We start from the raw sequence: 278,721 nt of genomic DNA, 5'->3' as shown, positions 1-278,721 counted from the left end.
GACACTTTTTTTGCTTGTAGGCAGAGTATTATTATAATTAGGGGGCGGGGCATTCATTTGTAGGTGTGACATAGTGGGAGGAAAAAATGTGCCGTAGTGAGAATGGGCGTGGTTTAAGCAAAATAGTGGGTGTGACCTAAAGGGGGCGTGGCTCGAATGGGTGTAATGCAGAATCAGTGGGAGCCACGTCGCCTGCCACCAGATGCCATCAGGTGCCTCCAGCAGAGTCCATCCTTACATCAGGTGCCCCCAACAGAGCCCTTCTTACATCTGGTTTCCCAAGCAGAGCCCTCCTCACATCTGGTGTCCCCAGTGCAATAGAGCCCTCCTCACATCAGCGTCCCCAGCAGCAGCGATCTCCTTCATGTGCATGTCTCCAGCAGCGGCAGCTACAGTTCCTGGCTTTCACGTGTGTTCAGTGGAGAGGGGAGGGGCCTTCGATCGATCCATGCAGCCAATAGGCTTCAGTGTACAAGAGAATTGTCTACTTTTACACTAAAGAGAGAAGCAGATTGGCTGCCCCTCCCCTCTCCACTGAACACAAGGGGAAATGTACTCGCAGAGGTGGCAGCGGCGGCCATCTTTTTGTAGCCCACCGGCCGTTTTTTGCCTAAAACATTCCAGATTTCCCGGGACAAAGGCAAAATACTGGGAAATTAATTGGGACGAGCTCTGATCAGGACGAGGGTCCCATAATCGGGATTGTCCTGGGAAAATCGGGACTGTTGGCAAGTATGAATTTTATACACCCAGTGACTGTATACACTATATACACCTAATATACATCAGAGACTGTATCACTATATACACCCAGAGACTGTATATACTATATACACCCAGAGACTGTATATACTATATACACCCAGAGACTGTATACACTATATACAACTAATATACACCCAGAGACTGTATACACTATAAACACCTAATATACACATTACATACTATATACACCCAGAGACTGTATACACTACACTATATACACCTAATATACACCCAGAGACTTTATACACTACACTAAAATTGGGACTGTTGGCAAGTATGCACTATATACATCCAGAGACTGTATACACCTAATATACATCCAGAGACTGTATACACTACACTATATACTCCTAATATACACCCAGAGACTTTATACACTACACTAAAATATATACAGCCAGTCAGCCTACTATGGGTCAGCTCCGCCCCCTCTGACCCCTCCAGGACCACCTCTTTTCTAGCCCATAAAAGGGCGGCTGTCTGCCCACACTAGTGTTATTTTTTTGTCCTCGCTCTGGACCCCTTTTAAAGTTTATTTTTATTTATTTATTTTTTTCTCTCCATCCATCCTGTCGGGTTCAGCCTTTCCCGATTCAGAAGACCCCCCCCCCCCCCCCCATATAGGCTGTAAATCTCCTGAGGAGGTGGGTTCCCGTGGTGTTGGGATTGTATGGTACAGTATAAATGACTGTGTATTTCTGGCAAAGGTCCCTGGCAGTAAAAATGACTGTATATACCTTCGTTAGGCAGGTGCTGGCACTCTCTCCTTCCATGTTTTTGTGTGTTCATGGTTTGGCTCGCTGGGTCTTGTAGTTCACCGCCTCCACATGTACTCCTTTCAGGAAGCTCAGAGTTGTGCAGGTGAGGTCAGAGGTAGCTTCCTCTTTGGGTTGTCTACAAAACTCCAGAATGCTCACTGCTGATTGCAGCAGCCTCTGTCCTCTAGGCTGATCTCAGTCTCCAGCTGGTCAATCTGCTGCGCTGCGCTGCTCTGCTCTGGTAAGCCTCCTTCCAGGTCTCTCAATACTTCTGCTGTGTTACTTGTCTGTCAGAGTATTTTTATTATCCTGTACCTTCTAGGACTGGGGAATTTTGCCTAGCTGCCTTAGCACTGAAGATTTGGATGGAGAAGTTTATTTTAATTGTAGTTATTTATTTTTTAAAAAGAGAGCACATCATCTGTGTTTTACAGAGAGAAGGGCCCCTGCTAGATAAACTCCCGCAAAGAGGTTCCAAATCAGCATTCCAGCCTCAAAAGAGTAAAGAAGGGACTAGACATGACAAATTGCAGAGTCGCATGCAGCTGGATAGATGCCTGTTGTCACAGCATTCCAGATCTCCCTCGCTCTTACCTCACTTTAGTCGCTCGGACCCAAGCCAAGAGAGGTCAAGACATCAGATGGCTCAGGACAATGCTGCAAAAGCACGCCACGTTAAATCCTACATTAACCACTTGCCGCCCGCCATATAGCAGAATGACGACGGCAAAGTGGTTTCAATACCCTGACTAGGCGTCATATGACGTCCTCAGGATATTGAGCCGCTGCGCGCCCCCAGGGGCGCGCATCGCGGCGATCGTTGTTGCGGGGTGTCAGACGGAGACTCTTTACCACGTGATCAGCCGTGTCCAATCACGGCTGATCATGACGTAAATAGGAAGAGCCGGTGATCAGCTTTTCCTTACTCGCGTCTGACAGACGCGAGTAGGAGAGCCGATCAACTGCTCTGACAGGGGGGGGGGGAGTCTGTGCTGATTGTTTATCAGCGCAGCCCCCCCCCTCGGATCCTACCCAGGACCACCAGGGAAGCCGCCCAGGACCACCAGGGAAACCAGCCACACTGGACCACCAGGTATGCCCCCTAGACCCCCAGGGAAATACTAATCAGTGCAAAGGCAGCTGCCAATCAATGCCCAGGCAGCTGCCAATCAGTGCCCACGCCAGTGCCACCAGGGATGCCTATCAGTGCCGCGTATCAGGGCCACCCATAAGAACCCATCTTTGCAGCCTTTCAGCGCCCATCAGTGCCACCCATGAGTGCCCATCAGTGCCGCCTATCAATGCCCATCAGTGCTGCATGTCAGTGCCCGCTTATTGGTGCCACCTCATCGCTGCCGCCTTATCAGTGCCCATCAGTGAAAGAGAAAATTTACTTATTTACAAAATTTTTAAACAGAAACAAAAGCAAAACTTTTATTTTTTTCAAAATTTCCGGTCTTTTTTTATTTGTTTCTCAAATAAAAACCCCAGAGGTGATCAAATACCACCAAAAGAAAGCTCTATTTGTGGGAACAAAATGATAAAAATTTAGTTTGGGTACAGTGTAGCATGACCGCGCAATTGTCATTCAAACTGCGACAGCAGTGAAAGCTGAAAATTGGTATGGGCAGGAAGGTGTCTAAGTGCCCTGTATTGAAGTGGTTAAGCACGCAGTCAAGGGAGGGTTAAAGAGTGTTTCAAGGAATCCTGCTCATTCTGCTGTATCTTCACCATCTGCAGATTCAGATCATGTGTTTTCAGTGCATTTTAACTCTGAAGTCGATAGCGATTCGGATCCATCTGAGGCTGAGATGGTCTCAGAATCGCATACGTTTGATTTTTGCACTGGTTCCCCCCTTGGTGGAGGCTGTTAAGGAAAGAATCGTCGCCTCCAAAGAAACAGCAAAGATACTACCCGTATTTAAAAAAATCGTTACCCTCCTTCCCATTTCATTTCTGAAATTTAAAAGTAATTGACGATGAGTGGGGGGGGCCTGAGAAGAAGCTCAATGTGCATAATGGAGTATCGAAGCTGTATCCCTTGGGACACTACGCCTAAGGTGGATGCTTCATTACGTATATTCGCCTGCCACATTACCCTTCCGCTGGAGTATACGGTCTCTTTTAGGGATCCTATGGATCACAAAATAAACGGACCCTAAAAAGGTTGTATAGCTTGGACAGCCTTCAGACCGGCGGTAGCACACACTCCTGTGGCAGCAGCACTTGGGCTGGGTTCTCACCTGTGCGTTTTTTGGTGCTTTTTGCGTTTTGTGGATTTGCACTACCATCCGTTTATCATGGTCTCCTATGGAACATGTCCTGTGGAATGCGCTGGGAGTGCATGGGTGTGAATCCAGACTTAGAGTGTGGGTAGCAGAGCTGGTGGATGGATGTTTGGATGAAAGTCTGGGAAGTGGCAGTTCTTCTCCTTTGCAGACTGCTGTAGAGTTGTGGCTGAAGTGGCTGTCGACCAGGTCAAGATGACAGCAAAGATCATGGCTCTTTAAGACACAGCAGCCTTTTCAGTTTAACAAGAGATCCAAAGAAGGATTCAGAGAGATCAGGGCTTACAGACAGAGTTTTTCAGACAGTGGAGGGGAGCTGGTTCAACCTTCCAAGCCCAGGGCCAACAAAGCTCCTGGGGCTGTTTCCACTGCTGCGTCCCCAGAGTCGCGTGATTTACACTGCGACTTTGCTGTGCGATTTGTGATGCGGTGTCATTCGACCTGTGAAAACCATGTGAGAACAAATCGCACAGATGTCGGAACAAAGTAGTGCAAAAACCTTTTTTGGAGTCGCTGTGACTTAAGTCGCACCAAGTAGAACGGGGACCATTGGAATACATGGGTTTTGACTTGTCATGTGACAGGTCGCACAACAACTCGCAGTAGTGGAGACAGAGCCTAAGGCTTCAAATAAGTACTTCTGAAGCTGTCTCCGCTTATCCAGCTCAAGTAGGAGCAAGACTAGCCCAATTCAGGGGGGGTTTGGGCGGACAAATTACATGATGCCTGGATTGTAGCCGTCATTCGATCACGTTATCGTCTCGCGTTCAGAACAAGGCCCCCTCAGACCTTGTTAATAGAAACTGGACTTCCTACGGATTTGGAAAGGAGGCAATGTTTGCAAGGATATATAGGGGAGCTGTTGGCAGCAAGGGCCATCCTTCCGGTTCCAAGGCACGAATTGGGTCAAAGAGTCTGTTCCCCCTCTGTTTTTGGTCCCAGAGGCTTCAGGGGGTTTCGGACAAGTTTTTGACCTCCAAAGTCCTGAATTCTTACATGAAGGTTCCACCATTCAAAATGGAGTCATTGGAAACAGTCGTTTCGGTTGTGGAGTCAGGAGACTGGATGGTTTCCATTGATCTGGCGGATGCGTATCTCCATGTCTCCATAGTCGCATCTCACCATCGCTTTCTCTGGCCTTCTCATATTCATTTTTAATCTCTCCCATTCGGTCTCTGCACGACTCCGAGAACGCTATTTAAAGCTACTGTCTGCTGTTGTTGCGACTCTCGGGGTCAAGAGTGCAAATATTTCATTATCTAGATGACATGCTACTTCTGGGTCCGTCAAATGAGCTCCTTCTAGTTCATGCGAATTCACCTGAAAACACTAACTCGTTTCGGTTTGTTGATCAACTTTCAGAAGAACCAGATGCATCTGACCAGAATGTTGGAGTATTTAGGAGTACAATTCAACACGGATCGGGGTTGTGTTTCTCTTCCTCAGAGGAAGGTCCAGGGGATCCAGTCTCAAACAAAGCAGTGATGGCCAGGCATTCTATGATGCTGAAGGAATCCATGCAGTATCCGGGGGTTTTATCAGCCACAGTTCCAGTAGTCCCGTGGGTCAGGTGGCGCAGAAGGAGGTTTCAATGCAACTTTCTTCTTCAGTGGGATCATCTGCCAATTCCAATAATCTTGTCCCTGGTTGGTGGTCAGTAGCTTGCAATCTTTCCCGCGGAGTTCTGTTGAAGGCCTCAGAACCAATAGTGGTGTCGACCAATGCCAGTCTGGCAGGCTGCAGGGCACACTGCCTGGGACAGCAGGTTAAAGGCCAATGGTACCTTTTTGTGGGGCGAAGAGTTCAAATTTTCCTGGGATTGGATGCTGTCAGACGCGCTGTAATGCCCCGTACACACGGTCGGATTTTCCGATGGAAAATGTCCGATCGGAGCGTGTTGTCGGACATTCCGACCGAGTGTGGGCTCCATCAGACTATTTCCATCGGATTTTCCGACACACAAAGTTTGAGAGCAGGCTATAAAATTTTCCGACAACAAAATCCGATCGCGTCAATTCTGACCGTGTGGCCAGTTCCGACGCACAAAGTGCCATGCATGCTCAGAAGAAATTCCGAGACGGAACAGCTCGGTCTGGTAAAATTAGCGTTCGCAATGGATACAGCACTTTCGTCGCGCTGCAATGTAAAAAATTGTTTAATACAGCGCACTCTCTTCTTCTTTATAATGTGAGAAGAATGAAGTAGTTTTGCTGCTCATATTCACACAGACTTCTCACAAACTTCTTTCTTTATTATTTATTGTGATTTCCCTCAATATATTATGATTTGTCACATCTGACCAAATTTTCTTTTGTTGGTTTTTAAATATTTCTTTTTTTGTCAAGGCATTATTATTATTATTATTATTATTATTATTATTATTATTATTATTTTTTTGTATTTTACTCCATAATATTTTTGTGTGTGTTTTGTGCGTCAAGTTACCACAACACCATTGATATCTTGTATTATTTAATCTCAAGGAGGTTGCTTGGTGTTGGTGTCTCTTGTTAATTTCACATTGTAGTTTTGAAATGTACCTGCCTCCTCACAAACAAACTGTCATTTTTGAAGGAAAACACACATGGGCGAGTATAATTGAAACAAAAATTCCTTTATTAAGGGCTCACAACTAAACAAAGAGGGAGGCAACGCTGGAGAAACAGCTGAAATTGGTGAAGCCTTTGGCCCCCAGGGCACACATCAACTATTTTCAAGCAAAATTGGTGGCCTGAGGAGTCCTTATCTAAGGAAGTGCAGTCTGGTCCAGAAGTCCCAGAGATCCAGAAAGCAGCAGATGACATATGTTTCCCCAGGCTGTGGTCATACAAGAGACTGCATCTTTTGCCAGACCAGACTGAACCCAGGGTCATCACTCTCTGGTCTTCCTTCCACGCTTCCTTCCACGCTGCGGCAGGAGGAGGATGTTCCAACTCAATCACGTCTGTATTGGGTGTGATTTCGCCACTCACCCCCTTAGTTAGGACTTTATAAAGAAGTTTCTTACACATGAGGCGTTGACCCTCCTGCATGCCCTTCAGTTTGGTGGCAGCCATGCAGGCAAAGGCCTCTTCCGGAGTGGGTAAGGCTCTGAGGGACGCAGAAGCCTCCTGAATGAGCCTGAGCACTGAATCCTGCATGTAAGTCCCCTTCCTGGGTCTGGATGGATCTTGTATGGAAGGCGGAGGGGCGGAACCTGCGATTCTGTCAGGCTGCGACTGGTCCCAGGCTTCTCCTGGCTGCCACTTGGCCCCGCCTCCTCCTGACTGCCACATTCCACAGCCTCCTGCTGTGTGCCACATTCCACAGCCTCCTCCTGGCTGAGGTCTTCCTGTGTATGAAAAAGGGACATAGTTATAGTTTTTTCTTCATCAATCACACACAATTTTCACCTCATGATTGTTGCAAATTGAATGTTAACAAATATAACAGACTATCATTCCAAGCCCAGCATTTTTCATTCTTGCCCACTACTGTCTATTGATATGTAAAACACTTTATTAACTCAGCAATTAGTGATCAATAATATCTAGTAAACATAATTTATTTATTGGCCAGAAATCTGTAGAAGAATGCTATACCTGACTCCATCTGGGCTCCTCCACTTCTTCCTGGCTGGAAGTCCCAGGTTGGACATCGGAAGCTTCAGCTGGGGTGGAAGGAAGGGTTGAGAGGCATTCCCTGACTCCAGTGTGGTCTGACAGAAATCGCAGTCTCTCATAGTACCACAGCCTGGGGACATAAACATCATCTGCTGCAGCTCCGGATCTCTGGGAATCCGTGACCTTCATGCACTCCCTTAGATAAATGCTCCTCAGGCCACCAATTTTTGTTTTTTAAATAGGGGATGGTTGCCGTGGGGACCACCGGCGTCACCAACTCCAGCAGTTTCTCCAGCGCTGCCTGCCTCTTTTATTTATTATTGTAATGTGGATGTCTCACCTGCCACAGACAGGGCAGCTCCCTGTACTTGTCTATGAACAGGGGGAAGAAGTTGTGGTCATTGAAGCCATCCATTTTATCTGCAAGACACAACACAAGACAAACACTAATGTCAGGCGAAACTCTCCTAATATAGTTACAATATAGGCCTCAATTTAGAAGCAGTATAGGCCCAAGTTTAGATCTTACCTTCGTTTTCACGATCGGCGCCTCCAATACTCCTTTCCCTGCTTACAGATCGTACGTACTACGCACGCGTGTTACGCTTTATACACACTGCGCATGCGTGTAACTCCGCCCGCCCCTGACGTTCTTTCTAGTCTATTCCCCGCCCTTTCTCGTTCTGCGCAGTGGGGAAGAGCACATGGCGTAGTCAGAGCAGGTGCGTGCTAATTACAGCAATTAGGAGGAGGAGGAAAGCCCGGAGCCTGAAACGTCCCGATCCCAGAAGAGACGATTTAAGGCATCAAATATGTCCTTTGGGGAGATGTTGGAGATGGTCGACATCCTGAAGGCAGACTATGACGGGAAGTATGGACCTTACCCCAACCCCAATGTCCGAAAGGCCAAGATCATGGTGAAAGTGGTCAAGAGTCTGCACCGGAATTTTGGGGTATGACGATCGAAAGATCAGCTCAGGCAGCGGTGGTCGGACCTCAAATTAAGAGAGCATGAGCAATACAGAAAGATCCGGAGAGTGCTGCAAAAAAGTAAGTAGTTGTGCTGTCTTCCTATTCTTTATGTTTATTACGTTCGTGCTGCTCCATGTGCTTTTATTAACTGTTATCCAGTTTCAAAAGGCAACTTTCATGTTCATGGGCACATTATTCGTTCGTATCAAACATAGTTTGTTTGGCCATATGCATTTGCCAGCATTTTTAAGGGCCTACTTGTGTGAAAAGAATTGGGTTGTGTAGATGGGTTTGTTACTAGAATGAAATGCCAACTACATTCTGTGTAAGGAGAGGAAACTCAGCAGCAGTTTTCACATCTGGACGCTGGAGCACTAGTGTGGGACACAAGAACACCCTTTTTTATTAGGGGGGCCACACAGGTGCTCCAGTGTATACTATAGGGGTGTCTCCATCTGTGAAGCTTGTACAAGACAGGTAAGTATTCAAGCTTGACAAAGGACAAGAACAATGCCACATCTTGGAACTCTGCCAAAACAGACAATTGTACCCCACTTCCAAACAATATTTCATATTCCTATTTCTGCCATCAAATATCTGTGTGCTAAGTATACCCTTTTTTTTTTTTTTTTTCATAGGGGAGAAAAGACTCGGAGGACACCCCTCATCCGAGGAGACCAGAGACCCCCCCCCACCTCTGGAAGAAGGGGAAATCCACCGAAGGCCAGCAGAGCAGGAGGAGGAAGACGTGGTGGAACTAGTCACCACAACAGGTGTGTCTGCGACCACAGACTCAGGTAAGAGATGGATGCCGCCATATTTATAATACATGGTGTTTTTTTGTTTCTATCTTTTTAGGGGATCGTGATGTTGTGGATCCAGTTCCTTTCACCAGTGAAAGTGCCCAGATCCTGATTGGGGAGATCATGGGGTGTAATAGGGACTTGGAAAACATCGTGAAAAGCATCAATGATGTTCAGCAAAAAATGAAGAACATCATTGATGTTTTAGGGAGAGTTTAAAACCCCTCAAAATGCCTTGGGTTTTTGTTGTACCAAATTTTTTTGTATTTTTTATGTCAATTTGTAGCAAAGCCAAATTTGGAAGAGGCACACAGTGTGTCAACATGTGCTATCTGCCATAACGGGAGATCAATGGACGCGTTTTGGGGGTGCAACCCCTTCCTCAATAATAAAGTAGCTGTGAGGAAGGGGTTGCACCCCCAAAACACGTCCCTTGATCCCCCGTGATGGCAGCTAGCACATGTTGACATTCGGAAATTTGTGTGCATCTTCCAAATTTGGCTTTTCCTGGGGTGACTTCACCCCATCTGAACGCAATATCAAACACAGTTTGTAAATACTCATGTCTGATATTGCCTTCAAGTTCTACCAAATGTGAACTTTGTAAGTTCTAAAATTGTGTATTTCTTGTTGGTTTTACACATGCCTGTTTTATCTTAAATGGACATTTCTACTTTTTCTAATGTGACCCCAAAAATTGTTAAACAACAAACATGTTGGTTTGTTTTAAAAACATTTTGGAAATGCACATGTGATTGTGCTGTTATTAAAAAGATTCTTAATCAAGATTGTGCGGATTATTGTCTCAACGCTCCAGCACTTTTGTGGTGCTCTAATTGGTGTTTTCTGTGACAATGGGGGTTATTTCCTAAGGGAAAATACACTTTGCACTACAAGTGCAGTTTCAACTGCACTTGTAGTGCAAAGTGCCTTTGCCTTTAGTAAATAATACCCAACAGTGCTTTGTAATGTTACACAATCACGCCAATTTCAGGACTCGCCACATTTCTGTCAGGGTCAGCTCCAAAAAACACAAGCAGTAAAAATGTCACCAAAGATTTGAGTTATTATTATATTTTTTTTTTTTTTTTTTTTCAAAAGGTTTTACACATTGTCTGGCATATTGATAGCCCTCCTACCCGCAAAGAATTCAAGGTATCTTAGCCGGACATCACGGGCACTCAGGGGGGGCAAGCCAGGACGGCCACTTTCAAGCGCCGTCAGGGTTGATTCATGTTGAATTCTGGCCTCAGGCCCAACTGAGCCAGCATAGTTGGCAGAATGTTGCCGTAAAAAGTTGTGTAGAACACAGCACGCCAGGATGATGTGATTCAGTTTGTACTCCGCCATTTGTATGGGTGTAAGAAATAGGCGGAGCCGGTAATTAAAAACCCTCTGGTCCAGGGTGAGGTTCCTCATAGGGAATGGCCGCATAAGATGGTCCCCCAGTGCAAAAGCTTCATGTGCAACGAAGACGAATGGGAGTCCTTCCACATTGTCTTCTGGAGGTGGCAAGTCCAAGCTGCCATTCTGGAGATGCCTATAGAACTCGGTCTGGGCGATGACTCCACCATCGGACATCCGGCCATTCTTCCCCACGTCCACATACAGAAATTCATAAGTAGCCGACACCACCGCCAACATCACAATACTATTGAACCCCTTATAATTATAATAGTACGACCCCGAGTTGGGTGGTGGGAGGATGTGGACGTGTTTCCCATCAATTGCCCCTCCGCAGTTAGGAAAGTCCCATCGCTGGGCAACGTGGGAGGCCACAGTCTGCCATTCCTGTGGCGTGGAAGGAAACTGTGGAGAAGGAAACTGTGGAGTCAAAACCAAACAAAAAAATTAGTCTCTAACATTATGGGTGGGGGGGGGGATCTGGGACAGGTAACCCTCTCCAGTTCATTGAGAGATGAATGCCTAAATAATGGGTATTACTTTGAACAGCCCCTTCTTAGTTACACTATTGGCAGCCCACTGGACAGGTAAGAAGTGTCATAATACAAAGATATAAATACACACTGTACACATTTGAGCACATTTGGACATTCTGCTATTACCTATCAAGATAATAATAGTATACAAAAACTTGAAACAGTACCATTTGAAAGTATTCAGGCAGGCCCTTGCACTACATGCTTTGGGGAATTCATTTATAAATATGACCACCAAAGAGATTGGTATAGTGTATATGGGTTTGGCAAAGTCAGCAGATAGATGATAGAGGATTGGTATCAGCTGACTTGGCAATTGGGGGGAGGGAGGGTTCCAAATGATTTGGTGACCCCCCAAAAAAGCACTCTGCCTGAATTTTAAGCACCAATCACATTTCAAAACATTTTAGGGGGTGTTTAGGGTAAAGCACTACTATGGAGCTGATAAAATACATTGTTATGTGACTACATGAGGTGAATATAGGGCCAGGAGAGCATGCTGGGGAGGTTAGTGAAGGCAAATATGTATGAAGGACAACAAAAATAATTACATAAAAATCCAGCATGCATGACAACAAAGGGGACATTCACAGCATATTCCAATCATGGTAATTAGGGAATGTGGAAAGAAATACAATATATTAACAAACATTAAATACAATAAAATGTGATGTTAAATGATACAAATCTTACCTTAATATACTCCTTCTGCAGGACCTGGATGATGGCAGAACAGGTCTCTGGGATAATGATCCCCAGAGCCTGGGGGGAGATGCCTGTCGAACTTGAGGTCCTGCAGGCTTCTCCCCGTCGCTAAGTACCACAGGGTGGCGACGAGCCTCTGCTCCGGAGTGATGGCTTGCCTCATGCAGGTATCCTGCCTGCTGATATAGGGGGTCAGCAAAGCCAACAAACGGTGAAAAATGGGGTCCGTCATCCAGAGAAAGTTCCTGAAATCATCAGGATTATTCTCACGGCGCAAAGGCATATGACAACTGGTCACGCTGAAGCAACCAATTCTTGGTTCATGAACTCCTCCCCACCCTGTTCATGGACTGGACTTATGTCAAGGTCAGGACCCCAACACCAAGCCCCCGCACAGCACGAACTCTACAAGGAGTACGTATACGCAACATGGCTAGAAAACGGTCGGCTGCTCAGAACACACTGAAGAACAGCAAGGCCTGTGAAGAGCGACCTGGAAAACCGTAACGAACGAACAAGAACACAATGACAAGTCAATGGTACTCGCTGCACGCACTGAAGAGCAGATACAAACCCACAAGCACAAACTGAACAGCAGAAAACTATCTGAAAACCACGAGTCTGAAAAAGCACAAATCGTCTCTCACCAATCTTTTACTAACACGAGATTAGCAAAAGGGTGCCGCGCTTGGTTTTGAACTGGCCTTTTCTAGTCTCGTCGTATGTGGTGTACGTCACCACGTTCTTGGCGATCGGAAATTCCGACAACTTTGTGCGACCGTGTGTACGCAAAACAAGTTTGAGCCAACATCCGTCGGAAAAAATCCTAGGATTTTGTTGTCGGAATGTCCGATCAATATCCAACCGTGTGTACGGGGCATAAGTGTTCCAAACTATGTTGCCAGGTCAAGCTGTCAAGATTCTTTTGAACAACAGAACTGCGGTGGCTTATGTGTCTCATCAAGGGGGCACAAGAAGTCACCCTCTCCTTCAGGTGACATGTCAATCTTCCTCTGCACAGAGAAGAATCTCGGCTCTCTTACAGCATCTTAACTCCCAGGGCCTGGCAATGTTTTAGAAGATCGCTTGAGTCGAGGCTTTGGGGATCACAACAAATGGGGCCTCAACCCCAAGTACCTACGCAGGATCTTCAGGGTCTGGGGGACGCCTTCGACAGATCTTATGGCATTGGAGAATTGTCAACTGCCTTGCTTCTTCTCCTGGGCCTAGCATCCACAGGCATTGGGTCAGGGTTCTCTGTCCAGGTCTTGGAACTTCCCCTTGGTGTATGTGCTCCCCGCCACTTCCATTGGCTCTCAAAATCCTGCTGAAGGTTCAGCGAGAAAGGGTCACAGCAATAGTAGGCCTACCTTACTGGCTCAGGGAGCTGTGGTTCCCTCTGGCTTGGAGGATAAAGTTGGGCTCACCAATCCCTCTGCCTCCTTGTCAAAATCTCCTTCTGCAGAGTGGGGCCTGACACCTGAACCGCAGGAGGATAAAGTTAATGAAAGGTTACATTTGTTCTGACGATCCTGTAATAATATCACCGGATCTGGAATACTACTGAAAGGGGTTGGGACCTTGGATCTCCTTCAGTATCTAACATTTTGAAGTTTCTGCAGAGTAGTCTCCAAGGGTTAGCTTATAATTCCCTAAAGGGTCAAATCCCTGCCTTGTCGGCTATGTCGTGTACAAGATATGCTCTACATCCGTTGGTGATCTGATAATATTTTTTTTTTTTTTTTTTTTTTTATTAGGGGCAGCCATAGACATCAGACCTCCATTGAAATCGTTTTTTCCAAAAGAGGACTTAACACTAGTCTTGGGAACATTGCTGGTTCCTCCGTTTTGATCAAGCTTTCTCTTGTTCATTTCTTCTTTTAACAGTTTTTTGTTATTGTTTTTTACTAGCCGTGGCCTCAGCCAGAAGAGACTCCGAGTTGTGCACCTTCTCATCTAAAGAACCATAATGTTTGGTGCTCCCAGACAAGATCGTCCTTAGGCCGATACCGAGCTTTCTACCTAAGGTGGCCACATAATTTCGTATAAACTGGGAGGTCCTTCTCCCAGCCTTTCCAGCGGATACAGCTGATGAGCGGAGTAGGTTAGACCTGGTCTCTGTGGTTTCAACCTACCTGAAATGGACTAAAAGCTTTGGCAAACAAGATCAGCTGTAGGTTTTCCCAGTGGGGCCTAAAAAGGGTATGCCAGCAACATCCAGAGTTGTCTTCCTGGTTTGTCAAGACCATGCATATTGCATATAAAACGCTGGGCCTTCCTCCTCCTTCAGAGATCAAAGCACATTCGACGAGGGGTATGGCAGCATCCTGGGCATATGCGAAGGTCGCCCCTGAGGTAGTTTGCAGAGCAGCAGGCTGGAGCGTGCCCAACACCTTTTTATTGGGCATTACAAGCTTAATATGGCTTGTCCGCCTGAGGAAACATTTGGCTCTACAGTATTACGGCAGCTGTTGCCCATTAAAAATTGAGTAGCATTGCATTGAGGGTTTGGCTTATTATTATTATTATTATTATTATTATTATTATTATTATTATTATTTTTTTTTTTTTTTTTTTCCTTCCCTCCCTTCTTAATATTGCTTGGTACATCCCATAGTAGGCTGACATGGGGAGGTCCAGGAATAAGGAAAATTGTTATCCATACTTACCGTAATTTTCCTTTCCTGGATTCTCCCCATGTTAGCCGGAGGATTCACACCCAGTTTATCCGTCGCGAGGCGGGGTTTTTTTGAACACTAGTGTGGGCAGACAACCGCCCTTTTATGGGCTAGAAAAGAGGTGATCCTGGAGGGGTCAGAGGGGGCTGAGCTGACCCATAGTAGGCTGACATGGGGAGGATCCAGGAAAGGAAAATTACGGTACGGTAAAAATTTTCCTTAATATACACACTACATAATATATACACCCAGAAACTGTATACACTACACTATATACACCCACAGACTGTATACACTACACTAAAATATATACAGCCAGAGACTATACATTGCACTATAATGTATACACTACTCTGCAATTTACACACCCAGAGATTGTACACTATAGTCACCCAAAGACTGTACATTATAGACCCTACACCAGGGGTGGCCCCTCCATTAAGGGCTCCCCCCATCCATTGCCGTCTCTCCCCCTATCCATGCGTCCGGCCCCTTGCAGGACGCCGGGTGCATGAATTACAACGGCGCAGGTGTTTTTTTTTTTTTTTTTTTTTTCTTTTAAGCACCTTATTAGAGCCAGAGGGTATAATAGGCTTCAAGATAGGGTGGGCTCGGGCGCAGAGAATGCCAACGGAGCCCACCCAGGTGTATTACAAAAGTGAATGAAAATTCGCTATTGTAACACTGATCCTCCTCCCGGGCCAATCAGGAAGCGGGTTTCGAGACCTGTCACCCGATTGACTGAAAGAATAGGCGTTCCTATTGGACAACTAAGAGGAGGGGAGGAGCCGCACACTGGAAGGCACCAATGGAAGAGAGGACACAGAGCCGCTGCCTGCAAACTCGACTAGATGGGGTAAGTGCCGGACCGGCAGACAGCGGGGGGTTGTTTGCCGCCACCCCCCCCCAAAAAAAAAAAACACCAGCTGCCACTGCACTACACTATATACAACCAGAGACTGTATACTATATACACTACACTATATTAGGGTTGCCACCTTTTTTTTTTTTTTTTTTTTTTTTTTTTTTTAAAGGGGGAACTCTGATGTATGGGGTGTCAGGGCTGGCTCAGCCCTTCCTTCTCTGAGCTGGCCGCTTAGCTGTCAGCTAATTGCCAGCTCTCATCTCTCTCCACAGTTAACCAACTGTTATGAATCTGCTCGTCAGTCCCGCCTACTTAAAGATCTCCAGCTCACTTCATTCCTGCCTTCGCCTTGGTCACATCACAAGAAACCATCTCCCGCGTTCCTGTTTAAAGACTGTCTTTGCTGATATCCCTTCTGGCTCCTTATCCTGCTTGCTGTTCCTCTATTTGGATCCCTGACTTCTGGCCTGGCTGATTACCCGATCTGGTTACTGAACTCTGGCTTGGCTGACTACCCGATGCGGTTACTGGACTCTGGCTATGCTTTGACTACGCTTACTCTATTTACCTTAATAATAATAATAATATTATTATGAAACAAGTGTGATTTTACTGTACTTCTGCCTCGGTCTGGTTCATGGTTTCTGACACTGGGGGTGCTGACGTAGCCGCCTTCGTAGCTGCTTGTTCTGTGTGTGCTCAGAGTAAGACCGCACGACACCTTCCAGTGGGCCTCCTACAACCCATACCCAATGGAGAGAGGCCTTGGACCCACCTGTCCATGGATTTCATTGTGGAGTTACCCAACTCTCAGGGCAACACAGTTATCCTTATGGTGGTTGATCGGTTCTCGAAGATGTTTCATTGTATACCACTTCAGAAGTTGCCCACATCCAAGGAACTGGCTTCCATTTTTGCTTGGGAGATCTTTCGCTTACATGGGCTACCCAAGGTGATCGTCTCGGACAGGGGTAGTCAGTTTGTGTCTCGGTTCTGGTGAGCCTTTTGTGCACAGTTGGGAATTTCTTTCTACCCTGCGTATCACCCGCAGACTAATGGGCCCATAGAACGAGCCGACCACTCCTTGGAGCAGTTTCTACATTGCTATATTACTGACCATCATAACAACGGGTCAGACCTCTTACCTTGGGCGGAGGTTGCTCACCATAGTGCCTTGAATTCTGCTTCTCGATTGTCTCTGTTTATGGCAAACTATGGTTTCCAACCTTCCATTTTGCCTGACTCATTTGTTCCGCAGAGCATCCCTGCGTTAGAGGAGCATCTCTGTGGTCTTCGTTCCACTTGGGCACAAACATGCCAATGATAGGTACAGACTCCATGCTGACCACAGACGCCTGCCTGCTCCTACCTAGACGTTTTCCCCTCAAACCTGGTGGTCCTCCGAGGGGGAGGGGTCGTTGAGAAGGGGGTACTGTCAGGGCTGGGCTAAGCCCTTCCTTCTCAGAGCAGGCCACTCAGCTGTCGGTTAATTGCCAGCTCCGAACTTTTCCACAGTAACTCGCCTGATGATGGTTTTATGTTTTTCAGTCCTGGTTACATAAGCTGTTTAGTTCAGTTCCTCTCTGCCTTCGCCTTGGTCAACACATCCAGAGACTCTCTCCTGTGTACCTGTTGAAGACTTGCTTGGCTGACGTCCCTTATGGTTCTGATCCTGCTTGCTGTTCCACTACGCTGATTCTTCGGTTTCCTGATTTACTGGCTTGTCCTGAAGTACACTGATCTCTGGCTTCCTGATGTCCTGCCTTGTCTGACTGTCCCGCTTACCGAACTCTTGCTATGATTTGACTACGTTGCTCTGTTACCTATTATTATTATTATTATTATTATTATTATTATTATTATTATTATTATTAAACAAGTGTGATTTTAACTGCACTTCAGTCTCGGTCTGATTCATGGTTTCTGACAGAAAGAGAGATCTTGTCATTCAGCTAAGCTGAATCACGTATCTCTTTTCCTTCAGTGTGACACTGCCCCACACACTTAGTAATCACCTCCCTAGAGAACATTTAACACTTTGATTGCCCCTGGTGTTAACCCCTTCCCTGCCAGTGCCATTTATACCGTAATCAGTGCATTTTTATAGCACTGATCACTGTATTGGTCTCACTGGTCCCCAAAAAGTGTTACTCAGTGTCAGATTTGTTTGCCGCAAATCTAGCAGTCCTGCTAAAAATCGCAGATCGCCGCCATTACCAGTAAAAAATAAGTCCCTAAATCTATTACGTAGTTTGTAGACGCTATAACTGGTGCGCGAACCAATCAACATACGCTTATTGGGATTTTTTTCTACATAGAAAATGTAGATAAATACATATTGGCCTAAATTGATAAAGAAATTTGAGTTTTTTTACATTTTTTTTTGTTTTTGGATATGTATTATAGCAGGAAGTAAAAAAATATTTATTTATTTTTTTTAATTGTCAGTCTTTTTTTGTTTATAGCGCAAAAAATAAAAAGCGCAGAGGCGATCAAATACCACCAAAATAAAGCTCTATTTGTGGGGAAAAAAAGGACACAAATTTTATTTGGGTACAGCGTTGCACGACTGCGCAATTGTCAGTTAAATTGACGCAGTGCCGTATCGCAAAAAATGGCCTGGTCAGGAAGTGGGTAAAACTTTCCAGAGCTGTAGTGGTTAAAGGAAGTGGATAACGGTATTTAACAGTGATTTATTTTCAAGTAGTCAATAGTGCCTGTAGTCAATGCATTGACGCAAGGTGGAATCTTTTTTTTTCAACAAAGAACAGGGCTTCCTCTGCAGGAGACATTGAAGGCCTAATGAAAACCTTCACTAAGTTTTCATCAAGCCACTCCCTGAGGACCTTTTAATTCAGGTTCTGACAGATTGAAAAGGTGACCAAAATGTATTTCAGCCCCTGGGAGCAGTTTAATGGGACAATCATTTGGGCAATGAGGAGGTAACTGTTTGGCATTCTTCTTATAACAGACAACCCGGAACTCATGATATTGTGGAGGCAGTTTGTCATAAGACTGCATAGTAACCGTATCCACCTGTGATTCCTTGACTGGTGGAGAACTTGTTCGACAAGATTCTCTACAGTATTCCTCGCAATGGGGGACATAAAATTTTATAATCTGTGCTTCCCAGTTGATGGAGGGATTATGGGTGGAAAACCAAGGAATGCCCAGGATGACAGGAAATTTGGGTGATTTAATCAGCTGAAAACTGATTCTCTCACAGTGGTCAGCCTCAAATTGGAGTACCAGAGGAACTGTTTCATGGGTAACAGGTCCTGAAGTTAACAGTGAACCATCCACTGTCTCCATATCGATAGGGGCATATTTATTTCTTGTTTGGATATTATTGCTGTGGGCCAGAGTCCCCACAATATGACCATAGTCTTCACAATAAAGACATAAGTTCTCTGAACGTCTTCTCTCTTGCCCCTGAGTAGAAATGGATCTTTTAATAGCTTCAACCTGCATGGGTTCTGAAGTGTCAGAATCTGGAGAAACTCTTTGATCCTTCTGAACAAATTAACTAGCAGAGAAATGCATGCCACTTCCAAACAATCCCAGAAAAAATGTATTTTTCAAAATTGTCACTTTTTTTTTTTGTGTTTTATAAATAAAAATCACAGAGGTGATCAAATATCACCAAAAGAAAGCTCTATTTGTGGGGTTGCGACCTTGCAATTGTCAGTTAAAGTAACGCAATGCCGTATTGCAAAAAATGGCCTGGTCAGGAAGTGGGTAAATCCTTCCAGGGCTGAAGTGGTTAAGGAAACCTCTGTAATGGCGGCGGTCTCCATTGAACTTGGTGGGTGAGGCATATGTGTGTTAGCATCATCTTGGGAACGTAGGTCCAGCAATTGTTTCTGCAGACCACGGATTTCCTCCTGCCCTTTCACCGCACTTTCCTGTCCAGCAAATTTTTCTGGGTCGGTAACACCGAACTCCTGCAGCTCTGCAATTGCTGCCTGAAAGGAGCCACAACATTTGCTATAGCGGTCTCCATGTTTTAGGCCAGATTTATCTGTCATGATTAGTGGTCAGTCTCAAAGACCAGTTGCTATAGCAGTAGTGGGACTATCGCTGACCAGCAGGATAGGTACACAGGCACCCTGGCGGATCACACAGGCACACCTGAGGTGCAGAGTTTAAGTACTAACCCGTTAATACCAGGTCGCTGTGCTCAGCCTCGCCCCACCAGGAGGTGAGCAAGCCGGGGTCCAGTATCAGATAAGCAGGTAAAAATCAAACAGAAGCATAGTTAGTAAACAAGCCAAAAGTCGAGTAGTTGCAGGTTGGGATCAGGCAGAAGCATAGTCGAGGAACAAGTCAAGGGTCGATAACGAGTGGTAGCAAAATATAGATGGCAGCAGGGAAGACAAGAGCAAGACACTGGCTTAAAGTGGTTGTAAACCCAAAAATAAAATGAACAAAAAAAAACCTGCAAGACAATAGGCATAATGAGTTAGTATGCATAGCAAACTAGCTCATTAATTATTACTTGCCTTGGATCGAAGCCCCCGCAGCGGTCCTCGTTCACTGCTCTGGCATCGCAACATCGCTCCCGAAGTTACTTACGGGTATCGCGGGCTCCTGCACTGTGATTGGCCGGAGCTGCGATCACTCCCGAGCATGCGCATGGGAGCTGCCAGTAACAGCACAGCCTAAGAGAAGCAACGGCACGTACTGCCATTGCTTCAGTTAGCATGTGCCGATGACATCTCCTAAACCATGCAGGTTTAGGAGATATCCAGGGTAACTACAGGTAAGCCTATTTATAGGCTTACCTGTAGCAAAAAGTGGTTGTAAAGGGTTTACAACCACTTTTAAGAGAGCACAATATTCTGGCAAACAGGAAGTGCAGAGACATGGCTTAAATCAGGAAGGTAATGGGAGGAGCAAAGAGTTCCAAGTTCAGCAGAGTTCAAGGCACAAGGCAGTGTTGTCCAGTGGATCAGACAGGGTGCTGTCTAGCATCTCCGGTAGAAGAGTCATTGCTAGATACAGCAGAGATCCCAGGTTCAAGTCCAGGCCCTGACACCCCACTTACATCAGAGTTCCCAGCATTCCCCCTTAAGTTAGACTTCCCAAAAGCCCCCGTTACTTCAGAGTCCGCAGAGCACACGTTACATCTGAGTACTTATTACCTTAACCTCCCTGGCGGTTTTCCCGAGTGTGGCTCGGGGTTAAAATTCAGGACCATTAGCGGTAACCCCGAGCCACATTCGGGATTACATCGCAGGATCCTGGTGTGGCTTTACTTACCTTGTCCCCGGCATCCTGCGATGTACCCCGCAGTGTCCGTGGGCTCTGTCCTCCTCCGAAGCCTCTCTGTGCCAGGCTCCGTTCCCTGCGAGCAGCGCGACGCACGGGGGCGGAGCCTGGCGGCAAATTTAAAAAAAAGTAAATAATAACACATACAGTACTGTAATCTTACAGATTACAGTACTGTATGAAATGATTTCACATCCCTTTTGTCCCCAGTGCTTTGGCCCATGCCCTGCATGCAGTTTTATATGATGTATACTGTTCTTTCTGCCTGGAAACTGGAGATTGTCCATAGGAACCAAAAAGTGTCCCTTTACATCAAAAGTGGCTTTAGACCAGCTAGAAAACAGCGATAGTAAATTAGAACACTTGCAGAATTGAGCAATAGTGAATCGTGGGGAAATTTTATTTTATTACTATTTTTTTTTTTATTTATTATATTATAATTTATGTTTTTGTGTTTCAAACTTTATCATACCCGGGATATCTACTAGACTCTTGTTTGGACAGATTTAAGTGTGTTATTGTTAAGAATTACAGACCTACAATATAAAACGCCAAATTTCCATGCAAAATAATTGTACCGCTTTCAGCACCTAAAATCCGAAATAATCATACCGCCAGGGAGGTTAATGCACCCACTCACACACTCGGGGTGAGACTTCAGTCACAGAGAGTGGACTGTGAGGCACCCACCCAAGGATGGAGGCTCAGGCATCAGAACCTTTCATCCACAATGTATCTGCTGGGTGCTGGGCTTCAAATTTCCCACCCACACATCCCTTTTCTGAGGCACGGCATGCTGGGTAATAGAGTGTGGGTGGGCAGGCACACCTATGCACTTGGCGGTGTTGTGGTACTTGTGGAGCCACCACCCTAATGCAGTAGGCTTTGCACCCCAAAACTCACACACAAACGTGTGTGTGTGTGTGTGTGTGTATGTATATATGTGTGTATATATGTATGTGTGTGTGTGTATGTGTGTGTGTGTGTGTGTATATATATATATATATATATATATATATATACTGTGCAAAAGTTTGAGGCAGGTGTGAAGAACTGCTGTAAAGTTTTTCACCTTCCTCTGGATCAACTGTGGGTTTAGGATTGTGTATATGGGATTGTATTTTTTTTTTTTTTGGTTGAACTAGATGGACTTGTGTCTTTTTTCAACCTGACTATCAATGTAAGAATGCTTTCAAAATTATATATTTTAATTGTTTATTATTATCACTCATTATTATCACATAACTATGACTAAGCACCGCATTCGGTGTGAAACGTGTCAGCGGCTGTGCAGTTAGTCTGTACCCACCTATGATGCCTTGATATCTATTTTAATATAATAAAGGTGAATTTTTTGGAGTGCGGCTATCCAGCTATTTATTTTCTCTTTTACCTCTGTTGCAAACAGAGCCAGCACGCTGCTTGATTGTGGAGACAGCTGATCCTAGGAGAGGTAATTACCTTGGAGCGGTGAACTCCCATATCCTAGGGAAAGGACGTTACCGCATGTTGTACATGTTCTGCCAAAGATTTAGTAAAGTTGTTTCCACTGCTCAAAGCCTGGTCTGAAGTTACTCAAGGAGTGCATGTGGGGTCCTGGCATCTTTCTAAGGAACCAGGGTCTAAAATAGCACATTGGGGTCTGTGAAACATTACTACAACAAAAAATTTGTTGGCGTGGTACCTGAAAAGGTGACAGGTCCTCCGGTAGTGAGGGGGTTCGGTGCCTGGCTCCTTCCCTAGCTGTCTGCCTCCATCAGTCACAGGGAGTGGACTAGCCTTACGAAGGTCTATGCTTGGTCACTTGGTACGGAATGAGAAGGGTTAAGTGAGAGCACACAGAAGGTACGTGTTATGTGCCCAATGGGACCCCATTCTGTTACCGGGAGTGAGGTAACAGAGGTATGCTGACTGGTGGAGTGGACAGACGGTAGGCTCTGCATGTCCCTGCTAATGCAACACATAAACCTGTACAAGTGTGTAGGAAAAGGGACAACATCTTCTGGAGGAATGCCTCCTACAACACAACACACAAGTGGCTCATCTCTGAGTTGGGGGTCTGCCTTAATGTTTGACTTTCACATGACCGAGGTCCCATTCATTGGTGAGCATGCTTTTGGGCAAGGTGGTAGGCTTCCTTGGTCTACCCAATGGTAGGCCTCCTTGGTGACCCACACATGGAGGAAGTGTCATCAGCCTGCCCTATAGGATACAGGCCTGGGGAGGGACGGGACCCTTTAAGTGTTACTGCAGCAGAGAAATATTAGGTCTCCTGCCCTGCCATGATACACCTGTGATGTGTGACAGAGCTATGTAAATCTCAGGGTTGAATGGACAATAATATAAATCATTTGGCAGGTAAATCCGCTCCACCATATGTGTTTCATCTGTGTGTTCACTGTTTGCCTGAAGTTCAACTTTAATGTTAATGCTTACCTGAACTCATGACCAATGTACAGGTATATACACTTTTAAGAATAATGAAATAAATGACGAGGTGATTAGATTGAATAAAAAGCTTTTATTAATGCATCTTTAAAATGACAAAGAGCAAAATAAATATTAAAAGAGAGCTAGATAGAACATGAAAGCCTTTCAAAACCATTTCTTGTCTCCATAAAACACGGTGTATATGTTCTGCAAAAATATCTGAAACAGTTTCATAATAGAGCTTTTAATTCACTATTTCTTAAAATATTTCTATTAACAATATAAATATATTTTACTTCCTAGTAACAAATTCATACTAACTATGTGTGGCTGCAATGCCACAGTCAATAAAGCAAGATACAATGGATATACGAATTATGTACACAGGACAACATGCAAGTATGATTTGGCCCCTATGAGACTGGTAAACATTTGACAGATAAAGAATATTACACATACAGTACTCACCAAGTCGGTAAACTATAAATACACAAGAGTGGAGTGCTGTACCCTCCATTAAATAAATAATCAACGCAATAAGCTTAAAGGGGTTGTAAAGGTTATTATTTTTACTTTTTTAAATAACAAAAACATTTTATACTTATCTCCTCTGTGCAAGGGTTTTGCACAGAGTGGCCCCGGTCCTCCTCTTCTGGGGTCCCCCAGCGGCGCTTCTGGCTCCTCCCTGCATTTAGTGCCCCCTCGGAGACCCGCATTCCAAGGGGACACGCTCCAGGGTCCCGCTGCTGCGTCCATTGACACAGACAGCAGGACTCGGCCCCGTCTCCTGTGTCACAAGATTTGATTGACAGCAGCTGGAGCCAATGGCTGCGCTGCTATCAATCTATCCAATGAAGACTCGAGACAGTGGCTGGAGCTGCTGTGCTCGTCCCCATGGATGGAACGATCGGGTTCAGGTAAGTAAAATGGGGGGTCTGGTGCACTACAGAAGGTTTTTCACCTTAATGCATAGAATGGTGAAAAACCTTAAGGGATTACAACCCCTTTAAAGCAATATTAAACCCAAAATCAAACATTTAATATATTGCAGCTTACCAATTCTTAGATGTGATGGCTGCATTAGTTTTCTTTTTTGGGCTTTCTTTCCTTTATTTTCACCTGGTGATCTGGCCAGTAAGTCTATTGTTCTTTTTAACAGAACAAGCTCTCTTGCAGGTAGAGGGATGAGACAAATCATTTACAACTGGCAGGGCTGCCTAAAATGATCAGTTTTTATGTGTTTGTGTGAAACATTTATCGCAAAGGGAAAAAAAAAATGTTGCTGTAACAGCTTATAAAGTGTTAGCTGGAGTTTAGCTTCAATTCTGCTAGTACATTGAACACTACCCTCCTCCCAGACAGACAGTGCTGCTGTCCAAATCTGCCCCCTGTGCTCCTTCATCCAGAATGGCGGCTCTCCAATACAGGAGATGTGTTACTAGCCACCAGGTGAAAACAGAGGGTAAAAAACCTAAAAAAAAACAGAAAACTAATGCAGCCACCACATCTGAATGGTAAGCTGCAATATATTACATTTTTGGTTTTGGGTTTACCACTTTAAACTGGAAAAAGACATTGAACTAACTAGATACATAACAGTTAAGTGTGAGCTCTAGCATTGACCTAAGGCCCCTTTCACACTGGCGTGGGGGCGGCGTCGGTGGTAAAGCGCCACTATTGTTAGCGGCGCTTTACTGTCAGTATTCGGCCGCTAGCGGGGCGGTTTTACCCCCCGCTAGCGGCCGAGAAAGGGTTCAAAACCACCGCTGCAGAGGCGCTTTGCCAGCGGTATAGCCGCGCTGTCCCATTGATTTCAATGGGCAGGAGCAGTGTATACACCACTCCTTCCCCGCTCCGAAGATGCTGCTAGCAGGACTTTTTTTCCCGTCCTGCTAGCGCACCGCTCCAGTGTGAAAGCCCTCGGGGCTTTCACATTGGAGAGACAGCAGCGGCTGTTTCGGGTCGGTTTGCAGGCGATATTATTAGCGCAATAGCGCCTGCAAACCGCCCCAGTGTGAAAGGGGCCTAAAGATCAACTCCAGGAAGCTTGAAAATTGGTCCGGTATGTAAAAGTGCTTTTACTGTCCCCTAGACCCAAACAAGTAGCTAACCCTTGCAGTGCAAAGGAGAATTTTCAGATTTTCCAGTGTTGGGCTTTAATGACTGAACAGGTAGTCATTCCTTGGTGCCACGTTAATGCCCACCCCACCTGTGTATTTTCAAGGCAGCTGTTCTGCCCTTCGTAGCTTGGCCACTAACCTAACACTATAGTGTTTATCTTGGACTTCAACAGCAACGCTCACTGTATTACCATGGGTTTTGAATGCAAATCATAAAACACCTGAATGTCAACTTTATATAACGGTGAGCCCAAACACGAAACGGCTATAGAACTGGATAGGTTATGGACATTACAATCTCTTACAAACTTCACAAAATAGTAGAAAAAGCTGCGCAAATTATCAATTTCTCACTACTTTGGGTATTATAAAAATCAACTATCCTATTGCATGGTATGACTAGTCCAGTGACTACCATTTTCTTCTCCACTCCGTACAGGTTTAAATAAATTCCCTTGAATCCAAAAAAAAAAAAGAATCGGTACTTGTGATACATTTATTCAAAATGAATGTTCCAGGATAACGATAAAATCAATAGCCTAATAACACTTGGGAAAAATCTGACCTAGGCAGTCAACCTCCAACCCCCCAGAGGAGAATGTGTAGCTGTATGGACAGAAATTGGACAGTTCATTGTCCAAGGTGAACCAACAACCCCACACACAGATTGTAGAAAAGAAGATCACTGCTAAGATCTGAGATCACTGCTAAGATCTGAACACAAAAAAGAGCATATTTGGGGTAACTCCAAACAGATAAAAAGAGCACAAATTAAAAATAAACTTTATCTGCTTATCTTAATTTTATTTTTCAGTCCCCTTGTCTGCTAGATGACCCCAAAAAACATACGCCCAGTGAATCCAGAGTTTTCTAGTGTAATCCACTGCTTAGCTACTGAACAGTGTGTCCCACATCGCCACCTTCCATTGTGACAACATCAGGAGTTGGCTGTCTCTAAGGTTCTTACAGCTGGCTTTGTGATGATGTGCCACCATGCATGCCATGCACAGTGTGTGGAAGATGGCCCTGAAGCATAACCCATCCTAGGAGGTTGTAAAAAGCATGGTGATGTCATTCTTGCCTAGCCACTTGTTGACCGCCCTATAGCAGATGTACTGCTATAGGACGGCCACAGTGTACAAAATCACGTAGATAATTATACTTTATTCTGCACTTCCGGGTAGGGGCGCACGGGCCGCCGACACTCAGCTTCTGACTTGTCACAGCAGAAGCTGATCAGCGGGTGCCAGCCAATGGATTTCTGCTGCCTGGCACCCACCAATCGTCGGAAAAACACACAGAACGGAGCTCTGCCTATGTAAACAAGGCAGAGCTCCGTTCTGACGGGGGGGGGGGGGGATTTTCTTTCTCTCCAGGGAATACAATCCATCATTTCCCTTAAAGCATCACACATAGTACCATACAAGCACTGGCTAGGTACACATTTCTAAAAAATTAAAAAATGCAGAGGTGATCAAATAGCACCAAAAGAAAGCTCTATTTGTGGGGAAAAAAAGACAAGATTTTATTTGGGTACAGTGTTGCATGACCATGCAATTGGCAGTTAAAGTAACAGAGTGCCGTATTGCAAAAAATGCTCTAGTCATGAAGGGGGAATAAGACCTGGTTTACACCTATGCATTTGTTAGTGCGTTTTCAGTTTTACAGAAACACACTACACTCCATTTAACATGGTTTCCAATGGGACACGTTCACATCTGTGCATTTTATGGAAAGGGCCAGGGACTTTCTTCTGGTTTTTTGTTCCATAGACTTCAATGGATCAAAAACGTGTATTGAAAAACGCAAAATGCACCTGGAGTATGCAAACTGCAACCTGCGTAGGTGTGAACCAGGCCTTAATCTTCTGGAGGTCAAGTGGCTATGCAAGAAAACCAGAAAGTGCTGGATTCAAAAAAAGGTATTTATGCACAACAATTAAAAAAAATTACTGCTTTGAAAAAGGAATGGGAAGGAACAATATTAGACAATTAAAAAAGGGACGAAGGTTTAATGCAACTCTATGCTAAATAAATCATCACTAAAGTGCACGTGTGCCCATACTATTGATATTAAAGAATTTACATATTCTTAACAAGCAGTAAAAGGACTTCAAAGCAAGCCCTGAGCCTGGGTTCACATTGAGGGCGGGTTTGAAATCATGCGAGTCCATCTGAACTCACACGACTGGCATTTCTGTCTGACTTTGGGGGGCGATTTAAGAGACATCTGTGCGGGTTCATGCACAGATGTTTATTCAAAACGCCTCCGAGGTCGCCAAAAGGAGTGCAGGAACTACTTTTGGGAAAGTGCAGTGCCGCAAAGTCGGCGTTGCACCGATTCGGATGGTGCCGTTATCCGCAATAGGCTCCGATTTGGCATGCGATTTGACATGTCAAATCGGCCCAATGTGAAAATGGGCTCATTGACCATTGTAGCTGCGGGTACTGTGGAATGATTTAACCCCAAAGTTCACAACTGGAACTGAAGTCTGAATTCATTTAGTGTCTTATGCCGCATACACATGGTTGGACTTTTCAGCTACAAAAGTCCAACAGCCCGTCCGACAGACTTTCGACAGACTTTTGGCAGACTTTAAACAGACTTTCTAACGACCGGACTTGCCTACACACGATCACACCAAAGTCCAACAGATTCGTACGTGATGACGTACACTGGACTAAAATAAGGAAGTTGATAGCCAGTAGCCAATAGCTGCCCTAGCGTGGGTTTTTGTCCGTCAGACTAGCATACAGACGAGCGGATTTCTGGGTCCGGCGGAGTTACGACGTAAAGATTTGAAGCATGTTCCAAATCTAAAGTCCGTCAGATTTGCGACTGGAAAAGTCCGGTGAAGCCCACACACGATCGGATTGTCCGCCGGATTTGGTCCGTCGGCGTCCGTCGGACAAGTCCGGTTGAAAAGTCTGACCGTGTGTACACATAACAGCTTACAGCAGCCTTCACCCTGGGGTGCCATCTGGATTCCCTCAAATTATGACAATCCTGATAACCAGCATAACACGTATACAGTATGTGGTGTCACAGAGGGGGACTCTGCTGTTTTTCTGTTGCGCCACTAATACGCGGCATGTGTTTGTGCTGGGAGCATGCTCAATCATGCACTTCACAGTATGGAGACCAAGTTATCACCCACAGCTCCTGGTCTTATGCTGCATACACACGGTCGGACTTTTCGACCGGACGGGTCCGACAGACTTTCCAGCATACTTTCGACGGACTTTCTAACGAACGGACTTGCCTACACACGATCACACCAAAGTCTGACGGATTCGTACGTGATGACGTACACCGGACTAAAATAAGGAAGTTGATAGCCAGTAGCCAATAGCTGCCCTAGCGTCGGTTTTTGTCCGTCGGACTAGCATACAGACGAGCAGATTTCTGGGTCCTGCGGAGTTACGACGTAAAGATTTGAAGCAAGTTCCAAATCTAAAGTCCGTCAGATTTGCGACTGGAAAAGTCCGCTGAAGGTCCGGTGAAGCTCACACAAGGTTGGATTGTCCGCCGGATTTGGTCCGTCGGACCAGTCCAGTCGGAAAGTCCGCCTGTGTGTACTCGGCATTAGAGTAACAACTGGGAGCCGGTAAGACCAGCTCATGATCACTGCAATAGTCAATTGCTAGAGGAGAAGTCTATGTAATAAATAAATGTTGAAAAAAAATTCAAATAGTTAAATTTAGGGCTGTATATAAGAAAAAAAAATCAAAGTGTGCACTATTTTTTCTTGGCTCTACTATGGGTAGAGACAACAAATAATGCACACACCATATGGTATACAGCTGAAGTTTAAAAACATTTTGGATCCAGTTTTCCTATGATAATAAAAAAATAAATTGGGAGATAGCTATTAATATTTACCACCAAATGAAGGCCTAATTTGTTCTTAAAAAATGGATAATTCACCTGGGGTGAAAAAAAAAAATTCTCATACTTTTAAAAACCTGAAAAAAGGTTGAGAAATGCTGGTTTACAGCATCTGCTGTTTTTTTACATTAGAAGGCTGGCAGGCTGCAAACAATGCAAATGAATTACTCCACAGTGCCTGCAGATAGGGAGGTTACTGAGGACTTGTTTTAAAGCTCATTTACTAAATGTTAAACATTTGTAAATACATTTAATGTTCATAGTCTGGACACCTGTACGCTCTCTTACAGCCCACTGTACAAAAGAACTTAGACTGGAAGAAACAACTGTTTACCAAACTCATATTTTCATTAAAAATACCCTAAAGTAAATTTTTGGTGCACACAAACACATTACCCAATTTTTGGTAAAATATAAAAGATGAGGTTGCATACAGTAGATTGATACCAATCATGTCAAGCCCTAAAATTGCATAAGCTTGTGAAACAGTGACAAACTTCGGTATCTAAATTTGTCACAGGCAAAGCTTTAAAGCCTTTACATGTCATCGGCATGGAGATAACTGTAAATGATGGCCCTAGAATTATTGCTCTCCCTCCCATGTGCATGGTGTTACCTAATATGTGTAGCCTAATAGTTGTTTTCATACATAGGTGCACCTGGCAGGTGTGTTTACAAACGTATGTGCATATTTGTAGGGGCAGGGGTGGGCTTTAATTTTTTTTTTAAACATTCTTTTTACTTAACTGGATGGATGACAAGCTCCCTATGTAATAGCATAATAGATACGACGGGTCCTCTTTAAGGACACAGCTGAGGTCTATTAAATCCATATTGTTTCCTCTGCACTCTGAAGCTGCTCAAGCACAGATCATCCTTGATCAGCTTTTTTCCTGGTTAGCGCTGCCAGTGATTGACAGTACAAGTGACACTAAGGCCCGGTTTACACCTATGCGAATTGGATGCGGAATATTCGCATTTCATTTTAAAATACGTTCATTTGAATGAGGCTGGTTCACATATGTGCGTTGCATTCGCACTCCGCATTACCCAAAAAACATGTGTGTTTTCTGGGAATTGCGGTGTGAATTGCAAGCACATTATCTTCTATGGGAATGCATCTGATTCGCAGATGCATTCCGTTGTGAACGGGATAAAATCCTGATGTAAACCTGACCTGATACTGATGCAGTCCTGACCTGATCCTGATCAAAAACTGACGTGAAATGCTGAACAACTGATTTTTCTCTTCGCAGGGAAACCGGAGCTTCAATTCGCACCGCACATCTGTGAACCGGACCTAAAGGGTTTTTTTTGTTAAATAAAAAGATGTTATACCTGTTCTTTGCAATGATATTGCACAGGACAGTTCTTCACCTCCTCTTTGGTGGTCCCTTTCACTGCTGTCTGTTCCTGCTTCCTCCGAGTGCACCCCTAGCAAGCCAGGTGCCAAGGGGGCACCTGTACATGCTCACTCCTGAGCTGGGCTGCGTGCATCCATAGACACACACAACGCCAAAAAGGCCTGCCCAATATCCCTCCTCACAGGAGTCTAACTGACAGCAGCAGGAGCCTATGGCTCCTGTGACCAGGAAAAGAGGAGGAGAGCAGTGCTGCAGCCAGGACAGCACTGGAGTGGTGAGAAAAGTCAGGTAAATGTTTAAGGAGGGGGTGGGTAGAACAGTTTTGAGAATGCATTAAGGTAAAAAAACATTTTGACTTTAGAAGCACTTTAATTCACTGGGGGGGGACAATCGGCGAACAGATGTTCACTGATCTCTCTCTACTCTACCTGCCAACACCAGCCATACCCACATTAGGCCTACAAGAGTGACAGCTGAGCCTGGGATACATAGCAGCTGGGAGTGTGTTTAACCACTTCCCTAATGCTGCACGCCGAAATACGTCGGCACAATGGCAGCAGTGGACAAACGGGAGTACCTCTATGTCCCCTTTAAGACGCGGGGATAGCAGGCGCGCACTCGCCCTCCGCGTACAGCGTGACCGTGCCCGTAGGACCGGCGAACTCGATGTCCGCCAGTCTCCTTGCGATCCTGTCATGGAGCCTCAGAACGGGGAAGTGCCTATGTAAACAAGGCATTTCCCCGTTCTGGCTTGTGTCATGACAGAGATCGCTGTTCCCTGTCATGGACAGAAGTGATCGCTGTCATGTGACTTGAAGCCCACCCCCCCCCCACATTTAGAATCACTCCCTAGGAAAAACTTAACCCCTTCATCGCCCCCTAGTAGTTAACCCCTTCACTGCCAGTGTCATTTACACAGTAATCAGTGCAATTTTATAGCACTGATCATTGTATAAATGACAATGGTCCTAAAATAGTGTCAAAAGTGTCCGCCATAATGTTGCAGTCCCCATAAAAATCGCAGATCGCCGCCATTACTAATAAAAATAAAAATGCCATAAAACTACCCCCTATTTTGTAGCTGCTATAACTTTTGCGCAAACCAATCAATATACGCTTATTGCGTTTTTTTTTTACCAAAAATATGTAGAAGAATACATATCGGCCTAAACTGAGGTTAAAAAATTGCGTTTTTTTTATATATGTTTTTGGGGGATATTTATTATAGCAAAAAGTAAAAAATATTGCGTTTTTTTTTTTTTTTTAAATTGTCGCAAAAAATAAAAACCGCAGAGGTGATCAAATACCACCAAAAGAAAGCTCTATTTGTGGGGAAAAAAGGACGTCAATTGTTTGTTTGGGTGCAACGTCGCACGACCGCGCAATTGTCAGTTAAATTGACACAGTGCCCGAATCGCAAAAAGTGCTCTGGTCAGGAAGGGGGTAAAATCTCCCAGGGCTGAAGCGGTTAAATGCGATGTAAGCCTTATATTTAAAGTACAACTAAAGGATCCTGCAGGACAGTCTAAACAAGTACTAATTACAGTTACTATGTGATGCAGAAGCCTGATAAAGTAAAAAAAAAAAACCTCTCCTCCTTCATTTCTGTCTCACACGCTCCCCCTCCCAGACACTGCAGCTCACAGTTGGAGGATGGTAGGGCTGTCAATCCAGAGAGCTGTGGGCAGGACTAGGTGTGGCCAGGTGCTAATTGACAAGCTACAAGTGACAATGTTGATAGCCATGCCTTTTGCAACATTTTTTCATCCCACTAGTGCAAGAAGGCACAACCTACATGAGGATGGCCACTCTGCTCTAAATTCAAGAGGTTTCCACACCATCACAGGAATCAGACTACTGGCAGGATCAACAGGTATAGGATCAACAGGTATTAGTGGGGCTTTTCAAGGGGACTTAAGATACACTCACATTAGGCACGAGTGTGATCCTCTTCCCAAACTCCCCTGCTGGTCTACATTCACACTGGGCTATAAGAAAGTTTTCCCAGGCACCCTTACAGCATTGGGTCTGCCAACCAGACCACAGTGACCCCTACTTTGTGCTCAGTGATCTAACTGGAGAATTCTGTGATCAAGTGTGATTTGTGCTCACACTGAAGGGAACTGTGCCCTGGACCACCGAGTATGGTATGCTAAGTATTCCCAGGCATGGTTTAAAGCACTCACACTACACAAATGAAATGGACCAAAGGAGTGAACCATGACCCGGCATGGTTAAAACTGCCAGTGTGAGTGCACCCTATAAGAAAACTGTAAGAGCAAAAACACTTATAAATGCTGCAGCACATATTTTATCTTAATGGGAGACCATATTCTTTACGTTATATGTGTTGGTTTGATTTAATATGCAAAGCTATACCTACCACAAACTTTGCTGCTCCCTTTCTCAAAGACAATTTTATTATAAGTATATTCCTTTTAAAATACTGTTTGGTGGAGGACAATTCATTATTTAAAAACCTGTACATAAACTGCAAAGTGGCAGAGCAAGAAGTCGCTATAGTAATGCAAGGATATATTGCTATTGATTAAGCTCTAAAAAAGTAAGCAAAAATCAGCTCTTGTTCCACAAATGTACATCCTATGGGTTTATATTGCCCAAACAGAAAATACACTGTCAGTAGTGATCTTTATACATAATGCTTTAAATGAAAAATGCAAAAATAGTGACTGAACCACAGGATTTAAACCCCAGCCAAATGCTTTTATTTTAGTGTTGGGTAGCTTCAAAAAGGGATTGAACATCTGTAAGGTTTTTATTGCTATCTGTGTTCACTTGGTTTCCGACAGGTGATGAGTTCTGTGTGTTTGGAAGCTTTGTCGAACCCATGTGGCCGAGTCTGCCAGGAAGCTGCCACTTGTAATGGCCCAATTATTTGCAGTGGGGGGGATTCTCCATCCGGGGCCTTGTTTACCTGGATGGGTAATGCCTCAGCCACAGATGATTGGCCCATTATAGATGACAGCTTCCTAGCGGGTGTGGCCACATGGGTCCAGAAGAGCATTCAAACAGGCCCAGGCTCATCTCTATTTCCTACAAATTTCTGTCTTTGTGACACAACTGGATAAAAGGGAACATTTTTCTACAGCAGGGGTCTCCAAAGTTCTAAACAAAGGACCAGTGTATTGTCCTTCAGACTTTAGGGGGCCGGACTGTCGCCAGTGGGAGGAGAAAATGCCCTAGTGTCAATAGGATGAAAAAATTTACATTGTGCCTATGTTCATTAGGAAGAGGGATAATGGCCCATCATTGGTAATAGTGGGAGAAGCAGTATCCCATTGTTCTTTTCAGTGGAATATATAGTGCCCAATCATTTATATTGGCGGGAGTAAAAGTGCCCTATCGTTGGTGTTAGTGGAAGATGCCCCATCGTTGGTGTCATTGGAAGGAATAATCCTCCATTGCTGGTGTCAGTGTACTGCCCTACTATTGGCATCAGTGGAAGGAATAGTGCTCCATCGTCATTGTCAGTAGAAAAAAAATGCACAATTGTTTATATCAGCAAGAGAATTTATGCCCCATCATTAGAAGGGGTAATGCCCCATTGTTGGTGTCAGTGGAAGGAATTAATGCTCCAGCATCAGGAACAGTGCTCCAAGGGCTGGATAAAGGTACGTAAAGGGCCACATTTGGCCCATGGGCCGTAGTTTGGAGGTTCTACAGGAACACAGACAGCAGAAAAAGCTCACATAGGTTCTAACTTTTCTCCTCTCTCCAAATAAAAGTGCACTGGGCAAGCGTGTGCTAAACATCAAGGCTACCGTGATGGTTTTACAAAGTAACAACCAGATTATTACTTCTCTTATTATGCACAGTGGGGTGTGTGTTCATAGCACATTGGTCAAGCTATGGGCTTATGTCACCACAGATGTTCCCTTTAAAATACGGTGGTCCTCTATGATATTCTGTTCATAACTTGGTCTACCATGCACATCAAACAACAATAAGAAAGGGATCCTCTCGTTGTTTCCTAGGAAACTGTAGGAGATGCTCACTACAATGGAACAGAAGCCTTCCTTTTTTGTTGGAAATTCCCTTTATTTTACAGATCTTGTCCCTTTACAACCCCTTCCACCCACTGACAGCTTCTAATCCTGATCTCACTCAGCTGTGTGATTGTCTTTGATCACAGAAGATTTCATAGTAGTAGGAAAGTCTCTATGGTTGGAGACTATCGTAGCTTTATGACAGTCCCTGTGATCAGAAACAATGCTTAGCTCTGCCAAATAGCGGGAACACCAGGTGTGTTCAGATGACTAGCAAAGCGAAGGGGAGACATAGCAGAAGCTCATAGTCAGAAGGCCCTATTAACCCCTTCATTTTAGATCTACATCTCCCGTCTAGGTGTAGATGGATGAAAACATTATCTTAAACAGCAATGTAAAAACATAAATAAACAAATCAGATTAAATAATTATAAAGCATTATAAAAAGTTAACATAATACAATTGTAAAGAATACAGTACCTTCTCAAGCTGGCCATACACTGATATGCAGGGCAGATGAATGAATATCCTGCTGTGCCTACTGTATTTTGACCTGAGGCCCAGCCAGCTGTCAAATTACCCAAACAGCAGCTGCGTCTGTGATTGGATGGGGAAGCTTTTCGGCCAACAATTTTCCGCCTGGTTCTTTAGATTTTTTCAAGGAATGTTGGGCAGGGCCACCCACTGAGCAAATTTCACATGGTTCTTCAGGAACCGTCCATAATTCTTACAGTGTATGTCCAACTACAGTATCTTAACTTCCTGTCCCATTCCACACCGATATTTAAAGTAAACCTGTACTGGGGGCAAACAATATAAACTAATGCTGTTGTTACAGCACAGGCATCTTATGGTTCCCCAGAATACCTTGATTATGACACCTCAATACACCCAGAGTACCAACACAGCTTTCAGAGTGCTCAGGATCCACTATATGCAAGAAACTATGTTGTCCACATACGGCACAAATTTCAGCTGATTCCTGCTGAATCTGCCAAAATTCAAGCTGCAGGTGGTCATGTTGGCTCTACCCGGCTTGATTTAAAAATTGACTTAACCAGGTATTGGTCTATCAATGACTACATCCATAAGTGCTATAGCTGTCCAAATATAACCAGAGGGTGGAGATGCCTACATCTATGCCTTTTTTAGCATGGATGGGGGAGTCAGTTCATTTCTCTCATTCAACCTGCAGTGCTAAAAGAGAGAAATCTAAATGTGTGTTGCTAACTTTAGGCACACCCCTGGCCTGGTGTCTGTTTGCTCAAGCACTTAGCATTGCTTTGTCTGTTCTACCATGCTCAGAAGCTTGGGCTTTTAGGAAGCCATGACTGCTCTGGGGGGACCAAAGTGTCATAATCAACAACTTCAATTGCACTCTGGTGCTAGCATGATTTTACAAGTACATATTATAAAATCAGCAGAAAATACATTTATTGGTTGTGGCCAAGGAGAACAGGAAAAAGAAACAATAACCAGTGCAAGTCGTAATTAGACATAGTTTTGTAAAGAGTAACATTTAATAAATGTAAAAAAAAAACAAAACATGTAACCAGAGAATTTGTCCCCTATAAAAAATAGAATCTATTCAAAGAATAAAGGTTATCTCTTCATTGGAGCCTGTGGCACTATTATGGCATAGGGCAATATGAAGCAGCATGCCTCACACTACAATGATTGATCCAGCTTCAATTGGGCTTGTTTACACTTGCGTTGCTCTGTGAAGACTGATCCACAGTGGATTGCTTTTCATGGAGCAGTGCAGGCGTGGTGGACAGGCATTCAAGAGGCAATACTGTCACCTCCTGATTGCATTTTTTCTTCCTGGCAGTCAAATGGGCTATTTGAAGGGGGAATAGCACACCATAACTGGGAGCCTAGGGTTTAGCCCCATTCACTTTAATATGTTCTGTGAAGTGGTAGTACTGCATGCTAAATGTGACTAGGGGGGTCGTTTTTGCCACAAAGCACTGCGGCTGTGGCATGTGTACACCCCCAATCTGGATGCAGCTTAAGGAGAGGCCTCCAACCTCTGAAAAGGTGATGGTCTCAATAGTGTATAGAAAAAAGTTACACTTTAACTGGAGTATTCTACAAATACCAGAAGATATTATCTCTAGTTCACAAATCTTAAATGCTAGGGGTTTATTGCTTATTTATAGAGCTGCTACACTTAAAATGAAAACTATATAAGTGGAATAGCTTCCAGTCACAGAACCATGCAAGTTTTCATGCCAGCACAGAAAATTACATATTTTATACTGTGAAATTTGGTGTTCAAGTAAGGGCAAAACTTTTCTTTCTTTTTTTTTTTTGGATAGAGGGGAGAAGGATTAGAACATCTGTCAGGTGTTTATTGCTGTCTATGTCCCCGTTAAAGAGATCCACCCTCTCCATTTGGCCTGTTTACCATTATCATTGACAGTGAAAGCAAAAGAAAATCCCAAATTTTGGGTTGTCCCCAGAAAAGTAATATAGGGGAAAACATCCAATGGGGACACTAGTTCTGGTGACCTGGGGGTCCCCAAGGAACTCCCTTAATTTGAATTGATTTCCTCTCACTTCCTGTTTGGCTATGGGACAGGAAATGAAGGTAAATCTCCCCAATGGGACAAAGAGGGCAAAAATAAACCTTACAGGGGTTTAACTCTCCTTTACTCTATCCAAAATGAAAAAAAAAAAGTTCTGCCTATAGTTCTACTTTAAGTCCATTGTTCTGTTAGCTACCTTCTGGGCTGAAGCATGCTGCAAAATTGATAGTATTTTTCCATGGGATCACCAAAAAAGGAAGTCAGCCGAATGGAAAATACTGTTCTTCATTATACCATCTTCAACACAGGAAAACGTAGGGGGGAATTCCAGATTCCCCTCTTTGAACAGAAACAGGTTTAAAATTTTAAAACCAAAAAGAAATCTAAAACTATGCTTGCTTGCAAGGCACAAACACTTAAAATAACCTGTCACAAAGCTAATAATTTAAATCGAGCACATGGTAAAATAATGAAAAGCAGAGATTATCTTCGGTTCAAGATTTATATTAAAAAAAAGCATTCAATCCAAGATGCAGGCAGCTGAATTTACATGAAAATCTTGATTTTTTTTTTTTTAATGCCAAGTTTGGCCCCACACCCTCCTGGGCCCTTTGATGTGATGGGTGGCCTCACTGACCAACAGGAAGGCTTTTTTTCCTTTCACTTTGACATTGTAGCACATTATTTCCAAACTTTTATAATCTGGATTACAAGTTAGTGGCAAAAAAGTACAGTAAAGCAAAATTAAACATAATTATTTTGACAATCCCAACAAAAGAGACAGTAGTTTCTGACTTTAATATTGCAAGGGCAGGTTAGAAAAAGAAGGGGGAGTTAATAGAAGAAAGATGCAGAGGGTCTGATTAATGTAATATGCGCCATAAGAAAAAGTGCTGCCCATAAAAATGAAATACAATCCTTATTTCAATCCTGGACAGAAGAAATGACGACCGCAAGCTGGACAACAAGAAATGTTTCTAACAGCAGATGTTTTCATCAATCAGCCCCTGACTATGTAAACCATATAAAAACAAAAATTTCATATACTGTATTAAAGCTTACCAGTCCTTAGTCCTTGTTCACACAGGGTGAATACATCCATGTCCCATGCAGGGGCAGTGTCTTGCTGACATGGGAATGCACAGGTGTTGCTTGCATCTCTGTGCCAGCAGCCCCATTGTTTTCTATTGGGACGCAATGGCTGCACGGACAAAATTGCTGCTCACAAAATGACATCTGTGTAAGTGCACGGCCCCGAACGTACCCAGGGTGAGTTCAGGGACATCCACCCACACCCACATGCATGTCATATTGGGACACAGCAGTTGTGTTCATGCAGCTGCTTCCCAATAGACAACAATGGGATTGCTGGCACCGTGATGCACAGCCCTGAATTGGGCACAGATGTAATTGCCCCGTGTGAACAGGGCCTTAGATGTGGTGGCTGCCATTTGTTTTTTTCACTTAACTTTTACCCTGTGATCATGCAAATAACACACTTTTTGCCCCTGAGTGGCTACACCCATTTCTCCATTGTGTTTATGGAGGGAGTTATGGTTGGCCTTTATATGTTTGTCTTTGTTAATCTCAATTACATGGTGGGCTGATGAGACTAGTGGGACAGAAGAGGAGGGAAGCCAGCTGAGGGGGACGGAGGGTGGAGGAGGACAGGGAGTCAGAGAACATGGGGGGGGGGGGTGGAGGAGGACATGGAGGGGGGGCCGGAGAAGGACAGGGGGCCAGAGGAGCGGCCGGAGGGGGAGGACACAGGGAACAACCGGGAATGATTAGTGCAGCGGGAGGGACAGCTGTGAACACCGATCTCCCTGTATAGCTTTTTACCCGACAGTTGCCAGAGGGAGAGAAGGAGAAGCGGCTGCCGGCTAAAAAGCTATACAGGGAGATCGGTGTTCACAGCTGTCCCTCTCGCCTCACCGATTATTCTCTGCTGTGAACCAGCGAACCATCTAGAATAAGCCCTGCAGCCGGGATATCGGGAGGCGCTTGCGGGTGTGCAGCAGCAGAAATGCGGGAGACTACCGCACTTCGCGGGAGACTTGGGATATCTGAGATGTTTGTGCTTTCTTTTCAGCTCATAAGCACACTGCATTTCTGGCAAGATCAACAGATATTTTCTGTACTTTCTGAAAATGTTCATAGTTTGGAAAATGAAAACGAATGCAGCCATCATGTTAAACGACTGATAAGCTACAGTATATTACGTTTGATTTTCAGGTTTAGATACTCTTTAATAAGTGTCCATCCTTCTGCAGGACAGTCCAAGCAAGAGGCACTTTTTTACTTTGAAGCACCATGCCCAATTTTCCTACAGCAGGAAGGTGTCCTAATTTTTTCAGACAATACAGGCAGCAATGTTGGTATGGGCAACAACTTCACTTTTTCCTTCCTCCATTTTTATATGCTGTAAAACAGAGACTGTTAAAAATGTAAGGCCTATAAAAGAGAATTCGGTTCAGTTTCTTTTTTTTTTCTTTAAAAACATCCCTACCTGAAATGTCTTCTTTTGTAACGTCTCTATATAAATTATTGTACCGCAAAACATTATAAACATATGGCTGTCAGAATTCTACAGCTGGTCTGTCAAGGCTCGACCAGTCCTCCTCCGCTGAGAATCCTTCATACTGAATACAATAAACAGTTCACAGTGCATTAGCTGGACAGGGTCTGCTAACTGGCAGCAGTATGCCCAAGTCAGAATGTAATAAATTAAACAGGAACATCTACAAATATTAACTACAAATATTAAACCAGACTTTGGAAACATATAAAGAATGCTGTAAAACACAGTGAACAAGGCTTTTTAGAGACAAGTAATAATTACAAAAGAGTTCGCTGAATATCAAGTCATCTCGAGGTTTCTACATTCTTTGTATTTGAAGCCCTTTGTGTAGCCAACACTTAAACACAAACCTCACAGGAAACGCACATGACGAGCCTCACAGAAATGAAACACATTTCAACATTGCAAGGCCAGGTCTGTGAGCTCCAGGGCTGCCAAAGTCTTGTCACGCCTACTTTCTGATATTCGTCAAGATGTGCTCAAAGATCGGTTTCAGAGTGTTGAAAACCATAGGGCCTTCCTTAGAACATTTCTTAACCTACAAAACAAAGATTCATTGGGTTAGAAATCACCTACAATGAGGAGTGTAACACATATCGGATAGGGTTCCATAGAAAACTCATCACAGAGACCTCTGACCCTTCATACATTTTAAAGATTACCTGAACACTGAAAGTTTTGCTCAAAAAAAGCCATACGGAGGGCAAATGACCAGTCACCAGTGTTACATGTAGTGTTCCTGCAGCTGATCTTTCCTCATTAGTGATTTACCATGCCTTTCTGTCCACCGTGTCTCTGAATGGAGGCTGCCATCTTGGTAGAGGCCGGGCTTTGCTATCTCAGAGCTGCCCCCAGGGATGATTGCTGATCTGATGACTGGTTGGGGGGGAGGGGGGATTCAAGATGCAGTAGAAGAGGTGCAAAAGGCACAGATTAACAGAATGAGTAAGGATCCATTCACATCAGCGGCTGTGCTAAACGCACTGCCACTAATGTGCACTGGAAGAACACAGTGCTGGAGCATGGATCCAGACACATTGGGATTGATTTACTAAATCTGATGCAACTGTGCATGGTAGCCAATCAGCTTCTAACTTCATCTTTTTCAATTAAGCTTTGACAAAAAAAAAACCCGGAGCTGATTGGATTCTGTGCAGCGCTGCACAAGATTTTTCATGCTCCAGTTTTAGTAAATAGACCCCAGTGTTTACATTTTTTTTTATAGAACTCTACTGAAATGTCACAAGTGACATTTCATTGCATTCTGTTCACACAGCAGTGTTGGAATTTGGTAGTTTTCGCTGCAACTTGGTGTGCTGAAAGAAAAATTAGTACATGCACTACTTTTTCTCTACGCACATCACCACAACGCAATGGTGTCAACTGACTCCATAGGAAACAAGAAAAATTGCCCTGTCTTTGCATTGGGACTGTACTGGGCAACGCTGCCCAGGGCATAACCTAATGGTGTGAATGACCCCAAAAGCAGAAGCAGGGGGATGCATGCCAGTTAATTCTTCTCCAACAAGAAGCACAATCACCAAATCTCACTCAAAATCACCTGAGACTAGCAGTCAGAGGCAGAAGTGAAGTGACTAGAAGTCAAAGGCAGATATACAGCTATAAGGCTGTAAGCACATGAGTGCCTAGGCACACTCACATACCAGGAAGTGCACTGCTATTTTTCATAAGGACAAAAAAGTACATTTAGGCATAACATATTTAGAGATTTTCTTTAACCTGCTGCATTCTGCACACAGAAGGTTGATGACTCGCAAGGGGCGCCACTCAGAGAATGCTTTGCATCTTCTGAATGATAGCAAAGCATTCTGTGAATGGAAAAATCATGCCAAGCTCCATGAGTGCCGCCATCTTCATGATTTCTACATAGTGACCATGGCTGTGACCGGGCTGGCCCCCATGCAAAGCCTGGCTTATGAGGATATTGCTATGGGGTGTTTTGGAACAGCGCATACTTGGTGTGTTTCTCCTTTGGATTCTCCGAATGGGGCCCGTGCCAAGCGGCCAGCCTTCTGTGATCAGAATGTAGCAGAGCAGCCATTCAGCGCTGGACCTGGAAGCAAGTGGAGATTACTGGAGTAGAGGATTCTACTTCAGTGATTTCTAGCTTCCAGGGGCATCAGCCAGGTATGGTATATGCAAAGTTATGGTCCAAGCTGGACCAATGTAACTACCGTATTTCAACCAAGTATTTAGCTGTTTGCTTGTTGTTCAGGCTACAGCCTCAAAATGCATAAATACACCTACACATTCAGGTCTTCCATTTAGCATCCAGGTATTGCTTTAGTGCCCAAGCTACTCTACTACCTTTTGTTGGAAATCTGGTAATCTGGGAACTCCTTTTGCTTACTGCTTGTACCACTGAAAAGGTTTTCCCAAACACACCCACTATAGGCTTTGGGATGTCTCTCATATAGGAAGCCTGGTGTGACAATGTGTTTGTACATAAAACCCTTTTAAAGCATGCTCTAATTTGCTGCAACGGGAAAAAATCTTTGCTGCTCCCCTAAAGTAATTGGATAAACCTAAGAACAATACTCTATGATATATTTCTAATGGATAAAGCTTGAAGTTAAATTAGAGGTATACCCTCACCGCTTTATCCATGGTGAGATATTTTAAAGCGCTTGTAAATGTAAAGGGGTTGCTGGTCCTTTGAACATTGAGACTCCTTAGGTGGTCGTTGTGAAGGCAGACACTACTAATCAAATGTGGATGAAAGTTTCTCCTGTGAATACACTCATCTGCATTTCTTGAGACCCAACCTGGTTCTATATGGCAAAACCATTCAAAGTCTGAGAAATTCGTCCAGTATTTTATGACAGTCTAATGCCAGGTTTGTTGTGCGGGTGGTCTGTACAGAAGCCAACAGCTTGGCATTCACTGTACTCATTGCTTCCACCATAAACATGTGAATCGTGAATAATTCTAACATTGTAACCTTTCTGGCCTAAACTTTGGTGTTTAAAATAGAAGAAGCAATGGAAACAACAGCTTAAAATAATCTGGAAAATTCTACTCAAGCCAGTAAAAATACATTATTATAACTGTGGTGCATATAACTGATCATTGTATTAAATGATTTAAAACATTTTATGTCCTTTTTCTCTCTGCAATATTAAAACTGCATTGCGTGTCAGTGGATTCCCTGTCAATCACTGTTCTAGATTCCCATGTGTTATAAGCTGTTGCCTTAAAGCACTATTGGTTGAACTAGATGGACTTGTGTCTTTTATTCAACCAGACTATGTAACAATGTAAAGCAACCCTGTTAAATGTTTCCCCTACAAAAAGATGCTTAAATGAAAACTAAAGGCAATTTTTTTTTAGTTTTGGATATAGTAGAGTAGGATTAGAACACCTCTCTGGTTTTTATTGCTGTATATGTCCCCATTAGGGAGATATATCTTGTCTTTTTGTCCCGTTTGCTGTTATCACCAAGAGTGAAAGTGAAAGAAAATCTAAAATGTTTAGTTCTGTTGACCCTGGTGACAACCAAGGATTCCTTCTCTTTGGAGGGATTTCCTCTCACTTCCTGTTTGGCTATGGGACAGGAAGTAAAGGAAATCAGCCCAATGGGATAAGGGGGGCAAAAAAACTGACAGGGGTTATAACCCCCCCCTACACTTTCCAAAATTAAAAAAAAAACGTTTTGTCTTTAGTTCTACTTTAATACGCACCTCTGTCCTGACCTGTGACAATTGGTGTTATATTGAAGAGAATCTTCTGAATCCGACATGTTTGGGAGTCTCGGATTCCTGGTCAGAGACCACACACTGTAGTTCATGCCATCGACCCCTATGTCACTTGTGTTTTCTCCAGTGACAATAGAGGTTGGAGGGAGAACTAAAGTGTGCAGCTTGGAACCAGCAATTTGACATTCACAGAAGTGTTAGATTCAGTAGATTCTTCAAGTGACAGCTTCTCTAACTGAAGAGATTAAAAATAATATTAAAATAAGCCCCACTGTTAGGACAGTTGCAATATAATGATAGTAACTACCTGCATTGATGTAAGTGGCCACAATATTAATGACACAAATGCACCAGTTTTGATCTGTTTTGGTCCTGTTTAATTTTTTTGCAGTGCTTTGCAACACACACTGAAGAGAAGATAGGATTAAAATAAGCCCCATTGTAAGACCCCTTTCACACTGGGGCGGTTTGCAGGCGTTATTGCACCAAAAATAGTGCCTGCAAACCGCCCCTAAACAGGCTCCGCTGTTTGTTCAGTGTGAAAGCCCGAGGGCTTTCACACTGAAGCGGTGCGCTGGCAGGAGAAGAAAAAATCTCCTGTCAGCCGCTTCTTTGGAGCGGTGTATTCACCGCTCCTAAACCGCTTCTGCCCATTGAAATCAATGGGACAGCGCGGCTATACCGCGGCTATAGCCGCGCTATACGAGGGGTTTTAACCCTTTTTCGGCCGCCAGCGGGGGGTTAAGACCGCACCGCTAGCGGCCGAATACCGCAGTAAATATAGCGCTGTTTTACCGCCGACGCCCCCTACCGCCCCAGTGTGAAAGGGGCCTTAGGGCAGTGGCAGCAAAGTAATTGTAACTCCAAGCATTGGCGTTAATGGCCACAATAATAACCTCCAGCATTAGTGCTATTGGCTGCTATAATAACCCTCAGCAATGACGTTAGTGGCCACAACAATAACCTCCAGCATTAGTGCTAGTGATTGCTATAATAACCCCCAGCATTGATGTCAGTGGATGCAATTAACCCCCAGCACTGGTTTCTGTGGCTGTACTATTAACCCCACTCCCTGCACTTTGGTGACCAGTGGCAGTGCTATTTAACTGCTCCCAGACCACCGCACGCCGATGTACGTCGGCAGAATGGCACGGGTGCACAAAAGAGTGTACTCGTACATCCCTTCATAATCGCGGGCGCATTCGCCCGCCGCAGGAGCGTACCCGCGGACTCGATGTCTGCCGCAGGCCCGTGATTACGACGAGGAGAGGCAGAATGGAGAATGTGTATGTAAACAAGGCATTTCCCTGTTCTGCCTCATGACATGACAGGGATCTACTGCTCCCTGTCATCAGGAGCAGTGATCTCTGTCATGTCCTAGGTAGCCCATCCCCCCCTACAGTTAGAACATGCTGAGGGAACACAGTTAACCCATTGATCGCCCCCCTAGTGTTTAACCCCTTCCCTGCCAGTGACATTTACACAGTAATCAGTGGCTATTTTTAGCTCTGATCGCTGTATAAATGTCAATGGTCCCAAAATAGTGTCAAAAGTGTCTGATATGTCCACCACAATGTCGCAGTCCCGATAAAAATCGCAGATCACCGCCTTTACTAATAAAAAAAGTGAATAATTAAAATGCCATAAATCTATGCCCTATTTTGTAGACGCTATAACTTTTGCGCAAACCAATCAATATACAGTTATTGCAATTTTTTTTTACCAAACATATGTAGAAGAATATGTATTGGCCTAAACTGAGAAAGAAATTAGTCTTTTCATATATTTTTGGGGGATATTTATTATAGCAAAAAGTAAAAAAATATTGTTTTTTTTTTTCAAAACTGTCGCTCTTTTTTTGTTTATAGCGCAAAAAATAAAACCCGCAGAGGTGATAAAATACCACCAAAAGAATACTCTATTTGTGGGGAAAAAAGGACGTCAATTTTGTTTAGGTACAACATCGCACGACCGTGCAATTGTCAGTTAAAGCGATGTAGTGCTGAATCGCAAAAAATGCTCTAGTTATTAAGGGCATAAAATCTTCCGGGGCTGAAGTAGTTAAAGTGTTACTAAACCCACGACAGTAAAATCAGTCCGTATATGCAGTAAAGCATGCTTGTTATACTCTGCATTGTGTAAAAAAGCTGTTTGATCCTGTCTCCCCTGATCATCTCCTTCCACTGACTCCAATATATTTCCTGATATTTACAGAGGCTGCACATGCTCAGTTTGGTATGTATAAGACTGCTATATACTGCTGATGAAAAAAGGTATTTAGCAGTTTATATTTACTAAAATAATTGCTTTTCCATGTTCTGTGTACTGTGGGAGACCAGGTAAAAGCGAATGCAGGGTCCTGGGTTTAGTAACACTTTAATTCTCCACAGTAATTGTCAGTGTCATTATTATTTAACCTCCACCAGTACCGCATTGGTGGTCAGGGGCAGCATTTTTTAACACCCCCAGCTCTGCTTTAGTGGTTAGTGGCAGTATTATTTAACTTCCACCTCCACATTAGTTGTCAGTGGCAGTATTTATTTACAGCCCCATATTGGTCAGTAGTAGAAAATTTGAGCCTCCCCCCAACATTTTTGGTCAGTGATCTCTTACCTGATCCTGTGCCACTTTCTCTCTTTCTGCATCCAGCCAGGACTATACTTGTACAATTGGGCAGAGATTACTCTACGTGACAGTATTGGCTTTGTTTTAGTGATGGGTACAGGAAGGCAGAGCATTGAAGCACATGGATGCCACTCCTAAAAGTGCCCACAGATGCCCAACAGGTAGTGAACTTAGCCCAGGACATGGTGGGCCACAACACAGAGATCCAGCGTGCTGCATGGATGTTCCATTTCAAAACCACAGCCAGTAATTGTCTGTTGATGCAATTGTTGTATCCATACTGTACTAGTATAATTTTGTTTAATACAAAATCTTTTGCTAAAAAAAAATGGGTGTAAAAGTGGATTTTCGCCCCCATACCTGACCCCCTTGTGACTACATCAGCCACTCCACAAGATTTTGGAGTGTGTCTTTGTGCCCCTTCAGCTTAAAGAACCTTTGTGAGGTCAAAAGTATTAGTGTTAGACAAAAACACTGGGCTTGCAGTTCGCATACCAATTTATCCCAAAGGTGTTCAGTATGGTTGAGGTTCTTTGTAGGACACGCAAGTTCCTCTACATCAAACTCATAAACGATATCCATGGAACTCATAAAGATGCGGACAGCATTTTTGTGAAAGTGCCTCCCATGCATTCTAAAAGAGGTGCAGCATGCACCAAATTCATGTACCTTTCTAGAACTTGTACTGGAGTTTGGCACACATTGCACCACTTTTAGAATGCATGCAAGAATCTGGCTGCTCCAGTTTCTCTCTCGGTATATGAACAGAGAGATGGTCCAAGTTAGCTCCACTTTCGCAAGATACGACTTGTCCTTTTTTTTATTTTGAATTTGGCGCATTCATAGCACCACAATGTAAAAGTGGAGCATTTTAGAACTCCCTGAATTTGGTGCATGAGTTGCTGTCAAAATCAAAAGTGTTGCATGAATTTGGCGCATTAACAAGAGGGATTAACGCCAGAAAAGGGGGACAGCAGCTTTATTGAATTCCCCCCAATGTCTTTATAAAGCTGGCTTTGTACACAGGGGCACAGTCATGCTGAACAGGAAAGGGTCTTCTTGTTGCCGCAAAGTTGGAAGACAATTGTCGAAAATGTTTTTTGTAAGCATGACCGTCCTGTTAACTTTTACTGAAACCTGAAGTCAATAATTTGCGCCTTTTGCCATAATTTTGATATATTTAAAGGCTATGGAACAGCATATTGAAATAACTGCCAATATGGAAGAAGAATCCAGAGTATTGTAATCACCTCCCCCAAGAAAAAAATACTTCTTCTTTGAAGTGGAACAACTTTCTGTGAATAAATGGTGTATTCTGCACTTACAAGAATTACTAATTGACGGCTCCCTTGATAATGCTGCACAGTTAAGCATGTCATTGTGAAAGGCTGGCTACAGCATTCCCAATTAGTGTCTGTACATTACACCACATTGTGCATTCTGATTGACATCACCTGCTCTATTTTTTTTTATTACAGTATGAAAGTTGTGATATTCCTGGTCCTGATATAAGAGGACTTGGAACGGTTCTCAATTGTATCCACCTTCATACATTTATCTTTAGACAATGACATTTACTCTCAGAACCGCCGACCACATAACTTGCATTCTAGAAATACTTGAATTCATCCCAGGATATGTGTATATAAGTAACATGTCTGAACAAGGATATAAAGAGATTTGCTGTTTCATTCATTTTTTTAGGAATGTACTATATGACATGAGATATCCTGCTTACACATCAGGGATTATTTCACTATGCATTGGGGGTTATTTACTAAAGGCAAATCCACTTTGCACTGCAAGTGCACTTGGAAGTAAAGCCACTGTAGATCCGAGGGGGACATGCAAGGAAAATAAAAAACAGCATTTTAGCTTGCACATGATTGGATGATACAATCAGCAGAGCTTCCCCCCATTTCAGATCTACCCCTCAGATTTAGAGTGACTGCACTTCCAAGTGCACTTGCAGTGCAAAGTGGATTTGCCTTTCGTAAATAACCCCCATTGCATCTGTTGCTCTTCCTTTGCCACTAAATCCAGCAGATGAAGATACCATTGAAGTTAGTGATTGGATTTGTGAATTGGATGAAATCGATGGAACCACGTCGGCTCCGGAAGATTTACCCCCCCCCTTCCTGACCAGGCCGTTTTTTTTTTTGCGATATAGCACTGCGATGCTGTACAAAACAATATTTTTTATTTTCTGCTCTAAAACATACCCAATAATATTTATTTTTTTAAAATCGAATTTCTTCATAAATTTAGGCCAATATGTTTTCTGCTACATATTTTTGGTAAAAAAAAATCCCAATAAACGTGTATTGAGGGTTAATGTACACGGGACGTTTTAAAACCTCTTCTAAACGATTCAACTTGACAGATAGTAACCGACGTTTAAAAACATTTGTTTTGTCGCGTTTAAATGCCGTGTTTGTGTATTTTTTTAAATAGTCAAAAATGTATCTCCATTAAAAACGCCTGCAAACGAAACGCGGTGCGAGTTACCGGCGAGTGCTGTTACAGGTATTCGCTGTTTCAAATGCTTCTGAACGTCCGTCATGAACGCATTTTTTTGCTTTCCAAAAAATGCTTCTAAACTCAACTGCCTAGAAATGACTATAAACGACCCTGTGTACATGTACTGATAAGATGACATAAAGGAGAGTTCAGGGGCAGCTGAAAAAAATGCCCAACTGCTTCTAAACATCCGTTTATCAGCAGCAGTGTACATGAGGCCTGATTGGTTTGCTCAAAAGTTATAGCGTCTACAAACTATGGGATATATTTGTATTTATTTATTGTTTTTACTAGTAATGGGGGTGATCAGCGACTTATAGCAGGACTGCAATATTGCGGGGGACAAATAGGACACCTAACTGACACTTTTTTTGGAACTAGTGACACTAATACAATGATCAGTGCTAAAAATATGCACTGTCACTGTACTAATGACAATGGCAGGGAAGGGGTTAACATTAGGGGCAATAAAAAGGTTAACTGTGTGCCTACCATGTGATTCAGTGTAGTGGGGGAGGTGCTTTTACTAGTACAAGGCATGGATCGGTGTTCCTATTTCACAGGAACACAGGATTTTTGCCTTCTGCACTGACAGATTGTCAATCTGTCTTGTTCCCATAGGCAGACTGGCATTTTATGAGTGTATCAGCGGGTGCCAGCGGACATCATGTACGCGGTATCCATTGATCAGCTCCCGCTGTGTAAAATCACAGCGGGAGCAAGTTGCCGGCGGTGCGCACTCGCGTCCAAAACCTGAAAGTGCAGAATCACATATATATTGCAAACACCTCTAGGGTTGCCAAGCTGTCAGCACCCTCGCAGCAGCTCCAGCAGTCTCGGGATCTGATATCCTTGCTCTTCTCCCTATTCTTCATGCAGAGCTTCCAGGACAGACCAGATTGACTCTGATTGGTCAGAGCTGTCACAGTAAATTGATTAGGTCTGTTGTGGAAGTGCTTCCCTGGACTGCTGGAAGAGCCATTGGGGGTGCTGACAGCTTGGCAACCTCAGAGGTAAGTACAGTGGGGATCGGGGGAAGGATGTCTGATGTTAGTTCACCTTTATATTTTTTTGTAAAGGTGAACTAACCGCTTCAAGCATGGGTGTTTAACTTGTGGCCCTCCAGCTGTTGCGAAACTACAAGTCCCATCATGCCTCTGCCTTTGGGGGTCATCCATGTAACTGTCAGCCACTTGCAATGCCTCATGGGACTTGTAGTTCCATAACAGCTGGAGGGCCACTGGTTAAGCACCCATGCTTTACACTTTTAAATTGTAAGTTCATCTTTAGTAACTTTTTACAAAAATCCCTCTAAGTAATTTCAGATCCCATATATAGTACATACCAGCGGGCCTCATTTTAAAACACTGCTCCTGCTTTCCTTTACATATCTAGGTGTTGAGAGCCTTTCCACAGAAACTGCTGGCCAACAGATCCTTCTCTGCTGTTTGAACTACAGTATACCTTCCCAGTGCACACATTGTTGACCCTGGAATGCTAGTTAATAAACATTATATCCGTATTGATAAGCAGGAGTGTCATTAGAACCGGGGACACCCAGTGCCCTGCATCCGTTGTTAAAGGGGTTGTAAACCCTCAAGGTTTTTCACCTTAATGCTGTCTGTGTCTGGATGCAGCAGCAGGACACGGGAGCGCGCCTGCACGAGTGCCCCAAGGGAGAGCGGCTCTCCAACGGGGCACTCGAGAAGAGGAGGAGCCAGGAGCACCGCTGATGGACCCCAGAAGAGGAGGATCGGGGCCACTCTATACAAAACAAACTCCACAGAGGAGGTAAGTATGACATGTTTGTTATTTTTTTGTTTTTTTAAAAAACAAACCTTTAAATGTCCTTCACTTAAAGGATATGTAAAGGTTCGTTTTAAAAAAAAGCAGCGTGTAAATTATACAAAAAAAAAAAAAAAAAATGCGGTCGGTCACAGCAATTGTATTCACAGCACTCACTGTGAATCAAAATGCTATGACCGACCGCATTCTTTTTTTGTATAATTTACACGCTGCTTTGACAGCTGCCAGCTTCTGTCCCTGTCTGCCTGCCCGCCCGCCGCCTGTCAGGTCTGGAAATGCTCCAAAACTCCTCCTCAGCTCTGTGCTACATGTCTAACAAGCATTTCAGTACTAGTGAACTGTGCACACAGTATTGCACAAACCTCACTGCCACAAACCTGTGCAAAGGTGAGTACTGTGGAGATAAGGGGGAGATGCAGCAATGAGAGTTGTGGAAGGGGGAGAGCTGGTTGCAAAGGTGAGAGGTGTGTGTGGGTATGTGGGGAGGATGGGGGGGTAGGGGTGATGGCTGCAAAGGTGAGAGGTGTGTGTGGGTATGTGGGGAGGATGGGGGGGTAGGGGTGATGACTGCAAAGGTGAGAGGTGTGTGTGGGTATGTGGGGAGGATGGGGGGGTAGGGGTGATGGCTGCAAAGGTGAGAGGTGTGTGTGGGTATGTGGGGAGGATGGGGGGGTAGGGGTGATGGCTGCAAAGGTGAGAGGTGTGTGTGGGTATGTGGGGAGGATGGGGGGGGGGGTGATGGCTGCAAAGGTGAGATCTGTTTGTGGGTATGTGGGGAAGATGGGGGGGTAGGGGTGATGGCTGCAAAGGTGAGAGGTGTGAATGGGGAGCTGAATGCGGAGATGAGAGAAACTGGGTGCACAGCTGTGAATAAAGGGGGGGTTGCAGGTGTTAGAAGTCAGTAGTGTGTAAAGTACACCACAGCATACAGAGATGTAAAGTCTGCATTCTGAAAAGCATATGTAGTAGAAAAAAGTAGGTTTTAAAAAAATATTGTGCCATGGTTTATATGTGTATTTGGGAATCTCACTACTGGTACAGTAATTAAAGCATATTTTGTGGCATATGTGCGCTGTGCAAACATTGAGTAGGCTCAGATCCTGTCTATGTATGCTCCATTAACTGTCACTGCAATGAGGCCACACTGACTGTTCTCTACAGTGCACCACATCATCCTTGTCTTTCTGAGAGTGAATATACATAAGTTAAGCCTCTCAACATAGCAGCCACCCACCCTATAACAGGAAGTTGGATCACAGTAACAAGAAAAAAGGAATTTGGAGGAGGTAGAAAGCAATAGAAGGTATTTTTTGAGTTAAGAATACATACTTGAATAGAATTTAGAACACGCAGCGGCTCACATTTACCGAACACACAGTTCCGATCCAATTTCAGACCGAATTTTGGGCTGAATTCGGACCTGAAACAGACCAAAAGAGGCACAGGACTCCTGCAGAGATGTGTGAAGCGGCTTCATAGAGAACAAGTCACAATCTCCTGCTATGGGAATCGGATGCGGGGAAACGCTCTGCAAGTTCCTAAAAAAGATTAAAATAAATGCACACTTTTTTGCCTGCAAAAAATGTGCAATTATTTTTTTTTTTTTTAGTGAACTTAGCCTTTAAATTATACCATATTATAAAGTTGACCAGTAGGGGGCAGACAATAACAGCAGATCACAAAATGCACAAAATGTTGAATAATGTTCCCTTTTTTTTCAACATAGTTAAAGTGTAACCCCACTCTGGGTGATCTATGTACATTGCCAGGAGTATAACAAACTTGGTTGCAGATTCCTACCTTTTGTTATTCTGAAGAAATCCCTGTGTGTTAGTCTGTGCCTCTGTTCTGAGTGGGTCTTATGGGAGTGTTTTCATAATTAACTGTCAAGTGTGGCGGCAGCAGCAGGGCACTAATGAGGAAATCTGCTGGGCCTGAATCCCTTTAGATGGGTTCCTATTGAAAGTATCTCTCCAAAAATTGCATTTTTGTTGCAGGGGATGCCTGAAATCTGACTTGTATTTTAGTGCAGACTTCTGGGAAAATTGGTGAGCCAGTCACACAAGCAGGAAATGATGTTTCTGGGGAGTGGTCAGTACAGACTCTGTGTACAGAACAACTCCAGGTAGCCATATTGCAATGCATTCTCAGAAAATTACAGAGCTGCAGATTGAAAAGGAAAGGTCATTTTTAATAACATGCAATTACAACATGATTAATGTCGCAATTATATGCGCTATATTATTTTTTCTTTTTCTTTTTCCCCACGAAAGTGGAGTTACCCTTTAAAGACTTCAGTAACGTCTGATCTGACAGGTCACTATCTGACTGTGCATGGGTCTTCTCTGACCTCAGAAATGTAGGTTCAGTATCACACAGCGATGCATTTTATAGTTTTGTAGGCTTGCAAAATGTTCATAAGAATTATTACTGCAATATAAAAAGAAAGCGTAAAGTGAAACATTCTTAGAACAGAAGGGATTCACATGTCTCATTTCACATATATCAAAAATATGAGAACTATTCATCATTTCAGAACAGACAGCAGAATAATAAAAATGATTCCTTTATATTTTTCCATATGTGTAGGTGGCCTCTGAAATGAGGAATAATCCTGTTTTTTTGCGATATGTGAATGAATGAAATGTGAATACCTTCTGTTCCGAGCCTCTGCTGTACTGTAATATATAGTAAGGTGGCATCAGCTCTTCCTTTCTTGCCTTTGTGTCAACTTTACTTTAACATTGTCTATAAATTGGTTAGCATTTTAACTACATCATGCTGCAGTTTTAATCTAGCATTTAATTTCTTTAATTGGAACCTATGGATAGTAGGTTTTTTATTTTGGCATATAGTATTATAAACAATATATTCCCAGCACTTAGGGCCCTTTCACACTGGGGCGGGGGCGGCGTCGGCGGTAAAGCACCGCTATTGCAAGCAGCGCTTTACCGTCGGTATGCGGCCGCTAGCGGGGCGGTTTTACCCCCCTGCTAGTGGCCGAGAAAGGGTTAAAACCATCGCAAATCGCCTCAGCAGAGGCGCTTTGCCGGCGGTATAGCCGCGCCGTCCCACTGATTTCAATGGGCAGGAGCGGTGAAGGAGCGGTATATACTCCGCTCCTTCACCACTCCGAAGATGCTGCTAGCAGGACTTTTTTTCCCGTCCTGCTAGCGCACCGCTCCATTGTGAAATCCATCGGGGCTTTCACACTGGAGACAAAGCAGCGGCACTTTCGGGTCGGTTTGCAGGCGCTATTATTAGCGCAATAGCGCCTGCAAACTGCCCCAGTGTGAAAGGACCCTTACTATAGATTCATAATACTCAAGTTCCCCACACAATCAGTGTCCTTTACTAAATATTAAATGTTAAATGTCTGTTCAGATATAAAGAAAAAAGAGACATCGTCAATATATCCTCTTTGCAGTTTAAAAAAAAAGAAAATGCTCACCATCGCCAGATGGTCAGACCCTCATAGATAAATGCATCATATCAGGCACATGATTAAATATATAAATGGCCACCAGGTGTCACTCTTTCTCTTCTCAACAAATACATCCAGTGTCCTTTTATTTACTGTTTCCTCCCATAAATTGTATGAAAACCCCCCAAAAATGAATGAGGCAGATTTACTTAAAGTGTAACTCCACTTTTGTTGAGAAAAAAAACATTCCCCTCTGGGTGATCTATGTACATTGCAAGGATTATAGAATTTGCTATTTTTGCATATACAGGGGTTATTAACACATGTATTTATAGTTAGCACTAACAGGGATTTGCACCTTGAGGGATCTTCATTTTTAGTTTTCAAGGATTATAACAACCTTTGTTGCAGATTCCTACCTTTTGGTTTTCTGAAGAAATCCCTCTGTTTCTCTATGCCTCTATACTGAGTGGGTCTAATGGGAGTGGTTTCATAATTAACTGTCAGGTGTGCAGCTGCAGGGCACCAATGAGGAAATCTGCTGGGCATGCCTTCATTCCTTTAGACATGCTCCTATTGAAATTATCTCTCCAAAAATGACATTTTTGTTGTAGGGGGTGCCTGAAACCTGACTTGTATCTTAGGCAGACTTCTGGGAAAATTGGTGAGCCAATCACACAAGCAGGAAATTATGTTTCTGAGAAGTGGTCAGTACACACTCTGTGTACAGAACAATTCCAGGTAGCCATATTTCAATGCATTCTCAGAAAATTACAGAGCTGCAGATTGAAAAGGAAAGGTCATTTTTAATAGCATTCAATTACAATATGATTAGTGTCACAATTATATGTGCTATATTATTTTTTTTTTACTTGCTATTTTTTTTTTTTTTTTTCCCCACAAAAGTGGAGTTACCCTTTAAACTGGAGCACACAGAATCTGGTTACTATGCACAGTTGCACCCGATTCTGTGTGCTCTAGTTTTAGTAAATCTCCCCAACAGTGTAAAAAAACAACAAATAAACTTGTGTTCACATATACACTATATTACCAAAAGTCTTTACACGCACATGAACTTTAATGGCATCCCAGTCTTAGTCCGTAGGGTTCAATATTGGTTTGGCCCATCCTTTGCAGCTTTAACAGCTTCACCTCTTCTGGGAAGGCTGTCCACAAGGTTTAGGATTAGGACATTTTTATTTTTTTGTGTTTTTTTTTTTATATATACAGTATTTTTAGATTTATCTATATTAAATACATATTTATTTTTAAATGGGGTAATTTTATTTAGCTTATCAATTACAGGGGCTTAGGGTGCTATTTATTATTTGTATAATTTTTGGTCTAGCATTGATATTTTTTAATGTGGATCTTATGGCGCTATAGGCAGATGGTTGGAATGTTTTGGGCTTCATAGGGGTGACCAATATTTCAGTAGTATATGGTTTTTAATAGTAAGAGAAGAACACTAAGGGCGGAAATGGTATATAAATAGGAGCTTCCTGTTTGATGGCACATCCTCTTGATAAAGTCATCGAGGAAGTAACATCAGCATGTCAGACCAGGAGTGGTGACTCTAGCCTCTTCGATTTTACAGAAAGCACTGTTTGCACTTTCTATTTTCTATGTAGGCATAGTAAAAAAAAGCAGTTAATTCTGATACTACATTATGGGGCTGCTTCTTTTATAACATTTTTATAGGTATGTGAGGTGCACAAGTAAAGTGAGTTCAGGGACCATGGGGAATCGCCATGATATGCCATATATGAACCTATGAGATCTATCGGTCACTCCATTTTGTGAAATTCCATTGAATGTGGATGTAGCACGTTGTTGGCTGGAAAAATAAAGAGTGCACGTTTGGTTGATTTTTATGTGAGCACAATTTCATTTGAAATTTTGATGTCTTTTACATGGAATATTTCACTTTTTCTTTATATCTGCACAGACATATAATATTTAGTAAAGGACCCTGATTGTGTGGGGGCTTTGTGGGTTGTGATTCTAAGCGCTGTGAATATTTTATCTATAATTGTAGAACCTACCCGTGGGAAGATAGGGTGATTCCAGCTTTTAGAGTATAATTTATTTTGATTATATGGTGGATTGTCCTTAGTGCTGGTTCCATATTCACTACTATTGTGGCATATAGACCTGTAAATTGCACAGATTGAGAGAAGAATTGTGCTGGCATAACAGAGCATTTTATAATGTTTATGATCTGGTATATTCCAGGTATCCCCCCCTATTATTTTACTGATTTAAACCTTACCATTGTAAAGGCTGCAATCATCCTTTCTAGTATAGTGTCTTCTATGTCGGCAGGGATTGGTCGAAGGTTACTCACACACTGCAAAATGCACAAGATGGTTTGATGCTGACCCTGTAATTAAAACAAATAATCATTAAGACAGGGAAATACAAAGGTTCTGTATAAAATACACAAGAAAAAAAGGTTTAGTGGAGATTTTTTTGCTAAAATTTACACAGGGCGGACAACAATCTCATGTAATACAAAAAATATGCACCATAAAATATAGTATGTCCCAATACATAGCATGAATGATCCCAAAATGCATACTTTTTAGGAGGTCATAAGCATCATTTTTACACGTTAAATCCATTAACATATTTAGGGCCTGTGCCCAACTTGCAGCCCTTTCAGTGCCCAGTAGTGGGAATGGAAGCACTGATTTGGAAAGGGGCAGTAATCTTTAGCAGTCTTATATAACATGTTGCCAGCTCCTTAGGGGCCCGTTCACACTATGTGCGGTGATTGGTGTCTTTCTGCACTTGATCAACTCCAATCACCGAAAACAACTGTTTTCTATGTGCCCTGTTCATACTGATATGTTAAGGGTGGGTTGTAGAGCGCAGTGGAAAAATGCTGTATCTTCTGAACTGGAACTCACTGGAAGTCCCATCCATTCTTGAACTTCAGCAAAGCTGCAGTTCATAGGAGTGAATGAAACATCACTTTGACATTTCTAAAAAGTAAAAAAAAAAGGTAAATAGTGCCTTGCGTTGTAAAACCACAAGGCACCACTGCCAACACAGCATGAACTCTACTACAGAAGCAAATACTCTTGCGCACAGGTGTGTAAGCTAGATGATCTCAAGGGTTCAGAAAGGACAGTGAATTTCGGCCTTGCTGCTCTCCAGGATGGGATTATCCTAGTAGTAAACGATAAGAAAGAAAAAGAGAGCGCACCGGCCTAGTGCATTATCCTTGAGAAAAATTTTATCAAAATTTAAGATTTTAATCTTGTTTTTAATAAAAAAAAAATTCTCAAGGATAATGCACTAGGCCGGTGCGCTCTCTTTTTCTTTCTTCTCAGCATGAACTCTAGTCTGTATGCTATAACAGGTAGTTTTAGTGCATGGGCTCTTGTGAATGAGCCCCATCTTCTGAAGCAGGCTATTAGTCTCCAACAGGACCCGTAACATGTCTAAAGTCTCAGGCCATTTCCTCTAATGTATCTGCAGAGTCATTCACCTGTAACATGACCTATACTGAATATTATGTGTGGCTTTTTGCCACTTTCAGGGGGCGAAGTTATGACCTCCTATACCTCACAACCTTCTTTCCTGTAACAGAGGGATGTAATGGATCATGAAGGATCCTGAGAGTTCAAATGACCTTCTAATTCCTGATAGACTTATCTCATTGGCTGTTGGGATCACTGCACCTGGTATTATATCAAATCAGATATCCCTAGGATCCCTTCTGATGTGAATGTTCCTTATATATGGATATATGATTTACTGGCGAGGATCTGCAGGGGAACGTGCATCTAAAGGAAAGCTAGTGATGCATCCTTTCATATTAGATGCTTTGTCTACTGCTGCTTCTATAAAGGCAAAACTTCTTATTTTCATTTTAGATAGAGTAAAGGAGGGTTATAACCCCTCGGGTTTTTTTTGCCCTCTGTGTCCCATTGGGGAGATTTCCCTTAACTTCCTGTTTGTCATCAGGGTCACCAGAACTGGTGTGCTGTGTACTTGTCTCCAGGAGTGGCCAGTCCATAAGGGGCCCAGGGACACTGCCCCCCCCCCCAGGTTGCATGCAGAGATGCATGCAGGGCGCCGGACTCCTATATTTCTATGAGTTTTTTTTTTTTTCAACCACATGATTAGAGCCTGAGAAAGGTTGGGCTCGGGGCGCAGAGCCCACCCACTTATGACACTAACGAATTAATATTTGCTATTGTCTTCTGGCTTCTCCTCCCGGCCAATCAGGACAGGAGGCAGATTGGGTTGGCCGGGAGAAGCTACCGTGGAGGGGGGGAGTGCAGACCTGGGAGGGGTTTGTTTGTCCCCCAAAAAAATGTTTAGCACCAGCCGCCACTGCTTGTCTCAATCCGGAGGACTAAGTATAATTTCTGTCTGCTGCTTCATTCCTCTTCAATCAGCATGAATCACTTCTGACAACCCCTGGTTGTCATCAGGGTCACCAGAACTAGTGTCCCCATTGGAAGATTTTCCTTCTATCCCTGTTCTGATGTCAACCCAAAATTTGGGATTTGCTTCTACTTTTGATGATAACGGTAAACAGGACAAATAGGAAGGGTAAATCTCACTAAGGCCCCTTTCACACTTGTGCGACTTCAAAGTAATTTCGCGGCCGCGATTTTGCCGTGATTTGGGAGCAGTACTACTTTGTATGACTTTGCCACAACTTTGGCATTAACCATTCTCAGCTTGTGCTTACAAAGTCGTACTGAAATCGTGTCTATATTATTCAGGTACGATTTGCAGGCTACTTGAGGGTTTAACATTGAGGTCTGTGGACATCAACTCGCATGGAAGTTGGACCAAAGTAGTGCAGGGACTACTTTGAAGTCGGCACGACTTAAAGTCATGCCAATATGAATGGTAGTCATTGAAAATCATGGAGAATGACTTGTCATACGATTTTGCAGTACAAAATCGTGGGACAAGTCCTATAAGTGTGAAAGGGGACTAAGGGACACTTTAGGGAAAGAAACATAACTTCGGCCTAATTAGAAAGCATTAAAAAGAAAGGCTGCTGTAAACATATGACCAGCTCATACGGACATACTTACATACTTCACATAAAGGATTTCAATCTTACAAGTGGCTGTAAACCTCAGACATAAAATATGAACAAAGATATCCTTCTAAACTGTGTACTTGTCTCAATCCGGGGCACTAAGTGTCATTTCTGTCTGCTGCTTCATTCCTCTGCTATCAGCATGAGTCACTTCTTACAAGTTTTCCTGACACCAAGAGGTAAAAAGGTAACAGAGGGGGGAGGTCCAGCACAGCCTGTGATTGACAACCTCAGCTCTGTTCCTGTGTGCTGTGTGAAGCGGTGGGTGTCCCTTCCCTCCAATCAGCTCTCACTGAGCTGAGTGTAGCTTTAGCTCCTTGCCCCCCGCTTTCTGAAAGCACAGACAATCTGTATATATTCTGCATATTGGCTGTAAATAAGAGAAGACAGCAAATACAGTAAACAGGTACAACTAAAGTCTAGTACACACGGGCCAAATATGAGGCAGAATCGGGCTATTCAATAGAAACCGGCCAACATTCGGCCTGTGTGTGGGGACGCTGGCCATTCGCCTGGCTTCTGTCTAAGGGGCATGACCAAAAAAGGTTTGCCGATCGGCATCCGAAGAGCGCTTACAGCCAATGGCTGAGAGCGCTGACTGGTGTATTCTGGTGGGGGGGGGGGGCGCCCCCCTGTCAGAATACAATAGCTCAGCGAGGAAGATCGCTGTACTAACATTGGATAGTTAATACAGCAGTTCCTCCTGGGTTGAAAAAAAAACTAGTAGTGTGTACTAGGCTTTATGTAGCGGATTTGTTTCATCTCTGTGTATTACCTGAGGCCAGTCACTTCACTGAGTATATGTGAGGGTTTACAAGCACTTAAGGACTGCCCCACACAGACATACTGTGGCAGGGCGGCCCTCCTGCGCGAAATCATGTACAGGTATGTAATTTCGTGCAGTGGGTCTGGGGCGACCCGCTCCTGTGTGTGATTGGACACAGCAAGAGCCAATCAGCAGGTCCGACACTGGTTTTAACCTCTTACCTACCAGTGTCATTAGTACAGTTACAGCGCATATTATTTAGCATTAGTGTCACTGGTCCCCAAAAAATGTTAAAAGTGTCAGTTAGGTGTCCGATTTGTCCGCTGCAATTTTTGCAGTCCCGCTAAAAATCACTGCCATTACTAGTAAAAAAATTAATAAATAAAAATTCCATAAAAATATCTCCCAGTTTGTAGACCTGATAACTTTTGCACAAACCAATCAAAATACGCTTATTGGGATTTTTTTTACCAAAAACATGTAGCAGAATATATATTTGCTTAACCGCTTGCCAACCGCCTCACACAGATATACTGCGGCAGAAGGGCTCGTACAGGCAGAATCACGTACCTGTACGTGGCCCTTAAACACTCCCCAGGACACACTTAACCCCTACACTGCCACCTAGTGGTTAACCCCTTCACTGCCAGTGTCATTTACACAGGAATCAGTGCATTTGTATAGCACTGATTGCTGTATAAATGACAATGGTCCCAAAAATGTGTCAAAAATGTCCAATGTGTCTGCCATAATGTCGGAGTCACGATAAAAATCGCTGATTGCCACCATTACTAGTAAAAAAAATAAATAAAAATGCCATAAAACTATCCCCTATTTTCTAAACGCTATAACTTTTGCGCAAACCAATCAATAAACGCTTATTGCAATTTTTTTTACCAAAAATATGTAGAAGAATACATATCGGCCTAAACTGAGGAAAAAACATGTTTTTTTATATATTTTTGGGGGATATTTATTATAGCAAAATGTAAAAAATAATGCGTTTTTCTCAAAATTGTTGCTCTTTTTTTGTTTATAGCACAAAAAAGAAAAAACGCAGAGGTGATCAAATACCACCAAAAGAAAGCTCTATTTGTGGGAAAAAAAGGACGTGAATTTTGTTTGGGAGCCACATCGCACAACTGCGCAATTGTCAGTTAAAGCGACGCAGTGCCGAATCGCAAAAAGTGCTCTGGTCAGGAAGGGGGTAACTTCTTCCGGGGGTGAAGTGGTTAAACTGATGAAGAAATTCAATTTTTTACGGTTTTTTATTGGATGTGTTTTATAGCATAAAGTAAAAAATGTTTTTTCTTCAAAATTGACGCTCTTTTTTTTGTTTATAGTGCACAAAATAAAAATGGCAAAGGTGATCAAATACCACCAAAAGAAAGCTCTATGTGTGGGAAAATAATGACATCAATTTTGTTTGTGCACAGTGTCGCACGACCGCACAACTGTCAGTTAAAGTAACGCAGTGCCCTAATGCAAAAAATGGCCTGGTCATGAAGGGGGTAAAACCCTCCGGAGCTGAAGTGGGTAAACATCACATATGAATACAGGCTTGCTCTTTTATATTTTAGCTCCCTCCAAAACAGCAGAGAGTTTTCAGTATATAGTGCAACACTCTACAGTTGGATGCTGACCATGTACATGTACACTGAAGAGAAAATACAATATAGCAATGCAACAATGTTATTAATACAGCATTGCTGTTGTAAATCATGTAATATGATGGCTGCGGAGAGTCTCATGTTGCTTCGGTAATGTGCTGGTAAAAGGTTTGAGCTGCATGTCATTATCTGGGTCTGGGCAGCTGCTTTTAAAAATAAAAAAAATAAAACAGAAGATGTAGACAGACTTTGTTGCATTTACCTTTTCAAGCAGGAAGAGGGCGCTCTCCAGATCACTACCGTAACTTGCTAACAAATGAACATCCTCTTTTGTGATAACAGGTTCTTTCAGCTGTTCAAGCCAGGACCACATTAAATGACTGAATATAGAGGGATTCCTTTCTGTGCAGATGCGATCCCATGCTGCTTCTCGGGAGTTTAGCTCTTTCTAATGGTAAAAAAAAAAATAAGAAATCAATAACTTAATAAGTTCACTCAAAGCAAGTTGTTTTCTCGACTCACTCTGCACACCCCCCCCCCCCCTTCCCCGGGCTTCTGCTCTATGTTTACATTACAGATTGAACAAAAATGCTAAATCACTGCTAGGAGGGGGATCAGAGTGAGCTGAGCTTCAAGGGAACTTGAATGACTTCAGTGCTTCTGCTGTGAAATTTAAGAATGAATTTCTCCACGGTGCTTGCACCTACAGAGGTCAGTGTGGACTGTTATTAAAGTGACTTTCTCTTCAAATAAAAAAAAAACACCCTGCAAAAGAAGAGTATTAACACTTACCTATCCTACTGCCTGTGCCTCAGATTTTTGCTCTCTGGGAAGAGTGGAAGAATACTTGTCATCTGACACTTCTCAGTGTGTCATTTCTCTGCATCTCCAGCCAGGTGCTGTGGTGCTAATTGTGCCCAAACAACACCCGGAAACATGCACTTCCTGGTAAGTGGGTGTGCCTACGGCCTTATAGCTTTATTTGCAGTGTGAGATCTAAGGTTTTTTTTTGCCTGTCCGAAAAGATTTGGAGTGAGATTTAGTGATGTCACTGCTGTGCTACTCACTGTTCTTGCTGGAGGCTCTGACATAAAGAAGCAATGGGGCAAATTCACTAAAAGTTATCGCATACCATATAAACGTCACGTGACTAATTTTTCGGAAATATCGCATGAGATAATAAAAGAGTCAATTCATGAAAGTAAAATATTGAATGTGAGGTAAATACCACACATTTGTTAAAAAAGTTAGATTTTTACCACAAAAAAAGAGATACATTATTTAAGTGGGCAGCACAGTGGTGTAGTGGTCAGCACTTTTGGTGGTGTAGTGGTCAGCACTTTTGGTGGTGTAGTGGTTAGTACTTTTGCCTAGCAGCAAAAGGGTCGCTGGTTCGAATCCCAACCACGACACTACCTGCCTGGAGTTTGCATGTTCTCCCTGTGCCTGTGTTGGTTTCCTCCGGTAATTCTGGTTTCCTCCCACACTCCAAAGACATGCTGGTAGGTCAATTGGCTCCTGTGTAAATTGTCCCTTGTATGTGTATGTATAAATGTGAGTTAGGGACCTTAGATTGTAAGCTCCTTGAGGGCAGGGACTGATGTGAATTTACAATCTATACAGTGCCTTGAAAATGTATTCATACCCCTTGAAACTTTCCACATTTTGTCATCTTACAACTAAAACATAAATTTATTTTATTGAGATTTTATGTGATAGACCAACAAAAAGTGACACATATTTGTTAAGTGGAAGGAAAATGTTGAATGGTTTTCAAACTGTTTTACAAATAAATATGTGAAAAGTGTGGTGCATTTGTATTCAGCCCCCCTTAGTCAATACTTTGTAGAACCACCTTTCACTGCAGTTACAGCTGCAAGTCTTTTTGGGGATGTCTCTACCAGCTTTGCACATCTAGAGAGTGAAATTTTTGCCCATTCTTCTTTGCATAATAGCTCAAGCCCTGTCAGACTGGCTGGAGAGCATCTGTGAACAGCAATTTAAGTCTTGCCACAGATTCTCAATTGGATTTAGGTCTGGATTTTGACTGGACCATTCTAACACATGAATATGCTTTGATCTAAACTATTCAATTGTAGCTCTGGCTGTATGTTTAGGGTCGTTGTCCTGCTGGAAGGTGAACCTCCCTTAGAAGGTTTTCTTCTAAGATTGCCCTGTATTTAGCTCCATCCATCTTCCCATCAACTCTGACCAGCTTCCCTGTCCCTGCTGAAGAAAAGCATCCCCACAACATGATGGCTTTCCTTCTACAATGGCATTCTTCTTGCCATTCTTCTATAAAGGCCAGATTTGTGAAGTGAAGGACTAATAGTTGTCCTGTGAACAGATTCTCTCACCTGATTCTCCCACCTCTGCAGCTCCTCCAGAGTTACCATGGGCCTCTTGGCTGCTTCTGTGATTAATGCTCTCCTTACCTGGCTTGTCAGTTTAGGTGGACGGCCATGTCTTGGTAGGTTTGCAGTTGTGCCATACTCTTTCCATTTTCAGATGATGGATTGAACAGTGCTCCGTGAGATGTTCAAAGCTTGGGATATTTTTTTTATAACCTAACCCTGCTTTTAACGTCTCCACAACTTTATCCCTGACCTGTCTGGCATGTTCCTTGGCCTTTATTATGCTGTTTGTTCACTAAGGTTCTCTAACAAACCTCTAAGGGCTTCACAGAACAGCTGTATTTATACTGAGATTAACTTACACACAGATGGACTCTATTTACTAATTAGGTGACTTCTGAAGCCAATTGGTTCCACTAGATTTTAGTTAGGGGTATCAGAGTAAAGGGGGCTGAATACAAATGCACACCACACTCTTCAGATATTTATTTGTAAAATATTTTGAAAACCATTTATCATTTTCCTTCCACTTCAAAATGATGTGCAACTTTGTGTTTGTCTATCGCATAAAATCCCAATAAAATACATTTATGTTTTCGGTTGTAACATGACAAAATGTGGGAAATTTCAATGGGTATGAATACTTTTTTAGGGCACTGTATAGTAAAGTGCTGCATAAATTTGACGCTGCTATGAAATAAACCTGAAATAAATAAAATCAATTCACTAAAAAACACACGCATTCGTTATTTATCACCTGGTGTTTGCTGGCAGTATTTTAGAAAAGTACAAACTAACAATTTGACCCCTTTAATGCGCTTTGCAGGCGCTACAGTGCTAAAAATAGCACTTGCAAAGTGCCCTGAAAGAGCCGCTGCTGTGTCACCAATGTAAAAGCCCCGAGGGCTTTCACACTGGAGCGGTGCGCTGGCAGGACGGTAAAAAAAGTCCTGCTAGCAGCATCTTTGGAGCGGTGAAGGAGCGGAGTGTATACCGCGCCTTCACCGCTCCTGCCCATTGAAATCAGCAGCAGCACTTTGCGGTGGTTTTAACCCTTTCTCGGCCGCTGGGGGGTAAAAGCGCCCCACTAGCGGCTGAATAGCAGCTTAAAGTTGGCTATAAAGTGCTGCTAAAAATAGCGCAGTTTTACCGCCGCCACCGCCCCCCGCCCCAGTGTGAAAGGGGCCTTAGAGGGACTCCGCACTGCTCAGGAAGTGAAAAGTATACAATGTATCAGTGTGAAAATATTCTCCTCTGAGCTAAGGAATGAAAATAAATTGTAACGTTTTATTAGAGGGAGATCGTTTTGTGAATGAAAGCACCCTAGAATGTTTTTTAATAGTTTGAAATATTGCTCTGTGCCTTATGATGCAATGTTAACCTGCAAAAAAAAAAGTGAAAAAACACCAAAAATAACGCAAAATTTAAGTGCTAAGTCTCGCAAGACATAAATCTTTAACACATTCGGTAAATAATGCATTTTTTTTTAGTGAATTGACTGCTTTTGAGATAAATACCACATTAGTTATTTTAACTCAAATTTTAAATTAATGCAGTATTTATCTCTTAGTGAATTGATCCCAAAGTTCTTTCTATACCAAGATAGCTCCAGTACTGCCACAGGGAGATCGTGCAAAAGAAGGCATGGTAAGTCAGTAATGGGGAAAGATCAGTTGCAGGGAGTCCATAGGAAATACTGCTGACTAGTCCCTTCTCTTTCTTTTCTGGGCAGAGTTTCCACAGTTCAATTCCGATAAGGGTTCTTGCACATGGTACTGATGTTTAATGATGTTGGAATATTCCTTGCTAAAATGTCAGGCCTAATTCTTAAATGATTATAATTGCTTGCGTAGGCAGCTATAAAATACTTTGCAATAATCAAGGTACATATTCACTAAAAGAATACTTTAATATATTATTAAATAATGCCTCAATCTATTGTTATAGGAGTCGCCTGTAATCCCCTATATGTCTGCATTCAGGGGCAGCACTGTAATTCAGTCATTGTGTACAGAACTGCACAGTACTGAAAGTCTAAAAATGGAGCTTGATGATTGGAGAGAGCAAAGTAAATGAATGGTCTGGATTGGAGAACTGAAAGAACACAATAGCACATTCCTGGCAGCTATTGCAGTTTACAAATACATATTTCAAGGAAAGTAGCCCTGTGTAAGCTCCGAATTGCTCATGTGAGGGATTATATAGTGCTGTCTCCTGATCCTCCTCTAAGGCTGCGTTCACACTTCATCGTTTTGAATCGCGGGCAGATCTGCTCAAAATTTGAAAGCACTGATGTGTAAATGACAAATCGCAGGACTCGCATTTGAGATGCCATTCATTTGAATGACGCCTCTAATTGCGGTGCGGGTCTGCCGCGATTGTCGCGCGATAAATCGTGGCAACCCGCATCGCGAGAAGCATGTAGCCCAAAAAAAGTGCAGGAGCTACAAATGCGAGTCCTGTGATTTGTCATTCACACATTGGTGCATTCAAATCTGCCTGCGATTCAAAATATTGAAGTGTGAATGCAGCCTAATGCCCCATACACACGGTCGCATTTTCTGACGGAAAATGTGTGATAGGACCTTGTTGTCGGAAATTCCGACCGCGTGTAGGCTCAATCACACATTTTCCATCGGATTTTCCGACACACAAAGTTTGAGAGCTTGCTATAACATTTTCCGACAACAAAATCTGTTGTCGGAATTTCATGTGTTGTCGATCATGTGTACACAAATCCGACGCACAAAGTGCCTCGCATGCTCGGAATAAATAAACAGATGAAAGCTATTGGCCACTGCCCCGTTTATAGTCCCGACGTACGTGTTTTACGTCAACGCATTCAGAACGATCGGATTTTCCGACAACTTTGTGTGACCGTGTGTATGCAAGACAAGTTTGAGCCAACATCTGTCGGAAAAAATCTTGTTTTTGTTGTCGGAATGTCCGAACAAAGTCCGACCGTGTGTACGGGGCATTACAGTGCGAAGCTAATCAGCAAACACCATCCCTGTTCCATGAGAGAAAATAGACTAAAGCTGACCACACACTAGTAGATTTTCAAATGAATGTTCATGAAAACCTTTGTATAATAGTTCTCATTGGTATATTTAAAGACTTGACCATTGCCATTCGAAAGTACTTCAAATAAATGTTTTCCTTTATTCAATTTTGGACTGAATGGACTTTCCCAAACTAAAACCACATTCGCTGTTTCATCCTGCTCCTTCAAATTCATCCTGCTCCTCCGAATTTTCCCCTCACTGAGGTTGAATACAAATGTCAGTTTGACCCCACTAACCCAGGGGTCCCCAACCCCCAGGCTGCGGACCGGCAGGGCAGTCTTTTCCACTGGGCACGCTGGGCAGTTGCCCGGGGGCCCACTTGCCTGGAGGGCCCCATCCAGGGCCGATCCTCAGCGCTGCAATCTGCTGCTTAAGTTGACTGACTGCACTGGTTGCTCACTTGCTAGAATCGCCGGCCGCCTGGCGTCTAGCTAGCAACCAGTGACGTCAGTCAGAGGCTGCGTCCGCCCAGCATTCATAGCGCGCCACTGCCGCCCCTAGTGCCTAGTGAACAAGCTCCGCCCACCTCTGCCATGTTCTTCAGACAGCATGGAGAGGGAGCAGAGTGGAAAGATGGCCCTGATTGATAGCTGGTGCTGCCTTGCTGCTGTGAGTGACACACTGCACTGCACCAGGCTGGCGGCCTCAAGTAAGTCTAACACTGTCTACTTAAGTAAGTTCAAGTTGTGCATCAAACACAGCCACTGTCTGTGCCCCTCAAATGCAGCCACTGTGCCCATCATATGCAGTCACTGTGCCCATCAAATACCTCCACTGTGCCCATCAAATGCAGCCACTGTGCCCATCATATGCAGCCACTGTGCCCATCAAACACAGCCACTGTGCCCATCAAAGCTGCCATGTGCCCATAAAAGCTGCCACTGTGCTCATCAAACAAAAGCCACTGTGCCCATCAAAGCTGCCACTGTGCCCATCAAATGCAGCCACTGTGCCCATCAAATGCAGCCACTGTGCCCATCAAATGCTGCCACTGTGCCCATCAAACGCTGCCACTGTGCCCATCAAAAGTTATATCGTCCAAACGTTGTGTTAATGTTTAAACACTGATTTTGTTGGAAGTACCAATAAATATAGCCTTATTGATAATTTGCTATTTTATTCTCGTGCGTGATTGTGTAGACAGGGCCCCAGTGCCCTGTATTGCCCGGGGTCCTATAATGCTCTTAAGATGGCCCTGCCGACTGGTGCTGGTCTGTGACCTGTTGGGGGCTGGGCCATGTGGCAAGGAGTGGGCAGCGGATGAGCGGCGCTTGATCTGTATTGGCAGGGGGGGTTCTGCTGTGGGGCTACAGTGCAGGGCTATTATCAACGACTGTTGTGGTTAACCTCCCTGGCGGTATGATTATTTCGGATTTTAGGTGCTGAAAGCGGTACAATTATTTTGCATGGAAATTTGGCATTTTATATTGTAGGCCTGTAATTCTTAACAATAACACACTTAAATCTGTCCAAACAAGAGTCTAGTAGATATCCCGGGTATGATAAAGTTTGAAACACAAAAACATAAATTATAATATAATAAAAAAAAAATAATAATAAAAAAAAATAAAAATAAATAGTAATAAAATAAATTTCCACACGATTCACTATCGCTCAATTCTGCAAGTGTTCTAATTTACTATCGCTGTTTTCTAGCTGGTCTAAAGCCATTTTTGACGTAAAGGGACACTTTTTGGTTGCTATGGACAATCTCCAGTTTCCAGGCAGAAAGAACAGTATATGCAATATAAAACTGCATGCAGGGCATGGGCCAGAGCACTGGGGACAAATGGGATGTGAAATGATTTCATACAGTACTGTAATCTGTAAGATTACAGTACTGTATGTGTTATGCTTTTTACATTTTTTTAAATTTGCCGCCAGGCTCCGCCCCCGTGCGTCGCGACGCTCGCAGGGAACGGAGCCTGGCACAGAGAGGCTTTGGAACAGAACACAGCCCGCGGACACTGCGGGGGACATCGCAGGATCCCGGGGACAAGGTAAGTAAGGAGGCACCAGGATCCTGCGATGCAATCCCGAGTGTGGCTCGGGGTTACTGCTAATGGTCCTGAATTTTAACCCCGAGCCACACTCGGGAAAACCGCCAGGGAGGTTAAAGAAAAGGCTGTGGCTGCCGGTCTTATAGGGAACCGAGGGAAGCCTGCAGCATCGTAACAAGGTAAAAAAAAAGTCTCTGTTACTGATATCCTAGGCGTGAACAAGCACTTGGCCTTTGCAGTGTAAGGGAGAACCCCGCTTCAAGGGATTTTTTGGTTTTTCCAGGAATAAATGTCAAATATTATGATGACTCAATTGAAACTGTAGACAAAAGAGCTGCATTCTATGTCGGTGGGTAGCTGTGGAATGTAAAGTTGGTCCGCAGTTCTAATTCGATTTTGTGAAATGAAATGAAAATAAAGTAACTTTGAACTGACCTACTGGGGTCATAAGTTTTAGAGAGATAAAATGATGCAGTAAGACATTTTCACACATAATCTGAATGGAAGTACTGTCTTAGAACAGGCCTACAAAGACACTGTTCTCTTATAACAGCAACTGAACCCTCTACACACAGGGGTCTCCAAACTATGGCCCTCCATTTGTTCAGGAACTACAATTCTCATCATGGCTAGTCATGTCTGTGGGTGTCAGAGTTTTACAATGCCTCATGGGAAATGTAGTTCCGCAACAGCTGGAGGGCTGTAGTTTGGAGATCCCTGCGAGAGGTGACAGGCTGCAACACAAAATAACAAAATAAAACTGTATACAGCACTATGTCAAGTCAGCAAGACAGGGACTTCCCATCCCACTCCTGGAACAAAATCAAGTCACGCTGAGCACTGCTCTGCCATTCACAGGAATCTTTGTATTTTCTGAATGAGTACAAAGCTTCCTCAGATTGGCACAGAGGTGGGCAGATGACATCACAGTCTCCACCTAAGTCAATCAGAGGAAGCTTTGTATTAATTCAGAAACTACAAAACTCCCTGTGAATAGTTATGTAGCTCTCAGTCTGACTCAATTTTTGTTCCAGGAAAAGGATGTCCCTATACTGCTGCCAAAACACAGCATACTTTATGTAGCTGATGCATGCTCACAGCCGATGCATGTAATAATGAAGGAAATAGTTTGTTTTGACCAGCCTGGTCGATACAAACTATTTAAAGTTCACTGAAACACGTTTAGGCTTTTATTTATTCGTTCTTCATAGATGAACTACACTGAAAGCAGTGGGGGAGCAAAGGTAAGGTTAGTATGTACTGTTGGGAAGAGGGGCGATAAAACAAACCTATAGCTTTGTCCTACATGGTCAATGCACAGGTCAGCCTTAATCCTATAACCACTGCAACACAATTGGGTTTATTTACTAAAGCTGGAGGGTGCAAAAACAGGCTCACTTTTGCATAGAAACCAATCAGCTTTCAGGTTTTAGTGCCAAAGTTTAATTGAACAAGCTGAAGTTAGAAACTGATTGGTTTCTATGCAGAAGTGAGCCTGATTTTGCACTCTCTAGCTTTAGTAAATAAACTCCAATGACTTGATGGGAAATTTTTTAAGTATGACAGATTTACTGATACTGTCCTACAGTATCTTACTATATCACATTAACACCATACCCTATACAAAATAGCCTCTTTAGAGTGGCCACGTGCAAACTGAATGCAATAAATTATACGTGGTGACAAATAGCTAATAGTTATTAGTAGACACATAAAGCAAAAAATGACAGCTCACCATCCAAAAAACAGCACCTTTTCCAAATGCAGGAGCAAGAAACATCCTACCAATCTAAAATACCCACCAACTGCTGTTTTCATTGTGAGTGGCTTCTTAAAATAAGATATTGGCTACCAGAAACCAGACCTGAAAAGGTATTCAGCTGTTTTGTTTTTTCTAGGGCAACTGGTAAAATATTACTTGTTGCATCTACAGGATAAAAAAGCAATAACAATAGGCATACTTACCTGCCAAAAGTTAACTTTTTCTTCAACTTCTTCAGCACCATCATTGACCAAACATGCCAGAGCTTTAGCTGCCAGCAAGCGCCTGGCACCAAGGCTTAGTTCAGACTCCAGAGCAATCTGTGGTACAACGTCTGATGTCTCACTACATTCTAGATAAAAAGTCACTTTGGATGAAGTGCAGTTAGTGTCCTGAGGTTTAGAGATGCTGCTTTCTTCCTTTACTCTATTGTCCTCAGCAGCGCAATTACAATCAGTAGTGTCCCGAGGAGTCATGCTTGACATAAAAAAATCAGAGTCTCCTAAAGCTGATTGGCCACTGCCTGCTAGTGAGGAAAATCCTACTGAAAATGTACGACTTCGCTGCATCTCTTTATGGAGCTTCAGTCTGTGAAATAGAGGGGAACCATCTCTGGGAGTTTCAATGCTACCGACTTTACTCTGACTCCAGAAAAAAAAAGCTGCTTTTCCACAAGGTTCTTTGTTTGACCGTGCTGAAGGCATAAGGTCCGTGACCTCATGATTTTCGAAACAGTGCTTTACCCTTATATGCTCATTGATTTTGCTCAAAAAAGACATCTCTGCTGGCTCTGTCCATGGGGTTTCACCTTGCTCCATGAGAATTTCAGCCTTCTTTAGATCTGAGTCACTGTAACTTAAACGCTTCTTTAGATGGGACAACGGCTGAAGACATTCTACGTTCCTCCTCTTCCACAAGGGGTCAAATTCCTGTTCACTGGTTAATACTGAATCATGAACTCCATAACAAGCTGGGGTTGTAACAGAATGGGCTAATGAATCCCCTGTTTCAATTTCACTGGCTAAAACTTTATCAAGTTGCTCAGGGGAAAACTGAGAAACAGTCTTTTCGATCTCGGCAGAGAGATCTGGAACATCTACGATCTCCTTCTCCACCACCTGCCTGTTTTCCACTAAGTTTATCAATAATCTACAAACCAAATGGACAATTTTTGGCACATATTTGAGATGGCGAGCTTCGTATCCATGAAGTAAGTGCTGCTGGCGGATCAAGTATTGTGATAAGGTGACGGCGTGGGCTTTTGGGTCACAGCAAGCAAACACATTGTGCAGAGGGTTCAGAAACTGAGTAAACTCGCGGATACACAAGAGTTGGACTCTGGTCTGAATAGCATTGTGCCTTTTTGCACGGACAAACAAAATAGCTTGATCTGCAGTCATTCTTGTGGCATATATTAAATAACATGCAATTAGCACCCCTAGAAGAAAAACAAAGGCACGTTAATAACAAGCTTGCCCAAATACCAGACCTAACTGAGAATAGAATAGAATGGAAAGTAAAGCAGAACAAAGCAAAACAGAAAAGAAAAGAACAGAATAAAATAGAATCGAAAATAAAGGAATAAAATAGAAAATAATGGAATAGAATAGAATAGAATAAAAAATAGAATCAAATAAAATATAAAGAATATAACCATCTTCTAAAATTTGAATTTCAAATAGAATAAATTCAAATACAATTGAAAAGAATATAATAGAAAAAAAGAATAAATAAGAATAGAAAAAAGATTACAATAAAATTTAAAAAAAAAAAACTTTTTCCAAAATTCAAATATAATTAATTCAAATTCAAATAGAAAAGAAAAGAATAGAATAGAAAATAAAAGAATAGAATAGAATTAAAAAAAAATAGAATAGAATATAAATATAACTATTTCCCAAAAAGTTTGAATAGAATATATTTGAATTCAAATAGAATAGATTAGAATAAAATAGAAAATAAAAGAACAGAATTGACTAAAACTGAGTTCAATTCGACCAAATTCAGAAAATTTGAATCGATTAAAATTCAAATAAACTAATTCCCAAAAAAGAATTAAACAAATTTAACTAAACAAATTTATGTATATAACGAATCAAAACTAAACAAATGTTTTGATTCTGCACATGACTAGTACAGTTGTAATTTATTCACTTGCTGACCAGCCACAGTATATATACTGCGGCAGGTCGGCTCTATTGCGTGAAGCGACATACCTGTATGTTGTTTCGTGTAATAGATACAGGGCCAGCGGTGCGGGAGCTGATGCACATGGGCACCGACGCCCACCCCCCCCCCACCTCCCCCGCGATCGCTCCTCACAGAGGCAGAACGGGGATCCGCCTATGTAAACAAGGCAGATCCCCATTCTGACAGGAGAGTAGAGAGAGATCTGCTGTTCCTAGTGATCAGGAACCGCGATCTCTCTCTACTCCCAGTGAGCCCATCCCCCTGACAGTGAGAAAGCACCTCCCTAAGGAACACTTAACCCTTTGATCACCACCAGTGTTAACCCCTTCTCTGCCAGTGTCATTTATACAGCGATCAGTGCATTTTTATAGCACTGATCACTGTATTGGTGTCACCAAAAAAACTCACTGGTCACCAAAAAAAGTCACTTAGTCAGATTTGTCTGCCGCAATGTCATTGTCCTGCTAAAAATCACAGATCACCGCATTACTAATAAAAACAATAAAAAAATAAAAAGTCCCTAAGCCTTTCCCCCTATTTTATAGACGCTATAACTTTTGCACAAACCAATCAACATATGCTTATTGGGGGGGTTTTTTACCAAAAATATGTAGGATAATACATATTGGCCTAAACTGAGGGAAAAAATTGTTTTTTTACATTTTTTTTATTGGATATGTATTATAGCAAAAAGTAAAAAATATTTTTTTTGTTCAAAATTGTCGCTCTTTTTTTGTTTATAGCACAAAAAATAAAAACCACAGAGGTGATAAAACACTGCCAAAAGAAAGCTCTATTTGTGGGAAAAAAAGTATATCAATTTTATTTGGATACAGCATCGCACATCCGCTCAATTATCCGTTAAACTAACGCAGTGCGGTTTCGCAAAAAATGGCCTGGTCATCAAGGGGGTAAATCCTTCCGGGGCTAAAGTGGTTAAAGGGGTACTGTTTATTCCCCTATATTTATAGTGGTGTATTTCAGAATCTATAGAAACACCCATCTACAGGCATATAATGCGTAAATCTGCCCTAAATGTATTCATAAATCAGCTCTGTCTTTATGTTCACCTCCTGTAATCTTTTGCACAACAGAACTCGGATTGGAAGACAAAAGCTCAATACTCTGAAGCAATCAGGATTCAATTGCTTTGCACAGTCCTGTGAGTCTAAAGTCCTGTACACAAGATGAGAATATTGGACGAATGACCATCCGCTTTTTTTTTTTTTTAAATGAAGAGGTTACTAGTTACGAAAATTCTTGTACGACAGAATACAACTTCAGACGTGATGTAAGGTGTAGTATTGTATGGTAATGTATTTTTTTGTTTCTGACCATGCGTGGTCTTGGTCTTCTGAATACTATACTGATTAAATGAAAATCATTTGTTCATTCATCGTATGAGAAAATCTTTTATGTTTGCCCCTTTGGATATTTTTGCATGAACCTTCATGATCGGCTCTCAAAAGCTTTGTACTAATGATCAGATTATCATACAATCGTTTCGAAAGCGGTATTTTTCATCCTTTTTTCTAATCGTGTTTACTAGGCATAACAGTGTGGACCTGCTTACAAGAATACAGAGCGCATAGAGATAATATTATCAAAGTGCAGCCTGTTCTTCTTTATCCACTATGCAGGCTGAAGGTGACTAGGGAAACAGAACTCCTTTCCCTGTAGTCACCTCTCAGATAGATGAGTATCATTACTGGGATTTCAAAGGAAGAATAGAGCTAAACTTTGCAAATAGAGGATGTTCACAGTTATAGGAATAACATGGGGCATATACAGTATATAGAATAAACAACTAAGATCCTAAAATATTTTATTTTTGGTGGAGTTTTGCTTTACCCAGGCCTTACACATTGAACACTGGGGTGCACATGATAAAACATCCTAACAATCTTTTATTTTGGGTGCAGCCAAGGGTATGAATTATGTTCAAAATTTAATTACAGCACTGGAACTTATAACTGGCTGTAGATCTGCTCAAAGATAATGTCTCTTTAAACTCGTCTTACCTGTCCGTCCTAGGCCGGCATGGCAATGAATTGCTACTTTTCCTTCTTGTAAGGCAAATGACATAACTTTCACCATATCAAGAATTGTGGTCAGGGAAGCAACACCGTAGTCTTTCCATCCAAAATTGTAGAAATAAACTGAAAGAGATAAGCATTTTATTACATTAAACCAAGAATAAGTGACTTCTGCACATGAGGTGGTACGTCACAATCACAGGCTGCTACAGGAGTTTTATCATGATCTAATTAATCTAGCTTGGAGTTCACTGTCATATTAATTAGCAATTACTAATAAAAAACATTATGTAGGGTTCCTGTAGTGGGGAGCAGATGTGGAAAATCTAATCACAAAAGGCTTGTGAAACGATTCATCATCAACATTCAGTGACAACACAAAAGCTTATAAAAAAGGTTCACTTCTCACAGAAATCAAAATAAATGAAGTATCAGATAACAATCTCCTAACAATTTTTTTCAGATTTTCTTACAATTTCCTTTTTGGAAGAGCTTGTTTATTAATTCTATGCAAATAAAGGAATATTTCTATAGATTTCTCAATTTGCGCAGCCAAATAAATATACAAACTACTGTGTTTCTAGCTATAACACCAAAAGGTGATTCCACCCCCACCACAAATCTAATAATCAAATTAAAGTGAACACTCCCACTGAATAAAACTAACAATATATGTAAAAACTATATATCAAATGTAGTCTATTTGTGAATTGCATTCCATGTAAAATGCTGCAAAAACAAACATTGAAATGATATCTCGGGGTGTTAAGATACCAAAGTGTTACAACCCCGAGGCTTAAAGAAGAGATCCCTTATTCTGATTTTGATCTGTAACTGTGTTTCTTTGTAGAAGATTGTATAGCAGAAATACCTCACATGGAATGCCCCTGAAGAAAGGACTCTCTCTAGGATCTGAAATGCGTCGGGCTCAATACATAAGGAATTGTATTCATATTTCTGTTCTGCCTTGTGTTTTTATGCACTCTAGTCATGATGATGTATGCACCATACTTTTTATAATAATAAATATATTTCTATTTTTCTGATATTGTGCTACTGTTTTGTTGCCCTTAAAGTCCCATAGTATATTTTTGGAGGATACTTTCCTTACATGATTCTAATATCGGGATGTTGGCAACTTCTGGGTCTACTTAGGTGGATTTCTACAATTATGTCCATTAATATGTAGTTCCCACATCCCCCTTTGTGGCTATAACAGCCTCCACTCTTCTGGGAAGGCTTACCACAACTTTTTGGATTGTGTCTGAGAATGTGTGCCCATGCAGTCAAGAAAAAGCATTTATGAGATCAGGTGGTGATGTTGAAAGAGAAGACCTTATTCACAACTGGCATTCCAAATTATCCCAAAGGTGTTCATTAGTGTTGAGATCAAGGCTTTGTGTAGGTCATCCAAGTTTATCAACACCAAACCATGTCTTTATTAAGCTGGCCTTGTGCACAAGGGCACAGTCATGCTAGAACAGAAAAGGGTCATATCCAAACTGTTGCCACGAGGTTGTAAACACACAAATTACTAAAATTCCCTCGTACTGTACGCTGTAGCATAAAGAGTATCCTTCAGTGAAACCACCTGAACTCAATAATTTGTGGAATTATTTACATAACTTTGGCAAAATGGTAGGTGTAATGGGCAGAAATTCCCAAACTATTTGCCATATAGTGTACTGTATATCGAGTAAAGCTACTTCGACCCTACAGCTCTGGTGAAACTACAAGTCCCATGAGAACTCTAATGCCCCGTGCACACGGTCAGATTTTCCGACGGAAAATGTTCGCTGGGAGCTTATTGTCGGAAATTCCGACCATGTGTAGGCTCCATCAGATATTTTACACCAGAATTTACATCACACAAAATTTGAGATCTGGATCTCAAATTTTCCAAAAACAAAATTTGTTGTCGTAAATTCCAATCGCGTGTACACAATTCCGACAAAGAAAGTTCCACGCATGCTCAGAATCAAGCAGAAGAGCCGCACTGGCTATTGAACTTCATTTTTCTCGGCTCGTCGTGCGTGTTGTACGTCACCGCGTTCTTGATGTTCGGAATTTCCTACAAGATTTGTGTGACCATGTGTATGCAAGACAAGTTTGAGCCAACAAAAAATAAAAAAATACATGGATTTTGTTGTTGGAATGTCCGATCGTGTGTATGGGGCATAACACTCATTGGTATGACTCCCTGAGGTAAAGCCATCATGGGCTTTGTAGTTTCACCACAGCTGGTAAGCCAAAGTCGCCTTATCCCTGGTGTATATAAAGCTTTAGACATGACAAAGGATTCTCAGAGCACTATGGGTTACGCAAAGAGAAACACAGGAGAGCTGCTTGCTGTGAGGTACAAGTTGTCTGACTGGGAATTTGGTCTGATAAGACAAGGAGTTACTGCTGAGTTCATTGAAAAAAAGGCATCTTACGTCAACAAAGAAAACTTAAAGCCTTAAAAAATATGGAAAGGAGCCTAAAGCTGACTCGATCCCGACATCCACACATTCAACATGGATAGGGGAATCCTCCCTGCTGTGTGATTGCATTTTGACAGTGAGGAGACTACTCCCACGGTCAGAATACACAGATCAGAGCTGCAGCCTATTGCCTGTGGTGCTAATACAGATAGGGTAGTTGAACAGAAGATGATTGGTAGATTGACTTCTGTTCAACTACAATAGTCAAGCATAGATCAAAACTCAACTGGACCCTGCTGAACCAGCCAAAATTCGATCCATGTATGGCCAGCCTGAGGCTCAACCGGCTGGCTCAAAAGCACAAAAAGAAGAGCTGTTATATCTGTTCTCTAAGTGCAAATACTTACTTGTTAATCCTGCCAAAAATCTTGTGAGCAGATAGCATCCTGTGCACTCTGTTCCCAGCTATCTCTGTGGACTAGAGAACACCTTCCTCATGCTTTCTGTGGGCCTGTCCTAAGGGGACAACGCTGCCCCTCATAGATACAGTAGAGTGAATGAATGTTATAACTCTAAGGACAGGAAGTGCGTTACTGGAAGGGTCACCATGTGAAAATAAAGTAAAAAAAAGCCTGACAAAAGAAAACGGATACAACCAGCAAATCTTGAATGCACGCTATGATTCCATGCAATTAGAAAAATTTAATTAAGCAAAGTGAGAATACTGCTTGCACATTGTCAATATAACAGCAAGATTGGCACTGTTTAAATAAGTCACAATGTTTTTCCAGCATCTGTGACACCACAGTGAGAGAGTGTACTTTCCAATTACATGTAGTAATGACTTTTGTTACCGACTGATGGACCTTATACAACGGCCCCTTAGCCCAGCAACACAAATTGATGCTGTTTTATAATTAATGAGAACAAACAGCAGGATCGAACTTACTTTCAGCTTCCATAAAGGCCTCTGGAAGATACGTGAACCCACTTTCTTGCTCTAAAGAATTCCCGCAGCTTGCGTGCTCCCCAGGACGCTGCAGGTTAATTACTGTTTTTATTCCACAGCTTCAGAAATAGAGGTAAATAAGATATATTTAATATCCAGGTCAGCCACATTTTTATTATAGAGTTATGTATGAAATGAAATGTGTCAAACCAATGAAAATTAGATTTGCATTTTTTAAGTTCTCCCCATAGCACAGACATATGGAACACTCTACCTTTATCAACCAGCCATCCACCGCCCACCTCTGCTCAAAAAAAAAGGAAATACAAAAATCGAAATAACATATATACTGTGTATTTGACAGCTGCTGTCATACACATACAAATATTTGATATATTTACAGTGGGGAAAATAATGATTCGATCCCTGCAGATTTTGTAAGTTTGCCCACTTGCAAGGAAATAAAGGGTCTATCTTTTTTATCATAAGTGTATTGTAAATGATAGAGACAGAATATCAACCAAAAATCCAGAAAAAACACATGAAACAAATGTTATGAATGGAGTTGCAGTTCAGTGAGTAAAATAAGTATTTGATCAACCAACCAACAATCAATACTGGCTCCGACAGACTGGCTACAGTATGTGCTTATGTGGTAAACAGATTAGGACAATTACGACAATTATGTGGATCACAGATTACAACTAACAATGACTTGTTATGTGTATAAAAGACACCTGTCCACAGAATCTCTTTCTTCCTTTCAAACCTCACCATCATGGGCAAGACCAAAGAGCTATCAAAGGATGTCAGGGACAAGATTGTAGACCTACACAAGGCTGGAATTGGCTACAAGACCATCAGCAAGAAGCTTGGTGAGAAGGAGACGACGGATTGTTATTATTTGCAGACAGAAGAAATACAAAATAACCATCTATTGCCCTCAGTCTGGATCTCCATGCAAGGTTTCGCCTCATGGGTTAAGGATGATCATGAAAAAAGTGAGGGATCGTCCCAGAACTACACGGGAGGAGCTTGTGAATGATCTTAAGGCAGTTGGGTCCACAGTCACCAAACAAACCATTGATAACACAACACGCCTCCATGGATTGAAATCCTGCAGTGCCTGCAAGGTCCCCCTCCTCAAAAAAACACATGTACAGACCAATGAACATCTAAATGACTCAGAGAAGGACTGGGAGAAAGTGCTGTGGTCAGATGAGACCAAAACTGAGCTCGTTGGCATTAACTCGATTTGCTGTGTTTGGAGGAAGAAAAATACTGACTATGACCCTAAGAACACCATCCCTACAGTCAAGCACAGAGGTGGAAACATGATACTATGGAACTGTTTCTCTGCTAAAGGTACAGACCGACTTTGCCGTATTGAGGTGTTATTGGACGGCCATGTATTGTAAAATTTTGGATGGGAATCTTCTTCTGAAGATGGGTCATAGATGGGTCTTCCATTATGACAATGACCCAAAACATACTGCCAAGGCAATAAAGGAGTGGCTCAAGAAGAAGCACATTAAGGTCATGGAGTGGCCTAGCCAGTCTTCAGACCTTAATCCTATAGAAAATGTATGGAGGGAGCTGAAACTTCGAGTTGCCAAGCGACAGCCAGGAAACCTTAAGTATTTAGAGAAGATCTGTAAAGAAGAGTGGACTGAAATTCCTCCTGAGATGTGTGCAAACCTGATAACCAACTACAAGAAAAGTCTTACCTCTGTGCTTGCCAACAAGGGTTTCTCCACCAAGTACTAAGTCATGGTTTGCTTGGGAATCAAATACTTATTTTACTCACCGAACTGCAACTTAATTTATAACATTTGAATCATGTGTTTTTTCCGAATTTTTGGTTGATATTCTGTCTATCATTTAAAATACACCTATGATAAAAATTATAGACCCTTCATTTCTTTGTAAGTGGGCAAACTTACAAAATCTGCAGGGGATCAAATAATAATTTTTCCTATTATATATATATTATAGACAGTCACGTGAAAAAGTAAGTATACCCCATATAAATTGCTGACTTATTTAACATATTTGAATAGTCAAACATTAGACCTTCATTCAAGCAGTACCTACAGATAAAGGTGATGTACTTGAAGAAAATCACACATGGGGGTTGATTTACTAAAACTGGAGAGTGCAAAATCTAGTGCAGCTGTGCATAGAAACAGCTTCAAGGTTTTATTGTCAAAGCTTAAATGAACAAGCCGAAGGTAGAAGCTGATTGGCTGTCATGCAGAGCTTCCAATTTTATAAATTCAACCCCGTTGTTCTTACATAGTGTATTAATTCTCTATAATCTAAATCAGTGTTTCTCAACCTTTGTACTGTGGAGGAACCCTTGACAAAACGTTTGAGATCTCGGCGATCCCCTAAAAAAAAATTCAGATCTGCAGCTCATGGAACATTGGATCTGATCAGCGAGCTGTAGATATAACCACAATTATTGTAGAAATAGCTTTAAATAATAGAATAATTATTAGCACTAACCTGACACCAACATTATAGTGTGAACAGAGCACATAAAAATCAATTGTTTTCTTTTTGTCCTTGCACAGACCTACGTTAGAACAAGCCAAAAATATTCTATACAAGTCAAATCTGCACATATTTTCCATCAGTTTTTTTGCATATATGCTGTGAACGAGGCCTTGCTGAACTTGAACAAAACTCCCAAATACTGTTTCATAAAAAAGACAGCAGACTATGGGAACAGTTGGGCCTTGTTCACAACATACATGCATGCAAAATGTGCAGTGACAACGAATATTGTCAATGTGCATTGATACCTGGTGCCTCCTCTATAGTTCCAGCTCCTCTGAACCTGTGAGGGTGGTACCAGGGAAGTGCTGACAGTCGGAGCACATGGCTGAATGTTGCTGGAGGTGAGATCCTGTGTATGGTAGCAACTGAATGAAGACTGCAGGGGGGGGGGGAGCAAAGAGTGGGGGCACACAGCTGGATCAGGCTGAATGTAGCAGGAGGTGAGATTATAATAGCATTATGTACAATTATGGTATAACATAATGCTATTATAATCTCACCTCCTGCTACATTCAACCTGACCCAGTTGTGTGCCCCCACTCTCTGCCCCCCCCCCCCCCATGCAGTCTGCATTCAGTGCTGTTAAACACAGGATGTCACCTCCTGTTCTCTGCTCCCCCCTCCCCTCTTCTACCCTTGTAGTTTGCAGACCCCTGGGGACTTCTCGCGGAACCCGGTTCAGAAACACTGATCTAAATGAACAAAAATGCAGATTTGCCACATGGAAAAAATAAGTACACCCCTATATTTACCACCATTTCAGATCCATAAAAGTTTCAGATTAGGTGCCAATAACATCCTTTTTAGGGCATATACAGGTGGAACCTGTCTTATTCAAACCTCAGTTATCTGGGGAGGTGAAGAAGGTGCCAGGCACATTATGTAGAGTCCAGAAGTTCATTTTATTAAAATGTTACATTCAGTATGAAACCAATACGTTTCAGGGGTCAAACAGACCCTCTTCATCAGGGCTTTAAGAAGATAACATGCAAAGTATGAGATGTACACTTGTCTGAACAGTTGGTATTTTCCATACTCTATACGTAGACAAAATACAGTAATCTACACAGAACAGGATTGATTAAAGCCGGCCATAGACAGTTCAAATCTTGGTCAGTTCATCAGCTGAATGTATCCAAGTTGATCAATCAATCAACTTGGGTACAACCAGCCTGTCGGATTTCACAAGCAATTATTGCTAGTGGCTATTATAATCACCCGTGGTTGCAGGAAAAAAATGCTCCGTCTAAGACCGGCCTAAGAGAGAACCTTATCATATACATACAGTAAGGTTATCTTAGAGCAGGGGTGGGCAAACTGTGGCCCTCCAGCTGTTGTGGACCACATGTCCCATGAGGCATTGCAAGACAACAGTTAGAAGCATGACTCCCAGAGGCAGAGGCATAATGGGACTTGTAGCTTTGCAACAGCTGGAGGGCCACAGTTTTCCCACCCCTGTTATAGAGACTGAGATGAATGCAGCAGTTCCAAAGCAGACTTTTGCTTTCAAACACAATTTGGTTAAGCAGAACAGCGTTCAAATGCACAAGGCCACCTTTGACAACAACAACCATCTACATGAAAAAGAAATAAAGGAACTGCGCTCTTATTTCATAAATTACATATTATCAATCATTATAGTGAATAAACAAATACATTTTCATTTAAATTATAAAAATACATAAAAATTGTGAAGCCCATGTATAGATTTTCTTTCAAGCATCTACAAGAGTCCCACGCTGAAACAGTAAGGCTTTAAAACAAAAAGACAGAAAACAGAGATGGCGTTCACTCCACTTATTAGAGAACCACCTTACCTCTTGAACTGCTTGATGATATTATATTTCTCAATGATTTCTGTTGAAGGTCTCGCCATTGCAAGTATCTTATCTGTTATCCTGAAACAGAAAGTAATAAAAATGTTTTCAAATCAGTTCTTTGTCTTGCAGTTTTTGCTTTATCAGTTTATATAAGTACTGGCTATTTAAAGATAAGTGTCACTTCAACTTGCACATCTGAGAGGTAAAAGTCACCTGCAATTAGTTTTTAAAGTGATTGTAAAGGTTGTTTTTTTTATTTCTTTAAAATAACAAACACGTTATACTTAGATGCTCGGTGCAAGGGTTTTGCACAGAGTAGCCCCGATCCTCCTTTTCTGGGGTGCCCCGGAGATGCTCCTGGCTCCTCCCCTTCATCGGGAGCCCCCACGGAGAGACGCTTTCCATGGAGGCACCCATGCGGGCACGCTTACAAGTCCTGCTGCTGCATCCATTGACACAGACAGCAGGACTCGGCCCTTCCCCCAATGCCTCCTGCTGCTGCTATCAATCTATCCAATGAGGACCCGAGACAGCGGCTGGAGCCGCTAGGCTCGTGCTCGTCCCTGGAACGATCGGGTTCAGGTAAGAAAAAGTGTGTGTGTGTGTGGGGGGGGGGGGTCTGGGGGCAGCTGAAGCACAGAAGGTTTTTCATCTTAATGCATAGAATTGAGACTTTACAACTCCTTTAAAAGATGAGTGATTACCAAGCACATCCTGGAGGTTCACAAAATGGAAGCCTCCTTAAAATAACAACAATGTAACTGCAGGATGTATGTCACTCTCTTTATATTAAACCCATTGTTTTTATTTTACATGTTATATTTAGCATTCTTCCTTAAAAAATGTCCCTTCTTTGTGGTTAGGCCATTCCCCAAACCACACCCACCGCCTTCCTTTTTGTAGGTGTCTCCTTTAGCTAGCCAGGTTGCTAAGGTGATACACATGTGTGCATGTCCCCAAATGAGGCTGTGTGCATCCACTGAAACACACAGCATCTGGCAATCCATGCCCCGCTACCTCCTCCTAGCAATTTGAATGACAGCAGCAACCTGTCACTTTCTGAATCTCTGTCCTATGACCTGGAGTTCTGGGAATGCTGAAGATGGTCCCAGAGCCAGCAGTGGTGATGACATGGGACCATGGGTAAATGTTTGGGGGGGGGGACAATTAAGAAAACAGTCTAGCATTTATTACTACTTTAAAGCCCAAGCAAATCCTCTACATCTATTACTGTAATGTAATGCAGTCGGGCTGCATATACATAATAAATATGCTGCTGTTTTAGTGGTTCTTTAGTTGCTAAGTGCTACTGCATGGGTTCAAATACTCGTGGGGGCAGAACGTTGGACAGTCAGACTGTTGCTCTCACACACAAGAAGTGGCCCAGGTCTCCAGCAGTCCAACAACCCCCCTGCACGCTGCTCCAGTCAACAGTACTCTCACTTCCTGAGCAGATACAATCAAGTTAGATCCTAATACTATAATACACCCTGTGTTGAATATGAGCGGCATTAGTCAATGATGAACTTACCAGGAGGAGTAAAGCCCCTTTATAGCTTGTTCCTCATCGCTCCATCGAGTGGGGTTTTCATATTTACAAGCACGACCACCACACGTCATGGAACACTGCATGTGACCCGGGATGACATGTCGCAAACGCTCTCCCACTTTGGTGTATTTCGAAGTTGGACGTCTGCCACTTCCTAAGTCATAAGAATAGTAAATGGCATTTAATGATGTAATTATTTAAGCACGGGACTTGTCCACCCCAATATAATTGTTCTGCTTCTTAAAGAAAAAAACATCACTGTTGAAATCCAATGTGTCAATGCATTCAACTGAAGTCTCATTTTGGCCCTGCGGCATATGTTTTAAATGAAGACCATTCAAAGGTTTTATGCATCAGGTTTAATTAAGAATGGGAATGGAAGTGTAAAGGGCATACACAAGTCAGATTTTACTTTGATTTGTTTTGTTCGCTCAGCAAATTAAAAAAACAAAAATGGTACCAGCAAGTAAAACAGACCTGTGCATAGATGTCAGATTTTCGTTTATTACATTTGGCCTCGTCTAGGGTGGACATATTTGAATGTAGGGCATTACTTGCTTCTCTTTGCCAGGTGGGCGTCATCCAAAGGAATAGATTTTTTTTATGCTTATTCATTTTTTCATTGTAACAAGTAAAAGTACAATTACAATAAAGCCTTATTATCATCAACAGAGTCTGTGTCCTGTGTAATATATATTGCATAGTTAGTACACACTGAAACCTTCATATACATAGTCGGAGGACATTCAGATGGAATATACAGCATAAACCGTGGTCTAATATTGTTCTATCTTTGTAGCTAATCTATGGAAAACTATTCTGGGAAAAAAAGATTCTAGAATTCTCTGAAGTATGGTAGAAAACGTTATACCTGCAGATTCATAGGTTTATTAATAAAAGGTGAGGGGCATGTCTATTAGCAGTGTAAGGATGTTGTTCCTTATGCCACGTATACACGAGCGGACTTTTCGACTGGACTGGTCTGACGGACCGAGTCCGGCGGACAATTCGACCGTGTGTAGGCTTCATCGGACCTGCAGCTGACTTTTTCGGTCAAAAATCTGACGGACTTAAGATTTGGAACATGTTTCAAATCTTTACGTCGGAACTCCGCCGGACCCAGTTCCTATCGAAAAATCCGCTCGTCTGTATGCTAGTCCGGCGGACGAAAGCCGACGCTAGGGCAACTATTGGCTACTGGCTATGAACTTCCCTATTTTAGTCCTGTCATATGTCATCATGTACGAATCCGTCGGATTTTGGTGTGATCGTGTGTAAGCAAGTCCGTTTGTTGGGAAAGTCCGTTGGAAGTCCGTCAAAAAGTCAGTCGGACCAGTCCGGTCGAAAAGTCCGCTCCTGTGTATGCGGCTTTAGGCTCCATTCACACTTGTATGGCTCCAAAGTTGCCCCGACTTTGGAGCGCAACTTTGGATGAGTGCAACTTGGAAACGACTTTGGCTTTAACCAGTGATAATGGACAACTGTTGCATTGTATAACATTCAGGTACATTTTTCCTGCAACTTTTGAGAGTTAACATTGAAGTCTATGGCCCTCATATTACATGAAAGTCAGACCAAAGTAGTGCATGAACTATTATTACTGGAAAACATGGGGAACAACTTGTCATGCAACTTTGATGTCGAAAGTTGCATGACAAGTTGCACAAGTGTAAATGGAGCCTTAGGCCCCTTTCACACTGCCGTGACTTGAAAGTCACACGATTACCGTGATTTGGACGCGATTTCAGGGAATGCCTGTGTAAACTTGAGGTCTATGGACCTCAACTCGCATCAAAGTCAGACCAAAGTAGTGCAGGGACTACTTTGAAGTCGGTGCGACTTGAAATCACACAAATATGAATGGTTATCATTGGGAATCAAGGGGTACGACTTGTCATGCGACTCTGATGTCCAAAGTCGCAGGAAAAGTCGCACAAGTGTGAACGGGGTCCTAACTGAGATTGCTCATGCAGATGCTGCTGGCTAGTAACTAGCTTCAAATAAAATAAAATAAATGTCCAAATAATGATAATAGTCCATAGAACTCAATCAGCAATAAAAGATGATGTGAAACCTCCACCAAGCTTCAGTGTGTAAAAGGAAAGCACACCACACCCACGTGCTATCAGTCTGCTTACCAGAAAGATATAAAAAATAGGCGATGTACTCATATATTGCAGAGGGTCAGCAGCAAATCCAAATGGCACACTCCATCATGGGCAGGCACAGCATGGAAACAATCAGGTCACCACATTTCAGAAAGCTCAGGACTCGTATTAACGATGGACAGGTTGGTGCAGTCATCAGCAGGAACAAACCAGCAAACAGAAAGCAACAAATAGTGAAGCCCGTAAGGTAAAACAGTAGTAGTTTATTGTAGTCTACTTACAGGTATGAAGTAAAAATCATCACAGAAAACAGGAACAATCCGCGGTTCTCAGCGTACTTGCATTGACCAGCCTGACATGTTTCATCCTATGTGGATATCATCAGAGGCGTGGCCAATGATGCAAGCACGCTCAAATATATAGTGCACTTCTTAAGTCATGCTGACCCCTGATAGGACAGCATGACACATACAACAGCTGTTTTTAATAGCACATTCCGGCAGCACCTGCGCACTACGGCCGTGCTGTCTTTAAACTAGGAAGTGCCAGGACAGTCACGATCGGCAGCACCTGCGCACTACGGCCGTGCTGTCTTTAAACTAGGAAGTGCCAGGACAGTCACGATCGGCTGCACATGCGCAGTACGGCCGTGCGTTCCAGCGTGGCAGGAAAACAAAACCAGCCAGCCGCACATGCGCAGTACGGCCGCGTGTCCCAGCGCAACAGGAAGACAAAACCAGCCAGCACATCCATTCATTATAAAGGATGGGAAGACCTGATTAATGCCGTCCTTGCTGGTTGGTATGAACGACTCGACCGCGCATGCGCGGTACGATCTTACTAACCAGGAGTTATTTCATGCATGGAACAATAGAACCAGGGGGAAAAAAAAAAAAAAAAAAAAAAAGGAAGGGGAAGGAGAAAATAAAACATGAACCATATATGTGAAATTAAGCTGTGCAAGGCAAAAAACAACAGCCTAAACCAGCCCAAATGTGTTCTCCCCATGATGGGCGGAACAAAGTCACCGCCAGCCAAAAGGGGAAAAACAATAAGGGACTGCACATGTGCCGTAACAGCATCCGGAAGGTGAGTGACACCCGAACCGGAAATAGCAATCAAGGCACATACGTGTAACACATCAGCAGCTACATAACTATAAAATGATTAATCAAATGTTATTATACATCAACAATATAAAAACCTTCATAGACCAATACAAAATATAAAATTTAAAAAGAATATATCGGATATTACAGAGAAAAAAGGAGGAAGTTCTCAGTCTAATATAGCGATAATATAAACCCTGAAAAATATGTGCATATAACCAGGGTGAAATAATGAATAAAAATAATAATAAAATGAATGAAAAATAATAAAAAATAATAAAAAATATAAAAAATAATAGCAATATAAATATAGACACTGCCCCCAAGTGTCAAAACATATACATGTATAAACAAAAATACATGTACTAAAAAAAAGTATATATTAGCTATTATTAATAAAACAATTTACATCCCAGTCGACGTTCATGCCGAAAGGGGTATAGCATTTTAAGTCGTATATCCAGCGGGTCTCTAATTTGGAAATTTCCCGTTTGGACGAACTCCCACGCCAGTGAGGGTTAAACCTATCGATGGCCACAAAGGTCGTTCCCATAGGGTTCTTATTGTGGTATTCCAAGTAGTGCCGGGAGACAGTGTGTTTCGGGAATCCCTTCTTAATATTGGCGATGTGCTCATTTACCCTAACATGCATAGCCCGTGTTGTACGGCCCACATATTGTATACCGCAGGGGCAAATCAATAAGTATACCACGTTAAGCGAGGTGCAAGTAATGAAGGTGTTAACATCAAAGACTCTACCCGTGGCATGAGATTTAAACTGGCATATTTTCCTGCTCTTGTTCTTATTGATAGCACAAACGTTACAACAGCGGCAAGGATGATAGCCTTTAGATTTTTGAAAAAAGGACACTCTATTAGGGGCGTCTAAAATGTTGGGTGCTACTTGGAGTTTAAGAGGGGGAACACCTTTAAATATGACTTGTGGCCGATCAGGAAGTACCGGACCCAACACCTTATCATTTTTGAGGACTCCCCAATGTTTAGTTAGAATCTTTTTAATCTCAGAGTGTTGCTGAGAATAGGTCGTGACCATTGAAAAATTATAATCAATCTCACTTGACGAGGATTTTTCTTTGATCTGTAAGATCGAAGCTCGATCTGTAGCGCCCACCTCATTGATAACTGTACTCAACTCATCAGGTGAATACCCCTTTTCAATGAACCTTTCTTTCAAAGTGGCAGCCTGTATAAAAAAGTCTTCTTTAAGGGTACAGTTCCGCCGTAGACGGAGGAATTGACTCCTAGGTACCGATTTGAGCCACGAAGGGTGATGACAGCTACCCTGCCCAATATATCCGTTCCTATCGGTACTCTTAAAAAAGGTAGACATGTTAAATGCACCATCTTTGACTTGTATAGTTAGGTCCAAGAAATTAATTCTGCTGGTGCTGCTCTCAAACTGTAAAACAATACCCAATGGATTATCATTGAGTTGATGCATGAAGGTAGTAAGCGACGTCATGTCGCCATCCCACAGGAGGAGGATGTCGTCTATATATCTCCCCCAGAAGATCAATTCCGATCGTCTGTTGGAATAGACGACATCCTCCTCCCATTTAGCCATGAACAGATTGGCCATGCTTGGTGCAAATTTTGCACCCATGGCAACACCTCTGTTCTGGAGGTAGTGAACTCCTCCAAACCAGAAATAGTTATGAGTCATGGCGTATCTCAGTAAATCCAGGATAAAATCCCGTTGGGCAGGGATCAATTCAGCATCTCTATTCAAAAACTGTTCCACCGCTTCTAGCCCGTCTAGATGGGAGATAATGGTGTAGAGGGATGCCACATCAGCAGTGGCCATGATGTATCCCTCTTTCCATTCTAAATTTTCAAAAGTGCGAACTACTTGTGCAGAATCTTTAATGTAGGAAGGGGTGCCAGATACAAGAGGTTGTAGAAAACCATCGATATATTTACCGATTCTGGAGGTAATAGAGTCCAACCCGCTTATGATGGGCCTTCCCGGAGGGTTAACCAGACATTTATGTACCTTCGGCAAAAAATATATAATTGGTTTCCTAGGCGCCAGTGGGATCAAAAAATCTTTTTCCTTCTTGTTAAGCAGTTTGTTACGGAAACCTACTTCAATAAGCCCAGTGAGTTCCTTTTTGTATTTAAAGATGGGATCATGGCTTAATGGTATGTAAGTATCAGTGTCGGACAAGATTCTATTCATTTCTGAAACATATGAACTCTTGTCCATCACCACTATTCCTCCCCCTTTATCCGCGGGCCGGATAATAATATCACTCCTCTGTTTCAAGGATTCTAACCCTTCATGGAACCTCGTATCTTTATAATACTTCCTTATCTTTAACTTATCAAGATCTTTTAAAACTAGTTCCTTAAATACGGATATAGAGGGTGGCATAAACCCTGGCGGGTTGAAAAGAGAGGCATTCCTAAGGCCGGAGTGTCTTACTCCATCAGTCTCTATAAGAGAGGTGGTGGTAGCTTGAGACAAAAAATATCTTTTAATATTGACCTTTCTGATGTATTTTTGTACATCCATAAAGGCTCCAAATTTGCTCAGGGGTTTATCCGGGGCAAACTTGAGTCCATGGTCAAGGACAAATTTCTCGTTGTCTGTGAGTGTGCTACTACTGAGATTAAAAATCCCAGCATCTCTTACACTCTTCGCCTTTTTCGATCGGTTCCTCCTCCCCCCTCTGGTCCCTCTCTTGGTTCTCCCCCCCTCTTGTTTTTCTGTGGGGCCTTGGGAAAAAAAGAGGAAGCGGAGGTAGATGGGCCAGAGTGGTGCGGAGGGCCTTGATTATAGTACTGGGATCTTCTCGGGGGATAGAATCCAGGACTGTCCCAACCTGATCGTCCATACTCCTGATAAGCATTACCTGGAGTAGAGAGAGATGGATGTTGGACAATATATCTATCATCGTAGCCACGATCATTATACTCTCTATAACCATCATGGTGTTCTTCAAGGGGTGCATAGCGATTATACACAGGGATGTCCTCCGGTTGTGCATAAGATGGGTGGTCATATTGTGCATAATCACTATTATTCTGTTTTTTATGGGGTGCCCCCTTATATTGAGGGTTCCTGGAAGGAGGGGGTTTTTTATTGTTTACAACCCTCCTCCAACCTCCTTTGGGAGTATGGGCATTATTGGTTTCTCTATTATTGCCCTGAATGGTAGGTGGGACCGAGGACTTTATTCTTGTGGCTGGCCCGGGGGGAGGCACCGTTCCTCCTTCAACGGGAGTCGCCCACCTGACCTGCCATTTGAACACCTGGTTAGATTTATAGTCCTCCATGTCCCTCATATATTTTTTCTTCTTTTTAACTTTCTGGTCTAAGTCCTCTTTCTCAAGGGTTTTTCTAAGGTTGTCAGATTTGTTCTTATATTCTTCTGACTCTCTATATAGTGTTAGTTTTTCTTTAACTTCTGATATTTCCTCATCAAGTTTATTTAGTTTGCGCCTTTTTCTGGCAATCAAAAATCGCAGCAAATCAAGACCTACATCATTGAAGTATTTATACCAACCTGGGAGGTCAATTTCGTCTTCCTGAGGAGTGATCTCAAATCTTAGGCTCCTCGGTACCATGTTATCATCTAGATACTTCTCTAACAGAGCAATATCCCAATGTCCATGGACTTCAGCAACCATTAGATTTTTTAATCGCACGAAAAGACCTCCCATATCTAGGTTCTGCTGAACCTCCACACTACTGAAAGCATCTTTAAGGTTCAAAGATCGTGATTTGCGAAAATCAAAAACATCCATAATAGTGCAAAAAGTGAATAATAAAAAAAATGAATAAAAAGTAAATAAACGAATAAAGAGTAAGCAGCTGATATTAGGCAAATCAAATAATACACAGTGAAAAAACAAGTAAATATCTGCGCTAACTGAAAAGAACACAAAAAGCAGCTAGCATAGTTTGTAGATTGCATCAAACATAAGTATAAAAGTCCAAATGCAGCGCTAAAATAAAATAAATGTCCAAATAATGATAATAGTCCATAGAACTCAATCAGCAATAAAAGATGATGTGAAACCTCCACCAAGCTTCAGTGTGTAAAAGGAAAGCACACCACACCCACGTGCTATCAGTCTGCTTACCAGAAAGATATAAAAAATAGGCGATGTACTCATATATTGCAGAGGGTCAGCAGCAAATCCAAATGGCACACTCCATCATGGGCAGGCACAGCATGGAAACAATCAGGTCACCACATTTCAGAAAGCTCAGGACTCGTATTAACGATGGACAGGTTGGTGCAGTCATCAGCAGGAACAAACCAGCAAACAGAAAGCAACAAATAGTGAAGCCCGTAAGGTAAAACAGTAGTAGTTTATTGTAGTCTACTTACAGGTATGAAGTAAAAATCATCACAGAAAACAGGAACAATCCGCGGTTCTCAGCGTACTTGCATTGACCAGCCTGACATGTTTCATCCTATGTGGATATCATCAGAGGCGTGGCCAATGATGCAAGCACGCTCAAATATATAGTGCACTTCTTAAGTCATGCTGACCCCTGATAGGACAGCATGACACATACAACAGCTGTTTTTAATAGCACATTCCGGCAGCACCTGCGCACTACGGCCGTGCTGTCTTTAAACTAGGAAGTGCCAGGACAGTCACGATCGGCAGCACCTGCGCACTACGGCCGTGCTGTCTTTAAACTAGGAAGTGCCAGGACAGTCACGATCGGCTGCACATGCGCAGTACGGCCGTGCGTTCCAGCGTGGCAGGAAAACAAAACCAGCCAGCCGCACATGCGCAGTACGGCCGCGTGTCCCAGCGCAACAGGAAGACAAAACCAGCCAGCACATCCATTCATTATAAAGGATGGGAAGACCTGATTAATGCCGTCCTTGCTGGTTGGTATGAACGACTCGACCGCGCATGCGCGGTACGATCTTACTAACCAGGAGTTATTTCATGCATGGAACAATAGAACCAGGGGGAAAAAAAAAAAAAAAAAAAAAAAAAAAAAAAAAAAAGGAAGGGGAAGGAGAAAATAAAACATGAACCATATATGTGAAATTAAGCTGTGCAAGGCAAAAAACAACAGCCTAAACCAGCCCAAATGTGTTCTCCCCATGATGGGCGGAACAAAGTCACCGCCAGCCAAAAGGGGAAAAAACAATAAGGGACTGCACATGTGCCGTAACAGCATCCGGAAGGTGAGTGACACCCGAACCGGAAATAGCAATCAAGGCACATACGTGTAACACATCAGCAGCTACATAACTATAAAATGATTAATCAAATGTTATTATACATCAACAATATAAAAACCTTCATAGACCAATACAAAATATAAAATTTAAAAAGAATATATCGGATATTACAGAGAAAAAAGGAGGAAGTTCTCAGTCTAATATAGCGATAATATAAACCCTGAAAAATATGTGCATATAACCAGGGTGAAATAATGAATAAAAATAATAATAAAATGAATGAAAAATAATAAAAAATAATAAAAAATATAAAAAATAATAGCAATATAAATATAGACACTGCCCCCAAGTGTCAAAACATATACATGTATAAACAAAAATACATGTACTAAAAAAAAGTATATATTAGCTATTATTAATAAAACAATTTACATCCCAGTCGACGTTCATGCCGAAAGGGGTATAGCATTTTAAGTCGTATATCCAGCGGGTCTCTAATTTGGAAATTTCCCGTTTGGACGAACTCCCACGCCAGTGAGGGTTAAACCTATCGATGGCCACAAAGGTCGTTCCCATAGGGTTCTTATTGTGGTATTCCAAGTAGTGCCGGGAGACAGTGTGTTTCGGGAATCCCTTCTTAATATTGGCGATGTGCTCATTTACCCTAACATGCATAGCCCGTGTTGTACGGCCCACATATTGTATACCGCAGGGGCAAATCAATAAGTATACCACGTTAAGCGAGGTGCAAGTAATGAAGGTGTTAACATCAAAGACTCTACCCGTGGCATGAGATTTAAACTGGCATATTTTCCTGCTCTTGTTCTTATTGATAGCACAAACGTTACAACAGCGGCAAGGATGATAGCCTTTAGATTTTTGAAAAAAGGACACTCTATTAGGGGCGTCTAAAATGTTGGGTGCTACTTGGAGTTTAAGAGGGGGAACACCTTTAAATATGACTTGTGGCCGATCAGGAAGTACCGGACCCAACACCTTATCATTTTTGAGGACTCCCCAATGTTTAGTTAGAATCTTTTTAATCTCAGAGTGTTGCTGAGAATAGGTCGTGACCATTGAAAAATTATAATCAATCTCACTTGACGAGGATTTTTCTTTGATCTGTAAGATCGAAGCTCGATCTGTAGCGCCCACCTCATTGATAACTGTACTCAACTCATCAGGTGAATACCCCTTTTCAATGAACCTTTCTTTCAAAGTGGCAGCCTGTATAAAAAAGTCTTCTTTAAGGGTACAGTTCCGCCGTAGACGGAGGAATTGACTCCTAGGTACCGATTTGAGCCACGAAGGGTGATGACAGCTACCCTGCCCAATATATCCGTTCCTATCGGTACTCTTAAAAAAGGTAGACATGTTAAATGCACCATCTTTGACTTGTATAGTTAGGTCCAAGAAATTAATTCTGCTGGTGCTGCTCTCAAACTGTAAAACAATACCCAATGGATTATCATTGAGTTGATGCATGAAGGTAGTAAGCGACGTCATGTCGCCATCCCACAGGAGGAGGATGTCGTCTATATATCTCCCCCAGAAGATCAATTCCGATCGTCTGTTGGAATAGACGACATCCTCCTCCCATTTAGCCATGAACAGATTGGCCATGCTTGGTGCAAATTTTGCACCCATGGCAACACCTCTGTTCTGGAGGTAGTGAACTCCTCCAAACCAGAAATAGTTATGAGTCATGGCGTATCTCAGTAAATCCAGGATAAAATCCCGTTGGGCAGGGATCAATTCAGCATCTCTATTCAAAAACTGTTCCACCGCTTCTAGCCCGTCTAGATGGGAGATAATGGTGTAGAGGGATGCCACATCAGCAGTGGCCATGATGTATCCCTCTTTCCATTCTAAATTTTCAAAAGTGCGAACTACTTGTGCAGAATCTTTAATGTAGGAAGGGGTGCCAGATACAAGAGGTTGTAGAAAACCATCGATATATTTACCGATTCTGGAGGTAATAGAGTCCAACCCGCTTATGATGGGCCTTCCCGGAGGGTTAACCAGACATTTATGTACCTTCGGCAAAAAATATATAATTGGTTTCCTAGGCGCCAGTGGGATCAAAAAATCTTTTTCCTTCTTGTTAAGCAGTTTGTTACGGAAACCTACTTCAATAAGCCCAGTGAGTTCCTTTTTGTATTTAAAGATGGGATCATGGCTTAATGGTATGTAAGTATCAGTGTCGGACAAGATTCTATTCATTTCTGAAACATATGAACTCTTGTCCATCACCACTATTCCTCCCCCTTTATCCGCGGGCCGGATAATAATATCACTCCTCTGTTTCAAGGATTCTAACCCTTCATGGAACCTCGTATCTTTATAATACTTCCTTATCTTTAACTTATCAAGATCTTTTAAAACTAGTTCCTTAAATACGGATATAGAGGGTGGCATAAACCCTGGCGGGTTGAAAAGAGAGGCATTCCTAAGGCCGGAGTGTCTTACTCCATCAGTCTCTATAAGAGAGGTGGTGGTAGCTTGAGACAAAAAATATCTTTTAATATTGACCTTTCTGATGTATTTTTGTACATCCATAAAGGCTCCAAATTTGCTCAGGGGTTTATCCGGGGCAAACTTGAGTCCATGGTCAAGGACAAATTTCTCGTTGTCTGTGAGTGTGCTACTACTGAGATTAAAAATCCCAGCATCTCTTACACTCTTCGCCTTTTTCGATCGGTTCCTCCTCCCCCCTCTGGTCCCTCTCTTGGTTCTCCCCCCCTCTTGTTTTTCTGTGGGGCCTTGGGAAAAAAAGAGGAAGCGGAGGTAGATGGGCCAGAGTGGTGCGGAGGGCCTTGATTATAGTACTGGGATCTTCTCGGGGGATAGAATCCAGGACTGTCCCAACCTGATCGTCCATACTCCTGATAAGCATTACCTGGAGTAGAGAGAGATGGATGTTGGACAATATATCTATCATCGTAGCCACGATCATTATACTCTCTATAACCATCATGGTGTTCTTCAAGGGGTGCATAGCGATTATACACAGGGATGTCCTCCGGTTGTGCATAAGATGGGTGGTCATATTGTGCATAATCACTATTATTCTGTTTTTTATGGGGTGCCCCCTTATATTGAGGGTTCCTGGAAGGAGGGGGTTTTTTATTGTTTACAACCCTCCTCCAACCTCCAGAACAGAGGTGTTGCCATGGGTGCAAAATTTGCACCAAGCATGGCCAATCTGTTCATGGCTAAATGGGAGGAGGATGTCGTCTATTCCAACAGACGATCGGAATTGATCTTCTGGGGGAGATATATAGACGACATCCTCCTCCTGTGGGATGGCGACATGACGTCGCTTACTACCTTCATGCATCAACTCAATGATAATCCATTGGGTATTGTTTTACAGTTTGAGAGCAGCACCAGCAGAATTAATTTCTTGGACCTAACTATACAAGTCAAAGATGGTGCATTTAACATGTCTACCTTTTTTAAGAGTACCGATAGGAACGGATATATTGGGCAGGGTAGCTGTCATCACCCTTCGTGGCTCAAATCGGTACCTAGGAGTCAATTCCTCCGTCTACGGCGGAACTGTACCCTTAAAGAAGACTTTTTTATACAGGCTGCCACTTTGAAAGAAAGGTTCATTGAAAAGGGGTATTCACCTGATGAGTTGAGTACAGTTATCAATGAGGTGGGCGCTACAGATCGAGCTTCGATCTTACAGATCAAAGAAAAATCCTCGTCAAGTGAGATTGATTATAATTTTTCAATGGTCACGACCTATTCTCAGCAACACTCTGAGATTAAAAAGATTCTAACTAAACATTGGGGAGTCCTCAAAAATGATAAGGTGTTGGGTCCGGTACTTCCTGATCGGCCACAAGTCATATTTAAAGGTGTTCCCCCTCTTAAACTCCAAGTAGCACCCAACATTTTAGACGCCCCTAATAGAGTGTCCTTTTTTCAAAAATCTAAAGGCTATCATCCTTGCCGCTGTTGTAACGTTTGTGCTATCAATAAGAACAAGAGCAGGAAAATATGCCAGTTTAAATCTCATGCCACGGGTAGAGTCTTTGATGTTAACACCTTCATTACTTGCACCTCGCTTAACGTGGTATACTTATTGATTTGCCCCTGCGGTATACAATATGTGGGCCGTACAACACGGGCTATGCATGTTAGGGTAAATGAGCACATCGCCAATATTAAGAAGGGATTCCCGAAACACACTGTCTCCCGGCACTACTTGGAATACCACAATAAGAACCCTATGGGAACGACCTTTGTGGCCATCGATAGGTTTAACCCTCACTGGCGTGGGAGTTCGTCCAAACGGGAAATTTCCAAATTAGAGACCCGCTGGATATACGACTTAAAATGCTATACCCCTTTCGGCATGAACGTCGACTGGGATGTAAATTGTTTTATTAATAATAGCTAATATATACTTTTTTTTTAGTACATGTATTTTTGTTTATACATGTATATGTTTTGACACTTGGGGGCAGTGTCTATATTTATATTGCTATTATTTTTTATATTTTTTATTATTTTTTATTATTTTTCATTCATTTTATTATTATTTTTATTCATTATTTCACCCTGGTTATATGCACATATTTTTCAGGGTTTATATTATCGCTATATTAGACTGAGAACTTCCTCCTTTTTTCTCTGTAATATCCGATATATTCTTTTTAAATTTTATATTTTGTATTGGTCTATGAAGGTTTTTATATTGTTGATGTATAATAACATTTGATTAATCATTTTATAGTTATGTAGCTGCTGATGTGTTACACGTATGTGCCTTGATTGCTATTTCCGGTTCGGGTGTCACTCACCTTCCGGATGCTGTTACGGCACATGTGCAGTCCCTTATTGTTTTTTCCCCTTTTGGCTGGCGGTGACTTTGTTCCGCCCATCATGGGGAGAACACATTTGGGCTGGTTTAGGCTGTTGTTTTTTGCCTTGCACAGCTTAATTTCACATATATGGTTCATGTTTTATTTTCTCCTTCCCCTTCCTTTTTTTTTTTTTTTTTTTTTTTTTTTTTTTTTTCCCCCTGGTTCTATTGTTCCATGCATGAAATAACTCCTGGTTAGTAAGATCGTACCGCGCATGCGCGGTCGAGTCGTTCATACCAACCAGCAAGGACGGCATTAATCAGGTCTTCCCATCCTTTATAATGAATGGATGTGCTGGCTGGTTTTGTCTTCCTGTTGCGCTGGGACACGCGGCCGTACTGCGCATGTGCGGCTGGCTGGTTTTGTTTTCCTGCCACGCTGGAACGCACGGCCGTACTGCGCATGTGCAGCCGATCGTGACTGTCCTGGCACTTCCTAGTTTAAAGACAGCACGGCCGTAGTGCGCAGGTGCTGCCGATCGTGACTGTCCTGGCACTTCCTAGTTTAAAGACAGCACGGCCGTAGTGCGCAGGTGCTGCCGGAATGTGCTATTAAAAACAGCTGTTGTATGTGTCATGCTGTCCTATCAGGGGTCAGCATGACTTAAGAAGTGCACTATATATTTGAGCGTGCTTGCATCATTGGCCACGCCTCTGATGATATCCACATAGGATGAAACATGTCAGGCTGGTCAATGCAAGTACGCTGAGAACCGCGGATTGTTCCTGTTTTCTGTGATGATTTTTACTTCATACCTGTAAGTAGACTACAATAAACTACTACTGTTTTACCTTACGGGCTTCACTATTTGTTGCTTTCTGTTTGCTGGTTTGTTCCTGCTGATGACTGCACCAACCTGTCCATCGTTAATACGAGTCCTGAGCTTTCTGAAATGTGGTGACCTGATTGTTTCCATGCTGTGCCTGCCCATGATGGAGTGTGCCATTTGGATTTGCTGCTGACCCTCTGCAATATATGAGTACATCGCCTATTTTTTATATCTTTCTGGTAAGCAGACTGATAGCACGTGGGTGTGGTGTGCTTTCCTTTTACACACTGAAGCTTGGTGGAGGTTTCACATCATCTTTTATTGCTGATTGAGTTCTATGGACCATTATCATTATTTGGACATTTATTTTATTTTAGCGCTGCATTTGGACTTTTATACTTATGTTTGATGCAATCTACAAACTATGCTAGCTGCTTTTTGTGTTCTTTTCAGTTAGCGCAGATATTTACTTGTTTTTTCACTGTGTATTATTTGATTTGCCTAATATCAGCTGCTTACTCTTTATTCGTTTATTTACTTTTTATTCATTTTTTTTATTATTCACTTTTTGCACTATTATGGATGTTTTTGATTTTCGCAAATCACGATCTTTGAACCTTAAAGATGCTTTCAGTAGTGTGGAGGTTCAGCAGAACCTAGATATGGGAGGTCTTTTCGTGCGATTAAAAAATCTAATGGTTGCTGAAGTCCATGGACATTGGGATATTGCTCTGTTAGAGAAGTATCTAGATGATAACATGGTACCGAGGAGCCTAAGATTTGAGATCACTCCTCAGGAAGACGAAATTGACCTCCCAGGTTGGTATAAATACTTCAATGATGTAGGTCTTGATTTGCTGCGATTTTTGATTGCCAGAAAAAGGCGCAAACTAAATAAACTTGATGAGGAAATATCAGAAGTTAAAGAAAAACTAACACTATATAGAGAGTCAGAAGAATATAAGAACAAATCTGACAACCTTAGAAAAACCCTTGAGAAAGAGGACTTAGACCAGAAAGTTAAAAAGAAGAAAAAATATATGAGGGACATGGAGGACTATAAATCTAACCAGGTGTTCAAATGGCAGGTCAGGTGGGCGACTCCCGTTGAAGGAGGAACGGTGCCTCCCCCCGGGCCAGCCACAAGAATAAAGTCCTCGGTCCCACCTACCATTCAGGGCAATAATAGAGAAACCAATAATGCCCATACTCCCAAAGGAGGTTGGAGGAGGGTTGTAAACAATAAAAAACCCCCTCCTTCCAGGAACCCTCAATATAAGGGGGCACCCCATAAAAAACAGAATAATAGTGATTATGCACAATATGACCACCCATCTTATGCACAACCGGAGGACATCCCTGTGTATAATCGCTATGCACCCCTTGAAGAACACCATGATGGTTATAGAGAGTATAATGATCGTGGCTACGATGATAGATATATTGTCCAACATCCATCTCTCTCTACTCCAGGTAATGCTTATCAGGAGTATGGACGATCAGGTTGGGACAGTCCTGGATTCTATCCCCCGAGAAGATCCCAGTACTATAATCAAGGCCCTCCGCACCACTCTGGCCCATCTACCTCCGCTTCCTCTTTTTTTCCCAAGGCCCCACAGAAAAACAAGAGGGGGGGAGAACCAAGAGAGGGACCAGAGGGGGGAGGAGGAACCGATCGAAAAAGGCGAAGAGTGTAAGAGATGCTGGGATTTTTAATCTCAGTAGTAGCACACTCACAGACAACGAGAAATTTGTCCTTGACCATGGACTCAAGTTTGCCCCGGATAAACCCCTGAGCAAATTTGGAGCCTTTATGGATGTACAAAAATACATCAGAAAGGTCAATATTAAAAGATATTTTTTGTCTCAAGCTACCACCACCTCTCTTATAGAGACTGATGGAGTAAGACACTCCGGCCTTAGGAATGCCTCTCTTTTCAACCCGCCAGGGTTTATGCCACCCTCTATATCCGTATTTAAGGAACTAGTTTTAAAAGATCTTGATAAGTTAAAGATAAGGAAGTATTATAAAGATACGAGGTTCCATGAAGGGTTAGAATCCTTGAAACAGAGGAGTGATATTATTATCCGGCCCGCGGATAAAGGGGGAGGAATAGTGGTGATGGACAAGAGTTCATATGTTTCAGAAATGAATAGAATCTTGTCCGACACTGATACTTACATACCATTAAGCCATGATCCCATCTTTAAATACAAAAAGGAACTCACTGGGCTTATTGAAGTAGGTTTCCGTAACAAACTGCTTAACAAGAAGGAAAAAGATTTTTTGATCCCACTGGCGCCTAGGAAACCAATTATATATTTTTTGCCGAAGGTACATAAATGTCTGGTTAACCCTCCGGGAAGGCCCATCATAAGCGGGTTGGACTCTATTACCTCCAGAATCGGTAAATATATCGATGGTTTTCTACAACCTCTTGTATCTGGCACCCCTTCCTACATTAAAGATTCTGCACAAGTAGTTCGCACTTTTGAAAATTTAGAATGGAAAGAGGGATACATCATGGCCACTGCTGATGTGGCATCCCTCTACACCATTATCTCCCATCTAGACGGGCTAGAAGCGGTGGAACAGTTTTTGAATAGAGATGCTGAATTGATCCCTGCCCAACGGGATTTTATCCTGGATTTACTGAGATACGCCATGACTCATAACTATTTCTGGTTTGGAGGAGTTCACTACCTCCAGAACAGAGGTGTTGCCATGGGTGCAAAATTTGCACCAAGCATGGCCAATCTGTTCATGGCTAAATGGGAGGAGGATGTCGTCTATTCCAACAGACGATCGGAATTGATCTTCTGGGGGAGATATATAGACGACATCCTCCTCCTGTGGGATGGCGACATGACGTCGCTTACTACCTTCATGCATCAACTCAATGATAATCCATTGGGTATTGTTTTACAGTTTGAGAGCAGCACCAGCAGAATTAATTTCTTGGACCTAACTATACAAGTCAAAGATGGTGCATTTAACATGTCTACCTTTTTTAAGAGTACCGATAGGAACGGATATATTGGGCAGGGTAGCTGTCATCACCCTTCGTGGCTCAAATCGGTACCTAGGAGTCAATTCCTCCGTCTACGGCGGAACTGTACCCTTAAAGAAGACTTTTTTATACAGGCTGCCACTTTGAAAGAAAGGTTCATTGAAAAGGGGTATTCACCTGATGAGTTGAGTACAGTTATCAATGAGGTGGGCGCTACAGATCGAGCTTCGATCTTACAGATCAAAGAAAAATCCTCGTCAAGTGAGATTGATTATAATTTTTCAATGGTCACGACCTATTCTCAGCAACACTCTGAGATTAAAAAGATTCTAACTAAACATTGGGGAGTCCTCAAAAATGATAAGGTGTTGGGTCCGGTACTTCCTGATCGGCCACAAGTCATATTTAAAGGTGTTCCCCCTCTTAAACTCCAAGTAGCACCCAACATTTTAGACGCCCCTAATAGAGTGTCCTTTTTTCAAAAATCTAAAGGCTATCATCCTTGCCGCTGTTGTAACGTTTGTGCTATCAATAAGAACAAGAGCAGGAAAATATGCCAGTTTAAATCTCATGCCACGGGTAGAGTCTTTGATGTTAACACCTTCATTACTTGCACCTCGCTTAACGTGGTATACTTATTGATTTGCCCCTGCGGTATACAATATGTGGGCCGTACAACACGGGCTATGCATGTTAGGGTAAATGAGCACATCGCCAATATTAAGAAGGGATTCCCGAAACACACTGTCTCCCGGCACTACTTGGAATACCACAATAAGAACCCTATGGGAACGACCTTTGTGGCCATCGATAGGTTTAACCCTCACTGGCGTGGGAGTTCGTCCAAACGGGAAATTTCCAAATTAGAGACCCGCTGGATATACGACTTAAAATGCTATACCCCTTTCGGCATGAACGTCGACTGGGATGTAAATTGTTTTATTAATAATAGCTAATATATACTTTTTTTTAGTACATGTATTTTTGTTTATACATGTATATGTTTTGACACTTGGGGGCAGTGTCTATATTTATATTGCTATTATTTTTTATATTTTTTATTATTTTTTATTATTTTTCATTCATTTTATTATTATTTTTATTCATTATTTCACCCTGGTTATATGCACATATTTTTCAGGGTTTATATTATCGCTATATTAGACTGAGAACTTCCTCCTTTTTTCTCTGTAATATCCGATATATTCTTTTTAAATTTTATATTTTGTATTGGTCTATGAAGGTTTTTATATTGTTGATGTATAATAACATTTGATTAATCATTTTATAGTTATGTAGCTGCTGATGTGTTACACGTATGTGCCTTGATTGCTATTTCCGGTTCGGGTGTCACTCACCTTCCGGATGCTGTTACGGCACATGTGCAGTCCCTTATTGTTTTTTCCCCTTTTGGCTGGCGGTGACTTTGTTCCGCCCATCATGGGGAGAACACATTTGGGCTGGTTTAGGCTGTTGTTTTTTGCCTTGCACAGCTTAATTTCACATATATGGTTCATGTTTTATTTTCTCCTTCCCCTTCCTTTTTTTTTTTTTTTTTTCCCCCTGGTTCTATTGTTCCATGCATGAAATAACTCCTGGTTAGTAAGATCGTACCGCGCATGCGCGGTCGAGTCGTTCATACCAACCAGCAAGGACGGCATTAATCAGGTCTTCCCATCCTTTATAATGAATGGATGTGCTGGCTGGTTTTGTCTTCCTGTTGCGCTGGGACACGCGGCCGTACTGCGCATGTGCGGCTGGCTGGTTTTGTTTTCCTGCCACGCTGGAACGCACGGCCGTACTGCGCATGTGCAGCCGATCGTGACTGTCCTGGCACTTCCTAGTTTAAAGACAGCACGGCCGTAGTGCGCAGGTGCTGCCGATCGTGACTGTCCTGGCACTTCCTAGTTTAAAGACAGCACGGCCGTAGTGCGCAGGTGCTGCCGGAATGTGCTATTAAAAACAGCTGTTGTATGTGTCATGCTGTCCTATCAGGGGTCAGCATGACTTAAGAAGTGCACTATATATTTGAGCGTGCTTGCATCATTGGCCACGCCTCTGATGATATCCACATAGGATGAAACATGTCAGGCTGGTCAATGCAAGTACGCTGAGAACCGCGGATTGTTCCTGTTTTCTGTGATGATTTTTACTTCATACCTGTAAGTAGACTACAATAAACTACTACTGTTTTACCTTACGGGCTTCACTATTTGTTGCTTTCTGTTTGCTGGTTTGTTCCTGCTGATGACTGCACCAACCTGTCCATCGTTAATACGAGTCCTGAGCTTTCTGAAATGTGGTGACCTGATTGTTTCCATGCTGTGCCTGCCCATGATGGAGTGTGCCATTTGGATTTGCTGCTGACCCTCTGCAATATATGAGTACATCGCCTATTTTTTATATCTTTCTGGTAAGCAGACTGATAGCACGTGGGTGTGGTGTGCTTTCCTTTTACACACTGAAGCTTGGTGGAGGTTTCACATCATCTTTTATTGCTGATTGAGTTCTATGGACTATTATCATTATTTGGACATTTATTTTATTTTAGCGCTGCATTTGGACTTTTATACTTATGTTTGATGCAATCTACAAACTATGCTAGCTGCTTTTTGTGTTCTTTTCAGTTAGCGCAGATATTTACTTGTTTTTTCACCTAGTAACTAGCTTCCCTACCAGCAATTAGCTTCCCTACATAGATTACCATAACAAATTCCTATTTTTAGTCCATTAAAGGTTCTCAATTTAACTGAAGCCCTGAGGAAGGGGGAGTTTCTTCTGGTCCCCAAAATAAGTTGGCTGTTTCTTTAGTGTAAAACCAATAAATTTGTTTGGGAAAGTGCTGTGCTTAAAGTGACAGCTTCTGTGAGTGTTATTGCATATGCAATCTTGGTAATTCAACTCTACTTTTGCACAGTATTTGCAGTGGGTATAGAAAAGAATCACCCCTTTCAAATAATAACATTTTGTTGCTTTGCAGCCTGAAATGAACACAGACACTCTTTTTGTTTTATCCAGCTGTATTTACTCTTACAACATCTAAGTGAAAGCTATAACACCAACATGTCAGAAAAAAATAAACAAAACTTAAAAACAGAATCACTGAGTTGGAAAAGGGGTCAACCCCTCCTAAAAATGTCTTGTAAACTCAATCAGGTGTAGCTAAACATCTTCTCAATGGCACACAAAGTGATTTGATTTTCAACTGTGACCATGTAGATTAGCTCAGCATAAAAAGAGCTTTCCTGGAACATTTCAGTCCCTGGCAGTGCAACTGAAGCAAGCAATTAACTGAGTGACAAGGCACTGTCAAAAGATCTCCAGGGTAAAGTTGTGGATAGGCACAAGTCAGGGGATGGAGATAAAATAATTTCAAAGGCTTTATGAATGCCTAGAAGCACAGTGATGTCTTTTATTAAGAAGTGGAAGGTATTTGGTACAACGCAGACCCTCCCTGAATCAAGACATCGCTGGATGAAAGAGCCAGGAGGAAACTGGTCAGAGAGGCTACCAAGGGGCCTACAGCAACTCTGAAGAAGTTTATGACAAAGAGTGGTCAGTGTGTGCATGTGACAAAATATCATAAATTCTCCACAAATGTGGCTGGTATGGGAGGGTTGCAAGAAAAAATCCACTCCACAAGAAAGGCCACATGCAGTCACGACTGAGCTTTGCCAAAACGCACCTTAAAGATTCTGAGGCCACATAGAAAAAGGTGTTATGGTCAGATGACACCAAAATGGAATTATTTGGCCTCAACACCCAACGATATGCTTGGTGGAAATCTAATACAGCTCACCATCCAAATAACGCCATTTCTACAGTAAAGCATAGAGGTGATAATATCCTGTTATGGAGGTGTTTCTCTGCAGCAGGGACTGGAGCACTTGTCAGGATAGAAGGAAAAATGGATAGGGCAAAATATCATCAAAGTCTTGAGGAAAATCTGCTGCCCTCTGCCAAAAAGTTGTCAATGAGAAGAAGGTTTATCTTCCAACAGGACAATGACCCAAAGCACAGCAAAAATGACCACAAAGTGGTTAAAGGAGAAAAGGCTGAAAGTCCCTGTCAGAGCCCAGACTAAAACCCCATTGAAAATCTGTGTAATGACTTGAAGACTGCAGTCCACAAATGGTCACCATCAAATTGAATTGAACTTGAGCAGTTCTGCAAAGAAGAGTGGGAAAATATTGCAAAGTCTATATGTGCAAAGTTAGTAGAGACATAGCCCAAGAGACTAAAGGCTGTAATTAAAGAAAAAGGTGGTTTAACAAAATACTGACACAAGGGGGTGTTCCTTTTTCCAACTCAGTGACTCTGTTTTTGAATTTTTTTCTGACATGTTGGTGTTATATCTTTCACTTGTATGTTATCATATGTGTTGGTCTTCATTTCAGGCTGCATTCTTTTCTATACCCACTGTGTAAGTGCTTTCATTGATATTTTAATGTATCCATCACATCTTCCCTTACAGACATCCGTTCTTTCATGAATCTGAGGTAGGGGGTATGTGAACTGCCCATTGTATTGAAGGGAGTGCAAACCGGGAAAAAAGGCTAACCACCAGCGCAATGAGTGTTGAGATTAAAGCCCAACTCTAAACTGAAATGGGCAATTATGAGCTGCAGGACATGGATGAACAGAGTTAAGCACATCGGACAGAGTTTTTTCATAAGTAGGCATAGCTGACACATACACGGCCCTATCAGTGTCCTGGGCTCCTAGATAATTAGGAGCTACAGGACACAGATCAGCAGCACTAGATCAGAGGAAGGAGGTGCTCGGAGAGGAGAAGAAGGGTTGGGTGGAAAGAGAATCCACCTTTATGCTGAAATGATCCTACTACTGCAGGCAGTGTGATTGTGACAATGTCAACACTGCCCAATTAGAGCTTCTGAGGACATTGAAGGAACCGGTCATTCTGCTGCACATGGTTGGGTCTGGTCATGGTCTGGCCTCCGAGCAGGTACAAGGGTCTGGTCCCTTGGACAAGAAATGCTGGAGAAAAACCCTATGAAGGGCAACTTTGGGGGAGGATACCACAACAGAAGAAACATTTTAAGCTAAATACATTTAAAACAAATCAAAACAAAAGGTGTGCAAAGTCATACAGCTTGTTTCTTTAAAAAGTAGCCACATCCCCCCTGCAACACCGATCCCCTGTGGCTGTGGTGTCACAGGGGATAAAAATATCCAAATTAACCCCCCCTCCGCCACTCCCACCCCCCTTGCAGAGGACCTCCCCTCACTGATCCCCTGGTGCCCCCTCCCTACAGTGCTGTTGGCCGACTTCCCCTCATCCCCCTCCCACTGGCTCCTGCTGCTGGGGCACGTGTGGGAGATCGATGTGAGGATGGGGAGTGGAGGGCTGGTAAACATGTGTTTACTTGCCCCCTTTCTTTCCTGAATGAACACAGTGAGTAATTGATACCAATGTTTACTATGCTTCCAACAGGGTTTGCTATGCTTTAGTTTGTGAATGAATAGGAGCCTCTGTACTGATAGAGACATTGGTGTCCCAGGAGCCGCACATCAAGTCAAAGCCTTATGTATGATAGTGAATAGGAGTTTCAGCCTGGAGTCCCGCCAGGCCAAGCCCCCAACTCATTTCACTCTGCCCACCGGAGCTTGCATCCAGGACACCTATCACTCTCTAGCATTGCTTGGAGCATAGACAAGCTCCCTTACTGGCCAGCGCTCACAGCGGTGGGCACAGGACTTCATTCCCAAACAGCCTGAGTGGCTCACACACATATCTTGGTACACAGCCTCTGTACTGAGGCTTCCTATTCATTCAGTTGCAGTGCAGCACAGGCTACAGACAAAGGGACATCTGTTTAGACCATGATATCTCACCAAAGCCCCCCCTGCCCAAAACAAAAAATTTAAGTAAAATTGATAAATTTAAAAAAAAACATAGTAAGACCTTGATCACATAGGGCATACTACAGTGTATGCCCAAGCAAGGCTGTGTTTTCCTCTGCATTGGGATGTACAAGTGTTCTCCTGCATTGGGATGCACACAGTGGCTGCTCCCAATTTGACATCCATGTGATGTAGGTGCTTGACCCTGAACTCACAATGCAAAAATCAGTAGCAAGTTTTTTGTTCTACAGGTCATATGCTTTCAGAAAATGTATGGTTGGGGGGGAAGAGGGGGGGACAAACTCTGAAAGCTGTAAGTGAAAATTGATAACCTTCAGATTTTCAGAGTAAATTGCTTATTTACAGTTTTGCATACCTTCAATTTTCACCATTTCACAAAATGCCGCAAAATTAAAAATGAGCAAATATTTGTTATTTATTAACCTAATACAGTTTTAGCTTTTATATTTAGTAGGAATGTAGCTGGAATTTTGTAAGTTTTGCTGTGTTTGTATCCGCTAATAATGATTTTAGTGTATAAAAAATACTGTTTTGATAAACATTTGTGCAAATTTCACAGAGCCTAAAAAGTAGCCCCTTCTTTTTATTTTAATATGGAAATAAGTACAGCGCTGCGCCAAACAATAATTAAAAAGAAAAATATACAACCAGCAGCTAACACACCTCTAGACAAAGGCAGAAGTGAAAAAACAAAAAAATATAGTGTAGCGCTATGTGTATAAACAAATTATGACAAATATAATGAATCAATATGTCCTTAGTGAAAAAAATATCAGCAACATTAAGTGATACAAATAAGCATTTTGACAGTGACAGCAATAAATGAATAATGAGAACCTGTAACAAAAAATAGGTAGTGGGTCTAAAGGACCGTACATGTGTAACAAGTCAAATAATATAGTCCATGGCAAATTCGTATTTATAGTGATGGTGAATAAATAAAAAACAAAGGGACCTCCACCAAGAAGTCTATAAGGGTTAAGTGCTAAAAAAACTGATAGAATGAAATAGGAATAGAAATAAAAAAATGAATAAACGACTCCCGGGGTGTCTTCAAGAGCGAATATGTTCACTTCTGGCAAATGGATGAATAGATCACAGAAGGGTGGAAGATCTAAATAGGTGGCAGGACCATCACCGAAATTTCAGAGGAGGCTTACCGGAATCAAATGACCTGAAAAGACCTACGTCTTACAGATCAGAAACAGCTTGTTGACCACCAGGTCTGGCGAAATGAATCGTCAAATTATCCTCAGCTTCCAAACTGGGGGGAGGGGTCCCCAGATGAAGGCTGTGTTGCCGAAACATGTCGGGTGGACCCCTTACGATTACCGCAACTGATTTTTTATGAGCTGTCTTTGATCTCCTATCAAGTGAGTGTTCTGATGTATCATTTTCTTAATAAATTGATGTTTTAAACGTTATTATGCCATGTGAGCGTTTTTTCTCGCATGACATCCGAAACACTTATCGGGCCTGTTGGATTGTCCTGAGGACGTTTGTGGCTGTAGCGAGACCCCTCCCCCCAGTTTGGAAGCTGAGGATAATTTGACGATTCATTTCGCCAGACCTGGTGGTCAACAAGCTGTTTCTGATCTGTAAGATGTAGGTCTTTTCAGGTCATTTGATTCCGGTAAGCCTCCTCTGAAATTTCGGTGATGGTCCTGCCACCTATTTAGATCTTCCACCCTTCTGTGATCTATTCATCCATTTGCCAGAAGTGAACATATTCGCTCTTGAAGACACCCAGGGAGTCGTTTATTCATTTTTTTATTTCTATTCCTATTTCATTCTATCAGTTTTTTTAGCACTTAACCCTTATAGACTTCTTGGTGGAGGTCCCTTTGTTTTTTATTTATTCACCATCACTATAAATACGAATTTGCCATGGACTATATTATTTGACTTGTTACACATGTACGGTCCTTTAGACCCACTACCTATTTTTTGTTACAGGTTCTCATTATTCATTTATTGCTGTCACTGTCAAAATGCTTATTTGTATCACTTAATGTTGCTGATATTTTTTTCACTAAGGACATATTGATTCATTATATTTGTCATAATTTGTTTATACAAATAGCGCTACACTATATTTTTTCTTTTTATTTTACTTATTCTATGCTTTCTGAAAATGTAGGGTTTGGGGGGTCTTTCACAAACTCTGAAAGCTGTAAGGGGAATAATTAAAAAGAAATCACAATGAAAAAAATTGCAGGTCTGGTCACCTGAGTTCAAAAGTGGAGAGCAGGGCCTGGCAGTGAAAGGGTTTAAAATGCAAAAATTTGCTTTCAGCGAGGAATAAAAACCTGCCCACACATCAAGCACTTACTGCGTGTAAACTGTGTTAACACGTAACAAATGTCAGGACACAGTTTCTATTCACAATAGAAAATTATGGATATTATTAGATGTGCAATGTTCAGAGCTGGATATAAAAGAAAAACATGTCCAAAACATTATGCAGAATGAGACCGTGACTCAAATCTAAATAACGGATGGATTTTTTTTAAACAACTTGAGGTATATAAAACAAAGCCTACCAAAAAAACAAAGTACATATTAAAGAGATTTTTTTTTTTAATAACAAACATGTTATCTTTTATTTACCTGTTCTGTGCAATGGTTTTGCAGAGCAAAGCAGCCCTTATTCTCTTCTTCTGGGATCCCCCGCCTGGCACTTAAGGCTCCTCTCCCTTACGAGTGCCCCCATAGCAAGAAGCTTGCTGTGGGGGCACTCGTGCGGGCTTCCCGTTCCTGGGAGAGCTGCATGCAGAAGATTCTTTACCTTAATGCCGAGAATGCATTAAGATAAATAACCTTCTGCCTTTAAGACCACTTGAAGTACAGTACAATGCAGAGTTTTGTGTAACTATTATGCATACTTTATTAAAAATACATAAAGATAGACAAATTATATACAGAGCCCCTATGCAGAAATAAATCCTTCCAATACAGACTGCTGCGTCTGGCCTTGTACACATGAGCATAAGCACTCAACTTCTTCGGTTGACCATGGCAAGGCCGGTTCTGAGCTAAACCAATCCTGTTACACTGTTGTATGGTCCTGGCCACCATGCTGCAGCTCAGTTTCAGGGTTTTGGCAATCTTCTTATAGCCTAGGCCATCTTTATGTAGAGCAACAATTTTTTTTCTAGATCCTCAGAGAGTTCTTTGCCATGAGGTGCCATGTTGAACTTCCAGTGACCAGTATAAGAGAGTGAGAGCGATAACACCAAATTTAACACACCTGCTCCCCATTCACACATGACACCTTGTAACACTAGCAAGTCACATAACACCAGGGAGGAAAAATGGTTAAGTTGGCCCAGTTTGGATATTTTCACTCAGGGGTGTACTCACTTTTGTTGCCAGCGTTTTAGACATTAATGGCTGTGTGTTGAGTTATTTTAAGGGGACAGCAAATTTACACTGTTATATAAGCTGTATACTCACTACTTTACATTGTAGCAAAGTATCATTTCTTCAGTGTTGTCACATGAAAAGAAATAGTAAAATATTTACAAAATGTAAGGGGTGTACTCAGTTTTGTGACATACTGTTTCTGTAGTGTTTACCTGTCTCTCTCCAAAGCTCTAAGTGTCGTTTCTCTCTGGTGCTTCGTTCCTTTGTTATCAGCATGAGTCACTTCTGAGAACTTTTCCCAACACATAAGATAAAATTTGTGGGGAGGGAGATAAGCACGGAGCTTGTCTATTCAGAATACTGCTCTGCATGTTCTTTCGTTTCTCTATCTATGTATGGGGTGTCCCCTTCCTCCAATCAGTTCTCACACAGTGTATAAAAGCTGTAACTGCACCTCCCCCTCCACTGTACTCTTCACAGATGCATAATGATTTTATCACAAATCTATACTTTTGAAGGGTTGTAGACAAGAGAAGACTTCAAATAAACAAGTAAAACATATGTAGGAGGATTTGTTTTTTCTCTGTGTATCATCTGAGCCTATTCACTTCACTGGGTATACGTGAGAGTTTACAACCACTTTAATAAGCAAGCACTTATAAAGCATTTACAGGAATGCTTTCTTCAATTCTAAGTCTTTAAAGCATTCAGCTAAATAGACAAGTGATGCACATACAGTGATTTTGCTGGGTGTCGAATGCATCCCTGTGCCTTTTGAGAGGAGTGGGCTCCCTCCAGGCATACCTGCCCTTAATCTATATATTATTATACATGTACTACAACTCAAAATTATAGAGCTAGGACTGCAGTACACTGGGGTGACAAGGCCTCTGCAGCTTATGCATGTATTTGCAAATGTGTACAAAATAAACCCCTCTTGTGTTTAACGTGAACTGTTAGACAGAGTCTATTCCATTTGTTGCAGTCTGGCTGGTAAGTGAGCTGGGAGTTTTTTGACGCTCGTTGCCCTTCCACGTGCTCCTTGCTGCAAAGGCTTGTTATAGGTTGGGGTGGTTGCCATCTGTTTGTACTGATGCACATACAATGCCTATAAAAATTCACTTCCTTGAAAGTATTTATATATTATTGTCATAGAGCATTAAATAACAGTGGATTTAATTATGCATTTCTGACACTAATTAGCTAATTATCTCTGCAGTGTGATTTAAATAATTAGAATAAGAAAAACACAAATTAACTGAATAGGTCTTTAGGCTTTGTGATTTATTGGATTGAAATCTTGACTGACTTTGCTTCCAGGGCCATAAAAATATTGTTTTTAAACCATTCTTGTGAAGTTTTAGCTTTTTGCTTGGGGCCATTGTCGTGCTTTATAATAAATATTCTCCCTTGGTTCAAGTATCTTGCAGACTTCGGATTACCTTCAGGATTTCCCTGTATTTTTCTGTATTTGTTCTACCATCTACACCTCAAGCCCCCCAGGGCCACATACAGAGAAGCATCCCCAAAGTATCAGTCTGTCACCATTATGATTCACAGTGTGGGCAGTTTTTTTATGTTAAGTGCCATGTGGTGTGGTATTTAGTCTGACAGCTTAACTTTGGTTATATCAGACCATGGAACCTTCTTGCAGTTGACATCAGGGAATCCCACATGCATCCTGGCAAATTGTATACAATGAAGCACACAGATGAAGCACCAGGGAAACAGTTGTTGTAAGCATAGTCTCTCTAATCTTAGCCACCCAGGCTTGTAACTCCATCAGAACTGTCATATGTCCCTTGATGGTCTCTCTCACTAGCTTTCTGGTTGCACAGCTTGCTCTTGACAGGAAGACAGGCACCATATTCTTTCTATTTCTTAATGAGTGATTACTACTCCAAAGGGATATTCAGTGACTTGAAAATGTTTTTGTATTCACCATAGTGTTTGGAGTGGTCTTTTTTTTTCTTCATAGTAAAGGACTTGCCATGATACTGACTCGTTAAAGATCTTCCAGATACAGTGTCTTGAAAAAATATTCATACCCCTTGAAATTTTCCACATTTTCTCACGTTACAACCAAAAATTGATTTTATGTCATAGACCAAACACAAAGTGGGACATAATTGTGAAATGGAAGGAAAATGATAAATGGTTTTCAATTTTTTTACAAATGAAATAAACATCTGAAAAGCGTGGCGTGCATTTGAATTCAGGCCTGTTTACTCTCATATCCCTAACTAAAATCTAGTGGAACCAATTGCCTGCAGAAGTCACCTAATTAGTAAATAGAGTTCACCTGTGTGTAATTTAATCTCAGTATAAATACAGCTGTTCTGTGAAGCTCTCAGAGGTTTGTTAGAGAACCTTAGTAAACAAACAGCATCATCAAGGCCAAGGAACACACCAGACAGGTCAGGGATAAAGTTGTGGAGAAGTTTAAAGCAGGGTTGGGTTATAAAAAAATATCCCAAGCTGTGAACATCTCACGGAGCACTGTTCAATCAATCCATTCATCTGAAAATGGAAAGAGTATGGCACAACTGCAAACCTACCAAGACATGGTCGCCCACCTAAGCTGACAGGCCAGGCAAGGAGAGCTTTAATCAGAAAAGCAGCCAAGAAGCCCATGGTATCTCTGGAGGAGCTGCAGAGATCCACAGCTCAGGTGAGAGAAGTATTAGTCGTGCACTCCACAAACCTGGCCTTTATGGAATAGTGGCAAGAAGAAACACATTGTTGAAAGAAGCCCCGTTTGTAATTTGCGAGAAGCCATGTGGGGGACATAGCAAACATGTGGAAAAAAGTGCTCTGGTCAGATGAGACCAAAATTGAACTTTTTAGCCTAAAAGCAAAATGCTGTATGTGGTGGAAAACGAACACTGCACATCACCCTGAACACACCATCCCCACTGTAAAACATGGTGATGGCAGCATCATGTTGTAGGGATGCTTTTCTTCAGCAGGGACAGGGAAGCTGGCCAGAGTTGATGGGAAGGTGGATAGAGCCACATACAGGGCAATCTTAGAAAAGAACCTGTTAGAGTCTGCAAAAGACTTGTGACGGGGGTGGAGGTTCACTTTCCAGCACGACAAACACCCTAAACATACAGCCAGAGCTACAATGGAATTAATTCGATCAAAGCATATGTGTTAGAATGGCCCAGTCTCAAAGTCCAGACCTAAATCCAATTGAGACTCTGTGGCAAGACTTGAAAATTGCAGTTCACGGACGCTCTCCATCCAATCTGACATAGCTTGAGCTATTTTGCAAAGAAAAATGGGCAAAAATTTCCCTGTCTAGATGTGCATAACATCCATTTACGTTTTTGGTTGTAACATGACAAAATGTGAAAAATTTCAAGGGGTGTGAATACTTTTTCAAGGCACTGTACATGGGTATTTGTACTAAAGTCAGGTACAACCCCTTGACTTCACACATGTGATCTCCATTTCACTAATTATATGACACTGAAATCGAATTGCACGCATCACTTGCACAAGTCTGTTTTCACTTTTAACGCAGGTACTTACCTTCACTCCATTGATGCAACGTTCACCAGTGCTGACATCTTCCCTCAACTTCTTACTGGTGGGGGGCCTTCGGCTGGGTCGAGATGAGTTAACTCCTGTACAGGGGGACTGGAGTTCATTCATCCTGGCACCCAAATGTGCCATGAATGCACATTGAGCTGTACATGTACAGCTCAGTGTACATTCTAAAGAACATTGTAAACAGGCAGGTACGTTTATTTTATTGCAGAAGAGACATAGCATGTCTCTACTGAAACAAAGAGCTGCCTGCTTGCGATTTTTACTTTTTCACTTTAGACCAACTTCAAGAGAGGGCTTTCTAAACACACCCACAACAGGCTTCTGGCTGTCGGTCATACACAGAAAGCTTAAAGTATCTGTAGTAAGTACTAAGATATCTCTTACAGCCACTAGACAGATTCAAAGCTGCATTAAAAGTTAAACTTTAACTGGAGTTCAATCAAGCAGAGACAGAAGAAGCTATAGAGCACAGACTACAGGAAAGAATCCCACCCAGTCCACATGTGAGCAGCTCTGTAAAATCTTGCAACAGCAACAATATTATCCCTTGTGAGCTGCTACGGTGTTTTTCTGAAGAAATTAAATATATAACCACAAAATATGTATTTTCAAAAACTATAAATCAATAATAGTGTTACCAGCAGCTACGCACCTATATTGAACTCCCATACAAGTCAAAGAATATATTAAATAAATATACAAGTGCCGCGCTAGTGTAAAATCATCTAGTGCACATCCATATCACACAAAGTGCTTCAAGAGTCTCTTTAAAGAATATCATGTATGTTTCTTTAATTATAATCATCCAGCATATGTGCTCTTGTAAATCCACTCCAAGTGTTATTTACCACCACCAGATGTACTCTCACCCATCCCTGGGATGTGTATGGAGAGCCTGGGAGTTGGTATAAAAAGACTACCCCAAGCTCCGTAAGAATGACTGACTATAAATTGGTCTGCTATTATTGGTCGACTTAAAGGGACAAAAGCGTATCTTGACCGAGCATGATATGTGAGGTCAGTAGGTCCAGGGGAGAGTACATCTGGTGGTGGTAAATAGCACTTGAAGTGGATTTACAAGTGCACATATGGTGGATGATTATAACTAAAGGCAACATACAAGATATTCGTTCTAGAGACTCTTGATGGACCTTGTGTGATGGATGTGCACTAGTGCAGCACTTGTATATTTATTTAAAATCTTGGAGCAGATTACAAAGAACTGAATAAAATCAAACTGATGGAACTTTCTCTCCTCCACAAAGCTGCAATACCTGCGAGATAGAATTGGCAGCTTATTGACTGGATTCATTGACTGTCCGGAATAGCTCTTTAAAGTTGCAATAAGATCGATACATGAATAAATTAACACACAACACAATACAGGAAGACAAAGAAAATCAATGACGTTCTTGTTTTATATGAAAAGACATACACCTCTTCAAAAGGATTACTCACTGATTTAGCCTTTAAGGGAAATCCATAAATTAAAAAAAAACTTAACTCTTTATCTGAAGAACGTTGGGACTCGCATCTCCGGGGCTAACACAAGACATGGCCACCATGACCCTGTGAGTGGATGATGATAGGACCTCGATGGCAGAGTTGCGCCTTCTCTGGAGACGGATGACAGCAGGGATAGTGGAATATCTGCGGCCATGGAGAAAGTTGCTGACAATGTTCACAGTGGAGAGCCTTCGGGACGACCCCTGCATGGTATACAGCCAGCAGCCAGCTGTGTAATGACCTATCCCTCTAAGTGCCAGAGACTGCACAACTTGGTAAGGAATGTGTGATGATGAATTTATAGCAGCTCAAAGCACTTCGTGATAGGCTGGGAGGTTTCTATAGTAACGAACAGCTTGGCTCTGTCATGTTACTCATAGAGCTGTAATACACCTATATCAGATCAATGAGAATAAACTCTTAACAGAGTTGATCTCTGCTGTAAAATGTTGCAGAGTTTGTCGACTCTACATAAATTAATCATAAAGATATATAAAAAATATGCACTTTGTAAAATGTAAAAAGTTACATTCAATGCGATATTAGCTGTTACAGACTGTTTCAATAAAGTAAGCCGTTTTGAATGGAGTGTTTTTTTTTTTAAAGTGAACCTGTCCATCATGTCAAACATTTAATGATGGAAACCCTACCTAAGAATAGGAACCACAAGCTGCCTGCTATTAGCTTCATTAGTCAGAACACCAAGAAATACAGGTTTCTGGCACAGAGACTTCTGCGCTGGTATCTTTAGGTACAGGAAGTGTGAAGAGCATCCTGGTACAAAGCAGGTGAGCACACAAACAAGGGATTCAAGTGACTTTGTCACCATAGGGTAAAAGTAAACAAAGCCCATGCTGTACAAAAAGAGCATGCATAGGTATCTTCTGGTGGCCCGTGTCTTCATTTCTGTTTTTTTGCTGATCCGTGGCATCACATTTATTTGACATCTCTGCCCTTGCATACTATGGTTCCACCCCTTGGCTTGCATGTCTACAGGAATTATGAGGGCCCCAAATATGTACAGTTCCACCCTAATGGTGTTAAGCATATATGAATCAGCACAGCACGACTGGTTGGCATTAATGCCCAGCCACTGCACAAATGCATTGCTGTGTTGTTCTAGGGTGTACCCCCAGAACTGTCACCAACAGCTCATGGTCATAAGCAGATAATTGAGATTCAGTAGGACAGGCCTTCAGTTACTGTGACGGAACCATCCAGCACCCAGCTTGGGTGCCTCTGTCAGTATACAGCTTCCCCCAGTCTGGACATAGGAACCAGATATAGCTAAGCATACAAGACTAGCCGACAATACCTTGTACATGTGACTGGAACTGTTTATTGAAATCTCACAGAATTTATAGTACACCAGATAAGGTGAGCTTGATCACATTATCGTATGCAAAGGAAACTGTATACAGGAATATAATTACCATAACTAAGGAACAACCAACATATACTATATGCTAATCTACATCTAGCAACTAATAGCTGAAAGTGATTTAATTAACCCGTAAGTTAATCAACATAAAGATATAACATCCTACAATGGTTTGCTAACAAGGTGGATACTAGCAGACAGAAACAATAGGCGACCCAATTAACAATGGGAGAGACACAAACTTATGTATTCTATCCAGTAGACATACAACGTCATCAGAAGACATATAATGTCCCAGCAGTCTGATACAGTGGAAATAATTTATCTTCATAGATCTCCTGAGGATTATGGTTGATAAATATTTCTGTCCCAATTGAAGAATTGAAGGAGCCTCTCCAACCCAGTCTGCACAGTCTGTACATCAAGCTTCACAAAGTTTTATGCTAGCTACAAGTAACTTTCTTTTTTATATATAAATCTATACTAGCACCACATCCAAAAAATAGTCAGAAAGAGATTACATGGACTTTTTAGGTGCCCCAAAGAGTGACACACAAAAAAGCATAGGTTTAAAATGAACCGGGAGGATAACCCCTACATTAAACTTTATTCATACTAAAAATTAAAAACGTAATTAGTTTACACAGATTCCATTCTACGCCGATGAATCGGGTCGGCGTAGAATGGAATCTGTGTCTTGAATCCAAACGTCCAGACCAGCACAATTTGTAAGATGTTTACATGAATCTACCTGATGGCTGGATGGGCCCTATTGATCTTAAGGCTGAGGTGGAATTGTGTGGCTGTTGGTGCATGTCAGATGGAGACACCAACAGCCACATGTCTATGGGGAACAAGCACTATATATATCTTTTTCTTTTGAGACACTGTCAATATATATCATAAATATTGTAGTGGGACTACTTCGTCCTATGTGGATCATTAGCTGTCGCCATCACCCAGGTCTATTGCCTGTCCTCTGCTCTGATGGACATAGCTCTTCTTTCACTATTGAGTTATGATCTCTCTCTGTATGGGTGGAGCATTATTATATGGGATATAAGCTACAGATTTGGAACTCGTAAGCCCTCTGTCCCTGAAGAAGATCTGCATTTTGTTTTTTCGAAACGCGTTGGACACTCTGTCTGTTTGACAGGTTTTGGGCTTTCCTCTCAGCTGCTTCCAGCTCTGTTCCCAACATAAGTGCTTGTTGCTTTTATTTCCACTCCTATGTCGTTGATTGATATCAATGTTCAATAAATTTGTATATTTTTACTATAATACTGCTTGTGGTCCGTTTAAAGTCCCAATTTGGGGAACCTGTCTTTACTCATCCTGTCCAAGCTCTGGAGGGATCCCAACTTTAACATCGGGGTCCACACAGATGCCTGAGCGGCAGCTAGCTCAGACTCTCAGTGCGCAGCTAAGAGCCTGAGCAAGCTGCTCCTGTCCCCTTCACAGCCCGGCGCTCCAGTGAACGCTAGAGGGGCAGAGCAGAGAGCTGGTGACTGAGCTGTCTGCTCTCTAAAGACCAAGAACTGAGTGATCAGCAGTGTTTGATTGCTCAGTTCTTAGTCTAAGGACCCATTTACACCTCAGCGTTTTGTAGCTTGCAGCTCGAAGCTCCAAAATATTGGAGGAGAGAAAAAAATCAATTATTCTCTATGGAGTTTGTTCACAACTCCACTACAAGTCACCTGAAGCCCCAAAAAATTGAAGATGCTTTTTTTGTAGCTGGAATCAAGCAGATTGGTGCATTTTTAAAGCATTTTTTGTTCCATAGAAATGCATGGAAACTCTTGATTCAAGAATTTTTTAGCGTTTTAGTGCGTTTTGTCGCGTTTTTCAGCATCTTTCTGCTCCAATGCAATAATTAAATGAAAATAAATAATAATAAATAAATAATAAAGTAAATAAATAAAATAAGTAAAAAACCCTAACCCAAACGCTCAACCGTAATATTAACCCCTAACCCTAATCCCTTAAACCGAATATTAACCCCTAACCTAACAAAATAAAATAAATAAATAAATTAATTAATTAATGAACCCCCTAACCCTAGAGGTGGCAGGGGATCGATGCAGCATTGGACTGCTGCATCCACTTAGGTGAGTATGAATGTTTGTTATTTTAAATTCCCATAAGGTTAGGTTACAGGAGGGTCAGTGTGACGGGGAGGATTATTATAAAGGTTAGGTTAAAGGGGTTGTAAAGGCTCGTGTTTTTTCACCCCCCTCTCCCCCGTTTTACTTACCTGAGCCCTGAATTTCTGTGCATCCCTGCTGTCCCACTCTCCATGGGGTCCTGGCTCTTGATTGGATAGATTGATAGCAGCGCAGCCATTGGCTCCCACTGCTGTCAATCAAATCCAATTACGCGGGCACCGGGGGGGCGAAGCCGAGTCCGGCATTCGTGTCTGTGGACGCAAATGCTGGACTCGGGAGCGCAGCCCGCAAGGTAACCCCCTCGGGAGAGTGCTTCTCCAAGGGGGTCACCTAATGCGGGGAGCAGCCGCGAGAGCCGCCGAGGGACCCCAGAAATGGATGTTCGGGGTCACTCTGTGCAAAACGAGCTGCACAGTGGAGGTAAGTATGACTTTTGTTATTTTAAAAAAAATAAAAAACGATCCTTTAGTATCACTTTAAAGGCAGGTCGGGGGAGAAGGTTAGGTTGTAGGGAGGGTTAGGGCGAAGTCTGCTGTAAGGTTAGGTTACAAGTAGGGTTAGTTTGTCCAGTCTCCCAATGCTAAAAAGCAAATGTATCATAAAAACTCTCCAACATCATCAATGTTCTTTGAAATCCTTATTGAACAAAGCATTCAGTATACATCATGTAAACCATTTCATCATTCATAATGCAATACCTACAATACGTTAGTGTTAGGACCATTTATTGTGGATTATTAGTCGGATAAGATTGGTACCTGAGCTCATTGCTGCTTGGTGAGTGTTGTTTGCAGAGGTACAACACAGAAAATCATTCTGAATCAGGACTCCAGACGTCATTGCAACAACTGCATGGAAACAAAGAAGATGTTGAAACACATAAAAGGACACGCATATTACTTCCTGCCATAATTATTATACAGAACCGTAAGATGTGCTAAAAGAACATAGTGGGGTTGAATTACTAAAGGAGTGAATGCTGTTTGATTGATGTTAATGTTAGTAGATTTTTTTGTTGTTTGTAGATCTGTTTTCACAAAAAAAAAATCATTTCTGTTATACATGATGGAGCATTCAGTATGAACGCAGTGCACAGCAAGCATCCACTTCACTAACTAAAGAGCCTTAATTTCTTTAGTTAATCTACTCAAATGCCTGCTTTATGCCGGGTTCACATATGTGCGGCCGCGGGTTCGTGCCTGGGGTCCGGTGCGTGTCTGTTCACCAGTTTAGGTGCGATTCAGGTCTGAGTTTTTGCCTAAATTCACACCTGAAGTGAACCCAAACACACACAGGACCCTTTCGCTTTATGGCCGCCCGTGAGAGAGCCAGTCACACTCACATGTCATGCGAATTGGATGAGGGGAAACCCGCATTCAATTAGCACATACAGTATGTGAACCCAGCCTTACTCTCACATTCAATCCTATCTTTTTTACACAAGAACATGACCTCACTTCAAGGCTGTTACAAAACAAGAGAAATGAAGAATACAGTAACTAAAGGCAAAACTTTTTTTCTTTCTTAGTTTTGGATAGAGAGGAGAGGGATTAGCACACCTGTCAGTTTTTTTTTATTACTGTCTATGTCCCCCTTGGGGAGATTCACCTTCTCTATTTGTCTTCTTTACTATCATCATTGAAAGTGAAAGTAAATAAAAAACACACATTTTGGGGTGTTGTCTCCAGAAAAATAGAGGGGAAATGTTCCAATGGGGATACTAGTTGTGGTGACCTGGGGGTCCCCAAGGAATTCCCTTAAAGGGATTGTAAAATCTCATGGTTTTTGACCTTAATGCACCCCCCCCCCCCCTTTTTTCTTACTTGAGCCCATCTGTTCCAGCGATGTTCAGAAACCCAGCCACTGGCTCTGTCCTTATTGGATTGATTGATAGCAGCAGGAGCCATTGACTCCCACTGTTGTCAATCAAATCCAGTGACACGGGGGCGGGGCGAGTCTCGCTGTCAATGGACGCAGCAGCGGGACTCAGGAGCGTGCCCGCACGGGCGCCCCCATGGAAAGCGGCTCTCGGTGGGGGGGACATGATGAAGAAGAGGAGCCAGGAGCGCCGGCGGGGCACCCCAGGAGAGGAGGATCGGGGCTGCTCTGTTGAAAACCCTTGCACAGAGCAGGTAAGTGTAACATGTTTGTTATTTTTATTAAAAAAAAATTCGAACCTTTACAATCACTTTCATTTCAGAGCTTTCCTCTCACTTCCTCCAGCTTGGCTATGGGAAAGGAAGTAAAGGGAAATCCCTGCAATGGGACACAGATGGTAAAAAAAAAAAAATCTGACAGGGGTTATAACCAAGGATTGGCAAGGTGTCCTTACACGGACACTGGTGTCCGTGAGCGGTCCTTGCAGTGTCCGTGGCCGATCCAAGTGCAGACTGCAGAGTCCTCCCCTCCCTCCCCCTCCTCCTCTTGTGTACATCACACAAACATGTCCCAGAGCTTGCGTCTGAATTATTCGGCGGCGCTGTAACAGAGTCCCGCCTCCTAGACCGGCTCCTCCTGTGATAGACGGAGCACTGATCCAATCCCGGGAGCCGGTCTAGGAGGCCGGACTCTGTTACAGCACCCCACCGAAGAATTCAGACGCAAGCTCCGTAACAGCGGGAGATACACACTGTGTGATCCATGCACTGGTGAGTCTGACTCTGCATTGATGAGCACAGACTGATGGGCTGCATCGATGGGCAAAGAGACTGAGGCTGCATTGATGGGCCCTGACTGAGGGGCTCAGCATTAATGGGCACAGACTGAGGGGCTCAGCATTGATGGGCACAGACTGAGGAGCTCAGCACTGATGGGCACAGACTGAAGGACTCAGCATCGATGGGCACAGACTGAGGAATTGCATTGATGGGCATAGATTAAGGAGCTGCATTGATGGACACAGAGACTGAGGGGCTCAGCATTGATGGGCACAGACTGAGGGGCTGCATTGTTGGGCACAGACTGAGGAGCTGAATTAATGGGCACAGAGACTGAGCGGCTCAGCATTGATGGGCACAGACTGAGGAGCTGCACTGATGGGCACAGACTCAGGGTCTCTGCATTGATGGGTACAGAGACTGAGGCTGCATTGATGGGCACAGACCGAGAGTCTGCATTTGATGGGCACAGTGAGGCTGCATTCATGGGCACGGTGAGGCTGCATTTGATGGGCACAGTGAGGCTGCATTTGATCAGCACAGTGAGGCTGCATTTGATGGGCACTGATAAGCTGAATTTGGTGGGCACTGATGAGGCTGCATTTGATGGGCACTTAATAGACACTGATGAGGCTGCATTTGAAGGGCACTGGTAGACTGCATTTGATGGGCATTGGTGAGGCTGCATTGATGGGCACAGTGAGGCTGCATTGATGAGCACAGTGAGGCAGTTATGATAGGCGCAGTGAGGCTACATGGATGGACATAGTGAGGCTGCATTTGATGGGCACTGTTGAGGCTGCATTTGGTGGGCACATATATATATATATATATACCACAAGCAGTCTTTATATAAATGTTATTTTAAACTTATTTGTACTTGTAGAACTAGGCCAGAGAGTAGATTTTTTTTTTTATGGTTTTAATTTGAAATTTACCTTGGTGTCCTTCACTAAGGTCTGTACATTGGAAAATGTCTGCCACAGCCTTGGTCCTTGCCTATTCCTGGTTATAACCATCCCTTGCTCTATCCAAAAAAAAAAAAAACGTTTTTCCTATACTTCTACTTTAAAAAATGGTGTGCCCCATACATAGCCCAATTAAAGCAGGTATTGTAAGCTATATAATCATATAAACAGGAGATTGGGAGTCCATGTAGGAACTAACAAGGGTGTAATAAAACATACCTGTAAAATCACTATGGGCTTATTCCCTTGTCTGTGTAGAAGAGGGACTGATACCTTCACACATTGGCCCTTTTATTTGTGTACCAATTCAGAAAGATTGTGATAGGTCCTGGTGTCCCAGTGAGCATTAAGCTTAAATTATATGTGAACCCTCACCTTGTAAAACAACTCATTCAGTTTAAAATAGAAATAAAAGGCACAAAATGTGTATATATATATATAGATATATATATATAGATATATCTATATAGATATATATAGATATATCTATATATATATCTATATAGATATATATCTATATATATATATCTATATATATATAGATATATAGATATATATATATATACACAGTGGGGCAAAAAAGTATTTAATCAGCCACCAATTGTGCAAGTTCTCCCACTTAAAAAGATGAGAGAGGCCTGTAATTGTCATCATAGGTATACCTCAACTATGAGAGACAAAATGTGGAAACAAATCCAGACAATCACATTGTCTGATTTTTGAATGAATTTATTTGCAAATTATGGTGGAAAGGCCACCAAAGGACCTTGAAATGCTTCTTATGAAGCCACTCCTTTGTTGCCCATGCAGTGTGTTTGGGATCATTGTCATGCTGAAAGACCCAGCCATGTTTCATCCTCAATGCCCTTGCTGATGGGAGGAGGTTTGCACTCAAAATCTCATGATACATGGCCCCAGTCATTCTTTCATGTACACGGATCAGTCGTCCTGTTCCCGTTGCAGAGAAACAGCCCCAAAGCATGATTTTGCCACCCCCATGCTTCACAGTAGGTATGGTGTTCTTTGGTTGCAACTCAGCATTCTCTCTCCTCCAAACACGACGAGCTGTGTTTCTACCAAACAGTTCTACTTTGGTTTCATCTGACCATATGACATTCTCCCAATCCTCTTCTGGATCATTCAAATGCTCTCTAGCAAACCTCAGACGCGCCCGGACATGAACTGCTTAAGCAGGGGGACACGTCTGGCACTGCAGGATCTGAGTCCCTGGTGGCGTAGTGTGTTACTGATGGTAGCCTTTGTTACGTTGGTCCCAGCTCTCTGCAGGTCATTCACTAGGTCCCCCCGTGTGGTTCTGGGATTTTTGCTCACCATTCTTGTGATCATTTTGACCCCACGGGGTGAGATCTTGCGTGGAGCCCCAGATCGAGGGACATTATCAGTGGTTTTGTATGTCTTCCATTTTCTAATTATTGCTCCCACTGTTGATTTCTTCACACCAAGATGCTCGCCTATTGCAGATTCAGTCTTCCCAGCCTGGTGCAGGTCTACAATTTTGTTTCTGGTGTCCTTCGACAGCTCTTTGGTCTTCCCCATAGTGGAGTTTGGAGTGTGACTGTTTGAGATTGTGGACAGGTGTCTTTTATACTGATAACAAGTTCAAACAGGTGCCATTAATACAGGTAATGAGTGGAGGACAGAGGAGCCTCTTAAAGAAGATACAGGTCTGTGAGAGCCAGAAATCTTGCTTGTTTGTAGGTGACCAAATACGTATTTTCCACCATAATTTGCAAATAAATTCTTTCAAAAATCAGAGTGTGATTGTCTGGATTTGTTTCCACATTTTGTCTCTCATAGTTGAGGTATACCTATGATGACAATTACAGGCCTCTGTCATCTTTTTAAGTGGGAGAACTTGCACAATTGGTGGCTGACTAAATACTTTTTTGCTCCACTGTATATATCTATATATATAGATCTATATAGATATATATAGATCTATATATATAGATATATATAAATATAGATATATGTATATTATCTCATAAAGTGAGTACACCCCTCACATTTTTGTAAATATTTTATTCTATCTTTTCATGTGATAACACTGAAGAAATGACACTTTGCTACAATGTAAAGTAGTGAGTGTACAGCTTGGATAACAGTGTAAATTTAAAACAACAGATATCCACGCTTAGGAAAATAGAGAACTGCAGCCTCCCTAATTGAGAACACCACCTAGGTGGAGTCCAGAAATATTTAAACTCTAGTAAAGGGGAAGTGGCGCTGTTCAAAAAAAGGGAAAATAGAACTTATGTGTGAATATAAATGATAATCTACTGATGTGGGTATTGCCAACACTCCCTATAAAGTGAATAGTGCTTCAATCAGAAATAAATAAAACAAAGGTAAGTGTAACATTCAACACATATTTGGAGCAAAGGTATAAAAAGTAATTTTCCATATAATGCATCAACGCACACAAAAAATAGTATAAATAAAAAAAGTAAAGTGACAAGTGCTATTTCCTATGTGATTCAGTCCCAAAAAATGTATATATATGTGTATATAAGTACACACAAATTTCCGTGTTAAAAAAACAAAACATAAAAACAGGTCCCAAAAAATATTAAATGACAGTCTGTGAACAGTGATCCCTGCACAAGCAAAATCAAGATGACTCTTCAGCGCTCCCCTCTTCTATCCGCATCCCCCTCCTGTGACTGCACTCACCAGAGTGCCTCACCCCTGCAGGGGTAACAGGCGTAATAGCTGTATCCAATGGTGATGTCCCCCCTGACGAGGTATCCCTCTGGTTCACACAGCTGCAATCCACCTCACCAATGCAGTTTGGAAGTCCTCAGGAATGGGCATATTTGAAGAGTACCTGCCCAAAACTAGGGAGTTGCACACTCAGCTATGTATAGCCAGCCGTTGACCCTTGCTGCAGCATTGCTGCAGAGGTTGAAGCGGTGGGGGGGTCAGCCTGTCCGTGCTCAGACCATACGCCGCACACTGCATCAAATTGGTCTGCATGGCTGTCGTCCCAGAAGGAAGGCCTCTTCTAAAGATGATACACAAGAAAGCCTGCAAACTGTTTACTGAAGACAAGCAGACTAAGGACATGGATTACTGGAACCATGTCCTGTGGTCTGATGAGTCCAAGATAAGCTTATTTTGTTCATATGGTGTCAAGCCTGTGTGGTGACAACCAAAGGAGGAGTACAAAGACAAGTGTGTCTTGCCTACAGTCAAGCATGGCGGTGGGAGTGTCATGGTCTGGGGCTGCCGGCACTGGGGAGCTACAGTTCATTGAGGTAACCATGAATGCCAACATGTACTGTGACATACTGAAGCAGAGCATGATCCCCTCCCTTCAGAGACTGGGCCGCATTGCAGTATTCCAACCTGATAATGACCCCAAACACAACTCCAAGACGACCACTGCCTTGCTTAAAAAGCTGAGGGTAAAGGTGATGGACTGGCCAAGCATTTCTCCATATCTAAACCCTATTGAACATCTATGGGGCATCCTCAAACGGAAAGGTGGAATGGTGCAATGTCTCTAAAATCCACCAGCTCCGTGATGTCGTCATGGAGGAGTGGAAGAGGACTCCAGTGGCAACCTGTGAAGCTCTGGTGAACTCCATGCCCAAGAGGGTTAAGGCAGTGCTGGAAAATAATGGTTGTCACACAAAAAACTTTGGGTCCAATTTGGACATTTTCACTTAGGGGTGTTCTCACTTTTGTTGCCAGCGGTTTGGACATTAATGGCTGTGTGTTGAGTTATTTTGAGGGGACAGCAAATTTACACTGTTATACAAGCTGTATACTCACTACTTTACATTGTAGCAAAGTGTCATTTCTTCAGTGTTGTCACATGAAAAGATATAATAAAATATTTACAAAAATGTGAGGGGTGTACTCACTTTTGTGAGATACTGTATACTTACCTGGATTGTTCTCAAACAGAAATCACACATCTCTAAGGCCTCATGTACATGTGCTGGTAAACAGACGTTCAGAGGTAGTTGGATGCTTTTTTCAGCTGCCCCTGAACTCATCCAATGCTATCTTATGTGTACATGTACACAGGTTTGTTTAATGTCGTTTTTAGACAGTTGAGTTTAGAGGCCTTTCCGACAACAAAATCCGATCGTTTAAATTTCGATTGTGTGTGCACAAATCCGACGCACAAAGTGCCACGCATGCTCAGAATAAATTAAGAGACGAAAGCTATTGGCTACTGCCCCGTTTATAGTCCCAATGTACGTGTTTTACATCACCGCGTTCAGAGCGATCGGATTTTCAGACAACTTTGTGCGACCGTGTGTATACAAGACAAGTTTGAGCCAACACCCATCGGAAAAAATCTGATGGATTTTGTTGTCGGAATGTCCGATCAATGTCCGACTGTGTGTACAGGGCATAAGAATTGTTTATATAGCTAAACTCCCTCTAAATATTAATTGAGTCTGTCCTAAGTTCATTTCAAACACTTCAGGTAGACATCTGAATTCTGTCTACCCAGTGGTATTTCAAAATATATATGATTATAAGTATGGCCGAAACAACTAATCGATTAATCAATAACTAATCGATTATGAAATTAATCGATTACTATTTTCATAATCGATTAATCGGGCAGTAACATAATGGGGTTAAAAAACTAAAAATGAGCCCTTTATAGTACAAAAAGTGCAAATAATCGCTACTGTAAATATTACTTTCACTGTTCCATGGTAAAAAAAAGGAACCCCTTACAGTAGCGATTTATTTGCTCTTTTTGTACTATAAAGCCTAATTTTTGTTTTTTTTACCCCCATTATGTTACTAAACGTCTTAGGCCTGGTTCACATCTATGTGTTTTTTGGTGCTTTTTGCAGAAATGCACTACAGTTCATTTACATGGTTTCCTACGGGACACGTTCACATCAAGGCTTTTTTTTAGCTGCTGCGTATTTGGAAAGGGTCAGGGACTTTTTTCAACACAAAACGGTACTATTTTGGTTCGATATACTTTAATGGAGTAGCAGAAGAAATGCATGTAATGCGTTTTTGCAGAAATTTGTGTTATTTTAATTTGCCCAACAACAAATTGGCCAAAAAAAAGCATTAAAAAAAAGCAAAAATGCAAAAATCAAAACGCACAGCAAAAAGCACTGCAGAAACAGATCAAAACCAAACTGCATAGCTGTGTACCATGCCTTATGCTGGCCACACCGATCAATTTTCAGACATGAATATTCATACGAAAAAATTTTTTTACATTCTCTGAATGAAAGAATTTTGTTTGAAAATATCACTTGCTTTTAACATTCTGTAATTTCTGAATGAAAACCACATACACTGTCTGAAAATTCCTTTGACCAAGAAATTTTCTATTATCTCTAAATTTTCCCGATTTGACCCCACTAACGATTAGAAAATCGAACAAACGTTCTTAAAATGACATTTTTTTGAAGGAAGACATTGTTTTTGTATGGCCAGCATATAACATATTACAGTTCTGTTTGAAAATCTGCAAAACAGTGGATTAAAGATTTTGTTCCCTAGCCATATAGTTGGTTATTTATATTTACCACTGCATAGAGATATTTAAGCATAAATTGCCTTTTTTTTAAACTTTACATATTAACTAAATTATACACCACATTTTTTTTTAAGGTTATTAACTGATTAATCGAAACAATAATTGGCCAACTAATTGATTATGAAAATAATCATTAGTTGCAGCCCTAATTATAAGTCATTCAAATTATACAGTATATTATATTCCAGGTCATAGATACAGTTATGATTTCAGTGTCTACTGACACAATGATAATTCTGTCATAAGGTAAAAATATAATATTTTGATGTGGAACAAATTAGAAGTAAGAATTGTTTTAAAGATACCATTTATTGTTATGAATGACATATATCTATCATGACCATGTCTATATAATATATACACATAGCATGTGTCTTTACCTATATAAATAAGTATTCATAGGATCTACCAGAGTAATACATGAATCTATATACCATAATTTTATGTGACATTGATGACTAAAATTATACTGGTTGTGTTGTACATTGTACCGGTTACCAGAGTTCCTGAATCGTATATATATATATATATATATATATATATATATATATATATATATATATATATATACCGTATATATATCTATATATAGATATATAAATATATTCATTCATCAGCACTACTATACAAACAGATACACATTATGAAAATAAGACATATTATTTAACAGATAACAGATATTTCAGAACACGTATTTCTGACCTCAGACATACCTAGTGGTTGGAAGTGATTTTAACTAAATCCACAAAAGTTAATCAATAGATTTTTTAAACCAATGGAAAATAAGTCATTCCTTTTGAGCTGGGCTTATTATAATTTTTATGAGCCTATTGTTCAACATGGTATATAGCAGGGATATGCAATTAACGGACCTCCAGCTGTTGCAAAACTACAAGTCCCATCATGCTTCTGCCTCTGGGTGTCATGCATGTGGCTGTCAGAGTCTTGCTATGCCTCATGGGACTTGTAGTTCTGCAACAGCTGGAGGTCCGCTAATTGCATATCCCTGGTATATAGGACCAAGATAGAAGCCAAGAAGGGGGAAATCAGACACACACACTCCATTCATCAACTCATATCTCTACATTTATGAAGATTCCATGACACCTTATGCTTTGAAACATGACACCTTATGCTTTGAGGTCACAAGAAGTACTTCCTGTTTAAGCAGTAGCCATTTTGAAAGCCACGGCGACCATTCTAAAAACTCTGGTAACCAGCAATTCAGACAAGTAGCCATCTTAGAAACAGTAATTATGTCACATTGATTTTACCTGATATTCATTTGTATTCTCCTAACCGGTTTCTGACCGACTCACGTCTTTTTACGGGGGCAGAATTGCACCTCTGCATGAAACCCCATACGGGTTTCCCTTTAGGAGCCGCCAGAGGGGGAACCCGAGAGGGTTCATCTCGGGAGAGGAGACATCAGGGGAGAGGAGACATCTCGTTTGTTCCTACTAAGTAGGAACAACAAGAGGTCTCCTCCCCTAGTCAGTCCTATCCCCATACAGTTAGAACACATTGAGGGAACACATTTAACCCCTTGCTCGCTCCCTAGTGTTAACCCCTTCCCTGCCAATGACATTTATACAGTAATCAGTGCATATTTATAGCACTGATCGCTGTATAAATGTCAATGGTAGCAAAAATATGTCAAAAGTGTCCGATCTGTCCGTCGCAATGTCGCAGTACCACTAAAAATCGCAGATCACCGCCATTACTAGTAAAAAAAAAAAATATTAATAAAAATGCCATAAATCTTTCCCATAGTTTTAGATGCTATAACTCTTGCGCAAACCAATCAATATATGCTTATTGCGATTTTTTTTTACCAAAAATATGTAGAAGAATACATATCGGCCTAAACTGATGAAGAAATTTGTGTTTTTTCTTTTTTAATTTGGGGATATTTATTATAGCAAAAGATACTTTTTTTTTTTTTTTTCAAAAATTGTTGCTCTTTTTTGTTTATAGCGCAAAAAATAAAAACCGCAGAGGTGATCAAATACCACCAAAAGAAAGGTCTATTTATGGGGAAAAAAGGAAGCAAATTTTGTTTGGGTACAGCATCGCATGACTGCGCAATTGTCAGTTAAAGTGCTCTGGTCAGGAAGTGGGTAAAATCTTCCGGGGCTGAAGTGGTTAAATATTGATTTATTGAGTATTATTCAGTTGGATAATTATTTCTCTCGAATCAGTAACCGCCTTGTAGATTTTTCTCTAAGCTTCAATTTTTCATTTTCTAGTTCACACTCTATTGACATAACAAACATCTAATTTTATTTCACATTGTTAACCACTTACTTACCTGCAGTATAGTAACGGTTGAATTTGTGAAATATAGACGTTCTGTCTAATTGGCATTTTTACTTGGTTATTGATTCTACAGGGAAGTTTATCATTTCTGTATCATTTAAAAAAGTCAAACACTCCCATTAGTGGGTGTTTCAATTAATATTCTTAATTTTATGTAGTACAATCAGTATTTTTAATTTTATGTAACGTTTGTTTTTGTCAGCCAATATATATATATAACTATTTTGTATGAATACATGTCTGGTGAATAAATCTCCTATTTTTAGTCTGTGTTCATATTGATTGATCCTGTATATTACAAATATTATCGTTTAAAAATTACTCATTCATAAATACCGTGCAGGAAAATTATCCTCATAAGTACGACATTCCAGAAGCGCATTTGTGAGCTCAGGCACTGATGTTCCGCTCTAATTCATCCCAAAAGTGTTCTATCGGGTTGAGGTCAGGACTCTGTGCAGGACAGTCAAGTTCCTCCACCCCAAACTCGCTCATCCATGTCTTTATGGACCTTGCTTTGTGCACTGGTGTGCAATCATGTTAAAACAGGAAGGTTCCATCCCCAAACGGTTCCCACAAAGTTGGGAGCATGAAATTGTCCAAAATGTCTTGGTATGCTGACACCTTAAGCATTCCCTTCACTGGAACTAAGGGGCCAAGCCCAACCCCTGAAAAACAACCCCACACCATAATCCCCCCTCCACCAAATGATTTGGACCAGTGGTAGGATCAAAAGAAATTTAACACAGAGGAAGCAATACAAACAGGATACATTTTAACACAAGTACATAGTACAATATACACCTATCAGGAAAATTAATGTTGGAGTCACATTTTCTTTAATCTCTTAAAGTGGAGTTCCACTGGTTTTTGAGTTTATTAAAAGTCAGCAGCTACAAAAAGTATAGCTGCTGACTTTTAATAAACGGCCACTTACCTTTCCCACGGTCCAGCGATGCGGCCGCCCGAAGCCTTCGTTCTCTCCCCCTCCTCTTCGCGGCGCAGACATTGTGAGTGTGGGCCCCCGGCTGTGACAGAGCCGCGTTGCACTGCGTCAATGGCCAGGCAATGTTCTGGGACCTGTCACGTGCAAGGCGGTCAGAAGTCGGAAGGAGGAAGTGGAACAGGAAGTCCCACTCCAAACCAGGTACCCAGCCCCCCCCCCAAAAAAATGACATGCCAATTGTGGCATGTCAGGGGGCGAGGAGTACTTAAAGCAGAAGTTCCACTTTTGGGTAGATCTTCGCTTTAAAACATGGGACATGTGTATTCTTAGGCCTCTTGCACGTGGGGCTGTCCTGCTGCAGTACATCTCTCCCTGCATTTTAGGGCAATGGTATTATTCAGAGCAGCCCCGATCCTCAGGTCCCCCTCTGGCGCTTCTGGCTCCCTGCCGAGTGCCTCTATAGCAAGCCATGTGCTATGCGGGCACTCTGCTTGCTTGCTCCTGAGCCACGTTCTCTGTGTCCATAAGACACACAGAGCAGGGCTCTGACCCGCCCCCTGCTCCTTCCTCACTGGCTGTGATTGACAGCAGCGGAAGCCAATAGCACCTGCTACTGTCTCTGAACCAATGAGGAAGCAGAGAGTGGGGACAGCAGCTGTTCTCATGCACATCGCTGGATCGGGATCAAGCTCAGGTAAGGGGGCTGGGAGGAGAGCTGCATAGTGAAGGTTATTTACCTTCATGCATAGAATCCTTCATCCTTTACAACCACTTTTATGAACACAGAGCTGCATTCATTTGTGTCTTATATCTGCCTGGAGCGCTGCTTTAATCTAGAAGTCCGGTCAAAACCAAAAACTAAGCGTAAACCTGCTTCTACCCCCATTATAAGATCTATACTAACTACTCGGATCACATGAATAGACAAGAGTGCCCTTAGAATAAGTAAGTATATGCATCTTTCCTTTACAGGCTAGTTAGTATAGGGCTTAGAATGTGGTGGTGGGGGGGGGGGGGGAGCAGGTTAAAAGTCTATGTGAACTCTCACCTTGGAAAACAACCCATTCATTTTTAAAATATAAAGGAAAGGCAAAATATTTTGTATACGTATAAATACTTTTTCCCAATTTTTTTAAGTAATCTTATAATCTCTGCTCTTAACTGCATAAGGAACTTAGATAGCTGGTGGAGGAGAAACAGCAGTACACTGATCTTCCAAATGGATGGCTGTGCAGGGAGGGAAGGGGGAGTCTATGCACAAGTCTGACCATTGGAGGAGAGCTGGCTGAGTTACCAGCACTGCTAGAAAACTGACCACGGTCTGCTCTCATTCCTAGTGTGGTCAGTTTTTAATAGGAAAGTAGGAAAACTGGCAGGAACACCAGGTATTTCACACAAATACTTACCCGAGCACGATCCAGCAATATGCAAGAGAGCAGCGGCTCTCAGGGATCTCTCTCTCTTCATTGGCTGATACACAGCAGCAGTAGCCATTGGCAACCACTGCTGTCAGTTACAGTGAAGAGGGAGCGGGGGGGCAGGACTGAGCCACGCTCTGTGTCTTATGGACACATAGAGGTGGCTTGGGAACCAGTACGCATGAGTGCCCCCAGAGCAACCAGCTTGCTCTGGGGGCACTCAGCAGGAGGGAGGAGCCAGGAGCGGTGGCAGGGGACTTGAAAAGAGGGGGCTTAGGGCTGCTCTGTGCAAAACTGTTGCACAGAGCAGCTAAGTATAACATGTTTGTTATTTCTTTTTTTTTAAAGCTGAACTTTTAGTATCACTTTAACATTTATATATAAAAATATACAAATAAAAAAGACTATACGCCATCTTTAACTTCTTAAGCATATACTGTGAAATAAAAAAAGGGATCAGTGCAAATCAAACTCATACGCAATAAGATAACCCCAAATGTACAATGACTAATTGAACACGCTGCCTGTAATTATTGGAATAATATTGCTGAAAATGCAAGTTCACACAAGAACCCAGCTGCAGCCAGAACCTAAGCACCACTCCCTGCAAATACTTAATATCTCAGTAAACTCAGTAGGCGATTATGGTGCTGAGTAATAATTCACTGCCTTGCCGCTTATGAGTAATGACTGAGAAACAAAAGAGCTTTAAACTGCAGTTCACCCATTTCCCATTATCTACTGACCCTTCTAATTCATCAAATGTCTGCCATGAGTAATCTGTACACATAAGGCCTTTTATGTACGGAACTGGTTTCAGGAATTGCCTTAAAAAGACACTTTCACCATGCCCATGCAGGGAAAAGTGAGAGTGTCTCTGTACAGGGGTCCACGATCCCCTTTACTCACCTTACATAGTTACATAGTAGGTGAGGTCGAAAAAAGACACAAGTCCATCAAGCCAACCTATGTGTATGTGATTATATGTCAGTATTACATTGTATATCCCTGTATGTTGCGGTCGTTCAGGTGCTTATTTAATAGTTTTTTTAAACTGTCGATGCTCCCCTGCTGAGACCACCACCTGTGGAAGGTAATTCCACATCCTTGCCGCTCTTACAGTAGAGAACCCTCTACCCTCTGCACTCTCCTTGGTGCTTCTTTCTCCATTGCAGATGTTGCTGCCCTAAGAACTGTCACTCTATTGCTCATGTGGTCTGGTGATTGTCTGCCGGTCCTTAAGGACCGTACACACGGGCTGATTATCGGGTGACATCAATAGAAAGTATTGTCATGACCTGTGACAGAGGAAGACGCAGCAGAAGTTAGGTGAGTATAAGGGATTTGAGGGCCGAGGAGAAGAGAGCCGATAACCGACTTGTGTTAAAGGGACATATACATTGATAATCAGGGCACTGATTATCAGTGCAGTCCCAACAGTGCCCACTAGTGCAGCCAATCAGTGTCACCTATCAGTGCTGCCTATCAGTGCCCCCCATCAGTGCAGCTTCATCAGCACACATCAGTGAAGGAGCAAAATTGCCTGTTTGCAAAATTTTCTAACAAACTATGGAGAAGGTTTTTTTTTTCTTCCCAAAATGTTCTGGTTTTTTTTTTCTTTTCTTTTCTTTGGCCTGGGCAGGAAGGGGGTGAAAGTGCCCAGTAGGCAAGTGGTTAATACATACATACATCACAGAAATCTCCTCTTTTGAGAGCATGCAGGGAAGTCCAGATACAGTATTCTTTTGTAGGGCTTTTTTTGGCAAACATGCAGCAAACTTATTTTTCCTGTATAAAGAATAACTGTATTCTTGTATGGTTACAGTATGCTTTACCTGCCCCTCCCCCCCAGCACCCCCAAAGTCTTAGATTGGGCTCACAATTATGGAAATTGAATGCGGCTTTCCCTGCATCCAATGCACATGACAGGAGAGTGTGAGCGGCTCTCCGCATTTGGAAATAGTCCTGTGCATTATTGGCTCTGAATTCGGTGCAAATTCAGGCAAAAATTTGGACCTGATTCGCACCTGAATTGGGTGTACAGGGACACACCGGACCCCCTGCTGTGTGCCACAGCCACAGCATGTATGAAGTCGGCCTTAGGCTACGTGCACATGGACTAAAGTATGCATAAAATATGCCTAGCTAAAAATAAAACTTGTTTTCCTGCAGCTGGGGAGGCTTCCATAGATTGGACTTGTTTTTCCAGCACATCCCACAGATACTCGATTGGCTTGAGAGCTGGGGAATTTGGAGTCAGGTCAACACCTCAAACTCGTTGTGTTCCTCAAACCATCTTTGAATAAATCAGACCAGGCCAAAATCTTCCATTGCTCCATGGTCCCATTGTAGTTGCTTTTGGCTGGCGAGACATTTTTCCAGCACATCCCACAGATTGGATTGAGATCTGGATAGTTTGGACACCAGTCAACACCTCAAACTTGCTGTGTTCCTCAAAACATTCTTGAATAGTTTAAAACTAGGCCACTTTCTTCCATTGCTCGGTGGACCAGTTCTGATGCTTGCATGCCCACTGTAGGCGCTTCTGGCTGGCGACATGGGTCAGCATGGGCACTATGACTGATCTGTGGCATAAGCAACAAACCGCAATGCCCTGTGTGTTCTGACACCTTTCTATCAAAACCAGCATTCATTTTTTCAACAATCTGAGCTACAGTAGGTCTTCTCTTTGATTGGACTACATAGGCCAGCCTTTGCTCCTCATTGGTATCAGTGAGCCTTGGTTACCCATGACCTGTCGCCGGTTCACCAGTTCTCCTTTCTTGGACCACTTTTGGTAGGTCCTGACCACTGTACACCGGGAATATCCCACAAGAACTGCAGTTTTGGAGTTGCTCTGACCCAATTGTCTAGCCATTACAATTTAGACCATGTAAAAGGTGCTCAAATCCTTACGATTGCCCATTTTTTCTGCTTTTAACACATCAACTTCAAGGAAAACATGTTCATTTGCTGCCTAATATATCCCACTCACTTTCAGATGCCATAGTAACGAGCTAATCAATGTTATTCACCTTACCTGTCAGTTGTCATAATGTCATGGCTGTCCAGTGTATATTCATTAATAGATCCTTAAAGTGATAGATAGTAAAGCCTCCTTTTTTCTTCTTTAAAAATAACATAACATGTTATACTTACCTGCTCTGTTGTAGTGGTTTTGCACAGAGCAGCCCGGATCCTCCTCTTCTCAGGTCCCTCTTCAGCGCTCCTGGCCCCTCCCCTCTGTTGAGTGCCCCCACAGTAAGCAGCTTGCTTTGGGGGCACCCGAGCCAAGCCGCAGCTCCGTGTGTCCATTCAGACTGGGAGCTATGGCCCAAACCCGCCCCCTTTCTCTCCTGATTGGCTCACTAGCTTTAACAGCAGCAGGAGCCAATGGCACTGCTGCTGTGTCTCAGTCAATCAGAAGGTAGAGTCCCAGACGGCTGAGGCCGTCTCTATCGTGTACGTCACTGGATAGAGATGGGGCTCAGGTAAATATTAGGGGGCTGAGAGGGGCTGCTACACATAGAATGCATTAAGATATAAAACCTTCTGCCTTTACAACCACTTTAAAGTGTTACTAAACCCAGGAGCCTGCATTCACTATATCCAGTCTTCCACAGTACACATAACATGGAAATGCATCTATTTTAGTAAATATAAACAGCTAAATCAGCTGTATATAGCAGTCTTGTGACTTCAGTATGTAGCCAAGCACTGGTTAAAGCTTATAGGAGGAGTTTCTCATTCTACTCTGACTGTCCTATGAGGCTGCAGGACCTCTGACCCTCTGTCTGGACAGTGCTGATCAGCCCTGTGCTGATCACATGCACCCTCCCCAAAAAAAAAAAAAAAAACTCTATAGCAATACAAACCAAACTGAGCATGTGCACAGTGACCCCACAGGCTCTGACTTATCAGGAGATGGATTGGGGACAGTGGAAAAGGGGAGGATGAGAGAAGACAGGATAAAACACCATTTTTACACAATGCAGAGGATTAACCCCTTAGGTTCCACAGTGAGTATAACAAGCACGCTTTACTGCATATACAGACTGATTTTATTGTTGTGGGTTTAGCAACATTTTAAATGTATTTTTTATTGAATGGGGTGTAAGTACCTGAACTTGACCTAGTATCATCCTTCTGCAGTCCCTGCACAACAGAACTCAGGCTAGAGGTAAAGAACAAGGGTCTAATTTATTTCTGCTGCAGTGCAAGAAGCATGTTGATAGGGGGAGCAGAGGGACAGAGAGAGATGAGTCAATCTGTCTGCTGCTGCTCTTTGCACTGTCCATTCACTGGATGGGGGCAGGGGGAGACCTGCAGGTGTCATTGCTGCAGCAGAGAAAAATCAGGTGCCCCGCCCTGCCAGACATGGCTGCATGGCAGAACTGTGTAAATCTCAGCACTGGATGGACAGAAATACAGATCCTTTAACAAATAAAACAGCTCACCTGTATGTGTATTTAGCCGTTTGCCTGGAGCTCAGCTATGAACAAGCCAGAATTGGCAGCCCTTATCTACATCCCTACACAAATAAATAGCATGTACTGCTAAAACCAACACACAACAAAACAAATCACGCCTGGACAACCTATCCTTCCCCAGAGTACAAATACAGACATGATGGGCTCACCGAATGGGCTTCTTTTTGCCGAGTTTTTGAAGGCTTTAAGTTTATTCGACATTGTTCAATATCTCTTCTATGCTCAGAAAGCACGGACGCATCTTCTATTCAGATGTCTGAGGGAAGCTTTTAGCATCTACCGCGAACAATCGGCTTTTTGTCCATCAGCTCTTTTAGATGAGAAAAGCTTTATTATTCCCCAAGCCATGACTCTGAATCCATGCCATGGCGTGACGTGCCCCGTGACGTGCCTCCCACATGCCATATTGACAGGCCCGAGAAGGAAGAGTCTCTTGAATTTTTTATTAATACTTCTCTGTTGAAACAAATGGACGCTCTTTATTCTGGATTAAACAAACATTTATCTTTCTAGCCCTAAGCGTTTGTCAAAGGCATGGCAACCAGTTTAATCAAAGCGTTTGATACCACAGTCAACAGGGCTGAATCCAGGTATCATGAACAATAAACCACGGCTTCAGCACAACAAAGGGCAAGAAAAATGCTGAAGTAAGGCTAGGTTTAGATGTGCAACACCATTGCCGTGTCTCTGAAAAGCAATCCAGGTTTGGATCTCTATTCAGAGGCATTTTGACAGGCAGTGAAGAGGCAGTATGATGCCTCGTCGCCTGTTTTAACACCATAAATGCCACACCACTGTGCCACAACCACATGTAACGTGGTTGTGGCACGACCCCATTCACTTGTATAGGTCGTGCTCAGCAGCAGTACTGGCTGCCATATGCAATAGAAAGGCCATGAAGAAAAGCATTGTGCCCAGGGCATGTATGCGCCCCTATCTGCTGCCATTGCAGCTTAAGGTGGAGGAACAGTAAAAATGTAGCACAAGCGCTTTCTTTTACCGCCCTCTAGCCATATATTGGTTCACCCAAATGCACAGATGTTGCATCATTCAAGAGTATGACTAGTTCTTGTCTTGTCACCTATGTATAAGTTAAAGAGACCCTGGTCTATGTAAAAGTTAAGGAGACCCTGACCTATGTATAAGTTAAAGAGACCCTGGCCTATGTATAAGTTAAAGAGACCCTGGCAATAAGGGCTCATTTACACAGACAGTAAGGGGGCAGTTAAAGTAGGAGGTGGAGCCACCCACCTAAAGAAGGGCATGCAGCTGTTCAGGGTTGTACACACATCGCAACATGGTACAGCTGCCAAACGCAACCCATTTAAAGCGGTAGTAAACCACAGCTGGTCAGAGAAAAAAAAACACCTGCAAGGCAATTGCATAATGTGCTAGTAATGCATCGCATACTAGTACATTATGAAATACTTACCTTGAAACGAAGACTTCCAGCGGCGCGCTGTCACCACTGAGAGAGCTGACATCTTACCCCGGTCATTCTTCCGGATTTGCACGCTCCGGCTATGTGACTGGCTGGAACCGCAAAGATGTCACTCACGCGCATGCACGCAAGAGCTCTCGGTTCCGTCATGCGCCGGTGACTTAACTGGCTGCATCCAGGGAGAATATCACCTAAATGGTGCAGGTTTAGGAGATATTCATTTTACCTACAGGTAGGCTTTACCTGTATGTACAATTCACAAAGTGAGCTTTACTACCTCTTTAAGTGTATGGGCCCACGCCGCACCCACGTGCAATGCATGCAGTTGTGGTGAGTTGGTCGGCTGCCACACGTGAGAATGAGACTTAATTTTCACTTGAATGATAGCTCTGAGTCTGTTAAGGCTGCTGACATCACATCAAAGATGATGGGTTCCAAGCAACAGTCTCAGGACTTTTGGATATCTACAGAAAAGAGGTTTTTACAAGTAAAAAAAATTCCTAAAATTCAGGAAATGCAGAATATAATCTTATGGGAAGATTGCTGTTGAAATCATTACTCTAGTAACCAATTCCCGCCACACTATAGCAAAAAGACAGCTACAGCGCGAGCCTTAATTGATGGGACGGCATCAATAGACTTCCTCCCGTGCATGAGCTGCCTGCGCGCCCCCTGGGGGGCGCAATCTGTATCATCAAGTCAATGAAATCCCGGCCCCTTACTGAAAGGTTATGCTAGGCATCCATCTTGCTTTCTGTCAGCCATCTTAAATAATATGTACAATTAGAATACTTCTTTAAACTTCACAAATATCTATCTAAACATGAGAGTCTTGTCTCACGCTTTGTTATCTTGTTCTCACATTCCCTTGTATCTAGCTACTGTGAGAAATAGAGAACAATGACTGTTTGCCCTAACAAGCTGTAACCATCTTAATATCTACTGCGCATGTCTTATTATGAATCTTCTGTGTGAACTGTAATTTGCTATAAAGACCCTGGGATGCAAATCAAATGCAGTCATTTCCCAAGACATAATACTGTGTGCGTCTCGTTTTTAATTTGGGACTTGGCTCCGGATATATCTGAAATGCATAATACATCAATCCGAGGTCTGAGAGGTTAAAATGGACCCCCCCCCCCCTAGACACAGGATTTCAGCACTGGGGGCTCAGTCCAGAGATGGAAGTCGACCCTTAACGGATTAACCTTTCGGTAAGTTAATCTTATTCTTATTGAGTGAAATTGACTTGCCAGGGGTCGGTGTGGCTTCCACCCCATAGAGATTGCTGCTGGGTTATAGAACCTCTCATAAGTAAAAGCTGACCGGTCATATAAATAGTGTTTTGGGGACACTTGAAAAGGTTTTAGTGACCTTTGAAAAGGTTTTTATGACTTTAAGAGAAGTTATAGAGTACTCTAGAGTTTTTCTGTTTGGTACAGAACAAGAGACAAACGATCGATGTATTGTGTAAACTGTGTATGATTGTATAACTGCTTTAACTGCTTTCAATTGCTTTAAAAGTATCACGCTGAATGAATTGCGCTGAGTGTATGTGTGTGCTATTTTGTTTCAAGAACCACAGGGCATATTTGGTGAGTAATGTCCCCGGGGGTTATATGAAGCAAGACAGCAGGTGCGTGAGCAAGGTTGTATATTTATTGTTATTCCAAAAACTTTTGAATTTGTTCCAAATTTATTCTGTTAAGGAAAATAAATTGGCGTAGTTTGCAGGATACTCTGAGGCTAACTCTTGATCAAAACATGCTATTTGATTAATTCTTTTTGCTACTGACATCTCTTGTGCAGGGGAAGTCGGGTGCAAAATTTGGATATTTGGCTTTTTGCCAACAGGGTTCAAGTGCTAATATCTCTCTAACCATAATAGATAGTGGGGAATTGTTTGCAGCATTAGTACTAACGCAATTGAAGGCACTGTTTGAACCTGTTGCCACTCTGCCAAAAAATTTGAAATATAGATAAAAATTGTTTGGTTATAAAAATAAGAAAAGTAATAACGTACAAAGCTTGCTTGTGATCAGGGGAACCTCTGACCATAAGGAGTGCTTATTGGCATTTTGCCAAAAGAAAAAAAAAAAAAAGACTCAGAGTATCTACAAGAACCTAATCAGAATGTTTAGTAAGAAAAATAAAGACATAAATCCGCCACTCTCGCCTACCTAAAAAGAGCTTGTAGAGGCAGAAACTACACACAGGAAGATATGAGGTTAATTATTGAGGGTGTTGTAGGGACTGGTACAGGTTGGGACTGGACCAAGGTCAGAACTATGTCTACTGTAGAACCGGCAGGTACAGCTGCAATCGATTGCAAGCTTAACACAGAACAAGGTAGAGATGATATGTGGATTGAATTAAAAACTCCCATTTAGAGATTTTTAAACCAAAATCTTCATTGCCCACCACCATAGCATGCAAACAAAAGACAGGAGATTCAGTTCTTGAATTTTGGAAAAGATTCAATGATGTGTGGACACAGGAAGCCGGTTTGGGTATTCAGCCAGATATGGATCCATTATTGATCCAGACTTTCCTGAGTAATCTCAAACTCCATTTAGTGGTCCCAGTCAAACAAATGATTACTGAATGGTCAACCCTTTCTAGAACTGACTTTGGCAAAGCACTTTCACAGAAAGATGCAGCAGGTTGTTTTGATATACCAGAGCCATCACCTGTCTCCACACAACATTTCCAAGGAAATATGAAGGGAAACTTTAGAGGAAGAGGTAGAGGCAGGTTTAAAGGCAGGAATGGAAAAGTCGCCCTAGAAACCATGGATGTTTCAACTGCGGTGCCGAGGATCACTGGGTGAATCAGTGTCCTCACCCCACCTCTCCACAGACTCCCGACTCCAGCTCTGCCCCTAACCAGACACAACAACCACAGGCATCCACCCAACAAGGTCCAACATTTCCAATCAAATGGGGAAATCGACAACAATGATGGGGCCCGGAGGGTAGTGTCCCAGCTTTTCCTTTGGTCTCAAATGATTTCACTGACAGTCCAATAGTTGTTATTTCAGTAAATGGGAGACCCCTTCCCTATCTCGTTGATACTGGGGCCACTAGGAGTACTGTTTGTGAAGATCATTTCAAAGGCAAATGGGAACCAGCAGAACCCTCTTTGGGAATTAATGGGATACTGACAAAAACATATAGGAGCCCACCCCTACCAATAGAGGATGATGAAGGTTACACCATATGCACACACTCTTTTAGGATAATACCAAGGCGCCCTGTAAATTTGATGGGAAGAGACTTGTTTGGGCCACTAGGAATCACAATTAGAACCAACTCAGAAGGAGGTCTAGACATTTCCTCAGATAAAATCACTATAATAGCACGTATACCAGGTTTATTGATGCTGTCAAAACAAAGTAGTGAAGAAGATTTTGAGGATATAGACCCCCAGGTCTGGTCTACAACAGATCTGGTTGTAGGACTTATTTCATGCACACCATACAAAGCCACTCTCAAAGAAGGTGCATTTCCTATCTGTCACAAACAATATCCACTCTCTAAGAAAAAGATGGATGGCATAGTGCCAATGGTGAAAGGGTTTCTGCAGGATGAGATCCTGGAAGAAATTATTTCTCCATACAACACACCTGTTAACCCTGTAAAGAAGCCAGATGGCTCCTTCAGGTTTGTACAGGACTTGAGGGTCATAAATGACCTCATAGTCCCAATAGCACCCATTGTACCTGATGTTCCATCACTCCTGTCCTCCATTCCAGCAACAGCCAAGTGTTTTACTGTGATGGATTTAAAGAATGTTTTTTTTCTCAGAGACACGGCCACTCTTTGCTTTTACTGTGTCGATTGACATACACAAGCGCCAGTCTACCTGGTGTAGAATGCCCCAGGGTTACATAGACTCACCTGTGGTCTATTCTATAGTACTCCAAGCCACCCTCAGGCCTTGGACTGCCTCTCATGGTTCTGTACTGTTGCAATATGTTGATGATCTTTTGATTTGTAGTTCTTCAGAGGAGGACTGCCGAGCTGATAGCCTATCCTTATTGAAATGGTTACATGTATATGATAACAAAGTGTCTAAGAAAAAATTACAATGGTGTAAACAGGAAGTTGAATAAATAGGGTTTGTGCTGTCTCCTGGGAGTTAGGAAAGTCAGTCACAAATAAGCTGCTGCTCTTGTGGGTCTGCCCAGCCCACTTACCAAGAAAGACATGCTTACCTTTCTTGGTATGATTGGTTACTGCCTCCAATGGATACCTGACTGTTCTTTCTATGACAATATATCGAGACATGCAACCCTCTCTGAAATGTCTGATATTGTAAAATGGTCTGATGAAATGTTAAATGCTTTTGCCATGTTGAAATGTGCAATGGTTCCCCGACCGAGCCTTGGCCTCCCTGAATTTGGAAAAATGTTTCAATTGTTTGCCAGGGAAAATTACAGAACCATGGCGGGAGTACTGGCCCAGGAATATGGTGGGAGACTACGTCCTGTGGCTTTTTTCTCAAAGGTGGTTCCAGTACAGGTGTAGGGCATGCCCGTGTGTCTAAGAATGCTGGCCTCTTGTGTAATGTTTGGTTGTAGAGATGGCAACACCTTTTACCTTGGGTCATGACACTACCTTACATACTACACACAATGTCACCACACTCCTCAAAACTTTACATACTCAGCATATGTCAGCACAAAAATTGAGTGGGTATGAAGTCATCCTCCTGTCCAATCCAAACCTGAAAATAAAAAGTTCAAACATAAACTCTGGCCCAGCTCTCATTTTGAATGCCTTATTAGGTCTTAAAAGAGAACAGAATGACTTACCACCACCTCATGACTGTACACAATTAATACATCAGGACACTTCACCTTGAGCAGATATGCTTTCAGTACCAATCCCTACTGCACAAACAGTTTTTGTTGATGGCTCTTGCAGCAGACCAAGTGATAATGTCTATCATGCGGGATATGCTGTGGCCCAACTGCCGGATACTGTCCTCGAGGCCAATCCAATACCCTATCAGTCTGCACAGGCTGCTGAATTGATAGCATTAACCCGTGCATGCCAGCTGTTTGCAGGAAAAGAGGTAAACATTTACACAGATTCCAGATATGCTCATGGTGTGGTCTGGGACCATGGTGTAATATGGCTTTGCAGAGGATATGTGGCAGCAGATGGAAAGAGCATCTCACATTCTGACTTAGTCACAGCATTACTAGATGCAATTCAGTTGCCTTCAAAACTAGCTATCATGCACTGTAAGGCACATACAGGCCAAATGACTGAAATAGCCAAAGGGAATGCATTAACTGACAGAAATGCCAAAGAAGCTGCATCTACACAAAAGGCAAACATTCAAATGCCCATGCTAATACCTCAGCCATGTTCCCTGAAAGAGGCACATTGGCTCACGAAACTGCAGGCTTTTGCCACCCCTGATGATATTGTGCAATGGAACTGTGATGGAATAGTGCAAAAGGATCATAAAACAGGATTAATCTGCCAAGAGGGGAGACCGTGTATTCCTGTTACTAGCGCCCCCCCGTTCATTGCACAATACCATGGGTCACAAGGGCTGGCAGGCCACATGTGAACTCCTAGATGCAGATTTTTTTCATTGCAGGACTACCTAATCTAGTGAAAGCTTTTGTATGGAGATGTGTCACTTGCATTAGGAACAAACCAACAAACCCAATGAAATCAAAGCATGAACATCTTGAGTACCCAACAACACCGTTTACCCATTTACAAATAGACTTTACACATATGCCCAAAGAAGGAAAGAAACAACAATACCTTTTGGTCATAGTGGACATGATGTCACGCTGGACAGAAATCTTTGTCACCAACAATGAAAACGCACAAACTGTGGTGAAGATCCTCACACAGGAAATTATTCCTAGATGGGGATGTCCATTACAAATAAATTCAGACAATGGCCCAGATTTCACAGCTAAAATCTGCCAAGATCTAGTAAAAGTACTAAAAATAGACCGGAAATTTCACCTCCCCTACCATCCACAGAGTTCAGGGATTGTAGAAAGAATGAATAGAACAATTAAAGACAGGATAAGGAAAGCTACGGGTGGGAATTTTGGCAAATGGAGAAAAGTTCTCCCAGCTGTATTAGCTGAAATCAGAATGAACCCTCACAGTGTGACGGGTTATTCCGCCTTGGAGGTACTCATGGGTAGGCCATTCCCCACACCATGGGCTAATCATCCTTTGATGGTGGAGGAAGGTGATTTGGAACAGATACAGGAGGAATATGTAAAAAAAACTGATTGAAACTCTTGATATTGTTGAAAGAAGAGTTGCTCGCACCTCTCCTTCTTCTTCACAGGTACCAACCCACCCATTCCAGGTCGGTGATCAAGTTGTGGTCCAGAGGCTTCAGAAAGGTCGAAAGCCACAAGAGGTTCCCTTGGGACCATTGACCAAAGTGGTAGCCTTCACCAGGACCGCCATCCTTACCGAGGAAAGTCCTACCTGGATCCATGCCAGCAGGATAAAGAAGGTTAATCTAAGCCCGGGAATTGAAGAAAGGCTGAAAAGAGGCAAAGCAGGTGTTTTAAGACCTCAAAAGACAAGCATAGGAATAAAGGACAGTGATGTCGCTCATTTCTACTTCTGATCTTTGTCCCAGTGTGGATAATAACTAACTGTATCTATCATCCTGATGACTTAGGAGCCTTGAAACTCATATGGGATAAAAGCGAAGTACACACCAACCATACTGACTTTCACCCCAGAGATCACAGTAAAAGAGATGTCTCTAATGAATTGATCAAAGAAACGGGTTTTTCTGGAAAAATGTTACTGTTAAAATTTAAATATGCTTATGCTAGAAAGTCAGGATATGAAAAATGCTGGATTTGTAGTAAGTTACACCCAGAAACTGCTACAATCCCACTTTTAGCTGTCCCTTTAAACCTCAAGTCATTATTGAAAAATACTCTAGTCTTAAGTATTAAGAATGTCTCAGAAGGATACCGCAATCAGAGTATAATGTTTTACACTTTAGGAATGACACATGAACCTGAGTGGTGTGTTCAGTTAGGCAATACATCCAAAGGAATAGGTATGTGTTCCAAGTCAGCATTTAACATTTCAAAAGGTATTCCCATCCGCACTAGTGAGTCTACATCTACAGGCCAGATGTGTACTTACAAAAATTAATCCCTTAACAACACCATTAGTAAACTTACTACATACAAGAATACAACCTCTAGAATACTTGTGGGTAAACTTGTTAGTGCTGCGCTTGAGGCTGGAGCTGAGCCCCAAGGTAGTTCTCTAAGAAGTTTTTCATTGGGAAACAATACATACGCTGTGATAAAATTTGTTACCCATGGATCCCCGCAGGAGTGAAAGGATGGTGTTATTTAGCACAGTTAGTACCAGTCATGTCAGCCCTAGGCCAGACTCAGGAGCATCACATACATGTTACTTCAAGTCCAGTACATAGGTAATTATGAATGGAACCCCTTTTCTAGTTTGGGTTTAGGTGGAATGTTTTCATGGTTAAAGGACATAGTGATTATCATAATTAGGATTGATAGGCTACCTGATTTTCAAGCTTATTTTGCTTTGTTTTAGCAAATGCACTACACCAGACCAACCTTCTCACGCATATACACAATATCTACAGCTTTATGTAACTGAATACAACAAACGTAGAAAGAGCCGTAGATTTCAGGAGGCTGCGGATCTGTAGAAAGTCATATTCATGACTTAAGAGGGGGGTTGAAAGGTTATGCTAGGCATCGATCTTGCTTTCTGTCAGCCATCTTAAATAATATGTACAATTAGAATACCTCTTTAAACTTCACAAATATCTGTCTAAACATGAGAGTCTTGTAAAATGAATTGTCTCACGCTTTGTTATCTTGTTCTCACATTCCCTTGTATCTAGCTACTGTGAGAAATAGAGAACAATGACTGTTTGTCTTAACAAGATGTAGCCATCTTAATATCTACTGCGCATGTCTTATTATGAATCTTCTGTGTGAACTGTAATTTGCTATAAAGACCCTGGGATGCAAATCAAATGCAGTCATTTCCCAAGACATAATACTGTGTGTGTCTCGTTTGTAATTTGGGACTTGGCTCCGGATATATCTGAAATGCATAATACATCGATCTGAGGTCTGAGAGGTTAAAAGGGATCCCCCCCAGACACAGAATTAACCCTTTCACTTACCACATGATCAGCTGTAAGCCAATGACAGATGATCACGTTAATCGAAACAGAAGATTGGTAATCGGCTTTCAGCGTGAGCAGAAAAAAAAAGCCAATCAATTGCTTCTGTTAAAGGGACATCTGTCCCAAAGAGTGGGAGCCACCACCGCCTCATCTGTGTCCACCAGTGCCGCCTGCCAGTGCCATATAACAGTGCTGCCAGTCAGTGCCACCTATCAATGCCCATCAGTGCTGCCAATCAGTGCCGCCTCATCAGTGCCCACCAGTGCTACCTATCAATGTCCATCAGTGCCGCCTTATCAGTGCCCATCAGTGCTGCCTATCAGTGTCACCTACCAGTGCCCATCGGTGCCACCCATCAGTGCCACCTATCAGTGCCACCTATCAATGCCCATTAGTGCCACCCATTAGTGCTGCCCATCAGTGCTGCAAATCAGTGCCCATCAGTGGCGCCTCATAAGTTCCCACCAGTGCTACCTATCAGTGTCGCCTTATCAGTGCCCATCAGTGCAGCCTATCAGTGCCCATCAGTGCTGCCTATCAGTGTCACATACCAGTGCCTATCGGTGCCACCCATCAGTGCCACCTATCATTTGCCTTCAGTTTTACCTATCAATGCCCATGAGTGCTACACATCAGTGCCCATGAGTGCCACCTCATCAGTGCCCACCAGTGCTACCTATCAATGTCCATCAGTGCCGCCTATCAGTGCCCATCAGTGTAGCCCCATCAGCGCACATCAATGAAGGAGAAAAATGACCTGTTTGCAAAATTTTTATAACAAACTATAAAACTGTTTTGGGGTTTTATTCAAAATTTTCAGTCTTTTTTAGTTTTTTTTAGCATAAAATAAAAAATCCACCAGTGATTAAATACCACCAAAAGAAAGCTCTATTCGTGGGGAAAAATGATAAAAAATTTTATTTGTATTTCAAAGAGTGACAGCACTTAAAGATGAAAATTTACCTGGGCAGGAAGGGGGTTTAAGTGCAGTAAAACCAGAAAGCAAGTGGTTAAAATGAACCTGTATTACAAAAACAATATAAGGCTCCATGTACTCTAGACGCTCAAAAACCGCAAAAAAAAAACGATGGATAAAAAAACGATAACATGGTCATCACTGTAATAAGCAATAACAGTGTAAACAAAAAATCCCTGATAACCCCCCAGAGTAGTACAGTGACACCAAACTAATCCGATGACAGTATGTAAAAAAAAAAAACATTTAGACTCTGTTTCCACTACTGAGAGTTGTTGTGCGACTAAACACGTGTGAAGTCGCATGAAAAATCAAAATCCATGTATTTCAATGGTCCCCGTTCTAATTGGTGTGACTCCAGAAAAGGTTTTTGTACTACTTTGTTCCGACTTCGGTGCTACTTGTTCTCCCATGATTCCAGTTGCATGACATTGCATTAAAAATTGCATTGCAAAGTTGCACTGTAAATCGCGCGACTTAGGGGTCACAATAGTGGAAACCTAGCCTAAATAAATAAAACCTTAAAAAAGGTTGAATAAAAATGACTTTTTTTTTTTTTTTTTTTTTTTTTTTTTTACACATACTGGTACCAGTCAATATCCCATACCAGTTGTATGATGATTCTGCACTGCACTGGAGATAGTATGTAAAAAAAATAGTGAAAAAAATGTAAATGTATTTCTTTTTTTCATTTTTCAAAAAATTTTGTGACAATTACAACTTCAAAAAGCTACACCATGCCTCTTACTAAATACCTTGGATTTTCTACTTTCCAAAAAGGGGTCATTTGGGGGATATTTGTACTGTCCTGGCATTTTAGGGCCTCCAGAAATGTTTGATCTATCCCATAGTTTGTGGACTCTATAACTTTCACATAGACTAACCACTTCAGCCCCGGAAGGATTTACCCACTTCCTGACCAGGCCATTTTTTGCGATGTGGCACTGCGTCACTTTAACCACTTCATATCCGCGCTATGGCCGAATGACGGCCACAGCGCGGACCTGAATTCCCGGGAGGCCGTCATATGACGGCCTCACCTGTGCACGTGCCCAGGGCGCGCGCCGAGCATGCTGCGATCACCGAGTCACTGAGACTCAGGTAATCACCGATCTAAGTAAGGGTCCCGGTCCCTTACCATGTGATCAGCTGTCAGCCAATGACAGCTGATCACATGATGTAAATAAAAGATCGGTAATTGTTTTTTTTTCTACTCACGCTGACAGCGTGAGTAGAAAAAAAAGCCGATCACCGGCTCGGATGTGAGGGACATCGGTCCCGAAGTGGAAGAGGCACATCTGCCTCATCAGTGCCACCTAATAGTGCCACCTAACAGTGCCCATAGTGCCACATAACAGTGCCCACAGTACCACCTAACAGTACCACCTAACAGTGCCCACAGTGCCACCTAACAGTGCCCACAAGTGCCACCTATCAATGCCCACAAATGCCGCCTATCAATGCCCACAAGTGCCACCTATCGATGCCCACCTGTAGTGCCACCTAGCAGTGCTGCCCATCACTGCCACCCATCAGTGCCCATCACTGCCGCCTATCAGTGCCCATCACTGCCACCCATCAGTGCCCATCACTGCCGCCTATCAGTGCCCATCACTGCCGCCTCATCAGCGTACATCAATGAAGGAGAAAAATGTCCCGGTTTGTGTTTTCTAACTGTATGGGGGGGAGTGTGTGACTGGGGAAACACACACATTCATCTTCCGGCATAGCAGGATCTGTGCGATCTCCCCTGTCAGAACGGAGATCTGCCTTGTTTACACAGGCAGATCCCCGTTCTGTCACTGCGGGGAACGATTGTGGGTGGTCAGCGGACATCAAGTCCACCGGACCCGCTGATTGGCTCCCCCGCTGGCCAATGGGAGCACATGCGTGCCCACAAAATTGAGTGCCCCAGCCGACGTACACCTACGTCGATTTGCGGGAACGAGGCAACCTGCCACAGTATAATGACGGCAGCTAATCAGCAAGTGGCTAAATAATATCCACTTATTTGGGTTACTCGGTTATCTCTCAATCGACTTCTGTACAACCAGCCTGTCGGTTTTCTTTTCTCACGCGATTACTATAGCCACTATAACGATCACTGATCATTGTATTATGATGGGAACTCTCCTCTCTGTCACAATACAATAGCTCTGCTGGAGGGATTTCCCCATTAACACACTCAGTGGTTAAATGAAAAAAAAAAATGCATCATCTATGGCCTTAGATGTACTAGCAGATTTTGATACACTAACATATTCAATTCAAACTCCAGTTCATACTGCAGTTACAGCCAGTCTTTCCTTTTGGTGTCAAGTTCACCTATTAAGTTCAATGGGCTGCACCGAACCTTCGGCTTGCAGTTGTGGTGCAGTCCTATGCTGCCCTCTGAAAAGCGATCCACTGCGGATCGCTTTTCAGTAGTACCACAAGACTGAAAGAAGCCAAAATGTGCCTTCTCTGAGTACAATTTTAAAATTCATACGTGGAAAAAAAAAAAAGAAACTGATATTGAAGTCATCCTTCACAATTGTATATTGTTAAACCTTGAAGCTGTGAAAACTCTTCACAAAGCGGTTGTGCTTTTCTATATTTCCCACAAATGCTGCGAACATTCAATGGCCTTCATAACCTACATAAGAGAAAATCTGCAGTGCAGTGTAGAAGAGAACTTGAGTTTTACATTAACTCGCGCAGTTCTGAACAGACATATCTATAGGAAATATTCCCTCCAAGTTGAATCTTGGGGTGTCTATAGGGAGGGTGCAATAGCTGCCAATGATGCCAGGCAAACAAGGTTAGTAGGACAGGTACTTGCTTTTCTTTACCAGTTGCTGTGTACACATATTTCTGTATACTGCTTCAGGCTCATCTCATCATCATAACCTTATATATGATATTGTATTTTACTACAGCTAAACCGCTTCAGCCCCAGAAGATTTGGCTGTTGAATGACCAGGCCTTTTTTTGCGATTCGGCACTGCGTCGCTTTAACTGACAATTGCGCGGTCGTGCGACGCTGCACCCAAACAAAATTGATGCCCTTTTTTTTTTTGAGATTTCTTTTGATGGTATGTGATCACCTCTGCGGTTTTTATTTTTTGCGCTATAAACAAAAAAAGAGCGCCAATTTTGAAAAAACACAATATTTTGTACTTTTTTGCTATAATAAATATCCCATTTTTTTTTTAAAAAAGCTAATTTTTTCCTCAGTTTAGGCCGATACGTATTCTTCTACATATTTTTGGTAATAAAAATCGCAATAAGCGTATATTGATTGGTTTGCACAAAAGTTATAGCGTCTACAAAATAGGGGATAGATTTATGGCATTTTTATTATTATTTTTTTTTTTTTACTAGTAATGGCGGCGATCTGCGATTTTTATCGGGACTGCGACATTATGGCGGACAGATCGGACACTTTTGACACATTTTTGGGACCATTTGCATTTATACAGCAATCAGTGCTATAAAAATGCACTGATTACTGTAAAAATGTCACTGGCAGGAAAGGGGTTAACACTAGGGGGCGATCAAGGGGTTAACTGTGTTCCCTAGTGTGTGTTTCTAACTGTAGGGGGAGGGGACTGACCAGAGGAAATGACAGATCGTGATTCCTAGCAATTAGGAACTCACAATCTGTCTCTCCTCACAGAACAGATAAACGCACACATCTCTGTTCTGCCTCTCGTGCCCGCGATCGCTTGTGGCATGCTATCCCCACTAAAGATCATGCCGACCTGACGCAGTATAATGATGGTGGCTGTTCGGCAAGCGGTAAAGCAGTATTAATCCCAAAAACAAAAATGTAATATATTGCAGCACCACCAATCATTAGATGTATTGCCTGCATTAGTTTTCTTTTTTCTTCTGTTTTCACCTGGTGTTCTGCCCAGTAACACACCTCCTGTATTAGTGAGATGCAACTATGGAGAAATGAGAACAGGAGGCACAACAAACAGCAGCATTGTCAGTTTTGGGGGAGGGTAGAAAATGTAGTAGCAGATTTAGAAACACTAACAAACTGAAGCCAAACTCCAGCCCACACTTTGTAATCAGTTACAGTAAACATGTTTTTCCTATTGGGTTAAATGTTTTGCATGAATAAAGGCTGATCATCGTAAGCACCCCTGCCAGTGTTAGGTGGTTTGTCTCTTCCATGTAACCTGATACATTATGCTAGAGAGCTTGTTCTTTTGAAAAAACAACAGGCTTGCTGGCTGGATCGCCAGATGAAAATGAAGAAAGAAACTAAAACAAGAAAACGACTGCATCCATCACACCTAAAGAGTTGGTAAGCTGCAATATAATAAATGTTTGCTTTTGGGTTTAAAGGGGTTGTAAACCTTTGTGTTTTTTCACCTTAATGCATCCTATGCATTAAGGTGAAAAAACACCTGACAGTCACCGGCCCCCTTGTCCCCCCCGTTTTACTTACCTGAGCCCCTTCATCTCCTCGGCGGGGACACACTGTCCCTCTCTTCACGGGGTCCCGGCTCTTGATTGGATAGATTGATAGCAGCACAGCCATTGGCTCCCGCTGCTGTCAATCAAATCCAATGACACGGGCGCCGGGGGGGCGGGGCCGAGTCATACATTCAGCGGCTATGGACGCCGAATGCTGGACTTGGTGCAAGGTGACCCCCTCGGGAGAGCGCTTCTCCTCGGGGGTTATCTGATGCTGGGAGGAGCCGCGAGAGCAACTGGGGGACCCCAGAAGAGGATGTTCGGGGCCACTCTGTGCAAAACGAGCTGCACAGTGGAGGTATGACATGTTTGTTATTTTAGTTCGGCTGAGAGCTGACATAAGCACACCGGTAAAGGTAATGCTTATCATTTAAGGCATGCCTTGAATTGGTGGGTATAGTTCCGCTTTAAAGGCTCAGTTTACCGTTACAAGAAACTATGCATGTAAGGAACACCTGTAGTAAAAGAAAACTGTGCAGCTTTGACCAAAGTTAAATAATGCTTTTGCTACAGGCATAGGCCATTTATGTGCCTCCCAAAGCCTGGCCAAAAAATTCCCAGGGATGGCTTCATCCCACCCTGCCTTGTCGCTAGGACATTGCCAAGACACTTCCAGCCTTTTCAAACCCCTCACACGTGCTCTCTCCTGTTATAGTAGCTCTGAGCTCAGCAATACTGTGACGGAGGAGATAGTGGACCATGTGCAGGGGTTTGAGAGCTTGCTTCTGTGATGGTGGAGGTGAGCAGTAATGACTCAGAGTGTCATAGAAAGGTCCTAACAACAAGGCTGGATGGGCTGAGGTCACCTCTGGGAGTTTTTCAGCCAGACTTTGAGAGGTACATATATGGCCTACACCTATAGCAAGGTTTTTGGGTACCCAAAACTGGTGTAGCAGGTCATAATAAAGTGGAACCCCTATATTGTGTTTTGAACAGAATCCTGCCAAGCTGGTTTCTGAAACCTTGATTCAACATAACCATTCATGGGAATTGTTCCCATCAAATAGTACACAGCAACAGCCCTGAGGAAGGGGGAGTCTAGTCCCCCGAAATTTGTTGGCTTGATGTACAGTGCCTTGAAAAATTATTCATATCCCTTGAAATTTTCCACATTTTGTCATGTTACAACCAAAAAAGTATATGTATTTTATTGGGATTTTATGTGAGAGACCAACACAAAGTGGCACATAATTGTAAAGTGGAAGGAAAATGATAAATGGTTTTCAAATTGTTTTACAAATAAATATGTGAAAAGTGTGGTGTGCATTTGTATTCAGCCCCCCTGAGTCAATACTTTGTAGGACCACCTTTCACTGCAATTACAGCTGCAAGTCTTTTTGGGGATGTCTCTACCAGTTTTGCACATCTAGAGAGGGACTTTTTGCCCATTCCTCTTTATAAAATAGCTCAAGCTCAGTCAGATTACATGGAGGGTGTCTGTGAACAGTAATTTTCAAGTCTTGCCACAAATTCTCAATTGGATTTAGGTCTGGACTTTGACTGGGCCATGCTAACAAATGAATATGCTTTGTTCTAAACCAAGGGTCTTCAAACTGCGGCCTTCCAGTTGTTCAGGAACTTCACTTCCCACCATGCCTAGTCATGTCTGTGAATGTCAGAGTTTTCCAATGCCTCATGGGATGTCTAGCTGGAGGGCCGTAGTTTGAGGATCCCTGATCTAAACCATTCCACTGTAGCTCTGGCTGTATGTTTAGGGTCACTGTCCTGCTGGAAGGGGAACCTCCACCCCAGGCTCAAGTCTTTTACAGACTCTAATGCCCTGTACACATGACCGGTCTTGCCATCGGAATAAACTCCGAAGGTTTCTCAGATGGAATTCCGCTCAAGCGGTCATGCCTACACACGGTCACACCAAAGTCCGACCGTCCAGAATGCGGTGACGTACAACACGTACGACGGGACTAGAAAAAGGAAGTGCAATAGCCAGTAGCCAATAGCTTCTGTCTCGTACTTGCTTCAGAACATGCGTCACTTTAGGTCCGTCGGAACAGCATACAGACGAGCGGGTTTCCCGATAGGAATTGGTCCCGTCGGAAATATTTAGAACATGTTCCATTTCTAGGTCCATCAGAAATTTGGAAAAAAAAGTCGGATGAGGCATACACAAAATCGGAATAGATGATGAAAAGCTTCCGTCTGACTTTTTCTGTCGGACATTCCGCTCGTGTGTACACGGCTTAATAGGTTTTGTTTTAAGATTGCCCTGTATTTGGCTCCACCCATCTTCCCATCAACTCTGACCAGCTTCCCTGTCCCTGCTGAAGTAAAGCAACCCCACAACATGATGCTGCCACCACCATGATTCACAGTGGGGATGGTGTCTTCAGGGTGATGTGCAGTGTTCGTTTTCTGCCACACAGCGTTTTTCTTTTAGTTCAATTTTGGTCTCATCTGACCAGAGCACCTTCTTCCACGTTTGCGGTGAACCCCACATGGCTTCTCGCAAACTCCAAACAGGACTTATGGTTTGTTCTTTCAACAATCGCTTTCTTCCGGCCACTCTTCCATAAAGGCCAGATTTGTGGATTGCACGACTAATAGTTGTCCTGTGGACAGATTCTCCCACCTGAGCTCTACGACTCCTCCAGAGTTACCATGGGCCTCTTGTCTTCCGCTCTGATGAATGCTCTCCTTGCCCGGTCTGTCTGTTTAGGTGGACAGTCATGGCTTGGTAGGTTTGCAGTTGTGCCATACTTTCTCCATTTTCGGATGATGGATTGAACAGTGCTCTTTAATGTTCAAAGCTTGGGATATTTTTTATAACCTAACCCTGCTTTAAACGTCTCCACAACTTTGTCCCTGACCTGTCTGGTGTGTTATTTGGCCTTCATGATGCTGTCTGTTCCCTAAGGTTTTCTGACAAACTTCTGAGGGCTTCACAGAACAGCTGTATTTATACTGAGATTAAATTACACACAGGTGGACTCTATTTACTAAATAGGTGACTTCTGAAAGCAATTGGTCCCACTAGATTTTAGTTGGGGGTATCAGAGTAAAGGGGGCTGAATACAAATGCACGCCACACTTTTCACATATTTATTTGTAAAAAAAGTTTGAAAACCATTTATCATTTTCCTTACACTTCACAATGATGTGCCACTTTGTGTTGGTCTATTACATAATATCCCAATAAAATCCATTTACGTTTTTGGTTGTAACATGACAAAACGTGGAAAATTTCAAGGGGTATGAATACTTTTTCAAGGCACTTTACGTGTTGCGAATTTTGAATAAATGTCTACGAACCATACTTTAGAAGTTGCATTTCTCTGGACACTGGGTGCTGCTTTCCTTTTATCCAAGCTTGCTTGTTTAAAAAAAGGCTAGTACAGTGGAACCTCGGATTACGAGCATAATCCGTTCCAGGAGTATGCTCGTAATCCAATGTACTCGCATATCAAAGCAAGTTTTCCCATTGAAGTCAATTGAAACGAAAATAATTAGTTCCGCATTGACTTCAATGGGATGCAAATACTGCATGTGGCCAAAGGCGGGGGGCACCGGAGAGCCTAGGAAACGGCCGAAAAGGCCCAAGGGACACTTCGGCAGACCTTGGCAAACCTCGGAAGACTCAGTTCACGAGCCTTTCCGAGGTTTGCTGAGGTCAGCCGAACTGTCCTTGGGCCTTTCCGTGCATTTCCGAACGGCGCCTTTCGGCTCTGCACGGCTCCGGCGCCCCCACTTCAGGCCAAAAGCACTACTGCACACCGTTTTTAGCCTGAATCCTGCTCGTTTTGCAAAACAAAACTCGCAAACCGAGTTAGGAATTTTAGAAATACAGTGCTCGGTTTGCGAAACGCTTGTTAACCGCGTTACTCGCAAACCGAGGTTCCACTGTACACACTATTAGTTTTTTTTTTTTTCGTTCAACCCAGCAGGTTGAATGAAAAAAAAAAAAACTGAAGGGCTCGAGAGGAGCCACTGTCTAACTAGGCAATATTAGTACAGCGATCTCCCCTGCTGAGCAATTGTGTTCTGACAGGGGGGTGGCCAGAACACACCAGTCAGAGCTTTCAGCCATTGGCTAAGAGCGCTGATCAGAGCAATCAGCAGACCTTGTTCAGTCATTCCCCTTCAACAGAAGCCGGCCTGTTGAACTAGCCGCCATACAAACAGGCCTAATGTCACCCAGTTTCAACTGAATGGGCCGATGCCGCCCGATATTCAGCCCGTGTGTACGTCCCTTAATGCATTTACACATCCATATACATCCAGTGTGGCGCTCTTGCAGTCTCTCTCATACAGAAAGCCCGATTGTCAGTATTAAAGCATTTCACACTTTTACCATTCAGAGTCAAACCTGTCATGGAAATTTGAATTTGGTGATAAATCAGACAGAGAAAAAAGGTTTCACTAAACATCATCAGGAAACTGGCCCTCCCACTGAACTTGTGAGGAGCTGTGTGAATCTAGAAGAATGGGATTCATAGATCTTAATGCGTTACTTTAACTGACATTTGCACAGACATGCATCGCTGCACCCAAACAAAATTTATATAATTTTTCCCCCTACAAATAGAGCTTTCTTTTGGTGGTATTTGATCACCTCTAGTTTTTTTTTTTTTTTTTTTTTTTTTTTTTATAAACGAAAAAAAAAGCTGACAATTTTGGAAAAAAAAAACTATATTCTTCATAATTTCTTCATAAATTTAGGCCAACATGTATTCTGCTACATATTTATGGTTAAAGAAATCCCAACAAGCATTACTGGAATTTTTATTTATTTATTCTTGCTACTAGCAATAGCAGCGTTCAGCAACTTATAGCGGGACTGCAAAAGTATGGCGGGCAATCTGACAGTTTGTGGGAACCAGGGACACTAATGCAGTGATCAGTGCTAAAAATATACACTGTCACTGTACTAATGACACTGGCTGGGAAGGGGTTAAACATCTAGGGCGATTAAAGGGTTAAATGTGTGTCTAACCAGTGTTTGCGTGTGTACAGTGAGCTGCTTTCACTAAAGGATGTGATGGATTTTATTCCCATTGCAAGGAAACAAAAACCAGCACATCCCTGCTGACAGGACAGAGCTCTGTCCTGTCTTCCTCCTCGCTGATCAGCGAGTGCCAGCAGTCATCCATTGGTCGACACTTGCTGATCGGCTTGTGATGTGACTAATCACAGCACAGGTGACGCGCACGCCCCCCCTACCCGGAAGAGCAGAATCACACACACACACACATATATATATATATATATATATATATATATATATACACACACACACACACACACAGTGGATATGAAAATTCTACACGCCCCTGTTAAAGAGGACGTAAACCTCGCCAATTTTTCTTTTTTTTTGAAAAAAAACCTTGCAAAGTAAAGGCATAATGTGCTAGTATGCCTACCTTAGAACAAAGCCCTGCACCACCATGCTGTGAGCTCTTACAGACGCTTCCATCTTCACCTGGTCTTCCTTCCTGGTTTGCGTCCTCCGGCAGTCTGATTTGCCGTGCCGCAATGACGTCACGCCTGTGCATGTGCACAGGAGTCACGGATCGCGGCACAGAGCCCTGAAGGGACGGCACGGCTATAGCGCCCCTTCAGAGCGCATGCGCAGCTGACATCACCAGCTGTATAAAGCGTGAATATCTCCTAACCCGTGAGGGTTTAGCAGATATTCATAGTACCTACAGGTAAGCCTAAGGCCTCATTCACACGAGGTGGATCCGCTGCCACGGAGTCCGCCAGCTCAGCAGGAGATCTCTCTGTTAATCTCCGCTGAGCCGGCAGATGACAGGTCCCTCTCTGCTCACTAAGCGGGGAGGGGCTTGTTGAGCGCCGCTGCTTGCTATGGAGAGATCGGACGAAAACAGACAGCATGTCCGTTTTCATCAGATCTCACCCGATCCGCCGGGGACGGATGTGAACGTAGGGCCATCGATCTGATTTTAGCGGATCGGATGTCAGCGGACATGTCAGCGCTGACATCCGTCGCTCCATAGACTAACATGGAGCGTCCGTTCAGTTCCGCTGACAAAACTGACAGGCGGACCTAAACGGTCTGACAGTGTGAAAGAGGCCTTACCTGTAGGTATAAGTCTACAGAATGGCTTTACTTCCTCTTTAAAATGTCAGGTTTTTGTCATGTAAAAAAATGAGACAAAGATATATAATTTCAGAACTTTTTTCACCTTTAATGTGACCTATAAACTGTACAACTCAATTGAAAAACAAAATGGAAATCTTTTAGGGGGGAAGTAAAAATAAAAAACAATGTGGTTGCATAAGTGTGCACACCCTCTTATAACTGGAGATGTAGCTGTGTTCAGAATTCAGCAATGACATTCAAACTCATGTTAAATAGGAGTCAGTACACACCTGCCATCATTTAAAGTGCCTCTGACTAACCCCAAATAAAGTTCAGTTGTTCTAGTAGGTCTTTTCTGACATCTTCTTAGTCGCATCCTACAGCAAAAGCCATAGCCTGCAGAGAGCTTCCAAAGCATCAGAGGGATCTTATTGTTAAAAGGTATCAGTCAGGAGAAGGGTACAAAAGAATTTCCAAGGCATTAGATATACAATGGAACACAGCAAAGACAGTCATCATCAAGTGGAGAAAATATGGCACAACAGTGACATTACCAAGAACTGGATGTTCCTCCAAAATTGATGAAAACATGAGAAGAAAACTTGTCAGGGAGGCTGCCAAGAGGCCTACAGCAACATTAAAGGAGGTGCAGGAATATCTGGCAAGTACTGGCTGTGCGGTACATGTGACAACAATCTCCTATATTCTTCATATGTCTGGACTATGTGGTAGAGTGGCAAGATGGAAGCCTTTTGTTACGAAGAAAAACATCTAAGCCAGGCTAAATTTTGCAAAAACACATCTGAAGTCTCCCAAAAGCTTGTGGGAAAATGCGTTATGGTCTGATGAAACCAAGGTTGAACTTTTTGTCCATAATTTAAAAAGATATGTTTAGCGCAAAAACAACACTGCACATCACCAAAAGAACACCATACCCACGGTAAAGCATGGTGGTGACAGCATCATGCTTTGTGGCTATTTTTCTTCAGCTGGAACAGGGGCCTTAGTCAAGGCAGTGGGAATTATGAACAGTTCCAAATGGCAGTCAATATTGGTACAAAACCTTCAGGCTTCTGCTAGAAAGCTGAACATGAAGAGGAACTTCATCTTTCAGCATGACAACGACCCAAAGCATACATCCAAATCAACAAAGGAATGGCTTCACCAGAAGAAGATTAAAGTTTTGGAATGGCCCAGCCAGAGCCCAGACCTGAATCCGATTGAAAATCTGTGGGGTGATCTGAAGAGGGCTGTGCACAGGAGATGCCCTTGCAATCTGACAGATTTGGAGTGTTTTTGCAAAGAAGAGTGGGCAAATATTGCCAAAATGTGCCATGCTGATAGACTCATACCCAAAAAGACTGAGTGCTGTAATAAAATAAAAAGGTGCTTCAACAAAAGTATTAGTTTAAGGGTGTGCACACTTTTTCAACCATATTATTTTATTTTTACTTCCCTCCACCTAAAAGATTTCAGTTTGTTGTTCAACTGAGTTGTACAGTTTATAGATCACAATAAAGGTAGAAAAAGTTCTGAAATTATCTGTCTCATTTTTTTACATCACAGAAACCTGACATTTTACCAGGGGTGTGTAGACTTTTTATATCCACTGTATGTGAAAAAGCTACAATGCGCGATTGCCAAGTGGTTATTTAACATAATTGCAGTGCTTGGTAGACAACACTGGAAGTTCACTGAAGCAAATCATGAGTTGAGAGACAGCAGAATCGGTCTACAACTCCCCCAAATAGATGTACCATTTGTGGGTTGACTTGCCCTTTTCTCAGTCAATGGTAAATGTAAAGTACATAATATACATAGTCAAAAATTACAAGAACAGTTTATGAAAAACATGATTTTTTTATTTCCGGTTATCAGAAAATTCATTGTTTATGAATACAACTAAAATGCATTTTTCAAAGTAAGACAAAAAAAAAAAACAGGCTGAGCACAATTTGGCAGTCTAACATAACAACACTTGTACATTCAACTAAGAGAGTAGGTAGTCTTATGTTCAGAGGCAAACCATATTTCATTTCAGAATCCCCCCACACCCTGTTACGTTATTTCCAAAATATTGTCACATGCAAAAATCTACAAATTACTTTGTACAGTATCACCATTCTACAGCCATGTCTGACTTCTGATTAATTCAGACCCTGGATCAAAGATTTCACAGGGGCTTCAGTGAGGCTTCCAAAAGATAATCACCATCACTTTCTGATCCTGGTTCATCTTTTTTCCAGTTCACTCTAATTTAATGTAAGCTATCCAGCACATTGCTTAAAGTGGAAGTTCATGCTAAAACTAAAATCCCTGCATCTACAGCCACCAACATTCTAAACACTAACCTATCTAGCCCTGTAAAGAAAAAAATCAGTATACATACCTTTTCTGCAGGCGATCCAACCCGATCTCCAGCGGTGGAAGCTCTGCTGAGTACACGTCCAACAACGGCTGTGAAATGAATGGGGAGTGACGTCACCCATAGACTTACTATGGGGCTTCCCTTGTCGGACGTGTCTTCTGCACCCGCCCACACAGCGAAGCCGCGGCTGACAGCTCAGCGTGGGATAAGAGCTTCCGCCGCTGGAGATCAGGTTGGATCGTTGCAGAAAAGGTATGTATAGTGATTTTTTTTCTTTACAGGGCTAGGTAGGTTAGTGTTAGAATGTTGGTGGCTATAGTAGCAGACTTTTTAGTTCTAGCATTGACTTCCACTTTAACAACTCTATAGCCCATAAGCATCACAGATGCAGTCATGATTTGTTTCAAAAACAGATTGTCTTCTAAGAGGCACTTTGAGATGGCACAGGAGGGTCATTCTCTTCTGGTTCTGGAGGCGGCGGAGGCAGCGGAGGAGCTGACATAACTTCTTCTTTTTTCTGAGACTCTAAGTATTCATGAACAGCCTTCTCTATCTGTGGCCGAAATATGTAATTGAGTTTAGGGTCTACCACCTGTGAAATAATTCTATCTACTCCAGCTTCCATCATCCCAGTCTGGACGACACTCTGCCTCAGCCCGTTACGCAGTTGGTTTTTGTTCATTCCTGCATTCCACTCCTGCTTGTCTAAATGAGTAGAAACAAAATTATCTACTTTTTGCCTTAAATTTTGGTAGGCTGGTTTGGTGTCCACATCTGCCAAGCAATCTCTTCTGAATACATCAAAGAGGCCTTGGCTCTTCAGTTGTTCAACAATCAAGGCAATAAGCTGGGGATCTCCCGGAGGCAAAGAGGCTACATTTGTTACTCCACCCATATTGGAAGAGCCACTTGTTCCACTTCCGCTTTCAGCCATGGACTCCGGCAAACCTTCCGATACCTAGGAGTAAAGAACATCTTTATATGGATAATGCTGCAAATTAAATTTTTAATTAAAATATTGCGATTTAAAAAAAAATGACTACTATAGAAGATTTAGAGGAAACAAAACTTCCCCACTGCTATAAGCTGTACTCTTCCTTAGTTATATTACAGCTACATAGGTTGAAGAAATAAAAAAACATTGAGTTCCACCAATACAATAATAAATTAACTGAATACAAACCTGCACCCATAAAATCTTAAACCCAAAGCTGTTTCAGAGGAAAGCATAACACCTCGAAATAAAGAATGGCCTGAAATGTCCCAACAGCCTTCCAAATCCCCTAAAGCAGTTGGATACAATCTAGATCAACAATTTATGGTGGTATAGTAGCAAAGCACCATGAGAATTCCAGCCCTTTTCCCCCATTGTTTTGGAACCAAAAGCCATGATTTCCATGTTGACTGAAATTCCCTTTACAGCAGAAACTTGACCTCTGAGAATTTCTTATGAATCAAAGGTCCAACCTAGTCTACTTAGATGAAAACCAAAGGAAGATAAAGGTCTTATTGATGCTTACCAAAAGGGTGTGATGAAGAAAAGGGGACTTCCCAGGTTAAACCACAGAGATATTTTTAGGAGGGATCCAAAACGGGAAGCTCTACTTGTTCGCACACCCCTTTCACTGCCACATTTGGTACTTTGGGGGGGGGGGGGGTGTCAGGTACCTAGTTTTGACAGGAGCCCACTCCCACTTCGGGGTAAGATCACCATGGCAAACTTTAAGTATGTCCGCCTGTATGCCCCCCCGCCTTCTGGGTCACACACAGGTCCCAGAAGGCAGCTGGACTATTCAGAAAGCGCAGTGTGACTCGTGCATGCGCAGTAGGGAACTGGGTGTTAAGGCTTCACTGACGGTTTCCCTTACTGAAGATGCTGGCGCCTGCACCCGAAGCCGATTGAAAAATAGGTTTAGGTTTAGATGCCGAAATTCCCAGATTCCTGTACAGGTAAGTGTCCTTCTATTAAAAGTCAGCAGCTACAGTTTTTGTAGCTGCTGACTTTTAATTTTTTGGGGGGAGACTGGAGATCCTCTTTAAGTTTGACAAAGCCCAATGTCAAAGCAGCACAACATACCTCTTGACAGTGGAGTTCTGGAAATTTCTGTCACTTTATCGCTTTCCTGAAAGACAGATGAAGAGTAAATTAAAACAAAATGTAGATGCAATTGCAGAAATAATGTCATACTGTTTATAGCCATGCTCTTTATACAACTCATTTCATGGTATGAAGCAGGAGCTAATATACCCAAATAATTAGGGCTAGTGCCTATTGTTATCAATAGAGACATGTTCCCTGGCTTCTTAAAAACCAAGCTAGACTGAATGGCTCCTGAATTCTACATTCACTAATTCATATCAGAATACAGTATGCCTGCATAATACACATTTATTAACATGAACATACTACATATGAAATCTTTGAAACAAGACCTATGCTCTGAAATGGAAGATCCTGTAACAAAATCAACTACCATAGCAATGATTTTTTTTTCTTCTTAAATCCTTCAATGGTTTTTTTAGGTTGTCTTCCATTTGGTTGATTTTGCGATCCAACACTGGTGGGAATGGTTAAAACTGCCTGAAAATGGCTACGTTTTTGGGCAGCATAAGCCAGCCAATTTAGGAGCCACAAGTGTACAATTGTACAACCCAACCGTACTGTCTACAAGTTGCTGCTGCATAAACATGAATGCTCAAAACTTCACTGAAGACGACTAGGTTCTTTGAAAGAATTAGTTCTAGTAGTGGAACATAAATGATCTTTGAATGGATTCCCTCTGTTAAAATAGACCTGAAATAAAAATGTGAAGATATGCTATCTTATAAGGAACACCTAGAAATGTTAAATGCTCCAAAGCAACATCCTGAAAAATTGTATTCTTTCCCCTTAAAGATAGCAGTGCAGTACCTACAACAGCCTTATAGCTATTATATATTTGCAGTGTAAGAAGCACTATGCTTCTGACTGCTAGCTTCACAATATTTGATGATATCACCAATATATATTTCTCACTAATCTACTTGCTGGAGAGGAAGCTGTCTCTGAGGATCTGCAAATAAGCTTCTCTATGCTTTAGCTTCATTTGTTTTGTAGATCTTTGCTTTCTGTACCTCTTCTGTGGCTGTTTGATTATTCCTCCATCAGAGCACTAAGCATGGAAGATTGAGAGGAAAGATGAGCTCAGGCGTGTTCGCAACTCCACGTGTCCACGCCCGCCAGGAAGCTGACACTCCACAGCGCTAATCACAGGCAGTGAGACATTTCCCGATCCGCGGCTGCACAGATTAGGAAATGTCTCACTACCTGTGATTAGCGCTGCACAGTGTAAGCTTCCTGGCGGGAGCGGGCACGTGGAGCTGCGAACACGCCTGAGCTCATCCTTAATTGAGAGGTAGAATTCTGTCAGTTTGCAGGTGGACCTGATAGAAACTCCCCTCCCCCTATGGATTGGCAGGTGTAAACGGACTTGTGTCTACCTCGGATTTAATCCAGTCTGCAAAATGGAAGGGGATTGGTCCTCCTGTGTCTAGACGAAGCGGATCGGAGGACAGTCAGGTGTAAACAGACTCTGCTGGCCATCCATAGAACAGAGAGGGCTCTGTCCGTGTCTGCTCTGCAGAAACTGAGCTGATACATACCTTTCATCAGCCCGCTCTCCTCTGATCAGCAGGAGTTCAGCAGACCAATCCCCTGCTGATCTCAGCGGAGTCTGCTCCGTGTGAAAGGGGCCTAACCTGGCTCTATGTCAATGCTTCAGCACCATCACCAGCTCAAGCACCTTTTCCCTCACTTCCTATATTCACTGGAAAAATGGAGGGCAGTGGAGCCATAGGCTGCTGTTGCTGCAGTAAGTCAAACTTCTGTGAGGAGGCAGTAGCTTAGTGGTGCTATGTGTGTCTATAGACGCACATAGCTCAGGACCAAATGGGAGCACGCACATTTGGGTATCTCCTTACTCGGCTCACTACAAGACACACCCTGAGGAGGGAGCAGTGGATGGCAATGGCAAAACATTGCCAGAAGGAAAAAGTCTTTTTGTGCAATATTGTTACACAGAGCAGGTAGCTTTAACCTTTTTCTTAATTAAAAAAAAAAGGGTTGATCACCAGGCGGGCTGTGTTGTCTGTCAGGGCTTTGCAAATCTCAGGACCGAAATCTTAGGGCAGATATGAAAGCCCCCATATATGAATTTATATATGTTTAATAAACAAAAAGTGTATTTGCTGAAAACCCAACAGTTAATCACACATTTTTTACCAATCCTATCAACCCATCCACAATTTTAAGGGCTTTATTACAAATGATTTTGTTTTCTGACAAGCAATGAAAAAATGCCTAAGCTTTTTGAGGAAAGATATTTAAAGAAAATTTAAGGCACACACTAAGCTTAACACACATGCATAATAAAGCTGCATTTTTACGCAAAAAGCTGCAGTGCGCAGGCCAGTGGCACCACCCCCCCAATCCATACGCCAGGCCCCAGACGCATGGATTTTAGAAGCACGTGATTAGAGCCTGAGGCTCCAACTGGCTTCAAAGAAGGGTGGGCTTGGGGGGCAGAGCAACTTGGGTTGCGGGGCAAGTGCGGGGCTGACCGACTGGGGGGGGGGTTGGGTGGTGATGTGATATTTTGTTTGCCGCCGCGCGCAAAAATATACAGCACCAAGCTGGTGCAGGCCCAAATGATGTGTCATTTTGTGATGCTTTAGTAAATTAGAAAGGAGGTAAACCGTGCCCCTACACAACACCAGCCTGCACACTAATGTGAACAAGCCCTAAACAAGCTGAAACTAATCTAAGAATACATGAAGGCGGAATGCCCAGTCCAGAAAAGATTACGTCTCTTAAGCTGGCCATACACATGCAGAATTTTGTTCAAATTTAGTTCTTTTTAACATTCATTCAATTTTCTAATGGTTAGTGGGGGGGTCAAACTGACATTCATTTTCAACCACAGTAAGGCTCCATGAACACTGGACGTTAAAATAACGTTATAAAAACGTCAGTAGCTTTGCAGTGAGTCTTTCAAAGTTTTTGCAATAGCGTTTATTAGCATTTTTCCGCAAATATATATATATATATATATATATATATATATATATATATATATATATATATATATATATATATATATATATATTTTTTGTAATGGATCAAAAAGTTAAAAAAACGCTGGTGAGCCACGTTTTTGACCGTTTATCGATGTTTATCAGCGTTTATGAGTGTTTGGCATTTTTTGTGGTCAGAAAAATCTCCTGAACGTGATTTTATGGCCCATAAACTCCGCTGCTGATAAAAGTTCAAAAACGTCCATGTGTGCACGGACACATAGGATAACATAGAGTGGAGTAAAACGGCCGTTTATGAGCTCCAGTGTGCATGGAGCCTTACAAGAACATTTGAAGGAGAAGGATAGATCATTTTTTGCAAACAAATACATTTTTAAAGTAATTGAAAAACATTTTTTTTCTTTTTAAACACATGATACTTACCTGCTCTGTGTAATAGCTTTGCAAAGAGCAGCCCGACCCTCCTCTTCTGTGGTCCCCTACCAGCATTCCTGGCTCCTACCCACTACCGAGTGCCCCCATAACAAGCCGCTTGATATGACACACAGGCGGGTTCCATGCCAAGCTGCCTCAGCCCTGCCTCCCGCTTTCACTGGCGGTGATTGACAGCAACAGGAGCCAATAGCTCCCGCTGCTATCTCCAAGACCAGTGAGGAGAGAGAGCGGAGAGAGCCACTGCTCTCAGGCACAGCGCTGGATGGAGATCGGGCTCAGGTAAATATGGGGGTGGGGGAGTTGCACACAGGTTTTGCAAAGAATGCATTAAGGTAAAAACCTTGCAACTTTACAACCACTTTAACAGTGAATGTGCTATTCGTTTGGCAAAGTCAATTCCTTTCAAAATCAAATGTTAAAAGCAAATTAAACTTTGGAGTCAATTTGCATGACATTTGTTCAGTCATCTAATGTACAAGGAATTTTCATACAAACGTTTGCTCGGAAATCTACTAGTGTATGGCCAGCTTTACAGACAGAGCTCTACAGCCAATCTCTTTTCATTCAGACAATGCGAGAAAGAGGACATTTTTCTGGGCCTGTTCAGGGTGTGCTGTGAAAAAAAAATAGTTTTTTCTGTATCTGTGAAGCTGTTGATGAAAGAAGACATGTTGGAGTAGGTGGATGGATTTTTTTTTTTTTTTTTCAAATTAAAAGAGCACTTAGAACTTTTTCCTGTGAAACACGATTATTTTATCTAACACAAGGAAGAACATTCTGAATTATGTAAATTAGTGGTCTCCAAACTGTGGCCCACGGGCTGGATGTGGCCCTTTTGGCCACCCACAGACACCAATGATGGGGCACCATTCCTCCCACAAACTCCAATGACGGGGTACCATTCCTCTCACAGACAACAATGGTAGGACACCATTCCTCCCACAAACTCCAATGACGGGGTACTATTCCTCACACAGACACCAATAGTGGGGCACCATTCTTCTCACTGACACCAATGATGGGGCACTATTTCTCCCCGCCGGCACCAATGACGAGGCACCATTCCTCCCACAAACACCTTTGAAGGGGCACCATTCCTCCCACAGACACCTATGATGGGGCACCATTCCTCCCCACAGACACCAATGATGGGGCACAATTCCTCCCACAGACACCAATGATGGGGCACCATTCCTCCCACAGACACTAATGATGGGGCACCATTCCTCCCCACCGGCATCAATAATGGGGCACCATTCCTCCCACAGACACCTATGATGGGGCACCGTTCCTCCTACAGACACCTATGATGGGGCACCGTTCCTCCTACAGACACCTATGATGGGGCACCATTCCGCCCCACAGACACCTATGATGGGGCACCATTCCGCCCCACAAGCACCAATGCTGGGGCACCATTCCGACCCACAAGCACCAATGATGGGGCACCATTTCTACCCTGAATACCTACAATAGGGCACTATTCCTTTCACTAAAGTCAATGATGGGGCACTGTTTACTCTCACTGACACCAGGCACCAATAGAGATAACATTAATTATATATGGGTTACAATATGCATACTGGAAAAATAAAATTCCCCAAAACACAGTCTTTTCTTTTGGACAGAGAATGGGAAGATTTGAAGCTTCATCAGGATTTTAAAAAATCTCTAGACTTCAAAAATTTAAGTTAATATACTGGGATTCATTTACTTTGGAATGGAGAAAATTGATTTTGCAAAGCAAATTTTTACTTAGCACAGCAAATGAGATGAAGCCAAGTAAAAATAAATTTTGCAAAGGATACAAAATCATGTGCAATGAACACAACAACAAAAAAACAAACAAACACGGATTTTTGTTTGCACGTGACTGAATGATGAAAGCCAACAAAGCTTCACCTTGTTCAGTAAGCTAAGTATTATTTCTGTTTGCATACTGAAAATTCACTTAGATCAGTGACAAAATTAAAAACTTTGCTGACTGTAATTATCCAATCACGTACAAGAAAAAAAAATACTGTTTTTTTTTCTTTTGCAAAGGAATGGGCATGCTTTGCAAAAGTGAAATTTAACTTCCACTTCACTTTAGCTTCACCTCATTTATTAGGCAATTTGATCATTTACTTTGCAAAGTGAACATGTTCTATTCTTTTCATAAATCAACCTCACTGTGGTCACCCAGAAGTGTTCTGACCAAAAAAACCCCATTTGTGCTAGTATCTATCAGACAAAAAATAAAAGCCCACAACAGTATATTCAATGTGATTGCTGTTCACCAAGTTGGAATTGCAGCCTTGAAGTTGGTCAGAACCTGCCAATTGTATGCATATCTGGTGGCACTGCCTGGTGGTGCATTCATTATGGTCTAAAGCAGTGGTCTCCAAACTGCTGGCCGGGGGCCAGCATTGCTTGTTTATATCCAGCCCTTATATTGTCATCCACTGGTACCAACAATGGGGCATGATTCCCCCAATGAAGAGGCAGAATTCCTCCCGATGAAACCAATGATGTGGCACAATTTCTCCCAATGACACTAACAACGGGGCCCAATGACACCAATGAAGGGGCACAATTCATCCCATTGACACCAAAGATGGAGCATTGTTGATTTCCACTGCCATCAAGACCTTTTCCACTGTCAATGGCCACAGTCCGGCCCCCCTTAAGTCTGAAAGACAGTAAACCGGCCCTCTGTTTAGAAAGTTTGGAGAACCCTGTTTAAAGAATACAGATATATGGCTATTATCTTGGGTCTTCAACACAATTCAGATCTTAGTGAAGCTCTACTCAATGCAGTGGAATTCTAGACAAAACCTGTATCAGTGTTTGGTGGAGTAAGGATAGAGTAGATAGATTATAACTTCTGCCAAGTTTTTATTGCCGTCTATGTCTCTGTTGGAAAGAACTTCACTTCTTTTCCTGGAGAACACTTTCACTGGGACAAGAAAAGAAGAAAAATTGGCCCAATGGAAACACAAACAACCCTTCACTATTCTTTTTTTTTTAAGTTTCTATTGCTGTATCTGCTCCTATTGAAGAGACATCATGTCTCGGGGACCACAGTAATTGAGAATAGAAGTGAGGAAATCCTCTCTTATTGGGCACAGGCTGCAATAAAAACCTTACAGACTTTTGAAGCTTCCCTATTCCATTTATAGCAACAGAAAATGTTTGGCTAGAGTTCTGCTTTAAGCATTACACCTTACTGATGGGTGTGTCACAACCAGTATTGTCACCAGTGGTTGATCTAGTTCAAGTATAGCAGAAAGCTTGAGCAGCATTATGTAGCATCTTATGTAACACAGGAAGTCATCTTCTAGATGCAGACTGTGAGTTTAAAGTGATCGTCACTTTAAAGCAACTCTGTCACTAAAATGAAAGACCATGATTCTCTGCAGGTAAAACAGAAAATACTTACCTCTCCTGCTATCCAAAACAGTGATCTGCATTGTATTGGGAAACAGCTGACTTAGACTCTTCAGAAACCAACACTTCCAGAAGTGTAGGTTACCTGGTCCCCCACTGTGCTCAGTGGCTCAATCTGCTGACCTCTATTTCACCAGTGTTCTTTAATGATGTAAAGACCTGCAGGAGGAGCTAAGGATCGATTATCAGCAGCTAATATTCACTTTTTTTGAAGTATGGGGCACAAACGTACCTGATATTTCTTTAAGGGGACTCACCGGGGTGAGTCCTGCAGCAGCCGCTCGGCTGTTATTACAAGCAGTGGGAGGGGACGCCCCCCCCCCCCCTGACGCTCGCCTGAGCTTTCCCGTCCCACCAGTACCCCGAGCAACCAGCTGGCACAACCGCCGGCTGGCCGAAAACCCGAAAAAAGCAGGTGCTTTGTTTGGGTCTCGGATCTAGTAACCCAGAAGCAATGTCATGACATCACTTCCTGGATTACTGGCATCTTAAAGGCACCAGTTTTAAAAATATAAAGTATTCAAAACTGCCGATCTTGACGTTTGGAATACTTTCAAGTGCAGAGGAGGGTCTTATAGACTCCCGATCCCTCCATAAAGAGTACCTGTCACTGCCTATTACTCACAAGGGATGTTTATATTCCTTGTAACACCAATAACAGTGATAAAAAAAAAAAGTGTAAAAAATGTTTTTTTTTAATGTACAGAATATCGGCACACAATAACGGCTATTGACCTGAGAGGTGGCCGAAATATCGGTATCTTATCGGCACCAAAAAACGATATCGGTCGATCCCTTGGGGGATTATAAGATGAAACAATCAGCGCCACAAGTAAAACATATTGTGATGTTTAAATAAGATAACCTAATAATACACGTGCACAGCTGCTAAAGATTCCAAGTGCTACACCATACTAATTTCAAAATGGATAGTAAATAAATAAATGTAGCGCTATGTGTAAAATTATAAATATAAAGTGCAAATCTCTAAAATAAATAAATCCTACATATAAATGTATAATCCATAAAATGAAAAAATGAAATAAAACATGAAAAACTCTTCTTGTGATCAGTGTATCCACACAATTCCACCACAGTGATTGTTAGTCCTCAAAAGGAGTGCACACCACCACCAGTAAAAATGAGCGCTCACCTCCCAGATGAGTCAAAACTCATACGCGGATCTCCCCACGAGCTCTTTGCTCTCACTTCCTCTTCCCAATCAATGGTGGGTAATCCAGATGGCTCTTTTCTTAATGGTAACTCAGCTCATTAATATCCAAAGAAGCGGATCATCTCCCAGCTTGGCTCAAGATTCCATGAGTTCAGGACATGTAAATAATAAGTATAGAGACCATAGTGTTCTCCGTATACAAATTTATTCAAAGCCCCCAAACAGACTAGTTGTACTTACAAGATCTTGTAAGTGCAACTTGTCTGTTTGGGGGCTTTGAATAAAGTGTAGGAAGAAGAAAGAATTTACCATCTTCAGAAGGAAACATGTTTTAGGCACTTTCATTTTAGAGAAAGAATGAGCCTAACAATACAAGCAGCAGCACTCAGATCCCCAATTCTGAATGCATAGCTGAAGCATACCTGCCCTCCTCCTGCCGCCTAAACATTCCTAATGGCCGGTATGACTGCCCAAACACACTGGCCAATAGGAATGTATAGGAAGAGAAGAGAGTGGTGACACTCCAATACTAACACAAAATGTCAGAGCATTGTATGATCAGAGATGCCCAATGTTGGGGCAAAGTGGGGGCAATGAAAGCTTCTGCAGGTTTGTCCAGAAACCACTAGTTGCTGGTTCTACACACCCATCAGCACCTTGGCATCTATTGTTAAAGTGACATAGCCACTTGAAATAGCAGGAGGAGCAGAAACGGAAACATATATATAAATTGACAGGGTACCTACTCACCTGTATAAGATATCTGTGACTGCAGCCTTGTGTTCTGGAGTGTGCGATGGGCTCCAGGATTTATGCTGCAATCTGGAAGAGAGTGGGGACAAATGACTGCACAGAAGCGGCACCCACAGCTCTGGTGCAGAGAAGTCAATTGCTTGTTTGCAGAAATCTATTCATACACAGGCGCTCAGGAGAAGAGAGGAGAAAAATGCAGACAACATCTCTATCCTTGTATTGGTTGAGATTGTCAAAATAAAAGGGATGTAGCATCTCAATAAGCTTACAAATAAATACCTTATTTAAAGTTAGAAAGTGTGGTATGTGTTAGACTCATGTGTTTTAAAGAAACAAATTAAAACTAGAATACACAGATCTCAACAAGGTCCTCACCAATAAACAGGAAGACCACAGTATATGTTGGTTTCACAGCTGACAAATGAATTATAACCACATAGGTTGCTTCTGGTTTGTACAAACCCAATGTCAGTATGTGCTCATCATGGAAAAAGCTTGAGCTTCTCTTGTATTATCCTCATGCACGATGTTGGCATATGCTATACCTTTTACATTACTCCAACATTTACAATTTGAACACTGCAGAGCAATAGGTAGTATACAGCCAGACTTAAAGTGATTATAAACTTTTTTTTTTCTTTTTTAATATTAAATAAGTTATGGTAATGGTTTTGCACAGAGCAGCCCCAATCCTCCTCTTTTCAGATAACCCACCAGTGCCTCTGGGTTCCCCCCTCCCCGAGTGCCCACCATAGCAAGCAGCTTACTATGGGGGCATTCATGCAGGCTCATTCCCTAGCCAGCTCTCCATAGATACACAGAGAACAGCTCATCCCCGCCCCCTGCTCCCTCCTCACTGGCTGTGAATGACAGCAGCAAGAGTCAATGGCTCCTGCTGCTGTCTTTGAGCCAATGAGGAGAGAGGGAGAACTGCTGCTCTTGTGCACAGCTCTGGATCAGTGTTGCCAACTGTCAGCATTTTTACTGGCACCTAGTAAAAAACAGGCATTTTTCTCCTGCCAGTAAACGCCAGTGACAGGAAAAGGTTGCCAGTAAAAAATATGGATGTGACACTCGACCATCCGAGTGCCTGCTACAGTGTGTTCGGGCAGCGCCGGTGGGGTGGGGGTCTGGGGGAGGCGGTGCCTGAGCGTGTTGTGTGATGTCATGGTGCGAGGAAGCCGAGCAGAGCAGCCAGAGCCTTATGTGTGGGTCTGCGGGACAAGCTGGGAGCGGGACTGTGCTGAGTGGACTGAAGGGACCACCTGGCATGGAGAGAGAGACTGTCACTGTGACTCAGGAGGGGACATGTGTTGGTGAGGTGTCAGCATCACCATCTGTGCTACTGCACACTGCTGTCAGTATCACTGTGAGAGTTGATTTCATGTGTGTGGGCCTGCCCATTCTAATTTCTTGCTACTAACTTACTATATCTAAAATAAAATAAGAAATATGTTTTTTTTTGCCTTAATATCTAACTTAAATCACATTGCTAATTGCATATTGCACTGGTCTGTAGTCTAAATACTGAAATTTGCACATAAAAATTACATTTTGCAACGTTTGTAAATGCCAGTAAAAACTTGGCTGCACCAGTAAATTTTGGGTGTCATGTCAGTTAATTTCAATCTGGAAGGTTGGCAACACTGCTCTGGATCGAGATCAGAAGGGGGGGGGGGGGGGGGGGAGGCGCTAGAGGTAGCTGAAGCCCTCTGAACGCCAGTCAAAGCTCCTGTCACTAAATAAAATGGTTAGCTTACAGTCCCGTTCACACCTTGCTTTTGCTTTGCTTTGGCTTCACTTATAAAATTAAACCCCATGTCAGTTTAGTGGTACTTCAAAGCCTCCATAGAAGTCTATGGCAAAGCTCGCTTTAAGCAACTAAAGCTTTTGAGAGACTTTAATTCAGCTTTAGCGTTGTTTTATTTTGCACAAATTGCAGGTATGAGATATCCACACACAGGGCATCTGTCAAGCTTCATCAAAGCTTCTAAAGAGCATCACGGAAGTATCACTAAAGCTTCACTGAAGCATCAAAAATACATCATAAAAGCATGTTGAAGCGGTAGGCGCTTTAATGTGTGTTGAAGCTGAAGCAAGTGTAAATGAGCCATTATGCAGAGAATGTATTAAGGTAAAAACCTTCATCCTTTAGACCACTTTAAAGAATGATTCTGTCTTCAACACCGCATGCAATGGCACCGATAAATCACCTATTTTAAATGCTTACTTTCCAGGGTTTTCCTTTCCACAAACAACTTGCAATGTACTCCTGAACTTGCAGAATTGACACTCCACTGTCAATTCCCCGGCACAGCCCCCTTCCCATGCATATCACAAACCTATCTTCTTTTTGGGGTGTCTATACTGTCTATGCTGGCAGAGCTCCTCCGCCCCTCACCTTCCTACATAACCTTTTATGTAAATACCAGTGGAGGAGCAACATTGAAAAGTATAGAGTGTCATTTGAAAGACAATGGCCCGTACACACGATCTGAAAAGCGGACGAAAAATGCCGCTTTTGACGCAATCGTACAATAATCGGATCGTTAGTAAAGAGCTTTCAAGAGCTGACTACGACAGTTCATCCGATATTCTTTTATCGGACAAGCGCGAAAATTTTTCTCGTATGACACCGGATTGTACAATTTTCATTTAATCATTACAGTTGTTGTTTAAAAATAAAATACAAATACACTACAACACATGACATCACTTCCAATTTTTTATTCTGTCGTACAAGAATTTTCGTAACTTTAGTAAACTCTTCAGGTTCAATATACGACTAGCATGCAAAAAAAAAAAAAAAAACGGACGATCTGTCGTCCGATTTTCAGGAAAGTGTGTACTGGCATTAGTTTGCTGGGGCTGCTAACATCACATCAGGCCACATTTATACCTGTGAATGGAACCAACACCGATTACATGTGAGAACCCAAGCAGGGGTTCCTGGCAATTAGCTGTAAGAAGCAGCCCCACTGAAAGCAATGGTAGGCTGCCAGCTCTCACAGCTATTCGTGGACGCTTGCATGTAATCGCTCATGCAGTGATCACCTGTGAGCGATTGGCCCTGGATGCAGATGAGCTCCAAAGATTGCGGTGCCCCAAAGCAGGGTCAGGGCTTTTGAATGTCTATACAAGGGAGCCATTTACAAGTAAATAGCATGCATAAAATATGTTAAATGCACATATATCTGGATAGGAAGATTTTTGTTAAAATGGTCAAGTGACAGGGTCTCTTTAAAATTACCCACTTTTAAGTTGGTGACAGGGTCTCTATTGAAGTAACGTATCAGCTTTTAAATTTGACGGGTTAATTCCCCCCCCCCCCCCCCTTTTTTTTTTTTTTTTTTTTTTTTTTACCTACCTGGCCTCTATAAACAAATGACTTGCAATATACTGTATATTAAAGCTTTAAAAACAGAAAAACAAAAAAAACACAGTTTAAAAGTAGTCCTATGGCTAAACTAAAATAAAAAAAAAAATTAAAATAAACTTTGCCGAATGCTCTTTATAATTTTTCTTTTAGTATATACACACCGCACAGTGCAGGTGCCATACAATATACAGCCTGGCTGCAGTCTTGTAACTCCCGTGTGCATGCTTCTGTGAGGCAGGAAAGGCTAATATTCACTCTTACAGGTGTAGTTTTCCTGGGAAACCAGTGCAGCAACAGGTTTCCTTTAGGTTTAGATACTGTTTAATATAAAGGTTACATCAACTAAGACCTGGTTCACACTGGTACGACATGACTGTTGTACGACTGTCGATCTGACCTTGCCCTGCGACATCAGTCCTATGTTGGTCCTACTTCCATCCGACTTGAATGAACAGGATACGATTTTGCTCCCACTTTGAGATAGTCCGACTTGTCCTTTGACCAATCAAAACAATCCCAGAGTGACATAAAATTCCATTTCCTGCTGCTGTAATGACCATGTCTGATGTCACAAGTCGGATGGTTAGGACGAGGATCTGACTTTAATGATTTTGAATGGGTCTGAAAATGGACCAATGTTGGAACCTTTTTCAAAGTCAGACCAGTTAAGGCGGCTCTCCTAGGGAACCATTGATTTGTACACGTCATGCGAGATGTGCCCCAAAGTCGGAGTGTATGTCGCACCAGTGTGAACCAGGTCTAAATAGAAACCTTTTTTCGCCACATAGAGATAAAAACCTCAATGACCACCAATATGACCTTACAGCACTGGATTCTGAATCCAAATTTCCCCAGGTACATGATGTACATAGCATTTCTATGTTCTTCTTTTTTCTTGCATGGGTTTCCACAACACATATTCAAGAATCAAAGAAACAAAGGGGAAAAAAAAATTATGGATGAAGGCATAAGCTGAGGCACCCGTTAGACAGTGAGTTATTAATTTCAATGGTACTAAAAGGTGCTGTTAAAAAGAACCAGGATACTGGCCCTTCATGAAAGGAAAATGTTATTACACAACATGTATTTTCCATGAGTGCTGCAAATAGGTTGTGTCATGCTGTTCCCATATGGTAATCTGCAACCTCATCAATGCAAGTTGGACAAGTTCGTTTTCCTGCGGTGATCCTAAAACCCTACTGCACTTTAAAGGCTCTCCTGCTTTCGCCCTGGCCCTCTTCTATGAGTTTCTCAAGGGCTACAACTTTTTTCTACCCTAAGAACAACGTTTAAAATCATGATTACCCTGCCAAAATCATCACCCTTCAACAAGTTTCCCTTAACCAATGAGCTTAGTAAAAGAGGTTCCCTAGGACTAAACCCATGGCTTGGGTGAAACTAAATAGACCCTACATCAGTTCCATCCTGCAAATGTAACTACATGGTCTGGTTTCTAGTTCTGCAGCGCAATATAAACACCATGTTGTGTACACAGTTCATAGTAAAATAAACCCAGAGGTAGCGATGAGCACGAGAGACCATATCCAGCCATATGACAAAGGTGAGTAAGCCATAAAGCAAGCAGAACGTTTGCCGAGCAGCATTTGTTGCCAGGTGATGGAGAATTACAGATAGCCGTCTTGCAACACTCTACTCTTGGCTGCTATGCATTCTTTGTACCTATGATGTAAACAAAATCCCTAAATAAAAGCAAACTAATGAGAAAAAAAAAAAACAGTACAATGTCATCTGTTTACCAGTTCTGCAGCAGAGCAACTGAACCTATCGCTGGGAATGAAGTCACTGCAAGTATACAGTCTATAAGCTAAACAGGGTCTCCAAACTACGGCCCTCCAGTTGTTCAGGAACTACAATTCCCATCATGCCTAATCATGTCTGTGAATGTCAGAGTTTTACAATCCCTTATGGGACATGTTTTTTGGGACATGTAGTTCCACAACAGCTGGAGGGCCGTAGTTTGGATATGTTTGGGGATCCCTGAGCTAAAGGGAAGGGTTTCTGTCAAATGTGGCTTTTTCCATTCCATTGCCCAAACAGGAGGTCAAAGGCGAAAAGCAGTGATTGACAAAAAAAAAAAGTTGTGTTTGACCTTTTGACCTACTCTGCCTCCAATCTAAAATGTACCTCAACAGATCCTGCTGCATCCAAAAAAAAGGTAAGTATGGGTTTAACTAAGAAGAAAAAAAATATATATACTTGCATTAGGTGGATGTAGCATCATTGTGGTGCTGCATCTGTTCCCCACAGGCTCTAATACCGAGAACTGAGCAATCAAACACCACCTATCTCTCAGTTCTCGATTTTCAGGCTGCAGAGAGCTGGCGACTTTTAGTCACCGGCTCTCTTCCCTGCCCCTCCAGCACACACTGGATCGCTGGGCTGTGGAGAGGGAGGGAGCAGCTGGCTCAGGCTCTTAGCGGGTCAGCCAGCTGCCAATCCAGGCATCTGGGTGGATCCTGACCATATGGTTGAGATCTTTTCAGAGCCTTTACTGGCTCTGTGATGTCAGCTGACAACTTGTAAAAATCAGCTTCAGATAATCTCGTCCCATGCCATGCCCCTCTAATGCGTTTCACCCTCCAATGCGCTTAATTATAGGAGGTACCTATACAATTAGGCCCATGAGAGGGTGAAACATGTTAGAGGGGCACAGCCTGGCAGAAGATTATCTGAAGCTGAATTTAATATGAATGATTACTTGGCTAACATTTTTTGTGTGGCTCCGCTCTCTTTTGTTGGAAGACGTGCATTATTGAGCTGGACGAGCTAAGCTTGGAGCACCAGCACCTTGTCATAGTTTTGGAGTTGCCAGGTGGTATGCACACAGCAGCTGAGAGCAGTATTTTTTCATGGGATCACCCATACACATCAAACTGAGATGCACTGTGTGTTCTGACACCATTGTATCAGAACCAGCAATAGCTTTTTTACAATTTGAGCTACAGTAGCTCTTCTATTGGTCAGACTGCACAGGTCAGCCTTCGCTCCTCACATCCATCAATTTGATTTGGCCACCCATGACCCTGTTGCCATTTTTCTTTCCTTGGACCATTTTTGGTAGATCCTGACCATTGCAGTTCGGGAACATTCCACAAGAGCTGCATTTTTAGAATCCTTCTGCTTGCCCATTTCTTCCCTTCTTCTGCTTTCAACACATCAACAATATGTTCACTTGCTGTCTAATATATCCCACCACCTTTCAGATGCCATTGTAATGAAATAATCAATGTTATTCACTTCATCGGTCAGTGGTTATAATCTTATGGCTGATTGGTGTATACAGCTAGGAGGCTGTGGGCACCTTACATATCAACAAGCGCACTGCTATTTTTAGAAGAAATTCCAGACACAAAAGTACACATTTTTAAGGTACTTGTTAGGGACAATTAATCATTTTATTGTCCCCCTATATCATAGTAAACTTCATTTATTGAGTTTCGGTCAACTTAAAATTATTACATTTTTTTTTAATTCCTGATAATAAAGAAAATATGTACAAAAAAAACAGTACACGTTCCCTTTAAGACCTCATTCACATGGCCACAGAGGACCATAAAGTGTACAAAGGAGCATACTTTGTGTGCCCAGAAGTCACAGATGTTTGTGCACAGCTGCATGCAGCAGCCTGTATGAATCAATGGCGGGCTGGCAGACTCCATGGATGTAGGAACATCTAAGCATTTATATCCATACAGCGAAGGATGAGTGGCCCAGAAATCAAATTGTGTGTGTCCAGGCCTGCTCAGCCATCCCTGTACGCATCTAGCCACTCGGTTGTGCTGGTAAATACATACAGCCACTGTGTCTCAACTTGTCATTGATTTGTACAAGCTGCTGCCAGCGGCTGTACACAAACACCTGTGGCTCCTGGGTCACAAATCATGCTCCTTGGTACACTGTATGTCCCTCTACAACCGTGTTATTGTAAAATAAATTGTACATTCTGTATATATTGTATTCATGATTAGAAATTAGCCTACCTATGTAACTCTCCTTGTTACCATAAAAGTACAATTGTAATATTAAAGAGGAACTGGAGTCTGCTCACATAATTTGTAATAAAAACATCTTTGCCAGTCTGAAGCTTTCCTCCACTTTGCATATTTTATATATACTGTGATTCTGTACTTGCCAAATATGCTGCAGAAATCTCCCTCCACGGAGTCTGGCTGCAACCATTTTAACTGTGGGCAGCTGAAGTTGTTGCCTGTTCACTTCCTGGATTTACACAAAGACACAGAGCCACACCTCCAGCTCTGCAGCTCTCATTGGCCCTCTTATGACTCATCCCCCCTCCCTTCCTGGCAAACTCTCACGAAAGTGAGAGAGAGAGCTCTGCACGAGGTCATAATCCTAGGCTAATGACCAGACAAGAAACAGGAAGTGGGCTGTATAAGGTATTTACTGGCAGAAAAAAAAATGTTTTACTATCCAAAGGTAAAACAACAAGGGCAGAAGATTTAATAGATGGAAAGATGAAAAAATGACTGATGGTCCGCTTTAATGTGATACCTACATAATCATGTATATAAAAAAACTTCAATGGCGCCAAATAAACAGAACAGTGTATTGGAAAGATGCTAAGTATCTTTTTGTGTCTATTCCCTACTCAAGGAATTATTAATAATTTGGAACCATGAAGCAATATGAGGATAGGAGTTGCCCAGCTATAAAAATTTCCAGAACATTATTGAGGCCTAAGGAGCTAAAGAAAAGGTGCTTCCATTGAAAACATGGAATGCTTTAAGTTATATTAATCCCAGGACCCTGCATTCACTACATCTGGTCTCCCACAGTACATGGAAATGCAATCATTTTAGTAAATATAAAACTGATAAATACTTTTTGTCATCAGCAGTATATAGCAGTCTTCTGACTTCTATCAGTGTCTGGGCGAGCACTGGTTAAAGCTTCTAGGAGTTTTCATTCTCCTCTGACTGTCATATGAGGCTGCAGAACCCCTGACCATCTGTCTTGACAGTGCTGATTGGCCCTGTGCTGATCACATGCACCCTCCCAAAAAAGAACAAAAAAAACACTCTCTAGCAATACACACCAAAGTGAGCATGTGTAGAGTGCCCCCAATGCTCTGTTCTATCAGGAGATGGACTGGGGACAGTAAAAGAAGGGGAGGATCAGAGAAGACTGGATCAAACAGCTTTCTTACACAACGCAGAGGATTAACCCCTTAGGTGCCACAGTGAGTATAACAAGCATGCTTTACTGCATATACAGACTGGTTTTACTGTTGCAGGTTTAGTAACACTTCAAAAACTAAATCAAAGTTGCTATTAGTGCCACAAAATATATATAAAGTGCAGAAGCAGTTCAGAAGTTTCATAATTGATATCTAACGCTTACCGCTTTGAACATCTTCGTTCTGAGAAATAAGCTGTATATGCATGCTGGGTAACCGCTGATACACAGAAGCATTGGCGTTTACACAAGTATAGCTGTGTGCAGCCATTCACTTTTATTGCCAGATATACGTGTGACCTGCTGCTCCCCGGGTGCAGGAAAGCACCAGGAATTTTATATTTGAGGCCATATACTGTACACCAGAGATATTAATGTGAAAGCAGTCACTGTCGTGATGTGAAAAAAAAAAAAGAAATCAGACCAGATCCCGATGAGACATCATCCTCTGTTCATCTGCTGTATGACATGATGACAAAAATCAAATAAAGTTTAATAAAGGAGATTTTTAAAGCGGCTCATTACCAAATACAACAGATGACTGCTGTGATCCTCTTATCTCCAACCTAGAGACCTGCTCTAATGAACAGACCTTGATCCATCTGCAAAGCTATAACACACCAGAGCAGGATGAGGATTGCAAATGATTAGGTCAAAAGGAACCAAAGTACTGCTTCTAAGACCAAAAGGATTTTCAGTAATTAGCAATATGACAATACAGAGCAAATTTTCCACAAATGTCTATATATCTTGCAGTAAGCCGACAGGAATACCTAGCATGGATGACTATCAACATATACTGTCAGAGATCAGAGATACTGTATAGAGCTGCACGATTCTGGCCAAAATGACAATCACAATTTTTTTGCTTAGAATAAAAAGATCATGATTCTCTCACGACTCACATTATACAAACAAAATTGGGCTAACTTTACTGGTTAGTTTTTTTTTTAAATTCATTAAAGTGTAATTTTTTCCCCAAAAATTGCATTTGAACGACTGCTGCGCAAATACAGTGTGACATAAAATATTGCAACAACCACCATTTTATTCTCTAGGGTCTCTAGTAAAAAATATATATAATGTTTGGGGGTTCTAAGTAATTTTCTAGCAAAAAAAAATGATTTTAACTTGAAACCAACAAATGTCAGAAAAAGGTTTAGTGTTTAAGTGGTTAAACTTCCCTCATTTAAACACCAAAGTGTATTCCTTTGATCTAAAGGACAAATCGTTACAATGTTTATACTTAAGTTTCACTGCTAAAGAATGTTGTGATTCTTGGCAAACTGTCTGTTTTTTTTTTCCCCCTTTCTTTTGATGGCTGTCAGCTTTAGCAGAGCAGAGAGAAATCTCTGCATAGAAAGAATCGGGAAATACTTTGTCAAGGTCGCAATGGGAAAAGATCGCGATAACGATTCTTAACAACTAATCGTGCAGCTCTAATATACAGCTTCTCGAGCCTGTTGTCAGCATGACCAGATTAAGGATCAAGGAAAAATACTCCCTGCTGCTAATTTTAACTGTCAACTTTCTCCACCAAAGTATATACCAGGCATGAAAAAGCTAGAACAATTGTTCATTGAATTAAAAAAACAAAACAAAACAAAAAAAAAAACACATCTTTTGCTGCAATGCTCTCCTTCTGCCTTACACTGCCCCCCACAGAAACTCTGTTCTGTTCAGTAGAAGCCATCTCACTTCCAAGCTAAATGACACCCAGCCTCACTCTACCTGGAAGTCAATGCACAGGCAGTCATGGTTCCATCCAACAATATTCTTTTGCTCTACAGAAAGTGTAGCTATCCCCCAATCTGCCATTGAATACACATCCCTGCTGGATATTGGATCAAGATCTAGGGGGAGGTTGGAGGTACATAAGCGCTACTTGGAACAATATTTTTTGGTAAGTGGATGTGTATTATAAATAAAGTGGAAAAGTAAAGAGGGGACGCTATTTTTTTCTGAAAATGGGAGGATACGTGGTAAGGTTTCTTTTTCTTTGTGGATAGAATTGGACTTTAAAGAGGAACTGCAGTCTGCTATAATAATTTGTAATAAAAACATCTTTGCCTTTCTGAAGCTTCCCTCTAACCACTTCACATATTATTTTATATATACTGTGATTCTGTACTTGCCAAATATGCTGCAGAAATCTCCCTCCACTGAGTCTGGCTGCAATCATTTTAACTGTGGGCAGCTGAAGCTGCTGCCTGTTCACTTCCTGGATGTATACAGACACACAGAGGCACACCTCCAGCTCTGCAGCTCTTATTGGCCCTCCTATGACTCATCCCCCCCCCTCCCTTCCTGGCAAACTCTCACAAGAGTGAGAGAGCTGTGCATGATGTCATAAGCCTAGGCTAATGACCAGACAAGAAACAGGAAGTGGGCTGTATAAGATATTTAAGGTATTTAATATATAAAAGGTATTTTAAAAAAACGTTTTACTATCCAAAGTTGAAACAACAAGGGCAGAAGATTTAATAAATGGAAAGTTGAAAAAGTGACTGAAGGTCCGCTTTAAAGCAACCTTTTCCCTTCTCAATATTTACAAAAATCACTGCTACATATAAACTATTAATCTTCTAAATCAGAAGATTCCAAACTTTCTAAACAAAGGGCCAGTTTACGGTTCTTCAGACTTTAGGGGGGGGGGACTGTGGACACTGGGAATTGATGTCATTGGTATGAATTGTGCCCCATCGTTGGTGTCACTGAATGAAATAGTGCCCCAAGGGCCAGATAAAAGCAAGCAAAGGGTCAGGCAAAGTTTGGAGACCGCTGTTCTAGACAACTGACTGCATCAGCAGAGAAGGTCAACTGTGCCTGCTTTGCCCATCAAGAAACCAAAATGAGTTCCCAATTATGAGCCAGTATCTTGGCTCAGTGAAGAAAGTGAAGCCAGGCTGAACTGTATATAAAAAGTACACCTGTCAGAAGTGCCATAAGTAATTAAACACGAAGAATTGGGAAAATGTACGCTTGCAGTGGGGTCCAAACGCAAAACAAGGGTTAAATGCTCATTTTTTACTAGAAGCAGAAGAATAAGGGCTCTTTCACATGGGGCGGATCAGTGATGATCCGCCCCGTGAATATCCGCTTGCTCAGCGGGGATCGCTCCGCCGATCCCCGCTGAGCAGGGAGATGACAGGTCCGTCGCTGCACACTGTGTTAGAGCGCCGCTCTCTCCTATGGGGGATCGAGTGATGACGGACCGTAGAGTCCGTGGTCACCCGATCCGATCACGGATGGAAAAGTAGGTTTTTCCTCCGTTACACTTTTCGGATCGGAGCGGGTTGGATGTCAGCGGACGTTCATCCGCTGACATCCGCTATTCCATAGGGATACATGTATGTCCGTTTTTCATCCGAAAACGGAAGGATGAAAAACGGACATACGGATCGTCCGTGTGAAAGAGGAATACTCTTTTTTTTCTTGCTCCAGCAAGGTCCCTCTGACATGCAACTGGTCCTGCGGAGCCCCCTTTCTAAGATGATCCCACACAACTACCTCCTCCATGTACAATGCAGGGTTAATATCACTGACACACAGGAAAATGCCTACAGCCCAGAGTGCCAGGGAAAAGACAGAGCTGGCCAAAGTGGTCGTTAGGTAAGGTAGATAAAGAATGCAGCCTCTTCATCTCCACCTAGATTTAAAGAGCACTGCAGTGGGGTGGGGGGGTCCACTACAAGGGTACAATTCTTAAGAGTTAAATTATTTATGGCATTCCTGAGAGGTGTACTTTTACATACAGTCTGGCTTTACCTTCAGCTTTAAATGTATTTTAATTGCAACCAGTAGCAAAATGTGTTTTGAGATCAGCCCCCCGCATAGCAGCTTTAAAAATGCGAATAGCGGAGGCCAGCTCTAAAAGCCAATCAGTCTCTGCTACAGTGTACATGAACCAACAAGGACACACTGATAGAAGGAGAAGGCGGAGTGATGACTCACCAGTGTGCAGCTGTTCCTTCGATGTGCAATGAGCAGACTCCACCGTAGTGAACTAAAGCTGCTGCAATGCTGTTCAGCCAGGCTTGTGATTGAGGTATCCTTGTTAAAAAAAACACAAAAAAAAAAACTTTGCATGTTGGCCAATACGAAATCGGATATACAGTATGTGTATTGCAACTATGTATCTACATGCAGCTTTGCTTCAGGGCCATTCACAAGGACGGCTGCCGGCAAGAATCTGATTCATGACAACTGAAAAACTACCTACATGAACATTCTGTGTGTAAACAGCCATAGCCAGATTTGTACCCAATTTCTGTACCTGTAATTAGGGGCTCTGACAGGCCCAGGACACAGACGGTTTGTGTCAGGGTTCAGCAGTTCCGGACGCACACAAATTGGGCACAGCTAATTATCCCGTTTGCATTTGACTATAGCACAGGGTGCTGCTGCGTTCAGACGTGGAGTTTAGCTGCGTATGAATGCTGCAGTCCAGCTGCCTATCTGAATAAGACAATGGCTGGATACAATGTGATCCTTGGGATATGCTCAAATACCAGCATACTCCGTAATCCTTTCCTATTATAAAACACAAAAAAAAAAGGTGTTCTAAAAGAGTAAGTTCCAACTGTCATTTTCCAGAGCAGCCTTGAAAATGAACGAAACGTGTAAATTTGTTGCTAAGGGACATTATATAGAATGTATTTCCTATACATTGATACATTATATAGAATGTATTTCCTATACATAGATACAATATATAGAATGTATTTCCTATACATAGATACATTATATAGAATGTATTTCCTATACATAGATACATTATATAGAATGTATTTCCTATACATAGATACATTATATAGAATGTATTTCCTATACATAGATACATTATATAGAATGTATTTCCTATATAGATACATTATATAGAATGTATTTCCTATATAGATACATTATATAGAATGTATTTCCTATACATAGATACATTATATAGAATGTATTTCCTATATAGATACATTATATAGAATGTATTTCCTATACATTGATACATTATATAGAATGTATTTCCTATACATAGATACAGGAGACCTTGTGTTTTAAAACAGCCAAAATAAAAATCAATGGATTATTACAAGGCTTCCATTAATGACAGGTATGCGTTACACCAGGTCACAAACACACAACATCAATATGGCAGTTTTGTAGTTTATACCGCCTGCACCTGTTACCATATACCTTCCCTGTCTATCTGACCAGCAGTGAAAAGGCTTTCAGGATGTGAACTTAATCCCATCAGCCACCCTTGTTCCAGACATGGCACCATCTAATCAAAGCTTATTCCCAGACAGCCACCGAAGCCCATTTGGTTTTGTATCCCTCGGCTTGACTTAAAGCCTGAGATTCTGTTCACTGATCATGGGCTTTACACAGCCAGGGATGAGAACTTGGTTTGCAAATCTAATGAAATACATTTCTTTCAAATCATTCATTAGAAGCCTGCAAAACGGAACAAATCGAGTTACACTTTTAATCACTGCAAAATGAAAAATTTAACATTTCACCTTTATCTTGGCTATCTTGTTGAAAATTGTAACTGGACTATTAATAGAAATTATATTTTCAGAGACCATATATTCTGAACCATCATTGCAGCATTTACTTTAACCACTTAAGGACCAGCCTTGTTTTGGATTTTAGGTGTTTACATGTTTAAAACAGGTTTTTTTTTGCTAGAAAATTACTTACCTCCTGTGTGTACAAACGGGATAATTAGCTGTGCCCAATTTGTGTGCGTCCGGAACTGCTGAACCCTGACACAAACCGTCTGTGTCCTGGGCCTGTCAGAGCCCCTAATTACAGGTACAGAAATTGGGTACAAATCTGGCTATGGCTGTTTACTTAACCCCCAAACATTATATATTGTTTTTTTAGAGAATAAAATGGCGGTCATTGAAATACTTTTTTTTTGCACCGTATTTGCGCATTGTGAAATATAATGTTACGCCAAGTAAATTCATACCCAACATGTCACGCTTCAAAATTGCGCCCGCTCGTGGAATGGCGTCAAACTTTTAACCTTAAAAATCTCCATAGGCGACGTTTAAAAAATTCTACAGGTTGCATGTTTTGTGCCACAGAGGAGGTCTAGGGCTAGAATTTTTGCTCTCGTTCTACCGGTCGCGGCAATACCTCACATGTGTGGTTTGACCACCATTTTCATATGCGGGTGCTACTCACGTATGCGTTCGCTTCTGCGCGCGAGCTCGTCGGGACAGGGCGCTTTAAAAAATTTTTTTTTTAATTTTCTTATTCATTTTACTTTATTATATTTATTTTTGCACTGTTTTTTTTTAAAAAAAATTTGGATCACTTTTATTCCTATTACAAGGAATGTAAATATCACTTGTAATAGAAAAAAGCATGACAGGTCGTCTTAAATATGAGATCTGGGGTCAAAAAGTCCTCAAATCTCATATTTGGACTAAAATGCAAAGACAAAAAAAAAAAATATGCCTTTAAGACATATGGGCGGAGCTGACGTCATGACATGGCTTCTGCCCTCCTATGGTATGGAGACGGGTGGGGGCCATCTTAGCCTCACTCGTCTCCATACCTCAGCAGTGAGAGGTCCCGATCTCCTCCACCGCTACCGACGGCTCCGGTAAGCGGAGGAGGGCGCAGGAGAGCGGCGGGAGGGGGGGTGGAACCTCTCCCGCCGCCGATAATGGTGATCTTGTGGCGAACCCGCCACAGAGACCACCATTATCGTACACAGAACCGGCTCCTGTAAAGATGGATACCTCGGTTGTGGCAGCAGCTGCTGCCGTTACCGACATATCCATCTTCAAAGTGCCGACGTATATGTACAGGAGCCGGTCGGTAAGTGGTTAAAGGCCCAGGCCCCTTGAAGTGCATTAAATGCACAAGTGTTTTTGCCCATTGTATTGTGCATTCAAGGCTCTTTTTTTTTTCTAAATAACAAACATGTCATAAAAACCCCTTGATAACGTCCTATTGGACTAAACACGTCGGGGAGGAGACACTAGTGCTGACGTCAGACCACTGTCCGATACCGAGTCGGCAGTGGCAGTCATTGTCATAGGTTTTTATGATTCATTTTATTTTGGCTTTTAACATACAAATCCAATAAATACTACACTATGGAGACTTCATCTGGCTCCCGGTGAGCTTTATTTACTACAGCTACATCTGGATGGTGCGAGTTGCTGAACAGCCTTCCCCACAACAGATGGCAGATCTGCACTGTTTGCTGCTGTAATGGCAGGCAGCTTTTCTGGTGAGTGTCTCTTTCACAGGGGTGTGTGGATGATTCCGAAGCATTGTACTGGATCACCTCTTCACTTTTCAAGTCACCACCAATTTTTTGTGCACATCTTTGCACTGCACCAATAAGTTTATATTGCTGATTCTATCGTGGGACTGTGCATTAAATCTATATTTTTCACTATATTGTTTTTATCTTGTTGATTTCCATTCAAGATTGGACTTCTATATATATATATATATATATATATATATATATATATATATATATATATATATATATATATATATATATTTTTTTTTACACTTTAGCATTTTTTCACTTTAACACTTTTTTGGACTTTATTTCAATGTGCTGTCCATTTATAACACAGTATTCACATTTTATCGCTTTTCATTTACTTTTGGTGCTACACACTATTTCTTAACAAACATGTTATACTTATCTGCTCTGCGCAGCGTGCCTCCATAGCAAGCAGCTTTCTATGGAGGCACCCGAGTAGGCTCGCTCCTGAGCTGCTGCCATGTTTGTCCATTCACACACACACAGCGTGGCTCAGCCTGGTCCTTGCTCTCTCCTTATTGGCTCACTGGCTGTGATTGACAGTAGTGGCAGCCAATGGCTCCAGCTGCGGTCTCAGCCAATGAGGATGGAGAGACCCAGGAGAGCCAAGACTCTCATGTACATTGCATCAGGATCGGGCTCAGGTAAGTTTTAGGTGGGCTGGGGGCACAGAGAAGGTTTTTTACTTTCATGCATAAAATGCATGAAGGTAAAAAAAAACCTTTAGCCTTTACAACCACTTTAAGCTGCATTGCATTATTAGGGCATCCCAATCATTTGAACAGGCTGCCTAATACAATACAACAGACCACAATGCACACTAGTGTGAGTGTGATCTATATTGCCTACACCTATAGTGAGGACATTATCCAACTTTGGTCAAAACTGCACAGTTTGTTTTTATCTACAGATATCCCTTATCTGCATAGGCAGTTTTTCGGTAAAGGGGAACTATGCCTTTAAACAGTGGTCATGCGACACTTCAAGAGGAAGTAAACCCCGGCCGATTTTTCTTATTTTTCAAATTTTAACATACAATAGCTCATTACAAGGTATAATAGATAGAAATCGGCCTAAAACAAGGTCTGCAAATACCTTTTTTAGGGTCTTTAGATTATCTCTATTTCTGGGTATTGGCCACGCCATTGTATGTGCTGTTTGCTGAATCCTTTCTGGACGTACTTACTCTGTATCCCTTAGGAAATCTCACGCATGCGCCGTAGCGCCCTATCAGGAAGGAGATAAACACTGCAGCATCGCGAGACCTCTGTGCCATTCAGAGGGGAAGCTCATCCACAGACATTTCCCGACATGCAGCCAATACAGAAACGGCACACTTTAGGTGCCGTTAATGAACGGTCCTACTGCACAATCGCGCATTACGTCATCGAAGATTAAAAGACGATTTCCTTAGAAAAGACAGCAGTAAGTACACTTTCACAGGCAGCGATCAGCTGCCTGTGTTATCTACTTTATGAACAGATAAATTTGTCGAGGAGGGTTTACAACGCGTTCAAACCTTGGGAACAGACAAGTTGTGTCTGGTAGAGTTGCAAGGACCAAATTGTGGAGCGACCTCTTGGCAGTTATTGACCGAAGTGTTTACCCCTGACTGTGTGGAGACAGCTGCTGTAGCCCGACAGACCAACAGATGGGACACAGAGAGCTGAGGAGGAGTTCCATCCAAGGTTACCCACACATGCCCATTACCCCTGCAGGGGTTACTACTTTTGGTGAGTGGGGACTTGACGGGGGGAGCACTACCAGTCACCTGTTTTGCCGAGCACTGAAGTCCTGAAGGAATACAATTGGCTAATTTGCAACTGCACCTCTTTTCTCATATTTTGGGACTTGCACTCTGATTTTTTGATTTTTCATGGTTTGAGTTTATGGTTTATTTTTAATATATTATATATATATATATATATATATATATATATATACACACATATACATATATATATATATATATATATATATATATATATATATATATATATATATATATATATATATATATATATATATATATAGTTGGACAGCAAGATAGTACGTTTGTGTAACACTTGTATGTTTTAGGTCGTTTATTTTTGACCTGATGGACACACATATACTGATATATATATATTTTTTTACTTTTTATGTGAAAGTTATATCTTGTTTGATCACTTATATTACCTGCTCATATTTGTTTCACATGTACTGAAACTTGTTTAATTACACTTGTGCGAGGATACGCTCACATCCATCACTGCAGGGTACACTTATATACACCTAATCACCAGTGGACAAGCACATGTATATAATTTAGTTCACACAGGACAGGTATCCCCTTATTATTATTTTTTTCTTTGGTAATAGGGCACTTATCTAATTACCTTCCTGTATACTTACCTTGTGAAATAGGGTAGCGCCAACCACCCCACTTTCATACCTCTACTTCACACTGGATGGCCACCGGCAGAGCCCTCTCAGAAGAGAGAAGAGGCTGACGTTATCACAGGGAAGCAGTAGGGGACTGGAATTTTGGGGCACCACTGCATCCCTGGATCTGGCACTGGCAAGGGACCTCAATGGGGGACTTAGGTGAGGTTTGCTAATTTCACTGGGTAAGGTATAAAAAAAAAAAAAAGACTGTGTCCCTAGGTTAGAAGGGGTGAGAGGGAGAGGTGGTAAAAAGTTAGTTTTATCCCAGAGTGGGGCTTTAAACTTGACATTTCTGACTGTCTGCATTACAAAAATATATATATACTGTAGTTTTGATTTAAAAACTGTAGTCCAAATCCTTCATTCCCGTCATCGGTTAGATACACATAAATGGATTTCCACAGCGGAGTCACCCTAGCTCTAGCCTGGCCAGGAAGCTCAATCTTGGTAATCCCAAATTCCGACAAGACTAAACAAGCATTATATTCTGAATACACCAGGGGGCGCCCACTTTTTTTTTTATGCTGACTGGAGTTTAGATTTAACAATCAAACTATGTACCTGAAGAGCATGAATAGTAATCTGTAGCAATATGAGCTTGTCTGTTAGTTGCAGTGACTTTTAGAACCAGGTCACAGGACCTAAAATTAGAAACCAAACACACAGGTAATGCGAGTTGCAATGTAATGATATACTTCATGCCCCAAGATATGCATGCTTTCCAAAATACAATGGATTTCTACAACTTGTAGACTATACTTTTTCCAAAGCTTTGGAAAATGCAATGCCAATAAAGAATACCTAGAAAATTCAAACCAAATGACATCTCTCTCTAGTAGTGTACATGGAATGCACCAGGCTCCTGACATGCAGACGGCTTTGTGACAGCTAAAAGGAAAGCAAGGGAACAATAACTTCACACAATTACAGGCTGATAAGCTTGTGTATATGGCCATTTCTGGGTGCTCTCTCCCATGTGTTTTCAATTTATTTTTGAAAGGATTTTGAATTTGTAATAGGATCTTTTATTGTAACGTTGACAGTCATCTATGATGGAACTCATCAAAAAACACGCAGCCTTTGCATGTTCTATATTGCTATGTTCCAACTGTTTTTATATTCCTATAGAAATCTATGGAAATGTACGGTAACTTCATCTTAAAGTGGTACTCCAACAAAAAAACAAAAAGAAGTGGCTTCAAGATCATGGATAGATAATAATAATCTCACACACACGTCTTATAGAATGTTTGTTTAGCTCATTATATGAAAGTAAAGTTATTATAACGTAACCACTTTAACACCGGGCCTATTTTTCAGACTTGTTGTTTGCAAGTTAAAATTATGCTAGAAAATTACTTAGAACCCCCAAACATTATATATATATATTTTTAACACCCTAGAGAATAAAGTGGCGGTCATTGCAATACTTTTTGTCACACCGTATTTGTGCAGCGGTCTTACGTTTTTTTGGAAAAAATACACTGTTTTGAATTAAAAAAATAGGACAACAGTAAAGTTAGCCCAATTTTGTTTAATATTGTGAAAGATGATGTTATGCCAAGTAAATTGATACCCAACATGTCACGCTTCAAAGTTGTGCCCATTTGTGGAATGGCAACAAACTTTTACCCTTAAAAATCTCCATATGCAACGTTTAAAATAAAATTCTACAGGTTGCATGTTTTGAGTTACAGAGGAGCTCTAGGGCTAGAATTATTGGTCTCGCTCTACCCATTGCGGCGATACCTCACCTGTGGTTTGAACACCGTTTTCACATGCGGCCGCTACTCACGTATGTGTTCGCTTCTGCAAGTGAGCTTTTTTTATTATTATTTATTTTTACCTTTTAAATTTTTATTTTTACACTGTTCTTTTAAAAAAAATAAAAATAAAATAAAAATGTAAACATCCCTTGTAATAGAAAAAAAAAGCATGACAGGACCTCTTAAATATGATATCTGGGGTCAAAAAGACAATAAAATGCAATAAAAAAAAAAAAAAAAAAAAAAGAAAGTCGTTTGAAAAAAAATAATAAAAAATGTCTCTTTAAAGCTATGGGCGGAAGTGACGTTTTGACGTCGCTTCCACCCTGCAATTATATGGAGACGGGTGGGGGCCATCTTCCCCTCACTCAGCTCCATACCATAGACAGTAGCATCGCCTCCGCAGCTGCCGGTGGCTCCAATAATCCGCCGCAGAGACCACTTTATCTCAAAGCGGACCGCCCGCTGCAGAAGATGATATCCCTCTTCAAACAGCCAACGTATAACGACAGCAGGCGGTCCATAAGTGGTTAAGATTGCAAAATCTTCAGTTTTACTCTAAATTAGATGCAAAAATGAATACACCCCAGAACAAAAACTACTACATCTAGTATTTTGTATGACCTCCATGCTTTGTAAGGACAGCACCAAGTCTTCTAGGCATGGAATGAACAAGTTGGCCACATATTGCAACATTTATCTTTTTCCATTCTTCAAGAACGACCTCTTTTAGGGCCTGGATGCTGGATGGAGTGTGATGCCCAACCTGTCTCTTCAGAATTCCCCAGAGGTGTTCGATTGGGTTCAGATCGGGAGACATACTTGGCCACTGAATCACTTTCACCCTGTTCTTCAGAAATGCAACAAAGGCCATAGATGTGCGTTTTGGATCATTGTCATGTTGGAAAAGTGCACAATGACCAAGGGCACGGAGTGATGGTAGCATCTTCTCTTTCAATATAGAGCAGTACATCTGTGAATTTGTGATGCCATCAATGAAATGCAGCTTCCCGACACCAGCAGCACTCATGCAGCCCCACAGAGGGACACTTCCACCACTATGTTTCACTGTAGGCACCATGCATTTTTACAGTTTTGTAGCCATCAGTTTAATAAAACATTTATCTTGGTCCCATCACTCCAGAGTACAGAGTCCCAGTAGTCTTCATTTTTCAGCATGGGCCCTGGCAAATTCTAGGCAGGCTTTTTTGTGCATGGACTTTAGGAGAGGCTTCCTTTGTGGACAACACCCATGCATGCCATTCCTCTACAGTGTACGCCACATTGTGTCACGGGAAACAATCACCCCAGTTTGACTTTCTACTTCTTTAGCTACCTGCAGTGAACTTGCATGGCGATTTTCTTTAACCCTTCTCATCGGAAGATGCTCCTGTCGAGGCGTTAACTTCCGTGGATGTCCTGGATGTCTCTGAGGTGTTTGCAGTTCCATCTTTGTTAAATTTTTGTATCACTTTTGGTACAGTATTCTGACTGATAAGTAAAGCTTTGCTGATCCTCTTGTAGCCTTCACCTTTCTTGTAAAAGCTACAAGCCTTGTGACATTTCTCTTCCACGTGGTGCCATTGTTGACATGACATGGGAAGGGGTTTTCTTTTTTTTTTAGTAACGGCCATTTATAATCAACTGTTTGCTGGAAACCTGTTTAATGAATAATTAGACTCATCTGTACTTGAATTCTTGTTATTTTGTCTACAGCCCTGGTCACACCGACATATGGTGCAGAGCACATTTCGCATGACATGTACAAATCAATGGTTCCCTATGAGAGCTGTCTTAACTGGTCCAACACAAGTCGGTCCGACTTTAGAAAAGGTTCCTGAACTACTTTGGTCCAACGTTGGTCCGTTTTTAGGCCTTTCAATATCATTAAAGTCAGATCAAAGACGGATCCTCATCCTAACCATCTGACTTGTGACATCCGACATGGAGATTACAGCAGCAGGAAAAGGAATTTATGTCACACTGGGATTGTTTTGATTGGTCAAAAGGACAAGTCGGACTATCTCAAAGTGGGAGCAAAATCTTATCCTGTTCATTCAAGTCGGATGGAATGATAGGACCGATATCACAGAGCAAAGTAGGACGACAGTCGTACAACAGTCGCGTCGTACCAGTGTGGACCCGGCCACAAATGTAGCTTTGCTCTGAAGACTTTCATTGGGGTGTATTCATTTTTGCAACATGGTCTTGAAGAATTTGCTAGGAAAAATACTTTTTTGTGTGTGCAAATTAACAAATCTTGGTTGCAACCAATGGCCCGCATTTGTGGGAGTATTTTGTAGTATAGGGTCCCATAGAAAATGTTTATTCTGAAAGGAAAGTAAAGGTTTTCTGACAAATCTGTTAGGATGTACTCATTTATACTGAGCACTGTGTGTGTATATGTATGTATGTTACATGTTACGCATCTATCATTATGACAACTATAGGAAAAATAGCAACTCAAGTTCTTCCCTAATCTCTTCTCCTTTTCCAGCCTGACTTGACAATGAAAAAGCAGCAGGACTCTGATAAAGTAATCTTTGTGCTCTGCCTTCCAATAAGCATATTCCGTGTTATGTTATGGTGGCCATTTGATAATTAATCAATTTCTTCTGACAGGAGTAAATCAATCTATAGTTGACAACTCATTCAATCAATATACCACACATGGGGAAGTGGATTTCAATCAATAGTTAAGATATGATTGTAAGTTATCAATCACATCTCTGTTTCCACCATGTAATCTCATTATCTTATCAATCTAAACACAATCATATTCATAAACAAAGCATGCCAGTTCTACCAATCGGCACAAAACGAACAATAATTTTCTGCCCCGGTTGATCAGATTTGATTGAATCTAATCAGAATAGAGTGTACTGACGTCAGCGAGGAATTCTCGGCCCATCCCGCTTTAGCTATCGGATCGGGAGAGAGCCGGCTGGTCACATGAGCTCCGCTAGCGAATAAGGTATAGAACAGCTTTTTTTTCAATAAGGCACATATACAGGACACTTAGCATTATGGAAGACAGGGGATTGCCTGATAATCACTAAGTGGGTTTAAAACCACTTTAACCACTTCAGCCCCGGACCATTTGGCTTGCCAAAGACCAGAGCACTTTTTGCGATTTGGCACTGCGACGCTTTAACTGACAATTGCGCAGTAGTGCGACATGGCTCCCAAACAAAACTGACGTCCTTTTTTCCCCACTTTTCTTTTGGTGGTATTTGATCACCTCTGCAGTTTTTATTTTCTGCTCTATAAACAAAAAAATAGCGTCAATTTTGAAAAAAAACGCATTATTTTTTACTTTTTGCTATAATAAATATCCCCAAAAATATATAAAAAAACATTTTTTCCCCTCAGTTTAGGCCGATACGTATTCTTCTACATATTTTTGTTAAAAAAAAAAATCATAATAAGCGTTTATTGATTGGTTTGCGCAAAAGTTATAGCGTCTAAAAAATAGGGGATAGTTTTATGGCATTTTTATTCATTTTTTTTTTTTTTTTTACTAGTAATGGCGGCAATCGGCGATTTGTATCGTGACTGCGACATTATGGCAGACAGATCAGACACTTTTGCCGCTATTTTGGGACCATTCACATTTACACAGTGATCAGAGCGATTAAAAATGCATTGATTACTGTGTAAATGTGACTGGCAGTGAAGGGGTTAACCACTAGGGGGCGCTGTAGGGGTTAAGTGTGTCCTAGGGAGTGATTCTAACTGTGGGGGGGAGGGGCTATGTGTGACACGACACTGATCACCGCTTCCGATTACAGGGAGCTGTGATCAGTGTCCTGTCACTAGGCAGAATGGGAAAATGCTTGTTTACATCAGCATTTCCCCGTTCTTCCTCTCCGTGAGACGATCGCGGGTATCCCCACGGACATCAAGTTCGCGGGACCCGCAATCACACTCACGGAGATCGCGGTGGGCACGCGCAAGCCGCTGCTTAAAGGGCAATGTACAGGTACGTTAATATGCCTGTACGTGCCCTTCTGCCGACATATATATGCGTGAGCCAGTCGGCAAGTGGTTAAAGTGGATATAAACCCTCACATATACCCAATGAAGTGAACAGCCTCAGATGATACACAGAGATTAAACAAATCCTCCTACATAAGTTTTACTTGTATATCTGCTGTATATACTGTTTAGAAAGTGCACATCGTGTTAAAATTTTCACTTCCTCATTGTGCACTGTGAGAGAAGTCACACACCCCCCTCCAGATAGGCAGAGACTTTCTGTCCTGTGAGTAAAGCAGCTTTCTGCTCACCTATTTATAGCACCCACCCTGACACAAAATTCAGTCTGGTTTTATCACCTGTGGGAGAACATGTCATAAATTATCAGGCTGATAACAGAACAGAGTAGGAGAAGGCCACGGGACATAGTGCTTTGAAGAGAGATAAGAAAACACTGCAGATATGTGCCCAGCTCAAATTTCATGAATCGGGTTTCTGTCCACTTTTGCTTACAAGTAATAAAGCCCTGATTGGTCGACAGGGCCATCCTTTGATCTCCCTGAATTACAGGAGGCTTACAACAATAAAGATTCGGCACAAACACTAGTGGAATGTCAAAATTATAACGATTTCAATAAATGTTAACTTGATTTTTTCTATTTGGCTGGAATTTCATTTTAAAACAAAAATCACTGTTTCCTCAAAGTAAATAAGCTGTTCTCAGAACGACAAGAACATATTATGTTCTTTGCCTGTTATTCCTCTATAGCAAGAAAGTATCAGTAGTTGGGCTATAAAGTGCTCACCCGTTGGTATAGGGTCCTGGCCCCGTTGAGAAAACTTTACCCTGAAGCGATGAACATGTGCTGGCGCTGCAAGGAGGAGGAGGGCACTATGCTGTAGCTAGCCATTTATTGGTCTCAAGTCAGGGAGACTATCAAACATCTGACTGATTTTGACGAGTGGTAGACCCAGACAGGTACTTACCGCACCAGCCTGACCTTTCTAGGAAACGATATGAAAATTATGTTGGTCCACTTGCTGAATGCTGCTTGAGCCTGTATACAGCTACTATGGAAGAAGGAGAACCCCCCCTTTCGCTCTCCTTGTGGCTTAATAAAATTGCAGAAAGTCCCTCCATGGAAAACATTGGTGCCTCGATCCGGGGCAAGGAAGAGAAATTCAGCGTAGGTGGCTCTACTGGACCCGCTTTACCTGCTCAAGGAAAGACAAGTCGATCATGCACTCGGGGGAATGAGCTTTCCTTTTCCCTCTCCCTTCCCTAATCCCCCCCCCCCATCATTCTCTCTCTCTCTTGTCAATATGGTCCTATCTGTTTGGTACCATGTTGACAGTTTGTTTTTTGTGTTATAATTTTGTCAAACAATTCAGATGGGATGCATACTTTCTTTAGCTCTTTATGCATGCTCTGTTTCTGAATGCAGATTTTACATTCTATGCTATGGAAAAGAAAGATTTTCTTCCTGTTTATTCTGCCATATTGTCTTTGGAATGGCTTATGTGTAACCACATTTGAAGCATTCCTATCTGTATGTAAAATTGTTAAATAAAGAGTGAAAAAAATAATAATTAAGAGCTGGTCTACCTGTGTCTAGCATGTACTCTACATCCTTCAGGTGCTGGTATATCTGCACACTTCCACCACAACAGTAACATGAAGGCTGCTACTAACAACTACTTCTCATGAAAGCTTGTTACCTACATTTGATATGTTTTTATTGTGAATAAAAAATGGGTTTATGAGATTTGCATACCATTTTTATGCAGATTTTACACAGGTGTCCCAACTTTTTTGGAAATGGGGTTGTATTCATTTTGGACCTTGGAGATTCCATAAGTAGGTAAACCTAGTAGTAAACAAACACCTGCTGCTAGGAGTGATAGGTACAACTGCTCAAAGCTGAAATAGGTCTCTATCAGATTGGCAATCAGATGCCCTCTGGAATGCTCTTGGCGGTCAGATGCCCTCTGGAATGCTCTTGGCGGTCAGATGCCCTCTGGAATGCTCTTGGAGGTCAGATGCCCTCTGGAATACACAGTGACTGGAAGGAAGGAGACTGAGATCAGCACAGTGAAGATTTCTGTAGATCCTGACCTGAGTGAAGAACAGGTGCATGGCTCCTGTGGTTTGCAGTGTGCAGGAAGAACTTGGCTGGGTAGCAGAGTGGTGGGGGAGCATTGGGACATCTCCTAGGCAATGCTCTCTCACCAGAAATGAGCCTCCCCAATCAGCTCCTCAGGCTCTCTCCAACCAGTTCTTGCAGCTCTGCACACATCTATCAGCTTCCACAGTGAGGAAGCTAATAGGCTCAGAGAGTCATGCCGCCAGTAAAGGCATCGGGGGGCCGGATAGGGACCGCCAAAGGGCCAGATATGGCCCTGGAGCCTCAATTTGCCCAGATCTGCTCTGGAGTAGCCCTGCTCAAAAAAGACTAGTCTAGTGCAAGCTGCCGCCAGTTCGGTCTTCATCAAAGCTAAAAGAAAATGCATTATGGGTGAAACTGCAGGATAGGCATACTGTTTAAATAAAAATGTGTGTCATTTATGTGACTGCTCATACTATTGGAACCTATAAACGTCTCATACAACCAACTTCCATTCACTCACCAATATGTTCAGACTGCTACCTGATACTGTCTTACGTTATAAGAGATCAGTGTGATTCTGTGGAGAGCAGAGTGTCAAAGATTTTACAGCAGATCAGCTAAGAGGCTTTGCTAAGGTAAAAATACATAACCCACTAAAGCTAATGCTGCAGCTATAGACGACATCAGCACTGCATGCATATAAAATATACAAGATAGAGCAGTGAGTTCACCAAGTCCTCACATCATTTACACAGCTGATGCTAAGGCCTGACCTACTTTATATATTATATGAGGGGAAAAGAATGTAAGCTAAAACGAGAGGAGATTAAACATGTAACCATTCCATGCATTTTATACTGCATTTTTTGCAAAACATATAGCAAGTCTATGCCCAAATGGCACATATGAGACCCCCCCCCCCCCACAATGTATAGTAGAACCCTCCAGGTGTTATTAAGCACCCAGACCCAAGAAAATAGGGGCACTCTGCTAAAGAAACAGCAACCGGCTCTTGTGGGACTTTATTTTGGTTTTTGGTTCCATAGATTCAATGGATCAAAAAGTGTATTGAAAAACGCAAAATGCACCTGGAATATGCAAACCGCTGCCTGCGTAAGTGTAAACCAGGCCTTAGGCTACTTTCACACTGATCAGTTTTTCTTCCGTTTTTGCGTAAAAAAGCATAAGAAAAAAGCATGACCATTAAAGTGATTGTAAACGACCCCCTTGTAAAACAACCCATTCAGTTTAAAATAGAAATGAAAGGCAAAACATTTTTGTATAGATATAAAAAAAACACACATTATAAATACCTTTTTTCCCCTTTTTACAAGTGATCACATTCCCTCTGTTCTCAGCTGCATAAGAGCTGGGGGAGGAGGAGGAGCAGCAGCACACTGAACATCCCAGTGAATGGCTCTACGGAGGGGGTGTCAGGACAAGTCTGATCATTGGAGGGGAGCAGGCTGAGTTCCCAGCATAGCTAGAGAACTGACCAGTGTGCTCTCCTGCTTAGTGTGGTCAGTTTTAGGAAAGCAGAGGGACTGTCAGGAGCACCACGGATTTCCCACAAAGGAAGCAATACAAAGAGAGCAGGCTACTTTCTCACACACAAGTACATGATACAGCAGGCACATATCAGGAATATCAAGTTTTGGGGTAACAAACACTTTAAATCCTATGGAACGTTTCACATTGGTTCAGTTGTGGGTCTGTTGCATTTTTCAAAGTCCTGCAAGCTGCATTTTTGGTGTGGTTAAAAAAGAAAAAAAAAAAAACGCACAAAAAAAAAAAAAAAAAAAACACACCTCTCCATTAAAATGAATAGAAAATGCACCAAAAACAAGGCACACATGCATTAAAGTCACCCGCTGTTGGGTTTTTAGTGTTTAGTTTTTTTGAGTCACATGTCCTTTTTTCATAGGTGCAAAACGCACTAAAAATGCATATGCGTTTTTACCGCATTTTTGCAATAGAGCGGTGTGAAAGTAGCCTTTTACTTGAAATGCATAGGTTTTACTGCAAAAAACAGCTTCAACAGAGCCTTCTGCATGCAGGATGGGGGATCAGAAGTAATTGCCTGAAAACTTGTTCAAGGTCACTAACTCCACAGATAGCAAAGCTGGGCATAAGATGACAGCCCTGGAGCTTTAAACTTTACATACAGCTGAGCAATGACAGCATTGATACTTCTGTCCTCCCAGGTTCCCTTTAAATACTGTAATGGCACACTATTAAATGACTTTTAAAAACACACAAAACTATAGAAAATCCCTTGATAAATGAGACAAACAGGAACAATCTCTGATTCAGCCTGAATCTTGCCCTTTAATGGTGGCCATACACATAACTATCTGATTGAATCTAAGAATGATCGAGGGAAAACTAACAAACTGTGTCAATTGATTTTGAGCAAAAACAACTGTTCTGCTCAGTCTGGATAGAAAATGCAATTATAGGAAAGATGACAGATCGATAGGACCGCTAAGTGTATGGCACATCAAATTATCTTTTTGATCATTCCAACTGTATTTGTTTTCTGGACTATAAATCTATTGACGATACGATTGTATATAGAATTGTTCCCTGTATGGCCACCAGGGGGTTCAATGAGAAAAAGAAAGAAAAGCTTGCCATAGCTCTCAGTTTCAGGTTACATACATTGAATGGATACAAAGCAAATAAAAAGAGAAGTACAGAAAATAAACACATTCAATCAAAGTTAGCAAATAGTTGAGTAATTCATTAAATAATAATTAAAGAATAAAATGGTACAGTAAATACAAGGCATCAAATGGCTCACTAGTGCTTTCCTCTTGAGGACTACCTACAATATACAAAGAAATAAAGCAAGCTCTTACCTATCACCAGGGACAGCGTCCAGCAGTGACAAGGACAGGCAGCTCAGGAGACATTCCACTTTCTATCAGAGTTCCCGGTAGTCAAAGCAACAGCTCAGCCCCCAGCAGGACAGAAGCGTCTTGCTCTGCCTGGTGTCAAGAGAAGAAAAAGGCAGTTCAGATTACCCTCGGGGACGTGTACAATCAATCCTCATTACAGCCCAACCTGTATCCATAAACAGATTTACTGTGCACAGGAAACGTCACATCAAAGAAACCTGTCACAATCCTCCCTGTTACTTTCAGAATAAAAAAAAAACAGATTCACATCAAACCGGTCCGTAGATCCAAAGTTATAGCAACTGACATTTTATATAAAGAATTACCTGTAAATGGTGGGGTTGGTCGCATCCCATCTCAGCATTTAAGGGCTCATTTACACTTGCAGTTGGAGGGAGGGGGGGGGGGGGGGGCAGTAGAAACAGGCAGTTGAGCTGTGGTTTTACTGCCCTCCCCAAAAAGCCCACCCCAAGAGAATACGGCGGCCGAATGAAGTTGTAAGTGACGCTATTTAGACCTAAATATGGGCAGCATAGTCAATGAGTGGTCTGGCTAATCTGCATACAACTTAATCTCTTGCCGCCCATTTAATAATAAGTGCAGCGGCATAAAGGGTGGCTTTTAATGCTCACATGCTGCACATTTGCACCCATGGGCGTCAGAGCTTTCTGCGCATAGAGCATGCTCACTGCACACTCCCAGCACAGCGAGCTTTCAAAGACAGCTCTTGGTCCCTACTAATTAATGGGTCGGCTCCTGATCATTTCACCACTGTGACAGCCAATCACAATGGTCATGTGATCATCCAACCAAAAGCAGGTGTAGTTTTAGAGCATATGGATTTTAGTGTTAGATCCTTTGCCCTATGCTTTGCTATGTTTTAGACTAGGGATCGGCAACCAGTCGATCGCAGTCTACCTGCTGACCACAGGTAGATGACAGGTAGACCGTGAACAGGTTCCTGTACCGCAGACCCCGCCTTCTAAGTGCCGGTCCTCGTCTCTCCTCCCAGCCTCAAGCCTCCTCTGTGCCTTCTCTCTCCCTCCCCCCCAGCCTCCTACGCCGCTGTCATCAGTGAACAGCAGAGACCGGGAGGAAGGAGCAGCTGGCCAAATTAACTTTTTATGTTAAACCACAGGTGATTGGTTGCTAGGACACAGGGTGGTCCTAAGCAACCAATCACCAGCTTGCTAATATGTAAAGTCACTGCCAGCTCCCGCCCTCTGTCCAATCCCTGCATTCGGAGCGCAACGCACTCCCAATCCCTGCATTCGGAGCGCAAGGCACTCCCGATCCCTGCATTCGGAGCGCAACGCACTCCCGATCCCTGCATTTTCTATATGTACTCATTGGATGGTCACATAGGAGGTGGAGTAAAATCTTCTCAAACAGAAACAGAGCAATAAAATTCAGAGGTTCTAACCCTTCTCTATCCTCCTCAAAAATAAGATGACTGATGTCTGTATTTCAGTTTACCTTAAGCTGGTCTTAGACCTGTAGAATTCTGTTTCGAAAGATGCAGTTTTTCAGAACGTTCATTTGATTATCTAAGAGCAAAAGGGGATGATTCAATCAGTTTTAAACCAGAGCGAGCCAAAAAAAAAAAAAATTGAAGAACAAGAATAGAAATGTTTTGTTGAATCGAAAGGGTACAATCGAATTTTGAAACATTTAATTTGCTCCTGGCCAAGAAAAATAGTAACTAGTCTTATGCACATGCTAGTTAAAATAGAATTCCTGCTTAAAGCGGCGGTCCACCCTTAAAAAAAAAAAAATTACATAAAAATGCTCCTAAAAATCTGAAAAAAGAAAAAAAAAATAACAACATTTTTTTACTTACCAGAAATGGCTGTTGCTACGCAGATCATCCTAATCTGCCACTTTCTACTCCGCGGTGATCTTCATTCTTCTCCTCCTTGCGTTGTCTTCTGGGGAATGGGGCGCGCTGTCTTCTGGGAACTGTGTGTGTCCCAGAACACAGCTGGCCATTCACAAAGCGCCGTGTGACTTGCGCATGCGCAGTAGGAAACGGGCAGTGAAGCCGCAAGGCTTCACTGCCTGTTTCCCTTAGTTCGAATGGCGGCGCCGGGACCCGATCCGATGGACGGATCAGCCTCATGCGGCTGACATTGTGGGCACCCAGGACAGGTAAGTGTGCTTATTAAAAGTCAGCAGCTACAGTGTTTGTAGCTGCTGACTTTTAAACATTTTTTTTTTTTAGCTGGACCTCCGCTTTAAAGTGATATTAAAGTTTCTCTATTTTTTTTAAATAGCAAATATATCATACTTACCTGCTCTGTGCAATGGTTTTGCACAGAGCAGCCCCGATCCTCCTCTTCTAGGGTCCTCCACCAATGTTCATGGATCCTCCTGCAGCTTTCTGGGAGGGGGGGGGGGTGTTACCCTTGCGGAGTCGCTCCCGAACCATACTATGTGCGTCTATTCAGACAGTGCGGGTCGGCCAAGCCCCCAATCACTGGATTTGATTAACAGCTGCAGGAGTCCATTGCAGTGAAGAGGGAGAGAGCATCACTGCTGCTCTTGGGCACAGCGCTTGATCGAGATCGGGGTCGGGTATGTATTGCACCTAACATTTTTTTTCACCTTAACGCAGAAAAAAACTTTTAGCCTTTACAACCACTTTAACACTAGGATTAAAAATGTCCCCACCTCCCTCTCGCTACCTTTGTAGTCATGCGATCCACAGCACCGACTTCCCTGTGTCAGTGAGCAACGGATGAAGGGGGAAGAAGGAAGCTCTTGACAACAGCTGTGGATTCCAGAAGCAGTGATATCACCTATAGGCTCCCATGTCCCAGCCGATGTCAGCACTCCCTCCTCGTCCCCGCAGCCGCCGTTGACTGACTCACGGAAGTCGGTACTGCAGATCACGTGACTGGACTAGAGCGGGCTGAAAACAGGTCATTATACACTTTTTTTTTTCTTTTACATTGGTTGAGCAGTATAGGTAGCAGGAGGGGTGAGGGAACATTTTTACATATATAGTGTCTCACAAAAGTGAGTACACCCCTCACATTTTTGTAAATATTATATATTTTCATGAGACAACCCTGAAGAAATGACACTTTGCTACAATGTAAAGTAGTGAATGTACAGCTTGAATAAAAGTGAAAATTTTCTGTCCTCTCAAAATAACTCAACACACAGCCATTAATGTCTAAACCGCTGGCAACAAAAGGGAGTACACCCCTAAGTGAAAATGTCAATATTGTGTGTGGCCACTATTATTTTCCAGCACTGCCTTAATGCTCTTGAGCATGGAGTTCACCAGAGCTTCACAGGTTGCCATTGCAGTCCTCTTCCACTCCTCCATGAGAGCATCACGGAGCTGGTGGATGTTAGAGACCTTGCACTCCTCCACCTTCCATTTGAGGATGCCCCACAAATGCTAAACAGGGTTTAGGTCTGGAGACATGCTTGGCCAGTCCATCACCTTCACCCTCAGCTACTTTAGCAAGGCAGTGGTCATCTTGGAGGTGCGTTTGGGGTCGTTATGTTGGAATACTGCCCTGCGGCCCATTCTCCAAAGGGAGGGGATCATGCTCTGCTTCAGTATGTCACAGTACATGTTGGCATTCATGGTTCCCTCAATGAACTGTAGCTCCCCATTGCTGGCAGCACTCATGCAGCCCCAGACCATGACACTCCCACCACCATGATTGACCGTAGGCAAGACACACTTGTCTTTGTACTCCTCACCTGGTTGCCGCCACACATGCTTGACACAATCTGAACCAAATAAGTTTATCTTGGTCTCATCAGACCACAGGACATGGTTCCAGTAATCCATGTCCTTAGTCTGCTTGTCTTCAGCAAACTGTTTGCGGACTTTCTTGTGCATCATTTTTAGAAGAGGCTTCCTTCTGGGACGACAGCCATGCAGACCAATTTGATACAGTGTGCGGCATATGGTCTGAGCACTGACAGGCTGACGACCCCCCCACCACCACTTCAACCTCTGCAGTAATGCTGGCAGCACTCATACGTCTATTTCCCAAAGACAACCTCTCGATATGACGCTGAGCATGTGTACTCAACTTCTTTGGTCAACTATGGAGAGGCCTGTTCTGAGTGGAACCAGTCCTGTTAAACCGCTGTATAATGTTGGCCACCGTGCTGCAGCTCAGTTTCAGGGTCTTGGCAATCTTCTTATAGCTTAGGCCATCTTTATGTAGAGCAACAATTCTTTTTTTACACTCACTACTTTACATTGTAGCAAAGTGTCATTTCTTCAGTGTTGTCACATGAAAAGATATAATAAAATATTTACAAAAATGTGAGGGGTGTACTCACTTTTGTGAGATACTGTAGTTAGTGTTACGCAGGAATTCTACTTTACATGAAGTTTGTAAGTCAAGACAATCTGGAAGTAGAATGTTCCTGCTGCAAAAATCGAGAAACTGATATGGTATTCTATCAAAAAATAGTTCGAAATTAGTCAAGTCCACGAATGCACCACTGAGTGATTTTTATACTTTTTTGTTCAAATGAAATTCTACAGGTCTAACACCGGGCTTTAGAGAAAATTTTTCCACTGGTGACAGACAGCAATAAAAACCAAACAGATCCCTTCCTTAAAGTGGTAAAGGCAGAAGGTTGTTTATCTTATGCATTAAGATAAAAAGCCTTCTGTGTGTAGCAGCCCCCCCAATACTTACCTGAGTCCCATCTTTATCCAACAATGTACACAAGTGCCTCGGCCGTCCAGGACTCTCCCTCCTGATTGGCTGAGACACAGCAGCGGCGCCATTTGCGCCTTTTAGAAAAAAGTTGTTCTTCGTTTCTGTTATAAAATTTTGTTTTCTTCTTCACTGATGGGCACTGATGAGGCTGCACTAATCGGCACTGATATGTAGAATTGATGGGCACTCATATGCAGCACTGATGGGCACCAACAGGCTACACTGATGGGCACCGATAGGCTACACTGATGGGTGGTACTGATGAGGACCTACTGACAGGCATTACTGATGGGGCACATTTATGGGCACTGACTGGCACTTTGATGGGCACTGACAGGCATTACTGATGGGGAACAGATTGGCAGCTGATGGGCACTGATTGGCCGCTGATGAGCACCTCTCATGGGGGCTTCACTGATAATCAATGTGCTAATTATCAGCGCAGACCCCCCCCTCTCTGACAGGGAGGGCCGCTGATCGGCTTGAACCGAGGAAAGGAATTGGTCACAGCTGATCACGTGGGAAGAAGCCTCCATCAGAGTCACACACAGCACCACCGATAAGCACACGCCGATGTTCTGCCGAGAAAGTTCCCCTCGGCGGATAAGGACCCCCCTGTACTGTGCTTGCGCAGTAGGAACAACAAGGGAGCCGCCGAAAAGAGCCGAAGCTGAACACCTGAGTCAGCTGTACACGGAGCCTGCGTGCCAAGACTATATTAATAAAAAAGAGTTTGTAACAGGCCGCTCACCACGCTTCGGGCACGGCTTCGCTGCGCTTGGAATATTATTATTCTACCTCTATGTCCACTTGGATGGTAGGGCTTTAACGTGGACATAGGGTAGAATGTAGTGCACAGGCACCGTATACAGCTGACGATCAGCTGTTCATCTTCGTCTATTTTCAGCGGCTCCGTAGTCGTTCGTACTGCGCAAGCGCAGCGCATGCGCAGTACAGGGGGGTCCTTATCCGCCGGTGGAACTTTCTCGGCAAGACACTGGCATGTTATCCTGAAAGATGTCATATGATGTCATTCTGCTATAGGCCGGGCTGGAAGCGGTTAACTGGTAATTGCGCGGTCATGCAACGCTGTAATAAAACAAAATTGATATCACTTTTTCCACACAAATAGAGCTTTCTTTTGGTGGTATTTGATCACCACTGGGTGGGTTATTTTTTGTGATATAAACGAAAAAAGAAAAAATGCTGCTATAAAACATATCCAATACATTTTTAAAAAAAATCTAATTTCTTCTTAAATTTGTTACAAATTTTTTCTGTTACATATTTTTGATAAAACAAATCCCAGTCAGTGTATATTGATTGATTTGCGTGAAAGTTATAGCACCTACACACTATGGTAAATATACAGGATTTATTTTTATTTTTTTAATACTAGTAATGGCAGTGATCAGCGACTTTTAAATGGGACTGCGATATTGTGGCATGAAATCTGACACTAACGCTGGGGAGGGAACTGACCAACTGCCACTGACATCACCAGTGACATTAATACAGTGATAATACTATATACTGTCACTGTACTAATGACAGTGGTTGGGAAGGGGTTAACATCTAGGGTGAACAAAGGGTTAAATGTGTACATATGTGTGTTGCTTGTACTGCTTGGCAGGGATGAGAAACTGAGAGATTGCTCCCTCTGTACAGAGCTCCATGTTTTTTACCAGCACAGAGCTCTGGGCTGTGATTGCACACAGAAAATCAGTAGGTCCCAGCCGTGAATCATTGGCCAGGACTTGCTGACAGGCATGCGCTGTGTACAATTACTGCAAGGGTTAATAGCTTATTTGTCCAGGGGAGAGGAGAAACAGTTTTACATACGGTGCTCCAGCGATGGACTCTCCCTTAGTATCATCAAGTCCAATGCATGGCAACTGTCGGGCGGCACAGTGGTGTAGTGGATAGCACTTTCGCCTAGCAGTAAGAAGGGTCACTGGTTTGAATCCCAACCACGACACTACCTGCTTGGAGTTTGCATGTTCTCCCTGTGCCTGTGTGGGTTTCCTCCGGGTACTCCGGTTTCCTCCCACACTCCAAAGACATGCTGGTAGGTTAATTGGATCCTGTCTAAATTGTCCCTAGTATGTATGAATGTGAGTTAGGGACCTTAGATTGTAAGCTCCTTGAGGGTAGGGACTGATGTGAATGTACAATGTATATGTAAAGCGCTGCGTAAATTGACAGCGCTATATAAGTACCTGAAATAAATAAATAAATAAATAAATAAACTGACCCTGGTTTGGACTTGAGGACCACATACTCTAGAGCAGAGGAGCAATAAGTAAAATTTCTTTGCCGTGTAGGCACAGCAAGTGTTAACTTGTCGGGCCATGTGCTGAAATGTGTATTACATCAACAATGAACATAGTGGCTGCAGGAGATAAACAGCACTATCCGGGTTAAACCCCCTTTTGCCTTCAGAACTGTCTTAATTCTTCATGGCATAGAAACATTCCTCAGATTTTGATCCATATTGACATGATAGCATCATGCAGTTGCTGCACATCCATGATGCAAACCTTTCATATCTTTCTATCATCTCGAACCAGTCTGCCCATTCTCCTCTGACATCAACAAGGCATTTTTCTCCACACAACTGTCGCTCACTGGATATGTTCTCTCTTTCGGATCATTCTCTGTAAACCCTAGATATGGTTGTGTGTGAAAAATCCCAGTAGATCAGCAGTTTTTGAAATACTCAGACCAGCCCATCTGGTACCAACAACCATACCACATTCAGGCTCGGTTCAGACCCAATACCGATGCAGCTCCCAGCTGGGGTCCTGTGTATCCTGGTTCACCATTTCAGCCCGAATTTTAAGCTGAATTCGGACCTGAAATGGACCAAAAAGCCACACAGGGCTCCTGTGCAAATTTGCACTGAAGCCATATCGGGGATAAGTGAACCGCCTCCAGAGAGCCGGTCACAATCCCCTGCTATTGCGAATTGGATGCGGGGATCCATCATCCAATTAGCAACAGTTTGAACCTGGCCTTAAAGTCACTTAAATGCCGTTTCTTCTCCATTCTGATGCTTGGTTTGGACTTCAGCAAGTCATCTTTATCACGTCTAGATGCCTAAATGCATTGAGTTGCTGTCAGGTGATTGGCAATTTGTGTTACCAAGCAATTGAACAGGTGTACCTAATAAAGTGGCCGGTCAGTGTGTGTATCTATCTATCTATACACACACGTATATACATACACACACAAACACACAGTGTGAGGGGAAAAAAGTATTTGATCCCCTGCTGTTTTTGTACGTTTGCCCACTGACAAAGAAATGATCAGTCTATAATTGTAATTAATTTAATTTCGGTTTATTTTACCAGTGAGACAGAATAACAACCAAAATATCCAGAAAAACGCATTTCAAAAAGGTTATAAATTGATTTGCATTTTAATGAGTGAAATAAGTATTTTATCCCCTATCAATCAGCAAGATTTCTGGCTCCCAGGTGTCTTCTTTACAGGTAACGAGCGGAGATCCTCTTAAGCCTCGGTTCACACCAGAGGCGGCACGACTTGCAGGTCGCTTCACCGAGGCGACCTGCACACGACTGCCCGGGCAACTTGCAAAACGACTTCTGTATAGAAGTCTATGCAAGTCGTCCCCAAAGTCGTACAGGAACCTTTTTCTAAGTCGGAGCGACTTGCGTCGCTCCGATTAGAACGGTTCCATTGTACTGAACGGGACACTACTTGTCAGGCGACCTAGGTCGCCTGACAAGTCGTCCTAGTGTGAACCGAGCCTAAAGGGAGTGCTCCTAATCTAAGCTTGTTACCTGTATAAAAGACACCTGTCCACAGAAGCAATCAGATTCCAATCTCTCCACCATGGCCGAGGGTAAAGAGCTGTCCAAGGATGTCAGGGACAAGACTGTAGTCCTACACAAGGCTGGAATGGGCTACAAGACCATTGCCAAGTAGCTTGGTGAGAGGGTGACAACAGTTGGTGTGATTATTCGCAAATGGAAGAAACAAAAATGTCAATCTCCCTCGGTCTGAGGCTCCATGGAAGGTCTCAACTTGTTCAATGATCATGGGAACGGTGAGGAATCAGCCCAGAACTACACAGGAAAATCTTGTCAATGCTCTCAAGGCAGCTGGGACCGCAGTCACCAAGAAAATAATTGGTAACACACTACGCTGTGAAGAAGGACTGAAATCCTGCAGTGCTCACAATGCCCCCCTGTTTAAGAAAGCACATGTACAGGCCCGTCTGTTGCTAATGAACATCTGAATGATTCAGAGGAGAACTGGGTGAAAGTGTTGTAGTCAGATGAAAAAAATCAAGATCTTTGGCATCAACTCAACTCACCATGTGAGGAGGAGGAATGCTGCCTATGACCCCAAGATGACCATCCCCACCGTCATACATGGAGGTAGAGCTGCACGATACGGGCTAAAGTGAGAATCACAATTTTTTGCTTAGAAGATAGATCACGATTCTCACAGCATAACACCAACTTTCACATTAAAACAAAAAAAAAAAAAAAAAAAAAATTGGGCTAAATTTACTGTTTCGTTTTTTTTTTTTATTCATTGAAGTGTATTTTTCCCAAAAAATTGCATTTGAAAGGCCGCTGGGCAAATACAGTGCGACATAAAATATTGCAGCAACTGACATTTTATTTCCTAGGGTCTCTGCTAAAATATATATAATGTTTGGGGGTTCCAAGTAATTTTCTAGCAAAAAATATTGGTTTTAACTTAAGAAACAAGTGTCAGAAAAAGATTTAGACTTTAAGTGGTTAAACTTCCTGCATTTACAGATTGTGAAAAACTTGGCAGACTGCCTGGATTTTTTTTTTCACACAGAAGTTTATTCCTTTCATCTAAGAAGGAAGAGTTACTTACAATGTTTCATGTTAAAAACTTGGCAGACTGCCTGGATGTTTTCTTTTGACAGCTGAGTGAACAGATAAGTCTCTCCACTTGTTCTATAAAAGAATCGACTCTGCAGTAGAGATCGTCAGGGGGGTTGAATCGAGATCACGATTTTTTAACGATTAATTGTGCAGCTCTACATGGAGGTAGACACATTATGCTTTGGGGGTGTTTTTCTGCTAAGGGGACAGAGCAACTTCCCTGTATCAAAGTGACAATGGCCGAGGGGCCATGTATCGTCAAATCTTGGGTGAGAACCTCCTTCCTTCAGCCAGGGCATTGAAAATGGGTCGTGGATGGATATTCCAACATGACAATGACCCAAAACACACGACCAAGGCAACAAAGGAGTAGCTCAAGAAGAAGCACATTAAGGTCCTGGAGGGGCCTAGCTAGTCCCCAGACCTAAATCCCATAGAAAATATGTGGAGGGAGCTGAAGGTTAGAGTTACCAAACGTCAGCCTTGAAAACTTAATGACTTGGAGCGGATCGACAAGGAGGTGTGTGACAAAATCCCTCCTGAGATGTGTGCAAACCTGGTGGCCAACTACAAGAAACGTCTGACCTCTGTGATTGCCAACAAGGGTTTTGCCCTAAGTACTAAGTTAATTTTTGGGGTCAAATACTTATTTCACTCATTAAAATGCAAATCAATGTATAACTTTTTTGAAATGTGTTTTTCTGGATATTTTTGTTGTTATTCTCTCACTGCTAAAATAAATCTACCATTAAAATTATAGATTGATCATTTCTTTGTTGGTGAGCGTACAAAATCAGCAGGGGATCAAATACTTTTTCCCCTCACTGTATATGTCTATAATACACAGTGCATTATCAATGTAAATATCATTAGGATTTCCATCACCCTCCTTCCAGGGCTGGTGCAAGGATTTTTAGGTGAAACCTCATTTTGCCGCCCCCCCTTGGCTCCACCCCTTTTCCCTGCCCATGTATACCCCACCTTTTTAATGAAGTGCCCATCAATGCAGCCTCACCAGCGCCCATCAATGAATGTTTGCTTGCTTCCATTCATTCAGGAGTCAGGACAGACACAGTCCACCGCCACCACTGTGCCTCTGATACTATGTGCGACCAGAGCGGCGGCTGCCTGCTGATGCGCAGACCTAGTTGCTTGCTGTAGAGAGAAGAGAGTAGGGACACCAGTGGCCAGGCTCCCTAGGCAGCAGTGCGCCCTAGGTGGCTGCCTATTTGCCTAGTGGTAGCACCGGCCCTGCCTCCTTCCCATCTCAGTAAGTCCACAGAGCTTGTGCTGGGAGCGGAGAGCCCCTTTAACCACTTCCATACCAGGCACTTTCCCCCCTTCCTGCCCAGGACAATTTTTAGCTTTCAGCGCTGTCACACTTTGAATGATAATTGCGCGGTCATACAACACTGTACCCAAACAAAATTTTTATCATTTTCTTCCCACAAGTAGGGCTTTCTTTTGGTGGTATTTGATCACCTCTGCGGTTTTTAATTTTTGCGCTATAAAAGAAAAAAGACCGTCAATTAAAAAAAAAAAAACTGATGGGCACTGATAGGCAGCACTGATGAGCACCGATAGATAGGTGGCACTAGATAGGCAGCACTGATGAGCGCTGATAGGTGGCACTAGATAGGCAGCACTGATGAGCGCTGATAGGTGGCACTAGATAGGCAGCACTGATGAGCGCTGATAGGTGGCACTAGATAGGCAGCACTGATGAATAGCTACTGACAGGCATTACTGAGTGGCACTTTGATGGGGCACCGATTGGCACTTATTATGGGAACAGGCTGGCAGGTGTCAGGCACTGATTGGCACCTTTTGATGGAGGCTGTGCTGATAATCAATGTGCTGATTATCAGCACAGACCCCCCCCCTCTGACAGGGAGAGCCGCTGATCGGCTCTCCCTGTCAGTGTGAACCGAGGAAAGCTGTTTACCGGCGCTTCCTGGTTCACGCTGTGATTGGTCACAGCTGATCACGTGGTAAGAAGCCTCTGTAAGAGGCTTCATACTACGATCGGAGTTGCGGTGTGTCAGACTGACACACAGCACCTCCGATCACCGTGCTACGCGCCCCCGCATGGATATCACAACCACTTTGCCACCGTCATTCTGCTATATGTGCTTAAAGCAGTTGTATACCCGTACAGATTTTTTTATTTTTAAAAACCTATAAGACAAAAGGCACAATGAGCTAGTGTGCACCGCATACAAGCTCATTATGAAATACTTACCTTAGAACTAAGGATGTGCTCCGGCGTGTTCGCACAGCCCACATGCAGAGCCCGCCAGGAAGTCGGCACAGCGCTAATCACAGGCAGTGAGATATTGTCCAGATGTTCGGCTACAGAGATCAGGAAATGTCTCACCGCCTGTGATTAGCGCATCGCAGTGCCGACTTCCTGGCGGGCTCTGCACGTGGGCTGTGCGAACACATCGGAGCTCATCCTTAGGACGAGGCATCGGCAGCCGATCCCAGTCACTGCCAAGGGAGCGGACATTTCCCCTCGGCGTGTCTTCTGGGTTCGCGGCTCTGGCGCTGTGAGTGGCCGTGGCCGCAATGTCGTCACTCCCATGCATGCGCGCGGGAGACTTCTTTCCGGCAAGGTCCGGCGGCGTCTGCCGAACCATCGCAGCGTATGCTCCGCTGACATCAGCAGCTGCATGTAAAGTGAATATCTCCTGAACCGTACAGGTTTAGGATTAGGAGATATTGATTACACCTTCAGGTAAGCTTTAATTTAGTCTTATCTGTAGGTAAAAATATAAAAAAGGAGTATACAATCACTTTAACCCCCTGTGCTGCCCTTCCCCCTCCAGGGATGGATGAGCTCCTTTGTCAGCCCTGCCCCTGTGTCTTCCTGTATTGTCCATCCTTTGTGTACACACAGGCCTGCACCACCCCGCACACCGTCCCCTCATATAGACCAGGAGAGGCCCGCACACAGCGCTCTGCAGTCCCCTCGATGTGTCGGCTCTCATCCCCCAGCCTGTGACCCCTGACCCCGGGATTACCTGACACACACCGTCTTCCTCCTCTCTCCCTGCCTGCAGGAGATTGCCATGTGCGGAGGGCGGAGCCGCCACCTGTCTCCTCCCACTCGCCGTGCTCTTGGCAACAATGGAGGAGGGAGTCATACTCTACACGGAGCTCCCAGGAAAGGCTCATGGTTGTCCTTGTTTGTATACGGAGATCCCAGGGAAAGGTTGTTTGTCCCAGTGAATCAATGCTGCTGAATGGTGTGCTCTGTCTAATAGGAAGGACTGTGCAAAAGTGATCACCAACCCACAGGAGACCTGTGTGCTTCTAGCAGGGCTTTATTCTTATTAGACAGTATATGGAAAGGTCATCAGAGGGATCAAAATAATCCAAAAATGACATAGAAGAGATCAGATCATCTAACAATAAAGAGTGAAGGAAATCATTCAAAATAACTCATAAAGAGACAATATAAGGAGATCAGATTGTTGTAAATCTAAAAAATAAAATGTAAAGCAGATCAGACTAATGAAAATCATCTAAAAAAGGTCAGATCACTGGGCACAATTCACTAAAGGTTATCCCATGTGTTATGACAGTCACATGACCACTTAGCGCATGCAATGAACGCCCCAGAGATGGGGGCATCGGGGGGTACAGCCAATACATTTGTAAGGGGCCTGAGTGTGTCGACGGGCCCTGGCCGCCTGGCGGAGATGGGAGAAGGCGTACAAGTGTGAGGGGGGGCTGCGAGCTTACATGTTAAGGTCAGGACTCTGTGCAGGCCAGTCAAGTTTCCTCCACCCCAAACGTGCTAATCCATGTCTTTATGGACCTTGCTTTGTGCACTGGTCCAAATCATTTGGTGGAGGGGGGATTATGGTGTGGGGTTGTTTTTCAGGGGTTGGGCTTGGCCCCTTAGTTCCAGTGAAGGGAACTCTTAAGGCGTCAGCATACCAAGACATTTTGGACTATGGAGTATTGCCGCTGATCACAGGTTATAAACAGTTTATGAAACAGGTAATCAGCAGAGAACATGTTCTTCACTGATCATCGCAGCACACAGAGATTCTGTAACTGACTGTCACAGAAATGGCCAGTTTATGAAGGTGCGATCTCTGCACCTCACTGGCGATCTGTGACAGAATTCTCCCACTCTGATTCACCAGCTCAGAGGTGGAGAATCAGAGAGAGAAGCGCAAAGCTGGCTGAGTATTCTGGAGAAAGCAAGAAGTGTTTTGACTTCCTTCTTTCACTCAGTAGCCACATCTTCCCCACCATTACACACCTCAAAACGTGCAGGTTAGGAATTTATAGTTATATAGTTATATAGCATATATATATATATATATGTGTGTATGTGTATATATATAGATAGATAGATAGATAGATAGATAGATAGATAGATAGATAGATAGATAGATAGATAGATAGATATCTATATTATATATATATTTTTTTTAGATGTTCACATCTCTGGCTGGGTTCACGCTTGTGCGATGCGTGAACCAGCGTGATTCCTGTGCGGGTTTCCACATCACAACTGCTTTGACATCTGCGCACCACTGCGGGTGTCAATGTAAAGTTAATGACACCCCCAGATCATTTCACAGATCGCAGTGCGAACTATGTAATGGTGCAGGAATCAGAACGCATGGGTGTGAACACCCATGCGATCCGATTCCAGTGTGGACCAAGTAAAGGATCCTGTACCATTTTGGTACAAATGCAATATGATTTAAATTTGCATTGCACAAACATTGCACGTGATTCCTTTTCCCTTCCCTACTTGTTCTTGGTAACCGGGACTTTCCACTCCATTATGGCCCCAGGCGTAACACATTCTATGGCTTTTTTCCAGACACGTCCCCGCATGTGATTGTTTGTCACCATATGCTTGTTGGTTGATAGATCCACTGGTTGGCTCCCCTATGGTGTTCATGGATACTAACTGAAACGCGATTAACAAGACTAAGTGAATATTAACATTATGTATTATTTTGGTGTTTGTCCTCTCTCTCTCTCTCTCTCCCCAATACAGGTGACTCAAACTGCTCCTGAAGAAGCATTCAATTGCGAAACATGTAGAACTTTTCTAGTTTGTCATCTCATATATTGATTAGAGGGTTATGGTCTCCCTCCCTGGTGTGAGGGCTATCCCTCTACATGCTTTAATTTGAATATGAGAGAGCATTAGCTATTGCCTTGCTTTGTACTGTAATGCTTTTAAAATATTTGTGTTTCTGATTTTTGTATTCTTTGTATAATAAAATTATTCATATTGAATTTTACGATTGGTGCCTACAAAGTCCATTTTTCCACTCTCTTGGGTGTAGTTTTGTGAATTTGTACATTTAGGACGTTGGCACTGCTCTACTTGTTGGGTTTCCGCAGTCCATCCTGTGGTGAGACTTGGTACTCCTGTTCATGTCCCTGTCAATGTAAAGTTAATGACACCCCCAGATCATTTCACAGATCGCAGTGCGAACTATGTAATGGTGCAGGAATCAGAACGCATGGGTGTGAACACCCATGCGATCCGATTCCCGTGTGGACCAAGTAAAGGATCCTGTACCATTTTGGTTCAAATGCAATATGATTTAAATTTGCATTTCACAAACATTGCATGTGATATGCACAGCAATGCGTCACATGCAATATCTGTGATTGCACAATTGTGATGCCAGCCTCTTTCTCTCTCTCTCTCTCTCTATCTATTTACATATCTCACAAAAGTGAGTACACCCCTCACATTTTTGTAAATATTTTATTATATCTTTTCATGTGATAACACTGAAGAAATTACACTTTTCTATATAGTCAAATAGTTAGTGTACAGTTTGTATAACAGTGTAAATTTGCTGACCCCTCAAAAAAACTCAACACACAGCCATTAATGTCTAAACCACTGGCAACAAAAGTGAGTACACCCCTACGTGAAAATGTCCAAATTGGGCCCAATTAGCCATTTTCCCTCCCCCGAGTCATGTGACTCATTGACAGGGCAGGACTTAGGGTGGTGGGGCCCCTGGGCTTGAGTCACTTTCCGGCCCTACCTTCTATAAGTATGCATAGCTATATAAAACAGAAATAGAAAAGGACAAGGTGTGCCAGACTCAGTGCAGTATTAAAGAACTTCTGTTTAATTGGACAAGACAAAACAGCCAAATGGCTACTCACAAAAGTAGATAATATATAAGCGTATAAGTGGGGGATACTGTACTGGTATTCGTCCCGGGTCCACGATTAATAAAAGCAATAAAAATGGATAAAACTATAATTACTGTATTCATCGGCGTGTAATGCACCCCAAGTTTAGGAGGGAAGTTTAAGGAAAAAAACTTACATTTAAATGCCCATCAATACAGCCTTATCAGTGTCCATCTGCAGCCTTGTCAGTGTAGCTTTGCCCCAGTGTCATTGCAGCCTTTCAGATTAAAAAATGGCACCGCCGAGATACAGAGCCGGATGTCCTGTGTCTATCTCGGCGGCTTTCGGCTGCCCTCGGCGGCTTTCGCCGGCTTTCGGAAACTCTCAGCAGCTTTTGAAACGGGCGGGGCCCTTTATTGGCCAGGGCCCATGAGCCCAGTCAAGCCCAATGGTAAGTCCGGCCCTGCTCATTGGTGTTACAGGGTCTCAGATGTGAATGGGGAGCAGGTGTTTTAAATTTGGTGTTATCGCTCTCACTCTCTCATACTGGTCACCGGATGTTTAACATGGCACCTCATGTCAAAGAACTCTCAGGATGTGAAAAAAAGGAATTGTTGCTCTACATAAAGATGGCCTAGGCTATAAGAAGATTTCTAAGACCCTTAAACTCAGCTGCAGCACAGAGGCCAAGACCATACAGCGTTTTAACAGGACAGGTTTCAATCAGAACAGGCCTCGCCAAGGTCAACCAAAGACGCTGAGTGCACGTGCTCAGCGTCATATCCAGAGGTTGTCTTTGGGAAATAGACCTACTATGAGTGCTGTCAGCATTGCTGCAGAGGTTGAAGGGGTGGGGGGTCAGCCTGTCAGTGCTCAGACCATACGCCGCACGCTGCATCAAATTGGTCTGCATGGCTGTCGTCCCAGAGGGAAGCCTCTTCTAAAGATGATGCACAAGAAAGCTGACAAACAGTTTGCTGAAAACAAGCAGACTAAGGACATAGATTACTGGAACCATGTCCTGTGGTCTGATGAGACCAAGATAAACTTATTTGGTTCAGATGGTGTCAAGCGTGTGTGGCAGCAACAAGGTGAGGTGTACAAAAATAAGTGTGTCTTGCCTACAGTCAATTATGGTGATGGGAGTGTCATGATCTGGGGCCGCATGAGTGCTGCCGGCACTGGAGAGCTACAGTTCATTTAGGGAACCATCAATACCAACTTGTACTGTGACATACTGAAGCAAAGCATGATCCCCTCCCTTTGGAAACTGGGCCGCAGGGCAGTATTCCAACATGATAACGACCCCAAACACACCTCCGAGACAACCACTCTCTTGCTAAAGAAGCTGAGGGTAAAGGTGATGGACTGGCCAATAAGGATGTGCTCCGGCGTGTTCACACAGCCCACGTGCAGAGCCCACCAGGAAGTCGGTGCTGCGCTAATCACAGGCAGTGAGACATTGTCCCGATGTGCAGCTGGAGAGATCGGGAAATGTCTCACTGCCTGTGATTAGTGCAGCGCAGTGCCAACTTCATGGCGGGCTCTGCACATGGGCTGTGCGAACACACCGGAGCTCATCCTTACTGGCCAAGCATGTTTCCAGACCTAAACCCTATTGAGCATCTTTGGGGCATCCTCAAAGGGAAGGTGGAGGAGCGCAAGGTCTCTAACATTCACCAGCTCTGTGATGTCATCATGGAGGTGTGGAAGAGGACTCCAGCGGCAACCTGTGAAGCTCTGGTGAACTCCATGCCCAAGAGGGTTAATAATGGTGGCCACACAAAATATTGACACTTTGGGCCCAATTTGGACATTTTCACTTAGGGGTGTACTCACTTTTGTTGCCAGCGGTTTAGACATTAATGGCTGTGTGTTGAGTTATTTTGAGGGAATTGCACGGATTCAACTTAACAACAAACCTACAGTCCCTATCTTGTTTGTAACCCGGGGACCGCCTGTATACTGCTGATCAGAGTATATAGGGCCTGGGGGCCCCACGCTTTTTTTTTTAATTATTTATTTGCGGGGTTCCCCATAATATCCATACCAGACCCAAAGGGCCCGGTAATGGGCTGGGGGGGGGGGTCAACATTACATTACAGCCGCAGGCAGTTTTAAATTACTTTTTTTCCTTTAGAAATGTCATTTTGTGCAGGAACTGTTCTAAACATGGGAAAAATGCGCCACTTTACAGGCATACTTTAGACACCCCCAGGTACGATATTTAACCACTTCAATACCAGGCACTTAGATACCTTCCCGCCCAGGCCAATTTTCAGCTTTCAGCCCTGCCGCAATTTGAATGACAATTGCGCGGTCATGCAACACTGTACCCAAACAAATTTTTTATCATTTTGTTCCCACAAATAGAGCTTTCTTTTGGTGGTATTTGATCACCTCTGAGGTTTTTATTTTTTGCGCAACAAATAAAAAAAGACCGAAAATTTTGAAAAAAAAACAAGTTTTTCTTTGTTTCTGTTAAAAATTTTTGTAAATAAGTACGTTTTCTTCTTCAATGACGGGCAATGATATGGCTACACTGATGGGCACTGATACGGCAGCACTGATGGGCACCGATGAGGTGGCACTGATGAGGTGGCACTGATGATGGGCACTGATAGGCGGCACTGATAGGTGGCACTGGGCACTGATAGGTGGCACTCATGGGCGGCACCGACGGGCACTCATAGGCGGCACCGATGGGCACTCGTAGGTGGCATTGATGGGCACTCGTAGGTGGCATTGATGGGTAGATATGGGTGGCACTGATAGTTGGCACAGATGGGCACGGATGGGCACTGATAGATGGGCACGGATGGGCACTGACAAGTGGCACCGATGGACACTGATGGACGTCTGTCAGACGCGAGTGAGGAAGAGCCAATCAACGGCTCTTCCTATTGACATCGTGATCAGCCGTGATTGGACACGGCTGATCACGTGGTAAAGAGCCTCCGCCGGAGGCTCTTTACCAAGGTCGGTGTAGCGGTGTGTCAGACTGACACACCGATCCACCGGTCGCCGCGATGCGTGCCCCCGTGGGCGCGCGGCGGCATGTTATCCTGCTGGACGTCATATGACGCCCAGTCAGGATAACTGAACCACCGCCCGGCCATCATCTGCTATGGGCCGGGCGGGAAGTGGTTAAAGGAATATTACACTTTTCTTCTTTCACCTTAAGCATTCTTAAAATCACTGCTCCCAGAAAAACGGCCATTTTTAAAACTTTTTTTTGCATTGATACACGTCCCCTGGGGCAGGACCCGGGTCCCCAAACACTTTTTATGACAATAACTTGCATATTAGCCTTTAAAATTAGCACTTTTGATTTTTCACTGTCGAGTCCCATAGACTTTAATGGTGTTCGCACAAATTTTTTGTCTGTTTGCATGTTCTGCCGCGAACCGAACCAGGGGGGTGTTTGGCTATTCAGCATACATCCAAAGAGCAACGCATCAGCGAATACCAGCTTGGAATGTTAAGGATCTTTGCAATGTCTTTTTAATTGATGCATTTTATCTCTATGGACATACAGTATGTCTTTGTTTTTAACTTTGTATAAAAAAAAGTTATATATTTTTTAAATGCCATTATAATCCTTGGGTACCGAGATAGTCCATACATCTTTTAGTTGGGGGCACAGTATATGAGTGGTTCTCCCAGCCTCTTTCTAGATTTTTTTCCTTATCTTATTGAAAAGAACGGTTGGTGGTAATGGGCAGTTGGGTTATCTAACAGGATAATTCTTTTCACGACATTACCTATTAATTTACCATCCAGCATATGGCTTGGATGTGCTGCTGCCCATGCTGGGAGCAATCATATAGCTGTAACTGCTTTCTATTTTCTCAGGGGAAGCTACAGATACATATAAATACAAATATTATCTTGGCAGCATACAGCAAGGGACTGTGATGTTTGTATTTAGCATAATTGGTTTCTTGGCAACTTTGTTGTTCTATAAAAATGTCAGAAGATGATGCTTATTCTTTTATTGACTATTCATTACATTACTGTCAGTATGATTAAAGTTAATGTAAAGCTAAAATGTTTTTTAAATTAAAATAACAAAAATGTTATACCTACCTGGTCTGTGCGGTTGTATTGCACAGAGAAGCCCCCAACCTCCGCTTCTGGGGACCCCTGCCAGTGCTCTAGGCCAGTGGTCCTAAACCTCAGTCCTCAAGTACCCCCAACAGGCCATGTTTGCAGGTTTTCCTTCTTCTTGCACAGGTGCTTTAACCGCTTGCCGCCGTTTGACGGTGGCAGAATGGCTCCCCTCTGCGAATCGTAGCTGTACGGTGGCCGCTTTAAGGAGAAGCTGAGGACAGAGCCAGAACAAGTATCTGTGTGTGTAAACACACAAATCCATATTCTGGCAGGGGAGAGGAGACAGGTCATGTGTTCCTAGTATATAGGAACTACGATCTGTCTCCTCCCCCAGGCAGTCCCATCCCCTCTACAGTTAGAACATGCTGAGGGAACACATTTAACCCCTTGATCGCCCCCTAGTGTTAATCCTTCCCTGCCAGTGACAGGTTTTATGCCAAAAAAGGCCACGGATATTAACTTGCGCAGGGTTTTCACCCACACTCAGTTGGGCCCAGATATTTCCAGTGGTGGCATACTGGTCTTTCTAGATCTGGAAAAGGCCTTTGATTCCATGGATTGGAATTACATGAGGGTAGTATTGGAGGTATTTGGATTCGGTCCTAGGTTCCGGAAGTGGATCGAGATTCTATATCATTGCCCCACAGCAGCCATAAAATTAAACAATATGTTATCAGAATTTTTTCCAGTATATAGGGGCACTCGCCAAGATTGCCCTTTATCTTTTCTCTATCATGATCGAGCCCTTGGCAGCGGCCTTGCGAGCCTCTGAGGAGGTACAAGGGATAACGGTGGGTCACCTGACTGAAAAAACGGCACTGTATGCAGATGATATGGTTCTTTTTGCGAGACTCCAAGAATTCCCTGTCGGCAGCTTTAGACATCCTAAATTCCTTCGCTTTTCGGGTATGAAAGTCAACTGGGGGAAATCCCAGATTCTATCACTCAGGACGCCATCCCCCATATGTGAGATTGCCACAGATTGTCCTTTGCAGAGGGTAGAGGTGATCAAATATCTGGGGTTACATATATCCAACTCCGTATCAGACTTTATTGCTTTGAATGTCGATCCACTTTTGACTAAACTAAAATCCAGACTACAGGCATGGCAGAATTTACCTTTGACACTCATAGGTAGGGTGAACTTAGTGAAAATGAAATTTTTGCCTGTTTTTGTATAGATTTCGGAATTCCCCTGTTTGGATTCCGAGATATATATTCAAAAGAATAGATCAGCTCATAACGACTTTCCTGTGGCAGGGGCGACACCCCCGCATTAAACTTCGGGTGCTACAACAGCCGTGGAAACAAGGGGGATTGGCGGTCCCAGACTTTCACAGATATTTCTTAGCGGGTCAGCTAGTAGTCGTACATAGGTGGTTTGTTATGCCTGAGGATGACACTGCTGAAACATTAGAGGCAGCGGTTGTTGGTTCTTATGAGGCACTGAAACATCTCCCGTTTTGGGGTTTCAGGGCTCCATATAGACTCATGATATCCATGCGTGCGACCAGTAGGGCATGGGTAGCAGTGACCAAGATGGGCAGCGCTTCTGAGATTTCTCCTCACACACCACTTTGGAAGAATCCTAAATTAATACACTTCTATGAGCACCCAGATCCAATCATCTAGACTAAATTTGGTATTAAGACACTGAAAGACATAGTGGGTGGTGGGAAACTTCTACAGTTTGATACCCTATGAACTAAGTTTAATCTTCCCAACACTCACCTGTTCCGTTATCTTCAGCTCAGGCATGCATACAATGCCCAATTTGGAAATATTGGAATTACCCCGAAAATGAGTGATATTGAGTCTTTACTGAGGGAGGACACTTTGGACAAGGCCTTGTCTACAATATACAAACAACTGTTCGGTGGGGGGGGAGATCTCCTCGCAAAGTGTAGGGCGATGTGGGGTGAGGTGTTCCCCCAGATGGACTGGGATGACTGGGACGATGTATGGGACATTAATTTTACTAAATTGGTTTCTGCTGGAGACCAGCTCATTCAATTTAAATTCCTCCATCGCATATATCTTACTCCAGCTAGATTGGCTAAGATGTATCCTACCGGGTCGCCTGGTTGCTGGTGGTGCAGTTCCCTCACTGCTGACTTCATGCATATCTTCTGGAATTGCTCAAACATTCAAGTATTTTGGAAGGGAGTCACAGAATGTATAGCAGAAGTAACAGCCATAACTATACAGCCCACAATAGAGGTGTGCCTTTTGGGGCTGGTGGACAATCTAGCCCCAAAGAGAGTAACTCATACTTTGCTGACGATCCTGATCTATTACGCTAGGAAAATGATAGTGTTATCATGGAAAAAGCCCAATCCTCCATCTGTATCAGCGTGGAAGGGTGTAGTAAATAGGGCTGCACCTTTTATACAAGGCTACATACATTAGCAGGGGCATACCACAAAAATTTGATAAAGTGTGGGGCAGTTGGATGAATAGTGAAACTACGGCGGCGGATTGAGTGGTATCTAATGGAATATACCTACAGTGGGTTTTAACATGTATGTAACTATCTGACATATCTTAAATCTTTCATTGACTGTTATTGTGAAAAGGTGGCCTAATTACTATTATCTTAGTTTTTTCACTGAGCGAAGGTCTGGAGGAAGGAGGAGAGAGTCAATGCTGAAGAAATGTAAATAGTTTCTTTTGTGTGTGGCCCAATGGGTCTTGTATGTACCTGTTATGTGTTAAAAAAGTAATAAAAAAAACTTAAAAAAAAAAAAAAAAAGTGGCGCAGTGCAGTATCGCAAAAAATAGCCCGGTCAGGAAGGGGGTAAATCCTTCCAGGGCTGAAGTGGTTAAATCGGTTTTATTGTCTGCTTGGTCATTTTTACCTACAGGTAAGCCTATAATAAGGCTTACCTATAGGTAAAATGAATATCTCCTAAATCTGTATGGTTTAGGAGATATTCACCTTGCATGCAGCTGCCGAAGTCAGCGGCACATGCACAGTGAAGGTCCTGGCGAAGGTATTTTGGACAGCTATTTTATAAAGCATGGTCTCTTGGGGGTACTTGAGGACTGAGGTTGAGAACCACTGGTCTAGGCACATCCTCCTCTCAAGCCACTTGCTATGTGGCACTAGTGCAGGCTCAATCTCAAGCCAGACTGCGTGCATCTGTTGACACACACAGTTCTGCTTGGCCCTGCCCCCCTCCCTTTTCAGGGCCAGTGGCTCTCAGCCAAGCCCCTGAATACAGGAAGAGAGAGAGACAGCAGAGCAGGGCTGCCGACAGGGACATTGCTGGATTGAGAGTGGTATCAAGTGTGTGTGTGGGGGGCGGGGGGCACAGACAGTGGAAGGTTTTAAAGGGCTTAACTAGCCTAAAACTCAGCACATCAACTGTCCCAGTTTCTACTCAATTTGCACTAGTGCTTACTTCCCTCATATACCAGATATGAGCTCACTTTCCAAGAGGAATAAGGAGTCCCAAACTATCCCCTCAAAAGAAGCATGTGCCCACCAACTACCAAAACATACTAGTGAAAATTAAAAAAAGAAGAAAAGAAACCAAGCATGTTGCGCTCTTTAAATAGAGAGCTTTGTCAGGGGTGCAAAAGTGATTTGTATGTGTAGGGCTACCCAGGAGCTGCTTAATTATGTTTGGTTGTGTACTCTCAACCCCAATAACAGTCTCGGCCCCCTCTGGCACACGTGGCAATAGTGTAAGTGCAAGGACCAATGAGAAACACACACGTTATGATAAAACACAGAAATTGTCTTTACTGGTTTCTGTGGAAAAGTAATGAACAGTAACAACGCACATATGTCAAATGAATCAGTTGAACAATAATAACTAAGACCCAGAGCAGTATAGCTCAATACTGTATTCAGGCTGCTATCAAGGGATTACCAACCTGAGAATAACCCCAAGAGCAGAGGCAAACACAATTAGCAATGACAATCCTATAGCAGATTGGTTACCGCTGTATGAATTGGCTCTATCAGTTCAGGCAGGAGAAGGCCCGACGCTCATGTGTGTGACGTTGGGGTTGGTTCTATGGCGCCGTACGTATATATGGGCGGCTGCCCTGACTGGACCAGGTTACTCAGGGCTTTCGCACACACCAGATCCCATGTCCTATCCTGGATCAGGGCCTTATTTTCTCCCTCTTCTCTAGTACCAGGTCATTTTTTGTACACTTAGAAGTCACGCCACCTTTTTGTCTCCACACACACACCTACATTCAGGTGTCTTGGTGGTAACCTTTCATCATGGCTACTCACCCTCACTCCTGCTCCCTCACCTATCACTAATCCCCCTTCTGTATACACCAGTCCCATCACATAGCACAGTCCTCACTGTCATTACATTCCTATTCACCTATGCCATGTACACAGGATTGGACATTCCAATAACAAATGTTCGATAGGAGCTTGTTGTCGGAAATTCCAACCATGTGCAGGCTCCATCGGACATTTTTTGTCGGAATTTCCAACAACAAAAATTTGAGAGCTGGTTCTCAAATTTTCCAACAACAAAATCCGTTCTTGTAAATTCCGAGCGTGTGTACACAATTCCAATGCACAAAATTCCACGCATGCTCTGCATCAAGTATGAGACGGAAGCGCTCGGTCTGTTAAAACTAGCGTTCGTAATGGAGATTCGTCACCCTGCAAATTTTGTAATCTTTCAATGCAGCGCATTCTCCTCTTCTTCATAATGCTAGAATAATAAAGTTGTTTTGCTGCTAATATTCACACAGAGTTCTGACAAACTGATTTATTTATTATTTCTCGTGATCTCCTGAATAATATTTATTTTTTTTCGTCAGATCTCCATAATAATGTTTATAATTTATTTTTATATGATCCCCTTTTTTTTTAAAATCAAGATCTCCTCCTTTTTTTTTTTTTTTTTTTTTTTACTAGTGATCTCCATAATATTTTTTTGTCGTTTTGTGTGTCAAGTTACCACAACACCATTATGATCTTGTATATTTTAACCTCAAGAAGGTTGGTTGGTGTTGGTCTCCCTTGGTAATTTGACCTTGTATTTTTGAAATGTACCTGCCTACTCACAAACTGTCCTTTTTTAATTCAAACACATAGCCAATGATTTGTGCAAAAAAAATTAGACATTTATTAAGGGGCCATAAGAAAATAAAGAGGAAGGCAACGCTGGATAAACTGGTGAAATTAGCAAAGCCTTTGTACCCCAGGGCACACATCAACTATTTGACATGCAAAATTGTTAGCCTGAGGAATCCATTTAATAGGGAGCACAATCCCATCCAGGACTCCGAGAGATCAGGAACAGCAGCAGATGACATATATGTCAACAGGCTGTGGTCATACAACAGCCTGCGTCTTTTTCCAGACCAGACTGAACCCAGGCCATCACTCTCTAGCCTTCCCTACACGCTTCCTTCCACACTTGCTTCCAGCCTGTGGCTCTGGTGTTGGAGTTGTGGCAGGGGGTGGAGGAGGTGGGGGAGAAGGATGGTCCAACTTACACAGGTGGGTTTTGCTTGTGAGTTTGCCCCTCAAACCCTTATTTAGGGCCATATATATCACTTCCTCACAAATGAGGTGTTGGCCCACCTCCATTTCCTGCATTTTGTTGGCAGCCATGCAAGCATAGGCCTCAAGAAGACTGGGGGGGGGGTTCTGAGGGCCGCAGAAGACTGCCAAATTAGCCCAAGTGCTGACTCCTCCACGCTCCTCCCCTTCCTGGGCCTTTTTTGTTGAAGGTGGAGGGGAGGGACCTGGGATTTGGTCAGGCTACTGGGCCTGGCCACCTCCTGGCTGCCACTTACCCCCACCACTTCCTGGCTGCCACTTTCCCCTGCCACCTCCTGGCTGCCACTTTCCCCGCCACCTCCTGGCTGCCACATTCTACAGTCTCCTCCTGGCTGAGGCTTTCCTGAGTATGAAAAAGGGACATAGTTTTAGTTTATTGTTCATCAATCACACACAATTTTGAGAAATATGTTTAACAATGCTATACCTGACTCAAGCTTGGCTCCTCCACATCTTTTTCCTGCGTGGAAGGCCCAGGTTGGACGTCGGAAGCCTCAGCTGGGATGGTAGGAAGAGTGGAAGGAAGGGTTGAGAGTGATGGCCTGATTTCAGTCTGGTCTGACAGAAACCACAGTCTGTCATAGTACCACAGCCTGGGTACATAAATGTCATCTGCTGCTGCTCCTGATCTCATGGAATCCTAGACCTTCTTGCGCTTCCTATTATAAGTGCTCCTCAGGCCACCAATTTTGTACTTCAAATAGGGGATGGTTGCCGTGGGGATCTGCGGCTTCACAAATTCCAGCCATTTATCCAGTGCTGCCTGCCTCGATTTGTATAAAAGGGGTGTTTTGTCTGCCACAGACAGGGTAGCTCTCTGTACAAATCAATGAATTGGGGGAGGGAATCATGATCGTTGAATCAATCCATTTTATCTGCAAGACACAACACAAGACAAATCCTAATGTCAGGCTAAACTCTCCTAATCTTGTCCCAATATAGGCCTCAATCTCTAAGCAGTATAGTCCACTGATGCCCCAAGTTAAAATTGTACCTTTGTTAGAACGATCTGTGCTTCTGATACTCCTTGCTCCGCTCACAGATCGTACATACGACGCACACGTGTTCTGCTTTTCATACACTGCGCATGCATAAAACTCCACCCGCCCCTGACCTTCTATCTAGTATATTCCCCACTCCTTCTCTTTCGGAGTAGTGGGAGAGCACATGGCGGAGAAAGAACAAGTGCATGCAGACAGCAGCAGCAGCAACGATGAAAGGCCGGAGCCACGAACGTCCTGATCCCGGAGAAGATTTAAGGCCTCAAATATGTCCTTTGTAGAGATGGTGGAGATGGTGGACATCTTGAAGAAGGCCGACTATGATGGGAAGTATGGACCGTACCCAAACCCAAATGTGATAAAGGCCAAGATCATGACTAAAGTGAAAAGTCTGCACAGAAATTTCAGGGTACGACGATCCAAGGATCAACTGAGGAAACGCAGGTCAGACTTGAAATTGAGGGAGCAGGATCAGTACAGAAAGATCAGAAAACTGCTTCTAAAAAGTAAGTAGTTGTCGTGTTCATATTATTATTATTATTACTTTAGTGCTGCTCCATGTGCTTTTCTTTACTGTTGTACAGTTTAAAATGGCAAGTTTCAGGTTCATGGGCACAGTAATCGTTCGTAGTAAACATTGTTCATTCGCCCACTAATACAATGTTTTTGGCAGATGCAGGTTAACTACATCTGGTCATGCCTATTTGTATTCAAAGAAGTTTAGTACATTGTTGTCTAGATGGGTTTGTAACTAGAATAAAATGCCAACTTGATTCAGTGTAAGGAGAGGACACTCAGCAGCTGTTTACACATCTGGACACAGGAGCACTAGTGTGGGACACCAGAACAAACTTTTTAGGGTGTCCCACACAGGTGCTCCAGTGGATACTAGGGGTGTCTCCATGTGTGAAACTTTACCAAAAAAGGTAAGTATTCCAGCTTTAAGAAAGGGAAAAATAATGTCTTATGCTTGGAACTCTGCCAAAACAGACAATTGTACGACACTTCCAAGCAATGTTTCATATTCCTATTTCTGCCCTCAAATATCTGTGTGCTAAGTATACCTTTTTTTTATTCACATAGGGGAGAAATTTCTCGGGACATCTGAGGACACCAGGGATCCACAACCTCCTAAAGAAGGGGAACTCAGCACACCACAACCTGAGGATGTGGAGGAAGGAGAAGTTTATGAAGTGGGCAAAATAGTGACCACAACAGGTGAGTGTCTGAGACCACAACTTCAGGTAATAGATGTATGCCTGCATATTTATAATACACGGTGTGTTTTTTTGTTTTAGGTGATGTGAATGTTGTGGAAGAAGAAACACATTTCACAAGTGTAAGTGCACACATCCTTATCGAGGAGATCATGGTGTGCAATAGGGATTTACAGTAGATCAAGGAAGACATCAATGATGTGGAAAAAAGACTCAAAAACCTCATTGATGTTTTAGGCAGAATATAAAACACACCAAAATTTTACTAATTGTTTTTATTTTTCTAAATTTTGGAAAACATTTTGAAAACCAAATTTTGAAGATGCACACAGTGTGTCAACATGTGCTATCTGCCATCACGGGATATCAATGTACGCGTTTTGTGGGTGCAACCCCTTCCTCGTAACTCAAATAGCTGAGAGGAAGGGGTTGTACCCCCGAAACACGTCCATTGATCCCCCATGATGGGAGCTAGCACATGTTGATCAGGAGGGAAATCCCCATTTTGACTCTCAATTTGTGTGCATCTTCAAAACTTTGGCTTTCACAGGGGTGACATCACCCCATCTGATGAAGGCAATATCAACACAGTTTGGACATACTAATGTCTGATATTGCCTTCAATTTATAAAAGTTGAACTTTGTAAGTTCCTGAGTTGTGTATTGTTTTATGTTTTTAAAAACATGCCATTTTACCACAAAAAAAGGATATTTCTAATGTCTAAAAAAAAAAATGTATTCTAAAAATATGTTAGTTTGTTCAAAAACCCTTTTCTAAACGCACATGTGAATGTGCACAGAGTAAAAAATGTTTCTACTCAACAATGTGTGGCTTCTTCTTTCAATGCTCAATAGCAGTTTTTGAGTAAGTTGGTGTTTACAGTGACAATGGGGGTTATTTACTAAAGGCAAATCCACTTTGCACTACAAGTGCAGCTTCAGTGCACTTTCAAGTGCACTTTTGTAGTGCACTTGTAGTGCAAAGTGGATTTTCCTTTAGTAAATAACACCCACAGTGCTTTATAATTTGCAACAATCAGGCTATTTTCGTCACTCCAAAAAAATAATTCATGGTTCTGAAAATGTTGAATATTTTTATCAGTAATCCATTACATACATTAACAACAAAAACAAGGTGTGTGTGTGTGTAGCAGACCCACAACATAATAGTTAGCTGAAGAAGAGATTATCACCTCATGTATCAAGTAAATTACGTTTGCACTATTGAAGAAAATGGCCAAAAAGAAAAGCCTATTGGATAACCTAGGAGATAGCTAAAAGAAACACAAGAAGTAAATCAAAGGAATATTTTTCAGTTTAAGATACAAATTTATTTAAAAAATGTTTCTTAAACATTTTCTGGCATATCAATGCCCCCCTACCCGCAAAGTACTACATATATTTTAGACGGACCTCGCGGGTGCTTTGGGGGGCAAGCCAGGACGGCCAACTTCAAGCGCCGTCAGGGTTTGGTCTCAAAATCCGGCCCAACTGAGGCCACATAGTTCATCAAATTTCTCCTTAAAAAGTTGTGGAGAATGCAGCATGAAAGGATTATATGGTTAAGTTTATATTCCGCCATGTCGATTGGCGTAAGGAATAGGCGGAAACGACTTGCCATTATCCCGAAAGCATTCCCCACCACTATTCTGACTCTGGCCAGCCGGTAGTTAAAAACCCTCTTGTCCAGGGTGAGGGTCCTCATGGGGAACGGCCGCATCAGGTGATCACCCAGCCCAAACGCTTCATCAGCGAAATATGACGAACGGCAGACCAACCATGTTGTCTTCCGGAGGTAGCAATACCAAGCCACCACTCTGGAGCCGTCCGTAGAACTCGGTCTGGGCGATAACTTCACCATCTGACATCCGGCCATTCTTCCCCACGTCCACATAGAGAAACTCATATGTCGCCGACACCACAATACTATTAAACCCCTTATAGTTGTAATAGTATGACCCTGAGTTGGGGGGTGGGACTATGTGGACGTGTTTCCCATCTATTGCTCCTCCACAGTTGGGAAAGTCCCACTGCATGGCGTTGAAGGAAACTGTGGAGTGAAACAAGAAAAAAAAATGTGTACTTTTGCACATAATATTGCAAGCAGATTAGACACAAACATTCTTGGCCAACATCAGTATAACATTTATATGAAGGAGTAATTAAAGAAAAAAATCTAAGGTCCACTTATCCGATTCCTCACACACTTGATGGCACATGGTAAAAATTTTAGGGGGGGGGGTGTTTTGGACAGATAACCGTCTCCACTTCATTGAGAGCTGAATGCATAAATAATGTGTGTTACTTTGGCCAGCCCCTCCTTACTTACACTATTGGCAGCCCACTGGACAGGTAAGAAGTGTCATAATACAAAAATATAAATACATACTGTACAAATTGAAGCACATTTTTACATTCTGCAATTACCTATCAAGATAATAGGAGAACGAAACTTTAAACAGTACCATTTGAAAGTATTCAGGCAGGCCCTTTCACTACATGCTTTGGTGAATTCATCCATAAATATGACCACAAAAGAGGTAGGTATAGTGTGTATGGGTTTGGCAATGTCAGCAGATAGAGGATTGGTATCGGTTGACTTAGCGGTTAGGGGGAGGGGGGTTCCAAATGTCTTTGGCACTCTGCCTGAATTTAAGGACACAAATACCATTTGTACAGATTTTAGGGGGTATTTAGGGTAAAGCACTACTATGGAGCTGACAAAATACATTGTTAAGTGACTAGACTAGGTGGGAGGTTAGTGAAGGCAAATATGCATGAAGGACAGAAAAGAAACTTTAAAAACTTCCAGCATGCATGAGGATAAAGAGAACATTCACAGCATATTACAATCATGGTAATTAGGGAATGATGAAAGAAATACAATAGATCAGCAAACATTAAATACATATAATGTGATGTCAAAGGAGAAATCTTACCTTAACATAGTCTTTCTGCAGGACCTGAATGATGGCAGAACAGGTCTCTGGAATAATGATCCCCATAGCTTGGGAGGAGATGCCTGTTGAAAACTTGATGTCCTGCAGACTTCTCCCTGTCGCCAAGTACCGCAACGCGACGACTAGCCTCTGTTCAGGAGCGATGGCTTGCCGCATGCTGGTGTCCTGCTTCGTAATACAAGGGGACAGCAAAGCCAACAAACGGTGAAAAACGGGATCCGTCATCCAGATATAATTCCTGAAATCATCAGGATTATTCTCACGGATCTCCCGCAAAAAAGGCATAATAGAGAATTGGTCACGCTGGAGCAAACAATTCTTTGTCCATGAACTTCTCCCCACCCTGTTCATGGACTGGGCTTGGGTCAAAGTATGATCCCCAACACCAAGCCCTTGCACAGCACAGAACTCTACGATGAGTACGTAGCCGCAACATGGCTTAAAAACGGTCGGCTGGTCAAAACGAACTAACAGAATGCACTGAAAATCAGAAAGGCCTGAGAAGAGCGAGCTGAAAATCAGAAACGAGTGGACGAGTGGAAGAACACACTGGAAATCAAATACGTAATATAAAAATACGCACTGAAAACCAGATGCGAACTGACTACACGCACTGAAAACCAGATACAAACCCACAAGCACAAACTGAAGAGCAGTAACGATTTGAAAAGCACGAGGCTGAAAAGCGCAAATTGTCTCTCACCAAACTTCTACTAACACGAGATAAACACGAGATTAGCAGAAGGTGCCCAAAGGGTGGCGCACTGGCTATTGAACTTCCTCTTTATAGTCCTGTCGTACGTGTTGAATGTCAGCGCGTCTTGACGATCGGAATTTCCGACAACATTTGTGCGACCGTGTGTATGCAAGACAAGTTTGAGCCAACATCCGTCGGAAATAAATCCAGGATTTCGTTGTCGGAATGTCCGATCGTGTGTACGCGGCATAAGTCTCTACTTTGCATTCATCTGGTTCATTCACTTATTATTTATTTACAATGTTCACACTAGGAGTGCTCTGTGTGCCCGAGTCCACCTGGGTTGCTGTCCGTGATGGGTGCCACCATCGGACACGCTTCCTCAGCTCCCAATTTTGATGCCTTCGGGTGGCCTACGGTCCCTGACATCACATCATCGATTGCACATACACTTGTAAGTGATTTATAGGGGGATTTCTTAATCCATCCTCCCCTTTATTGATGCAAGCCTATTTATCCAGACAATTATTTTCTATTGCAGATACATCACATGCTTGCTCCTGATGAGCGGCACTAAGCCGCGAAACGCGTCGAGCTACCAGATGTTGTGTATCATAGTACTACAGTTCTAATAGATCATTATGTTAATATATTTTAAACAATCACATCATTGTGACAGGGTTCAGAAAGGTCATAGGCCATGCAGATGTTATCTTGCTATATATGTATACCCAATCATGGAATTTGGTGGACTCTGTAACCTCATTATGCTATCAATTTATAACCATGTTATTATCAGTTACCACTGTTTTAGAAATTGTCACTACGGTTAGTGTGTATTTCTATGTATATGGAATTAATGTATGTAATTATGTGTTTACAGAATATTAAATATTTTAAAATCCACCATTTTATTCAATTGCAACCACGTGCTTCATTTAAAGTCCTACCCCTTTGCTCCTACTTCTCATATTGATAGGGATGGATTCACATGACCTTACCAGGCCATGGCCTCATTCAAAGTCCCAATTTTTCCCTTTCCCCTTTTCCCCATTGTTGTTACTGTTTAAACAGTTATCTACTGAATATTGCTGTTGGACATTAAATATGATGCACAGATTGGAGCCCCCCTTTATATCGTCATGAGAGCCCCACTTACATTTGGGTCCCCTCTTACATCAGGGTCTCCATTACAGCCCCCCCCACACACACACATCAGAGTCCCTTGCAGGGTTGGGGTGCCTGTTGGATGGGGTTGAAGCCTATGCCAGCGGCCATAGGCAGCCTCTGCTGACCTTAGTCACCAATCCGTGCACACTAAGAATATGCCACTGACCCTAGCTGAGGGCTTGATAAAATCTTGTGGGCCAGATGCGGTTCGGAACAATTAAAAAACAGCTTATTCATTTAAATTTATTACACTATGTGGACAGTGCATAGAAAAGGTTACGAAAAGTTACAAAACAAGTGACAAAAACAGAAGGTAAAAAAAATTTCCTCTGCTTTCGGGGTTGGATAGAAATATTGACACCCATCCCAAAACAGATAGGAACCCTCAGGTATGACAAAGAGTTGATGGCAGATCTCTATTTATTTTATTGTACAGGTCAAAAGTGAGTTGCCTCCCATTCAGCCTAGGAGGGTAGGAGCTGACTGCGGTGAGTGCATAGGTCAGTGTTTCTCAACCATTATTCGTTATTGCATGACAACAAAGGCTGATTGGTATATAGTGCTGCTCCTCCCAGTTTGAGTTCTGCTGTACAGGAACATTACAATAGGTTCAAATCACATTCAGGTTACATTTTGTGATACATTTAATTATTAATAACTTGCTTACTGGGCACTTATAACCCCTTCCTGCCCAGGCCAATTTTCAGCTTTCAGCACTGTCGCACTTTGAATGACAATTAAACATAAAGGGAGGTAACTGTATATAAATATATAGGGGAATTGGGACTTTAAATGAAGCACAATTAAGTACCTCCATCCCGATAATGAATAAACATAAAGGGAGATTGGGACTTTAGATGAAGCGATTGGATAGTGGAGGTAAATAACACCATGTTTAATTTTCACCATGGAATATTTATTTGTCAACAAAGATATACAGACAATAAATAAAAAATACCAGTTGATATACATATAGGAAGCGTGTACATGGCATGAGTATGGTAAAGTACACATAGAGCAGCACATAATATTTGTGGTAGATTGAAGATGGAGTATATGTATAAATTAATGAATCATACTGTTGTTGTAAAAAGGGTAAAAAATATATATATATTAACCTTTAGTGTATATGAGTGATTAACCAACTACACTCACCAATTCAGACAGGGAATGCAATCACACTTTATCTTTGTGGATACTTATACCACATCATGCAATTCCTCACTATACCCGATGTCGCATCCATGCATCATGTCGCCTCAGCTCCCGTGGAGAGGCTGTATTCCTGGCCCACCGTGCACTCACCATGACGCATTGCATTCCCTGTCTGAATTGGTGAGTATAGTTGGTTAATCACTCATATACACTAAAGGTTAATATATATTTTTTTTTACTCTTTTTACAACAACAGTATGATTCATTAATTTATACATATACTCCATAGGAAATGTGGCTGCATCAGCTCCTGATGAGTGGAGAAGCATCCACGAAACGCGTCGAGCTTTGTTGTTTTTTGATGCCCCAATTACATTCTACACGGAATCATACTGACTGAACCAACTCGTGCTCTAATATAATAACTCTTTTCATCTAGTGGATACATTTTTACTGTGTGGTTGCACCTATCGATGCCAGGCATGTTGTCGTTAATATTACTGTGCTATGCTCTTCAATCTACCACAAATATTATGGGCTGCTCTATGTGTACTTTTTTTACCATACTCATGCCATGTACATCAACTGGTACTTTTTATTTTTTATTTATTGTCTGTATATCTTTGTTGACAAATAAATATTCCATGGTGAAAATTAAACATGGTGTTATTTACCTCCACTATCCAATCGCTTCATCTAAAGTCCCAATCTCCCTTTATGTTTATTCATTACCGGGATGGAGGCACTTAATTGTGCTTTATTTAAAGTCCCAATTCCCCAATATATTTATATTTGAATGACAATTGCACGGTCATGCTACACTGTACCCATATGAAATTTTTATTGTTTTCTTCACATAAATAGAGCTTTCTTTTGGTGGTATTTAATCACCACTGGGTTTTTTATTTTTTGCTAAACAAACAAAAAAGACAAATTTAAAAATATATATATATATATATATATATATATATATATTTCATAGTTTGTTATAAAATTTTGCAAAATAGGTAATTTTTCTCTTTCATTGATGTGCGCTGATGAGGCTTCACTGATGGGCACTGATAGGCTGCACTGATGGGCACTGATAGGCTGCACTGATAGGTGGCACTGATGAGGCGGGACTGGTGGGCACTGATCAGGAGGCACTGATGAGGCTGCACTGATAGGTGGCACTGATGGGCACTGAAGGGCACTAATAGGTGGCATTGAAGGGCATTGATAGGCGGCACTGATAGGTGGCACTGATGAGCACTGATGGGTGGCGCTGATGGACACTGGTAGGCGGCACTGATAGGCAGCACTGATGATGAGGCACTGATGGGCACTGATTGGCAGCACTGGTGGGCACTAGTAGGTGGCACTGGTGGGCACTGCTTAGCAGTACTGATGGGCACTGTTAGGTGGCACTGGTGAGTACTGGTAGGTGGCACTGGTGTGCACTGCTTAGCAGCAGTGGCGCTGTCGATGTGTGGGACCGGTGTCCCTTTTTACATGAGCCGGTAATCGGCTTGTTTTTTGGCTGACAGCTGATTGTGGTAACAGGCCGGGATCAGCCCTTTACTCCGATCTGTGATCAGCTGAGACCCAAGGGGGTGCACAGGCAGCAGCAATTTAAGCCCACGCTGTAGCCATCTTTCGGCTATAGCACTGGCATAAAGTGGTGAATTATGGTCCGGTTCATTGAGGACCCGACTAGGAATGATGCTCTGCTAGACCTGGTAATTTCAAACCTTGCAGAGCTTATTACTCATGTTCATATTAAAAGAACATCTGGGTAGCAGTGACCATAACATGATTTCATTTAATGTGAGCTGTAAACAACAAACACATACTAGAAAGATAAAAACATTTTAAGAGTGCACATTTTCCAAGTGTGAACTCACTGCAATGTATATTCCTATGGGCAATCAATTTAAAAGGCTAAAAATAAAACCTTTATGGCTCACGGCCAAATTTAAAAAAGGTAGAGTGGAGTGGGACTTTGTATGTACCTCTGTAGGGTTTAAATGAGCATATATACCACAGAGTAAAAATATACTTAAACTTTATTTTCCATATATCAATGGTCAAATAACAGCATTTTACAATTATAACAGGTTAAAATCACAGTTACTGTTATTTGGTCCAGGACGCGCTGATCTGGCAGAAAGGATCAAAACAGATGGCCTATGCGTTTTGCGGGGAGCCCCGCTTCGTCAGGGCCTTAAAGTAGCACGAATTTGGTACAAATATTGTAATAACCTATGAATTAAATATTAACAAGGTTATAGTTAAATATTAATAAATGCTTAAATCATTATAAGAGCATAGAATTTAGAAAATTTGTGAGGTATTCACAATTGCCCGAATAACATTACAGTGTAATATAGCATAAAACTTGACAAATTAAAGTTGCATCCTATTTATTTGATGTCCAACAGTGTGTCAAGAAACCAAGAACGAAGCAAAGGAACAAATAGATCAATTAATGCCTATAGTGCAAAGTTATATTAATGTATTGTTCTTTCACCTGTATAATGTCGATAATACAGTCAGTCCAATGGGGAAGGAGCCTGGTGAGCCTGTGGGGATGACCTCTGTGTCCTCACTGGGAAAACAGAGCAGACTTTTATGTAATGGTGATCATAATATTGATGTTTGTAATAATGTTTGTAACATCAATTTCATTCATAGGTCATTATAATATTTGTACCAAATCCGTGCTACTTTAAGGCCCCGACGAAACGGGGCTCCCCGCGAAACATGTAGGCAATATGTTTTGATCCCTTCTGTCAGGATCAGCATGTCCTGGACCAAAAAGTAACTGATTTTAACCTGTTATAATTGTAAAATGCTCTTATTTGACCATTGATATATGGGAAATAAAGTTTAACTATATTTTTACTCTGTGGTATATATCTTCATTTAAACCCTACAGAGGTACATACAAAGTCCTACTCTTTTACCTTTTGTTATTGATTTTTGGATCTTTATGGATGGTACTTATGTAGGGTTATAATTGTTCCACATCTACCCCCACCCCTGAGCAAGAAAAGAGCTTTTAAATTAAGGGACACTATCACTGTTTAAATGTTACAAAAAATATAACAGAATGTGTAAAATGGAAATCAAGGACGCAAAAATTCAAAACATAGTAGGACAAACCCCCAAAAATTATTCAAATATATTAATAGTAAAAAGGTCAGGTCTGAGCATGTAGACCCTTTACAAAATAATTTATCTAGAGTGGGTGACTGGGGACAGAGAGGAGGTAAATTTATGAAATACTTTCTTCAGCTCTGTGTATACAAAGGAGAATGGGGGAGCTCATGGCCATAATGGGGATGGTATTGGTACAGCCCCAAATGCTCCACAATGGCTCATAATTGATATGGTCCAGAAAAATTTAGACAGCATGAAGGCAAATAAAGCACCTGGACCAGAAGGCATACACCCACGAATCCTTAAATAATTTTTAGGGATTATTTCATAACTGGAATGGTACCACTGGATTGGCGTAGGGCCACTGAGGTGCCTATATTTAAAAAGGGATCAAAGTCTTTACCAAGTAATTATAGACCTGTTAGTTTAACTTTTATAGTCGGGATACTGGAGAGTTTAATAAAAGACCACATAGATGAGTTCTTGCTGGAAAAAAAATATTTTAAGTAACAGACAGCATGGATTCATGAAGGACAGAAGTTGTCAAACAAACCTGATTTCTTTTTATGAGGAGGTAAGTAAAACCTTGGACAGAGGAGTGGCTGTGGACGTGGTATACTCAGATTTTGCAAAAGCATTTGACACAGTTCCCTAAACACAGCTAATGTGTAAGGTAAAGTCTACAGGTTTGAAAAAATCAGTTTGTAACTGGATAGAAAACTGTTTAAAAAAAACGAATTCAGAGAGTAGTGGTTAATAATTCAGACTCTGAATGGTCTAAGCCTTAGACTCTAAGGCAATGTTTCTCAACTCCAGTCTTCAAGTACCCCCAACAGGTCATGTTATTCAGGCTCTCCATTATTTTGCACAGGTGATTTGGTCAGTTTCACTGCCTTAGTAATTACCACAGCCATTTCAATGGAAACCCTGAAAACATAACCTGTTGGGGGTACTTGAGGACTGGAGTTGAGAAACATTGGTCTAAGGTTATCAGTGGTGTACCCCGAGGTTCAGTGTTAGAACACTTACTTTTGAATATCTATATAAATTATATAGGGTCTGGGATTAAACTAACCATTTCATTCTATGCAGATGGCACCAAGCTATGCAGTGGAATAACGTCCTTACAGGATGTCCCCAACTTACAAGCCAAACTCAATGCACTGTGTAATTGGGCAACTATGTGGCAAATGAGGTTTAATGTTGATAAATGTAAAGATATGCACTTGGGGACTAAGAATATGCATGCATCATCAGTGGCAGCTGGTGAAGTTTTAGGGTGGGGGACGCCAGATCAAAAAAAGGGGAGGGGAGGAGAAATGGAAACCAATTCAAACCAAAAGCAATTCATCAAGGAGGAACCGGCAGTTTAGCAAAAATGTATTAATTTTATTGAAAAATTCACTTGAACACCAATCAAAAATGGTTAAAAACCAAATACCTTCACCAATGGATAAAATAGACAACGTTGTCTAAGACAAACACAGATGGCCACCACATACAAACAACATACACACCTCTCATCAAGCATGTGAAAGATGATATCTCCTACTGGATCATCTGGAAAGGGCTAGTATTCCTAATATACGAACAAATATGCAGGTAAATTGCAGATGAAAACGAGGTGGTAAGTTGTGCAGCCGTAGGTCATTCACATCCACCATATAAATGACAACACGGGGGATTGAAGATGACCTGCTTGTAGATGTTGCAGTAAAAACTGCAGTCATGGAGTAATACAGTTCACTGAGGTCATTTCAATATGGTGGGTAGCAGATACTGTGGGGGTAATGTCCTGTATAAAGAGCTGTAGGTATTAGAGGATGGGAGTGTGCTTGTATAGATATCTGAATCTGTCAAAACATCAGTGCTATAGGGGAGAGGAGTACTAGAAGATAAATGCAGCAGTCCCGTGCATGGGATATATCAAATTAGATCTCACCCCTCTGTAGACACCAGAATATGACATTGATCCGAAGAAGCAGCTGTGTCTTTCTCATACCATCTCCAGGCAGCTCAGCAGGTTAACTACCTTCCACATGCGAGATATCGTGGGCAGAATGCATATGGTGACACTCGGGAATGGTGATGTAAGGTTGGCGAGTACCGCAATGATGCGGTGTATGTCGTCCTCCAGTTCACGGGTCTGTTTGAAAAAACCTCGCGGAGGTGCGGGCGGAATCCCCAAGGCTGGTGGGTGGGTCTGTGATGCCAGACCCTGCCCCTCCTTTTTGATCCCTCCCACTTCTCATAAGCCCCACTCCTTATAGAATTCACCCACTCCGTTCCCTGTGTTCCACTTGCTTTCACCCATATTGTCAGGAGTATTTAGCTCAGCATCACAGGACAGACTATACAGCTCAGCATCACAGGACAGAGTTTACAGCTCAGCATCACAGGACAGAGTATACAGCCCAACATCACAGGACAGAGTACATACCTCCCAACTTTAGAACTTGAGAATGAGGGACACTTGAGGCTGATGTAAGCATGCGGCACATCACACCAAAGTGGGTGTGGCCGGACTGTTAACAGTGGAAGGGGCTTAAGGAGCATGGTTAAACAAAAGGAATCCCCCTTACCACCATCCCTTTCCCCATCATTACACAGGGCCCCTTCCTCAACACTACCCCACATTGTTACACATAACCCCTTCCCTCATACTAACCTCATCATTAAACACAGAGGTTATTTGTTTTATTTGTTTAGGGTGAAGAGGCAGGAAGGGGGTTGTTGTTTAGGGTGGAGAGGTGGGGAGGAGGTTATTGTTTAGGGTGGAGAGGTGGGGAGGAGGATATTGTCTAGGGTGGAGAGGTGGGAAGGAGGTTATTGTTTAGGGGGGAGTGGTGGGGAGTAAATTATTGTTTAGGGTGGAGAGGTGGGGAGAAGGTTATTGTTTAGGGTGGAGAGGTGGGGAGCAGGTTACTGTTTAGGGTGGAGAGGTGGGGAGTAGAATATTGTTTAGGGTGGAGAGGTGCATTATTGTTTAGGGTGGAGAGGTGGGTTATTGTTTAGGGTGGAGAGGCAGGGAGGGGAGTTATTGTTTAGGGTGGAGAGAGGTAATTGTTTAGGGTGGAGAGTTGGGGAGGGAGTTATTGTTTAGGGTGGAGAGTTGGGGAGGGGGGTTATTGTTTAGGGTGGAGAGGCAGGGAGGGGGGTTATTGTTTAGGGTGGAGAGAGGTTATTGTTTAGGGTGGAGAGGCAGGGAGGAGGGTTTCTTTAGGATGAAGAGGCAGGGAGGGGGGTTTGCTTAGGGTGGAGAGGCAGGGAGGAGGGGCCGTTTTTAGGGTGGAGAGGCAGGGAGGGGGGCCGTTTTAGGGTGGAGAAGCAGGGGGCCGTTTTAGGGAGGGGGGACCGTTTTAAGGTGGAGAGGCGGGGAGGGAAAATGCAGGAAGGGAGGGGGGAGGAATTTGGGGTTTGGGAACCCCATAGCTGCCAGTCACTGCCCTGCCCCACAACACTCAGCAGCCCCCCCCCCCCCTCCATGAAGCTCTGCAGCAGCTGAGGAATATGAACAGAGGTGGGGGAAGGGGGAGTCAGGCTCACGGCAGGACACACTACACACCGGGTGAAGCAGTCACTCTGTAGCCTCCCTGCAGAGGAGTCTAAGGACTCAGGGAAGCATGTTGCCGGGAGGGAGAGACATGCCATTTAAAACAGCAAAACCAGAGAATTGCAGCAGCCAGGTACACTCTGTCTTCAGCTGTTGCAATCCTCTGTCATTCACAGTGAGAGAGATCACTTCCGATCTCTGCACTCACCTTCTGCTCTTGTACACCACGCTCGGGCTCAGCTCTTCACCCACCTGACCCGCCGCATCTGTGATCCGCTCCCCGCCTCACAAGACAGGGTCCTGGGCTGCAGTAGCATAATCTCTGTAGTGTCTGCACTCCACTCCTACTCCAGGGAAACTGATATTGATGCCGTAGTGCTGAAAAAGCACCACTCAGTTGCCCTCCGGTCCCGGCCAATGAAAAAAATGGACAAGAGTCAGAGATAAATCACTGAAGTGTGGGAGTGTTTGTGGGCACATTGCTTGCACCATGCACACGCCCTAAATTGCAAGCTGGGAAGCTTCCCATAGACCGCCGTGTGTCCGGCGCCTGGTCACTTTTAAAGTGACTTTTTTTTTACCAAAACCTTGAGGGGGTGGCGCCCCAGCCCCCCTATGGACGGGCCACCACTGTGCATCATACATATTAGGAGAACAACTGGGGCAATCCAGAGTGGAGAAGGATCTGGGTGTTCTAGTAGATAATAGGCTTAATAATAGCATGCAATGCCAAGCTGTGGCTTCCAAAGAAAGTAAAATCCCTTCTTGTATTAGGGGAGGTATAGACACCAGAGAGAGAGAGATATCATTTTGCCCCGTACAAATCATTAGTAAAACCTCATCTGGAATATGCAGTTCAATTTTAGGCACCAGTTCACAAAAAGGATATCGGGGAACTTGAGGAAGTGCAGAGAAGGGCAACCAAACTGATGAGAGGCATGGAGGAGCTCAGTTATGAGGAAAGATTAGAGGAACTGAATTTATTTTCTTTTGAGAAGAGGAGATTAGGGGGATATGATCAACATGTATAAATACATAAGTGGTCCATATAGTGAACCTGGTGTTGAGTTATTCACTTTAAGGTCATCACAGAGGACAAGGGGGCATGCTTTACATCTGGAGGAAAGGAGATTTAATCTCAAAATATGTAAAGGCTTCTTCACAGTAAGAGCTGTGAAAATGTGGAATAGACTCCCTCCAGAGGTGGTTCTGTCATGCTGGATTCTTTCCTAAATGTACATAAAATAACTGGGTACTAACATGTATAGGTAAAGTTGATCCAGGGATCATCCGATTGCCTCTCGGGGGATCAGGAAGGAATTTTTCCCCCTGCTGGAGTAAATTGGATCATGCTTTGCTGGGTTTTTTTTCCTTCCTTTGAATCAACTGTGGGTATAGGATTGTGTATATGGGATTGGAAAAAAAAAGTTTAATTTTGTTTTCCCCTTTTTATTGGTTGAACTGGATGGACTTTGTGTCTTTTTTTTCAACCAGACTAACAATGTAACTTTTAAATTATAGTATATACTGTATTAGCAAAAGTGCACTGGTTCATAGATCAGGCTGAATGTGGAAGGGCACATCACTGCAGTAGTGAAGAGCATAAAATGTACAGTGGCGGCGAGTGCTGAGGCAGGTGTTGGTGCAGTGGCAAGTGAAGTGGGGGGGAGAGGATGGGGTTCATACAAAGTGGTGAGAGTGGTGGTTGGGACACAGGTGTGATGCAGGGGAAGGAGAAGGGGAGTCAGTTGCAGTAGTGGGAGAGGGGTTGGTGAACAGCGTAAGAGTGGTGGAAAGGCTTTAGGCATGGTGATGAGAAGGAAAGAGCACAGTAGTGACTGGCGGGGCTGAGTAACATTCTTGTGCAGTGGTAATGACTGAGGAGGTGCATTTTGTACTCTGTATATATAGATAAAGAGAGTGAAAGAGACAGAGCGCATCCAGCAGATCAGATAACAGGAGTCAATCGTGTGCCGTGCCAGTAAAGTATACTTTTTTTATCATCATCTCAACTAATTATCTTTGAGTGGTTATCCTACAATTGCCTTTCTCTTCTGACCTGTTAATGCTACAGACCATCTGATCATCTCTGATTATCCCTTGGGTCCAGTGGTAGACAAATATAGAACATAATCCTATCACACACCATACAGGGTGGGATCATAGGTTTTCAGATATTGTAGCAACTACTGGGAATCAAGGAGTTACATGTATTTTATTTATTGCATGTATTTCTATAGTACCAACAATCTACATACAGTATTGTACATTCACATCAGTCCTTGCCCTCAAAGAGTTTACAATCTAAGGTCCCTAACTCATATTCATATATATATACTAGGTGTTCTGTCCACCAGATGTCTTGCTGATTATTTGTACCTTATTTGTGGACAAGGAAAGATTACTCCTGCGCTTGTGAGGATCTGTTTGGGTTTGAGAAAAGTAGTATTGTGAACTATAGCAAAGCTAAAAGAGATGGTGTTGCATGTCCCGCTGCCCAGAAATTGACCCCGGGGTGGTCAGGTATGGCTAAATGGAGAGTGATGGATGAAGGGTGCGTGATCAGTTGCTCACATCAAAACGTATTCATATGAAAATAGAAGCAAATAAAAACAATTAAATAATGCCAACCTTATTTGTACCTGTGTTGTTAAATTTACATGCAAAATGTGTAATTTACTTAAAGTGGATGTAAACCCAATGTCATCCTTTCTAAACTACTGCCATAGGGGTTATCTATAGGGATATACATGCCTCCTGCATGTATCTTTACCTGTCAAATGTCTCCCCTCTGTCTGTTATGAGACCCGAAAAACTGCATATTCTGTGGGTGGGTCTGTTGTCTGGAGCTCGGTGGGTGGAGTCGTGATGTCAGTAGACTCCCCGCCCACCTCTACACTCCCCTTGTCAATATGCATTTCTCCTGTGTATTTCTTACACTGAACTTCTGCTATGATCTCTAACATCCAGTGAAAAGACAGGAAAGTAACCACATGACTTCAGCATGCCAAATTATGCTGAGGTGTGGAACAGCCAATCCTTGCAGAGCTGCTGAAGAAGGGAGAGGGAGGGAATTTAAAAATACTGCATGTCTTAGGCTAGTGCACGAGATATGTAAATCACCTATCACTCATAGCAAGGGGGAGTATTTGACAAAGTTTTTCTCAGTTTGTCAAGATTTATCTCACTGAACAATAAAAGAGGATTGCTCAGAGATGGGTTAACTCTGTGTGGCAAGGCTGGGCTCAAATGATAGGAAATCTTATACTCTACAGTATGATATAAAAAAAAAAAAATTTCGGGTTTACATCCACTTTAAGACAATCATATGTGGTGTGCAGGCTCCATCTAGCGTTCCTTTTTGGTATTGCTGCAGTTCTGTTTATTTCTTTTAATGGATGTGTAGTTGAGGAAGCTGTCAGCAAGCAGGGAATTCTGGGTAGAATCTTGGCAGGAAGTGAATCAGTCACCATTCTTTTCAACACATTGCAGGGAGCAACACATGTATTTCACAATCTATCGTCATCACCCCTTAGAGAACTTAAAAAATAAGTTTTTATTATCTCATCTTGTACTGTATATCATTGTTTATACAATGTATGCTGCATTGTATGCAATATTATACTTATTGAGGTCTATTTCTGTTATTTTGTAGTTTCACCTGGCTTGTTCTAATAAAACTGAGATCAAAGAAATATGGTATCTACAGTTATTGGGATAAGAAGGTTTAGCTATCTGCTCCTTCCCCCAGGACACTAGGGCCAATTTTGACAGGAGCAAATTAACATACTAGCATATCCACAGCTCCCAACTGTCCCTGATTTTGAGGGACTGTCCCTGCTTTGGAACAAAGTCCCTCTATCCCTCTTTCCTTCTCATCTGTCCCTCATTCTGGTCTGATCTGTATAGCTGTATATAAAATGCACTATTTATGTATCAAAAAGTGTTTACCAGTGCTAAACCTTTCATCCAATTTCTAAATTGCTTCATTTTTAAATTCCAAAAGCCAATATAAAGGAATAGTAGTGTTAAAAAAGCATTTGTGGGTTTAACCAATTTGTTTTGTACAATTCTCCTTTAAGGGGGCATGATGGGGGTGTTTCCTATGCCTACCTACTTTTGCTAATAGGTGTCCCTCAATCCCATCTCAGAATGTTGGGATGGGATTCCATATCTCCAAAGATATGCATATCTTTGGAGTGTACCCAGAAGAAACCCACGCAGGTACAGAGAGAACATGCACAATTTGAGCTTTGCAGCAAGCAAAGTGACAGACAAAGATGCCAGTAGCACCCGTTTAACTACAAACGCAGCTGGTTAAGAGTGACTTGAAAAGAGCTCTGTTATTTTATGGAATATGACGCTGGAGGACATGCAAAGAGGGAAAGTTTTAGATGCTTCTGGAACCTGGAAGGTAAGTATTGGTAAATCACTGCTATGATGTGTTACGATGCTTCACTGCACGTAGGCGAAAATGTGGTTTCACATAACTTGCATTGCACTAAGGTAGCCAATTAATTTTCAATAGGTTGCCAAGGCATCACAACACAAAATAAATTATCAAGGACATTTTTTCTTTTCAGCACCACAATACAGAGATGGTTCCCATCTGTACAATGTGGTGCGTTGTAATGCACATGTGTTAGGGATAAATTCCAAAGTGTGTTTGGATGACACTTTCAAGGTGTTACTGCAGTGTATAGAAATGAAGCCAGCATAAAAGATGTTTTTAAAATGTCTGGAGTTTTCCATTTCCATTCCACTTTTATACCAACACGAACAGTAAAGTATTTAGGAGTCCAAAGTACTTCCAAACCAGTTCCTTGGCTTATCACCTGCTTGCCCCCCATGGGTAGGTGACACATAGGTCCAACCAGTGCCTGTACCCTATCCTAGGCTTAGAGAGTTCTGAAACCTGTCCGTATGGGGCACCAGTGCTTTTGGAGGGTTAGACCCTAGGACTTTTGAGGGGCACCTTGTCTTCACTTTGGATTTTTCATTGACTAAAATATAGAGAACAGACTCAGTTCAGTATGATATAGTGATTATTTGCTTTAAATCTTGATGACCCTATATAGTCCCAAATCTGTTATGCTAATCATTAATTATATTTAAACAAACAGTAATTATAATAGTAATGGTAGCAATTAAAAAAATAATTAACTCACAAGCAACTCATAGTGGTTAAGGCCTCATGCACATTGGGTGTTTAGCCTCTGTGTGTCAAATCCTGGCATTTTCATGAGCACAGGTGCAGCGTCCAGCCTATCAAAGTCTACAGCAGGCTGAAATGTACATACAGTGTTCATTCTTCCAGTGCGAAGATCCATGATAAATACAATATTACCTCTGTACAAGCTGACTTATATGGGGTGTAACTGCCCAAAGAAATTAGACAAAGTATGGTCCTCATGGATACAGGCTACACACCTCACGGTGTAAGATAGTTGTCAAAAATTGCTTATTCGCTATGATGCTACTACATAAGGTTCCTTGTTATGGTCGACTTCATTCCCATTTTCTTCTGCTGCCCTTTCCCCCCCCCCCCCTCCCTCTCTCCCCCCTTTCTTCTCCCCCCCCTCTCTCCTTCCTCCCCACCCCAACGTCTTATTTCTGTAGATTCAGATATGGTAGAAGAGATGTGGTGGAGATAATCTTTTACCCTTCCTACCTGAGAAAGATCCTTACGCTTCTTCTTGTTCTTTTTCGTACCTGTGTGTATATATTCAAGAATATGTTCTCATGACCTATGCTGCTGTGTTAATTCACAAGTGTAATATGCTGTAATTTTTCAATAAACATTCCTTCTGTTAAAAAAAAAAAAAATAACCTTAGTCAAGCACCATCCCTATAAAGAGTACACAAAAGCAGCGGTGGCTGGTCTATAAGGGGCGCAGGACACATGGTCGCCCCCCTAATCTCCTTGAGCAGCCCCTAAGCTCCATGCGGGGCTGTTGGAATATTATTCCAAATTCATAATTCGGCACTCATAGGTGTTATATTATATTCATGGCAAGCTTGCAAAACATATTTGGTTTTATGATTAGTCATAATAAATATAGTATGTGTGAATGATCTTGATCAAATATTCAGTAAAATAGATCCTCATCTAAAGCTGAGTATTGCTAGAAATATCCAGTGTATGTAGTTAGTTGAGAATGACATATAAGGTATCTGGTATAGAATATCAAGGGAGGTCCAGAATAGACTAGTATTTATGTAGTTAGAGGAATAATATAATTTTGTTAATATCCTGTTAAGTTATGCTGCGTACACACGATCGGACATTCCAACAACAAAATCCTGGGATTTTTTTCCGACAGATGTTGGCTCAAGCATACACACGGTCGCACAAATGTTGTCTGAAACTCAGATCGTCAAGAACGTGCTGACATACAACACGTATAACGGCACTATAAAGAGGAAGTTCAATAGCCAGTGCGCCACACTTTGGGATCCTTCTGCTAATTTTGTGTTTATCTCGTGTTAGTAGAAGTTTGGTGAGAGACAATTCATGATTTTCAGCCTCGTGCTTTTCAGTCCGTTACTGCTCTTCAGTTTGTGCTTGTGGGTTCGTATCTGGTTTTCAGTGCGTGTAGTCAGTTCGCATCTGGTTTTCAGTGCATATTTTTATATTACATATTTGATTTCCAGTGCGTTCTTGTCTGCTCATTTCTGAATTTCAGCTCGCTCTTCTCAGGCCTTTTCTGATTTTCAGTGCATTCTGTTAGTTCGTTCTGACCAGCCGACCGTTTTTAAACCATGTTGTGGGCACGTACTTGTAACAAGCCCCTGCTCGCTCGGTTCCACTCTCCCGACACTCCTCTGTGGCTATTGAATCAGATTGCAGATCGCAACGTCTGATGGTTCAGTCATCCGATGCTTCGGGATTAGAACTACAGCTATGTGCCGTTCGAATCCAGTTGTGATAGCTCAGAACAAACACCACGCAGGCTGTTTGTAAGTTCAAACAGGGAACTCTTTTATTGAAAGGAATACAGGCTCTTTTATACAGTAAAAGAGGGGGTGCATACCTCCTGCTCATATTACTCTGAACATACACCTGTGACCAGAAACCTAATTAACATGGGCTAATTAACTAATCCCTTTAGACAGCCTAGATGACTCAGTCATGACCTTTAGGCCAGACTGGCCGTCTTGTAGCTCAGAAAACACAATCAACATTATCACAAATCAACACCAAACTCTTCTTCACACAATAGCAGAGTTAATTAACACAAACAACAATGGGGATCTAATGACTCTTAGATCCCATACTAGACTTATTTACAATACACATTCTAGCAGGCAGCAGACAGACAGGTGGCTGGAATTGACATCAGCATCTCCTAACAGTATTTGTCCCAGCATTATGAATCAGAGGAGAAATACTTCAGTATTCCAAGCTTCATGACAATCCAGTATTCCAAGGTTCATGACAGTACTCATCGTAGAGTTCATGCTGTGCAGGGGCTTGGTGTTGTGGTTCTTACTTTGACCCAAGTCCAGTCCATGAACAGGGCGAGGAGGAGTTCATGGATGAAGAATTGTTTGCTCCAGCGTGACCAATTCTCTCATATGCCTTTGTTGCGGGAGATCTGTGAGAATAATCCTGATGATTTCAGGAATTATCTCTGGATGACGGACCCCGGTTTTCACCATCTGTTGGCTTTGCTGTCCCCTTATATTACGAAGCAGGACACCTGCATGTGGCAAGCCATCACTCTCGAGCAGTGGCTAGTCACCACCTTATGGTACTTGGCGAAGGGGAGAAGTCTGCAGGACATCAAGTTCTCAACAGGCATCTCCCCCCAGGTTCTGGGGATCATTATTCCAGAGACCTGTTCTGCCATCATTCAGGTCCTGCAGAAGGACTATATTAGGGTAGGTTTTATCCTTTAGCATCACATTATATGTATTAAAATAAATGTATTTTTAAAATAAATTTGTATTTTAAACTGAAAAATATTTCTTTTGATTTACTGTTTGTGTTTCTTTTAGCTGTCACCTAGGTTCTCCAATGTGTTTTTTTTTTTGTGGCCATTTTCTTCAACGTAATTTCTTTGATACATGAGGTGACAATCTCTTCTTCAGCTAACTATTATGTTGTGGGTCTGCTACACCTTCTTTTTGTTGTTAATGTATGTAATGCATTAATGATAATAATATTCATAATTTTCAGCACTCTAAATTATTTTTTTGGAGTGACTATAATGACCTGATTGATGCAAATTATAAAGCACTGTGGGTGTTATTTACTAAAGGAAAATCCACTTTGCACCACAAGTGCATTGCAAAAGTGCACTTGAAAGTGCACTGAAACTGCACAGAAAGTGCACTTGTTGTACAAAGTGGATTTGCCTTTAGGAAATAACCCTCATTGTCACTGTAAACACCAACTTAAAGTGGATGTAAACCCGAAATTTTTTTTTTTTTATATCATACTGTAGAGACTCTCTAAGCTCTCTGAGCAATCCTCTTTTATTATTCAGTGAGAGAAATCTTGACAAACTGACAAAAACTTTGTCAAATACTCCCCCTTGCTGTGAGTGACAGCCTAAGACACATGCATGATTTTTTAATTCCCTCCCCCACTCCTTTCTTTAGAAGCTCTGCAAGGATTGGCTGTTCCACACCTCAGCATGATTTGGCATGCTGAAGTCATGTGGTTACTTTCCTGTCTTTTCACTGGATGTTAGAGATCATAGCAGAAGTTCAGTTAGAAATACACAGGAGAAAATGCATATTGACAAGGGGAGTGTAGAGGTGGGCGGGGAGTCTACTGACATCAAGACTCCACCCACCGAGCTCCAGACAACAGACCCACCCACAGAATCTGCAGTTTTTCAGCTCTCATAACAGACAGAGGGGAGACATTTGACAGGTAAAGATACATGCAGGAGGCATGTATATCCTTATAGATAACCACTATGGCAGTAGTTTAGAAAGGATGACATTGGGTTTGCATCCACTTTAAGCCAAAAACTGCTATTGAGCATTGAAAGAAGAAGCCACACATTGTTCAGTAGAAAAATTTTTACTCTGTACACATTCACATGTGCGTTTAGAAAAGGGTTTTTGAACAAACCAACATGTTTTTTGGAATATATTTCTTTTTGGGACAGTAGAAATATCATTTTTTGTGGTAAACAGGCATGTTTTTCAAAACATAAAACAATACACAACTCAGGAACTTACAAAGTTCAACTTTGATAAATTGAAGGCAATATCAGACATTAGTATGTCCAAACTGTGTTGATATCGCCTTCATCAGATGGGGTGATCTCACCCCTGAGAAAGCCAAATTTAGAAGATGCACACAAATTGGGAGTCAAAATGGGGATTTCACTCCTGATCCCATGCCTAAGGTCAACATGTGCTAGCTCCCATCATGGGGGATCAATGGACGTGCTTCGGGGCTACAACCCCTTCCTCTCAGCTACTTGAGTTGCGAGGAAGGGGTTGCACCCACAAAACGCGTACCTTGATATCCAGATGTGCATCTTCAAAATTTGTAACCGGAGCAATCTGCGCTAACCCCAAAGCCCTACAATAATGTTGAAAAAATTATTTGAACAAAATACGAATAATAGTGACAAAAAAGAGTGCTGCAACCTAAAAAAACCTTGAATATCCAGTTTTGTCAAATAGTAAATAAAATCAGGTGCGCTACTAATGCCAAATACCACACTGGTTAAAGATACACCTTCAACCTAAAGTTCATATTATTCAAACATTGAGTGTAAATGGATTGATTATTCCAATAATGTGCAGTCCACCTAAAAAGTGAATGATTAATAAAAGTCCTGAAAAATCAAACAGTGTATATTTTTCTATAATAGCAGTCCTTCCTTCAAATTGCGGGATGTCATCTTCTTTTGTATTGAACAAGCCAGAATGGTAAAAGAAAGGGGGGCCACTTACCAGATATGCAGGACCCCTATTACGGGGGTCTTCAGGGCTCAGAGATGCCGGATCTTGCAGGCATATAAAAAATAGGTATACTTAGCACACAGATATTTGAGGGCAGAAATAGGAATATGAAACATTGCTTGAAGTGTAGTACAATTGTCTGTTTTGGCAGAGTTCCATGCTGAAGACATGATTTTTTCCCTTTCTTTAACCAGTTGCCGACCGCCGCACGACTATATACGTCGACAGAGCGGCACGGGCAGGCAAAAGGACTTACAGGTACGTCCTTGCCTGCCCGCGGGTGGGGGGTCCGATCGGACCCCCCCCCGGTGCCAGCGGCGGTCGGATCGAGGTCAGGGTCGATCAAAGGTGAGGGGGAGGCCACTCATTCGTGGCCCCCCCCTTGCGATCGCTCCTGGCCAATGACAAGCTTCCTCGGCTTCTGTGAATGTAAACAGAAGCAGAGGAAGTGATGTAATCTCTCCTCTAGTCGGTCTTTTCGTCCGGCGCCGAGGAGAGAAGACATCCAAGTAAGTGCACCAACACTACACATACAGTAGAACACGCAGGCACACTTGTCACCCCCCTGTCACCCCCCGATCACCCCCTGATCACCCCCCTGTACCCCCTGTCACTCTGACACCAATAGCAGGTTTTTTTTTTTTCTGATTTATTGCATTGGTGTCAGTTTGTGTCAGTTACAAGTGTTAGGGCAGTTAGGTTAGCCCCCTTTAGGTCTAGGGTACCCCCCTTTAGGTCCAGGGTACCCCCCTAACCCCCCTAATAAAGTTTTAACCCCGTGATCACCCCCCGTCGCCAGTGTCACTAAGCGATCTTTTTTCTGATCGCTGTATTAGTGACACAGGTGACGCTAGTTAGGGAGGTAAGTATATAGGTTCGCTGTCAGTGTTTTATAGCGACAGGGACCCCCATATACTACCTACTAAAGGTTTTAACCCCTTGATTGCCCCCTAGTTAACCCTTTCACCAGCGATCACCATATAATTGTTACAGGTGACGCTGGTTAGTTGGTTTGTTTTTTGTAGTTTATTGTAGTTTATTACAGTTTTAGGGCACCCGCCGTTTATTACCCTATAAAGGTTTAACCCCCTAATTGCCCGGCGGTGATAGAAGTTAAGTTTTTAGGGTCAGATAAGGTCTGCGTCGCCCCAGGCAGCGTCAGGTTAGCGCCAGTACCGCTAAAACCCACGCACGCAGCATACACCTCCCTTAGTGCTATAGTATCTGAACGGATCGATATCTGATCCGATCAGATCTATACTCCCCAGCAGTTTAGGGTCCCCCAAAAAAACGCAGTGTTAGCGGGATCAGCCCAGATACCTGCTAGCACCTGCGTTTTGCTCCTCGGCCCAGCCCAGCCCAGCCCACCCAAGTGCAGTATCGATCGATAACTGTCACAAAACACTAAGCACACATAACTGTAGCGTTCGCAGAGTCAGGCCTGATCCCTGCGATCGCTAACAGTTTTTTGGTAGCGGTTTGAATCAGTCGCTGACAGTCAGGAGCTTTTTTGCCTGTGAGTCTCACTAGTGTACCCCTAAATTTAGAGGCCAAAATGGCAAATCGAAGGTACACTAGTGAAGAGGCCTACACGTTTCTGAGTATGACAGATAGTGAAGAGGAAGTCACTCATCTGTCAAGTTCAGGCTCAGAATACGAACCTGTAGAGGACAGCGGCTCCATGACAGATAGCTCTGACGACGGAGTTGTGGTCCCTGCTAGAGTCAGGCGTACCAGACCCCGATCTTCTTCTTCTGTCCTTGAAGTGCAAGAACCGCAGGGCTCTCGTAGGGAGCAGAGAGGTACTAGTGCCGCTACTCCTTCTGGTGAACTGGCAAGCACCAGCGGCCTAGTACACCCTGGTCGTACATCCAGCACTGCAGTATCACGTGGTGACGTGGCGAGTCCCATAAGTGCAGTTCAAGCTGGCGAGGTGGCAAGCACAACTAGTGTCCCGCTGCCACCAATAAGACAAAGACAGGCCCGTCGTGCCCATAGTGCCCTTCCTGCTGCATTCGCCAATCCGAATTGGGTACCCACCACTTCTGCAGCACCCGTACTTCCCCCTTTCACTGGCCAACCCGGAATTCAGGTGGAAACAGTTGACTTTATACCACTGGATTTTTATTCACTGTTTTTCACCGAAGATCTCTATAGATCTATTGTGGACCAAAGCAATTTGTACGCTGGTCAACACATCGCCGCTAATCCCCAGTCCTCCCTTGCCAGAGATTGGAGACCAATTACGGTCTCCGAATTTAAGATCTTTCTGGGCCTTTCCCTCAACATGGGCATAACCAAAAAGAGTGAGTTGCGGTCATATTGGTCCACTGACCCAATTCACCATATGCCCGTGTTCTCTGCCTCCATGACCAGGGCACGATACGAGCAGATTTTGCGGTTCATGCACTTCAACGACAATGAACTCTGTCGTCCTCGTGGAGACCCTGCATACGATCGGCTCTACAAAATTCGGCCCCTCGTAAACCACTTCAACCAACGTTTTGCAGACTTGTTTACCCCCCATCAAGTTGTCTGCGTTGATGAGTCCCTGATTAAGTTTTCTGGCCGCTTGTCCTTCAAACAGTACCTTCCCAGCAAGCGTGCCAGATACGGGGTCAAGATGTATAAGCTCTGTGACAGGGCCACAGGCTATACATGTAGATTTATGGTTTACGAGGGCAAAGATAGTCACGTAGAGCCGATCAACTGCCCTGACTACATAGGAAGCGCTGGCAAGATAGTGTGGGACTTGGTGTCACCCTTATTCGGAAAGGGGTACCACTTGTACGTGGACAATTATTATACGAGCGTGCCACTTTTTAGTCACTTGTTTGATCAGCAGATTGGAGCATGTGGCACCGTGCGACCTAATCGCCGGGGCTTTCCCCAGCGGCTTGTAGAGTCCCGTCTTAGGCTGGGGGAGAGAGCCTGCTTGAAGTATAATAATTTGCTCGCTATGAAGTGGAGGGATAAGAAGAATGTTTTCGTTCTCACCTCCCTTCATGCAGACACGACGACCCAAATTACTACGGCGACTGGTGTTGTGGAGAAACCCCTCTGTGTCCATGAATACAACCTTAATATGGGAGGGGTGGACCTCAACGACCAGTTGTTGGCGCCGTACCTAATTGCCCGTAAGGCCAGACGCTGGTACAAAAAAGTGTCTGTTTATTTATTTCAATTGGCTTTGCTGAACGCTCATGTGCTATACAGAGCTTCAGGACGGACTGGATCCTTCCTTAACCACTTCAGCCCCGGAAGGATTTACCCCCTTCCTGACCAGAGCACTTTTTACAATTTGGCACTGCGTCGCTTTAACTGCTAATTGCGCGGTCATGCAATGCTGTAACCAAACGAAATTTGCGTCCTTTTCTTCCCACAAATAGAGCTTTCTTTTGATGGTATTTGATCACCTCTGCCGTTTTTATTTTTTGCGCTATACACGGAAAAAGACCGAAAATTTTGAAAAAAAATGATATTTTCTACTTTTTGTTCTAAAAAAAATCCAATAAACTCAATTTTAGTCATACATTTAGGCCAAAATGTATTTGGCCACATGTCTTTGGTAAAAAAAATGTCAATAAGTGTATATTTATTGGTTTGCGCAAAAGTTATAGCGCCTACAAACTAGGGTACATTTTCTGGAATTTACACAGTCTTTAATTTATGACTGCCTATGTCATTTCTTGAGGTGCTAAAATGACAGGGCAGTACAAAACCCCCACAAATGACCCCATTTTGGAAAGTAGACACCCCAAGGAAATTGCTGAGAGGCATGTTGAGCCCATTGAATATTCATTTTTTTTGTCCCAAGTGATTGAATAATGAAAAAAAAAAAAAAAAAAAAAAAAAATTACAAAAAGTTGTCACTAAATGATATATTGCTCACACAGGCCATGGGCATATGTGGAATTGCACCCCAAAATACATTTAGCTGCTTCTCCTGAGTATGGGGATACCACATGTGTGGGACTTTTTGGGAGCCTAGCCGCATACGGGGCCCCGAAAACCAATCACTGCCTTCAGGATTTCTAAGGGCGTACATTTTTGATTTTACTCCTCACTACCTATCACAGTTTTGAAGGCCATAAAATGCCCAGATGGCACAAACCCCCCCCAAATGACCCCATTTTGGAAAGTAGACACCCCAAGCTATTTGCTGAGAGGCATGTTGAGTCCATGGAATATTTTATATTTTGACACAAGTTGCGGGAAAGTGACAATTTATTTATTTATTTTTTTTTTTTTTGCACAAAGTTGTCACTAAATGATATATTGCTCACACAGGTCATGGGCATATGTGGAATTGCACCCCAAAATACATTCTGCTGCTTCTCTTGAGTACGGGGATACCACATGTGTGGGACTTTTTAGGAGCCTAGCCGCGTACGGGACCCCGAAAACCAATCACCGCCTTCAGGATTTCTAAGGGTGTACATTTTTGATTTCACTCTTCACTGCCTATCACAGTTTCGGAGGCCATGGAATGCCCAGGTGGCACAAACCCCCCCCAAATGACCCCATTTTGGAAAGTAGACACCCCAAGCTATTTGCTGAGAGGCATGGTGAGTATTTTGCAGCTCTCATTTGTTTTTGAAAATGAAGAAAGACAAAAAAAAAAATTTTTTTTTTCTTTTTTTAATTTTCAAAACTTTGTGACAAAAAGTGAGGTCTGCAAAATACTCACTATACCTCTCAGCAAATAGCTTGGGGTGTCTACTTTCCAAAATGGGGTCATTTGGGGGGGGTTTGTGCCACCTGGGCATTCCATGGCCTCCGAGACTGTGATAGGCAGTGAAGAGTGAAATCAAAAATTTACGCCCTTAGAAAGCCTGAAGGCGGTGCTTGGTTTTCGGGGTCCCATACGTGGCTAGGCTCCCAAAAAGTCTCACACATGTGGTATCCCCGTACTCAGGAGAAGCAACAGAATGTATTTTGGGGTGTAATTTCACATATTCCCATTGCATGTTTGAGCAATATATCATTTAGTGACAACTTTGTGCAAAAAAAAAAAAAAAAAAATAATAATTTGTCTCTTTCCCGCAACTTGTGTCACAATATAAAATATTCCATGGACTCGACATGCCTCTCAGCAAATAGCTTGGGGTGTCTACTTTCCAAAATGGGGTCATTTGGGGGGGTTTTGAACTGTCCTGGCATTTTATGCACAACATTTAGAAGCTTATGTCACACATCATCCACTCTTCTAACCACTTGAAGACAAAGCCCTTTCTGACACTTTTTGATTACATGAAAAAATTATTTTTTTTTGCAAGAAAATTACTTTGAACCCCCACACATTATATATTTTTTTAAAGCAAATGCCCTACAGATTAAAATGGTGGGTGTTTAATTTTTTTTTTTCACACAGTATTTGCGCAGCGATTTTTCAAACGCATTTTTTGGGGAAAAAACACACTTTTTTACATTTTAATGCACTAAAACACACTATATTGCCCAAATGTTTGATGAAATAAAAAAGATGATCTTAGGCCGAGTACATGGATACCAAACATGACATGCTTTACAATTGCGCACAAACGTGCAGTGACAACAAAATAAATACATTTTTAAAAGCCTTTAAAAGCCTTTACAGGTTACCACTTTAGATTTACAGAGGAGGTCTACTGCTAAAATTACTGCCCTCGATCTGACCGTCGCGGTGATACCTCACATGCATGGTGCAATTGCTGTTTACATTTGATGCCAGACCGACGCTTGCGTTCGCCTTAGCGCGAGAGCAGGGGGGACAGGGGTGCTTTTTTTTTTTTTTTTTTTTTTTTCTTTATTATTTTTTTGCTTTTTTATCTTATTTTAAAACTGTTCCTTTCATTTTTTTTTTTTTTTAATCATTTTTATTGTTATCTCAGGGAATGTAAATATCCCCTATGATAGCAATAGGTAGTGACAGGTACTCTTTTTTGAAAAAATTGGGGTCTATTAGACCCTAGATTTCTCCTCTGCCCTCAAAGCATCTGACCACACCAAGATAGGTATGATAAAATGCTTTCCCAATTTCCCAATGGCGCTATTTACATCTGGCGAAATCTAAGTCATAAAATGCTCGTAGCTTCCGGTTTCTTAGGCCATAGAGATGTTTGGAGCCACTCTGGTCTCTGATCAGCTCTATGGTCAGCTGGCTGAATCACCGGCTGCATTCTCAGGTTCCCTGTTGAGACAGGAGAGCCAGAGAAAAACACGGAAGACGGTGGGGGGGGGGGGGGGGCATTCTCTCCCACTGCTTGTAAAAGCAGTCTAGAGGCTAATTAGCCGCTAGGATTGCTTCTACATGAAAGCCGACCGCTGGCTGAAAAGAATGATGCCAAGATGATACCTAAACCTGCAAGCATCATTCTGGTATAACCACTCAAAGTCGTGAATGCTGTACCTGAAGACAAAAAAATGGTTAACAATAAAGCACAGTAAACGGTAAAGTATAAATAATTACATACCTGAAAAACAAACATGATAAAACATAATAACAATAAAACATTGCAGAATAGAATACAGTAAAAAAGAGCAGAACAATAGAGAGAGAGAATAGAGAGAGAGAACAATAAAACGACAACTATTATTTTTTATTTTATATTTTTGTTTGTGTTTTTTTTTTTTTTTTTTTTTTTTACACTTTTTTTGTAACTGTAACTTTTATAACTGTAACCGGTTCCAGGTTCGGGTCTCTCAAAATGCGATGGCATCTTGGGAGACCCTGTGAAAGTGTGCCTAGTCTGTGGAATGCTGTACCCTACGCTAATACTCAGCTAGTGAATGGTAGCGTTCAAAACATTCACCAATGCAAAGACCAGGATTGTCAGGACAGGAGGGACAATAATAGTGGGTGTCACGCCTATATCCGCGCTTGCTGCAGACACAACATCTTTTTTGGGGGGGTTCGTTGGGTAGGGGTACTCGGGAGGACATAAAGAAAATGCCTCTCATGCAGCCGACTGCATTTGGTTGGGGATGTGAATGGGGGAAGTACGGGCGCTGCAGAAGTGGTGGGTTCCCAATTAGGATTGGCGAATGCAGCAGGAAGGGCACTATGGGCATGACGGGCCTGTGTTTGTCTTCTTGGTGGCAGCGGGACACTATTTGTGCTTGCCACTTCACCAGCTTGAACTGCACTTATGGGACTCGCCACGTCACCAAGTGTTACTGCAGTGCTGGTTTGACTACGACCGGGGTGTACTAGGCCGCTGGCGCTTGCCAGTTCACCAAAACGCTACCAAAAAAACTGTTAACGATCGCAGGGATCAGGCCTGACTCTGCGAACGCTGCAGTTATGCATTTAGTGTTTTGTAAGTGACAGTGATCGATCGATACTGCACTTGGGTGGGCTGGGCTGGGCCGGGCGGAGGGGCAAAACGCAGGTGCTAGCAGGTATCTGGGCTGATCCCGCTAACACTGCGTTTTTGGGAACCCTAAACTGCTGGGGACGTCAGTATAGATCTGATCGGATCAGATATTGATCAGTTCAGATACTATACCACTAAGGGAGGTGTACAGTGCGTGCGTGGGTGTTAGCGCTACTGGCACTAACCTGACGCTGCCTGGGGCTTGTGCTTGCCAGTTCACCAAAACGCTACAAAAAAAACTGTTAGCGATCGCAGGGATCAGGCCTGACTCTGCGAACGCTGCAGTTATGCGTTTAGTGTTTTGTAAGTGACAGTGATCGATCGATACTGCACTTGGGTGGGCTGGGCGGAGGGGCAAAACGCAGGTGCTAGCAGGTATCTGGGCTGATCCCGCTAACACTGTGTTTTTGGGAACCCTAAACTGCTGGGGACGCTAGTATAGATCTGATCGGATCAGATATTGATCTGTACAGATACTATACCACTAAGGGAGGCGTATGCTGCGTGCGTGGGTGTTAGCGGTACTGGCGCTTATCTGACGCTGCCTGGGGCGACGCATATCACCGCCGGGCGATCAGGGGGCTAAATCTTTATTCGGTAATAAACGGCGGGTGCCCTGACAGTATAAAAAATAAACAAACTAACCAGCGTCACCCGTAACGGTTATACAGTGATCAGTGGTGAAAGGGTTAACTAGGGGGCAATCAAGGGGTTAAAACATTTATTAGATAGTATATGGGGGTCCCTGTCGCTATAAAACTCTGACGGCGAACCTAAATATTTACGTCCCTAACTAGCATCACCAGCGACACTAATACAGCGATCAGAAAAATGATCGCTTAGCGACACTGGTGACAGGGGGTGATCAAGGGGTTAAAACTTTATTAGGGGGGGTTAGGGGGGTACCCTAGACCTACAGGGGGCCTAACACTCACTGCCCTGACACTGTAACTGTCACAAACTGACACCAATACAGTAATCAGAAAAAAAAAAAAAAAAAAAAAAAAAACCTGCTTGGTGTCAGTTTGTGACAGGGGGGGGGGTGATTGGGGGGGGATCGGGGGGCGATCGGGGGGGGGATCGGGGTGTTTAGTGTGCCTGGCATGTTCTACTGTGTGTAGTGTGTTGGTGCATTTACATTGCAGTCTTCTCTCCTCGGCCCGGAACGGAAAATACCGAGCCGAGGAGAGATGACATCATTTCCTCTGCCTCTGTGTACAATACAGAGGCAGGGAAATGATCCCATTGGCTGAGAGCGATCGCGAGGGGGGGGCCACGAATGGATGGCCTCCCCCTCACCTCCGATCGCCGGGGGAGATTTGCCGACCGCCGCAGGCACCGGGGGGGGGTCCGATCGGACCCCCCACCCGCGGGCAGGCAAGGACGTACATACACGTCCTTTTGCCTGCCCGTGCCGCTCTGTCGACGTATATAGTCGTGCGGCGGTCGGCAAGTGGTTAAATTCCAGGAAGAGATCGTCAGAGCCCTTCTGTTTCCAGACGGTGCTCCACCTCACCTTCCCAATCCAAATGCAGTAGGCCGGCTGCATGAGAGGCATTTTCCTTATGTCCTCGAGAGTACCCCTACCCAACGAGCCCCCCAAAGAAAATGTCGTGTCTGCAGAAAGCGCGGATTTAGGCGTGACACCCGGTATTATTGTCCCTCCTGTCCTGGCAATCCTGGTCTTTGCATTGGTGAATGTTTTGAACGCTACCATACACTAGTTGAGTATTAGCGTAGGGTACAGCACTGCACAGACTAGGACACACTTCCACAGGGTCTCCCAAGATGCCATCGCATTTTGAGAGACCCAAACCTGGAACCGTTACAGTTTTAAAAGTTACAGTTATAAAAAAAAAAAAAAGTAAAAAAAAAAAAAAGTAAAAAAAAAAAAATACACAAAAAAAATATAAAATAAAAAAACCAAAAATAGTTGTCGTTTTATTGTTCTCTCTCTCTCTCTATTTTCTCTCTATTGTTCTGCTCTTTTTTACTGTATTCTATTCTGCATTGTTTTATTGTTATGTTTTATCATGTTTGCTTTTCAGGTATGTAATTTTTTTATACTTTGTTTTTTTTTATTGTTAACCACCTTTGTGTTTTCAGGTACGCCATTCAGCTGCAGCGCGGATTTATTTATCTTGACAGCAACAGCGTTTGCTCCCACGATACATAAAGCCGTGACTCCAGCGCTGTCGGAGGTGATTTCACCACCACAGTTACATACTTCAGCATATATGCCGAAGCGTGGGGGCAGAAGTGGGTGGAGGAGCGATTTGCTCCTGCCTTTTGCGGGAGGATGCCCCCATGCTTCGGCATATATATATTTTAGGTAGGCACAGGTTGCGTTAAATGTTTTATTTTTTACTATGGTTTTTTTTTGTATTTGCTTTGCAGGTATGGTAAGTATTACTGTTATACTGTAATGTTACTTTGTTTTTTGTTAACCATCATTTGCTTAGCAGGTACGCCATTCAGTTGCAGCGCGGATTTATTTATCTTGACAGCAACAGCGTTTGCTCCCACGATACATAAAGCCGTGACTCCAGCGCTGTCGGAGGTGATTTCACCACCACAGTTACATACTTCAGCATATATGCCGAAGCGTGGGGGCAGAAGTGGGTGGAGGAGCGATTTGCTCCTGCCTTTTGCGGGAGGATGCCCCCATGCTTCGGCATATATATATTTTAGGTAGGCACAGGTTGCGTTAAATGTTTTATTTTTTACTATGGTTTTTTTTTGTATTTGCTTTGCAGGTATGGTAAGTATTACTGTTATACTGTAATGTTACTTTGTTTTTTGTTAACCATCATTTGCTTAGCAGGTACGCCATTCAGTTGCAGCGCGGATTTATTTATCTTGACAGCAACAGCGTTTGCTCCCACGATACATAAAGCCGTGACTCCAGCGCTGTCGGAGGTGATTTCACCACCACAGTTACATACTTCAGCATATATGCCGAAGCGTGGGGGCAGTGGGTGGAGGAGCAATTTGCTCCTGCCTTTTGCGGGAGGATGCCCCCATGCTTCGGCATATATAAATGGTGCATGTATGCCCATCATTAGAAGTGGGTGGATGAAGGGAGGTATTCTAATGGTGGGCATACCCACCGATCAATATCTTTTTTTCGTTCAGCCCACAGGCTGCATGAAAAAAAAGTTTACAATATATGCCCAACAAGGACCAGCAACGTACTGGTATGTTGCTGGACTTTGAGTGGTTATACCAGAATGATGCCTGCAGGTTTAGGTATCATCTTGGTATCATTCTTTTCAGCCAGCGGTCGGCTTTCATGTAAAAGCAATCCTAGTGGCTAATTAGCCTCTAGACTGCTTTTACAAGCAGTGGGAGGAAATGCCCCCCCCCCCACCGTCTTCCATGTTTTTCTCTGGCTCTCCTGTCCCAACAGGGAACCTGAGAATGCAGCCAGTGATTCGGCCAGCTGACCATAGAGCTGATCAGAGACCAGAATGGCTCCAAACATCTCTATGGCCTAAGAATCCGGAAGCTACGAGCATTTCATGACTTAGATTTCGCCAGATGTAAACAGCGCCATTGGGAAATTGGGAAAGCATTTTATCACACCGATCTTGGTGTGGTCAGATGCTTTGAGGGCAGAGGAGAGATCTAGGGTCTAATAGACCCCAATTTTTTCAAAAAAGAGTACCTGTCACTACCTATTGCTATCATAGGGGATATTTACATTCCCTGAGATAACAATAAAAATGATTTAAAAAAAAATAAAAATGAAAGGAACAGTTTAAAAATAAGATAAAAAATCAAAAAATTAATTAAAAAAAAAAAAAAAAAAAAAAAAAGCACCCCTGTCCCCCCCTGCTCTCGCGCAAAGGCGAACGCAAGCGTTGGTCTGGCGTCAAATGTAAACAGCAATTGCACCATGCATGTGAGGTATCACCGCGAAGGCCAGATCGAGGGCAGTAATTTTAGCAGTAGACCTCCTCTGTAAATCTAAAGTGGTAACCTGTAAAGGCTTTTAAAGGCTTTTAAAAATGTATTTAGTTTGTCGCCACTGCACGTTTGTGCGCAATTTTAAAACATGTCATGTTTGGTATCCATGTACTCGGCCTAAGATCATCTTTTTTATTTCATCAAACATTTGGGCAATATAGTGTGTTTTAGTGCATTAAAATTTAAAAAAGTGTGTTTTTTCCCCAAAAAATGCGTTTGAAAAATCGCTGCGCAAATACTGTGTGAAAAAAAAAAATGAAACACCCACCATTTTAATCTGTAGGGCATTTGCTTTAAAAAAATATATAATGTTTGGGGGTTCAAAGTAATTTTCTTGCAAAAAAAAATAATTTTTTCATGTAAACAAAAAGTGTCAGAAAGGGCTTTGTCTTCCAGTGGTTAGAAGAGTGGGTGATGTGTGACATAAGCTTCTAAATGTTGTGCATAAAATGCCAGGACAGTTCAAAACCCCCCCAAATGACCCCATTTTGGAAAGTAGACACCCCAAGCTATTTGCTGAGAGGCATGTTGAGTCCATGGAATATTTTATATTGTGACACAAGTTGCGGGAAAAAGACAAATTATTATTATTTTTTTTTTTTTTTGCACAAAGTTGTCACTAAATGATATATTGCTCAAACATGCCATGGGAATATGTGAAATTACACCCCAAAATACATTCTGTTGCCTCTCCTGAGTACGGGGATACCACATGTGTGAGACTTTTTGGGAGCCTAGCCGCGTACAGCACCCCGAAAACCAAGCACCGCCTTCAGGCTTTCTAAGGGCGTAAATTTTTGATTTCACTCTTCACTGCCTATCACAGTTTCGGAGGCCATGTAATGCCCAGATGGCACAAACCCCCCCCAAATGACCCCATTTTGGAAAATAGACACCCAAGGCTATTTGCTGAGAGGTATAGTGAGTATTTTGCAGACCTCACTTTTTGTCACAAACTTTTGAAAATTGAAAAAAGAAAAAAAAAATACGTTTTTCTTGTCTTTCTTCATTTTCAAAAACAAATGAGAGCTGCAAAATACTCACCATGCCTCTCAGCAAATAGCTTGGGGTGTCTACTTTCCAAAATGGGGTCATTTTGGGGCGGTTTTGTGCTATCTTGGCATTTTATGGCCTTCAAAACTGTGATGGGTAGTAAGGAGTGAAATCAAAAATTAACGCTCTTAGAAATCCTGAAGGCGGTGATTGGATTTCGGGGCCCCGTATGAAGCTAGGCTCCCAAAAAGTGCCACTCATGTGGTATCCCCGTACTCAGGAGAAGCAGCAGAATGTATTTTGGGGTGTAATTCCACATATGCCCATGGCATGTTTGATCAATATATCATTTAGTGACAACTTTGTGCAAAAAAAAAAAAAATTGTCACTTTCCCGCAACTTGTGTCAAAATATAAAATATTCCATGTACTCATCATGCCTCTCAGCAAATAGCTTGGGGTGTCTTCTTTCCAAAATGGGGTCATTTGGGGGGGTTTTGTGCCATCTGGGCATTTTATGGCCTTCAAAAATGTGATAGGTAGTGATGAGTGAAATCACAACTTTACGCCCTTAGAAATCCTGAAGGCGGTGCTGGGTTTTCGGGGCCCCGTACGCGGCTAGGCTCCCAAAAAGTCCCACACATGTGGTATCCCCATACTCAGGAGAATCAGCAGAATGTATTTTGGGGTGCAATTCCACATAAGCCCATAGCCTGTGTGAGCAATATATCATTTAGTGACAACTTTGTGCAAAAAAAAAAAAAAAATTGTCACTTTCCCGCAACTTGTGTCAAAAAATAAAATATTCCATGGACTCAACATGCCTCTCAGCAAATAGCTTGGGGTGTCTACTTTCCAAAATGGGGTCATTTGGGGGGGGTTTGTGCCATCTTGGCATTTTATGGCCTTCAAAACTGTGATAGGTAGTGAGGAGTAAAATCAAAAATTTATGCCCTTAGAAATCCTGAAGGCGGTGCTTGGTTTTTGGGGCCCCGTACGCGGCTAGGCTCCCAAAAAGTCCCACACATGTGGTATCCCCGTACTCAGGAGAAGCAGCAGAATGTATTTTGGGGTGTAATTCCACATATGCCCATGGCATGTTTGAGCAGTATATCATTTAGTGACAACTTTGTGCAAAAAAAAAAAAAAAATTGTCACTTTCCTGCAACTTGTGTCCAAATATAAAATATTCCATGGACTCAACATGCCTCTCAGCAAATAGCTTGGGGTGTCTACTTTCCAAAATGGGGTCATTTGGGGGGGGTTTGTGCCATCTTGGCATTTTATGGCCTTCAAAACTGTGATAGGTAGTGGGGAGTAAAATAAAAAATGTATGCCCTTTGAAATCCTGAAGGCGGTGCTTGGTTTTCGGGGCCCCGTACGCGGCTAGGCTCCCAAAAAGTCCCACACATGTGGTATCCCCGTACTCAGGAGAAGCAGCAGAATGTATTTTGGGGTGTAATTCCACATATGCCCATGGCATGTTTGAGCAATATATCATTTAGTGACAACTTTGTGAAAAAAAAAAAAAAAAATTGTCACTTTCCCGCAACTTGTGTCCAAATATAAAATATTCCATGGACTTAACATGCCTCTCAGCAAATAGCTTGGGGTGTCTACTTTCCAAAATGGGGTCATTTGGGGGGGGTTTGTGCCATCCTGGCATTTTATGGCCTTCAAAACTGTGATAGGTAGTGAGGAGTAAAATCAAAAATGTATGCCCTTTGAAATCCTGAAGGCGGTGCTTGGTTTTCGGGACCCCGTGCGCGGCTGGGCTCCCAAAAAGTCCCACACATTTGATATCCCCGTACTCAGGAGAAGCAGCTGAATGTATTTTGGGGTGCAATTCCACATATGCCCATGGCCTGTGTGAGCAATATATCATTTAGTGACAACTTTTTGTAATTTTTTTTTTTTTTTTTTTTTTTTGTCATTATTCAATCACTTGGGACAAAAAAAAAAAATATTCAATGGGTTCAACATGCCTCTCAGCAATTTCCTTGGGGTGTCTACTTTCCAAAATGGGGTCATTTGGGGGGGTTTTGTACTGCCCTGCCATTTTAGCACCTCATGAAATGACATAGACAGTCATAAACTAAAAGCTGTGTAAATTCCAGAAAATGTACCCTAGTTTGTAGGCGCTATAACTTTTGCGCAAACCAATAAATATACGCTTATTGACATTTTTTTTACCAAAGACATGTGGCCGAATACATTTTGGCCTAAATGTATGACTAAAATTGATTTTAATGGATTTTTTTTATAACAAAAAGTAGAAAATATCATTTTTTTTCAAAATTTTCGGTCTTTTTCCGTTTATAGCGCAAAAAATAAAAGCGGCAGAGGTGATCAAATACCATCAAAATAAAGCTCTATTTGTGGGAAGAAAAGGACGCAAATTTCGTTTGGGTACAGCATTGCATGACCGCGCAATTAGCAGTTAAAGCGACGCAGTGCCAAATTGTAAAAAGTGCTCTGGTCAGGAAGGGGGTAAATCCTTCCGGGGCTGAAGTGGTTAAGCTGGAATACTTACCTTTTTGGGTAAAGTTTCACACATGGAGACACCCCTAGTATCCACTGGAGCACCTGTGTGGAACACCCTAAAAAGTTTGTTCTGGTGTCCCACACTAGTGCTCCTGTGTCCAGATGTGTAAACAGCTGCTGAGTGTCCTCTCCTTACACTGAATCAAGTTTGCATTTCATTCTGGTTACAAACCCATCTAGACAACAATGTACTAAACTTCTTTTAATACAAATAGGACTGAACAAATGTAGTTAACCTGCATCTGCCAAAAACATCGTATTAGTGGGCGAACGAACGATGTTTACTACGAACGATTACTGTGTCCACGAACCTGAAACTTGCCATTTTAAACTGTACAACAGTAAAGAAAAGCACATGGAGCAGCATGAACATAATAAGAAGAATAGGAACACACGACAAAATACTTACTTTTTTGCAGCACTCTCTTGATTCTTCTGTACTGATCCTGCTCCCTCAATTTGAGGTCTGACCAGCGTTTCCTCAGTTCACCCTTGGATCGCCATACCCCAAAATTCTTCTGCAGACTTTTCACAACTTTAGTCGTGATCTTGGCCTTTCTCACATTTGGGTTTGGGTAAGGTCCATGTTTCCCGTCATAGTCAGCCCTCTTCAAGATGTCCACCATCTCCACCATCTCTACAAAGGACATATTAGAGGCCTTAAATCTCCTCTGGGATCGGGACGTTCGTGGCTCCGGGCTGTCGTCGTTGCTGCTGTCTTCATGGACTTGTTCTTTCTCCGCCATGTGCTCTCCCACTGCGCCGAAAGACAAGGGGCGGGGAATATACTATAAAGAAGGTCAGGGGTGGGCGGAGTTTCACGCATGCTCAGTGTATATAAAGCATAACGCGCATGCGTCGTACGTTCGATCTGTGAGCGGAGGACGGAGTAGTGGAAGTGCCAATCATTCTAACAAAGGTACAATTTGAACTTGGGGCATCAGTGGTCTATACTGCTTTAGAGATTGAGGCCTAAATTGGGACAAGATTATGCGAGTTTAGTCTGACATTAGGGTTTGTCTTATGTAGTGTCTTGCAGATAAAATGGATTGATTTAACGATCATGATTTCCTCCGCCAATTCATTGATTTGTACAGAGAGCTGCCCTGTCTGTGGCAGACAAAACACCCCTTTGATACAAATCGACTAAAGAGGAAGGCAGCACTCGATAAATTGCTGGAATTTATGAAGCCGCAGATCCCCACGGCAGACATCAACTATTTGAAGTGCGCAAGAATGTGCTATCTCCATTACGAACGCTAGTTTTACCAGACCGAGCGCTTCCGTCTAATACTTGATTCAGAGCATGCGTGGAATTTTGTGCGTTGGAATTGCGTACATACGCTTGGAATTTGATGGAAACGGATTTTGTTGTCGGAAAATTTGAGATCCGGCTCTCAAATTTTTGTTGTCGGAAATTCCAACAAAAAATGTCTGATGGAGCCTACACACGGTCGGAATTTCCGACAACAAGCTCCCATCGAACATGTGTTGTCGGAAAATCCGATCGTGTGTACGCGGCATACGTTTAGTGTAGTCTCAGTCATATTAATAAGTATTAGTATATACAGTAATTACTTAATGTAGTTAAAGTTGGTAATATGTGTTCATATTAGTAGATGTTTGGTTATATGACATTACATGATCAGCACATTATTACAAGTGTTACATGTGGAATTGTCAATCCAACTCCATATATGATTTTTTGAGTTAGTATCTCCTTTTGTATAGCATATTGCTGAAGTTGGCAGAAGGTCAGACAGACACACACACGAAGACACTTTGACAAGTTTGAACAGCCGAATTCTCCCAGAAGTCTAAGAACATAATTTCCTGCTTCTTTTTGGTTACACAAGACAGCATGGAGACAGAAGACAGCAGCCATGAAGCACACATGCTTTTACAAGCTTATTACAGCTTTATAACTATTTATTCTATTTCATATATTTTTACCTACACTGAGCTGAACTATTATACTTTTTACATTGTATTTATGATGCCAACTGTGTGACAATAAACTCACACTTTATGTCAGTCTGACTATCAATGCTATTCATCCAGAAACGCCCTTGAGATACAAGAATATTAGATATTGTTTTTATTCTTCAGACACATGGATTTCTATGAGTTTTTTATTTTTGTGAAGCACATAATTAGAGCCTGAGGCTCTAATTGCCTTCAAAAAGTTTGGGCCCGAGCCCACCCACTTGTGACATTAGCGAATGTTGATTCGCTATTGTCTTCCTGCTTCTCCACCCGGCCAATCAGGACAGGAAGAGGGTCCTAAGACTAGGTTGACCAGGAGGAGAAGCAACCAGATTGGAGAAGCCGGGGAAGCCAAAAAGCCACCCGTGACCTGGATGGGGTGTGTGCGGGGCTGGCAGGCGAGCGGGCAAACGAGCAGGCTAGCGGGCGGGCGGGTTGGGGAGTTTGTTTGCTGCCCCTACCACCAAAAAAATAGAGCACCAGCTGCCACTGCACAACAGCAAATGGTTTACTCTCCCCCTCCCAAGGGGAGAAAAGAGAATAAAAGGGACTTTAAATGTGCCATAACCAAAAACAAAAAAACAAGGTATTAAAAAATCTACATCTTTTTTACAAACACATATATAAACATCATGTGTTACAACCACAACCATATTGACAAATCAAAAATATTGTAAAAAGTATTGTACTTTTGTCAATGTGGTTGTGATATGCTGTATTCTAATTGTATTTTAATATACACAGCCTGTGTGCTTCTTTCTGCTGGTGTGGATCCTGGGGAAGCTGTATTAGCAAAACATGTTGATCCTGCATGCCTGCTTTCATTATGTCTGGACAGAAGCAAACAATATTTCTTATATTGTAACAATTTTTCTTACCTGACCCATGATATATCATATATAGCGCCACATATGATGTGTTTTAGATATATTTTTATTTTATTGAAGTGTGTAATAAAGTTGTAGATTTTTTTATTTTCTTGTGTTTTTTTTTTGGCTATAACACATTTAAAGTCTCTTTTATTCTCTTCCCTCCCCTGGGGGGGTGAATAATTTGAATTTGCTTTCGCCCATACATATGAGGCCTGAATTGCAGAAAACCTGTGATATGGGCATATCTGTCTCTAGATGCGAGTAACTCTTGGTAAGGTAGTGTTATTAATTACACTTACAGATCACAGAATGCCAAAAGAGCCCTGCCCTTGATGGAGGTATAAGATTACTGAGTCACCCTGCGATCCCCAATGTCTTTGCGGTTATTCAGCTACCGGTGGGAGAAGTTTTATGGCTGAGACAGGAGACACCCTGTAAGGAAAAGCCTTCTCTTTTTCTCCTTATCAGGTATCTCTCCCTATGAATGCTCCTACTCTCTTCCAATTCAGTGGTGGGCTCTGTCTCTATACTACTCCCACACTGCGGACACTCCGAATGACACAGAATCTCCTATTTAAGGACTTCTGAGGGACTCTCTTCATAGCAGAGAAAAAAATTAGTCAGACTCAATGGTCCCCTGCCAAGCTGAAGAAACAGCACAGTGCCACCTTCAGGTCAGGGATATACTGCAGCCTACTACCTGCCTATCTGCAGGCAGTGGCCTGGACATTGCACCAGATCCTCTTGATGCATGAACACACTAGAATTTGATGCACATGGGTTAACGGTCCAGTGTGCATGAGGTCCAAAGCACAAGCAGCAAACTGGCCTGTTATAAGATTCTGCACATATTTGTCTGATCTAAGGTTTGCATTTGTCTGATCTAAGGTTTGCATTCTTACATGTTCAGGTATATACAGTATGTTGAAATCCCATTATGTAATCTCCTTTAGTTTTACCAACAACTCAAGAGTGAAAGGATTATTTAGAAAGGCCTCTAAATTACATAAATATTTGGTAAATGTAAAAAAAAAGATAGAGAATGTACAATCAGATTTCAACATGTATGGGCAGCTTCAGAGGCAGCACAGTGACTAAGTGGTTAGCACTTCTGCCTAGCAGCCCTAGGGTTGTTGGTTTTAATCCTAACCATGTTTTCCCTGTGCCTGCATGGGTTTCCTTCCTCACTCCAAGGACATAGTAGGTTAATTGGCTACGTGGGTAGGTAGGTTTATTGGCTTGGTTAAGTTGGCCCTAGTACGTGTATGTATGGATGTGAGTTAGGGACCTTAGATTGTAAGCTCCTTGAGGGTAGGGACTGATGTGAATATATATATACACTATATTACCAAAAGTATTGGAACACCTGTCTTTACACACACATGAACTTTAATGGTGTCTTCGTCCGTAGGGTTAAATATTGAGTTGGCCCACCCTTTGCAGCTATAACAGCTTCAACTCTTCTGGGAAGGCTGTCCACAAGGTTTAGGAGTGTGTCTATGGGAATGTTTGACCATTCTTCCAGAAGCGCATTTGTGAGGTCAGGCATTGATGTGGACAAGAAGATCTGGCTCAGTCTCCCCCTAATTCATTCTAAAGGTGTTCTATTGGGTTGAGGTCAGGCCAGTCAAGTTCCTCCACCCCAAACTCGCTCCACCACACTATATTGCCAAAAGTCATTGGACCATCCCTCCAATTCATTTGATGGAGGGGGGATTATGGTGTGGGGCTGTTTTTCAGGGGTTGGGCTTGGCCCCTTAGTTCCAGTGAAAGGAACTCTTAAGGTGTCATCATACCCAGACATTTTGGACAATTTCATGCTCCCAACAGAACAATTTAGGGATGGCCCCTTTCTGTTTCAACATGACTGCGCACCAGTACACAAAGCAAGGTCCATAAAGACATGGATGAGCGAGTTTGGGGTGGAGGAACTTGACTGGCCTGCACCCCCTAACCTCAACCTGATAGAACACCTTTGGGATGAATTAGAGCGGAGACCACGAGCCAGGCCTTCTCATCCACATCAGTGCCTGACCTCACAAACTGAGGTTTTCCCCACTTCTGAAAAAATGGTCAAACATTCCCATAGACACACTCCTAAACCTTGTGGACAGAGTTCCCAGAAGAGTTGAAGCTGTTATAGCTGCAAAGGGTGGGCCAACTCAATATTGAACCCTACGGACTAATGCCCTGTACACACGGTCGGACATTGATCGGATATTCGGACAACAAAATCCATGGATTCTTTCCGACGGATGTTGGCTCAAACTTGTCTTGCATACACACGGCCACACAAAGTTGTCGGAAAATCGGATCGTTCTAAACGCGGTGACGTAAAACACGTACATCGGTGCTTTCCTGTGCGTTTTAAAAAGGTACAGCATGCTGCACATGAACGAACCTCAAACGCATGTAAATGCAATGCAAAATAATAAAAAAAAAACAGACTGCAAACACATTGCAAACATGCTGCAAATGCATTAGAAAAACATCCCATTTGGAAAAAACTGACAAATTTTGAAAGCAGATCTCTGGTCTTTTTTATTTTACTTAACCAGCTGTTCTTTTAAATTTAAAACATTTTTTGTCAACGCTTTATTGAACAAACTGAAGTGAGAAGCTGATTGGCTACCATGCACAGCTGCACAAGACTTTGCACTCTCCAGTTTTAGTAAATCATCCCCACAGTGAATTACTGCAGAGAATGGCGATGACATCTCTATAGTATTTTATAGGAGTTCTGCTTGAACTGGTTGTATTTTGTGATTTCTGTAGAACTTTATAAGTTTTCTTGATATTGGTTTTCAATTTAGTTCACACTCTTCTTGCGTCAGCTCTGTAGTATTATACCAACATAAATGAACTGTTACCGCTGGGGATGGCGGGCACACCTCCTCTCTATCCTCATGCCTTTCCCAGGTTGTACACAACATAAATAACGGAAAAGACGATCTGTCACGTACCAAAGATCCTTCCACCAGAGTTCAAAGCCAGCAAGCTTGTTTATTCACAACATTGGCATACAGATGCAGTGAACAAGAATGTCCTTAATGCCCTGTGTGAAACGTGCTTCAATCTAAGGCTTCCATACTTTCTGTGTCCTGTTATCATTGCACTTATTGGCATGGAGCAGCCAGTTCAGTTTTGTTGCACTCTCTGCACTCTATGATGGGTTCTGCCAGTCGGTGACCATCAGGAAGTTCATTTCTCCAGTGGTGGAAGCTGCAGCATTAGAGCGAAACAGCTGCTGTTTGATTTGGACGCAGATTTTCATAGACAAACATTGAACTACAGAAAGTGCCCTTTCATTTCACGTTTAGTTTACCCATGTTTTATATGGGTGGTGACAATCTTATGCTATGGTTGTCTCTGCTAATTTCCACTTAAACTCACATTAAAGGAAACCTGTCTAGATAGGAATAGTGGAGCTGCCTTTGCTGACTTATTGTGGAAGGTGAAAATCCTGTTGCTGTCCTTTTATTTTTGTATTATTTATTTATATTTTAAAGAGTGACTAAAGGCAAAACTTTTTAAATTTTTTTGATAGAGTAAAAGAAGGTATAACGCATGTCAGCTTTTTTTTTTTTTTTTTTTTTTTTTTGCCATCTGTGTCTTATTAGGGAGATTTGCTTTCACTTCGTATCCCATAGCCAAAACAGGAAGTGAAAGGAAATCCCTCCAAAGTGAGAGAAAGATTTCCCCTCTATTCCTGTTCTGGTGTCAACCCAAAATTTGAGATTTTCTTTTACTTTCAATGATAACGGTAAACAGGAAAAATAGTGAGGGTGAATCTCCCTAACAGGGGCACAGACAGCAAAAAAACTGATATGGTTTCTAATCCCTCTGCATTCTATCCAAAATATATTAAAAAAAAATTTGCCTTTGGTTACACTTTAACCTCTTGCTTACTGGGCACTTAAACCCCCCTTCTGCCCAGACCAGTTTTTAGCTTTCAGCGCTGTCACGCTTTGAATGACAATTGCATGGTCATGCTACACTTTACTCAAATTAAATTTTTATCATTTTTTTTCACACAAATGGAGCTTTCTTTTGGTGGTATTTATCCACCACTTGGGTTTTTATTTTTTGCTAAACAAACAAAAAAAAGACAAACATTTTTGAAAAAACTATAATTTTTCTCCTCCATTGATATTCGCTGATGAGGCTGCACTGATGGGCACTGATGGGCTGCACTGATAGGCACAGATAGGGCGACACCTATAGGCACAGATAAGGCGACACTGATGGGCACTGATAAGACAGCACTGATGGGTGGCACTGATAGATGTCACTGATGGGCACTGCTAGGTGGCACTGATGGGCACTGCTAGGTGATATTGATAGGCAGCACTATTGATGAGGCACTGATTGGTGACATTTATAGGTGGTACTGTGGGCACTGATAGGTGACATGTGGGCACTAATGGGTGGTACTGTGGGCACAGGTAGGTGGCGCTGGTGGGCACTGGTAGGTGGCACAGGTGGGCACAGAAGCCTCTGCAGAGGCTCTCCACAATCGGGACTGAAGTCCCTCTCACAGCCGCCGGTGATCGGCTTTTTTTTTTGTGAGGAGAAAAAATAGCCGATTACCGACTCTGTTTACATCACATGATCAGCTGTGATTGGCTGACAGCTGATCATGTGGTAAGGGGTTGAGATCAACCCCTTACTCCGATCTGCGATCAGCCAAGTCTCATAGACTCGCTGATCGCAGAGCGCGCCACGCGTGCCCTGCAGGGGGCACGCAGGCCGCTCGAGCACGGGAGGACGTCTATGGATGCCCTCCTGGCAAATTAGGTCTGCGCTGTAGCCGTCTTTCGGCTTTAGTACGGCCGGGAGGTGGTTAAGCAAGCATGCAATTGATAACAATGGTGGCCACAACATTTAGTCAAAAAAGTAACACAGATAAATAATCACATAGCACCAATCAGGGTCCAGTTAATAGCACAAAGTTTAGTAAGTGTTAGGGGGGGGGGTCAGCCGCCAAGATCGAAGACAGTCGAACAGCCATACACTAATAACACTTGAATGGGGAAGCAGACTTAAAGTGGAGGTCACCCTGCGATTTAACAGTTTCAAAATACATTGGTTGTGCTCTCAACCAAACTGTCAAAAGATCCAATGAATGGTGTCATAAATGATCACATATGCAGCATCATGGCAGTTGAAGATCCAACGGAGGCCGAGATGGCAGCTTTCTTGGCTGAAAATGATAGGAGACATTACTTCCACTTGATCGAGATTGACATATACTCTATATTACCAAAAGTATTGGGACACCTGCCTTTACACACACATGAAATTGAATGGCATTCCAGTCTAAGTCCGTAGGGTTTAATATTGAGTTGGCCCACCCTTTGCAGCTATAACACCTTCAACTCTTCTGGGAAGGCTGTCCACAAGGTTTAGGAGTATGACTATGGGAATGTTTGACCATTTTTCCAGAAGTGCATTTGTGAAGTCAGGCACTGATGTGGTTGAGAAGGCCTGGCTCATAGTCTCTAACATATCCCAAAGGTGTTCTATCAGGTTGAGGTCAAGACTCTGTGCAGGCCAATCAAATTCCTCCACAACAAACTGGCTCATCCATGTCTTTATGGACCTTGCTTTGTGCACTGGTCCAAATCATTTGGTGGAGGTGGGATTATGTTGCGGGGTTGTTTTTCAGGGGTTGGGCTTGTCCCCTTAATTCCAGTGAAGGGAACTTTTAAGGCGTCAGCATACCAAGACATTTTGGACAATTTCATGCTCCCAACTTTGTGGGAACAGTTTGGGGATGGCCTCTTCCTGTTCCAACATGACTGCACACCAGTGCACAAGACAAGGTACATAAAGACATGGATGAGTGAGTTTGGGGTGGAGGAACTTGACTGGCCTGCACAGAGTCCTGACCTCAACCCGATAGAACATCTTTGAGATGAATTAGAGTGGAGACTGTGAGCCAGGCCTTCTTGTCCACATCAGTGCCTGACCTCACAAAATGTGCTTCTGGAAGAATGGTCAAACATTCCCATAAAAACACTCCTAAACCTTGTGGAAAGCCTTCCCAAAAGAGTTGAAGTTGTTATAGCTGCAAAGGGTGGACCAACTCAATATTGAACCCTACGGACTAAGACTAGGATGCCATTAAAGTTCATGTGCGTGTAAAGGCAGGTGTCCTAATACTTTTGGTAATATAGTGTATGTGTAGTGCCACCTCCATAGATGTCACTAGATAGGTTGCCTGGATCCATTTCCCAGTAGTTTCCTCACAGCAAACACACAGTTCCAGTCACTCTTCAAGCTCATTAACCAGTCTAGGGGTATACTTTTTCTGATGCGTTAATGAGAATTTGGATAGCTAGTGGATAATGGTAGGATACCCCAGTAACCATTAGCAACCATTTAAGGACACTGAACTTTCTCTTGTAGAACTGTGAGCTAAGCCCTTGTACAAGTAAAGGGTAGACTGGGCTTTGTAGCAGCGACTTGAAGTGGTTTATCTTCCTCTGTGGACAGTCCAAGCAATGTATTTTCACTAGGAGTTAAATAGACTAAGCTCCTCAGGACACAATGTCCCTTTGACTCTAGCACATGAGAGATGGCCTCAGCACATAGGGCTCCATTCACAAAGCATTGTCTTACCGCATCTGAGTAGGTGGTAAGACACCACCTAGAGTTTATTTGCATTTACTAAAATACGCTACTAAAATACCCCATGGGTTATTTTTTTAAGTCATATTTTAGTAGTGCAGGCCTACAGTAATCTACCGTCAGCCGTAGCCGGCGTCCTTACCACAGGCTGTCACTAGCTGGTTGTTTAAAAAAAAATCGCCGGCAATTACAAAATCGGGAAAAAAACAGTCCTTCAGGTCTGGTATGGATTTTGAAGGAAACCCCTATGCCAATTTTTTTTTTAAATATGGCATGGAGTCCCCCCCAAAATCCATACCAGACCCTTACCCGAGCATGCAGCCTGGCAGTTCAGGAAAGGGAGGGGATGAGCGAGCTCCCTTCCCCTTCTGAACCATAGAAGGCCACATGCCCTCAACACGGGGGAGGTGCTTTGGGGGCAGGGGGGCTCTGCTCTTCCTTACAACCCTGTCTGGTGGTTGTGGGGTTCTGCGGGCAGGGGTTTTATCGGAATCTGGAAGATCCCACCCCCCCCATGTGAATGAGTATGGGGTACATAGTTTTCCTACTCATTCACCAAAAAAAAATGAGTAGTGTAAAAAAAGACATTAGACAGCTTTTGACAAGTCCTTTATTTAAAAAAAAAATGTCCCTCTGTGTAGATCCATCGTCAATTACGCTGCCACCACTGCCACCGCTGACCCTAAAAAATAAGAAAAAAAAAAGTCTGCTCACACTGAAGGCTCCCACCATCTGCCAGCTCCGCCATCTAACCGTTCTTAATTAACTAATAGAGGGGGCCACTCAGTGACTTTACCATGTGACCCCCACCCCCTTGTGGTATAATCGACCCATCATGTCCCTGGCCCCGCCCATTAGTTATTTAAGGACTGTCAGATGGCAGATCGAAATGCACCCAGAAGGTTGAGCCAAAAACCTTGAGCCTTTAGAACCACTTTAAACATTGTGAATGTTGAGTGTCAGAAGTTAAAATTTGGATAAATTATTCCCATATAGTAAAACAAAATGTAATCTGGGTTTCTTTATCTCCATCCACTCCATGCAGAATAAATAAGCACATTTCCCTATATTGTCCTTATCTAAATTCACTACTTTGTGATATTACCCAAGTGGAATAAGCACGCAGCCAATGAAGGGTCAGGTCACCTGACATGTACATTCTTGTCCTGGGTCAGTGACGATCTAAGAAGTGAAGGAAAGGGAAGTATGATAGAGCATATTTCTTCAATCACTTTAAATATGATGGTCTTGTAATTACATTGACATATCTCCCAACTTTTTGAGATGGGAATGAGGGACACCTATAAGCAAAAGTATGTAGGCATAGGACACACCCCCTTGTCACACCCCTTAAAGTGGATGTAAACCCAATGTCATCCTTTCTAAACTACTGCCATAGGGGTTATCTATAAGGATATACATGACTCCTGCATGTATCTTCACCTGTCAAATGTCTCCCCTCTGTCTGTTATTAGACCCGAAAAACTGCATATTCTGTGGGCGGGTCTGTTGTCTGGAGCTCGGTGGGTGGAGTCGTGATGTCAGTAGACTCCCCGCCCACCTCTACACTCCCCTTGTCAATATGCATTTTCTCCTGTGTATTTCTAACACTGAACTTCTGCTGAACTTCTGCTATGATCTCTAACATCCAATGAAAAGACAGGAAAGTAACCACATGACTTCAGCATGCCAAATCATGCTGAGGTGGGGAAAAGCCAATCCTTGCAGAGCGGCTGAAGAAAGGAGTAGGAGGGAATTAAAAAATAATGCCTGTGTCTTAGGCTAGTGCACGAGATATGTAAATCACCTGTCACTCACAGCAAGGGGGAGGATTTCACAAAGTTTTTCTCAGTTTGTCAAGATTTTTCTCACTGAACAATAAAAGAGGATTGCTCAGAGATGGATTAACTCTGTGTGGCAAGAATGGGCTCAAATGATAGCAAATCTTATACTCTACAGTGTGATAAAAAAAATTCGGGTTTACATCCACTTTAAAGGAAAATTCTACAAAATATTTATTAGTTAAACCCACAAGTGCTTTTTTTACCACTACTATTACTTTATATTAGCTTTTTAAATTTACAGATTTAGAATTTGGATGAAAGGTTTAGCGCTGGGAAACACTTTTTGAAAGATAAAAAGTGCATTTTATATACAACTATATAGATCATACCAAAATGAGGGACAAATGAAGGGGGAACAGGGTCAGAGGGATTTTGTTCCAAATCAGGGACAGTTGGCAGCTATGGATTGAATCTATAGTGTATATCATTATGAGAGGGATTGACACTTATTTAAAAGGGCTACAGGTGAAGCAGTGACAAAAATAGGCCATTCAAAGCCTAATGCCCCATATACACAAGCAAAATTTCCGTCAAAAAAAGTGTTATGGGAGATTTTGGTCGGAAATTCCGACCGTGTGTATGCTCCATCCAACTTTTTCTGTCTGAATTTCCGCCAGCAAAAGATTGAGAGCTGGTTCTCTATTTTTCCGACGGAAAAAGTTCTTGACGGAAATTCCATTCATCTGTATGCAATTCCGACGTGCAAAAAACCACGCATGCTCGGAAACAATTCGACGCATGCTCGGAAGCATTGAACTTCATTTTCCTGGCTTGTTGTAGTGTTGTACGTCACCGTGTTCTTGACGGTCGAAGGTTCAGAGAACTTTTGTGTGACCGTGTGTATGCAAGGCAAGCTTGAGCGGAATTCCGTCGGAAAAACCATCCAAGATTTTTCCAACGGAAATTCCGCTCATGTGTACAGGGCATTACTCTGGGTATTTACAGAATCATTCAAATGCCATCCCCCATCTGATAAAGTATTTTATACTCTTATTTTCTAGGGGGTGAAAACATGCTATAATTTTCTTTATAGTGGAAGAAAGGCCTAACTATAGCTATTCTTAAAAATGTTTCCCCTCCCTCTCTTACCTATCCTGCCTAACCTGTATACCCAACATGTATTACCTATTTTCAGGCTGCCCTGCTTTGGTCGCATAATCCTGCAGCTCTGTGTAAGGGAGCACTCGACAATCGCTGTGGATCCATGGAGCTGTGACGTCACCCATAGGCTCCCATGACCCAGCCTTTGTTGGTGTTCCCTCCTCTCCCCTGTAGCAGCCGCTCTTCACGTGACCAGACTGGATTAAAAAAAAGCAAATTGACATATCTTTTTTTTTTATACAGGTTAGGCGAGATTAGGTAGGAGGAAGAAGGGAGGGAGGGATGGGGTAATATCTTTAAATATACTTATAGTTAGGTTTTTCTTCCACTCTAATCTAGCATCCCGCAGCCTCCCACAGCCTAACTTCTTGCCGGTGTTCTGCCGAGAAAGTTCCTCTTGGCGGATAAGAACCCTCTTCTACTGCGTAGGCGCAGCGCTTGCGCAGTAGGATCAGGCAGAAATAGCCGAAGCCGAATAGGATAGAAATCAGCTGTACACGGCGCCTGTAAGAGGGCCCCTCGCGGGCTCGCTTTGTTCGCCACGCTTCGGGCACGGCCTTGCTTCGCTCTGCACTTTTTTATTCTCCCTCTAGGTCCACTTGGATGGTGGGGCTTTCACCTGGACCCAGGGCGCAGGCGCCGTGTACAGCTGATTGAAGT

The 278,721-nt window shown here is 42.6% G+C and overlaps 2 protein-coding genes across 9 annotated transcripts; both read right to left on the bottom strand.

Annotated features, from left to right (window-relative positions):
* Nucleotides 1-38,935: 38,935 nt before the first annotated feature.
* PTPDC1 (protein tyrosine phosphatase domain containing 1) lies at nt 38,936-200,619 on the bottom strand. 2 transcript variants are annotated; one of them, XM_073592333.1, is made up of 10 exons: nt 200,503-200,619; nt 119,497-119,586; nt 83,802-83,973; nt 82,268-82,348; nt 77,889-78,007; nt 74,502-74,639; nt 70,494-71,728; nt 61,372-61,557; nt 55,932-56,042; nt 38,936-40,106 (listed from the first exon to the last, which is right to left on the bottom strand). In XM_073592333.1, the coding sequence occupies exons 2-10, from the start codon at nt 119,576-119,578 to the stop codon at nt 40,020-40,022; spliced, it is 2,211 nt and encodes a 736-aa protein (XP_073448434.1). In that variant the 5' UTR covers nt 119,579-119,586; nt 200,503-200,619; the 3' UTR covers nt 38,936-40,019. The 2 variants fall into 2 exon arrangements, with proteins under 2 accessions (XP_073448434.1, XP_073448433.1); XM_073592332.1 differs by lacking the exon at nt 200,503-200,619 and adding an exon at nt 137,240-137,446.
* On the bottom strand, nt 160,075-200,631 carry BOD1 (biorientation of chromosomes in cell division 1). 7 transcript variants are annotated; one of them, XM_073592337.1, is made up of 6 exons: nt 200,503-200,629; nt 190,351-190,430; nt 184,017-184,115; nt 171,464-171,535; nt 162,680-162,725; nt 160,075-161,560 (listed from the first exon to the last, which is right to left on the bottom strand). In XM_073592337.1, the coding sequence occupies exon 6, from the start codon at nt 161,534-161,536 to the stop codon at nt 161,024-161,026; it is 513 nt and encodes a 170-aa protein (XP_073448438.1). In that variant the 5' UTR covers nt 161,537-161,560; nt 162,680-162,725; nt 171,464-171,535; nt 184,017-184,115; nt 190,351-190,430; nt 200,503-200,629; the 3' UTR covers nt 160,075-161,023. The 7 variants fall into 7 exon arrangements, with proteins under 7 accessions (XP_073448438.1, XP_073448440.1, XP_073448436.1 ...); XM_073592339.1 differs by lacking the exons at nt 184,017-184,115; nt 190,351-190,430 and adding an exon at nt 170,693-170,791 and having other exon boundaries at nt 200,503-200,631; XM_073592335.1 differs by lacking the exon at nt 190,351-190,430 and having other exon boundaries at nt 200,503-200,630.
* Nucleotides 200,632-278,721: the final 78,090 nt, after the last annotated feature.

The sequence above is a fragment of the Aquarana catesbeiana genome, linkage group LG07 (assembly GCF_042186555.1).
Source record: "Aquarana catesbeiana isolate 2022-GZ linkage group LG07, ASM4218655v1, whole genome shotgun sequence".
Classification (NCBI taxonomy): domain Eukaryota; kingdom Metazoa; phylum Chordata; class Amphibia; order Anura; family Ranidae; genus Aquarana; species Aquarana catesbeiana.
The sequence above is the reverse complement of the archived record's forward strand: the minus strand, read 5'-3'. Positions and strand labels throughout refer to the sequence as shown.

What these genes read in the sequence shown, in the direction of transcription:
- PTPDC1 (XM_073592332.1), bottom strand. Translation starts at nt 137,291, where the DNA reads ATGTCGAATAAACTTAAAGCCTTCAAAAACTCGGCAAAAAGAAGCCCA. An exon ending in GGCAAAAAGAAGCCCATTCG is followed by an intron (nt 119,587 to 137,239) that starts GTGAGCCCATCA and finishes GTTTCCATGCAG; the next exon opens with TTGTTGCAATGACGTCTGGA. An exon ending in TGCCGGCCTAGGACGGACAG is followed by an intron (nt 71,729 to 74,501) that starts GTAAGACGAGTT and finishes TTTTTCTTCTAG; the next exon opens with GGGTGCTAATTGCATGTTAT.
- BOD1 (XM_073592339.1), bottom strand. Translation starts at nt 161,536, where the DNA reads ATGGCTGAAAGCGGAAGTGGAACAAGTGGCTCTTCCAATATGGGTGGA.